This window comes from Mauremys mutica, chromosome 13 (assembly GCF_020497125.1).
Source record: "Mauremys mutica isolate MM-2020 ecotype Southern chromosome 13, ASM2049712v1, whole genome shotgun sequence".
Taxonomy (NCBI): Eukaryota; Metazoa; Chordata; order Testudines; family Geoemydidae; genus Mauremys; species Mauremys mutica.
Genome location: NC_059084.1, coordinates 46,295,578 through 46,558,211, shown reverse-complemented (window position 1 = coordinate 46,558,211; position 262,634 = coordinate 46,295,578). Strand labels below are relative to the sequence as shown.

The following is a 262,634-nucleotide window of genomic DNA, read 5'->3' as shown; positions in this document are numbered from 1 at the left end:
CGTCGTGCCCTGCTGCCTAACCACCACGCTGCCAGCCCTGCCCCTTCAATTGCCAGCGTCGGGAGTCCTGCCGTGTCACCTTCCCTCTAGGCCAGTCCCAGCCCCTGGCGTGGCGGGGACCAGCTGGGCAACGGGAGTCCCTGAACCACAGACGGGCTGAAGAGCCCTGGAAACGGGGCGTTTTTCACTTCCGTGGTTTGCTCGAGGGGCTGATTTCTCTGCCCCTGGGGGCCGCGTGGTTGTAATTAGCGTGGGGGGGGGTTAGAGCAGGGAGTGGGGCTGGAAGCCAGGACCCCTGGGTTCTCTCCCCGGCTCTGGGAGGGGAGTGGGGTCCGGTGGTTGGAGGGTGGGGGAGGCGCTGGGAGCCAGGACTCCTGGGTTCTCTCCCCGGCTCTGGGAGGGGAGTGGGGTCCGGTGGTTGGAGGGTGGGGGAGGTGCTGGGAGCCAGGACTCCTGGGTTCTCTCCCCGGCTCTGGGAGGGGAGTGGGGTCCGGTGGTTGGAGGGTGGGGGAGGCGCTGGGAGCCAGGACTCCTGGGTTCTCTCCCCAGCTCTGGGAGGGGAGTGGGGTCCGGTGGTTGGAGGGTGGGGGAGGCGCTGGGAGCCAGGACTCCTGGGTTCTCTCCCCGGCTCTGGGAGGGGAGTGGGGTCCGGTGGTTGGAGGGTGGGGGAGGCGCTGGAAGCCAGGACCCCTGGGTTCTCTCCCCAGCTCTGGGAGGGGAGTGGGGTCCAGTGGTTGGAGGGTGGGGGAGGCGCTGGGAGCCAGGACTCCTGGGTTCTCTCCCCGGCTCTGGGAGGGGAGTGGGGTCCGGTGGTTGGAGGGTGGGGGAGGGGCTGGGAGCCCGGACTCCTGGGTTCTCTCCCCAGCCTGGGGGGGAGGGGTCTCTTTAAGACCATAGAGACACTCAGGAGTCCTCCAGTCTCCTCCCAGAGCGGCCTCTCACTCCCTCGCACCCGCTCTATCTTGCACTCGTTGGTCGGAGCCTCTCTGGGAAGCGCCGTCTCTATGGTGAGCGGCGGCCGCTCTGGGCTGTGAAACCATAGAGCGCGCGCAGAGCTCCGCCCCGCCCCGCTCCGCCCCGCCCCGCCCGCGCGGCGGGAGGGACCCAGGCGTCCGGGGCAGCCGGTCACCCACGAGCGGGGAGCCCCGCCCCCAGCGGCAATGCGGGCCGGTGCCGGGGGCCCGGACTCCTGGGTTCTCTGCCCGGCCCCGGGAGGGGAGCGGGAGCCCGGACTCCTGGGTTCTCTGCCCGGCCCCGGGAGGGGAGCGGGAGCCCGGACTCCTGGGTTCTCTGCCCGGCCCCGGGAGGGGAGCCGGGGCTGGTGCCGGGAACCCGGGGTGCCCGGACTCCTGGGTTCCCAACACGAAAGAAGAGGATGTCAGTCCATTTTCCCTTTTTTTATTAATATATTTTTATTAAATTTCTGGTTTGTTTAAATCTGCAAGACTTTTGTTTTCAATCCCAAAGACACGATATAAGAAATATCCAGTGGAAAAGGCAATCGGGGGCGGGGGCGGCGGAGCGAGGGAGGAGAAAGCCAGCAGGGAGGGAGGTAGAAAACTGGAGTCGATTATACACATTCCCAATACACTGAGCATCCTCATGCATTTTCCGGGGGACTGAGAGGGAGATTCCTGCCAGGGGGTGCCCCCAAAGGGCCCCCCAACTTCCTAACCCTGCCCTGGGTGATCGGAGGGGATGTATCCCCCACAACTGTACAGCCCCCCTCTAAGTCAACACGTATCTTGGGGTATCATTGCGTTCCCCTCCCGTGGTCAGGCAGGACTATCCAGCCTCCCTCATTGCCCTAAATCGTGTCTCCCTGCCTTCCAGAAGGTGGGACTTCTTGTTTTGCACCCGCCGATCTCTGCAAAAAGGCGGGACTTCCTGCTTTGCTCCCTTTAGGAGTCTTTTCCACCCTCCAGAAGGCAGAACTTCCTCTATTGCACATCATGTCCCTTTAAAAAGGTGGGACTTCCTGTTCCACCACTCTGACGAGTATCCTCTACCCTGCCGAGGGTGGAACTTCCTGTATTGCACCGTCACATCCCTACAAAAGGCAGGACTCCCCATTTCACCCCTTAGGGGAGTGTTCCCTACCCACTGCTTTTATTGCACCATCACATCCCTGCAAAAGGCGGGACTTCCTGTGTTAAATGCTTGGGGTGGTTCTCCTGAAGGAGGCACTTCCCCACCCTCCAGTAGATGGTGTTCCACACCATGAGGTCCCTGCTAAGCCCTCTAGGAGGCAGGACTTCCTGTCTGACCCCTTTAGAACCATCCTTCCAAAGGCGGGACTTCCTCTTTTGCCCCACTAGGTGTAGCAGCTGCCCTCAACAGCCTCGCACCAGGACTGAGCTCCCCAGTCACCCCCCCAATGACAGAATCACCCCCTTCGCCCCCTTTTTAATGTTTTAACTAGTTATTTCATTCAGACGCAGCGAGAAGAGTTAAAAAAGCAGAAATAAAAGTTCGCCATTTTTGTTTGGTTTTGGAGGGGCGGGGCGAGCACACCCCCTGCTGGGATTCCCCCCCACTCCCAGCCCTGGGATCCCCCATCCCCGATTTACTGAACCCCAAAAGAAGGAGTGCATTAAGGGGAAAGGAACCCCAAATTTCAAATGGGGGGGGGGTGTCGTGGTCTCAGACAGAGAGAAAGAGAAATCTGCTAGAAAGAGCCCTTCATATGTAAACAATCTAGAGAGAGAAGGAAGGGGGCAGAGCGGGACGGAGGAATGAACGACACAGACCGACAAAGAATGAGAGAGAGAGAGGGAATGAGTGACAGGTGGGGTGGGGGAAGGGGCAGAGGGAGAGGTCTGGTGGGGAGCCGCCCCCCACCCCGTCTCAGGTGAGAAGCAGAGAGAACAGGTGAGCCAGGCAGATGTCAATCAACACGACGGCCAGAACCACCAATGGGTGAGCTCCCTGCAAGGGAAAAGGGAGGGGTGAGACACGCCCCCCCGACACCCCTCCTTACCCTCTCCCCAAACACCCCCTTCCCCCATAACCCTACCCCAGCCGACGCCACAGCCCCCCATACACCTCCCAACTCCCCAGCCTCAACCCCCCACCGCAAACACACCCACAACTTCCCACCCCACATCCCCCACCCTCCACGTGACTCCCAGCCCCCCGCCCCACTCCCCTCCCAGAGCCAGGGAGAGACCCCAGGAGTCCTGGCCCTCTGCCCCCCCCTCAAACCCCCTAGAGCCCCTTCCCTCCCAGAGCCGGGGAGAGAACCCAGGAGTCCTGGCCCTCTGCACCCCCCCCCCACTCAAACCCCCTAAAGCCCCTTCCCTCCTAGAGCTGGGGAGAGAACCCAGGAGTCCTGGCCCTCTGCACCCCCCCACTCAACCCCCTAGAGCCCCTTCCCTCCTAGACCTGGGGAGAGAACCCAGGAGTCCTGGCCCTCTGCACCCCCCCACTCAACCCCCTAGAGCCCCTTCCCTCCTAGGGCTGGGGAGAGACCCCAGAAGTCCTGGCCCTCTGCCCCCCCTCAAACCCCCTAGAGCCCCTTCCCTCCCAGAGCTGGGGAGAGAACCCAGGAGTCCTGGCCCTCTGCCCCCCCCCCTCAAACCCCCTAGAGCCCCTTCCCTCCCAGAGCTGGGGAGAGACCCCAGGAGTCCTGGCCCTCTGCACCCCCCTCAAACCCCCTAGAGCCCCTTCCCTCCTAGAGCTGGGGAGAGAACCCAGGAGTCCTGGCCCTCTGCGCCCCCACCTCAAACCCCCTAGATCCCCTTCCCTCCCAGAGCTGGGGAGAGAACCCAGGAGTCCTGGCCCTCTGCTCCCACCAGTCAAACCCCCTAGAGCCCCTTCCCTCCCAGAGCTGGGGAGAGAACCCGGGAGTCCTGGTCCTCTGCACCCCCCCCTCAAACGCCCTAGAGCCCCTTCCCTCCCAGAGCTGGGGAGAGAACCCGGGAGTCCTGGCCCTCTGCACCCCCCCACTCAAACCCCCTAGAGCCCCTTCCCTCCCAGAGCTGGGGAGAGAACCCAGGAGTCCTGGCCCTCTGCACCCCCCCCCTCATACCCCCTAGAGCCCCTTCCCTCCTAGAGCTGGGGAGAGACCCCAGGAGTCCTGGCCCTCTGCGCCCCCACCTCAAACCCCCTAGAGCCCCTTCCCTCCCAGAGCTGGGGAGAGACCCCAGGAGTCCTGGCCCTCTGCCCCCCCCTCAAACCCCCTAGAGCCCCTTCCCTCCTAGAGCTGGGGAGAGAACCCAGGAGTCCTGGCCCTCTGCCCCCCCCCTCAAACCCCCTAGAGCCCCTTCCCTCCCAGAGCTGGGGAGAGACCCCAGGAGTCCTGGCCCTCTGCCCCCCCCTCAAACCCCCTAGAGCCCCTTCCCTCCTAGAGCCGGGGAGAGAACCCAGGAGTCCTGGCCCTCTGCCCCCACCCCTCAACCCCCCTAGAGCCCCTTCCCTCCCAGAGCTGGGGAGAGAACCCGGGAGTCCTGGCCCTCTGCCCCCCCCCTCAAACCCCCTAGAGCCCCTTCCCTCCCAGAGCTGGGGAGAGACCCCAGGAGTCCTGGCCCTCTGCCCCCCCCCTCAACCCCCCTAGAGCCCCTTCCCTCCAAGAGCTGGGGAGAGACCCCAGGAGTCCTGGCCCTCTGCCCCCCCCCTCAAACCCCCTAGAGCCCCTTCCCTCCCAGAGCTGGGGAGAGACCCCAGGAGTCCTGGCCCTCTGCCCCCCCTCAAACCCCCTAGAGCCCCTTCCCTCCGAGAGCTGGGGAGAAAACCCAGGAGTCCTGGCCCTCTGCCCCCCCCCTCAAACCCCCTAGAGCCCCTTCCCTCCCAGAGCTGGGGAGAGACCCCAGGAGTCCTGGCCCTCTGCCCCCCCCCTCAAACCCCCTAGAGCCCCTTCCCTCCTAGAGCTGGGGAGAGAACCCAGGAGTCCTGGCCCTCTGCCCCCGCCCCTCAAATCCCCTAGAGCCCCTTCCCTCCCAGAGCCGGGGAGAGAACCCAGGAGTCCTGGCTCCCAGCCCCACACCCTCTAAGTGACCAGACCAGCATCCCCCTCCCCACCGCCAGTTCCTCCCAGCACCCCCCACTGCGGCTGTGCTGGGCGGGGCTGAGATGCTGCAGTGGGGCGGGAGGGATGCTGGATGGAGGATGCAGTTGCTATGAGACAGGAGCCAGGACACCAGCCAATCCCGAGGAGCGTCATCAGCTGGGCCCTGCCCACAACCCCCCTCCCAGCTCGGGGACGGGAGTGGGGGCTGGTGGTTTGGGGGGAGGGGCTAGGAGCCAGGACTCCTGGGTTCTCTCCCAGCTCGGGGACAGGAGTGAGGGCTGGTGGTTTGGGGGGAGGGGCTAGGAGCCAGGACTCCTGGGTTGTCTCCCAGCTCCAGGACGGGAGTGGGGGCTGGTGGTTTGGGGGGAGGGGCTAGGAGCCAGGACTCCTGGGTTCTCTCCCAGCTCGGGGACGGGAGTGGGGGCTGGTGGTTTGGGGGGAGGGGCTAGGAGCCAGGACTCCTGGGTTCTCTCCCAATTCCGGGACGGGAGTGAGGGCTGGTGGTTTGGGGGGAGGGGCTAGGAGCCAGGACTCCTGGGTTGTCTCCCAGCTCCAGGACGGGAGTGGGGGCTGGTGGTTTGGGGGGAGGGGCCAGGGCCACCCAGAGGATTCCGGGGGCCTGGGGTCTTCGGCGGCGGGGGGCCCTTCTGTTCCGGGACCCGCCGCCGAAGTGCCCCGAAGACCCACGGCAGGGCCCCCCCCCCTGCTGCCGAATTACCGCCGAAGCGGGACCTGCCGCCGAAGTGCAGCCTGGTCTTCAGCGGTAATTCGGCGGGGGGGCCCCACCGCGGGTCTTCGGGGCACTTCGGCGGCGGGTCTCTGAACTGAAGGGCCCCCCGCTGCCGAATTACCGCCGAAGACCGAGCTGAACTTCGGCGGCGGGTCCCGCTTCGGCGGTAATTCACCAGTGGGGGGTCCTTTCGCCCCGGAGCGGAAGAACCCCCCCCGCCGGTGAAGACCGGGAGCGTAAGAAGCTCCTGGGCCCGGCCCCGCGAGAGTTTTCCGGGCCCCCCGGAGCGAGTGAAGGACCCCGCTCCAGGGGCCCCGAAAAACTCTCGTGGGGGCCCCTGCTGGGCCCGGGGCCTGGGGCAAATTGCCCCTCTTGCCCCCCACTCTGGGTGGCCCTGGGAGGGGCTAGGAGCCAGGACTCCTGGGTTCTCTCCCAGCTCAGGGACGGGAGTGGGGGCTGGTGGTTTGGGGGAGGGGCTAGGAGCCAGGACTCCTGGGTTCTCTCCCAGCTCGGGGATGGGAGTGGGGGCTGGTGGTTTGGGGGGAGGGGCTAGGAGCCAGGACTCCTGGGTTCTCTCCCAGTTCTGGGAAGGGGGGGAAGAAGGGGGTGCCCCTTTGCCCCTCTTACCTGTCTCACGGCTGCTCCTGTCTCCTTCTCACCCTGAGCCGCAGCCCCCACCCCCAAAGGCAGCTTGTCAGCCCCCAGTCCAGAGTGCCCCAGGGGTCCTGCCACCTCTGGCCCCGCCTGGGGCTCCCCAATATCCAGCTGGGGGAGCTCTTCCTCGTAGTCCTCCTCTTCCTCCTCTTCCTCCTGGAGGCTTCCAGAGCTGCCGCTGCGGGGGGTGCCCACCAGGGGGCGCCCTGCCTCCCCCTCCTCCTCATCCCCCTCCCACAGTCCCTTGGGTGGGAACCCCGGTGTCCGGGCAGGGAACCTCCGGCACCCCCACTCATCCTCAGGGTCTGATGCATCTGCAGGGGGCACTCGAGGGGGTCCCCCGTTCTCCAGAGGGTGCCAAGTCCGGCGGGAGTCCCCCCTCCAGGGCTGCAGCGGAGTGGGGGGGTAGCTGGGGTCTGGGGTCACATCGGATGGGGTGACCCCATTTTCGTAGACCCCCGGGCTGTCATATTCTAACAGGTCCGTGTCGGTGCCTTCGGAGTCCAGGCGGGGCCGTGGCTCTGGGTTTTGGGGGGCAGAGAGAAAAGGGGGGTGATAGCATCCCACAGGGTTCAATGCCCCCCACAAATTCAGCCCCCCCACACTGTCAGGAGAATCCAGGTTTGGGGGTGCAGGGATGTGGGGGGTCAGGAATTGGGAGGCAGAGACAAAATGGGTGCTGTGGGGTGAGAAAAGGGATTCAAAATCACCCCCATACAAGCGTGGGGAGCGGTGGATGCCCCTTCCTCAACCCGGCACCCCTCTACAGAGGGAGAGCTGGGCCAGAGGGCTGCCCCACCCCCCAAACTCACCAGGGTCGTCCAGGATGGGCTGAAGATCCTGGGCCAGGATCTTGGCCACTCGAGCCGCCTCCATGGCCTTCTCGGCGGAGGCCAGCGCAGCCGTGGCCTTCAGCCGGGCATCGGCCGCCCTGGGGAGAGGGCAGGGTGGGTCTCTGTGGGGTGGGGCCTCCCTGGGGTCAGCGCTGGGCCCTCCCCCACCCAAGCCTGCCCACCTCTCCTGCACCCATCCCCAGTGCAACCAACCAAGCCCCCAGCCTAACCCTCAGCACCTACCACCCATCCCCATCCGTCCTACCCCACAGCCCCCATCCCCTGCCGTCGCCCCCCTTGCAGCCACCCACCCAGCCCCCACCCTGCGCCCCGGCACCTGTTCCCACCCATAGTTACTGATCACACCCCCTGGCCCCCAGGAATCACCCCGACCCAGCGCCCAGCCCCCACCTTGCCCCTGCACTTCACCCAACCCCCAACGCCCTCCCCCCTCCATGCCAGGGGAAGTGCCCTTCCCCCCCCAGCAGCCTCTCCCCCCACCCCATGCCCAGTGGATGCTGCTGCTCCGCTGTTTCCACAGCAACTGCCAGCCAATTGCTGTTGCCATCAGCCAGTTGCCTAGGAGACCAGGCAGCCTCTGCTAGGCCCTTGCACACACTCCATGTAACCCGTCTTCCCCACCCCCAGCCCCCAACCATGCCCTGGCTGGGGACGGCAACATGGGGGGGGGAGGGCAGGGAATGGGGGGGGAAAGAAAGAAAGAAAGAGACAAAACGAGACACAAAACGAGACAGAAAACGAGACACAAAACGAGACAGCCAGCGAAAGAAATAATTAACGAAAAGCAGCAGAGAAGGCGCGTGCCAGAGGAAAGGAGAGAAAAGCAAACTCCAGCCAGACAGAGAGGAGCCATCATCGCTGTTTGTTGGCCGAGCCAACGTCTCAATTCCAGTGCTGGGCAAGGACACACGTTCTGGCAGCCAAGTCCATCCACCCACCTGCTTTCCCTATGCCAGCTAGAAACCCAATGGTCCCCAAGAAAGCACCTCAGTATGGTCAAGTTTGGGCGGTAGGGCCCTCCCCTCCACCACCCCAGTCTCAGCAAGGCCTCCACACCAATCACCCAGCCTCTCCTCCGTCCAGGCCAACTGGACAACTTTCAAGATGACTGCCCCAACTGGGGTAACTTGAACCAATGTTCAAATGGCTGTCCCAACTGGGGTCGTTAGAACCAACTTTCAAGGTGACCGTCCCAACTGGGGTCATTAGAACCAACTTTCAAGGTGACCGTCCCAACTGGGGTCGTTAGAACCAACTTTCAAGGTGACCGTCCCAACTGGAGCCATTAGAACCAACTTTCAAGGTGACCGTCCCAACTTGGGACATTAGAACCAACTTTCAGGGCGGCTACTCTTGACTCACCCTAATGCAGGGTGAACTCCCGCTTCCTAGTAGGGGTGGGACTTCTTCTGCAGCCCCTCAGCTGGCCACGGGGACCTCCCAGTTCATTTGCCTACTGGGACTCCATCGTTAATTAGTTCCCATCCAGCCCCTGTTGCACCCATGCAAGCCCGCAGGGAGGGTGGTTGACAAAATAATGTGCCTCTGGGAGAATGGACAAGTTGGTGTTCCATGGTCATTTCAACCAGCTTTCAAGATGGCTGCTTAGTTGGGGAGGTCACTTGAGTCAACTTTAAAATAGCTGCCCAGCTGAGGGTGGTCTGAACCTGATTTCAAGATGGCTACCCCAGTTGAGGGTCACTTGATCCAACTTTCAAGATGGCTACCCAGTTGGGTTGGCTTGGGGGTGTCACTTAACCCAGGTTTCAAGATGTCTACCCACTCGGGGGGTCACTTGAGCCAACTTTCAAGATGGCTGCCAGTGACTCCCTCGTGACCTCTCCCCATCGTGGTTTGAGGTCCCCCTTCCCAGGCAGGAAGTGAAGGTTCAGGAAGGAGGGAAAATGGCACCTGGGGAAGGGGTTGTGGGACAAGAGGCCCCTCCATGTGGATGGAGGAGTTATGGCTTTGGGTCCACTGAGGCCTACAAGGCCTATCTGAAGCCTGGGCCTTGCCTAGATTTGTGGCCAGGAGAAAAGGCAGTGTTCTGGGGTGTTTTTCAGAGGTGAATCCCAGGACCCAGAGGGGGCTCCCTGCCCAAGCCCCTGAAGCCCAACTCAAACCCCAGTGCCACTGCAGGCCCCAGAGAGTGTAACAGGGTGTGTTATTTAGACACACATCCACTGCCCCCCAACCACACCCACACACACCCACACACCCATTCCTCTACATCTCCCCTCCCCTCTGCACCCACTCCCCTCCTACATCCCCAATCGCCTGTCCCCCTTTCCCCCCAAAACCCACCCCATGCTCTGCCTCCACATCCCCCACTCCTCCATGTACCCCATTCTCCTCAGCCCCGTATGTCCCCACCCCACATTCCCCTCCACAGTCCCTCTCCCCCCACACTCCCCCACCCCACCCCACAGCCCGCCAGCGGCCCCCGTCTGCCAGCTGACCTGGTGGCCGCCATCTCCTGCTTCTGCCTGGCCAGGCTGACGGCCCTGCGGGCCATCTCCACCGCCCGGTCCACCTTCTCCTTCACCTTGCTGCGCCGGAGCGGGATGAGGTTCTTCACCTTGCCGCTCACCAGGCGGTTGAGCTTGTACTTGCCCTCTTCCTTGGTGCCGTCGGGGTAGGTGCTGCGCCCGTAGCCGTGCCGCCGGTTCCCCAGCCACTCGCCTTCGTAGCGCAGCCCGTTGGAGCGCCGGCTGACCCCGTAGCCGCTGCGCCGGTCGGCACGCCACTCCCCGGCGTACACCTCGGTGGAGGAGCCCTCGATGGCCAACCGCGACGGCATCTCGGGGGGTTCGGTCTCGGCGTAGCTCAGGGTGGTGGCTTCGCTCCCGGTCGAGCTCACCCCGGCTTCACTCTTCAGCGAGCCCCGCTTGCTGCCCAGAGAGGCTTTGGACTCGGCCCGGCGCACCCGCAGGCCGCTCAGCAGCAGGGAGCGCCGGAAGAAGAAGCCTCCCGTCTTCTTCTTGGCCCCCTTGGGGAAGTCCGGGTCACCGGGGAAGGCCAGCACGAAGCCGCCCCGGGAGCCCGAGGCCGGGCTGTCCCCCGGGAGCAGCGGCGGGGGCAGGGGAGGGGGAGGGAGCGGAGCAGGGGGCACACCGGGGTCGGGGTCGCTGCGGAGTGATTCCAGCGAGGTGCGACGCAGGGAGCACACCAAGGCAGCCTGGCGGTAGGGGACGCTCTGGCGAACACCATAACCGTGCCGCTTCCCGGATTGCCACTGACCCTGGTAGGTGCCTGCAAAGGAGGGCATGGGGGTTAGAGGGCTGGGGGATGGAAATTGGGCAGACAAAGGGAGGAAGTGAATGTGGAAGTAGAGGGAGGGAGGGTGGAACCGCAGGGATAGAGGGGTGGGTGATGGACCTGGGTGGATGGAGGGAGGGTGGAACCACAGGGATAAAGAGGTGGGTGATGGACCTGGGTGGATGGATGGAGGGAGGGAGGGTGGAACTGCAGGGATAGAGGGGTGGGTGATGGACCTGGGTGGATGGATGGATGGAAGGGAGGAGGAAGGGTGGAACCAAAGGGATAGAGGGATGGGTGGCACGTGGATGGATGGAGAGTGGAACCGCAGGGATAGAGTGGTGGATGATGGACCTGGGTGGATGGATGGATGGAGGGAGGGTGCAACCGCAGGGATAGAGGGATAGGTGGCAGGTGGAGGGAGGGAGGGAGGGTGGAACCACAGAGATAGAGGGGTGGGTGATGGACCTGGGTGGATGGATGGAGTGAGGGAGGATGGAACCGCAGGGATAGAGGGATAGGTGGCAGGTGGATGGAGGGAGGGACGGTGGAACCGCAGGGATAGAGGGATGGATGGCAGGTGGATGGATGGAGGGACGGTGGAACCGCAGGGTTAGAGGGGTGGGTGGCAGGTGGATGGATGGAGGGAGGGTGGAACCGCAGGGATAGAGGGGTGGGTGATGGACCTGGGTGGATGGATGGAGGGAGGGAGGGTGCAACCGCAGGGATAGAGGGATAGGTGGCAGGTGGAGGGAGGGAGGGAGGGTGGAACCACAGAGATAGAGGGGTGGGTGATGGACCTGGGTGGATGGATGGAGTGAGGGAGGATGGAACCGCAGGGATAGAGGGATAGGTGGCAGGTGGATGGAGGGAGGGACGGTGGAACCGCAGGGATAGAGGGATGGATGGCAGGTGGATGGATGGAGGGACGGTGGAACCGCAGGGTTAGAGGGGTGGGTGGCAGGTGGATGGATGGAGGGAGGGTGGAACCGCAGGGATAGAGGGGTGGGTGATGGACCTGGGTGGATGGATGGAGGGAGGGAGGGTGCAACCGCAGGGATAGAGGGATAGGTGGCAGGTGGATGGAGGGAGGGACGGTGGAACCGCAGGGATAGAGGGATGGATGGCAGGTGGATGGATGGAGGGACGGTGGAACCGCAGGGTTAGAGGGGTGGGTGGCAGATGGATGGATGGAGGGAGGGTGGAACCGCAGGGATAGAGGGGTGGGTGATGGACCTGGGTGGATGGATGGAGGAAGGGAGGGAAGGAGGGAGGGTGGAACCGCAGGGATAGAGGGGTGGGTGGCAGGTGGATGGATGGAGGGACGGTGGAACCGCAGGGATAGAGGGGTGGGTGATGGACCTGGGTGGATGGATGGAGGGAGGGCGGGAGGGAGAGTGGAACCACAGGGATAGAGGGGTGGGTGGCAGGTGGATGGAGGGAGGGAGCGAGGGAGGGTGGAACCACAGGGATAAAAGGGTGGGTGATGGACCTGGGTGGATGGAGGGAGGGCAGGCGGGAGGGTGGAACCGCAGGGATAGAGGGGTGGGTGATGGACCTGGGTGGATGGATGGAGGGAGGGTGGAAACACAGGGATAAAGAGGTGGGTGATGGACCTGGGTGGATGGAGGGAGGGAGGGAATGAGGGAGGGTGGAACCGCAGGGATAGAAGGATGGGTGGCAGGTGGATGGAGGAAGGGAGGGAAGGAGGGAGGGTGGAACCGCAGGGATAGAGGGGTGGATGGCAGGTGCAGGGATAGAGGGGTGGGTGATGGACCTGGGTGGATGGAGGGAGGGAGGGAGGGTGGAACCGCAGGGATAGAGGGGTGGGTGATGGACCTGGGTGGATGGATGGAGGGAGGGAGGGTGGAACCGCAGGGATAGAGGGGTGGGTGATGGACAGGGGTGGATGGATGGAGGGAGGGAGGGAAGGAGGGAGGGTGGAACCGCAGGGATAGAGGGGTGGGGGATGGACCTGGGTGGATGGATCGAGGGAGGGAGGGAAGGAGGGAGGGTGGAACCGCAGGGATAGAGGGGTGGGTGATGGACCTGGGTGGATGGAGGGAGGGAGAGAGGGTGGAACCGCAGGGATAGAGGGGTGGGTGATGGACTGGGTGGATGGATGGATGGAGGGAGGGTGGAACCGCAGGGATAGAGGGATACGTGGCAGATGGATGGATGGAGGGAGGGAGGGTGGAACCGCAGGGATAGAGGGGTGGGTGATGGACCTGGGTGGATGGAGGGATGGATGGAGGGTGGAACCGCAGGGATAGAGGGGTGGGTGATGGACCTGGGTGGATGGAGGGAGGGAGGGAGGGAGGGAGGTACGGCAGGGATAGAGGGGTCGGTGATGGACCTGGGTGGATGGATGGAGGGAGGGAGGGTGGAACCGCAGGGATAGAGGGGTGGGTGATGGACCTGGGTGGATGGAGGGAGGGAGGGAGGGAGGGTGGAACCGCAGGGATAGAGGGGTGGGTGATGGACCTGGGTGGATGGATGGAGGGAGGGAGGGTGGAACCGCAGGGATAGAGGGGTGGGTGATGGACCTGGGTGGATGGAGGGACGGAGGGAGGGAGGGAAGGAGGGAGGGTGGAACCGCAGGGATAGAGGGATAGGTGGTAGGTGGATGGATGGATGGAGGGTGGAACCGCAGGGATAGAGGGGTGGGTGATGGACCTGGGTGGATGGATGGAGGGAGGGAGGGTGGAACCGCAGGGATAGAGGGGTGGGTGATGGACCTGGGTGGATGGATGGATGGAGAGTGGAACCGCAGGGATAGAGGGGTGGGTGGCAGGTGGATGGATGGAATGAGGGTGGAACCGCAGGGATAGAGGGGTGGGTGATGGACCTGGGTGGATGGATGGAGGGAGGGAGGGTGGAACCGCAGGGATAGAGGGGTGGCTGGCTGGCGGATGGATGGAGGGATGAATGCGGATGCAGCGATGGCCTGCAGAACAGGGCAGGAGAGTGGATGGTGGTGGGCCTGTGTACAGATGTGGTTGGATGGAGGGAGCGTGAAGCTGGGCAGATGGAGGGCCCGCACGTCTGGCCAGACAGACAGATCCCCCCTTCCCCTCTCTCCCGCCCCCACCCCGGAGCTGGCACCCGGCCGCCCTCACCTCCGTCGGCGTAGGTTTCGGCGCCGTAGCCATCCTGCAGCCCGTCCCTCCACATGCCCTCGTAGGTGACTCCGGAGTGGCTCTCCCAGACGCCGGCCCGGCCCTTCAGCCCGTGGCTCCACTCCCCCTTGTAACACCACTTGCTCTTGCGCTCCACGCCCAGCCCTTCCCGCTTGCCCTGGCTCCAATGGCCCTGGTAGGTGTTGCCGCTGGGCCAGGTGTAGACGCCCAGAGACTCGAACCCGCGCCGCCACTGCCCACTGTACTCGCCCTGGGCCCCAGGGCCGGTGCAGACCCCGTACCCGTGCGCCCGGCCCTCCTGCCAGTCACCCACGTAGCAGCCGCCATCGTCAAAGTCGAACCTGCCCCCGTGGGACATGCATGTAATGAGGCCCCGCCTCTCCCGGCGCCGGCTACCCACAGGACCCTGCGCTCATCGCCGGGGCCGGCCCCACCGCGCGGGGCTGGCGGTAGGTGGCAGGATCACGGTGCCATCTGGAGCAGCAACTTCCACTCCTCCAACAGGTGGACAATGGGACCAACAGTCGTATGTCAGTCCTGGAGTTCTTCCCCTACAGCTGGAGTGAGGTCCCAGACTTCGCCACCTACAGGCAGGGCAACAGTCGCACGCCACTCCTGAGTCCTGGCCCTGACAGTCGTAGGGAGATCCCCGGCTTCGCTGTCTACGGTCAAGTGTAGCTACAGGTGTACGAAGAACCAGTTCTCCTCCTACAGGTGGACAGTGGAGCTACAGCAGTGTGCCACTCCTGGAGTTCTCCACCTACAGGCACATGGTGGTGGGGGAGAGGGGAGTGTTTACAGTCAGAGCAACCTCTGAGTTCTCTGGCTACAGATGTGTACTTCAGCTCCAGTCATACACAAATCCCAGACATCTCCACCTACAGCCATTCAATGGAGATACAGTTATACAGACATCCTGGAGTTGTCCCCTACAGGCGCACGGCAGTGGTACAAAAGTCCAGACTTCTCCACCTACAGGTGTAAAGTGGGGGTCAGTCATACAGCAGTCCCAGACATCTTTGGCTACAGGCGTATGGTTGCTTCCACACCTACAGGAATCTGGCTATGGCTGTATGGTGCCCTACAGTAAGACTACAGCCTGTAATTCTGTAGCTACTGGGCTATGGAGGCTGTCTGATTACACCCGTGTGTGGCTCCTGGAGTTCCCTGGTCACAGATGTAGTATAGTCCTGGACTCCATGTGTTACAGGCAGACAGTGGCCTCCAAATCAGCAATGACTTGGTTCTGGCTCTGCACTGCCATGCTGTGACCTGGGAGTCTCTGTATTTTACAGGCAGATGGGGGCTGGGAGTTCTCTGGCTACAGGTGTGCAACAGTCCTTGATTTCTCCAGCTACAGGCATACAGTAAGTCCAGGGGTCTTTTGTGACAGGTGAGTCCTATGTTCTGTAACTACAGGTGTAGAGTGGTCCTGGAGTTCTTGGCTACAGGTGTACAGCCATCCCAGGGTTCTCTGGCTACAGGCATACAGCGGTCCTGGAGTTCTCCAGCTACAGGCGTACAGCGGTCCTGGAGTTCTCCAGCGACAGTCATACAATGGTTCTGGAGTTCTCCAGCTACAGGCGTGCAGCGGTCCTGGAGTTCTCTGGTGACAGGTATATAGCAGGGACTGTATTTCTCCAGCTACAGGCAGAGAGTGGTTGGTTCTCTGGCTACAGGCAGATAAAGCCCTCTAGACTTACAGCCACCTGGTTATGACTGTGCTGCCAGGCTTGGAATTCTTGGTGTTCTACAGCCCAGGAGTTCCCCAGCTACAGGTATAGTGTCCAACAGGCGTAGAGCAGGCCTTGGGAATCTCTCGCTACAGGTGTCGGGATGTGCTCCCGGTCCCCTGACTCAGAGAGGCGCCAGGTGTTCCCAGGAAGCAAACGAGCTGCTGGGGGTGTGGAGCGGAGCCGGGGGGCCAGGGAGGGCTCCCAACAGTGGCCTCATGATGTGGGGTACCTACAACGAAAGAGGGTGAGAGAGTGGCTGGCCGAGAGAGGGAGGGACAACCAGACCCCCAACTTAGAGAAACAGACAGCCTGAAAAATATCCCCAACACACACACAGACAAGGGGCAGGTCCCATCCCCTCCAGCAGGGGGCAGCAGGGACTAGATAGATAGATAGATAGATAGATAGATAGATAGATAGATAGATAGATAGATAGATAGATAGATGATGGGTGGATGGGGATGGATAGATGGATGGATGGATGATGGGTGGATGGGGATAGATAGACGGATAGATGGATGGGGATGGATAGACGGATAGATGGATGGATGATGGGTGGATGGGGATGGATAGATGGGTGAATGGATGATGGGTGGATGGGGATGGATAGATGGGTGGATGGATGGACGGATAGATGGATGATGGGTGGATGGGGATAGATAGACGGATAGATGGATGGATGATGGGTGGATGGGGATGGATAGATGGGTGAATGGATGATGGGTGGATGGGGATGGATAGATGGGTGGATGGATGATGGGTGGATGGGGATAGATAGACGGATAGATGGATGGATGATGGGTGGATGGGGATGGATAGATGGGTGGATGGATGATGGGTGGATGGGGATAGATAGATGGATAGATGGATGGATGATGGGTGGATGGGGATGGATAGATGGGTGGATGGATGATGGGTGGATGGGGATAGATAGACGGATAGATGGATGGATGATGGGTGGATGGGGATGGATAGATGGGTGGATGGATGATGGGTGGATGGGGATAGATAGACGGATAGATGGGTGGATGGGGATGGATAGATGGGTGGATGGATGATGGGTGGATGGGGATGGATAGATGGGTGGATGGATGGACGGATAGATGATGGGTGGATGGGGATAGATAGACGGATAGATGGGTGGATGGGGATGGATAGATGGGTGGATGGATGATGGGTGGATGGGGATAGATAGACGGATAGATGGATGGATGATGGGTGGATGGGGATGGATACATGGGTGGATGGATGATGGGTGGATGGGGATAGATAGACGGATAGATGGATGGATGATGGGTGGATGGGGATGGATAGATACTCACTCACTCTGTATTTATTCCGAGAGGCAGAGAAGAAGCAGGAAGCGGCTCCATGCGGCCAGGAAAGAGGGAGGTAGAACAGCCCAGCTAGAGAGCCGGGCACACCCAAGGCGGCGCTGCGCGGGGAGGAATCTCGTCCATGCTCTGGAGGCGAAAGAAGGGAGCGTGAAAGGAGGGTTGAGTGGGGCTGAGAGGAGGAATGGGGGGATCAGGGGCGGAGGAATGGGGGGGTCAGGGCCGGAGGAATGGGGGGGGGGAGGGAGCTGAACCAGCTCAGAGGGGGAGTGAATCGGGGGGAATTTCCAGCTGGAGGGGGAAGATCTCGGGGTGCGGGTGCGGGGAGGGGGCCGGGAAAGCGAACCTGAGCCGGGAGCCCGGAGCCCGGAGCCGGGAGCGCAGGGATCCCCCGGCGGGCGGAGAACCGGCCGCTGCCGGAGGGGGAGAGACGCTCTCCCGGGAGCGGAGCCGGGCGAGGGCTGGAGGGAAGGTGGAAGGCGGCGGCGGCGGAGTGTGTGAGCGGGGGGGGGCTCCCGACAACACAGCCCCCCCTTGCGGGAACGGGGGAAACGTAACGGGGGGCGGGATTCCAGTTACGTCCCGCCCCTTTTCAACCCGCAATAGACCCCCCCCTGCCCCGCCCCCCTTACAGCCCCCCCGCTCTGTCCCCTCCCCGCCCCCCTTACAGCCCCCCGCTCTGTCCCCTCCCCCGCCCCCTTACAGACCCCCCCGCTCTGTCCCCTCCCCCGCCCCCTTTACAGCCCCCCCGCTCTGTCCCCTCCCCCGCCCCCTTACAGACCCCCCGCTCTGTCCCCTCCCCCGCCCCCCTTACAGCCCCCCGCTCTGTCCCCTCCCCCGCCCCCCTTAACAGACCCCCCCCGCTCTGTCCCCTCCCCCGCCCCCCTTTACAGACCCCCCCGCTCTGTCCCCTCCCCCGCCCCCTTTACAGACCCCCCCGCTCTGTCCCCTCCGCCGCCCCCCTTAGACCCCCTCGATCTGTCCCCTCCCCGGCCCCCTTTACAGACCCCCCCGCTCTGTCCCCTCCCCCGCCCCCCTTAACAGACCCCCCCGCTCTGTCCCCTCCCCCGCCCCCCTTAACAGACCCCCCCGCTCTGTCACCCGCCCCGCCCCCCCTTACAGCCCCCCGCTCTGTCCACGCCGCCGCCCCCCTTAACAGACCCCCCCGCTCTGTCCCCTCCCCCGCCCCCTTTACAGACCCCCCCGCTCTGTCCCCTCCCCCGCCCCCCTTAACAGACCCCCCCGCTCTGTCCCCTGCCCCGCCCCCCTTTACAGCCCCCCGCTCTGTCCCCTCCCCCGCCCCCCTTAACAGACCCCCCCGCTCTGTCCCCTCCCCCGCCCCTCTTTACAGACCCCCCCGCTCTGTCCCCTCCCCCGCCCCCCTTAACAGACCCCCCCCGCTCTGTCCCCTCCCCCGCCCCCCTTAACAGACCCCCCCGCTCTGTCCCCTGCCCCGCCCCCCTTACCAGACCCCCCCGCTCTGTCCCCTCCCCCGCCCCCCTTACAGCCCCCCGCTCTGTCCCCTCCCCCGCCCCCCTTTACAGCCCCCCCCGCTCTGTCCCCTCCCCCGCCCCACTTTACAGCCCCCCCCGCTCTGTCCCCTCCCCCGCCCCCCTTACAGACCCCCCCGCTCTGTCCCCTCCCCCGCCCCCCTTACAGCCCCCCCGCTCTGTCCCCTCCCCCGCCCCCCTTAACCGACCCCCCCCGCTCTGTCCCCTCCCCCCACCCCCTTACAGCCCCCCCGCTCTGTCCCCTCCCCCACCCCCCTTTACAGACCCCTCCCGCTCTGTCCCATCCCCCCACCCCCTTACAGCCCCCCCGCTCTGTCCCCTCCTCCTGCCCCCCCTTTTTCAGACCCCCCAAAGGAGGCAGACAGAGGAGGCAGAAACAATCTCTCAGGCCCGTGGCGGGTGGCTAGTACCTGGAGAGATGGAGATGGGGAAGGGGGGAAGGGCGGGGGTCCCCAAGCCCCAACCCTCAGCCCCCCCTGTTCCCAAATCCACCTTCCCAGACCCCCCAAATCTCCCCTTCTCCTTGCCCCACCCCTCCTCCCTGATGTGTACCCCAATATTCCCTCATGCCCACTCCCTGCCCCCATCCCCAGAACTACCCTGCTTCTCTCTCCCCAAAGGAGACCCCCCATACAGGGCACCCCAGCTCCCTACCCCCCAAAAGCTGATCCACTGGCTCTCTCCAGCCCCCCCATGGGCCTCCCCCACTTCCCTCCAGTCCTTCCCCACAATTCCTGCCACCCAAACCTGCTTGTGTCCCAGACCCCCAAGAGGGGACCCCAAGACCCCCCTCCCCAGAGGAGTGTAACCCAATAGCCATCAGGGCTCCCAGATCCCCATTTGGGGTCGGGCCAATCAGGGCCCATCCGTCCGTCCCTCCTTCAGGCCATCCGTGTTCCGGGGCTCAGAGGGGGAGGGGTCTCCCCGGTGATGTAGCTGGCGTCGGGGGAGCACAGGAAGGAGACGATCCCGGCACAGTCAGACGGGACCCCCAGCCTGGGGAGAAGAGACAGGGTGAGCCCCGGGGCAGGGGACTGGGCAGGGGGTGGATGGATAGAGGGGTGTGGGAGGGGATGGAGGGGGGTGGATGGAGGGGGGTGGATGGGGATGGATGGATGGATAGGGGTGTGTGTAGGGGGGTGGATGGATGGAGGGAGGGAGGGGTGTGTAGGGGGTGGATGGAGGAGTAGCTGGATAGAGGAGTGTGTAGGGGGATGGATGGGGGAGGGGTGCGTAGGGGGTGGATGGGGGAGGGGTGCGTAGGGGGCGGATGGGGGAGGGGTGCGTAGGGGGCGGATGGGCGAGGGGTGCGTAGGGGGTGGATGGGGGAGGGGTGTGTAGGGGGATGGATGGGGGAGGGGTGCGTAGGGGGTTGGATGGGGGAGGGGTGCGTAGGGGGCGGGCGGGGGAGGGGTGCGTAGGGGGGTGGGGGACTGGAGGACGTTGGTATCTCTTCACTCTCAGGTTCTTCAACATTTTCTCCTTTACGGCCTCCTCCTTCCACAGCTGGAAGAAAAAGCCGAGTTGGGGGTCACTGCCCCGCCCCCCAGGTGAGGCCCCGCCCCCCAGGTGAGGCCCCGCCCCCCAGGTGAGCCCCCCCCCGCACTCACGGCGGAGCTGAGCCGGGTCTGGATGATCCCCGGGGCCAGGCCGTTGATGCGGACGTTGCGGGCGCCGCGCTCGGGTGCCAGGGCCTTGGTGAGCCCCAGAAGAGCCTTTTTACTGACGCTGTAGGGGCCCAGCGCCTGGGGGGGCGGGATCAGCACGGCCAGTCCCTGCCCCGCCCCCACCAGCCACCCCCTGCCCCCACCCCCCTGCCGCCCCTCGGCCCCACCAGCCCCCCCTTGCTGCCTCTGACCACCCACGGCCACCCACCCCACCAGCCCCCTCCGTCTGCCTGCAGCCGACACTCCCCTCCATCCCGCCCTCCTTCGGGGCCGGGGGTGTCTTACCGGGAAGGGGGAGAACCCACTGAGGACAATGGAGCCGCCCCTGCACAGAGAGAGGGAATGAGCCAGAGACGAGAGACCTGCTGCCCCCTCGTCCCCTCCACATTCACGCCCCTTTCTCCGTGTGGGGCACGACCAGGCTGACCGGCAGCGCCAGCACCATCACGGTCACCTGCAGGGTCTGAAGGGGGGGGCGGTTCAGGAGGGGTCCTGCTTCTCCCCCCACACACAGTGCTGTGCTGCACCCCCCAGACTCCCTCATGCCCCACACTCTGCCCCAGCTGCATTTCCCCCTCTCCTCCCTGTGACCCCCTGTACCCCACTTTTATAGGGCTATGATCAATCCTGTACAAAGTCTGCCGTGGCAGGTTACCCTGTGAAAAGTCATAATCTGCTGAGTATCAGTGTCCTGTTGAAATATGTGTAGCGAAATAGGGCAGGAAGTTATAGGATTTTGCTGTCTCGTTGTTACTGTATCATGCTGTAGTTCTGGGGGGAATGGTCCTCGCCTGGAAATTTCCCAAGTGCTGAAAGTGTTTGGGTGAGAGAAACTTCACCTTAAACCCGGTGGCTTTGCTCGAGTCGACGACCCAGCCTGCGGAGGTCACTTTTATTTCATTTCTAGCGAGCTCCCACCTTGGTGCTTCATTGCTTAATATTCACTTAAAAATCTTCCGTTCTCCAGTAACTGGGCTGGTTCAACTGTTCAACTTCAACCGTTTGTGCAAACCCCAGACTGGAAAAGTGAGGGGAGGGGAGCGTTCCACAGTCCTGATTGTCCCCTGCGGAATGGCACCCTTTCCCCCTCCCCCCCGCAGCTGCCCCCTCCCTCCAGTGCCCCTCCCTCCACCCCTCTGACCCCCACCTCCTCTTTCCAACCCCCATTTCTACCCCCACCGCCTCCTCCCTCCACCCATCCCCCACAGAGCTCACCTCCCCCCTCCTCCGATCCCCGGCCCCCTCTGCCCCACGACTCCCCCTCCCCCACCAACCCCCGCTCTCTGCTCTGCCCCCTCCCCCACCTTGTTCCTCACGTCCTCGCTGGCGTCCAGCGTGCTGCGCAAGAACGGGTTCACGCCCGCATTGGAGACCAGGGTGTCGATACCCCCGTGACGCTCTAGGGCCTGGAGAGATGAGACATGGGGGGGCTGGTTACCGACCACAATCGGCTCCCCCTGGGCCAGGTGCTGCCTTCCCAGGGCCAGGGAGAGAACCCAGGAGTCCTGGCTCCCAGACCCTCCTGCTATAACCACTAGACCCCACTCCCCTCCCAGGGCCGGGCAGAGAACGCAGGAGTCCTGGCTCCCAGCCCCCCCTGCTCTAACCACTAGACCCCACTCCCCTCCCAGAGCCAGGCAGAGAACACAGGAGTCCTGTCTCCCAGCACCCCCCCTGCTCTAACCACTAGACCCCACTCCCCTCCCAGAGCCAGGCAGAGAATGCAGGAGTCCTGTCTCACAGCACCCCCCTACTCTAACCACTAGACCCCACTCCCCTCCCAGAGCCAGGCAGAGAACCCAGGAGTCCTGGCTCCCAGCCTCCACTTCCATCCCAACACTGGGGAGAGGACCCAGGCATCTGGGCTCACTGTGGCGATTAGGGGGCTGCAGGTCGGGAGTGAGGGGCACGGGCAGGATGGGGTGCAGGGCCCTGACTCCCCCCACACTCTGTGACAACTGGTGGTAGCGGTGGGATCGTCCCGGCGGAGCTCCCCGTCCCTGGAACGGATGCGGCTGGAATATGACAAGGAGACACTAGAGTTAAGGAGGCAAGAACTGAAGCAGGAGCGGGAGGAACGGGAGAAGCAGCGTAAGCATGAGCTGGAGGAGGAGGAGAACCAGCGTAAGCATGAGGAGAACCAGCGTGAGCTGGAGCTGGCCCGGCTGAGGAGCAGTGAGGCCCCGGCTGCGGCGAGTGAGGGGGGACCCAAGCCTACAAAGAGCTTTGATAAGAGCTTCCTGGCCCGGCGTAAGGAGGGGGAGGACATAGACACCTTCCTGACGGCCTTTGAGAACGCCTGCGAGCTGCACCAGGTTGACCCCGCAGACAGGCTCCAGTTTCTCACCCCCTTACTGGACTCCTCCGCCGTGGAGGTGTACAGCCAAAGCAGAGGCAGGGGACTACAACCTGTTCAAAGAGGCCCTGCTCCGCGAGTTTGGGCTGACCCCGGAGATGTACCGGAAGAGGTTCCAGAGTCAACATAAGACCCGGGAGGTCACATACCTGCAACTGATCAACCGGGCGCAGGGGTATGCCCGCAAGTGGACAGCTGGGGCCCAAACTAGAGAAGACCTGCTTGACCTAGTCGTACTGGAGCACCTGTATGAGCAGTGCCCGTCGGACCTGAGGCGGTGGTTGATGGACCAGAAGCCGGAGAACCCGCAGCACGCAGGCCGGCTGGCCAACCAGTTTGTGGACAGTCGTGCAGGGGATGACAGGGAGGAGTCTCGAAGGAGCAGGTCTGCCTCAACGCAGAGAGAGAGTCACCATGGGACCTCCCAGCGGGGGCCTATGGAGAACCCCCACCAAAGGGGAACATCCAGCGTCAGGTCCATCCGACCCACTCGAGGGGACCCACGAGACATGGGCTGCTATCACTGTGGCCAATGAGGCCTCATACGGGCCCAGGGACAGACTGAACAGACCCAACCAACAGAGGGTTAACTGGGTAAAGACCCAGCTGGACGAGGGGCAGCATTCCCAGGCAAGGGGGGCTGGCCACGTACCACCTGCTAAGGAGGGAGGAGGGCCCCGGGGGGCTGGATGCTCCGGACTCAAGGTTTTGGGTTTACAGGGTGGGCACGGGGCTGCCCCTCCAGAGCGAGTGCCTTGTTCCCCTGGAGGTAGACGGGAGGGAGGTCACTGGGTACTGGGACACGGGCACAGAGGTGACGCTGGCCCGGCCCGGGGTGGTGGCCCCAGATCGGATGGTGCCAAACACCTACCTGACCCTGATGGGCGTGAGCGGGACCCCATTCAAGGTGCCCGTGGCAAGGGTGCACCTGAAGTGGGGGGCCAAGGAGGGCCCCAAGGACGTGGGGGTGCACCCACATTTGCCCACGGAGGTGTTAATGGGGGGGGACCTGGAGGACTGGCCAAGCAACGCCCGGGGTGCCCTGGTCGTGTCCCGTAGTCAGAGTCGGCGCAGGGCTCTGCACCCTGACAATGGGGAAGGTACCTTGCCCGAGACGCAGGACCCTGACCCGGTGGGGAGGGAACGCCCAGAGACAGGGCGCAGAGAGGCTGCGGCCTCAGACCCAGCCGGTGAGAGAGAGCAGGTCCCCATCCCTGTCCCAGCTGCTGAGTTCCAGGCCGAGGTGCAGAAGGATCCCTCCTTGCAGAAGCCCAGGGACTGGGCTAACCTCAGTGCAGTACAGACCATGGGGAGAGGTTGCAAGGAGAGGTTCCTGTGGAAGAAGGGGTTCCTGTACCGAGAATGGGCTCCCCCCGGGGAAGTGGAGTCATGGGGGATCAGGAGGCAGCTGGTGGTTCCCCAGAAGTTTCGCCACAAGCTCCTGTACCTGACCCATGACATCCCCCTCGCAGGGCACCAGGGAATCTGGCGCACCAGGCAGAGGCTGCTACAGAACTTTTACTGGCCTGGGGTCTTTCCCCATGTCCGACAGTACTGCCAATCCTGTGACCCCTGCCAGCAGGTGGGGAAGGCCCGGGACAAGGGGAAAGCAGCTCTGAGGCCTTTGCCCATCATAGAGGAACCTTTCCAGAAGGTGGCCATGGACATAGTGGGACCTCTCAGCAAGGCGACCCGGTCAGGGAAGAACCACATCCTGGTGGTGGCAGATTTCGCCACTCACTACCCCGAGGCGGTGGCCTTGTCCTCTATTGAAGCAGACACCGTGGCGGATGCGCTGCTGACCATTTTCAGCCGGGTGGGGTTCCCCAAGGAAGTCTTAACGGACCAGGGGTCCAACTTCAAATCCGCCCTGCTCCCTGCTCCGTCATGGGGGGCAGGGCTGGGCTAGCAGGGGCTGCAGGTCAGGAGTGAGGGGGACTGGGGAGGGATCCTGTGGGGCTGTGGGTCAGGAGGGGCACTGAAGGGGCTGGGGGGAGGATCCCAGAGGCTGCGGGGCGGGAGTGAGGGGCACCGGCAGGGCTGGCGGGGGCAGGGCTGGGCTAGCAGGGGCTGCGGGTCAGGAGTGGGGGACACCAGTCAGTGGGGCGGGGGGTCACTCACCCCTCCGTAGAAGCTGTCACAAGAGCCACCTTGTTGGCCAGGCCCCCTGGCCCACCCCGGCGGTGCCCATCGCCCGCAGCGACCCCCCCCCCACGGGACAGCGGATCCCGGCACCCAGCCCCCCCCCACATGCCACCCAGAATACACGGACCTCAGTAGTTGTGTCCTCCCCCCCCTTTTTAGGGTATGTCCCACCCCCGGTCTCATTTTGGACCTACCCACTTGGGGCGCGTTTGGCCATTGAGAACGACGAGGTATTTTCCATGTGTCTGGGGAACGTGTGGGCTGTTTGTGGGTATCTGGGACGGTGCAGGCAGTGGCGAGGGTTGACCTGGGGGTGCTGCGGGGGAGTTTTACTGGGACTGTCTGCGTTGGTGCTGGATGGTGATGGGATATCGGGGGTGTCTTCACTTGAGGGATGATCCCTGAGCCAGGAGGGGGATGGGGCCAGGTGACACCTCCTGCCGGGAAACTGGACAAAGTGGGGGGGGGGGAGGCTGGGTGAGACGGCTGGAGGGGGTCTCAGTTTGGAGCTGGCTGGGGAAACGGTGGGAGGCCCAGAGCCGGGGTCCAAGCTCCCTGCCCCCCCAATAGGGGCCTGACTGAGGGGGGTCCTGTTGTCGGTACCTACAAGCTCTGTTCTACGCCGTGTTCCTGCCCTCGAATAAACCTTCTGTGTTACTGGCTGGCTGGGAGTCCCGGTGAGTCGCAGGAAGTGGGGGGTGCAGGCAGGGCCGGCTTTAGGCCGATTCCCTGGAATCGGGGCCACGCCTAAGAGGGCCCCGCGCCTTAGACGCTTTTAATTTTTTTTACCTACCCGGCGGCGCTCCGGGTCTTTGGTGGCACTTCGGCGTCAGAGGCTCCTTCACTCGCTCTGGGTCTGTGGTGGCATTTTGGCGGTGGGGGGTCTGGAGCGAGTGAAGGAACCCGGCCGCCAACGTGCCACTGAAGACCTGGACCACCACCGGGTATTCAAGTCGGGCCCCACAGTTCCTAAAGCCGGCCCTGGGCGCAGGCCCTGTCTCCCCCACACTCCGTGACAACTGGTGCCAGCGGTGGGATGACTGCACCCCGTGGACGGCGCTTCCTGCAGTAAGTGCCTGGGGAGCAGTAAAACGAAGGGGGATTAACGAGAAGCAGGCGTGCTGAGGGCTCCGAGAGGAGCTACGCTGAACCCCTGGGAGGTTGTGACCAGCGAGGACTGTTGCAGTAACGGGGTCCCCCTGGGGACTGTGGTGAGCGGTTTCAGGGGCACAGGAGTCTGCGGCTTGACCCCGGGAAAGAGGTGGTGACCTGGAGAAAGGCTGGCGACCTCGGGGTTCCTGCCAGTCCACAGCAACTCGGGAGCAGCGGGAAGCCGTATCACCATCTCCAGAGGGCCCTGGTGGAGCTGTGCAGGCAGAGGGGGCTGCGCATCGGGACGCTCACCAACGCCTGGTAAAAACCCCACAACCGGGGCTGATTTTACAGGGACAAGGTACAAACGTGGCTTTGCGACCGTGTGAAGTTCAGCTGCGGACGCGTTATCCTTAGGAACAGCCCCAAGCACACGCCGACTTTTGGTGACGGTTAAAACCGGCGTCGTCTCCGTGTTGGTTTTGCTAAAGGCGCCGCTCTGGCTCGTAGCAAATCCAGCGGGTTTTTCATTGTTTCAGGGTTTAACACGCAGAGCAGCCAGAGGGAAAAGGGAGCTGGCCCAGAGATATTCTCACCCAGGTTACGAGACATTGTCTCCCGCAGACAAGACAATCCGAAATCGTCAATAAAGCAGATTAACCAAAGCATCGGGGGGAGATTTTCTAGCAGTAACGGCTTTGGTGTGTTGGTTTATTACATTGTCTGGACACACTAGAGAATCGTTTCCTGTTGTTTTTCTACAACCCTTGACGTGGTACTTTTATCCAACAGGGTTTTGAAGCGTTGGCCCTAAACTCTTCGCTCTGAAAGTATCGCGCAGCCATCGAATACAAGAGGATGAACGGTTGGAACGTGCCTGTTGACCAAAGATGGACGCGCCGAATGTCACCCCGCACTGAAACCAAGAGGCCGTCAGTCTGCGAGCGCTACGTTATAACTACCCAAGAAAACGTATTCTAAGAGAAATGGCGGCTGGTCGCACCGACTTCACCAACGTGGCATTTTGACCCTACGTTGGCGTAGGACCCGGCGAGCGCGGGGGCTATGGATGACCCTCTGGAAAACAATTGCAAATCTCACAACAGTACGTACATTTTTTAACTGGCAACCTCACTTGACGCTCGGTCAACTGGAAGAGTCTCCAAAGTCAACATTCGTACGTCTGGAAAGAAAACGTTGAGCCGGTCCGATACCATCTGGTTTATGAGGGATGGTGACATGTCTGCGGCCGTATGAGCTTCCACTTTTAGTTGGTTGGCCAAAGCCATGGAGAAGTAGTTGACTATGATTAAAAGGAGGTCTCTGGATACAGATACAACGTACAGGGTTTTCCTTCCTATCGGTAAACACTGGCTTTATTTTGATTTTCCCAGTCCTCAGCTGCAGCTGTAGGAAGAACTTCGCTACACGGGCACAACCGAGGAGAAAGGAAACCCGCCGCGTTTCCCGTTTGGCCGTAGCGTTGGTGCTGAAATTCAGCGCCGAATGAGTAACGACAAGGGCAATGAACCAGCCCATCTTGTGCCTCAGCCGCGCCCGGGAGCCTTTCGGCGATTCCGCACGAACGGGACCAACGGTCACCAGAAGGGGCACGGAGACGCTCGTGGAAACGCCAGCGCCGTCCCCGGGCTCCGGAGGCGAAATGGCTGAGCTGTCGGGTTGAGTTGGTAACACGACAGCGCGACAGCTCTGTGCAGGCAGAGCCGGGCGAGGGACGGAGAGAAGGTGGAAGGAGGCGGAGGAGGAGTGTCTGTGACGGGGGGGGCGCTCTGCAAAACAGCCCCCCTTTGCGGGAACGGGGTGGGGACATAACCTGGGAGGGCAGGATTCCAGTAAGCCCCCCCCCCTTCGACACACCTACTATAGCCCCCCGTCCCCTCCACCCCACTAGAGACCCCCTTTCCCTGCCCCCCTGAGAGACCCCTAGTCCCTCCCCCTTCCGTCCCCTCCCCTGCAGCCCTGATAGACCCCCTGCCCCCTCCGTCCCCTCCCCCATGAGACCCCTCCCCTCCCCCTTCCGTCCCCTCCCTGCAGCCCTGATAGAGACCCCCTGCCCCCTCCTTCCCCTCCCCCATGAGACCCCTGCCCCTCCCCCTTCCGTCCCCTCCCTGCAGCCCTGAGAGACCCCCTGCCCCCTCCTTCCCCTCTCCCCTGAGACCCCTGCCCCTCCCCCTTCCGTCCTCTCCCCTGCAGCCCTGATAGAGACCCCCTGCCCCCTCCTTCCCCTCCCCCATGAGAGACCCCCTGCCCCCTCCTTCCCCTCCCCCATGAGACCCCTGCCCCTCCCCCTTCCGTCCCCTCCCTGCAGCCCTGATAGAGACCCCCTGCCCCCTCCTTCCCCTACCCCATGAGAGACCCCTGCCCCTCCCCCTTCCGTCCCCTCCCTGCAGCCCTGATAGAGACCCCCTGCCCCCTCCTTCCCCTCCCCCATGAGACACCTGCCCCTCCCCCTTCCGTCCCCTCCCCTGCAGCCCTGATAGAGACCCCCTGCCCCCTCCTTCCCCTCCCCCCTGAGAGACCCCTGCCCCTCCCCCTTCCGTCCCCTCCCTGCAGCCCTGATAGAGACCCCCTGCCCCCTCCTTCCCCTCCCCCATGAGACCCCTGCCCCTCCCCCTTCCGTCCTCTCCCCTGCAGCCCTGATAGAGACCCCCTGCCCCCTCCTTCCCCTCCCCCATGAGACCCCTGCCCCTCCCCCTTCCGTCCCCTGCAGCCCTGATAGAGACCCCCTGCCCCCTCCTTCCCCTCCCCCATGAGACCCCTGCCCCTCCCCCTTCCGTCCCCTGCAGCCCTGATAGAGACCCCCTGCCCCCTCCTTCCCCTCCCCCATGAGACCCCTCCCCTCCCCCTTCCGTCCCCTCCCTGCAGCCCTGAGAGACCCCCTGCCCCCTCCTTCCCCTCCCCCATGAGACCCCTGCCCCTCCCCCTTCCGTCCCCTGCAGCCCTGATAGAGACCCCCTGCCCCCTCCTTCCCCTCCCCCATGAGACACCTGCCCCTCCCCCTTCCGTCCCCTCCCCTGCAGCCCTGATAGAGACCCCCTGCCCCCTCCTTCCCCTCCCCCATGAGACCCCTGCCCCTCCCCCTTCCGTCCTCTCCCCTGCAGCCCTGATAGAGACCCCCTGCCCCCTCCTTCCCCTCCCCCATGAGACCCCTGCCCCTCCCCCTTCCGTCCCCTGCAGCCCTGATAGAGACCCCCTGCCCCCTCCTTCCCCTCCCCCATGAGACCCCTGCCCCTCCCCCTTCCGTCCCCTGCAGCCCTGATAGAGACCCCCTGCCCCCTCCCTCCCCGCCCCCATGAGACCCCCCCCCCCCCCCCTCCGTCCCCTCCCTGCAGCCCTGAGAGACCCCCTGCCCCCTCCTTCCCCTCCCCCATGAGACCCCTGCCCCTCCCCCCAAACGAAGGATGCAGACAGAGGATGCAGGAACAATTTATCAAGTCTAGAACACAGAGAGATGGGGGAAGGGTGGAAATGGCAGGAGGTCCCGTGCCCCCCAATACTCAGCCCCCCTCCCCACATGGGGGGCCATCCCCCCAAATCCACCACCACAGCCTGCCTAAATCTCCCCTTCTCCTCCCTGCCCCATCATTGCCCCCCCAAATTGCCCCGCCTCCTCCCAGATGTGTACCCCAACTTCCCTCATGCTCACTCCCTGCCCCCATCTACCCTTTGGCCCCCCCCTTCCTGCCCCATCCCCCAAACTCTCCTGCTTCTCTCTTCCCACAGGAATCCTCCCATACAGGTCACCCCAGCACCCTGCCCCCCAAAAACTGATCCACTGGCTTTCTTCAGCCCCCCAAAATCTTGCTCCCCCACTTCCCTTTAGTGCCGCCAACAATTCCAGCCACCCAAACCTGCTTCTCTCCCAGACTCCCCCCCTCGAGGAGTGCACCCCAATGGCCAATCAGGGCCCGCCCGTCCGTCCGTCAGGCCATCCGTGTTCTGGGGTCAGAGGCGGGAGGGGGCGCCCCCGCCCACCACCACGGTCTCCCCGGTGATGTAGCTGGCGTCGGGGGAGCACAGGAAGGAGACGATCCCGGCACAGTCAGACGGGACCCCCAGCCTGGGGAGAAGAGACACGGTGAGCCCCGGGGGAGGGGACTGGGGGGCGTGTGGTGGATGGAGAGAGGGGTGTGTATGGGGAGGGATGGAGGGGGGGGGAGGGAGGGGTGTGTATGGGGACGGGGGGATGGGGGGATGAGGGGAGGGGTGTGTATGGGGACGGGGGGATGGGGGGATGAGGGGAGGGGTGTGTACGGGGACGGGGGGATGAGGGGAGGGGTGTGTACGGGGACGGGGGGAGGGGGGGAAGAGGGGAGGGGTGTGTACGGGGACGGGGGGGAGGGGGGGATGAGGGGAGGGGTGTGTACGGGGACGGGGGGGAAGGGGGGGATGAGGGGAGGGGTGTGTACGGGGACGGGGGGGAGGGGGGGATGAGGGGAGGGGTGTGTATGGGGACGGGGGGGATGGGGGGATGAGGGGAGGGGTGTGTATGGGGACGGGGGGGATGGGGGGAGGGGCACGTGGGGGACTGGAGGACGTTGGTACCTTTGCACTCTCAGGTTTTCCATCATTTTCTCCTTTACGGCCTCGTCCTTCCACAGCTGGAAGAAAAAACAGACTTGGGGGTCACTGCCCCGCCCCCCAGGTGAGGCCCCCCCAGCAGTGCCCCATCAGGCCCCACCCATAGCAGTGAGGCCCCGCCCCCAGCAGCCCCCCCCCCCCCGCACTCACGGCGGAGCTGAACCGGGTCTGGATGATCCCCGGGGCCAGGCCGTTGATGCGGACGTTGCGGGCGCCGAGCTCGGGAGCCAGGGCCTTGGTGAGCCCCAGAAGAGCCGTTTTACTGACGCTGTAGGGGCCCAGCGCCTGGGGGGGCGGGGGGGGAGATGGGGATCAGCACGGCCAGTCCCTGCCCCGCCCCCGCCAGCCCCTGCCCCGCCCCCGCCAGGCCCCTCGCCAGCCCCTGCCCCGCCCCCACCAGCCCCCCGCCAGCCCCTGCCCCGCCCCCTGCCCGCCCCTGCCCCACCCCCGCCAGCCCCCTGCCCCTCCCCCGCCAGCCCCTGCCCCGCCCCCACCAGCCCCCCGCCAGCCCCTGCCCCGCCCCCTGCCAGCCCCTGCCCCACCCCCGCCAGCCCCCCGCCAGGCCCCCGCCAGCCCCTGCCCCGCCCCCGCCAGCCCCTGCCCCTCTGACCCAATACTCAGCCCCGCTCCTCCCTACCACCCCCCGGCCCTGCCAGCCACCCCCCTGCGACCGCCTCTGCTCCCCGCCAGCCACCCCCCTGTCCCCCGCGCCGGGGCCGGGGCCGGGGCCTCTCACCGGGAAGGGGGAGAACCCGGCGATGGAGGAGACCAGGACGATGGAGCCGCCCCTGCACGGAGAGAGGGAATGAGCCAGAGACGAGAGACCTGCTGCCCCTGGGCTCCCCCCTTCCTCGTCCCCCCTCCCCCGTGTGTCCCCCTCGCCCCTCGTCGCCCCTCCCCCGCAGGCCCCCTCCCCCGTGTGTCCCCCTCGCCCCTCATCGCCCCTCCCCCGCAGGCCCCCTCCCCCGTGTGTCCCCCTCGCCCCTCCCCCGCAGGCCCCCTCCCCCGTGTGTCCCCCTCGCCCCTCCCCCGCAGGCCCCCTCCCCCGTGTCTCCCCCTCGCCCCCCTCGCCCCTCCCCCGCAGGCCCCCTCCCCCGTGTCTCCCCCTCGCCCCTCATCGCCCCTCCCCCGCAGGCGCCCTCGCCCCTCATCGCCCCTCCCCCGCAGGCCCCCTCCCCCGTGTCTCCCCCTCGCCCCTCGCCCTCGTCGCCCCTCCCCCGCAGGCCCCCTCCCCCGTGTGTCCCCCTCGCCACTCATCGCCCCTCCCCCGCAGGCGCCCTCACCCGTGTGTCCACCTCGCCCCTCCCCCGCAGGCCCCCTCCCCCGTGTCTCCCCCTCGCCCCTCGTCGCCCCTCCCCCGCAGGCCCCCTCCCCCGTGTGTCCCCCTCGCCCCTCATCGCCCCTCCCCCGCAGGCCCCCTCCCCCGTGTGTCCCCCTCGCCCCTCCCCCCAGGCCCCCCCCACTCACCCCCGTTTCTCCATGTGGGGCACGACCAGGCCGACCAGCAATGCTGTCGCTGTCACATTGATCTGCAGGATCTGAAGGGGGGGTCAGGGGGAGTCCAGGTTCTGCCCCCCCATTGCCCCAGATGCCCTCCTGCCCCACACTCTGCCCCCCCGCTCCACCCAGGGCCCTTTCCCCTCCCCACCCCATCTGTGCCCCCCAGCTGCCCCCTCTCATCCAATGCCCCTCCCCTCCCCCCTCTGACCCCCAGCTGCCCCCAGCTCCCACTACATCCCCTAGTCTCCCAACCCCCCTCTGAGCCCAGCCCCCCTCCCTGCTCTGCCCCCTCCCCCACCTTGTTCCACACGTCCTCGCTGGCCTCCAGCGTGCTGCCGAAGAACGGGTTCACGGCCGCATTGGAGACCAGGATGTCGATACCCCCGTGACGCTCTAGGGCCTGGAGAGATGAGACATGGGGGGACCGGTTACGGACCGCGATCGGCGCCCCCTGGGCCAGGTGCTGCCCTCCCAGGGCCAGGGAGAGAAACCAGGAGTCCTGGCTCCCAGATCCCCCTGCTCTAACCACTAGACCCCACTCCCCTCCCAGGGCCGGGCAGAGAACCCAGGAGTCCTGTCTCGCAGCACCCCCCTGCTCTAACCACTAGACCCCACTCCCCTCCCAGAGCTGGGCAGAGAACCCAGGAGTCCTGGCTCCCAGCCCCCCCCCGCTCTAACCACTAGACCCCACTCCCCTCCCAGAGCTGGGCAGAGAACCCAGGCATCCGGGCTCCCAGCCCCCTGCTGTAACCACTAGACCCCACTCCCCTCCCAGAGCCAGGAGAGAACCCAGGCATCCAGGCTCCCAGCCCCCTGCTGTAACCACTAGACCCCACTCCCCTCCCAGAGCCAGGAGAGAACCCAGGCATCCGGGCTCACCGTGGCTACCAGGCGCTCCCGATCCTCAGCTCGGCCCACGTGACACACGGTCCCGGACACGGGGAGGTTCTGGGCTCGGAGCTCTGCCACGGCTCGATCCACGTTACTCTGCTTCCTGCTGCTCAGCACCACATGGGCCCCATCCTGCGCCAGGCGCTGGGCGACAGCGAACCCGATCCTGGGGGGAGAGGAGGGTCGGGAGTGAGGGGCACCGGGGGGGGATCCCAGGGGCTTCGGGTCAGGAGTGAGGGGCACCACTAGGGCTGGGGGGGGATCCAGGGGGCTGCGCGGCAGGAGTGGGGGGCACTGGGGGGGTTGGGGGGATCCCGGGGGGCTGCGCGGCGGGAGTGGGGGGCACTCAGGGGGGTGGGGGGATCCTGAGGGGCTGCGGGTCGGGAGTTGGGGGCACTGGGGGGGTTGGGGGATCCCGGGGGGCTGCGCGGCGGGAGTGGGGGGCACTGGGGGGGTTGGGGGATCCCGGGGGCTGCGCAGCGGGAGTGGGGGGCACTGGGGGGGTTGGGGGATCCCGGGGGGCTGCGCGGCGGGAGTGGGGGGCACTGGGGGGGGTGGGGGGATCCCGGGGGGCTGCGCGGCGGGAGTGGGGGGCACTGGGGGGGTTGGAGGATCCCGGGGGGCTGCGCGGCGGGAGTGGGGGGCACTGGGGGGGTTGGGGGATCCCGGGGGGCTGCGCGGCGGGAGTGGGGGGCACTGGGGGGGTGGGGGGATCCCGGGGGGCACTGGGGGGGCGGGGGGGGGTCACTCACCCCTCCGTAGAAGCCGTCACAAGAGCCACCTTGTCGGCCAGGCGCCCCCGGCTCGCCCCGGCGGTGCCCATCGCCCGCAGCGACCCCCCCGCGGGACGCAGGATCCCGGCGCCGGGACCCGCCAGCCTGAGCCGCCCCCACATGCCGCCTGCGGGCTCGGCCGGACACGCCGCCCCCTGGCAAGGAGAGAGCGTCGGGGGGGCAGCCAGTGCTCACCCCCCCGCGGGCCCCCCCGCCGAGTGGGGACTCTGCCCCTCCCCCCCGCCCCATGGAGCTGCCCCCCCCCGCGGGACCCCTCCCCTCCCCTCCCCTCCCCTCCGCCCTGTGGGGACTCTGACCCCTCCCCCCGCCCCATGGAGCTCCCCCCCGCGGGACCCCTCCCCTCCGCCCTGTGGGGACTCTGACCCCTCCCCCCCGCCCCATGGAGCTCCCCCCCCGCGGGGCCCCTCCCCCGCCGTGTGGGGACTCTGCCCCTCCCCCCGCCCCATGGAGCTGCCCCCCCCCGCGGGACCCCTCCCCTCCCCTCCGCCCTGTGGGGACTCTGACCCCTCCCCCCGCCCCATGGAGCGGCCCCCCCCCGCGGGACCCCTCCACTCCCCTCCGCCCTGTGGGGACTCTGACCCCTCCCCCCGCCCCGTGGAGCTGCACCCCCCGCGGGGCCCCTCCCCCGCCGTGTGGGGACTCTGACCCCTCCCCCGCCCCAAGGAGCTGCCCCCCCCCGCGGGACCCCTCTCCCCCGCCCCGTGGAGCTGCCCCCCCCCCGCCCTGTGGGGACTCTGACCCCTCCCCCGCCCCACGGAGCTGCCCCCCCGCGGGGACCCCTCCCCCAGCCTCGCCCCGCCCCCACAAAATGTCGCTCCCACAAAACTTTTCCCTTTCGCTGGCAGGCGGGGCTGAGCCCCTGGGTCGCTTCCTGCAGCGCCCCCCCCCCGGGCTGCCCCCCGCGCCCCCCGGACAAACCTCCCGCCCCCGCTTCTGCCGCCCCCCGAGTTCCGCTGGCAGCTGCGCGGCCGGGCGGGGGGGACGCGGCCGCCGAAACCGAAAGCGGATCGAGCAGAGTCCGGGACGCGACCGGGGCGCCCCCTGGCGGGGAAACGGGGCCCGGGCGGGGCGACACGGGGCGGCCTTGAACTGGGCGGGGGCGCGGGCTGAGCGCCCAGGAAGGGACAGACAGATACAGGGGGGTGGGTGGGGCTGGGGATAGATAGATGGAGGGGGTGAGTGGGGATGGGTGGAGGGGGTGGGTGCAGATAGATAGATAGATAGAGGGGCGGTGGGGATGGATAGATGGACGGGGTGGGTGGGGATAGACAGATAGATGGAGGGGGTGGGTGGGGATGGGGATACAGAGGGGGTGGGTGGGGATGGATAGATAGATAGATGGAGGGGGTGGGTGGGGATGGGTGGAGGGGGTGGGTGCGGATAGATAGAGGGGCGGTGGGGATGGATAGATGGACGGGGTGGGTGGGGATAGACAGATAGATGGAGGGGGTGGGTGGGGATGGATAGATGGAGGGGGTGGGTGGGGATGGGTGGAGGGGGTGGGTGGGGCAGGGGATAGATAGATAGATAGAGGGGCCGTGGGGATGGATAGATAGAGGAGGTGGGTGGGGATAGATAGGTGGACGGGGTGGGTGGGGATAGACAGATAGATGGAGGGGGTGGGTGGGGATGGGTGGAGGGGGTGGGTGGAGCAGGGGATAGATAGATAGATGGATGGATAGAGGGGCGGTGGGGATGGATAGATAGATAGATGGACGGGGTGGGTGGGGATGGATAGATGGACGGGGTGGGTGGGGATGGAGATAGATGGAGGGGGTGGGTGGGGATGGGTGGAGGGGGTGGGTGGGTGGGGCAGGGGATAGATAGATGGATGGATAGAGGGGCGGTGGGGATGGATAGATCGAGAAGGCGTAGGGGGTAGGAGGGTAGATAGGCAGGTCGATACGTAGATAGACGGGTGGGGTTGAAATGAGTCATTTTCAATGGTTGGACGCTGAGGAATTGGATTCTTGGCCTCATGGCCAGAGGGGTGAAAACATTATCCAGGTTGTATCTAAATGACGAACAATCTTTAGTTTAGGGGAAGCCAACACGATTTCCCAGCGGTGACTGTTTGTTTCACTGCCTGACAAGTCCAGGCGTCTTTCCCTTCTCTTCGGGGCCCCCCTGCTCCCAGCCCCGTCAAATCCCCCCCCCCCCCCGTTAGAAACCACGGCGCTTTCATTATTAAAGGAAGAGCAATAAACCAAAGACGAGTGGCCGGACCCAAAGGGAGGTGTGGGGTGAGCTCAGTCACGGTCTCTTCTGGTTGACTTTCGGTGGGTCACATCGAGCAGAGATTGTGCCTGGGCAGGTGACGCCTTTTTCTCTTGGGACGCTGAGACCAAAGTCTGTTATTTCCCCAAACCCTTGAGACTCCATTCGGAGTCTCTCGCCTGCCGGCCTGGAGGCATCAGATTTTATCAGTCAGCGTTGGAAAAGGTCCATTTTGCCACACACAGACCAACCCACGGACAAAGATCTGTGACAATCGACACTTCCAGGTGGGTAATGTGTGAACCAGCTGCCTGCGGGCTGAGCAGCGTCTGATTTCACGCTACGGGCCTGTGGCCCTGCGAGGGTGAGACCATTTGTGCTTGAGTGGCTCCACAGCTTCCACGTTTTGAATCTCAGCGTCAATAATTATCGTCTGGTCGCCCATTATTTTGCACAGCGGTGAACGTTCAAATTGATAAACATCGAAAAAAAGGCTTCGAGCCCCGTCATTTCGTGGAACTGTGAAAACGTAACGTGATAAAACGCGAAGCAAAGGCTTAAAACTAAAGAGCGATATTATCTGTCACCAGGAATTGAGTTCTGCCAAGGCTGCCGCTTAGATACCTAACAACTGTTTCCGATTGAGCAAAAGAATGTTGTTTGCCGAATTCTGGAGCCTGCAGGTTAGTACTAAATAACCCAGAGAGGTTATAATTGGGCCGAGTGAGACGCCGTTGAAGGAGGTGTTTTGAGACAGGCCAATTACAAATATTGAGAATCATAAATCCAATTAAACCCACTATTTCTTTGGAGCCCCTGCCTTCTTTCCAGGTTCTAACCAGCCGACGATTAACAGGACAACGGCTCAGTAATTTCAGACACGACAGTGTTTTCATCTCCCAATATGCAGAAACAGAAAATAACACAATACAAATTTTTCACTGTTCACAAAAAGCTAAACACACAGAAAATAACACAATATAGGCACAAACACACAACGTGCGCACACAACAACTAAACAAAATGACATCAAACATCTACAATACGTACAAAACATTCACAGCACACCAAACACGTAAACACACAAACAGAAATAATGCAATACACGCACAAGGCACACACAGTACGTGCGCACACACAGAACAACAGGCATGTGTAGCCCAGGCTAACGGAGCATGGCACAAAATCGGATGCAATGGCAATGATTGTCCTCTCCCAGTGTTAAAGTCTTGGCGGGGAAGGGTTGTTCCTTGTGCTGGCTTCTTCTTGATTCTTTTGTGTTCTTTCCTGTCGGTTGTAGTTTGCCTGTAAACAGGACCCACCGCTGAGCGGCTGATGGCATGTGTGGGTCACACACTTCAGAGTTTTTAGATGCTCTTTTCCTTTCTATTTCCATGAAATTAGGAGCACAAACTTGTACATGCACGTTCCCATCTCGGGACAAAGCGTGTCGGCCGCACTTACAGGATGGGGGACTCTATCCTGGGGGGCAGCGACTCTGAAAAAGATTTCGGGGTGACGGTGGAAAATCAGCGGAACCTGAGCTCCCAGCGCGATGCTGTGGCCCAAAGGCCCAATGCGATCCTGGGCTGTATAAACGGGAATCTGGAGTAGGGGCTGTGACGGAGCGATTCTGGCGGGACCCAACTGAGAGTGCCAAATCAGGACCAATTGCTCAAACAGGGCAGTCACAGCCCTAGGCTGGGGTTTTTCCACCTCTAAGGCAAACCAAACCAGCCAGACAAAAAGGACTTTGGTCTCACCCCACTGGCTAACCACAAGTCACGCAAGCAATTTCCTTAGACACTCCAGTCTCCCAGCATCACCACCAGTGCACTCGTCCTGGGGATGAATGGTTATGGAAACCAACACCCCAATAAAAGAAAACGGTTCCCTCGATCCCAAAGGACCAAGCCCCAGACCCAGGTCAATATACACATCAGATCTTACCCACAAATCACGCTGTTGCCAGTCCTTTAGAATCTAAAATCTAAAGGTTTATTTACAAAGGGAAAAAGGTAGAGATGAGAGCTAGAATTGGTTAAATGGAATCAATTACATACAATGATGGCAAAGTTCTTAGTTCAGGCTTGCAGCAGTGATGGAGTAAACTGCAGGTTCAGATTAAGTCTCTGGAACATCCCCTGCTGGGATGGGTCATTCAGTCCTTTGTGCAGAGCTTCAGTTTGTAGCAAAGTCCTTCCAGAGGTCAGAAGCAGGATTGAAGACAAGATGGAGATGAAGCATCAGCCTTATATAGGCTTTTCCAGGTGTAAGAATCTCTTTGTCTTCACTGTGGAAATCTACAGCAAAATGGAGCCTGGAGTCACATGGGCCAGTCCCTGCATACTTTGCTGAGTCACAAGGCGTGTCTGCCTTCTCTCCATGGGTCCATTGTGTCCTTAATGGTCCTTAATGGGCCATCAAACAGGCTAGGCAGAGCTAACACCAGCTTGTCTGGGAGGCTTCCCCCAGAAGCACAGCACAAACTTGAAATACAGACAGCATAGAGCCAACATTCATAACTTCAACTAAAAATGATACAGACATATAGACAGCATAATTATAATCAGCAACCCAGAACCTGGTCTTAGACACCTTATATGACCCCCTTTACTTAGGATTTGGTGCCACTACAGGACCTTGGTTGCAACCCATGTTCTATATGGTCCCCAATCTGGAGTAGGGGCAGACAGGCGATTTTACCTCTATATTGGGCACTGGTGCAACCGACCACTGCGGGAATCCTGGGGCCAGTTCTGGTGCCACCCTTCAGGAAGGATGGCGATAAATTGGGGAGGGGTCAGAGCAGAGCCACGAGAACGATGCAAGGATTAGAAAACCTGCCTCGGCGTGAGATACTCAAGGAGCTCGATCTATTCCGCTTAACAAAGAGACGGTTCGGGGAGACCTGACCACAGTCTGTCAGTACCTACACGGGGAACAAAGATTTAATAATGGGCTCTTCAGTCTAGCCGAGAACGGTGTAACCCCATCCAATGGCTGGACAAATTCAGTTTGGAAATATGGTGTCAATTTTTAACGCTGAGGGTAACTAACCATTGAACCACGGCCCAAGGGTCACGGTGGATTCTCCAACACTGATAATGTTTAACTCAAGATTGGATGTTTTTCTCAGAGATCCGCTGTAGGAATTATTGCAGGGCAGGTCTCAGGCCTGACCTCTGCAGGAGGTCAGACTACGTGAGCGCAGGGTTTTCTTCTGGCCTTGGAGTCTAGGGAGCTGGGAATTTCAGGCTTGTTGAGATTCAAAGTTGTCGCTCACAGTGAGATTGACACCTTCAGCTCCTGAATAATGCAGTTTGTTCACCGAGTGCGCAACACACATTCGTTGCTCTTTGTGCGGCAGGAAGATCCCAGATAACCTTCTCAAGTTGGAGTTCACCTTCTTCTTTTTCTTTGGTTCCTTGCCTGAGCGGTTCCTTCCCTCTCAACGGGAAATGAAATCCTGCTTTCAGAGAGCCCAAGTGCCTCTGTCCTTTTCAGGTCTCAGTCTTTTCACATTCAATCCCTCTCCTGAAGCCGTGAGCTTAAACAACTAACACATTCCTGATTCTTGTACCAGGTTTTGGAGACAAGCTCGTCTTCCGGGGTTGGCTGAGGGTTTGCTTGTGCTCTGCCAGTAGTTAGTTAATTCCCTGTTAATATAAATATTCTGTACTTAAATGGCTTCTTACGAGGGAGATTTGGGTTACATAATAGCAACAACTATCAGGGTAGTTGAGCTCCAGAATCGGCTTCCGAGGGAGGTTTTTGGGAACAGGTCGGACAAACACCCATCTGGGATGGTCTGAGTTACTTGGGTTGACTAGGTGACCTCCTGAGCGTTCCTGCTAGCCCCACATTTCTACGATTCTGTGGTTAGTAATTTGTTTGTAGCATTGAAAAAAACCTTCCTATATTTGTGCACAAAACATTTTCCTTTTCATATAACAGGAAGGGGCAGTGATGATACAAAGGCTCGTGTTTGGATACAACACATACAACTGTACAATACAAACAAATCTACATCTTACAAGGCATTTGGTGCCACCTTAAAGCAGTTGAGGAAGACGACCGAAGCGTGAGCTGAAAGTAACCCGTGTGGCCTGCGAGGCTTTTCTCACCAGAAACGTTCGCTGCGTTTAACGAATGAAGGCTTGAGCGCGGTCTCAGAGGAAAGCAGTTTCAGTCGGGAGATTTCTAGAATTGAACTGGGTTTGAAGGAAGATTTTTCTTTGCAAAGCGGTGGGGGTAAGCGGCCCACTCGCTGTGTAGCTCTGAGAACTCACCCGCAGCATGGGTCGGTTTTGAAATGTTCTGAATCAAACAGCCTCGCGATCTTTTACAAGACCAGGCCTCTTTGGCAAACATCAGTATCGTAGAACAGAAGAATGGCCTGACTGGGTCAGAGCATGTCACGGGCTCACAGATCGTGCCCACTCTTGGCCCCATGGGGTCCGTGGGGGGGGCCCCTTCAGTGCAACAGCCCCTCTCGGGGGTCCACCCTCTCCCGGGGTCAGGCCCCTCCACCTCCTGGAGCCGCAACTCTCTGAGCCGCAGCACGTCTGTCTCTGCCGTGGGCCCCTCAGGGAGTCCCCTCGCTCTGGGCCCCCCGGGCCTCCTCACCCCCAAAGGGGCTGATGCCCCCTGGTCTCCAGCCCAGAGCGACTCTCCCCCAGCGTAACACAGGAGGGTTTATTGAGCATCTGAACCCAGCACAGGAAACTCTCAGGGCCTCAGACCTGGCCTCCCTCAGCCCAGCACATCCCAGTCCCCCTGCAGCCGGGGGGGCTCTGCCTGCTCCCCCTCTCCAGCCCCGAGCCCCCCTGCTCCCAGCGGGGCCTCCGATGCCCCAAGCCCCCCCCCCCCCGTCCATTGGCTTCTCTCCAGGGAAACCGGGTCGTAAACCGGGCCTGGGTCTCCTCCCCTCTCAGCCCCCCTCTGGCTGGAACCGCCTGCTCAGGTCACCGGATCCTCTCTCCCCGCAGCCCATTGCACAGTTGGACGACCTCATTTTTGCGGCTGGCATCGTGCTGCTTAGTTCAACGCAGCGACCGCTTAATGGAAGGAAAGCGCCAACTCTTGGCAGACCCAGCAAAACAAGTTGTTTTGTTTATCAAGAAGTGGAAGACAAAATATACGACCATCAATCTCCCACAAACAACCAGCAGAGTAGACGGAGACACACTCACAGAAGAAAGTCCTTTTAATGATGGTGAAGCCGTGCTAGATGTTGAAAAACGAAGATCTAAAGTGGCAAGGAATTTTCATTCACTTGAAAAGATCTGGAAAAGTAGCATGATTGGCCCTGGCCCTGCAATATGATTCTTTTAACACCAGTATCACGTCTGTCCTTCTTTATGGAGCAGAGTCATGGAAACCTACAACATATTAATGAGAAGATCAACTCATCCCAGCGCAAAGGTCTGTGGGAGACCTTCAGAGTCCATGGGAAAGAGCTTCTTGCAACACCCAAAAGTCTAAGTACAACAAGCCAACCTGAAGCCTGGTCAGAAGATGATGGACGTGTGTTAAGGACGCCACCAAAACGACTTCTCCATCATGTGGAGATAATGTGACAATGTGGAGACCACTTGGGAAAAGGGAAACACAAATGATAAACAAGCCAAATCCATCAACACGACACGGAGAAGCCTGAACAGACCAGCCCAAGGGTGCAGGAGGAGACAGAAAAGCATCAGCGGTAGATTAGCACAATAATTTGACCCGTCCAGACAGTTTTCAGAGCCGCGCGTGCCGGAAACCAGTGCAGAAAGTTCCTGTGGAATAGAAGTTGTAACGCTGCATTGCAGTCTGTGTAACGTGCCAGAGCACAATAAACGTCTCCTCCAGCAGCCAGAGAGTCAAAGGTCAACAGAAGCACTGAGATCATCTAGGCCAGGGGGGTTCAACCTTTCTTCATCTGCAGAGCCCTACACAATTTTCTATGGAGGTGCGGCACCTTTGGGAGCCTCAGACATAGTCTGTGAACCCCCAGGGGTCTGCGGAGCACAGGGCGAAAACCACCAATCTAGTCTGACCTCCTGGAGAGTCCTCAAGCAGATCTTGTAGGGCTGGTGGACGCACAGCTGGATCCCATGGGGGCGTGAACAATCCACACCTTTGAGTGGCGTAGTTCAGCCAACTGAGCCCCCGTGTAGGCAGCTACCACCTCTCGGGATAGATAGATAGATAGATGATGGGGTGGTCGGGGATGGATGGAGGGAGAGGTGGAGGGAGGGAGGGGGTGGATGGATGGAGGAATGGATGGAGTGAGGGAAAGGTGTGTATAGGGATAAATGGATGGATGGATAGATGGATGGATGGATGGAGGGAGAGATGGATGGATGGATGGATGGAGGGAGAGGTGGATGGAGGGAGGGAGGGAGGGAGAGGCGTGTATGAAGATGGATGGATGGAGAGAGGGGTGGATGGATGGATGGATAGATGGAGGAATGGATGGAGGGAGAGGTGTGTATGGGGATGCAGGGAGGGAGGGAGGGAGATAGAGGTGTGTATGGGGATGGATGGATGGATAGCTGTGTTTGGGGATGGATGGAGGGAGGGAGAGGTGGATGGATGGAGGGAGGGAGGAAGGGAGAGGTGGATGGATGGATGGATGGATAGCTGTGCTAGGGGATGGATGGAGGGAGGGAGAGATGGATGGATGGATGGATGGAAGCTGTGTTTGGGGATGGATGGAGGGAGGGAGAGGTGGATGGATGGATGGATGGATAGCTGTGTTTGGGGATGGAGGGAGGGAGGGAGAGGTGGATGGATGGATGGATGGATAGCTGTGCTAGGGGATGGATGGAGGGAGGGAGAGGTGGATGGATGGATGGATGGATAGCTGTGTTTGGGGATGGATGGAGGGAGGGAGAGGTGGATGGATGGATGGATGGATAGCTGTGTTTGGGGATGGAGGGAGGGAGGGAGAGGTGGATGGATGGATGGATGGATAGCTGTGTTTGGGGATGGAGGGAGGGAGGGAGAGGTTGGATGGGGATGGATGGATGGATAGAGGGAGGGAGGGAGGGAGAGGTGGATGGATGGATGGATGGATGGCTGTGTTTGGGGATGGAGGGAGGGAGGGAGAGGTTGGATGGGGATGGTTGGATGGATGGAGGGAGGGAGGGAGGGAGAGGTGGATGGATGGATGGATAGCTGTGTTTGGGGATGGATAGAGGGAGGGAGAGGTGTGTATGGGGATGATGGATGGAGGGAGGGAGAGGTAGATGGATGGAAGGAGGGAGGGAGAGGTGGGTGGATGGATGGATGGATGGATGGATAGCTGTGTTTGGGGATGGATAGAGGGAGGGAGAGGTTGTATGGGGATGGACGGACGGACGGACAGATGGATGGATTGATGGATGATGGAGGAAGGGAGGGGTGTGTTTGGGGATGGTTGGATGGACGGACGGACAGATGGATGGAGGGACGGACGGACGGACGGACGGATGGATGGGGGAACAGGGGGACAGATCAGCCAGGCCTACACAGAAGCTGTTGGTGGCTCTGGAGCTCTGTCTGGTGTGGGTGGCTTTGCTCTGGATCCTGGCTCCTTCGCGCCCGCCCTGCCCTGGAGGGGGGCATGACCCCGACGCCTGCCCTGCGGGGTGACCCCAGGAGGGGGAACAGGCAGCCACGATCCCGGGCTGGAGGGAGGAGCCCTGGGATCCCACCCAAGGAAATGGGAAGGGTGGGAGCCCAAAACCTATGTGTGCCCCCCCCCCACTGCCCCGGACTGGGGAGGGGACCCCAAGATTACCGTAGAGGGGCTCAGATTCCCCCAGCTCTGGGACATGCCTCGGGGGCTGCCTGCTGGAGGGCTCCCCCATTCTGAGGGAGACCCCCCCACCCCCCAGCCCGGGACAGGGACGGGCAGGGCAGGCTCCGTGGGTGAAACTCCCCAGCTCCGGGAGACATGGACGCTTTGCTGCCAACAGCCACTAGAGGGCACCAAACCACAGCAAACAGGAGCTACTCCCACTACCCCCACCTACCCCATAGACACCCCCGTCTACCCCATAGACACCCCCATCTACCCCTAAGAGACACCCCCTGTCTACCCCATAGACACCCCCACCTACCCTATAGACACCCCCTGTCTACCCCATAGACACCCCCACCTACCCCATAGACACCCCCTGTCTACCCCATAGACACCCCATCTACCCCTATAGACACCCCCGTCTACCCCATAGACACCCCCACCTACCCCATAGACACCCCCTGTCTACCCCATAGACACCCCCATCTACCCCTAATAGACACCCCCGTCTACCCCATAGACACCTCACCTACCCCATAGACACCCCCTGTCTACCCCATCGACACCCCATCTACCCTATAGACACCCCCTGTCTACCCCATAGACACCCCATCTACCCCATAGACACCCCCTGTCTACCCCTAATAGACACCCCCCGTCTACCCCATAGACACCCCCACCTACCCCATAGACACCCCCTGTCTACCCCTAATAGACACCCCCACCTACCCCATAGACACCCCCTGTCTACCCCATAGACACCCCCATCTACCCCTAATAGACACCCCCATCTACCCCATAGACACCCCCACCTACCCCATAGACACCCCCTGTCTACCCCATAGACACCCCCACCTACCCCATAGACACCCCCTGTCTACCCCATAGACACCCCCATCTACCCCTAATAGACACCCCCTGTCTACCCCATAGACACCCCCACCTACCCCATAGACACCCCATCTACCCTATAGACACCCCCTGTCTACCCCATAGACACCCCATCTACCCCATAGACACCCCCTGTCTACCCCTAATAGACACCCCCCGTATACCCCTATAGACACCCCCTGTCTACCCCATAGACACCCCATCTACTCCAATAGACACCCCCTGTCTACCCCATAGACACCTCGTGTACCCCAATAGACACCCCCTGTCTACCCCTAATAGACACCCCATCTACCCCTATAGACACCCCCATCTACTGCAATAGGCACCCCCTGTCTACCCCTATAGACACCCCCATGTACCCGTAGACACCCCATCTACCCCATAGACACCCTCTGTCTACCTCTATAGACACCCCATCTACCCCTATAGACATCCCCTGTCTTCCCCTATAGACATCGCCACCTACCCCTGTAGACACCCCATCTACCCCGTAGACACCCCCTGTTCATCCCTATTGACTCCCTACCCACCCCATAGATAACCCCATCTACCCTATAGACATCCCCAATCTACCCCTGCAGACACCCCTATATGCTCCTATAGACACCGCTATGAACCCCTATAGATACTCCCAATCTACCCCCATAGACACCCCATCTATCTCTACAGACACCTCTATGAACCCATATAGACACTCCCTATAATGTCCTATAGGCACCCCCGTCACGCTATAGACCCCCTTTGTCCTGGTGTAGGGGGAGCTCACAAGGGGAGGATGCTCAGGACGGGGGGGGGAGATGCGGGGGGGGTTCAGGGCGGGGGGGACGCGCGAGGGGGGGAGATGCCGGAGGGGGGGAGCTCAGCACCTGCCCAGATGGTACCTGGCGGGGGAGCGGATGCCCGGGGCGGGAGGAGGAAGATGCGGGGGGGGGGGAGCTCAGCGCCTGCCCAGCTGATGCGGGGTGGGGGCGGGGGGGGGGGTTGCGCAGACTCCGCTGCTGCCTGCGCCCGGCCCCGGCATGTGGCTCCGGCCCCGCAGCTGCCATGGCCCGGCCGGCGGGGGACCTCGCCCGGGACCTGCAAGGTACCGCGCGGGGGCGGGGGGCGCCCCCTCCAGCCCCCTCCAGCCCCCGCCCCCTCCAGCCTCCCATTCCCCCGCCCCTGTCCGTCCCCCACCCCCGCCCCATCCCTCCCCGCTCCCCCACCCCCCACCCCCCAGCCCCCTCCCCATCTCTCCCCGCTCCCCCACCTCCCAGCCCCATCTCTCCCCGCTCCCCCACCTCCCAGCCCCATCTCTCCCCGCTCCCCCACCTCCCAGCCCCATCTCTCCCCGCTCCCCCACCCCCCACCCCCCAGCCCCCTGCCCCATCTCTCCCAGCCCCCACCCCCAGCCCCATCTCTCCCCGCTCCCCCATTCCCCACCCCCACCCCATCTCTCCCCGCTCCCCCACCCCCTGCCCCATCTCTCCCCGCTCCCCCACCCCCCAGCCCCCACCCCTGCCCCATCTCTCCCCGCTCCCCCACCCCCCAGCCCCCACCCCCGCCCCATCTCTCCCCGCTCCCCCACCCCCCAGCCCCCACCCCCTGCCCCATCTCTCCCCGCTCCCCCACCTCCCAGCCCCCCACCCCCTGCCCCATCTCTCCCCGCTCTCCCACCCCCCACCCCCTGCCCCATCTCTCCCCGCTCCCCTGTTCCCCAGCCCCCACCCCTGCCCCATCTCTCCCCGCTCCCCCCGTCCCCCGCCCCCCACCCCCTGCCCCATCTCTCCCCCGCCCCCCAGTTCCCCGGCCCACACCCCTGCCCCATCTCTCCCCGCTCCCCCTTTCCCCAGCCCCCCACCCCCTGCCCCATCTCTCCCAGCTCCCCCTTTCCCCAGCCCCCCACCCCAGCCCCATCTCTCCCCGCTCCCCCATTCCCCAGCCCCCCACCCCTGTCTGTCCTCCACCCCAACCCCCTCCATCCCCCCACCCCATCTCTCCCAGCTCCCCTATTCCCCATCCCCCAACCCCATCTGTCCCCCACCCCTGTCCATCCCCCAGCCCCTCCCCCATCTCTCCTAACTCCCCCATTCCCCAGCCTCCATCTCTCCCTATCTCCCCACCCCGAACCACTGTCCGACCCCATCCTCTGGCCTCCCCAGCAGCCCACCTGGCCTCTCCCATCCCCCCCCCCATCCATCTCCAGGCCATTGCCCCAGACCCCCCATCCCCACATCCATCCCCCCCCTCAATCCTCCCATCCCCTGTGCGTCCCTCCTGCCCGGGTGAATGGTGCCCTGGACTCTGGACAGTGGGGTCTAGTGGTTAGAGCAGGGGGGCTGGGAGCCAGGACTCCTGGGTTCTCTCCCCGGCTGTGGGAGGGCAGTGGGGCCTAGTGGTTAGAGCAGGGGGGCTGGGAGCCAGGACTCCTGGGTTCTCTCCCCGGCTGTGGGAGGGCAGTGGGGTCTAGTGGTTGGAGCGGGGGGGCCTGGGAGCCAGGACTCCTGGGTTCTCTCCCCGGCTGTGGGAGGGCAGTGGGGCCTAGTGGCTAGAGCAGGGGGGGCTGGGAGCCAGGACTCCTGGGTTCTCTCCCTGGCTGTGGGAGGGCAGTGGGGCCTAGTGGTTAGAGCAGGGGGGCTGGGAGCCAGGACTCCTGGGTTTTCTCCCCGGCTGTGGGAGGGCAGTGGGGTCTAGTGGTTAGAGCAGGGGGGCTGGGAGCCAGGACTCCTGGGTTCTGTCCCCGGCTGTGGGAGGGCAGTGGGGCCTAGTGGTTAGAGCAGGGGGCTGGGAGCCAGGACTCCTGGGTTCTCTCCCTGGCTGTGGGAGGGCAGTGGGGCCTAGTGGTTGGAGCAGGGGGGTGGGCTGGGAGCCAGGACTCCTGGGTTCTCTCCCCGGCTGTGGGAGGGCAGTGGGGTCTAGTGGATGGAGCAGCCAGGACTCCTGGGTTCTCTTGTGGCTGGGGCGCAGATGTGGCAGTGCAGCTGCTGTCGGTTGCGTCCTGTGGCCTGGGTCCGTGCGAGGGCTGGTTCCTCTCTGCCTGATGCGGCCCCCACTTCCCGCCCGCCAGCCGGATTCAGGCCTTCGCTGTGGCTTTGGCGGAAGGGTTGTGACATCTCAGGTTGTGACAGCAGAGAGTGGGGGATGTCAGGCTGCCTGCCAGCAATCCACACACGGACACGCACACGACACAGCCCTGCACACACACGCATGCACCCAGCGGGGCCGGCTCGGTAGTGGAACCGCAGCCTAGCTCGAGTGAGACATCCCGGCTCCGGCTCCGACAGGCGGCAACACGACAACTGACAAACAAACCCCACGCTGGGGCCTGACAGCGAAATAACCCGGACACGCCCGGAGTGTGATCCATCTAACCCCGTCTGTGTGTGTGTCTGTCTGTCCGTCCGTCCCCATCCAGCCCTGTCTGTCCATCCGCATCCACCCCTCGATCTATCCATCCCCATACACCCCATCTATCTATCTATCTATCCCCATCTACCCCTCGATCTATCCATCCGCATCCACCCCATGTATCTATCCATCCGCATCCACCCCCTCGATCTATCCATCCCCATCCACCCCTCGATCTATCCATCCCCATCCACCCCTCTGTATGTCCATCCGCATCCACCCCTCGATCTATCCATCCCCATCCACCCCATCCACCCCATGTATCTATCCATCCCCATCCACCCCTCTGTCTATCCATCCTCATCCACCCCTCGATCTATCCATCCCCATCCACCCCATCCACCCATCTATCTATCCCCATCCACCCCTCGATCTATCCATCCGCATCCACCCCTCCGTCTATCCATCCCCATCCACCCCCTCGATCTATCCATCCCCATCCACCCCCTCGATCTATCCATCCCCGTCCACCCCCTCGATCTATCCATCCGCATCCACCCCGTCGATCTATCCATCCCCATCCACCCCTCTGTCTATCCATCCTCATCCATCCCCTCGATCTATCTATCCCCGTCGACCCCCTTGATCTATCTATCTCCATCCACACCATCTATCTATCTATCTATCTATCTTTCTATCTATCTATGTCCATCCACCCAGGGGCGGCTCTAGCAATTTCGCTGCCCCAAGCAGGGCGGCACGCTGTGGGGGGTGCTCTGGCGGTCGCCGGTCCCGCGGCTCCGGTGGACCTGCTGCAGACGTGCCTGCGGAGGGTCCGCTGGTCCCGTGGCTCCGGTGGAGCATCCACAGGCGTGTCTGCGGGAGGTCCACCGGAGCCGCCTACCGCCCTCCCGGCGGCATGACGCCCCAAGCGTGCGCTTGGCGCGCTGGGGTCTAGAGCCGGCCCTGCATCCACTCCCTCTATCTATCCATCCCCACCCACCCCCTCTATCTATCTATCCCACCCCCACCCCCTCGCTCCCTGCCACACACCTGTCACAGGCACTGTTACAAACCGGGGGGCCCAGCGCCCCGCTATCAGGGGCTTGGTCGTGATTCACACTTGCAGTCTGGCCCTCTTGTCGCAAACACCCCGAGGTAATTCACCCCCCACCCCAGTGCCAGTGGGATCGGAATGACCCCGGGAATCCCTCCTCCCACTCGGGGTCACCGTGTCCCCGAAAGGGGCCCCAAGAACGGCCCCCGGAATCCTGACACGGGCTGCGGGGGGGGGGGGCAGGGCTGTTCCATCAGCCGCCCCGTGGGGCCCACCCTCTGTTCCGGTGTCTGTGGGTTTCCTTCCTTAAGTGCTCCGGGTAGCGGCTGGTTTCACTTCCTCTCCCTGCCCCCGCTGGCTTCTCCCTGCCTGGGCGGGATGCCGGGGTCAGGCCCCCCAAGGCCCGGCGCCCCCAAGGCCCCCACCCTGCTCCTGCAGCCCGGCGCCCCCTGCTGCCCCCCCCCCCCGCCCTCCTGCAGCCCGGCGCCCCCTGCTGCCCCCACCCTGCTCCTGCAGCCCCCTGCCCCCGCCCCCTGCAGCACGGCGCCCCCTGCTGCCCCCCCCCGGCCCCCTGCCCCCGCTCCCCGCAGCCCAGCGCCCCCTGCTGCCCCCACCCTGCTCCTGCAGCACGGCGCCCCCTGCCGCCCGCCCCGGCCCCCTGCTGCCCGCTGCAGCCCGGCGCCCCCTGCAGCCCCCTGCCCCCGCTCCCCGCAGCCCGGCGCCCCCTGCTGGCCCCCCAGTCCCTGCTGCCCCCCCGGCCCCCTGCAGCCCCCCACCCCGCCCCCTGCTGCCCGGCGCCCCCTGCAGCCCCCTGCCCCCACTCCCCGCAGCCCAGCGCCCCCTGCTGCCCCCACCCTGCTCCTGCAGCCCCCTGCCCCCGCTCCCTGCTGCCCCCCCGCCCCCGCTCCCTGCAGCCCGGCGCCCCCTGCCGCCCCCGCTCCCTGTGGCCTGGTGCCCCCTGCCGCAGACCCTGTTGCAGGGGCTGGGAGGTGAATCGCGGGGTCCCCCCCTGCTGGGGACGGGGCTGGGGGGCACCCAGCGTTGACCCCCTCCCCCCTTTGCAGACAGCATTCGCAAGGTCCTGAGCCGCCCGCCCAGCCCTCGGCTGCTGAAGGTGAAGCTTGAAACCAAGCCCAAGAAGTTTGAGGATCGTGTGTTGGTGAGTTACCGGATTGGGGGGGGGGGTGTCTCTCCCTCCATCCCCCTCCCCCAGCCCTGCCGGTGCCCCTCACTCCCGACCCGCAGCCCCTGCCAGCCCAGCCCTGCCCCCCCCATCCTGCCGGTGCCCCTCACTCCCGACCCGCAGCCCCTGCCAGCCCAGCCCTGCCCCCCCCATCCTGCCGGTGCCCCTCACTCCCGACCTGCAGCCCCTGCTAGCCCGGCCCTGCCCCCCCCATCCTGCCAGTGCCCCTCACTCCCGACCCGCAGCCCCTGCCAGCCTGGCCCTGCCCCCCCCAGCTCTGCCAGTGCCCCTCACTCCCGACCCGCAGCCCCTGCCAGCCCAGCCCTGCCCCCGCATCCTGCCGGTGCCCCTCACTCCCGACCCCAGAAGCGTTGATGTCGTTCTCCCCAGGGCTGACTGTGCTCTGAGCCCAGTGGTGGGGGGGCAGGGGGGATCCTGGCGTCTCCCCGCACTCGTTTCACGGGGGCTGCTTGTTCCCCACAGGTGCTGACGGCCTGGCGGCTCCACGTCTTCGGGCTGAAAGTGCCGGCCAAGGTGAGTGTGAGACGCAGCTGGGGCCCGGCCAGCAGGGGGCGCAGGGACACGGACACACACACGGACACACACGGGCATAGACACACACTCACAGACACACACACACGGACATGGACACACTCACGGACACAGACTCACGGACACACACTCACACACTCACACTCATTTCTCCCATCTCTCCCCAGGTCGAAAGCTCCTTCAATGTCTTGGAAATTCGAACGTTAAACACAATAAACCACTGCCAGGTTAGTGCCCCCCCGCCCGGAGACAGCGCCCCCTGCTGGCCCCATGCCCCCCCCTGCTGTTACTGCCCCCCCCCGCCCAGAGACAGCGCCCCCTGCTGGCCCCCTGCTGCCCCCCGCTGTTACTGCCCCCCAGCCCAGGGACAGCGCCCCCTGCTGGCCCCCTGCTGCCCCCCCCTGCTGTTACTGCCCCCCCAGCCCTGGGACAGCGCCCCCTGCTGGCCCCCTGCCCCCCCCGCTGTTACTGCCCCCCCAGCCCAGGGACAGCACCCCCTGCTGGCCCCCCCCTCCCCCCCCACTCTTGGGTAGTGGTGTGGAGTTGATTAGTTAATTGGCTTAATCAGGGTCACAGCTCTTGGTAGTGGGAATAATTTGTGTTTGGTGAGAAATGTTCCCACTGTCTCGGCCCCCACCCCCACCCTCCCCCCCGGCTCCCCCCTGCCCGTCTCTCAGATCCTGCTGGACACGGAGAAAGCCACCTACAGCTTCAAATTCCCCAGCCCGGCCGGCGCCGAGCAGGTCACCCAGCACGTCCACGCGGCTCTCAGCAAGATCTTCCCCAGCCCCACGGCGGGGTGAGTGTGGCCCCGGGGGGGTCACTGGGGGGCGCTGGGCTGCAGGGTGTGGGGGGGTCACTGGGGGGCGCTGGGCTGCAGGGTGTGGGGGGGTCACTGGGGGGCTCAGGGCTGCAGGGTGTGGGGGGGTCACTGGGGGGCGCTGGGCTGCAGGGTGTGGGGGGGTCACTGGGGGGCTCAGGGCTGCAGGGTGTGGGGGGGTGACTGGGGGGTGCTGGGCTGCAGGGTGTGGGGGGGTCACTGGGTGGCTCAGGGCTGCAGGGTGTGGGGGGGTCACTGGAGGGAGCTGGGCTGCAGGGTGTGGGGGGGTGACTGGGGGGTGCTGGGCTGCAGGGTGTGGGGGGGTCACTGGGGGGCTCAGGGCTGCAGGGTGTGAGGGGGTCACTGGGGGGCTCAGGGCTGCAGGGTGGGGGGGGGTCACTTGGGGGTGCTGGGCTGCAGGGTGTGGGGGGGTGACTGGGGGGTGCTGGGCTGCAGGGTGTGGGGGGGTCATTTGGGGGCTCAGGGCTGCAGTGTGTGTGGGGGACACAGGGCGGCGCTGGGCTGCAGGGTGTGGGGGGGTCACTGGGGGGCTCAGGGCTGCAGGGAGCGAGGGGGTCACTGGGGGGCTCAGGGCTGCAGGGTGCGGGGGGGTCACTGGGGGGCTCAGGGCTGCAGGGTGTGGGGGGGTCACTGGGGGGCGCTGGGCTGCAGGGTGTGGGGGGGTCACTGGGGGGCTCAGGGCTGCAGGGAGCGAGGGGGTCACTGGGGGGCTCAGGGCTGCAGGGTGTGGGGGGGTCACTAGGGGGCGCCAGGCTGCAGGGAGCGGGGGAGGGGATAGAACCCAGGCATCCTGACACCGTCCCTCCCCCCAGCAGTCTGAGGACCCCCGAGACCCCCTGGGACACGTCCCCCAACTCCGAGAGTTCAACTTCCACCAGCCACAGCATCTGCGGTGAGTGGGGGGGGAGAGAAGGTGGGGGAGGGGACAGGGGGCAGGGAGGGGGCCGGGGACCCCCCCGCACTGACGTGGGTGGCTCTGTCTGTCTCCCTGGCAGGGGGCTTCTCCGAGACCTACGCTGCCCTGTGCGACTACAACGGGCTGAGCTGCCGGGAGGAGGTGCAGTGGGTAGGTGGGGGGGGCAGGGGGTGTGGGGGTGGGGGGACGGGAAGGCAGAGGAGGTGCAGTGGGTAGGTGGGGGGGGCTGGGGGTGGGGGCGGGGGGAGGGGAAGGCGGAGGAGGTGCAGTGGGTAGGTGGGGGGGGCTGGGGGTGGGGGCGGGGGGAGGGGAAGGCGGAGGAGGTGCAGTGGGTAGGTGGGGGGGCTGGGGGTGGGGGCGGGGGGAGGGGAAGGCGGAGGAGGTGCAGTGGGTAGGTGGGGGGGCTGGGGGTGGGGGTGGGGGGAGGGGAAGGCGGAGGAGGTGCAGTGGGTAGGTGTGGGGGGGCAGGGGGTGAGGGGGTGGGGGGAGTGGAAGGCAGAGGAGGTGCAGTGGGTAGGTGGGGGGGCTGGGGGTGGGGGGCGGGGGAGGGGAAGGCGGAGGAGGTGCAGTGGGTAGGTGGGGGGGGCTGGGGGTGGGGGAGGGGAAGGCGGAGGAGGGGCTGGAGGAGGCAGTGGGGGAGAAGGGGCGGGTCCCCTTGCCCAGGGCTCTTGGAGGGGGGACATGGGGGGCCCCCCATTTCTCTCACCCTCCTTCCCCCCATTGCCAGGATGTCGACACCATCTACCACTCGGCTGACAATCGGGAATTCAACCTGTTGGACTTCAGCCACCTGGAAAGCCGGTGAGGGACTCCCCGATGCCCCCTGTACCCCGATAACCCTGCACCCTGCTAACCCTGCACCCCAATACCACATAACCCGATACCCCCATATCCCGATAACCCTGCACCCCAATACCACATAACCCGATAGCCCTGCACCCCGATAACCCTGCACCCCAATACCACATAACCCGATACCCCCATATCCCGATAACCCTGCACCCCAATACCACATAACCCAATAGCCCTGTACCCCAATAACACTGCACCCCAATACCACATAACCCGATAGCCCTGCACCCCAATAACCCTGCACCCCAATACCACATAACCCGATAACCCTGTATCCCGATAACCCAGCACCCCAATACCACGTAACCCAATAACCCTGCACCCCGATAACCCAGCACCCCAATACCACGTAACCCAATAACCCTGTATCCCGATAACCCAGCACCCCAATACCACGTAACCCGATGCCCCCTGTACCCCGATAACCCTGCACCCCAATACCACGTAACCCGATAACCCTGCACCCCAATAACCCTGCACCCCAATAACCCTGCACCCCAATACCACATAACCCAATACCCCTGTATCCCAATAACCCTGCACCCCAATACCACATAACCTGATACCCCTGTACCCCAATAACCCTGAACCCCAATACCACGTAACCCGATACCCCTGTATCCCAATAACCCTGCACCCCCAATACCTGGAACCCCAACCCACCTGTATCCCAATAACCCTTCACCCCAATTCCCCTATACCCTGATTCCCCCTGTGCCCGATACCCCTGCACCCCCAAAATCTGGAACCCCAACCCACCTGTACCCCGACTCACCTGCACCCTCCAAAACCAGTACCCCAACCCACATGCACCCCAATACACTGCAGCTCTACCCCAGCACCCCCTAAAACCAGTACCCAACCCACCTGTACCCCAATACTCCCTTCCCAGATACGCTGTGCCCCAATGCCCCCTGTACTCTGATACTCCTTGGCCCCCACCCCATACCCCAATACCCCTGCACCCCCAAAACCCGGCACCCCAACCCACCTTTACCCCGATACCCTGTACCCCAATACCTGTACTCTAGTACCCTGCACCCAGATACCCTGTATCCTGATACCCCAATAGCCTGTACCCCAAAAAACTAGCACCTCAACCCACCTTCACCCCGATACCCTGTACCAGATGCCCACATACCCTGATACCCCATACCCCAATATTGCTGCACCCTGATATCCCTGTACTCTGACACCCTGCATCCCCAAAAACTGGTACTCCAACCCACCTGTACATCAGTACCCCCAGACCCACAAAAATTGTACCCCAACCTGCCTGTATCCCAATACCCCTTGCCAGCACCCCAATAACCCTGTACCCCAATACCCCTTGTACCTCCAGAAATCCAGTTCTCCAGCCCCCCGTGCCCTCAATACCCACTGCCAGCACCCCAATATCCCTGTACCCAACCCCTGACCAGCACCCCAATAGCCCCGTACCCCTGTGTGCCAGTACCCCTGTACCCCCCCAACCCTAGCCCAACACCCCAATACTCCCTGAACCTCTGAATCCCACCTGGCAGTCCCCCAATACCCTGCATCCCCCCAGACACCCCAGCCCCTCTTCTCCCCATCGGCCCCTCCTGGGGCACCCCTCCCCCATCAGCGCAGTGGGGGTGCTGGCAGATGTGGGGGTGCTCACCCCCTTCCCCGTGACTCTCCCCGCAGCGACCTGGCCTTGATCGTCGCTGCCCTCGCCTACAACCCTTGGTTCACGCGACTGCACTGCAAGGACCTGAGGCTGGTAGGTACCCCCCAAAACCCGCCCCTGGGCCCCCAAACCCGCCCCGGGCCCCATAACCAGCCCCTGGGCCCCCAAACATGCCCCTGGGCCCCATAACCCGCCCGTGGGCCCCCAAACCCGCCCCTGGACCCCAAACCCACCCCTGGGCCCCCAAACATGCCCCTGGGCCCCATAACCCGCCCCTGGGCCCCCAAACATGCCCCTGGGCCCCATAACCCGCCCCTGGGCCCCCAAACCCGCCCCGGGCCCCATAACCAGCCCCTGGGCCCCCAAACATGCCCCTGGGCCGCAAAAGCTGCCCCTGGACCCCATAACCCACCCCTTGACTCAAAGTTCCCTGGACACAATCTCCACTGGATGCCCAAATTCCTCTGAACCCCAAATCCTGCCCCTCTCTGTGCCCTGAAACATTCCCCTGCTTCCCAACCCCCTCCTCCACTGTGCCCCATATCCCACCCTGGCACCCCAAAACCCTGCCCCAAAATCCCATCCCCAGCCCCCCTGCATCCCAAAACCCTGGTCTGTGCCCCCAAAGCCACCCTGCTCCCAGAACCCCTCCTCTACACCCCCAAACTCCAGCTGTGCCCCAAAATCCTCTTCTGCACCCCCAAATCCCATCCCTCTGAAGCCCAAACCCCCCTCTATACCCTGAAACTGTCTTGTGTCATATCTCTGTACCCCCAAATCCCCTGCACTCCAGATCACTTGTCTGTGCCCTGAAACATTCCCCTGCACCCCACAACCCAAACCCCTTCTCTACCCATGAAAATGCTCTGTACCCCCAAATCCCTCCAACTCTATGCCCACAAACTGCCCTGTACCCCAAAACTGCCTCAGCCCCCAATTCATCCCCTGCAGCCCCAAAACCACACAGAACCCCCAAACCACCCTCTGTGCCCCCAAATCACCCTGCCACCCAAACCATCCCCTGCACCCCCAGAATTGCCCCCCTAGGGACTCCAGGGGGAAATGCTCCCCAGCACCCCCTGCTCCTCGGCCGGGGGGTCCCCGCATCTCTCCCCTGCGCTCTCTGTCTCCTTCCCTCTGCCCAGAGCTCCGAGGTCGCCGAGCAGGTTCTGCACACGCTCAGCAAGTCCCATCACCTGGAGGAGCTGGTGCTGGACAACACGGGGTTAAAAACGTGAGTGAGCCCCCCCAAACCCAGTCCCCTCTAGGGGGCGCCGGCTCCCACCCGGCCCCAGGGCGGGGAACGGAGTGTGGGGCCCGTCCCCTCTAGGGGGCGTCGGCTCCCATCCGGCCCCGGGGCGGGGAACGGAGTGTGGGGCCCTTCCCCTCTAGGGGGCGCCAGCTCCCACCCGGCCCCAGGGCGGGGAACGGGGCCCGGGGCCCGTCCCCTCTAGGGGGTGCCGGCTCCCACCCGGCCCCAGGGCGGGGAACGGAGTGTGGGGCCCGTCCCTCTAGGGGGCGCCAGCTCGCACCCGGCCCCAGGGCGGGGAATGGAGTGTGGGGCCCGTCCCCTCTAGGGGGCGCCGGCTCCCACCCGGCCCCAGGGCGGGGAACGGGCTGTGGGGCCCGTCCCCTCTAGGGGGCCCCGGCTCCCACCCGGCCCCAGGGCGGGGAACGGGGCGCGGGGCCCGGCCCCTCTAGGGGGCGTCGGCTCCCACCCGGCACCAGGGCGGGGAACGGGGCCCGGGGACCGGCCCCTCTAGGGGGCGCCGGCTCCCACCCGGCCCCAGGGCGGGGAACGGGGCGTGGGGCCCGTCCCCTCTAGGGGGCGCCGGCTCCCACCCGGCCCCAGGGCAGGGAATGGGACCCAGGGACCAGCCCCTCTAGGGGGCCCCGGCTCCCACCCGGCCCCAGGGCGGGGAACGGGCTGTGGGGCCCGTCCCCTCTAGGGGGCCCCGGCTCCCACCCGGCCCCAGGGCGGGGAACGGGGCGCGGGGCCCGGCCCCTCTAGGGGGCGTCGGCTCCCACCCGGCCCCAGGGCGGGGAACGGGCTGTGGGGCCCGTCCCCTCTAGGGGGCGCCGGCTCCCACCCGGCCCCAGGGCGGGGAACGGAGTGTGGGGCCCGTCCCTCTAGGGGGCGCCAGCTCGCACCCGGCCCCAGGGCGGGGAATGGAGTGTGGGGCCCGTCCCCTCTAGGGGGCGCCGGCTCCCACCCGGCCCCAGGGCGGGGAACGGGCTGTGGGGCCCGTCCCCTCTAGGGGGCCCCGGCTCCCACCCGGCCCCAGGGCGGGGAACGGGGCGCGGGGCCCGGCCCCTCTAGGGGGCGTCGGCTCCCACCCGGCACCAGGGCGGGGAACGGGGCCCGGGGACCGGCCCCTCTAGGGGGCGCCGGCTCCCACCCGGCCCCAGGGCGGGGAACGGGGCGTGGGGCCCGTCCCCTCTAGGGGGCGCCGGCTCCCACCCGGCCCCAGGGCAGGGAATGGGACCCAGGGACCAGCCCCTCTAGGGGGCCCCGGCTCCCACCCGGCCCCAGGGCGGGGAACGGGCTGTGGGGCCCGTCCCCTCTAGGGGGCACCAGCTCGCACCCGGCCCCAGGGCGGGGAATGGAGTGTGGGGCCCGGCCCCTCTAGGGGGCGCCGGCTCCCACCCAGCCCCAGGGCGGGGAATGGAGTGTGGGGCCCGGCCCCTCTAGGGGGCGCCGGCTCCCACCCGGCCCCAGGGCGGGGAACGGAGTGTGGGGCCCGTCCCCTCTAGGGGGCGCCGGCTCCCACCCAGCCCCAGGGCGGGGAATGGAGTGTGGGGCCCGGCCCCTCTAGGGGGCGCCGGCTCCCACCCGGCCCCAGGGCGGGGAACGGGGTGTGGGGCCCGTCCCCTCTAGGGGGCGCCGGCTCCCACCCGGCCCCAGGGCGGGGAACGGGGCGTGGGGCCCGTCCCCTCTAGGGGGCGCCGGCTCCCACCCGGCCCCAGGGCGGGGAATGGGACCCAGGGACCGGCCCCTCTAGGGGGCGCCGGCTCCCACCCGGCCCCAGGGCGGGGAACGGGGCGTGGGGCTCTTCCCCTCTAGGGGGCGCCAGCTCTGATCTGACCCCAGGATGGGGACGGGCTGGGTTGGGGGAGGGGCTGGGGTTCGGGGTTCAGGGCGTCACCCCCCGACTCTCTCTGGCGCAGGGACTTCGCGCTCAAACTGACCTACGCCCTGGGAGAAAACCCCGGCTCAGCCCTGCACAGCCTGGTGCTGTCACACAACCAGATCGAGGACAAAGGTGGGGACCCCCCAGTGCCCCCCAGCTGGCCCCCAGCACCACCCAGTGTCCCCCAGTAGCCTCCAGTCTCCCCCAGCACCATCCAATGTCCCCACAGTGTCCTCCAGCACCTGACACCCCCCAGTGTCCCCCCAGCACCTCCAATGTCCCCCCAGTATCCCCCAGCCCCCCACTACCCCCAGTGTCCCCCCAGCACCCCCCAGTGTCCCCCAGCCCCCCACTACCCCCAGTGTCCCCCCAGTATCCCCCAGCCCCCCACTACCCCCAGTGTCCCCCCAGCACCCCCCAGTGTCCCCCCAGTGTCCCCCAGCCCCCCACTACCCCCAGTGTCCCCCCAGCACCCCCCAGTGTCCCCCCAGTATCCCCCAGCCCCCCAGCACCCCCAGTGTCCCCCAGCCCCCCACTGCCCCCAGTGTCCTCCAGCGCCGGACACCCCCCAGCACCCCCAATATCCCCCCAGGCCCCAGTACACCCCCCATGTCCTCCCCCTGTCCTGCCCCCATCTCTGCTCTCACCCCCCCGGGCCCCCCTAATCTCTTCCCTCCCCCCCGCACAGGTCTCATCTCCCTGAGCCAGCAGTTCCTCTGCTTCCCCAAGGGGCTGCGGCGGCTGGGGCTCCGCAGGAGCGGGGTCACCCCCAAAGGTACCAGGGGGCTGGGGGGAGGGGGGAGCTCTCCAGCCTGGGGGCAGGGTGGGGGATGGGCAGGGGGTCCCAGCCCCCCCACTCACCCCCCCTCCGTCCCCTCCCAGGCCTGGCCGGGCTCTGTCAGACCCTGGGGGCCAACCCGGCCTTCAGCAGCTCCCTGCAGCACCTGGACCTCAGCAAGAACCCCGGGCTGCTGGGCGGCGAGGAGGCCAACGTGAGTGACAGCAGGGGGCGCCGTGGGGCAGGGAGGTGGGAGGCTGAACAGGGGGCGCCGTGGGGCAGAGAGTGGGGCAGGGAGGTGGGAGGTTGGGCAGGGGGTGCTGTGAGGCAGGAGGTGGGAGCTGGGCAGCAGGCGCCATGGGGCAGGGAGCGGGGCAGGGAGCGCCATGGGGCAGGGAGCGGGACAGGGGGCGCCGTGGGGCAGGGAGGTGGGAGGTTGGGCAGGTGGCGCCGTGGGGCAGGGAGGTGGGAGCTGGGCAGCGGGTGCCATGGGGCAGGGAGGTGGGAGGTTCTGCAGGGGGAGCCATGGGGCAGGGAGATGGGAGCGGGGCAGCGGGTGCCGTGGGGCAGGGAGCGGGGCACGGGGCGCCATGGGGCAGGGAGGTGGGAGCTGGGCAGCGGGTGCTGTGGGGCAGGGAGCGGGGCAGGGGGTGCTGTGGGGCAGGGAGGTGGGAGCAGGGCAGGGGGCGCCGTGGGGCAGGGAGCGGGGGCTCAGTGGGGCAGGAGGTGGGAGCGGGGCAGCGGGCGCCGTGGGGCAGGGAGGTGGGAGGTTGTGCAGGGGAAGCCATGGGGCAGGGAGGTGGGAGCTGGGCAGCGGGCACCGTGGGGAAGGGAGCGGGGGCTCTGTGGGGCAGGGAGCGGGGCAGGGGGCGCCGTGGGGCAGGGAGCGGGCGCCGTGGGGCAGGAGGTGGGAGCTGGGCAGCGGGCGCCGTGGGGCAGGGAGCGGGGGCTCTGTGGGGCAGGAGGTGGGAGCGGGGCAGCGGGCGCCGTGGGGCAGGGAGGTGGGAGGTTGTGCAGGGGAAGCCATGGGGCAGGGAGCGGGGCCTCTGTGGGGCAGGAGGTGGGAGCTGGGCAGCGGGCACCGTGGGGCAGGGAGCGGGGGCTCTGTGGGGCAGGAGGTGGGAGCTGGGCAGTGGGTGCCGTGGGGCAGGGAGCGGGGGCTCTGTGGGGCAGGAGGTGGGAGCTGGGCAGTGGGCGCCGTGGGGCAGGGAGCGGGGGCTCTGTGGGGCAGGGAGCGGGGCAGCGGGCGCCGTGGGGCAGGGAGCGGGACAGGGGGCGCCGTGGGGCAGGGAGCGGGGGCTCTGTGGGGCAGGAGGTGGGAGCTGGGCAGCGGGCGCCGTGGGGTAGGGAGCGGGGGCTCTGTGGGTCAGGAGGTGGGAGCGGGGCAGGGGGCACCGTGGGGCAGGGAGCGGGGGCTCTGTGGGGCAGGGAGCGGGCGCCGTGGGGCAGGAGGTGGGAGCTGGGCAGCGGGCGCCGTGGGGCAGGGAGCGGGGGCTCTGTGGGGCAGGAGGTGGGAGCTGGGCAGTGGGCGCCGTGGGGCAGGGAGGTGGGAGGTTGTGCAGGGGAAGCCATGGGGCAGGGAGGTGGGAGCTGGGCAGCGGGCGCCGTGGGGCAGGGAGCGGGGGCTCTGTGGGGCAGGGAGCGGGGCAGGGGGCGCCGTGGGGCAGGGAGCGGGGGCTCTGTGGGGCAGGAGGTGGGAGCGGGGCAGGGGGCGCCGTGGGGCAGGGAGCGGGCGCCGTGGGGCAGGAGGTGGGAGCTGGGCAGCGGGCGCCGTGGGGCAGGGAGCGGGGCAGCAGGCGCCGTGGGGCAGGGAGCGGGGGCTCTGTGGGGCACAGACAGGCCCCCCAGCTCCGTCCGTCGCTCTCTCCCCGCAGGGTTTTTATTCCTTCCTGGCCCAGCCCAACGCCCTCGTCCGCCTCGAGCTGTCCGGCACCGACTGCGCCGTCGACGTGGTGAGGGGCGACCAGCCGGGGGCGCCGGGGGGAGCGGGGCAGTAGCCCTGGCTGGGGGGAGGGGCCTCCCGGCTATCCCAGCCTCGCCCTGCAGGGGGCGTTGTGGGGAGCTGGGGGTTCGATCCCTTTCTCTCTCTGTCCCCCCAGTTATTCGGGGCGCTGCTGCACGGATGTTGCCCTCGGCTTAGCTACCTCAACCTCTCCCGGAACAGCTTCTCGCACAGGTGAGTGTCGGGGTCCCCTGCCCCCCCATCACGTGAACTCCTCCCCTGCACCCCAACTTCCCAGCTGGAGGGTCCCCATTACAGAGACCCCTCCTCTGCCTCCTGCACCCCAGTTTCCCAGCGAGGGGGATCCCAATTAGACTGACCCCCTCTCCGTGCCCCCTTGCGCGCCCTTTCCACAGGGATCAGGGTCCGTCTGGGGCAGGCCCCCCCTTAATTCTGGGGGCTCCCGTCCTGTCTCCGTCTCTAGGAAAGCCAAGGACTCCCAGCTGTCCTTCAAGCAATTCTTCTCTAGCGCCTACGCGCTGAACTACGTGAGCCTCTCGGGCACGAAAATGCCCCTGGACGCCTTGAGGTGAGTGTGTGTGTGTGGGTGTGGGTGTGTCCCTGTGCCCCCTGCTGGTGGGGATGGGCCGTGCCCTGTGTGTGTGTCCCTGCACCCCCTGCTCGCTGTGTGTTAGGGAGGCTAGTGGGAGTCACCCCCTCTGCCCCCATTAACCCCATGTTCCCCAGGTCTCTGTTCCAGGGTCTCTCGGCCAACACCCACCTGAGTGACGTTCACCTGGACTTGAGCGGCTGCGAGGTGAGGGGGGGCCGGGAGGGGGCTGTGCGTCGTGGGGGGGAGAGTGGAGGGGGCCTTGCTACGGTTGGTGGGGGAGGGGGCCGTCTGTTAATTCTTTCTTTACTTCCCCGTCTCGTTCTCTCGTTCTCTCTCGTTCCCTCGTTCTTTCCCTCCCCGTCTCGTTCTCTCGTTCCCTCGTTCTTTCCCTCCCCATCTCGTTCTCTCGTTCTCTCTCACCTGTCTTGTTCCCTCGTTCTTCCCCTCCCAGTGTTGTTCCCTTGTTCTTTCAATCGTTCCTTCTTTCCCTCCTCCACTCTCTCTCTCACTCACTCGCTCTCTCGCTCTCTCCCAGCTGCGCTCGCTGGGGGCTCAGGTCCTGCAGGAGCAGCTCCCGGGGGTCACTGCCGTGGGGAGCCTAGACCTCTCCGACAACGGTGAGTCCGTCCACCTGCCCTCAAGTCCCTGCATCCCTGCCCGGGGGGAGGGGACAGTATCTCCGCTCCCCCTGACGTTCCTCTTCTCCCACCGCTCACTCCAGGGTTCGACTCCGATTTGCTGACGCTGGTCCCTGCTCTGGGCAAGAACAAATCCCTCAAACACCTCTGGCTGGGCAAGAACTTCAGCGTCAAGACCCGGTGGGTGAACACGTCTGTCATCCACCTTCTGTCCCGTCTCATTGGCCCCCTCCTCCCCGGGAGGGAGAGGTTGTGCTCCGTGGGACCCAGTCTAGACTCATTGGATGGATGCTGGGTTCCATGGGACCCTTTCTAGACCCGCTGGATGGGCACTGGCTCCATGAGAACCGTTTGAGACCCATTGGAAGGTCATTGGACCCCATATACCCACTGGATGGATGTTGGGCTCCATGAGACCCATTCTAGACCCAGTGGATGGGAAATGGACCCATGGGACCCACTCTACACCCTTTAGATGGGCATTGGGCTCCATGGGACCCATTTTAGACTCATTGGATGGGTGCTGGGCTCCATTACAAGCTTCTAGACCTACTGGATGAGCATTGGTGCCTAATGGGAACCATTCTAGACCAATTAGACTATGCTGCAAACATCTGACAGAAATGGAGAATAGTGGAAGTAGAAAAGCTATCTAGAACCTCCCCAGTCGGGTGACCTAGAAAGCTGGCCAAGAGGTTTTGCATCTCTGATTAGGTTGCCGTTATGAAGTCCAGTTATACAGAACCCACCAAGTCTAGAGCATGGAAGGAAGTGATACAGCATGGATGACCTAGAAGACTAGCCAAGCAATGTTATGAGTCTACTGAGTTTGACTCTATAGAACCCAATTATCCAGAACATGCTCAGTCTAGAACATGGGGAAAGGGTCTAGAACGGGTCACCTAGAACACTAGCCAAGCAATGTTGCAACTCTGCAGAGGTGGATGCGGTAGAGTCCAGCAATGCAGAACCCACCCAACTTAGAAGATGAAGGGAAGAGCTCTAGAATAAGTGTCCTAGAACAATTAGCACGTTCCTGTTTAGCTTACAGGCAAGTCAGTGGTTGGGCTGGTGAATTTACCTCCCCTCTGGGCGCTTATGCCCGGCCTCTGTGTTCTCTCCCCAGGCCGCTGGAGGACATACTTCACAAGATCGTGCAGCTGATTCAGGAGGAAGATTGCGTGAGTCTGTCCCTCGTGAACAGTGACATTTGCTCAAAGGCAGGGGGCTGTGGATCGGGATTGAGGGGAACCAGCAGGGTTGAGGTGGGGCAGGGGATACCAGGGCTGACTCCCCTCTCTCCCCCCAGTCCCTGCAGTCTCTCTCCGTGGCCGACTCACGGCTGAAGTCCCGGACCAGCATCCTCATCAATGCCCTTGGCAGTAATACCTGCCTGAGCAAGGTGGACCTGAGCGGGAACGGCATGGAGGACCTGGGGGCCAAGATGCTGTCCAAGGCCTTGCAGATCAACAGCACCCTCCGGTGGGGGCTCCTGGAAGGAAGGGGACCCTGGGGTGCAGCAGGAGGTCCCATCGGGGGACTGGGTGGGGGAGGGGGGAGGGGGTCTCATGGGGGGGATTGGGTTTGGGGGAGGGGAAGTGGGTGCAGATTGAGGGGTGGGGTAACGGGGCTCTCAGTGGCAGGAGAGTGGGGGGGATTGGGGCTGGTGTGAGGGGGTCTCACTGGGTGGGCCAGGAGAGGGTGTCCCATTGGGGGATTTGCAGGGGGATTGGGACTTGTGGGGTCCTGTCAGGGGAAGTGGGGGGATCTGGGGGTTGGGAGAGAGGCTGCCATTGGGCAGGAGCAGGGATTGGGGTGGGCAGGGGAGAACTGAGGGGAAGGATCCCATGGCATTAGGAAGCACAGGAGGGGATACGGAAGAGGGGCTCTGTTGGAGGGAGGAAGGGAGGAGAGAGCTATTGGTGGGGACAGCAGAAGACGGGGGCCCTGTTGGAGAATATGGGGAAGGGGGTTCCACTGGAGAGGAGGAGGGTGGACAGTTTGTATTAGCCAAGGCAGGGACCAGGGTCTCATCTGGTGTGTCATCACAGTGCGGGGCTAGAAGGACCCCAGTGTTGGGTGACCCAGCCTGGATCTCCCCTTTGCAGGAGCATCGCCTGGGACCGGAACAACACGACGGCACTGGGCTTCCATGACGTCGCCCGAGCCCTGGAGAAGTGAGTCTGGAGGGGGACTTCCTGGCTGAGTGTCTGCCCCTGACATCCCAGGGGTGCCCCCCAACCTGCACCTCCCCCTGGGGCTGCATGCTTAGCATTGATAACAGGTGTCATTGCTCCGGTGCTGGCTGCTTAATTGTTTGTAATTCATTTTTACTGGGGGCGTGTGTGGACTGGCAGAGTTGTCTGGATGGTGTTGAGTTGAGTTGGGGGCTGGATTGGTTGTGTTGAGTTGAGGCAGTTAGGCTGTTGGGTAGGTGACTGGGTTGTTCGAGTGGATTACTGGTGCATTAGTTGGGTTGGTATTATTGGGTGGGTGGGTGAGTTACTGAATGGGGCTGGGTTGGGTTATTGGTTCGGTTCAGTTGGCTTGGGTTACTGGTTGAATAGAGTCAGGTTAGATTGAGTTGGATTGGATTATTACTTGCATAGAGTTGGGTTAGGTTGGGCTGAGTTGGTTTGGGTTCTTGGTTGGGTTACGTTGGTTGAGTTGGATTGAATTAGTGGTTAAGTAGAGTTGGGTTGGATTGAGCTCTTGGTTGGGTGGAGTTGGGTTGGGGTCTTGGTTGGGTGGAGTTGGCTTGAGGTCTTGGTTGGGTGGAGTTGGGTTGGGCTCTTGGCAGGGTGGAGTTGGGTTAGGGTCTTGGTTGGGTGGAGTTGGGTTGGGTCCTTGGTTGGGTGGAGTTGGCTTGGGTCCTTGGTTGGGTGGAGTTGGGTTAGGGTCTTGGTTGGGTGGAGTTGGGTTGGGTTCTTGGCAGGGTGGAGTTGGGTTGTGGTCTTGGTTGGGTGGAGTTGGCTTGAGGTCTTGGTTGGGTGGAGTTGGGTTGGGTTCTTGGCAGGGTGGAGTTGGGTTAGGGTCTTGGTTGGGTGGAGTTGGGTTGGGTCCTTGGTTGGGTGGAGTTGGCTTGGAGTCTTGGTTGGGTGGAGTTGGGTTGGGGTCTTGGTTGGGTGGAGTTGGGTTGGGTTCTTGGCAGGGTGGAGTTGGGTTGTGGTCTTGGTTGGGTGGAGTTGGCTTGAGGTCTTGGTTGGGTGGAGTTGGGTTGGGTTCTTGGCAGGGTGGAGTTGGGTTGGGGTCTTGGTTGGGTGGAGTTGGCTTGAGGTCTTGGTTGGGTGGAGTTGGGTTGGGTTCTTGGCAGGGTGGAGTTGGGTTGGGTCCTTGGTTGGGTGGAGTTGGGTTGGGTCCTTGGTTGGGTGGAGTTGGCTTGGGTTATCGGAAGGGTCATTGGAGTGGTGGGTTGTTTGGGTTGGGTTGTTGGAATGGCTGGATGATAAGAGGGAGGTGGACAATGCCTGGGATAATGAGCAGACAAGAACTTGGTTGGGGGTGACTGGAGGAGGAACAGGGGGTGATAATGGGGAGACGGGGTTTGTGATAAGAGTGGGAGGAGGAGGTTAGATAACTGGGAGGAAGTGAGACCATAACTCTGACAGATGTGAAGGGTAAGTCCCTGGGTATCTGGGGGGCCCTTTCCCAACACCCCCTCCCATTTAACCTCACACCCCTCCCTACAGCAACTACACCCTGAAGTACATGTCCTTCCCCATGAGCGACATCACAGCCGCTTACCGCAGTGCCCCAGAGAGGACGGACGAGGTGTGGCAGAAGGTGGGTGGAGCCCTCGGGGCTCGGCTGGAGGGGGTGGGGGTGTGATGAAGTGGGAATGTTCTTAATGTTTTTTCTGAATCCTGTGTGGGTGCCTCAGTTTCCCCTGTGCAGCTGATAAGTCGGGGGGGGGGGGCAGGGGCTGTGACTGGTGCAGAGCCCCAGGGGGCGGGTGTGAGGGGCTCTGCCCGGGCTCCTGGCAGCTGAGGGCCTGGGCCCCTCCCCGGCAAGGTGCCCAGTGACGGGGCTGCAGCACAAGGGCTCAGGCGGCTCCTGGCCCGGGAAAGGGGCGAAGGCAGAGGGGGGCTGGAGAGTGTCAGTCTGGAGCTGGCTGGGGAAATGGGGGGGCCCAGAACCGGGGTCCGGCCTCCCTGGCCCCACGGTGGAGCTGACTGGGGGGTCCGGTGTCGGTACCTACAAGCTCTGCCCTACGCCGGGGTCCTGCCGTCGAATAAACCGTCTGTGTTACTGGCTGGCTGGGAGTCCCGGTGAATCGCAGGAAGTGGGGGGTGCAGGGCCCGGACTCCCCCACACTCCGTGACAGGGAGGATCCCAAGGGGACTCTCATCTGCTTCTTCCCCCAGATCCAATGGTGCCTCCTCCGAAATGGCCATTCCCAGAAGTTCTCCCAGGAGCAGGCGTTCCGACTCCAGCAGGGGATCGGCACCAGCAGCGCCGAGCAAGTAAACGTTCCCATCTCCCCGTACCGCCCCCCACGGGCAGGGGGCTGGCTGGCTCAGGGGGGTGGGGAATGGGACACGGGGCCTTTCCCCTCCAGGGGGCGCTGGTTTTGATCCGGCCCCAGGGCGGGGGTCCCGGCTGGCTCTGGGGGTTTTGCGAATAGCCCTGTCCCCCAGCAGATGATCAGACGGCTGTGCCTGCGGGTCCAGGAGGAGGTGAGGGCTCTGCACAGCTGCCCTGCCGATACCGTCCAGGAGGAGGTGCTCTACGCGCGGGAGCTCATGAAGGAGGCCAAGAACTCGCGGGCGGTGAGACAGACCCCTCCGTCCGGGCCCTGCCCCGTTCCCTCCATCCCCAGCCCTCTCGGTCGGGCCCCTGTTCCTCCCTCCCATCTGATCCCATCCCCTTCCCCTGCCTTTCTCCTCTCTCTCCTCTCCCCAGATGTGCCCCACATCTGTACGCAGCACCCCTGTCTGAACACTGGCTTCTCTAGCTGAGGCCACATCCAGCCCTGCTGGCCCAGACAGTAGCTCTCCAGATGTTAGCACAGCTGTATCCCGTGTCCCTGACACTGCCTCTGCAGATGTTGACACATCTGGCACATCGCCAGATACAAACTACCTCCCCAGATGATGCCACAACTGTATCCTCTGGTGGCCACTGTCTGCACAGCTGGATCCTCCATCTCTGGCTCAGTCACTGTCACCAGATGTTGCCACAGCAGTATTCCATATCCCTGGCTAAACACTCTTTCTGCAGATGTTGACACATCTGGACCTTCTATCCTCAGCCAGAAACTTGACCCCCCCCCCCAGATGTTGCCACAGTTGTAGCCTCTATCCCTGGCCCAGGAACAAGCTCTCCAGATGTTGCCACAGCTGTATCCTCTATCCCTCGTGGGACACAGCCTCCCGCAGTGTTACCACAGCTGTACACAGCTGGATCCTCCATCCCTGGCCTAGGAACAAACTCCCCAGATAATGCCACAGCTGCACACTGTAGCCCCTCCCCCCATGCACATCTGTCCCTGTTCACCCCACCCCCCTCTGTACGCTCTCTCTCCCCCCAGCTGTTCCCCAGCCTCTACGAACTGGGACACATCTTGGCGAGCGACGGGCCCGTCCGACAGCGACTGGAGTCTGTGGCCAATGAGGTCTCCAAGGCCGTTGACAAGGAGCTGCAGGTGATGAGCTGGGGACCCTGGGTCTCCCTGGGTGGGGGGGTTGGGAGACTCAGTGGGGGGTACCCCAGGTCTCACTTGTGGGGCTGAGGGGCTCAGTTTGGTGGGACTCCAGGTCTCACTGGGGTCTTGGGGCACTCAGTTTGGGGGGACCCTGAGTCCCATTAGAGCAATTGGGGGGTTCAGTTTTGGGGGACCCCAGGTCTCACTGAGGAGTTGGGGGGCTCAGATTGGGGGGACCCGGGTCTGATGTGTTACTAAGGGAGCTCAGTGTGGGGGGCCCAGCTCTGGGGCACGTGGGGGTGACTCGGTGCTTCGGGGGACCCCCTTTCTGACCAGCAGGGTCCCTTCCAGGTGATCCTGGAGTCCATGGTGACGCTGACCCAGGAGCTCTGCCCCAGGGCCATGCAGGCGGCCGAGGGCCACAACAAGATGCTGGGGGCCGTGTCGGAGCGGGTGACCGTCCCCCGCAACTTCATCCGGGGGGCGCTGCTGGAGCAGGCCGGGCAGGACATCCAGAACAAGCTGAAGTGAGTCGGGAGTGGGAGCTGTGGGGGGAGGGGCAGTGTGTGTATGGGGGGGTCCCCAAGGAGGGCTGGGGGGGCTAGGGGGCTGGGGAGCATCGTGGATCTGGCAGGTTGGGGTGCCCGGGGGGCTTTGGGGGGCTGCCCAGTCTCTGACCCCCCTCCCCCGTTTGCCCCCAGCGAGGTGAAGTTGTCTGTGGTGACGTATCTCACCAACTCCATCGTGGAGGAGCTGCTGGAGGAGCTGTACAACACCCACAAGATCCTGGTGAGCCCCCCAGTGACCCCCAGCCCCCTCAGTGACCCCCAGCCCCCTACACTTACCCCCAACCTCCCCAGTCACCCCCAGCCCCCCACAGTGACCCTGGCCTCCCAATGACCCCCCCAGCCCCCCAGTCACCCCCAGCCCCCCACAGTGACCCCAGCTCCCCACAGGGACCCTGGCCCCCCAATGACCACCCAGCCCCCCACAGTGACCCTGGCCCCCCAATAACTCCCCAGCCCCCTACAGTGACCCTGGCCCCCCACAGTGACCCCGGCCCCCCAAAGATCCTCCAGCCCCCCACACTGAGCCCCAGCCCCCCAGTCAGCCCCAGCCCCCACAGTGACCCCAGCCCCCCAATGAGCCCCCAGATCCCCCACTGACCACCAGCCCCACACAGAGACCCCCAGCCCCCCAGTCACCCTCAGTCCCCCACACTGACCCCCACCCCCCACACTGACTCTCAGCCCCCCACAGTCAGCCCCATCTCCCCACAGTCACCCCCAGCACTCACCCTCCCCGCCCCCTGACACTCTCAGCCCCCCACCGGCCCTCATACACCCCACAGTCCCATCCCCCGCTCCCACTGCATTACCCCTAGACCCCCATCTCCCCAACCCCACATGTCCCCAGGACCCCCACTTCCCCCTCTCTCCTCCCAAATCGGGAAGCTGTAACCCACCCCTACCTTTTCCCTCAGCCCCCCAAACCCTCCTCAGTCCCCTCTGACCCCTGGTTCATCCCAATAATCTCTCCCCCCCCCCCCTAGACCCGGCACATCGCCCACCTCCAGCAGCTCTCCGAGGGGCAGGGCGGGGCCGGGAGCTCGGGGGGCACCGCACTGGACCAGCCCCCCAGGAACCAGCTGAGAGATCAGGAGGAGATCACGGACGATGAGCTGGGAACCAGCATTGTAAGCAATGGGGACGGGGCACAGCCCTGCCGGCCCCTCTCCCAGCCCCCCACCCCCCAGGGCAGGGAGGGGACCCCCCATACCTGGCTCTGGGGTCACCCTGCTCTCCCCTCTGCAGGACACCATCGCTATCAAGAGACCGAAACATGGCAGGAAAATCCGACCTGTCTCAGCTTTTATCGGTGAGTGACGGTCGCACATCAGATCTCCTCTTTCTCCATCCACCACTTATGCATCCACCCACCCACTCACCCCTTATCCACCGCTTCATCCACCCATCCATCCATCCATCCATCCATCCATCGCTTCATCCATCCACCCGCCCACCCCCCCTCCCGCCCGCCCACCCCTTATCCACTGCTTCATCCACCCATCCATCCATCCATCCATCCATCCATCGCTTCATCCATCCACCCGCCCACCCCCCCTCCCGCCCGCCCACCCCTTATCCACTGCTTCATCCACCCATCCATCCATCCATCCATCCATCCATCGCTTCATCCATCCACCCGCCCACCCCCCCTCCCGCCCGCCCACCCCTTATCCACTGCTTCATCCATCCATCCATCCATCGCTTCGTCCATCCACCCGCCCACCCCCCCTCCCGGCCGCCCACCCCTTATCCACTGCTTCATCCACCCATCCATCCATCCATCCATCCATCGCTTCATCCATCCACCCGCCCACCCCCCCTCCCGGCCGCCCACCCCTTATCCACTGCTTCATCCACCCATCCATCCGTCCACCACCTCTGAACCATCCATCCACTGCTTCATCCACCCATCCATCTTCCTGTCCATCCATCCACCCCTTATCCACCACTTCATCCACCCGTCCATCTGTCCACCACCTCTGATCCATCCATCCATCCATCCACTGCTTCATCCACCCATCCATCCGTCCACCACCTCTGATCCATCCATCCATCCATCCATCCACTGCTTCATCCACCCATCCATCCATCCATCCTCTGTCCATCCACCCCTTATCCACTGCTTCATCCACCCATGCATCCATCCATCCATCCATCCATCCACCCCTCTATCCATTCACTCCTTCATCCACCCCCACATCCACCCATCCACACAACCCTTCCTCTCTTGCTCACCCTCTCCTCTCCCCCACTCTCTCTCTCTGCCTCCCCCCACAGGCGGGGCTGACCCAGACACTGATGTCGCACACCCCTGGGGCACCGACTCGCCGTCGGGCTGGCACTCCTCATCGGCCAGCAGCCAGTACTCGCATTCCCGCAGCCCCTCCTTCGAGGGACTGGCCGAGCTCCCCACCGAGGGCTCCCGACTGGAGCACCACACCCGTGGCCGGCCCCGGCCCCCCCGCTGCATCCCCCTGGGCCCCCACCAGAACGTGAGTCACACCGACCCCACCACCTCGCTCAGCCACGCCCTCGATTTCTCCTTCACTCCTCCACCCAGTTTCTCATCTTTGTTCCTTTTCCTAGTCCTTCGTTTTCTCATTCAGTCCCTCGTTTTCGCCTTTCTGCGGTCAGTTTCTCCTTCATTCGTTCATTTTCCCATTCCTTTGTTTTCTCGTTCCTTTCTTGTTTATTTGTTTTGTCCTTTGTTTTTCATTTGCTTATTTGCTTATGTGTAGGAAGAGAGTCTGTGGGATACAAGTACTGTGCTGTGCTTCACCGACAATAAACTTGGCTGGGTGCCTTCATCCCTTAACAGATCTTGTGGTCATTGGGCAGTTCACTCGAGTGCTGCTGTGCCAGCTGTCTGCGCAGAGCTGGGGCGGCACACGGAGAGAACACACACGTGCAGCCAAACATCTATCAACATCTAACCACAGCTTATTCATTTAGTCTCCATTTTGTGTTCCTTCTTTCATTCATTGATTTTCTCATTCATTTGTTCCTTCTCTCGTTCGTTTCCTTAGTCATTTGTTCCTACTTTAATTCATTCGTTCATTTTCTCATTCATTTGTTCCTTCTTCCATTCTTTCACTCATTTATTTTTTCATTCCATTGTTCCTTTCCTCATTCATCCGTTTGTTCATCTTCCCCTCTGTTCTCTTATTTGTTCCTTTGTTCAGTCTGTTGTCCATCCTCTCCTTTGTTCACTCATTCTTCTCCTTCTTTCTCTCTCTGTCTTTCCTCAATTGCATCCTTTTGGACTGACTCTTGCTGCAGCCCCAGAGCCTGGTGGGTAATGAGCTGAAGCAGACACATGCAGGTGGAAATTATCCCCCACCAAAACAGGAAGTCCTGGTTGCCAAGAGGTGGGACTTACCACTTCAACTGTGAAAGGGGATGAGCCAGCCTTAAATTAGGCTTTAATCTTTCTAATACTCCAAAACAGGAAGTCCTGCCCACTGGAGACGCTACTTCCTGTTTCCCCATGGAAAGGAGGAAGAGCCATTCTTAAAGTGGGAGGAGTTAAAAGCTGTAGCTCAAGACTCCGAAGCAGGAAGTCCAAGTCACTGGAGGCGGGACTTCCCATTTTGCCTGAGGAGCCAGGGGGAGGAGAAGGAGCAAGTCTTAAAGTGGCAGCAGCTAATTCCTTGCTTCTTACACCTCTGCTCGGCAGGCTCGGACACCGGGGTCCATTGAGCCCCGGCGGCAGGAGAATGGGACGGTGCCGCGGCTGGATGAGGGGCTGGAGGAATTTTTTAGCAGGCGAGTCCTCACGGATAACACCAGGTGGTACCATATACCCTAGGGGTGCGGGAAAGGGTGGGGCTCACCCCCGTCTGATTCTCTGACCACCCCCACTTCTCTCCTCTGCCCCCCTCAGCTATCCATGGACCCCCAGAGGCTGCGGGGTGAGACCAGGCCCCTCAGACGCGCTGCCCCCCATGCAGAAGAAGAGGCGAAAGGGGCTTTTCCATTTTCGGAGGCATCGGAGCCTCAAGGGGGAGCGGGAGGTTGAGGACACCGTGTGGGGGGCCCCCCACAGCTCCCCCGGCACCCCCCAGGGGGCAGCAGATGAGCCCAAGGCACCAATGCGGAGTTCAGCCAGCCTGGATGAGGGAGAGGAGCAGGAACCCCGTGGAATGGGAATTCCCCTCCCCGGGATGGGGGGCAGCGGAGGAAGTGGGGTGAAGGGGCTGCCCCCCAGAGGGAAGCAGGTAAGGAGGCGCCGGGCTGCAGGGAGTGGGGCAGGAGGGGCCAGCAGGGGTCACTGTGTTCAACTGTCTCTGTTTCGGTAGGGTCCCACGGCTGATCGTTCCCTCAACCCTGTGAGGGCGGAGTCAGATTCCTCGGAGGCGGAGCTACTGCAGCCCTCCCGAGTCCAGGGCATCGCCCTGCCCGGAATGGGGCGGAGCCTGGACGGGAAGAAAGAGGTATGTGGGGTGTGAGAGGAGGGGCACACCTGCGGGGGCGGGGCCTGAGGAGAGGCCACGCCCCCTCAATGCCTCAAGGTCTGCAACTACCTTAGCGGAAGGAGGGGGATTCTCGGGGACCGGGGCCAGAGGCTGGAGGCCACGCCCACCCGAACCCCTCGTGGGGGCACGGCCTGAGGGTGGAGGCCACACCCACTTAACCCCTGGTGGGCTGGTCCCGACTCCCCTTTCCCCTCACTCTGCTTTCAGGGGGCGGAGCTGCAGAGGGCCGGCAGCCTGCGGGATCGAGAGAGGAGACGGTCCTCAGACGACTCAGGTAGGGGGCACACCCCAAATTCTGCCCCTGCCCCTCCCGTAGCTCCTCCAACCTGATACGCCCCCTCCTCTCTCCCGCACAGAGAAAGGGGGCTGGAGACCCCAGCCCCCCCCTCAGAGCTCCAAGCCAACATTTGCCACCATTCGAAGGGCTGAGGCCAGCTGGGATATCGGTAAGGGCTGCGAGCTTCCCCGCAGCAGTGCCCCCAGGGCTGCGAGCTTCCCCGCAGCAGTGCCCCCAGGGCTGCGAGCTTCCCCGCAGCAGTGCCCCCAGGGCTGTGAGGTTCCCAGCAGCAGTGCCCCCAGGGCTGCGAGCTTCCCAGCAGCAGTGCCCTCAGGGCTGCGAGCTTCCCCGCAGCAGTGCCCCCAGGGCTGCGAGCTTCCCCGCAGCAGTGCCCCCAGGGCTGCGAGCTTCCCCGCAGCAGTGCCCCCAGGGCTGCGAGCTTCCCCGCAGCAGTGCCCCCAGGGCTGCGAGGTTCCCAGCAGCAGTGCCCCCAGGGCTGCGAGCTTCCCCGCAGCAGTGCCCCCAGGGCTGTGAGCTTCCCCAGGGCAATGCCCCCAGCCAGCCAATCCAGGGCCATGAACTTCCCAGCAGCAATGCCCCCAGGGCTGCGAACTTCCCTAGAGCAGTGTCCCCAGCCGGGGGAGGAGCCCTGGGGTTGCGAGCTTCTCCACAGCAGTGCCCCCATTGCTCATGTGGTTTCTCCCTCTCCCCGCACCCTGTCAGCGGAGGAGAGCTCCCAGCTGGACCAGGAGGGGGTGAACGTCTCCAGCGGGGCCCCCAGAGTGGAGATGGGGGAGAAGCCCCCAAGGCCCAGCTTCCCGGCATCTGGAAAGGTGAGGGGGGGGCTGAGATGGCAGGAGGCTGGGGGGTGCAGTTGGGGGGCAGAGAGGGGGTATAAGCTGTGAGCTTCCCCCCAGCAGTGCCCCCAGGGGCTCAGGGTGGGCTTTGGGGTGCTCTGTGGCATTACCAGGGGGGCTGACTGCTCTGATCATCTCTCCCCCCCAACCCCATTCCCTAGCAGGCCAGGGAGCTGCCATCCGGCCCCCGCCCCCCCAAGCCAGTAGCCGTCCCCCGCGGCCGAAAGCCCCTGACTCAGCCGGAGAGGAGCCAGAGCAGTGAGGAGGGGGTAGGTGGGGCCGGCCCCACCGAGACTCGGACCTCCCCCCCCATCGCCCGCCCCCGACCGGACCACTTGGAAACAGAAGGTATCGGGAGCAGGGCTGGGGGCACGGGGCCTGTCCCCTCCAGGGGGCGCCGGCCCCGATCCGGCCCCAGGGCAGGGACTGGTGCAAGGGGACAGCGATGGGATCCGGGGCCTGTCCCCTCCAGGGGGCGCCGGCCCCGATCCGGCCCCAGGGCAGGGACTGGTGCAAGGGGACAGCGATGGGATCCGGGGCCTGTCCCCTCCAGGGGGGGCCGGCCCCGATCCGGCCCCTCGGCAGGGACTGGTGCAAGGGGACAGCGATGGGATCCGGGGCCTGTCCCCTCCAGGGGGCGCCGGCCCCGATCCGGCCCCTCGGCAGGGACTGGTGCAAGGGGACAGCGATGGGATCCGGGGCCTGTCCCCTCCAGGGGGGGCCGGCCCCGATCCGGCCCCAGGGCAGGGACTGGTGCAAGGGGACAGCGATGGGATCCGGGGCCTGTCCCCTCCAGGGGGCGCGGGCCCCGATCCGGCCCCTCGGCAGGGGACTGGTGCAAGGGGACAGCGATGGGATCCGGGGCCTGTCACCTCCAGGGGGCGCCGGCCCCGATCCGGCCCCTCGGCAGGGACTGGTGCAAGGGGACAGCGATGGGATCCGGGGCCTGTCCCCTCCAGGGGGCGCCGGCCCCGATCCGGCCCCTCGGCAGGGGACTGGTGCAAGGGGACAGCGATGGGATCCGGGGCCTGTCCCCTCCAGGGGGCGCCGGCCCCGATCCGGCCCCTCGGCAGGGACTGGTGCAAGGGGACAGCGATGGGATCCGGGGCCTGTCCCCTCCAGGGGGCGCCGGCCCCGATCCGGCCCCTCGGCAGGGACTGGTGCAAGGGGACAGCGATGGGATCCGGGGCCTGTCCCCTCCAGGGGGCGCCGGCCCCGATCCGGCCCCTCGGCAGGGACTGGTGCAAGGGGACAGCGATGGGATCCGGGGCCTGTCCCCTCCAGGGGGCGCCGGCCCCGATCCGGCCCCTCGGCAGGGGACTGGTGCAAGGGGACAGCGATGGGATCCGGGGCCTGTCCCCTCCAGGGGGCGCCGGCCCCGATCCGGCCCCAGGGCAGGGACTGGTGCAAGGGGACAGCGATGGGATCCGGGGCCTGTCCCCTCCAGGGGGCGCCGGCCCCGATCCGGCCCCAGGGCAGGGACTGGTGCAAGGGGACAGCGATGGGATCCGGGGCCTGTCCCCTCCAGGGGGCGCCGGCCCCGATCCGGCCCCAGGGCAGGGACTGGTGCAAGGGGACAGCGATGGGATCCGGGGCCTGTCCCCTCCAGGGGGCGCCGGCCCCGATCCGGCCCCAGGGCAGGGACTGGTGCAAGGGGACAGCGATGGGATCCGGGGCCTGTCCCCTCCAGGGGGCGCCGGCCCCGATCCGGCCCCTCGGCAGGGACTGGTGCAAGGGGACAGCGATGGGATCCGGGGCCTGTCCCCTCCAGGGGGCGCCGGCCCCGATCCGGCCCCAGGGCAGGGGACTGGTGCAAGGGGACAGCGATGGGATCCGGGGCCTGTCCCCTCCAGGGGGCGCCGGCCCCGATCCGGCCCCTCGGCAGGGACTGGTGCAAGGGGACAGCGATGGGATCCGGGGCCTGTCCCCTCCAGGGGGCGCCGGCCCCGATCCGGCCCCTCGGCAGGGACTGGTGCAAGGGGACAGCGATGGGATCCGGGGCCTGTCCCCTCCAGGGGGGGCCGGCCCCGATCCGGCCCCTCGGCAGGGACTGGTGCAAGGGGACAGCGATGGGATCCGGGGCCTGTCCCCTCCAGGGGGCGCCGGCCCCGATCCGGCCCCTCGGCAGGGACTGGTGCAAGGGGACAGCGATGGGATCCGGGGCCTGTCCCCTCCAGGGGGCGCCGGCCCCGATCCGGCCCCTCGGCAGGGACTGGTGCAAGGGGACAGCGATGGGATCCGGGGCCTGTCCCCTCCAGGGGGCGCCGGCCCCGATCCGGCCCCTCGGCAGGGACTGGTGCAAGGGGACAGCGATGGGATCCGGGGCCTGTCCCCTCCAGGGGGGGCCGGCCCCGATCCGGCCCCTCAGCAGGGACTGGTGCAAGGGGACAGCGATGGGATCCGGAGCCTGTCCCCTCCAGGGGGCGCCGGCCCCGATCCGGCCCCTCGGCAGGGACTGGTGCAAGGGGACAGCGATGGGATCCGGGGCCTGTCCCCTCCAGGGGGTGCCGGCCCCGATCCGGCCCCAGGGCAGGGACTGGTGCAAGGGGACAGCGATGGGATATGGGGCCTGTCCCCTCCAGGGGGGGCCGGCCCCGATCCGGCCCCTCGGCAGGGACTGGTGCAAGGGGACAGCGATGGGATCCGGGGCCTGTCCCCTCCAGGGGGCGCCGGCCCCGATCCGGCCCCTCGGCAGGGACTGGTGCAAGGGGACAGCGATGGGATCCGGGGCCTGTCCCCTCCAGGGGGCGCCGGCCCCGATCCGGCCCCTCGGCAGGGACTGGTGCAAGGGGACAGCGATGGGATCCGGGGCCTGTCCCCTCCAGGGGGTGCCGGCCCCGATCCGGCCCCAGGGCAGGGACTGGTGCAAGGGGACAGCGATGGGATCCGGGGCCTGTCCCCTCCAGGGGGGGCCGGCCCCGATCCGGCCCCTCGGCAGGGGACTGGTGCAAGGGGACAGCGATGGGATCCGGGGCCTGTCCCCTCCAGGGGGCGCCGGCCCCGATCCGGCCCCAGGGCAGGGACTGGTGCAAGGGGACAGCGATGGGATCCGGGGCCTCTCCCCTCCAGGGGGCGCCGGCCCCGATCCGGCCCCTCGGCAGGGACTGGTGCAAGGGGACAGCGATGGGATATGGGGCCTGTCCCCTCCAGGGGGGGCCGGCCCCGATCCGGCCCCTCGGCAGGGACTGGTGCAAGGGGACAGCGATGGGATCCGGGGCCTGTCCCCTCCAGGGGGCGCCGGCCCCGATCCGGCCCCTCGGCAGGGACTGGTGCAAGGGGACAGCGATGGGATCCGGGGCCTGTCCCCACCAGGGGGGGCCGGCCCCGATCCGGCCCCTCGGCAGGGACTGGTGCAAGGGGACAGCGATGGGATCCGGGGCCTGTCCCCTCCAGGGGGGGCCGGCCCCGATCCGGCCCCTCGGCAGGGACTGGTGCAAGGGGACAGCGATGGGATCCGGGGCCTGTCCCCTCCAGGGGGCGCCGGCCCCGATCCGGCCCCTCGGCAGGGACTGGTGCAAGGGGACAGCGATGGGATCCGGGGCCTGTCCCCTCCAGGGGGCGCCGGCCCCGATCCGGCCCCAGGGCAGGGACTGGTGCAAGGGGACAGCGATGGGATCCGGGGCCTGTCCCCTCCAGGGGGGGCCGGCCCCGATCCGGCCCCTCGGCAGGGACTGGTGCAAGGGGACAGCGATGGGATCCGGGGCCTGTCCCCTCCAGGGGGCGCCGGCCCCGATCCGGCCCCTCGGCAGGGACTGGTGCAAGGGGACAGCGATGGGATCCGGGGCCTGTCCCCTCCAGGGGGCGCCGGCCCCGATCCGGCCCCTCGGCAGGGACTGGTGCAAGGGGACAGCGATGGGATATGGGGCCTGTCCCCTCCAGGGGGCGCCGGCCCCGATCCGGCCTCAGGGCAGGGACTGGTGCAAGGGGACAGCGATGGGATCCGGGGCCTGTCCCCTCCAGGGGGCGCCGGCCCCGATCCGGCCCCTCGGCAGGGACTGGTGCAAGGGGACAGCGATGGGATCCGGGGCCTGTCCCCTCCAGGGGGCGCCGGCCCCGATCCGGCCCCTCGGCAGGGACTGGTGCAAGGGGACAGCGATGGGATATGGGGCCTGTCCCCTCCAGGGGGGGCCGGCCCCGATCCGGCCCCTCGGCAGGGACTGGTGCAAGGGGACAGCGATGGGATCCGGGGCCTGTCCCCTCCAGGGGGCGCCGGCCCCGATCCGGCCCCTCGGCAGGGACTGGTGCAAGGGGACAGCGATGGGATCCGGGGCCTGTCCCCTCCAGGGGGCGCCGGCCCCGATCCGGCCCCTCGGCAGGGACTGGTGCAAGGGGACAGCGATGGGATCCGGGGCCTGTCCCCTCCAGGGGGCGCCGGCCCCGATCCGGCCCCTCGGCAGGGACTGGTGCAAGGGGACAGCGATGGGATCCGGGGCCTGTCCCCTCCAGGGGGCGCCGGCCCCGATCCGGCCCCAGGGCAGGGACTGGTGCAAGGGGACAGCGATGGGATCCGGGGCCTGTCCCCTCCAGGGGGCGCCGGCCCCGATCCGGCCCCTCGGCAGGGACTGGTGCAAGGGGACAGCGATGGGATCCGGGGCCTGTCCCCTCCAGGGGGCGCCGGCCCCGATCCGGCCCCTCGGCAGGGACTGGTGCAAGGGGACAGCGATGGGATCCGGGGCCTGTCCCCTCCAGGGGGCGCCGGCCCCGATCCGGCCCCAGGGCAGGGACTGGTGCAAGGGGACAGCGATGGGATCCGGGGCCTGTCCCCTCCAGGGGGCGCCGGCCCCGATCCGGCCCCAGGGCAGGGACTGGTGCAAGGGGACAGCGATGGGATATGGGACCTGTCCCCTCCAGGGGGGGCCGGCCCCGATCCGGCCCCTCGGCAGGGACTGGTGCAAGGGGACAGCGATGGGATCCGGGGCCTGTCCCCTCCAGGGGGCGCCGGCCCCGATCCGGCCCCTCGGCAGGGACTGGTGCAAGGGGACAGCGATGGGATCCGGGGCCTGTCCCCTCCAGGGGGCGCCGGCCCCGATCCGGCCCCTCGGCAGGGACTGGTGCAAGGGGACAGCGATGGGATCCGGGGCCTGTCCCCTCCAGGGGGCGCCGGCCCCGATCCGGCCCCTCGGCAGGGACTGGTGCAAGGGGACAGCGATGGGATCCGGGGCCTGTCCCCTCCAGGGGGCGCCGGCCCCGATCCGGCCCCTCGGCAGGGACTGGTGCAAGGGGACAGCGATGGGATCCGGGGCCTGTCCCCTCCAGGGGGCGCCGGCCCCGATCCGGCCCCTCGGCAGGGGACTGGCTGCTCAGGGGGTTGGGGAGGAGACCTGGGCCTTCCACCCTCTCTCTCTTTCCAGGGGGCTCTGAGGGGGGGCGGAAGGCGGCCCCCCTGAAACCCCAGCGATCGCGCCGGGCGCAGTCCTGTGACAAGCTGGAGTCAGACCGGGGCCGAGATGCTGGATCCAGAGGTGAGACCCTGAACTGAGGGGGGAACAGGAGCCCGGGGCTGCGAGCTTCCCCCCCTGCAGTGCCCTCAGCTGGGCTGTTTCTCAGGATCTAACCCCTTCCCCTCTCCCACCCCCAATAGGTGCCAGTACCGCCCCCCTGCCGGACCCCCCTCCGCCCCCACCCTCGGAGCGGCATCAGCCCCCTCGGAAACCCCGTCTCCCCATCTCCCGGCCCTTCCTCTCCGTGGACCAGGCTGGCGGTGAGTAAAACGGCCCCTCTGGGCCACAGAGGGTTAACAACCCCCCACCCGGCCGCCCCCCCCTCTACCCTGGCCCCTTGTCTGTGTCTCCGCAGGAACCCAGGAGTCCGGGACAGACTGATGGACCCGCTATCCAAGTATCAGCCGTGCCACCAGCTGGGAGGAGATGGGGAACGTGGAAGCCCGAGCACAGAGAGAGAGAGGGGAGCACTGGGCCTTCCCCGAGATCCAGCCATGGGCCCCCCCAAAAAACAAGGATCACGCCCCCACACACATGACCATGGGGCTGCAGACCCGCCCTGCCCTCCTGCCTCGCTTCCACTCCTCTTTTCGGGCCTGTCTCGTTCCCTTGCTTCCTCCCCCCCAATTCCCTTGAGGGACGGACCCCCGGTTTCATGGGGTGCCCCCCAGAGGGAGGAGGCATCACTGCCCCGGGAGGAAACGGGGCGGGACTCTGAATTCGGCTCATCCCCCCTGCACCCTCCACCCCCCCCAGCCACCCCCCCCCCCATTTTCCGCCCCTCCAGGGATCGTGTCTATTTTCGGCTTGTACAGAACGAAGAGAGAAATAAATTCTATATGGCGACCAGAGCGGGCCTGAGGGCGTCTCCTTTGTTCCTCCGGGGGGGCGGGGGGCAGGAGCGGCCCCTCTCTTGGGGGGGGCCCCCCCCGGGCTGTGGGCACCCGAAGTCACCGTCCCAATCTCGGGGTGGGTCACAAACTAGGTTGTAGTTCTCAGACGTGGCCAGCAGGGGGCACAGTGACTCTCACTCACACACACACACACACACGGCAGTTCTCAGCCCCTCCACCAGGGGGCAGCAAGGACACCACCCCCCCCCAACACATTCTGCTCCAACACAGGTTGTGTTGCTGTGTACCCCCCTCAAAGCCCTTCACAAGTCTTGTGCGGGGGTGTGGGTGGGACATCACCCTTGTCCCGTCGTGTGTGTGTGTGTTGCTGTGTGCGTTTGTGGTGGGCCCTTGCGGCGGTGGCTGTGGGAAGGGGGTGAGTTTGCTGTGTGTTGTGGGGCTGGCTTGCCAAGAGCAGGGTGCTCCTGTGCTGGGTAGCAAAGAATCCTGTGGCACCTTATAGACTAACAGACGTTTTGCAGCATGAGCTTTCGTGGGTGAATACCCACTTCTTCAGTGGGGCCTGTCCCCCCTTGCATCCGAAGAAGTGGGTATTCACCCACGAAAGCTCATGCTGCAAAACGTCTGTTAGTCTATAAGGTGCCACAGGATTCTTTGCTGCTTTTACAAATCCAGACTAACACGGCTCCCCCTCTGATACCTGTGCTGGGTGTGTCCCTGTTGAGTTGTGTGTTGTGTCTGCTCAGACGCGTGGAATTGTGTGTGTTTGGGGGGTGGGGTTCCTTGCCGTGCGTGTCCCATCGCTATGTGGTGCGTCCACGCCGTGTTCTGTCTCCTGGTGCAGGTTGTGTTGTTCGGTGTGGTGCCTTGCTGGCTAGAAGTGTTGTGTCCCTGTTGTGTTGTGTCCCCATTTGTGTGCCTATGGGGGGGGGCGTTTGCAGCAGCTCCTTGCACTCATTGGCTCCCTGTGCTGCTCTGTGTGTCTGTTGTTGTTTTGTGTGGTTATAGTGGGTCCTTCCTGTGTGTCCCAGTGTTGTGTGTCCCTGTTGTGCAATACGTTGTCTCTGCCCATGTGTGCATTAGGTTGTGTGTTTCTGGTGCTGCCTTGCTGTGAACATTGTGGCCCTGTGTCACGGAGTGTGGGGGAGTCAGGCCCTGCACCCCCGGGCTCCCTGCGATTCACCAGGACTCTCAGCCAGCCAGTAAAGCAGAAGGTTTATTCAGACGACAGGAACACAGTCCAGGACAGGTCTTGCAGGCCCAGATAACCAGATCCCCCCGGTTAGCCCCATCTTGGGGGGCCTCACAGCCCCCCGCTCCCCGAGGATCAGAGCTCGGTCTCCCTGCTCCCCTCTCTTCTTCAGCCCACTTCAGACTGTCAGTCCCCTCCGGCCCCTCCTCTCTCCTCCGCCTCCTTCCTTTGTCTCTGCCCTGGCCAGAGGTGTCACCTCCCCTCCCCCAGGCCCAGCTCAGCTCACAGTTTGAATTCCTGCATCTCACCTAAACCTCTGGCTCTCCCCTCCCCCGCACAGACAGTCTGTGCTTCCTACTCCTTCACACCCTGTTGTGTCTGCCCGTAGGAGTGTGTGTAGCAATTTCTTGGTGTGTATCAGGTCCTGGTGTTGTGTGATGTGTTGTGTCTATAAAGTGCCTGTTTGTGATGGCTGCTTGCGATGTCTCGCTGCTGCACCGTGTGTCCCCGAGTGTGTTCCAGTCACACACACACACACACACACACACACACAAGCCCCGCCCCCTGCACAGCGATATCTGGAGCGGAAGGAGGGACCGCAGCAGATGGGCGGGAGGAGAAATACGGGTCAGGGGAGGAGAGATAGATCAGCCCAGGGAGCAAGGGAGTGAGACAGCCAGAGAGGAGGACAGGAGGGAAGGAGGGAGGGTAGAAGAGGGGAAGGAGGAGGGTGAGGAGGAGGGAGGGTAGAAGAGGGGAAGGAGGAGGGTGAGGAGGAGGGAGGGTAGAAGAGGGGAAGGAGGGGGGTGAGGAGGAGGGAGGGTAGAAGAGGGGAAGGAGGGGGGTGAGGAGGAGGGAGGGTAGAAGAGGGGAAGGAGGAGCGTGGAAGAAGGGAGGGTAGAAGAGGGGAAGGAGGAGGGAGAGAAGGAGGGAGGGTAGAAGAGGGGAAGGAGGAGGCAGAGGAGGAGGGAGGGTAGAAGAGGGGAAGGAGGAGGGTGAGGAGGAGGGAGGGTAGAAGGGGGAAGGAGGAGGGTGAGGAGGAGGGAGGGTAGAAGAGGGGAAGGAGGAGGCAGAGAAGGAGGGAGGGTGGAAGAGGGGAAGGAGGAGGGTGAGGAGGAGGGAGGGTAGAAGAGGGGAAGGAGGAGGGTGAGGAGCAGGGAGGGTAGAAGAGGGGAAGGAGGAGGGTGAGGAGGAGGGAGGGTAGAAGAGGGGAAGGAGGAGGCAGAGAAGGAGGGAGGGTAGAAGAGGGGAAGGAGGAGGGTGAGGAGGAGGGAGGGTAGAAGAGGGGAAGGAGGAGGGTGAGGAGGAGGGAGGGTAGAAGAGGGGAAGGAGGAGGGCAGAGAAGGAGGGAGGGTAGAAGAGGGGAAGGAGGAGGGTGAGGAGGAGGGAGGGTAGAAGAGGGGAAGGAGGAGGGTGAGAAGGAGGGAGGGTAGAAGAGGGGAAGGAGGAGGGTGAGGTGGAGGGAGGGTAGAAGAGGGGAAGGAGGAGGCAGAGAAGGAGGGAGGGTGGAAGAGGGGAAGGAGGAGGCAGAGAAGGAGGGAGGGTAGAAGAGGGGAAGGAGGAGGGTGAGAAGGAGGGAGGGTAGAAGAGGGGAAGGAGGAGGGTGAGGAGGAGGGAGGGTAGAAGAGGGGAAGGAGGAGGCAGAGAAGGAGGGAGGGTGGAAGAGGGGAAGGAGGAGGCAGAGAAGGAGGGAGGGTAGAAGAGGGGAAGGAGGAGGGTGAGGAGGAGGGAGGGTAGAAGAGGGGAAGGAGGAGGGTGAGGAGGAGGGAGGGTAGAAGAGGGGAAGGAGGAGGGTGAGGAGGAGGGAGGGTAGAAGAGGGGAAGGAGGAGGGCGAGGAGGAGGGAGGGTAGAAGAGGGGAAGGAGGAGGAGGAGAAGGAGGGAGGGTAGAAGGGGGAAGGAGGAGGGTGAGGAGGAGGGAGGGTAGAAGAGGGGAAGGAGGAGGGTGAGAAGGAGGGAGGGTAGAAGAGGGGAAGGAGGAGGGTGAGGTGGAGGGAGGGTAGAAGAGGGGAAGGAGGAGGCAGAGAAGGAGGGAGGGTGGAAGAGGGGAAGGAGGAGGCAGAGAAGGAGGGAGGGTAGAAGAGGGGACGGAGGAGGGTGAGGAGGAGGGAGGTAGAAGAGGGGAAGGAGGAGGGTGAGAAGGAGGGAGGGTAGAAGAGGGGAAGGAGGAGGGCAGAGAAGGAGGAGGGTGGAAGAGGGGAAGGAGGAGGGCGCAGAGAAGGAGGGAGGGTAGAAGAGGGGACGGAGGAGGGTGAGGAGGAGGGAGGGTAGAAGAGGGGAAGGAGGAGGGTGAGAAGGAGGGAGGGTAGAAGAGGGGAAGGAGGAGGGCAGAGAAGGAGGGAGGGTGGAAGAGGGGAAGGAGGAGGGTAGAGAAGGAGGGAGGGTAGAAGAGGGGACGGAGGAGGGTGAGAAGTAGGGAGGGTAGAAGAGGGGAAGGAGGAGGGTGAGAAGGAGGGAGGGTAGAAGAGGGGAAGGAGGAGGGTGAGGAGGAGGGAGGGTAGAAGAGGGGAAGGAGCAGGGTGAGGAGGAGGGAGAGTAGAAGAGGGGAAGGAGGAGGGTGAGGAGGAGGGAGAGTAGAAGAGGGGAAGGAGGATGGAGAGGAGGAGGGAGGTTAGAAGAGGGGAAGGAGGAGGGTGAGGAGGAGGGAGGGTAGAAGGGGGAACGCGGAGGGTGAGAAGGAGGAGGGTAGAAGAGGGGAAGGAGGAGGGTGAGGAGGAGGGAGGGTGGAAGAGGGGAAGGAGGAGGGTGAGAAGGAGGGAGGGTAGAAGGGGGAAGGAGGAGGGTGAGAAGGAGGGAGGGTAGAAGAGGGGAAGGAGGAGGGTGAGGAGGAGGGAGGGTAGAAGAGGGGAAGGAGGAGGGTGAGGAGGAGGGAGGGTAGAAGAGGGGAAGGAGGAGCGTGAGGAGGAGGGAGGGGTAGAAGAGGGGAAGGAGGAGGTGAGGAGGAGGGAGGGTAGAAGAGGGGAAGGAGGAGGGTGAGAAGGAGGGAGGGTAGAAGAGGGGAAGGAGGAGGGTGAGGAGGAGGGAGGGTAGAAGAGGGGAAGGAGGAGGGTGAGGAGGAGGGAGGGTAGAAGAGGGGAAGGAGGAGGGTGAGGAGGAGGGAGGGTAGAAGAGGGGAAGGAGGAGGGTGAGGAGGAGGGAGGGTAGAAGAGGGGAAGGAGGAGGGTGAGGAGGAGGGAGGGTAGAAGAGGGGAAGGAGGAGGGTGAGAAGGAGGGAGGGTAGAAGAGGGGAAGGAGGAGGGTGAGGAGGAGGGAGGGTAGAAGAGGCGAAGGAGGAGGGTGAGGAGGAGGGAGGGTGGAAGAGGGGAAGGAGGAGGGTGAGGAGGAGGGAGGGTAGAAGAGGGGAAGGAGGAGGGTGAGGAGGAGGGAGGGTAGAAGAGGGGAAGGAGGAGGGTGAGGAGGAGGGAGGGTAGAAGAGGGGAAGGAGGGGGTGAGGAGGAGGGAGGGTGGAAGAGGGGAAGGAGGAGGGTGAGAAGGAGGGAGGGTAGAAGCGGGGAAGGAGGAGGGTGAGGAGGAGGGAGGGTGGAAGAGGGGAAGGAGGAGGGTGAGGAGGAGGGAGGGTGGAAGAGGGGAAGGAGGAGGGTGAGGAGGAGGGAGGGTGGAAGAGGGGAAGGAGGAGGGTGAGGAGGAGGGAGGGTGGAAGAGGGGAAGGAGGAGGGTGAGAAGGAGGGAGGGTGGAAGAGGGGAAGGAGGAGGGAGAGAAGGAGGGAGGGTAGAAGAGGGGACGGAGGGGGGTGGAAGGAGGGAGTGAAGCAGGAAGACAGGCGGAGAGGCAGAGTGTGCCAAGATCAGCGAAGGAGACATCGCTAAGCCCAGGAGCCAGGGAGTGAAGCACCAGAGAGGAGGAGCGGGGAAGGAGGGAGCGTGGCAGGGGCGGAGGAGGAGGAGCGGGGACGCCGGGGGGAGAGGCCGCAGGAGGAGGCAGCCAGGCCGCTGTCCGCACCTCCGCCCAGGTACGTGCCGCGTTCCCATCTTCCGCCCCGCCCGGCGCCCCGCAGACCTTAACCCCACCCCGCGTCTGCAGCCTCCTCTGTGTGTGTGTGTGTGTGTGTGTGTGTGTGTGTCCGTCCGGACACAGCATCGTTTGCGTGTGTCCTTGTGGGGGGGGGGGGGGTCCCTAGGGTGTTATGTGCGTGTGTCTATGCTGCGCATGTCCAACCCTACACTGTGTGTGTTTGTGTGTGTGTGTCCCTACACTGGGTGTTGTATATGTGTGTTCTTGTTGTGAGTCTGTGTCCCTACACTGGGTGTTGTTTCTTTGTGTGTCCACATCCATACACGGGGTCATAGATTTGTGCGTGTATGTCCTTGTTATATGTGTGTCCGTTCCTGTGCTGGGTGTTGTGGTGTGTGAGTGTGTGTGTGTGTCCCTGCCCTGAGTGTTGTACATTGCAAGGCACAAGGACACACCCACAGGACTCCACTCAAGTCTAATTCCTGCTTCCAGGCCACAGCTGGGGGATGGAGGAGCCAACACATCCCTGGGTGAGATGGGCCCATGTGTCACTGGGTGCATGTTGTGTGGCCCTGTTGTGTGATGCTGCTGTACCTGTGTGTTGTGTATTAGTGTTGCACCAGTGTGTTGAGTCTCAGTGTTGTGTCTGCATGTTGTGTCTCAATGGTGTGTGTCCTGGTTGCATGTCAGTTTTGTGTCTTGAGGTTGTGTGTCCCAGTTGCGTGTCAGTGATGTACTGATGTGTTGTGTCTCAACATCGTGTGTCCCGGTTGTGTGTCAGTGTTGTGTCTGTGTGTGTTGCGTTGGTGTTGTGTGCCCCGGTTGTTTCTCTATGTGCTCTAAGCATGCCTTGTTTGTTGTCTTGTTTGTGGTTAGCCCTGGTTGTGTTACAACTGCCAAACCCTCTCCCCGCACCCTCCTCCCAACACACTGGGATCCCATTATCCCCAGATTCACCCCGCAACCCCCAACCCAGGGAAAGGTTAAAAATAATCAAAGTGAGAATTATGCTTCTCCATTTCCACGGTGATCCCAGCCCCAGATTTTCTGCCCCGTTGTGTTATTTTAACACAACTTCTGTGCCCTGGGGGAGGATTTGGGGAGGGGCTCTGGGTTTTGTGGGGGCAGGAAAAGTGAGGCTGGCGGATCTGAACCCCAAGTCACTGGTGGGTGAATTGAGAAGTTTGTTGTGTTGGGGTGATGCACAATGGGAGGGGGGGAGTTTACACACACACACACATACACACGGGTGGGGCAGCAACACAACATTGAATAATGGTGGGGGAAGGGTCTGTGGAGTGCTGCATAATGCACACACCTGACACACAAGAGAGAGGAAGCAACGCAACACCAATATCGCTCAGATACACACCCACCCACAACCCAACCCTCTACACACACACACACAACCCAACACTCTACACACACACACACCAACACTCTACACACACACACAACCCAACACTCTAGACACACACACACACACACACCAACACCCTACACACACACACACACAACCCAACACTCTACACACCCACCCACACACATACACCAACACTCTTCACACACACACCCCAACACCCTACACACACACACAACCCAACACTCTAGACACACACACACACACACCAACAACTTACACACACACACAAACCAACACTCTACACACACACACAACCCAACACTGTACACACACACACACACAACCCAACACAGTACACACACACACACACACACACCAACACTCTTAACACACACACACACCAACACTCTTCACACACACACACCCCAACACTCTACACACACACACACCAATACCCTACACACACACACACAACCCAACACTCTAGACACACACACACGCCCACACGCTACCCACACACACACACAACCCAACACTCTACACACTCACACACACACACACCAACACTATTCACACACACCCCAACACTCTACACACACACACACCAACACCCTACACACACACACACAACCCAACACTCTACACACACACACACACCAACACTATTCACACACACACCCCAACACTCTACACACACACACACACACACACACACCCTCACACCACACCCACACACACACACACAACCCAACACCCCCCCCCAAACACACACTCACTCACTCACTCTCTCTACACACACAGCCAGTGCCCCTCACTCCCCACCCACAGCCCCCTGCTGGCCCAGCCCTGCGCTCCGCCCCCCCATGGCACATGGATTGTCTGAGCCAACCTGAGTCATGTCCCAGCCCTGAGCCAAGGCACCGCAGGGCCATAAATCATCCAACTGGTGCTGATGGGGCAGAAACGTCTCGGGAACTGGGCATCACCTGGGCTTCCCTCCCCCCCCCCCCCCCAGCCCTGCCGGTGCCCCTCACTCCCGACCCGCAGCCCCTGCCAGCCCAGCCTTGGGCTCCCCACCCCACTCACCCCATCCCTGCCCCCTCGCTCTCAATCACACCCAGTGCTGTGATTTAAATCTCTCTCCTCCAGGGAGATGCTTTTGCTGTCTTGCTATCCACCCAACCCCCCCACCCTCCATTCACCTCCTCACCCAGCCACCCACAACTTCATCCATCCACCCACCCAAACCCCCCCTCCACCCCTCCATCCACCTCTAACCCCATCCATCCATCCAAACACTTATCCACAGCCACTGTCTATCCTTCCCTCCCCCTCACAAGCTGCACAAGCTGTCTAGCCCTATGAGCATCTCCCACCCATCTCTCCCTTCCAGACCCACCATGTCGGAGGTGGACAAGTCCCAGCCAGTGGCCCTGGGGGCCTCGCGGGTCGAGCTCCGGGTCTCATGCTGGAACCTCCTGGACCGGGACACCCTGACCAACCCGGACCCCTGCGTGGTGCTGAAACAGCTCAGTGAGGGGCAGCGGACTGAGGTATGGGGGTCACAAGGGGTGAATGGGGATCCCGTCCACAAGTCTCCCGATCATCCCCTGCCCCAGGAGCCCTCCTCCCACACACACCCCTTGGGCTGCCCCCACAGTCCCCCATTCTCACTCAGGGGAAATTGGGGGACCCCCATGGTGCCCCTCAGTTTCTGAGCTGTGTCCCTCTCCCCCACTTCTCTCTGCTCTGGGCTTCCACCTCTTGGCCCCCCAAACTCTCTCCCCCAGGTAGGCATGTGGCCCGCGTAAGCCCCTGTCCCATCATCCCCCAAACGGGTGCTCCCTTTCCTCAGAGCCCCGTCTTCCTGCTCAATCTCCTCCTGAACCCTGTCCCCACCCCCAGGTGGGGCGCTCAGAGATCATGTGCTGCAGCCTGAACCCCGTCTTCTCCCACGTCTTCCCACTGGACTACTTCTTCGAGGAGATGCAGACGCTGTGCTTCGAAGTCTATGACGCCAACGGCGCTGAGGCTGCGGAGTTCCAGGATGACGCTTTCCTGGGGGAGGCTGAGTGCTCACTGGGCCAGGTGGGAATATGGGGTAAACCCCCAGATAACCCTAACCCTAAACCTAACCCTGGGGACATGGGATATACCCCCAATAACCCTAACCCTAACCCTGGGGATGTGGGGTAAACCCCCAGATAACCCTAACCCTAAACCTAACCCTGGGGACATGGGATATACCCCCAATAACCCTAACCCTAACCCTGGGGATGTGGGGTAAACCCCCAGATAACCCTAACCCTAAACCTAACCCTGAGGACACAGAGTAAACTCCCAATAACCCTAAACCTAACCCTGGGGACATGGGATATACCCCCAATAACCCTAACCCTAACCCTGGGGATGTGGGGTAAACCCCCAGATAACCCTAACCCTAAACCTAACCCTGGGGACATGGGATATACCCCCAATAACCCTAACCCTAACCCTGGGGACGTGGGGTAAACCCCCAGATAACCCTAACCCTAAACCTAACCCTGAGGACACAGAGTAAACCCCCAATAACCCTAAACCTAACCCTGGGGACATGGGATATACCCCCAATAACCCTAAGCCTAACCCTGGGGATGTGGGGTAAACCCCCAGATAACCCTAACCCTAAACCTAACCCTGGGGACATGGGATATACCCCCAATAACCCTAACCCTAACCCTGGGGACATGGGGTAAACCCCCAGATAACCCTAACCCTAAACCTAACCCTGGGGACATGGGATATACCCCCAATAACCCTAACCCTAACCCTGGGGACGTGGGGTAAACCCCCAGATAACCCTAACCCTAAACCTAACCCTGGGGACATGGGATATACCCCCAATAACCCTAACCCTAACCCTGGGGATGTGGGGTAAACCCCCAGATAACCCTAACCCTAAACCTAACCCTGGGGACATGGGATATACCCCCAATAACCCTAAACCTAACCCTGGGGATGTGGGCTATACCCCCAGCTAACCCTAACATTAAACCTAACCCTGAGGACGTGGGGTAAACCCCCAGATAACCTATCCCTAACCCTAGCCCTGGGACAGGTGGGGACATGGGCTATACCCCTTGATAACCTTCACCCTGGGACAGGAGGGGATGTGAGAGACCCTGATAACCATAACCGCTAGTTGAGGTGGCTTATGCCCCTGCTCACCATAACCCAACACTAACCCCGAACCCTGGGACACATGGTGATCTCTGCCACACATCGAACCTTAGCCCCAGCCCCTCCGTATGGGGCCCCCACGTTAACCTCTCACCTAACCCTAACCCCCCCCAACCCCAGCCAACCGGTGCCGCAGCCCCTCGATCCTGCTCTCCACTCTTCTCGCGCTGTACCCCCGCGCGCGCCTGACCTCTCCTCTCTCCCCCATGGCAGATCGTATCCCAGACCCAGGTCACCAAACCACTGCTACTCAAGACTGGGAAGACTGCAGGAAAATCCACCATCACGGTAGGAGGGCTACTGGGCGGGGATGAGACCCCCCCCAAAGAGAGCTGGAGAGAAGCGAACTCGTGGGGCGGAGGGGAAGGGGGCTAGGAGCCAGGACTCCTGGGTTCTCTCCCAGGCTCTGGGAGGGGAGTGGGGTTTGGTGGGGGGGGGGAGCCAGGACTCCTGGGTTCTCTCCCAGGGTCTGGGTGGGGAGTGGGGTTTGGTGGGCTAGAGCGGGGGGGGGGGGGAGCCAGGACTCCTGGGTTCTCTCCCAGGCTCTGGGAGGGGAGTGGGGTTTGGTGGGGGGGGGGGGGAGCCAGGACTCCTGGGTTCTCTCCCAGGCTCTGGGAGGGGAGTGGGGTTTGGTGGGGGGGGCAGGACTCCTGGGTTCTCTCCCAGGCTCTGGGAGGGGAGCGGGGTTTGGTGGGTAGGTAGAACAGAGTCAGTGTGTGGTTAGTGAGAGGTGGGACTAGTCCAGCAGGGGCTTGTGTATCGGCCTAACAAGGTTCTCCAGGCTCTGCCCATGGGTGTCTGGTGTCTCTCGGTGGGTCCATCCATGTCTCCCCCACCAGATCGAAGCAGAAAAGGTCACTAGTACCAACGACTTTGTGCAGCTTGAGTTCCGGGCTCAGAAGTTGGACAACAAGGTAAGAGAGCGAGTTTCCCTTCCCCTGCCCAGAGAACCCAGGAGTCCTGGCTCCCAGCCCCCCTCCCCCCTGCTCCAACCCACCAGAACCCACTGCCCTCCCAGAGCTGGGGAGAGAACCCAGGAGTCCTGGCTCCCAGCCCCCCCTGCTCCAACCCACCAGCCCCCACTCCCCTCCCAGAGCCAGCCTGGAACCCAGGCGTCCTGGGGCGGATTCTCTCTCTCTCCCTCCCTCGCTGTAGGATCTCTTCAGCAAGTCTGACCCTTTCCTGGAAATCTACAAGGTGAACAGCAACAACACGGAGCAGCTGGTGATGAGGACGGAGGTGAGGGGCTGGGGCGAGGGGAAGGTTGGGGGCTGGCAGGGAGGTTGTCTGGAAGCAGTGGGGGGGGGGTAGGGTGGGAGAGGGGGTGAAGGGAGGGGGCAGGGATGGTGCCAGGTGGGGAATGGGGCAGCAGGGCGGAGTGGGCGGCCGGTAGTGACCCATATTCACCCCACTGCTCCCCCACAGGTGATAAATAACAACCTCAGCCCCAGCTGGGAACCCTTCCGCATCTCCCTCCACTCGCTCTGCAGCTGCGACCCAGACAAGACCATACGGGTGAGTGCCTGGACACCTGGGTTCTCTCTCCAGCTCTGGGAGGGGAGCAGGGTCCAGTGGTTAGAGCAGGGGGCCTGGGAGCCAGGACTCCTGGGTTCTATCCTGGCTCTGGGGGTCTCTCACATTATCACTCCCTCTCTCTTTTCTCCCAGTGTGTTGTTTACGACTATAACTCCAGTGGGAAACACGATTACATTGGTGAATTCACGACAACCTTCCGTGAAATGCAGGACGTTTCCTCAGGGAAAGAGGTACGGAGGGCGGGGTTGGGAGCCAGGACTCCTGGGTTCTCTACTTGATTCTGAGAGGGGCGTGGGGTCTGGTGGGTTAGAGCGGGGGGAGGGGCCTGGGAGCCAGGACTCCTGGGTTCTCTCCCAGCTCTGGGAGGGGAGTGGGGTCTAGTGGTTAGAGCAGGGGAGTCTGGGAGCCAGGACTCCTGGGTTCCATCCCCAGCTCTGGTAAGGGAGTGGAGTTGAGTGGGTTATGGGGGATTGGGTCTGGGACTCCTGGGTTCTCTCCCCAGCACTGGAGCTGACACCCCCCCAACACACTTTCCCTATCACTGGGCAGATGGAGTTTGAGTGCATCAACCCAAAGTACCAGGAGAAGAAGAAACACTACACCAACTCCGGCACGGTGGTTCTGACCCAGTGCAAGGTGAGTGGGGGGGGGTGTGAAAGGGGGCAGGGCTAAAGGGTGGTTCTGCAGGCAGTGCCTGGGGCACGGGACTCCTGGGTCCAATTCATTGCTTTACCGCAGACTCGCCATGCAACCTTGTCAAGCCACCAAGTACTTCCACACCTTCATCAATAAATAATTGACTCTGTTTTATGATAACGGTGGCCCTCCTCATCATTTTAGCTAATTATTGTTCTGCACTAATGATTTGTCTGTATGATTAACAGCTGGTGAGTTTTTACCTTTCTACTTCAATTCATTTGCATTATTATCACTGAGCACCAGGCGACAGCGAGAGTGGTTATCGGTGGCTTGCTGGATGTATCTCGCGGGGTCCCGCACGGGTCAGGCCTGGGTCCGGTCCTAGTCAATATCGTCGTTAACGACTTGGCTAATGGAGTGGTGAGGAGGCTTAGGAAATGTGCGGATGCCAGCGCTTTGGCGGGCAGGCTTAGCAATCAGAAATGAGCTTGACTAAGTGGAGAATTGGGCTGAACCCAACAGGATGAAATTCAAGGAAGGCGAGTGCAAAGTACTTCCCTCGGGAAGGAGACCGCAGAAGGCAAAGTGGGGGAGGCGCTGGCGGTTCGGGCGGCTCACAGAGTGACGCTGAGCCAAGCTCGTGCCGCAGTTATGAGAAAGGCGTATGAACAGGAGGGTGGCGCGTCAGGCAGGGGAGATAATTATCTCATTCTGCTTGGCGCTGATGGGGCCTCAGCAGGACATTGTGTCCAATTCTGGGCGTCCCATTTCAGGGGAGACGTAGACACATTGGAGAGAGTCCAGAGCGGAGCAGCAAACAGTGATCAAAGGTTTAGAAAAACCTGACCTAAGAAGGAAGGTTAAAAGCAACTGGGCACGTCTGGCTACGGAAGGGTGAGGTGGGAACCCGCCGACAGTCTTCCAATGGGCGAAGGGCCGTGGTGAGGAGGACGGGGATCCGTGGATGGTGGGACCGGATGTCCCGGGGCGTGTCCCGCAGCGAGGGAGAGCGAGGCTGGACATTAGGAGAAACTCCCGAACTCTCGGGGGGGTTGAGCATCCGAGGGAGGTTGGGGAGGCCCCAGCGTTGGAGGTTTGGAAGACCCGGTTGGACAAAGACCCATCAGGCCTGGGCTCAGGTTACGTGGTCCTGCCTCAGCACCGGGGGGCTGGACTTGGTCAGGTCCCTTCCACCCGACATTGCCACGGCTCTGCGATAAACGGCTCGTTATCGCTCGTTGTTAATGCCTCACTGATTGCCGCTGATATTATTTCACCCTCTCCGGGCAGGTGGAGAAGGTTCACACGTTTCTGGATTACATCATGGGCGGTCTGCAGATCTACTTCACGGTGAGGTGGCTGGGCCCAGTGGCGGGGCAGGGAGAGGCTCGGATTGGGGCGTGCACCCCCCCATCTAACCCCGGGGGGCGCTGCCCCCGTCCCCTGCAGGTGGCGATTGACTTCACGGCTTCCAACGGCGACCCGCGCAGCGAGCACTCCCTGCATTTCATCAACCCCAAGGAACCCAACGAATACCTCAAAGCGCTGTCAGCCGTGGGCGAGATCTGCCAGGACTACGACAGGTAACAGCCCCCCTAGGGCAGAGACCCTGTGCTGCCATCCCGGATCCATCCCATCCCGGGCTCTCCCCGCCCGCCCCCAACCGCAAATCACCCACCATGCATTGCCCCAGAATCCCGCTCGTACAGACCACCCTAGCCCGCCTCTACCACAAGAGTCCTGCTCTCCCAAGCAACCCACCATCCTTTGCAGCAGCAAATTACCCACAGTCCTTTGCCCTGGAGCCCTGTGGTCGCAAATCACCCACAGTCCTTTACAATGGGGTCTCGCTATCTCAAGTTATGCCCCCGGGGCGGGGAGGTACCAGTGTCCTGGGGCTGAGAGCCCTGCACTGCCATCCCGGACTCCTGGGTCCCATTTGCTGTTCAGGGCTCATTGGCTTGACCTCCGCCATCTCTCTCTCTTCCAGTGACAAAAAGTTTCCGGCCTTTGGATTTGGGGCACGGATCCCCCAAACTACGAGGTACATTTCGGGAAGCTGGGGGTGGGGGAGTAGGTTGTGGGGGGGACGTGTTTGCCCTTTCTCTGAGTCCGCGTCTCCTTCTTTCCCAGGTCTCCCATGATTTCGCCATCAACTTCGACCCAGACAACCCGGAGTGTGAATGTAGGAGAATCTCTCTCTTCGTTAGCGAGTGTCATTCGTTAACCTAGGCAATGCTCAACAGACCCCTGACTGAGATGAGCCCAGGAGAACCCTGGAGTCCTGGCTCCCAGCCCCCCTCTGCTCTAACCACCAGACCCCACTCCCCTCCCCGAGCCAGGGACAGAACCCAGGAGTCCTGGCTCCCAGCTTCCCTCTGCTCTAACCACCAGCCCCCACTCCCCTCCCAGAGCCGGGGACAGAACCCAGGAGTCCTGGCTCCCAGCCTTCCCCTGCTCCAACCACTAGACCCCACTCCCCTCCCTGATCCAGGAAGAGAACCCAGGAGTCCTGAACATCTCTCCCCCTGCAGGGATCTCGGGGGTGATCGAGGCCTACAAGCGGTGCCTGCCCCAGATCCAGCTCTACGGCCCCACCAACCTGGCCCCCATCATCAACCGGGTGCTGGCGCCCGCCAGCGAGGAAGAGGGCAGCGGGCCCCCCATGGTGAGGGGGAAGGGCAGAGGGGGAGGCGGCCGCAGGGGGAGTTTGGGCTCCCCGAGCACTGACGTCCCCGTTCCCCCCAGCGGTACCGGGTGCTGCTGGTGCTGACGGACGGGGTGCTGAGCGATATGCCGGCCACGCGGGAAGCCATCGCCCGAGCCTCGCGCCTGCCCGTCTCCATCATCATTGTGGGGGTGGGGAACACCGACTTCTCCGACATGCGGGCGCTGGACGAGGAGGACGGGACCCAGGAGTCCGGGGGGGAGCGGGCCGTCCGCGACATCGTCCAGTTCGTGCCCTTCCGCGAGTTCAAGAAGGTGAGTGGGCGGGGGAGCGGGGTGTGTCCCCCTCCGTCTGCCTCCGCCGCGCTCCCTCCATCCGCCCTCCTCCATCCGGCTCCGCCGCGCTCCCTCCGTCCGTCCTCCTCCGTCTGCCTCCGCCGCGCTTCCTCCATCCGTCCTCCTCCGTCGGCCTCCGCCGCGCTCCCTCCATCCGTCCTCCTCCGTCTGCCTCCGCCGCGCTCCCTCCGTCCGCCCTCCTCCGTCGGCCTCCGCCGCGCTCTCTCCGTCCGTCCTCCTCCGTCGGCCTCCGCCGCGCTCCCTCCGTCCACCCTCCTCCAGGCGCCTCCGCCGCGCTCCCTCCGTCCGCCCTCCTCCATCGGCCTCCGCCGCGCTCCCTCCGTCCACCCTCCTCCAGCCGCCCCCGCCGCGCTCCCTCCGTCCGCCCTCCTCCGTCTGCCTCCGCCGCGCTCCCTCCGTCCGTCCTCCTCTGTCTGCCTCCGCCGCGCTCTCTCCGTCCGTCCTCCTCCGTCGGCCTCCGCCGCGCTCCCTCCATCCGCCCTCCTCCGTCCGCCCCCGCCGCGCTCTCTCCGTCCGTCCTCCTCCGTCGGCCTCCACCGCGCTCCCTCCATCCGCCCTCCTCCGTCCACCTCCGCCGCGCTCTCTCTCCGTCTCCGTCCTCCTCCGTCGGCCTCCGCCGCGCTCCCTCCGTCCGTCCTCCTCCGTCTGCCTCCGCCGCGCTCCCTCCGTCTGCCCTCCTCCATCCGCCTCCGTCGCGTTCCCTCCGTCCGCCCTCCTCCGTCCGCCCCCGCCGCGCTCCCTCCGTCCATCCTCCTCCGTCCGCCTCCCCCGCGCTCTCTCCGTCCGCCCTCCTCCGTCCGCCCCCGCCGCGCTCTCTCCGTCCGCCCTCCTCCATCTGCCTCCGTCGCGCTCCCTCCGTCCGCCCTCCTCCGTCCGCCCCCGCCGCGCTCCCTCCGTCCGTCGGCCTCCGCCGCGCTCTCTCCGTCCGTCCTCCTCCGTCGGCCTCCGCCGCGCTCCCTCCCTCCGCCCTCCTCCGTCCGCCCCCGCCGCGCTCTCTCCGTCCGCCCTCCTCCATCCGCCTCCGTCGCGCTCCCTCCGTCCGCCCTCCTCCGTCCGGCTCCGCCGCGCTCCCTCCGTCCGCCCTCCTCCGTCCGGCTCCGCCGCGCTCCCTCCGTCCGTCCTCCTCCGTCCGGCTCCGCCGCGCTCCCTCCGTCCGTCCTCCTCCGTCCGCCTCCGCCACGCTCCCTCCGTCCGCCCTCCTCCGTCCGCCCTCCTCCGTCGGCCTCCGCCGCGCTCCCTCCGTCCGCCCTCCTCCGTCCGCCTCCACCGCGCTCCCTCCGTCCGCCCTCCTCCGTCCGGCTCCGCCGCGCTCCCTCCGTCCGTCCTCCTCCGTCCGGCTCGGCCGCGCTCTCTCCGTCCGCCCTCCTCCGTCTGCCCCCGCCGCGCTCCCTCCGTCCGCCCTCCTCCGTCTGCCCCCGCCGCGCTCCCTCCGTCCGCCCTCCTCCGTCCGGCTCGGCCGCGCTCTCTCCGTCCGCCCTCCTCCGTCGGCCTCCGCTGCGCTCCCTCCGTCCGCCCTCCTCCGTCGGCCTCCGCCGCGCTCCCTCCGTCCGCCCTCCTCCATCCGCCTCCGTCGCGCTCCCTCTGTCCGCCCTCCTCCGTCCACCTCCGCCGCGCTCTCTCCGTCCGCCCTCCTCCGTCTGCCCCCGCCGCGCTCCCTCCGTCCGCCCTCCTCCGTCGGCCTCCGCCGCGCTCCCTCCCTCCGCCCTCCTCCATCCGCCTCCGCCGCGCTCCCTCCCTCCGCCCTCCTCCATCCGCCTCCGCCGCGCTCCCTCCCTCCGCCCTCCTCCGTCCGCCCCCGCCGCGCTCCCTCCGTCTGCCCTCCTCCGTCGGCCTCCGCCGCGCTCCCTCTGTCCGCCCTCCTCCGTCCGCCTCCGCCGCGCTCCCTCCGTCCGGCTCTGCCTCACCGCCTCCGTCTCTCCGCAGGCGCCGCCGGCAGCGCTGGCCAGGTGCGTGCTGGCTGAGGTCCCCAACCAGGTGGTGGAGTTTTACGGCAGCCGCGGCATCGGCCCAGGCCCCGGCCCCCGAACCTCCCAGCCCCAGTGAGAGCCCCACAGCCTGAGCCATGGCCCCTCAGGTAAGCGCCCCCTCTCCCCAGGGCCGGGGCAGGGGCCGCGGCTCTTTGCCAATAACCTCTCTCTCCTCCTTCCTGCCTTTCTCCTTCCCTCCGTCCTGCCCCATCTCTCCCCCAGGTGCCTCTGTCCTTTACCTCTGCCAACCTCCGGCCCGTTCTCCTGGACCTGCACCCCCCGCCCGGGGCTCTGAGGACCGACGCAGGGTGAGGGGCTCCCAGCCCCATGCTGCCCTCCCCTGACTGAGGGCGAAGGCTGGACCTGACCCCCCACCACCACCGCCCCCAGGGGCCCCGTTGTTCTCAGGCCTCTGGCTTCATACATGGGGTGACTCCTCCAATCCTGCACCCAGATCCCCCTGTCCCACCCCAATTGCACCTAATCTTGACCCCCCCACCCCAATCGCCCCACACCCTGGTCCTCCCACATCCCACACTGCCCCTCCCTCCCCCAGTGGCGACCCCCATCCTGCCCCCAGAGCAATGTCTCCCAGACCCCTCAATAAAGCCACCTCCATGGACACCCCATTCTCTGCCTGGGGCATTCATTGCTGGGGGACCGTGCTCAGTGGGGCTGGGAGGGGGCAGGGACTGGACTGGAGACCACAGCGCTGTGGGGCGGGAGGCGCTGTGCTGGGGGGAGTGGGGCTGGGGGGCAGCTTAGTTACATGGGGGGCTGGGCGTATAGAGGGCACAGGGAGGGAGGGAGGGGTGGGGAAGGGGATAGATGGAGGGATGGATAGATGGATGGCTGGAGGAAGGGGTGGGGGACGGACGGATGGATGGATGGTGGAAGAGGGGGACGGATGGATGGATGGAAGAAGGGGTGAGGGATGGATGGATGGATGGATGGAAGAAGGGATGTGGGATGGATGGACGGATGGATGGAGGAAGGGATGTGGGATGGCTGGATGGATGGATGGCGGAAGAGGGGGATGGATGGATGGATGGAGGAAGGGATGTGGGATGGCTGGCTGGATGGATGGAGGAAGGGGTGGGGGGTGGCTGGATGGATGGATGGAAGAAGGGGTGAGGGATGGATGGATGGATGGATGGATGGAAGAAGGGGTGAGGGATGGATGGATGGAGGAAGGGATGTGGGATGGATGGATGGCTGGAGGAAAGGATGTGGGATGGATGGACGGATGGATGGAGGAAGGGATGTGGGATGGCTGGATGGATGGATGGAGGAAGGGGTGGTGGGTGGCTGGATGGATGGATGGAAGAAGGGGTGAGGGATGGATGGATGGATGGAAGAAGGGGTGAGGGATGGATGGATGGAGGAAGGGATGTGGGATGGATGGATGGCTGGAGGAAAGGATGTGGGATGGATGGACGGATGGATGGAGGAAGGGATGTGGGATGGCTGGATGGATGGATGGCGGAAGAGGGGGACGGATGGATGGATGGAGGAAGGGATGTGGGATGGCTGGATGGATGGATGGAGGAAGGGGTGGGGGATGGCTGGATGGATGGATGGAAGAAGGGGTGAGGGATGGATGGATGGATGGAGGAAGGGATGTGGGATGGATGGATGGATGGAGGAAGGGATGTGGGATGGCTGGCTGGATGGATGGAGGAAGGGGTGGGGAATGGCTGGATGGATGGATGGAAGAAGGGGTGAGGGATGGATGGATGGAGGAAGGGATGTGGGATGGCTGGATGGATGGATGGAGGAAGGGGTGGGGGATGGCTGGATGGCTGGATGGAAGAAGGGGTGAGGGATGGATGGATGGATGGAGGAAGGGATGTGGGATGGATGGCTGGATGGATGGCTGGAGGAAAGGATGTGGGATGGATGGACGGATGGATGGAGGAAGGGGTGGGGGATGGATGGATGGATGGAGGAAGGGATGTGGGATGGATGGACGGATGGATGGAGGAAGGGATGTGGGATGGATGGACGGATGGATGGAGGAAGGGGTGGGAGATGGATGGATGGATGGATGGAAGAAGGGGTGAGGGATGGATGGATGGATGGAGGAAGGGATGTGGGATGGATGGCTGGATGGATGGCTGGAGGAAAGGATGTGGGATGGATGGACGGATGGATGGCTGGAGAAAGGGAGGGAGGCAGGGTTGGGGGTGAATGGAGGAAGGGAGGGAGGGGGACAGGGGGACGGACGGTGGTCGCTGTGTGGGCATCGGCCAGACCCTCCCAAGGCCCGAGCTGCGCCGTCCCTCCACCGACCTCCCCTCTGGATGCCCCTCAGCCCCCAACGAACGCCCCCGCGGCCCTTCCCCCAGCCCTGCGGGGGGCGCCCGGGGAGCGCTCTCCTGGGGCCACTGGGAGCTAAACCCCCACCCCAGGCCCCCGGGGAGGGGGGCAGCTCCGTGGACAAAGATTTGGGTGGGGGCCAATCAGCCGCCCGGGAGCCGCTGGGCCCGACAGCTACGGCTGAACAAAGAGCAGGCGAAGGGGGAATTTGATCCCCGGGTCTTGGTCCCAGCGTGGCCGGCAAAGCCGGGTCGGTCCCGTCTCAGCACGAGCCAGGGGCTGCCGCAGGCAAGTCACCGTGGGCCCAAGGGCAGATTGTGACCGGGGGGGGGACGGAACCGTGGGGGCCATTGACCGGGGGAGGTGGGGGGCAGCTGGAGATGGGCTGTTTGGGGGCAGGGAAGGGCCGTGGGCCGGCGAGCGGAGCTGAGCTGATCATGCGGCTCCCAGCTGGGGTGAGGATCCAGCTCTTGCTGCCTCGTCTTCTTGCAGGCCAGGGGCCACCGGGACCCGCCAGCCGGGGGGACAGTTTCTGCTCGGCGGCCGCACGGGCAACCGGAGCCAGGAACCAGCTCTGGCTTCCACAGCAACCCGGGCACAGAGCCAGCCGTGAGCTACGACCCCCTTGGCACCACAATGACTGCACCAGCCTTCAGCAGAGCTGGGGGGTGGGGAGCCCACGGCTGGGCTAGCAGGGGCTGCGGGTCGGGAGTGAGGGGCACCGGCAGGGCCGGGCGGGGGGCAGGGCTGGCCTAGCAGGGGCTGCAGGTCGGGAGTGAGGGGCACCGGCAGGGCTGGGGGGGTCAGGGCTGGGGTAGTGGGGGCTGCGGGTCGGGAGTGAGGGGCACCGGCCAGGCAGGGGGCTGCAGACCTTCAAGGGTTAACCCCGATCCATGCGGTAATTACAGGCTGTTGTGACTTCCCAGCAGCTGCTGGTTTTCTTGTCTCCTGGGGGGGGGGAGGAATTTCCTGCTGGGGGGGAGGCCGAGTCCAGCCCCCCACCCCCTCCCAGCTGGCAGAGAACAAGAGCGGCCCCTCACCGCGCAGCGGGAGCTCGGAGCAGGGGGGAGATGCGCTGCTCTGCGAGGGCTGGAGCCAGAGAGAGAACAGAACCCAGGAGTCCGGGCTCCCCGCCCCCCCTCTAACCACCAGCCCCCACTGCCCTCCCAGAACCAGGGACAGAACCCAGGAGTCCTGGCTCCCTGCCCCCCCCGCTCTAACCACCAGCCCCCACTGCCCTCCCAGAGCCAGGGACAGAACCCAGGAGTCCTGGCTCCCTCCCCCCCCCCGCTCTAACCACCAGCCCCCACTGCCCTCCCAGAGCCAGGGACAGAACCCAGGAGTCCTGGCTCCCCCCCCCCCGCTCTAACCACCAGCCCCCACTGCCCTCCCAGCGCTGGGAGCGGCGGTGCTAGGGAGAGGGCACCTGGGCTCTGGATCCCCCTTCTCGGCCCCTGGAACCAAGAGGCGGAGGGGCTAATTAGCATCTATTGGAGACCCTGGCTAATGAGCCGCGTGGCAGCTAGTGAGGGGGGGGACCTGGGGGGGGGCCAACTGTGCAAGTGTCTCCCCACCCGCCACCAGCCTCTGTTCTCCTCCCTGAACCGGGCAGAGAACCCAGGAGTCCGGGCTCCCAGCCCCCAGTCCTGGAGCTGGCATCTCCCTCCCGGAGAGGAGGCTGCGCAGGAGGGGGCGGGGCTGATAGTCCCAGGGGTGGGGCTTCCCTCGGCCACACCCCTTGCTAGGCTCCACCCACCCCACAAGAACTGCACACGCCGGGGCCGGCTGGGCTTTGGGTGATGTTTATTCTACAAAGACATTGGCAAGCTGGCCCCGCCCCTTGTGCCCAAGCTCCGCCCCGTGGGCGGGGCTACGCAGACAGCCCGCCCCTGGAGGGGATGGTAAGGGGGTAGCAGCACCCATGGGGCGGGCTGAAAAACGAGCCCCCCCCACACCAGCCAGGGCAGGGCCAAGCGCCCCCAGCGGGGGGGGGGCAGGGACCCCCCCCACACCCCACCCCTAGACTCCTGTGAGCACAGCCCCGCCTAGTGGGGATGGGTCACGGGGGGGGGTCACGGGGGCTGCCGCTGTGGGCACTTGGGGGTCCCGAGAGCCCTGAGGGGCTGATCGGCGGGTGCACCCCCTCTTGGGGTGCGGGGGATCCCTGGGGTTCAGTCGGCAGAGGCTGGGGGGTCTTTGGCTGCTGCACTACGAGCCTGGGGGGCAGGGCAGGGCTGAGGCCACCCCCAGTATTGGGGGGCAGGGGGGCCTGAAGGTCAATCCGCGGGGCCAGGAGGTACTTGGCTGCTGCACGGCAGCCTGGGGGCGGAGGTGTTGATAGTGGGGGGCAGGGCCTGTCCGGTGCACCCCCCCCCCCGCTCGGGTGCAGGGGGTGGCCAGCCCTGGGTGCAGGGGGTCACTCGGGGGCAGCTGGGGGGTGCTTGGCTGCTGGTGCTGTTTTTTGGGGTGCCGCATCGGTGGGCATGACCAGCATGCAACAGGGGAGGCCAGCCCCCCCCACCCCCCCCATTGCCACAGGGAGGGTCCCCCCCACCTACCCCACAGCACAATCCAGCCGAACATTGATCCGGCTCTAAAAAAATTCCCTCCCCCGAAGGGAAACCAGAGTCACCCCCAAACTCCCCCCGCAGGTCCCCGTCGCACTCCCCCTGGTGGCAAAAGGGGGTAACACCGCTGCGACTGCAGCGAGCCCGAGGCGTCATTGAGCCAGTGGGCTCCCCCTGCAGGCCAGAGGCGGAACGACACCCCCTAAATCCTTCCCGGAGCAGCGCCCCCTGCAGGCCAGAAGCGGAGGGACACCCCCGGAATCCTTCCCGAGCAGCGCCCCCTGCAGGCCAGGGGCGGAGGGACACCCCCTGAGTCCTTCTGGAGCAGCTCCCCCTGCAGGCCAGGGGCGGAGGGACACCCCCTGAGTCCTTCCTGGAGCAGCTCCCCCTGGAGGCCAGGGGCGGAGGGACATCCCCATAATCCTTCCTGGAGCAGCGCCCCCTGCAGGCCAGGGGTGGAAGGACACCCCCCTGAGTCCTTCCTGGAGCAGCGCCCCCTGGAGGCCAGGGGCGGAAGGACACCCCCTGAGTCCTTCCCGGAGCAGCTCCCCCTGCAGGCCAGGGGCGGAGGGACACCCCCTGAGTCCTTCCTGGAGCAGCTCCCCCTGCAGGCCAGGGGCAGAGGGACACCCCCTAAATCCTTCCTGGAGCAGCGCCCCCTGCAGGCCAGGGGCGGAAGGACACCCCCTGAGTCCTTCCCGGAGCAGCGCCCCCTGCAGGCCAGGGGCGGAAGGACACCCCCTGAGTCCTTCCCGGAGCAGCGCCCCCTGCTGCCCCCCCCAGTGCCCGGGGGCGGCTCAGAGGAAGAACTGGGCGGGCGAGGGGGGCTGGGGCAGCAGCTCCTCCCATCGGGCCTTGTAGAGGTCGCGCTCGCGGGCGAGCCGGGCCAGCTCCCCCCGCAGGGCGTCCAGCTCATGGGCCAGCTGGGACTTCTCGGCCTCCAGCAGGTGGCGCTGCTGCACCCGCTTGGAGCGGCAGGACTGGGCGTAGCCGCGGTTCTTCAGCGTGCGGCGCTTCTGCTTCAGCCGCAGCACCTCGTCCTTGCCGAAGCCCCGCAGGCGGCGGTTCAGCTCCCGCACCGACATGCCCACCAGCTGCTCGTCCGAGAAACGGTCCCGGAGGGGCGGGAGCTGGGGGCAGGAATGAGCGGGGATCAGCTCCCCAGGGACAGCGGGAGCCCCTCATGCCCCCATCCCCCCGGCCTGCCGGTGCCCCTCACTCCCGACCCACAGCCCCCGTCCCCCCGACCTGCCGGTGCCCCTCACTCCCGACCCGCAGCCCCTGCCCCCCCCGGCCCTGCCGGTGCCTCTCACTCCCGACCCGCAGCCCCCGTCCCCCCGGCCCTGCCGGTGCCCCTCACTCCCGACCCGCAGCCCCCGTCCCCCCGGCCCTGCCGGTGCCCCTCATTCCCGACCCGCAGCCCCCGTCCCCCCGGCCCTGCCAGTGCCCCTCACTCCCGACCCGCAGCCCCCATCCCCCCGGCCCTGCCGGTGCCCCTCACTCCCGACCCGCAGCCCCCGTCCCCCCGGCCCTGCCGGTGCCCCTCACTCCCGACCCGCAGCCCCCGTCCCCCCGGCCCTGCCTGTGCCCCTCACTCCCGACCCGCAGCCCCCGTCCCCCCGGCCCTGCCGGTGCCCCTCACTCCCGACCCGCAGCCCCCTAAGTGTGTGTGTCTCTCCCTCTTCCCCTCCCATCCCTTGCTCAGCCTGACCCCTCTCACCCCCACTCCCTGTCTACCTTTTCCCCCTGACCCTTTTCCCTCCGCCTCCCTCTCCTCCCCCTCCCCCACCCCTTTTCTCTCTGCCCCACAACTCACCTGCTGTTGCTGCTGGAGCGGCCCCCCGGGGCAGAAGCCCCCCTCGGCCGCCCCCCCCAGCAGGGCCTCCACCACCTCCTCTGGGCTGATCCCCAGCCCCTCCCCGCCCCCCGCCATCTGCTGGTGCAGCGCAGCCAGCCAGTACAGCTCCTCCAGCCCCGCCGTGGGGTCCCCTCCGGCCCCCAGCCCCACCTCGCGCAGCGGGGGGGAGGGCGGCACTGAGCTGCAGGGGGAGGGGCCCAGGGAGGCCCCGCCCATCGGGCCAGCCGGCTCACGTTTGACCTCAAACTTCAGCAGGTCAAAGTCGTTGAGATATTCCAGGGCCAGGGGGCTGGTGGGGAGCTCGGCCAGGGGCACCGACATCCTGAGTGGGGCAGCGCCGTGGGGCATGGGACCTGGAGGAGAGAAGTGAGACAGGTGAGGGGACTGGGGCTGATTGGGGAGCAGACCCACTCCACTCTATATGGACCAGAAGTGTCTAAGGACCAGGTATATGGACCGGCTGTGTCTAAGGACCAGGTATATGGACCGGCTGTGTCTAAGGACTGCCTTTCTACGTGGACCAGTTATATGGACCAGCTTTGTCCATGGGCCAGCTATACAGACCAACTTTCTAAACAGAACAGCTATATGGACCAGTTGTGTCTATGGACTGGCTTTCTTTGCAGACCAGTTTTGTCTATGGACCAGTTCTACAGACTAGCTTTCTGGTTTTATAAACCAGGTATATGGACCAGCTGTGCATATGGACTGGTATAAAGACCAGCTTTCTATACAGGCACCAGCTAAGTCTATGGACTGGCTATATGGACCAATTCTGTATATGGACCAGCTATATAGACAGCCAAGGAACCACCCAGGTATCAGGGCAAAGGGATGTCTCCAATATTGGGTCCTTGCTCTATACAGACCTGTCTCCTATAGACCAATGGCTGTATATGGACCAGCACTGTATATGGACTGGATTGATGTATGGTCCAATTCGGCTGGTTTCACACAGGCTTTGCATTATGGGGTCCCTTGATCTCTATGAGCTGCCTCTGTCTCACAGACCAATGGGTCTACATGGGCCATCTCTGTGTATATGGACCAGTTCTATGTAAGGACCAGACTATACAGACCACAGAGGGAGCTGAGCAAGAGAAAAGCAGCACGGGCCCCCCGGCCCCCTCAGAGCACAGCAGCTGCATACGGACCAGCCCAGGTACCACCCCCCTCCCCCGATTTCTCCCTCTCACACACGTTCCCCTCCCCTTCCTCTGCCCCTTCACACGCACCCCCCTTCTCCCCAGCTGTCTGTACGGCTCCCTGTCCCCCCACCCCCGCACCCCCCTCCATCTTCCCCACACCCCATCCCTCCCCCCCTCCCACCTCCTCCATCCCCCCCCCCGATGCCCCATCCCCCCACCTGTCCATCCCCCCTCTGTCCCCCCATCCCTGGATCCCCCCCCCCGGCTCGGGGCCCCTGAGCCCGGACGCCCAGACGCGCCCCCGCCCTCACCTGTCAGCGCCGCGCTCCGCCGCCAGGGGCCGCCCTGGGGAACCCAGCGCCCGGGACCTGCCCTGAGCCGCAGCGGAGTCCCGGACGCCGGGGTCCCATTTAAAGAACCCCGGGCGCTGAGCTCACTCGCATCTCATTAGCCGCTGGCCAATGGGGAGCCGCCTCATTAGCATACGGGGCGGGGGAGGGAATGAGGACGATCTGAGGGAGGGGGAGGGGTCCGGGGCTTCCCCCCACAGCGCCCCTCCCCCTCCTGGCTCCTGACCCCCAGCCGGGGGCGGGGGGGGGGTCTGGTCTGATTAGCCACGAATCCAATGACGTCATGGGGGGGTCCACGGGGCCTCTCACCGCCCCAGCCCCCAGATGCGCCCCTCCCCCGCCCCCCCTTTACCATCCCCCACAGGTGCTGGGCCCCCGCCCACAACTCCCCCCTCCCCCACACATCGCCCCCTTTCTGCCCCCCAGACTCCCAGCCCCACATCCCTGCCCCAGGACTCAGCCCCTCCCCCACATTCTCCCGCCCACTTCTGGCCCCATCTGCTCACACTGACACCCCACGAGCCTCTGCTTCCCGGCCCCATAACTCCCATAACTCCCTCCCAACAGACCCAGGCGGATCCTGGGGGCCCCTTCGAGCTGAGACCTTTATCTGGGCAGAGCCACGTCATCGCCGCATGGGGGGATCCAGGGGAGGCTGGGGGGCTTTACCCGGGGGGGTCAGTCTAGCGGGGGGGGGGAACGATTTCATCCGAGGGCCACTTCGGGGGTGCAAAACTGCCCGGAGGGCCGGGTGCCCCCCTCCCCCATGTGCCCCCTCCCACTTCCCGCCCCCTGACTGCCCCCCTCAGAGCCTCCGACCCATCCAGCCCCCCCTGCTCCCTGTCCCCTGACCACCCCCTCCCGGGACCCCTGCTCCTAACGGCCCCCCGGGACCCCACCAACTCTCCAAGCCCCCCACTCCCTGTCCCGACCACCCCCTCCCGGGACCCCTGCCCCTAATGGCCCCCCGGGACCCCACCCCGTCTCCAAGCCCCCCACTCCCTGTCCCCTGACCACCCCCACTCCAAACCCCCCTGCTCCCCATCCCTGGACCCCTATCCACCCCCCCACCCCCTGACAGGCCCTGGGACCCCACCCCCATCCAACCCCCCCCACTCCTTGTCCCCTGACCACCCCCTACCAGGACCCCCGCTCTGAACCGCCCCCTGGGACCCCCCCCTCTCCAACCCCCCCTACCCCTAGTCCCCTAACTGCCCCCCGGAACCCCACCCCCATCCAACCCCCCCTGTTCCCCGTCCCCTGACCCCTATTCACACCCCCGCCCCCTGACAGGCCCTGGGACCCCACACCTATCCAACCCCCCCTGTTCCCCATCCCCTGACCCCACAACCTCTGACCCATCCAACCGCCCCCTGCTCCCTATCTGCCCCCCGGAACCTCCCGCCCCTTATCCAATCCCCCCGGCCCCAGCCCCGGCCCCCTTACCATGCCGCTCAGAGCAGCACGTCTGGCAGCCGCGCTGCCAGGCCCAAGCCGGAGCCGGAGCCGGAGCCCCACGGCCCAGAGCGCTGCCCGCGCGCGGCCTGGCTGTGGGGCAGAGGCCGGGAGCTCAGGGGCCGGGCAGGACGGTGCCGCGGGCAGGAGTTTGGCCTCCTCTGCGCTAAGGGAGGAGAAATCCCGAGGGGGGCCCATTTCACACAGCTGACAGGAAGGGGAGAGTGACAGTCGGGGGAATGAAGCTGAGGGTTTGCAATGACCCAACCACCCCCAGCCATCCCCGTATTTACACCTGTGCCTGGATTCCCCCCCATGCAGCCGATGACGCGGGCCCACGACCCACGACCGCTTCTGCCCAAATACATGTGCTAGTCTCGAAGGCGCCCCAAGGGTCCTCGCTGGTTCTGCTGATACAGACTAACATGGCAACCCCCCCCCCGAAACCCCTCAGAACAGTGAATCCAGCACTGAACCCCAGCACCCCCCCGTCCTCCTCCCCACACCTCCCTGCTTCAATAGCAGGGGCTGCAGGTCGGGAGTGAGGGGCACCGGCAGGTCGGGGGGGCAGGGCTGGGCTGACAGGGGCTGCGTGTCGGGAGTGAGGGGCACCGGCAGGTCGGGGGGGCAGGGCTGGGCTGGCAGGGGCTGCGGGTCGGGAGTGAGGGGCACCAGCAGGATGGGGGGGGCAGGGCTGGGCTGACAGGGGCTGCGTGTCGGGAGTGAGGGGCACCGGCAGGTCGGGGGGGCAGGGCTGGGCTGGCAGGGGCTGCGGGTCGGGAGTGAGGGGCACCGGCAGGTCGGGGGGGCAGGGCTGGGCTGGCAGGGGCTGCGGGTCGGGAGTGAGGGGCACCGGCAGGGCGCTGGGATCGGGGTCAGGTCGGGGGCAGGGGGCTGGGCCGGGTGTGTGGGGTGGTTCTGCCTAACAACAGGCCAGGATCAGGTGGGGGGACGTGGGGCCTGACGGTGAATTGGGCCTGAATGGCCCAGAGAATCCCCCGTCAGGGAGCATTAGAGACGCTGGCTGGAGCCATTGTCCCGGCCTCCAGGGTATTAGAGCCCCCCTCCCCCCCGCCCTGCCGGTGCCCCTCACTCCCGACCCGCAGCCCCCTCCCCCCCGCCCTGCCGGTGCCCCTCACTCCCGACCCGCAGCCCCCTCCCCCCCCGCCCTGCCGGTGCCCCCCACTCCCGACCCGCAGCCCCCTCGTCGCCCAGCCCTGCCGGTGCCCCTCACTCCCGACCCGCAGCCCGTGCCCGCCCAGCCCTGCCGGTGCCCCTCACTCCCGACCCGCAGCCCCCCCCCCCAGCCCTGCCGGTGCCCCTCACTCCCGACCCGCAGCCCCCCCCCCCAGCCCTGCCGGTGCCCCTCACTCCCGACCCGCAGCCCCTGCCCCCCCCCCGCCCTGCCGGTGCCCCTCACTCCCGACCCGCAGCCCCCTCACCCCCACCCTGCTGGTGCCCCTCACTCCCGACCCGCAGCCCCCTCCCCCCCGCCCTGCCGGTGCCCCTCACTCCCGACCCGCAGCCCCTGCCCCCCCCCCCCCGCCCTGCCGGTGCCCCTCACTCCCGACCCGCAGCCCCCTCCCCCCCGCCCTGCCGGTGCCCGTCACTCCAGTCCCGCAGCCCCGGCCCCCCCCCGCCCTGCCGGTGCCCCTCACTCCCGACCCGCAGCCCCTGCCAGCCCAGCCCTGCCCCCCCCACCCTGCCGGTGCCCCTCACTCCCGACCCGCAGGCCCTGCCCCCCCCTGCCCTGCCGGTGCCCCTCACTCCCGACCCGCAGCCCCTGCCCCCCCCCGCCCTGCCGGTGCCCCTCACTCCCGACCCGCAGCCCGCCGCGCCCCCCCGCCCTGCCGGTGCCCCCCACTCCCGACCCGCAGCCCCCTGTGCCCCCCAGCCCTGCCGGTGCCCCCCACTCCTGACCCGCAGCCCCTGCCCCCCCCAGCCCTGCCGGTGCCCCTCACTCCCGACCCGCAGCCCCGGCCCCCCCCCGCCCTGCCGGTGCCCCTCACTCCCGACCCGCAGCCCCTGCCCCCCCCCGCCCTGCCGGTGCCCCTCACTCCCGACCCGCAGCCCCTGCCAGCCCAGCCCTGCCCCCCCCCCCTGCCGGTGCCCCTCACTCCCAACCCGCAGCCCCTGCCCCCCCCCGCCCTGCCGGTGCCCCCCACTCCCGACCCGCAGCCCCTGTCCCCCCACCCGGCCGGTGCCCCTCACTCCCGACCAGCAGCCCCTGCCCCCCCCCAGCCCTGCCGGTGCCCCTCACTCCCGACCCGCAGCCCCTGCCCCCCCCAGCCCTGCCGGTGCCCCTCACTCCCGACCCGCAGCCCCTGCCCCCCCCCCGCCCTGCCGGTGCCCCCCACTCCCGACCCGCAGCCCCTGTCCCCCCACCCTGCCGGTGCCCCTCACTCCCGACCAGCAGCCCCTGCCCCCCCCCAGCCCTGCCGGTGCCCCTCACTCCCGACCAGCAGCCCCTGCCCCCCCCCAGCCCTGCCGGTGCCCCTCACTCCCGACCCGGCGCCCCTGCCCCCCCCAGCCCTGCCGGTGTCCCCCACTCCCGACCCGCAGCCCCCTGCCCCCCCCCCGCCCTGCCGGTGCCCCTCACTCCCGACCCGCAGCCCCTGCCAGCCCAGCCCGTGCCCCCCCACCCTGCCGGTGCCCCTCACTCCTGACCCGCAGCCCCTGCCCCCCCCCCGCCCTGCCGGTGCCCCCCACTCCCGACCCGCAGCCCCTGTCCCCCCACCCTGCCGGTGCCCCTCACTCCCGACAAGCCGCCCCTGCCCCCCCCCAGCCCTGCCGGTGCCCCACCCTCCCGACCCGCAGCCCCTGCCCCCCCCAGCCCTGCCGGTGCCCCTCACTCCCGACCCGCAGCCCCTGCCCCCCCCAGCCCTGCTGGTGCCCCTCACTCCCGACCCGCAGCCCCCGCCCCCCCTAGCCCTGCCGGTGCCCCTCACTCCCGACATGCAGCCCCCGCCCCCCCTCCCCCCGCCGCTGCCCCTCCCTCCCGCCCCGCAGCCCCTTCCCCCCCCACCCGTGCCCCCCCGCCCTGCGGGTGCCCCTCCTTCCCTACCCCCAGCTCCTCCCCCCCCCCGCCCTGCCGGTGCCCCTCACTCCCGACCAGCAGCCCCTGCCCCCCCACCCTGCCGGTGCCCCTCACTCCCGACCCGCAGCCCCGGCCCCCCCCAGCCCTGCCGGTGCCCCTCACTCCCGACCCGCAGCCCCTGCCCCCCCCCCCGCCCTGCCGGTGCCCCCCGCTCCCGACCCACAGCCCCTGTCCCCCCACCCTGCCGGTGCCCCTCACTCCCGACCAGCAGCCCCTGCCCCCCCCAGCCCTGCTGGTGCCCCTCACTCCCGACCCGCAGCCCCCGCCCCCCCTAGCCCTGCCGGTGCCCCTCACTCCCGACCCGCAGCCCCTGCCCCCCCCAGCCCTGCCCCCCCGCCCTGCCGGTGCCCCTCACTCCCGACCCACAGCCCCTGCCCCCCCCGCCCTGCCGGTGCCCCTCACTCCCGACCCGCAGCCCCTGCCCCCCCCCCGCCCTGCCGGTGCCCCTCACTCCCCACCCACAGCCCCTGCCCCCCCACACCCTGCCGGTGCGCCTCACTCCCGACCCGCAGCCCCTGCCCCCCCCAGCCCTGCCGGTGCCCCTCACTCCCGACCCGCAGCCCCTGCCCCCCCCAGCCCTGCCGGTGCCCCTCACTCCCGACCCGCAGCCCCTGCCCCCCCCAGCTCTGCCGGTGCCCCTCACTCCCGACCCGCAGCCCCTGCCCCCCCCAGCCCTGCCGGTGCCCCTCACTCCTGACCCGCAGCCCCTGCCCCCCCCAGCCCTGCCGGTGCCCCTCACTCCCGACCCGCAGCCCCCCAGCTTATCCCCCTTTAGAGTCTTAGTCTCTGTTTAATTGGCCAGGCCCACAGCTGGCCCTGTGGGGGCCCCTCCAGCCCTGCCTGACCCACATACGCCCCATGGCTAATCCTGGAGCCAGAGACACCTTTAATGGCCTCTGATCCCCCTCAAGCCGCTTTCCCCGGCCCCCAGCAGACACCAGGGGATTAGGTGCTGGGGAGACATTTAATGAGATCAGTGTCTCAGTCGGGGCGATTTCTCCCCTCAGATCAGCCAGGGGGTGAGGGGTTAAACTTTTAACCCCCTAACCCACCCCCCAGCTCGGGGGCTGGTGGTTAGAGCGGGGAGGGCCTGGGAGCCAGGACTCCGGGGTTCTCTCCCCAGCTCTGCAAAGGGAGTGGGGTCTAGTGGTTAGAGCCAGGGGTGCTGGGAGCCAGGACTCCGGGGTTCTGTCCCAGCACTGGGAGGGGAGCGGGTCCTAGTGGTTAGTGGGGAAGTGGGGGGTGCTGGGAAGGGAGATGACCCCCCCCCCCCGCAGTGTCTTTCCCTGTCTCAGAGCCCAGCCCAGCTCCCACCCCGCTGCCAGCCAGCGCCCAAAGTCCCTGGAGCCAAAGGGCAGAGGGTTTGGGAACTAAAAACCGTCCTCCCCTCCCAGAGCTGGGGAGAGAACCCAGGAGTCCTGGCTCCCAGCCCCCCCTGCTTTAACCCACTAAACCCCACTCCCCTCACAGAGCTGGGGAGAGAACCCAGGCATCCAGATTCCCAGCCCCCTCTGGCTCTAACCACTAGACTCCACTCCCGTCCCAGAGCTGGGGAGAGAACCCAGGAGTCCTGGCTCCCTGCCCCCCCCCCCAGTCTAACCACTAGACACCACTCCCCTCACAGAGCTGGGGAGAGAACCCAGGAGTCCTGGCTCCCAGCCCCCCTGCTTTAACCCACTAGACCCCACTCCCGTCCCAGAGCTGGGGAGAGAACCCAGGAGTCCTGGCTCCCAGGCCCTCCCCACTCTAACCACTAGACACCACTCCCTTTGCAGAGCTGGGGAGAGAACCTAGGAGTTCTGGCTCCCAGCCCCCCTGCTCTAAGCACTAGACCCCACTCCCCTCCCAGAGCCAGGGAGAGAACCCAGGAGTCCTGGCTCCCAGTCCCCCTGCTCTAAGCACTAGACCCCACACCCCTCCCAGAGCCAGGGAGAGAACCCAGGAGTCCTGGCTCCCAGCCCCCCTGCTCTAAGCACTAGACCCCACACCCCTCCCAGAGCCAGGGAGAGAACCCAGGAGTCCTGGCTCCCAGCCCCCCTGCTCTAAGCACTAGACCCCACTCCCCTCCCAGAGCCAGGGAGAGAACCCAGGAGTCCTGGCTCCCAGGCCCTCCCCACTCTAACCACCAGCCCCCGAGCTGGGGGGTGGGTTAGGGGGTTAAAAGTTTAACCCCTTGCCCCCTGGCTGATCTGAGGGGAGAAATCGCCCCGACTGAGACACTGATCTCATTAAATGTCTCCCCAGCACCTAATCCCCTGGTGTCTGCTGGCCGCGGGGAGGGAGGGGGAACTGGGGGGGGGGGCCGTGTGTCTCTTGGTGGGGGCTGAGACAGGAGGTGTCTTTGAGCTCTGGGAGCCAGGACTCCTGGGTTCCATTCCCCAGCTCTGGGAGGGGAGTGGGGTCTAGTGGTTAGAGTCGGGGGGCTGGGAGCCGGACTCCTGGGTTCTCTTTCCTGTGGGTTGTTATTAGCATTAATATCTGTCTCTGCTCCTGGGCGGGGCTGGGGAATTATAATTAATCGGCTCATAACGAGCTCAGTTCTATATTTTCTCTGATCGGCTCTCTCCGCCTCCAGGATCTGGCTGAGGGGGCCAGGGGGCCCCGCATGTCACATGGGCCCCGCACACGTCTCGTTGGGCCTGGGCCATGTGTGGCACCGGGGCAGGGGGGATGGGCCCATATTGCTAGCGTGTCCTTTCCGTGGCCCTCGTGTGTCACGGGGGCCGTCCCCTGCCGCCTGTGTCCCTGGTGAGCCTAAAGCGTGTCCGTTGGGCGTCCCTGCCTCTCCTGTGCTTCTGGTGTGTCCATGAGTCTCCCGTGTCCTTGGCATGTCCCTGGATCTAACATGTCACTGGCATGTGCTTGGCATGTCCATGACTCTCCCATGTCCCTGGCGTGTGCTTGGCATGTCTCTGACTCTCCGTGTCCCTGGCGTGTCCCTGGCATGTCCGTGACTCTCCCGTGTCCCTGGTGTATCTGTGAGTATCCTGTGACCATGGCGTGTCCGTCCCTGGCGCTCCCTGGAGCCCTTCCCACTGCCCTGGATTTCTCTCCCCAGGCTACTTTTCCCTGCTGGATTTGGGGCCAAAGGCTCGGACACCCGGGTCCCTTCCTAGCTCCACCCCCCCCCCCCCCGGGTTTATCCTTGGGAGATTTGGGGCGGTAAATAGGATCAGAGGGGAGAGCTGGGGGAGCAGATGGGGTGAGTGGCTGGAAGAGAAACCAGGGGGGCCTGTCTGAGCTGCCAGCCCCGGCTCCGACTCCAGGCCAGGGAGCAGTTCGGGACACAGCTCCCCCCGGCCCCAGGGCGGGACTGGCTGGCTCAGGGGGGCGGGAATGGGGCAGGGCCCTGTCCCCTCTGGGGGGCGCTGGCTTCCACCCGGCCTCAGGGCAGGGACTGGCTGGCTCAGGGGGGCGGGAATGGGACAGGGCCCTGTCCCCTCTGGGGGGCGCCGGCTCCCACCCGGCCCCGGGGCGGGGACTGGCTGGCTCAGGGGGGCGGGGAATGGGGCAGGGGCCTGTCCCCTCTGGGGAGCGCCGGCTCCCCCCGGCCCCAGGGCGGGACTGGCTGGCTCAGGGGGGCGGGGGATGGGGCAGGGGCCTGTCCCCTCTGGGGGGCGCCGGCTCCCACCCGGCCCCAGGGCGGGGACTGGCTGGCTCAGGGGGGCGGGGAATGGGGCAGGGGCCTGTCCCCTCTGGGGGGCGCCGGCTCCCACCCGGCCCCGGGGCGGGGACTGGCTGGCTCAGGGGGGCGGGGAATGGGGCAGGGGCCTGTCCCCTCTGGGGGGCGCCGGCTCCCACCCGGCCCCAGGGCGGGGACTGGCTGGCTCAGGGGGGCGGGAAATGGGGCAGGGGCCTGTCCCCTCTGGGGGGCGCCGGCTCCCACCCGGCCCCAGGGCGGGACTGGCTGGCTCAGGGGGGCGGGGAATGGGGCAGGGGCCTGTCCCCTCTGGGGGGCGCCGGCTCCCACCCGGCCCCAGGGCGGGACTGGCTGGCTCAGGGGGGCGGGGAATGGGGCAGGGGCCTGTCCCCTCTGGGGGGCGCCGGCTCCCCCCGGCCTCAGGGCAGGGACTGGCTGGCTCAGGGGGGCGGGAATGGGACAGGGCCCTGTCCCCTCTGGGGGGCGCTGGCTCCCACCCGGCCCCGGGGCGGGGACTGGCTGGCTCAGGGGGGCGGGGAATGGGGCAGGGGCCTGTCCCCTCTGGGGGGCGCCGGCTCCCACCCGGCCCCGGGGCGGGGACTGGCTGGCTCAGGGGGGCGGGGAATGGGGCAGGGGCCTGTCCCCTCTGGGGGGCGCTGGCCCCAGGGCGGGGACTGGCTGGCTCAGGGGGGCGGGGAATGGGGCAGGGGCCTGGCCCCTCTGGGGGGCGCCGGCTCCCCCCGGCCCCAGGGCGGGACTGGCTGGCTCAGGGGGGCGGGGAATGGGGCAGGGGCCTGTCCCCTCTGGGGGGTGCCGGCTCCCCCCGGCCCCAGGGCGGGACTGGCTGGCTCAGGGGGGCGGGGAATGGGGCAGGGCCCTGTCCCCTCTGGGGGTGCCGGCTCCCCCCGGCCCCAGGGCAGGGACAGGCTGGCTCAGGGGGGCGGGGAATGGGGCAGGGGCCTGTCCCCTCTGGGGGGTGCCGGCTCCCCCCGGCCCCAGGGCGGGACTGGCTGGCTCAGGGGGCGGGGAATGGGGCAGGGGCCTGTCCCCTCTGGGGGGCGCCGGCTCCCCCCGGCCCCAGGGCGGGACTGGCTGGCTCAGGGGGTGGGGAATGGGGCAGGGGCCTGTCCCCTCTGGGGGGCGCCGGCTCCCCCCGGCCCCAGGGCGGGACTGGCTGGCTCAGGGGGTGGGGAATGGGGCAGGGGCCTGTCCCCTCTGGGGGGCGCCGGCTCCCCCCGGCCCCAGGGCAGGGACTGGCTGGCTGCGGTTTCAGGGACGTTGGGTCAGTAGCTGACTCCCAGATCGCCTGGGTCCCCAGCCGGGCCATTGCCCTGTTCAATAATCCCCCCCACACCCCACACACCCCCCGCCCCACACCCCACACCCCCGCCCCACACCCCCGCCCCCGGCCGCCCAAGCGCTGCGGTTCCCCGGGGGCGGCCGGCCAGGGCCCAGAAGAGCCAGCACCAGGGTGAGTCTCCCATCCCCCGCTGGCCCCACGGCGCCCCCTAGAGGGGACGGGCCCCACAGCCCGTTCCCCGCCCTGGGGCCGGGTGGGAGCCGGAGCCCCCTAGAGGGGCCGGGCCCCGGGCCCCATTCCCTGCCCTGGGGCCGGTGGGAGCCGGCGCCCCCTAGAGGGGTCGGGCCCCGGGCCCCGTTCCCCGCCCTGGGGCCGGGTGGGAGCCGGAGCCCCCTAGAGGGGAAGGGCCCCGGGCCCCGTTCCCCGCCCTGGGGCCGGGTGGGAGCCGGAGCCCCCTAGAGGGGAAGGGCCCCGGGCCCCGTTCCCCGCCCTGGGGCCGGGTGGGAGCCGGAGCCCCTGTGCCCCCCCCCGAGCCAGCCAGTCCCCGCCCTGTATTAACCGGGGTGGGGGCGGACCGGGGTGGGGGCTGTTGCACAGTCAGGCTGGGTGATTGGTGTGTGACCCCCCCGGTCACGCTGCTCTTGGGGGGGCTCGGGGGGGCTCTGGGTTCAGCACCCTGGAAAATGAGGAAGTTGCTGAAAAAGCTGAAGGCGGGGGAGGGGGAGGGGTCATACAGGGGTTTCTGGGCGCGCAGGGGGGGGGAAGTGCAGGGGGGGCAGCACAGGGGGGAGGGGCTGGGGGGGCACAAGGGGAGGGGCAATGGGGGGCACAGGGGGGAGGGGATGGGGGGGCAGAAGGGGGAGGGGCAATGGGGGCATAGGGGGGAGGGGCTATGGGGGAGCACAAGGGGGAGGGGCTGGGAGGCACAGGGGGGAGGGGCTGGGGGGCCCAGGGGGGAGGGGCAGGGGGAGCACACGGGGGAGGGGCTGGCGGGGCAGAAGGGGGAGGGGGAATGGGGGCAAAGGGGGGAGGGGCAATGTGGCATCACCAGAGGGAGGGTCTGGGAGGCACAGGGGGGAGGGGCTGGGGGAGCACAGGGGGGAGGGGCAATGGGGGGCACGGGGGGGAGGGGCTGGGGGGCACAAGGGGAGGGGCAATGGGGGGCACAGGGGGGAGGGGCTTGGGGAGCACAAGGGGAGGGGCAATGGGGGGCACAGGGGGGAGGGGCTTGGGGAGCACAAGGGGAGGGGCAATGGGGGGCACAGGGGGGAGGGGCTGGGGGGCACAAGGGGAGGGGGAATGGGGGGCACCGGGGGGAGGGGCTGGGGTGGCACAGGGGGGAGGGGGAATGGGGGGCACAGGGGGAGGGGCTGGGGGCACAGGGGGGGAGGGGGAATGGGGGGCACAGGGGGGAGGGGCTGGGGTGGCACAGGGGGGAGGGGGAATGGGGGGCACAGGGGGGAGGGGCTATGGGGGGCACGGGGGGGAGGGGCTGGGGGGCACATGGGGGAGGGGCAATGGGGGGCACAGGGGGGAGGGGCTGGGCTAAGGGGCGGGGGAGGAGCTAAGGGGAGAGGGAGGGACCATGGGACACTCAGGTCTCTGCGCTGATGCTGCCACCTGCTGGCCAGAACCTGTAACTGCAGCCAGAACATTTACCTGGGGCTCAGCGGAGACTCCACGTACCCGCAATACCCAACCCGCCCCCACAACTCCCAGCGGACCCCGCAATAACCAACCCGCCCCCACAACTCCCAGCGGACCCCGCAATAACCAACCAGCCCCCTCACCTCCCAGCGGACCCCGCAATAACCAACCCGCCCCCCCTCACCTCCCAGCGGACCCCGCAATAACCAACCCGCCCCCCCTCACCTCCCAGCGGACCCCGCAATAACCAACCCGCCCCCCCTCACCTCCCAGCGGAACCCGCAATAACCAACCCGCCCCCCACAACTCCCAGCGGACCCCGCAATAACCAACCCGCCCCCCACAACTCCCAGCGGACCCCGCAATAACCAACCCGCCCCCCTCACCTCCCAGCGGACCCCGCAATAACGAAGCCGCCCCCTCACCTCCCAGCGGACCCCGCAATAACCAACCCGCCCCCCTCACCTCCCAGCGGACCCCGCAATAACCAACCCGCCCCCCCTCACCTCCCAGCGGACCCCGCAATAACCAACCCTCCCCCTCTCCTCCCAGCGGAACCCGCAATAACCAACCCGCCCCCCACAACTCCCAGCGGACCCCGCAATAACCAACCCGCCCCCCACAACTCCCAGCGGACCCCGCAATAACCAACCCGCCCCCCTCACCTCCCAGCGGACCCCGCAATAACCAACCCGCCCCCTCACCTCCCAGCGGACCCCGCAATAACCAACCCGCCCCCCTCACCTCCCAGCAGACCCCGCAATAACCAACCCGCCCCCCCTCACCTCCCAGCGGACCCCGCAATAACCAACCCGCCCCCCACAACTCCCAGCGGACCCCGCAATAACCAACCCGCCCCCCACAACTCCCAGCGGACCCCGCAATAACCAACCCGCCCCCCCTGACCTCCCAGCGGACCCCGCAATAACCAACCCGCCTCCCCTCCCCTCCCAGCGGACCCCGCAATAACCAACCCGCCCCCCCACAACTCCCAGCGCACCCCGCAATAACCAACCCCCCCCCCCTCACCTCCCAGCGGACCCCGCAATAACCAACCCACCCCCCACAACTCCTCGCGGACCCCGCAATAACCAACCCGCCCCCCCCACAACTCCCAGCGGACCCCGCAATAACCAACCCGCCCCCCACAACTCCCAGCGCACCCCGCAATAACCAACCCGCCCCCCCCCACCACTCCCAGCGGACCCCGCAATAACCAACCCGCCCCCCACAACTCCCAGCAGACCCCGCAATACCCAACCCGCCCCCACAACTCCCAGCGGACCCCGCAATAACCAACCCGCCCCCCCTCACCTCCCAGCGGACCCCGCAATAACCAACCCGCCCCCCTCACCTCCCAGCGGACCCCGCAATAACCAACCCGCCCCCCACAACTCCCAGCGGACCCCGCAATAACAAACCTGCCCCCCACAACTCCCAGCGGACCCCGCAATAACCAACCCGCCCCCCCTCACCTCCCAGCGGACCCCGCAATACCCAACCCGCCCCCACAACTCCCAGCGGACCCCGCAATAACCAACCCGCCCCCCACAACTTCCAGCGGACCCCGCAATAACCAACCCGCCCCCCCACAACTTCCAGCGGACCCCGCAATAACCAACCCGCCCCCCCACAACTCCCAGCGGACCCCGCAATACCCAACCTGCCCCCACAACTCCCAGCGGACCCCGCAATAACCAACCCGCCCCCACAACTCCCAGCGGACCCCGCAATAACCAACCCGCCCCCCACACTCCCAGCGGACCCGGCTATAACCAACCCGCCCCCACAACTCCCAGCGGACCCCGCAATAACCAACCCGCCCCCCACAACTCCCAGCGGACCCCGCAATTCACAACCCGCCCCCCCACAACTCCCAGCGGACCCCGCAATAACCAACCCGCCCCCCCACAACTCCCAGCGGACCCCGCAATACCCAACCCGCCCCCACAACTCCCAGCGGAACCCGCAATAACCAACCCACCCCCACAACTCCCAGCGGACCCCGCAATAACCAACCCGCCCCCACAACTCCCAGCGGACCCCGCAATACCCAACCCGCCCCCCCACAACTCCCAGCGGACCCCGCAATAACCAACCCGCCCCCACAACTCCCAGCGGACCCCGCAATAACCAACCCGCCCCCCACACAACTCCAGCGGACCCCGCAATAACCAACCCGCCCCCCACAACTCCCCGCGGAACCCGCAATAACCAACCCGCCCCCACAACTCCCAGCGGAACCCGAAATAACCAACCCGCCCCCACAACTCCCAGCGGACCCCGCAATAACCAACCCGCCCCCCACAACTCCCAGCGGACCCCGCAATAACCAACCAGCCCCCTCAATCGCCCAGAAAATCCTACAATGACAAACCAGCTCCCCGAGCCCCCCAGGAAACCCTACAATAATAACCCCCTCCCACAACATCGCAGGAGACCCTACAATAACAAACCAGCTGGCGGGGCACAATGGGACTGACACAGAGGGGCGGGGCCTGGGACTCTGGTCCCGCCCCCTGTCTGTCTGTCCAGGCAATACCTCCCCGGTCTTACATCATACGGGGGGGGGGCCTGGCCCCCAGCGGCCAATCAGAGCCGGGGCAAGCGGCGGGAGAGACCGATCGCGGGGGGAGCCCCCCCGGCCCCGCTCCGCCCCCCGCTCCGCGGCTCCCCCCTTAAAACGGGGCCACCGCCCCCCTGCGAGCGGCACCCGGACGCTTGGGTCCCTTCTGCACAGTAGGCAGGATGCCCGCGCCGTACACCCGACTCCTGGGGTGAGTGCGCCCCTATCGGTCTGTCCCCCCGAACCCCGGTCCTGCACCCCCTGTGCCCCCGTCCTGCACCCCCTGTGCCCCCGAACCCCCGTCCTCCTGCACCCCCCGAATCCCCGTCCTCCTGCACCCCCTGCGCCCCCGAACCCCCGTCCTCCTGCACCCCCTGTGCCCCCGTCCTCCTGCACCCCCCGGTGCCCCCCATGTGCCCCCGTCCTCCTGCACCCCCCGAACCCCCGTCCTCCTGCACCCCCCGGTGCCCCCCGAGCCCCCGTCCTGCTCCCCCTGTGCCCCCGTCCTCCTGCACCCCCCTGCGCCCCCTGTGCCCCCGTCCTGCACCCCCCGGTGCCCCCGAGCCCCCGTCCTGCACCCCCCTGTGCCCCCCGAACCCCTGTCCTCCTGCACCCCCCCTGCGCCCCCCCCGAGCCCCCGAGCCCCCATTCCTCTGCCCCGTCTTCATTCATTCCCTTTTCCTGTCCCTTCCGTGCCCGCTCTATGGGCGCCCAGGGCTGGGGTGGCAGGGGCTGCAGGTCGGGAGTGAGGGGCACCGGCAGGGCTGGGGGGGGGCTGCAGGTCGGGAGTGAGGGGCACCGGCAGGGCGGGGGCGGGATCGTGTGTTGTGTTTCCCAGGGCTCAGGCCCTCACTTCCTTGTGTTGCCTTCACGTCACCTGCCCCTCCCCCGGCCCCGCCCCCTGCTTCGCCCCCGGCCGGGACTGGCCCAAAGCGGATCCGTGGGGCTCTTCGGTGGGAGACTGACGGGTGCCCCTCACTCCCGACCCGCAGCCCCCCCCCAGCCCTGCCGGTGCCCCTCACTCCCGACCCGCAGCCCCCCTCAGCCCGGCCGGTGCCCCTCCCGCCCGCCCCGCTGCCCCCCCCCCCAGCCCTGCCGGTGCCCCTCACTCCCGACCCGCAGCCCCCCCCCCCCCCCAGCCCTGCCGGTGCCCCTCACTCCCGACCCGCAGCCCCCCCCCCCAGCCCTGCCGGTGCCCCTCACTCCCGACCCGCAGCCCCCCCCAGCCCTGCCGGTGCCCCTCACTCCCGACCCGCAGCCCCCCGCTCTCCCGGCCCTGGGGAGGGTGCTGCTGCTGCTGCGTTATGTGTGGCTGTGCCCCTCCCCAGAGGCAGCCGCTTTTCTCTGGCTGGGATCCACCCCTGAGCGGACAAATGTCCCCAGGGTCAGCGCTGGGGACAGCACGTCCTGGCCGATCCCCCTCCGGGGGGCTGCCCCCTGCCCCCCCATCTGCCTACCCAGAATCCCCAGCGGCCACCAGGTGAAAGTCCAGGCAACGTGTCTTGCCTCTTGCTCTTTGCCCTGCCAGCTGTCCCCACCCCCGCTCCAGGCAGCCTGCCAGTCAGAGGCTGCTGCGGGGTACACACCCCCGGGGGCATGGGGGAGGGCTAGGCAGGGGGCAGGTTTGGTCCAGTCTAGCAGAGCTCCCTTCCCGCCTGGTGGGGTGGGGGCTGCCGGTGCATGCTCTGACGTGCGTGTCACAAGCGTGTGGGGTCTGACACGGCGCTGATGCCCTCACACAAACACGGCTGCTCTCCTTGCACACTCGCAGGTCCTTGTGCAAATGCATGCAGGCTTCTGCACCTTGGACACGCGTGCCGACGCAGAGTCACCGCCGCGTGTCCTGGCACCATGAGTGTTGTGCAAATCGGCATCTGGCTTGGAGTGCTCCCAACAGCCTCTTTGTGACACATTTGCACGATTATTTCACATCAGGCACTGGCAGGAGTGCTTATGAAAGCACATGTAAACACATGCACTCTTGTGAAAATGTGTGCATTCTCGTGCATGCTCATGCGAGCACACAGGCTTTTGTGCACGCTCAGAAATGCTTGTGCAAGCTCATGCAGTCTTGTGCACGCTAAGCCATGCTGGCAGAAGCGTTTCCATCCCAGTGCATGCCTGGGCAGCCGTGTGCATGTTTCTATCTCCGCAGCGCCCGCTCGGGAACCTGTGTGCAAGCGCACACACTCTCGTGTGGGCTCTGCCACGTGGGAGTGTGAGCACGTGTGCACACTTCATTGCAAGCCCACACGCACTTGTGGAAGATCTGGCCCCAGCCTGTCCTCCCCCTCTCTCCCCGTTGCAGGCAGGGTGCCCGCTCCCTGCGGTGCTGGTGGGGGGCACCGGTCCGGTTGGCCCATGCCCTGCGGGTGCCGAGGGGGGACCTGGGCCGGCTGCCGGGCCGGCTGCGGGCGTTCGTGGAGCACGGGGTGCGGCTGTGCCAGCCTGAAAACGTTCACGTTTGCGACGGCTCCGAGGCGGAGAACGGGGCCATCCTGGGGCTGCTGGAGGATGAGGGTGTCATCAAACAGCTGGACAAATATGAGAACTGGTAGGTGCCTCCCGGACGCCTGGGTCCCCTGCCCCGTATCGGTCCATTCCCCTCCCCACCGTTCAAGCCAAAGTACCCACAGTCGTTGGCATCGCTGTCCCGCTCCTACAAACTACCCACAATCCTCCGCTCCCGCTCTTGCAAACTGCCCACAATCCTCTGCGGCAGGTTCCTGCTGTGCCAATTTACCCACAGTCCTTTGCACTGGTGGGGCCAAATTACCCACGATCCCCTGTCCTGCTCTCCCCAGTTACCCACAGCCCTTTGCAATAGGCTCTTGGCTATCGTAAAATCCTCCCCGTCCTGATCCCTCCCGCCCAGGGGCTTCGGCCTTGTCCTGGACGCCTGGGTCCCGTTCCCCATCCCGATCTCCCCACCGTCCCGGACGCCTGGGTCCCTGGAGGAGGGGGCGCTGAGGGTGGGATGACTCCCTGGCTCTTTCCCCGCCCAGCTGGCTGGCCCGGACGGACCCCAAGGACGTGGCGCGGGTGGAGAGCAAGACGGTGATCGTGACGGAGAACCAGCGGGACACGGTGCCCATCCCCGCCGGGGGCGCCAAGGGGCAGCTGGGCAACTGGATGAGCCCCAAAGCCTTCCAGGAGGCCGTGGATGGCCGGTTCCCCGGCTGCATGAAAGGTGACGGGCCCCTCCCCTCTAGGGGTGCCGGGGGGGCAGGAAACGGGCCCCCATCCCCATATGCCCATCGCTCTGTCTCGCTCTCCAGGCCGCACCATGTACATCATCCCCTACAGCATGGGCCCCATCGGCTCCCCGCTCTCGAAGATCGGGGTGCAGCTGACGGACTCCCCCTACGTGGTGGCCAGCATGCGGATCATGACCCGGATGGGGGCCCCCGTCCTCCAGGCCCTGGGCGAGGGGGAGTTTGTCAAGTGCCTCCACTCCGTGGGGCGCCCCCTGCCCCTGGAAGGTGAGTCCTGGGCTATTGGTGGGTGCGGTGGGATAACTGCCCTGGGCACACACAGCCCAGCTCGTCCCATGGGTGGGTGATGCCCCAGAGAGACGTGCAGCCCCTAACATTGGTGGGGGCGGTGGGATAACTCCCCTGGGCGCACACAGCCCAGCCCGTCCCATGGGGGGGTGATGCCCCAGAGAGACGTGCAGCCCCTAACATTGGTGGGGGCGGTGGGATAACTCCCCTGGGCGCACACAGCCCAGCCCGTCCCATGGGGGGGTGATGCCCCAGAGAGACGTGCAGCCCCTAACATTGGTGGGGGCGGTGGGATAACTCCCCTGGGCACACACAGCCCAGTCCGTCCCATGGGGGGGTGATGCCCCAGAGAGACGTGCAGCCCCTAACATTGGTGGGTGCCGTGGGGAAACCCTCCCGTACCAACCCCACCTCATTGCTGGTGCGAGCAGCGGGACGATACCCCAGCCACCTTCACCCCTAACCCCCATCTCCACTCCCCACCCCCCAGAGGAGCTCGTGAACCACTGGCCCTGCAACCCCGAGAAGACGCTGATCGCCCACGTCCCTGACGGGCGGGAGATCGTCTCCTTCGGCAGCGGCTATGGCGGGAACTCGCTGCTGGGGAAGAAATGCTTCGCTCTGCGCATTGCTTCCCGCATCGCCAAGGACGAGGGGTGGCTGGCCGAACACATGCTGGTGAGGGGCGGGGCCCGGACGCCTGGGTTCCAGCCCCAGCTCAGGTGGAGTTGAATGGGTAGAGCTGGAGGCGCTGGGAGACAGAACTGCTGGGTTATGTCCCTGGCTCTGGGAGGGGAGTGGGGTCTTGTGGTTAGAGCGGGGGGGGGAGAGGGGGCTGGGAGCCAGGACTCCTGGGTTCTCTCCCTGGCTCTGAGAGGGGAGTGGGGGCTGGTGGGTCAGAGCAGGGGGGGCTGGGAGCCAGGACTCCTGAGTTCTCTCCCTGGCTCTGGGAAGGGAGTGGGGTCTTGTGGTTAGAGTAGGGGGGGAGGGAGCCAGGACTCCTGGGTTCTCTCCTTGGCTGTGCGGGGGAGCGGCTGTGAGCCAGGACTCCTGGGGTCTGAGCCTGGCAGGCCGGGACCAAAGGCCACTCTGTGTTTACACCCTCACTCCCCGGATATTTAACGAGCAAATATTAGTTAATCAATGCCCAGGCCCTGTTGACATCCCAGGTGAATGGGGCTGTGTCTGACGCCAATGGGACGGGCAAGGGGCCCCCCAGTTCAACCCCTGGGGGCACTGGCCCCGGGCAGGGGGTCAGAGGGGAATTATGGGTAATTAGCTCACGCAGGAGGTGGGTGCAAAGGCTTGTGGGAGGCTGACAGGAGTCAGCCTCTGTTGCAAAGCACGGTGGGTAATCTGAGTGCCCAGCACATGAACACAGAGGATTGTGGGTCACCGGGGAGAATGGGAGTCTGGTGCAAAGGATGATGGGTAATTTCAGGAGCAAGAGCCTGTTGTAAAAGATGGTGGGCCAGGATGATTCAGGCACCAAGGATTGTGGGTAATTGGCCGCAGTAGGGCTATTATGCCGAGGACTGTGGGTAATTGGAGAGTGTGTTGCAAAGGATTGTGGGTAAATTTGGAGCAGCTGGGCTTTGTTGCAAAGGACTGTGGGCAATTGGGTAGCCCAAGTCCATGTTGCAAAGAATTGTGGGTAGTTTCCTGCTCTCTGCTGCCCCTGTGCTCTCCCCGGTGGGGTGCAGGGAGCCCCCCCTGAGCCCCTAATGTTCCCACTCCCTCCGCCCCCCCCAGATCCTGGGCATCACCAACCCCGAGGGGCGGAAGAGGTATGTGGCAGCCGCGTTCCCCAGCGCCTGCGGGAAAACCAACCTGGCCATGATGAACCCCACGCTGGCGGGCTGGCGGGTGGAGTGCGTCGGGGACGACATCGCCTGGATGAAGTTCGACAGCGAGGGTGAGATCGGGGGGGGGGGGGGAAAGTGAGGTGTTGGGGGGGACACACCGAGGATGGGGGCAGCAGACCTGGGATGGGGCAGAGGGGATGTGGGGGGAACCCCAAGGTGAAGGGCTGGGGAGGGGGGAGCCCATCTGGGGAGAGGGTGTCTGGGGGGATCCAGCGTGGTGATGGGGGGGACCCCCAAGGAGGATGCCCCCAGCTAACCCCCTCTCCCCTCCCCCAGGCCGGCTGCGGGCGATCAACCCCGAGAACGGGTTCTTCGGGGTGGCGCCGGGCACCTCCATGAAGACCAACCCCAACGCCATGCACACGATCCAGCGCAACACGCTCTTCACCAACGTGGGCGAGACCAGCGAGGGGGGCGTCTACTGGGAGGGCATCGACCAGGTCCTGCCCCCCGGCACCTCCGTCACCAGCTGGCTGGGGCAGCCCTGGGCACCGGGTAGGGCCACGGCCACTTCCCCCTCCCCCCCACTGCCTGCGGGGCGGCGCCCCCTGCCAGCCCATCCCCACGGTGCCCCCTAACCCCTCTCTCTGCGCCAGGTGCCAAGGAGCCATGTGCCCATCCCAACTCCCGGTTCTGCGCCCCGGCCCGCCAGTGCCCCATCATGGACCCGGCCTGGGAGTCCCCTGAGGGCGTCCCCATTGATGCCATCATCTTCGGCGGGAGGAGACCCCAAGGTAACCCCCCCGCCCTCCTTTCCCACCTCCCCCTGGACTCCTGGGTCCCTCAGCGGGCTCACGCCGCTCTCCCCCTCTCCCCAGGGGTGCCGCTGGTCTATGAAGCCTTCAACTGGCGGCACGGCGTCTTCGTGGGCAGCGCCATGAGGTCCGAGTCCACCGCGGCTGCCGAACACAAAGGTAAAGGCCCCCGGAAGCCTGGCTCCCGCGCTCCTTTACCACCCCCGCCCCGGGAAACAGGAGCTCCGGGGCTCCGTGGGGGATTGCCCATTGCACCACCCCCGTGTCTCTCCATTACCCACAATCTGCTGCACCACTGTGCCGCGATGGCAGGCTACCCACAGTCCTTGGCGTTGGAGTCCTGCAGTGCCAAATCCCCCACAATTCATTGCCCCAGAGTCCTACTCTTGCTGAATACCCACAATCCAATGTGGCAGATTCCCACAATTCCTGACTTACCCACAGTCCTTTGCAATGGCCTCCCCTGATTTACCCACAGTCCTTTGCGTTGCCCTCCCACCCTTCGTGATTATCCGCAGTCCTTTGTGGCAGATTCCCGCCATCCCCGGTTACCCATAACTCCCTGGCTGACCTACCCTCCCCGCTTCTCCGCCCCCCCTCCAGGCAAGGTGATCATGCACGACCCCTTCGCCATGCGCCCTTTCTTTGGGTACAATTTTGGGCGCTACCTGGAGCACTGGCTGGGCATGGAGGAGCGGCGCGGGGTCCGTCTGCCCAAGATCTTCCACGTCAACTGGTTCCGCAAGGACACGGCCGGCAACTTCCTGTGGCCGGGCTTCGGGGAGAACTCGCGGGTGCTGGACTGGATCTTCCGGCGGGTGGAAGGGGAGGAAAGTGCGCGGGAGACGCCCATCGGCTATGTGCCTCAGGAAGGGGCCCTTAACCTCCAGGGCTTGGCCAAGGTGGACTTCCAAGAGCTCTTCTCCCTGCCCAAGGCCTTCTGGGAGCAGGAGGCGCGGGATGTGCGCAAGTACCTGACCGAGCAGGTCAACGACGACCTGCCCCGGGAGGTGATGAGGGAACTCGAGGGGCTGGAGAGCCGGGTGCAGAAGATGTGAGGGGGGGGGCAGGGAGGCGGCCCGCCAAAGACACGGCCCTCACGGAGTTTGTTTACATAGCATTCCCCCGCCTTGCCCAATGCCCAACGCCGCTGCCATCTCAGTGCCTTGCTGCGAGTCAACTGTCGTCTTCCCTTGATGGGGGTTGGCCATCTTCTACTCTTGACCGTGGTTCTGCCACCTTGTTTGCTTGAGGAGTCAGCCATTTTGTTCTCTTAATCATGATTCCACCATTTTCTTCTCTCTGTGTGGGTGGGCCATCTTCAATTAGCATAGGCTGGCCATCATCTTTCCTTGACTGTGGTTCTGCCATCATCTTCAACTGACATGGGACGGCCTTCTTCTTTCCTTGACACGGATTGGCTGTTTTTGTTTCCTTGACGATGTCCACCATCTTGGTTCCTGGATGTGGGCTGCCTATATTTCTCCTCTTGACCATGGTTCTGCCATCTTGTTTCCATGCCCATGAGTCAGCCATCTTGTCCCCTTGAAAGGTTGACTTTCCTTCCAGCCACATTTTCATATAATCACTTGTGAGGTTGGAACGACCAAGCTGGGTGTCACCATCGGGTCCAGCACAAACCGGGGCCACGGCATCTACCGCCAACCCTGTCCTCCTCAAACCCAACATCAGCACACGAATGCAAACCTAGCGTCCTCCAGGCTTAGCTCTGAGGGTAAGGCGGATTTTAACCATGATCTGTGCCCCTGTTGCAACACTAAAATGGAACCACCGTCCATGGCTGGATCTCTCAACCGCACTGACCCTTTGCCACCCGTAACTCAGCCCAAGCCCAGTTCCTAAGCAGTATTAACCCCAAATCAACTCAGGATATGCCAGACCTCTGCATCACCACCCATCCTCCCCCCAGTGCTCAGCGCCCCTCCCCAGGTGGGGCACTGTCCAAATTCTCAACTCTGCCACCAGTCCCGCCCTGTGACCCCTCATCTAACCACACCAGGACACCCTGTCCCTTTCTCTTTAAGCCCTGAGTCCCACCTCAAACTGGAACCCCCCAAGCCCCCGTCTTCCCCCCCGAGTCCTCGGTCGGTTCTTCCAGCCGCACCGGCCCTCCCTCCTGGTGGGCTCTCGCCATCAAGCTTAGGTGAGCTCAGCAACGCCCCCCCGAACTTCCTTTCCAGCACTGGGCCCCAGGCCTGCCCCTCTAATGGACACTCAGGAAGATTTTGCCTTAACTGCAGGGTGGGACGGCTCCTGGTGCCCCCCGACCCTGGCCCGGCTGGGCGAAGGGGGGTTGATGGAGACGGGGAAGGGGGGGTGAGCTGGGGCGGACGAGCTGCGGAAGGGCCCCCGAGGGGCGCCGGCGAGGCGCAGGCAGGGCGGCAGTGGGGCAGGAGTGGAAGCGACACGGGGTTCAGTGCTGGGGCTCTGGGTACTGCACAATGGGGTTTTGTTACTAATCACTGCTAACGAGACACGAGTGTCAACCAATAAAAGGATTTGAAGGCCCACGGCTGGTTACTGGAGTGGGGAGCGAGGCCGAGAGGGACGGGCCCACGGGGGCCACGCGGGGACTTCGGCCCCTTTTGGTTCAGCCTGACTGGGGCCAGGATAAATGCAGAGACTGGTGAACGGGGGGGGGGGGAATGCAGGGGAGCAAAGGCTGCAGTTATGGGAGGGGTGGGGGGATGGGGCTCAGGTATAAAGTGTCACTGGATGGGGTGGGTGAGGGGTGTTAGGGGCCGGGTATAAAGTGACACAGGGTGGGGCCAAGGAGGAGGGCGTTAGGGGCTGGGTACAGGGGGGGTAGGTCTCTATAATTTTTGGTGGTGCCCAGAACGGGTCTAAATCCTGCCCCCAGACTCCTGTCTTGTAAACCGATGTATGTATTTTAAAATGCTGTAAAAGTGTGAGGGCTCTGGCTGGGGATGAGGGGTTCAGGGTGCTCAGGACTGGCATGCGAGGCGGTGAGGGCTCTGGCTGGGGATGAGGGGTTCAGGGTGCTCAGGACTGGCATGCGAGGCGGTGAGGGCTCTGGCTGGGGATGAGGGGTTCAGGGTGCTCAGGACTGGCATGCGAGGCGGTGAGGGCTCTGGCTGGGGATGAGGGGTTCAGGGTGCAGGAGGGGCTCAGGACTGGCATGCCAGGCGGTGAGGGCTCGGGCTGGGGATGAGGGCTGTAGGAGGGGCTCAGGGCTAGGGCAGAGGGGTGGGGGGTGGGGGTGAGGGCTGCGGGGTGGGGCTGGGGATGAGGGCTGTAGGAGGGGCTCAGGGCTAGGGCAGAGGGGTGGGGGGTGGGGGTGAGGGCTGCGGGGTGGGGCTGGGGATGAGGGCTGTAGGAGGGGCTCAGGGCTAGGGCAGAGGGGTGGGATGAGGGGGTGTCCCGGCGTCCCCGGGGGATGCTCGGGAGCTGCTCCCCACGCAGCAGCCGGGACTCGGGGGATTCTCCTCTCGGAGCAGCCTGGCTCCCGGGCTCCCCCCTTCCTGGGCCTGACCCGGAGCAGCCAGCCCCCCGTCCCCCCCACGCCGCAGCCAGCCCGGACCCCGGCGTAGGTACCGACACCGGACCCCCCAGTCAGCTCCACCGTGGGGCCAGGGAGGCCGGACCCCGGTTCTGGGCCCCCCCATTTCCCCAGCCAGCTCCAGCCTGACACTCTCCAGCCCCCCCTCTGCCTTCGCCCCTTTCCCGGGCCAGGAGCCGCCTGAGCCCTTGTGCTGCAGCCCCGTCACTGGGCACCTTGCCGGGGAGGGGCCCAGGCCCTCAGCTGCCAGGAGCCCGGGCAGAGCCCCTCACACCCGCCCCCTGGGGCTCTGCACCAGTCACAGCCCCTGCCCCCCCCCCGAGACTTATCAGCTGCACAGGGGAAACTGAGGCACCCACACAGGATTCCCAGGAAACATTCAGCAGGTTCCCACGTGGCTGGGGGGGGCAGGGCTGGGGCTGAGCAGGTTGGTGCGCAGGCGGCCTGGGGCCGGGGCCGGGGGGGGAGGGCTCCCCCCAGCCGCCCTGAGCGCCGGGGGAGGGGCCCCCTCTCCCCCCCCACTGGACAGGGCACGTGCTCCTAGGGCCCCTCCCCTGTGGCGGGTGACGCGGGGCGGGGCCGGGCGTCAGGGGGCGGGTAACAAGTGACGCGGGGCGGGGGCGGGGCCGGGCGTCAGGGGGGCGGGTACCAAGTGACGGGGGCGGGGCCGGGCGTCAGGGGGCGGGTAACAAGTGACGCGAGGCGGGGGCGGGGCCGGGCGTCAGGGGGCGGGTAACAAGTGACGCGGGGCCGGGCGTCAGGGGGGCGGGTAACAAGTGACGCGAGGCGGGGGCGGGGCCGGGCGTCAGGGGGCGGGTAACAAGTGACACAGGGCAGGGCGGGGCTTCCCGTTTTATGCTTTACACACAGTATCGTCCCCCAGCCAATCAGGAGCTGTGGAGCCCCCTTGTGGCCGTCAATCGTAAAACACCGTCTATGCGGGGAGCCAGGAGCCTCTCAGGCCCGCCTTTCTGTCCCGTCAATCACCGATCCGTTGTCCAATCAGGGAGCTGGCTCGCGCTCACTGCTCGCCTCCCAGTCTGTGATCTCAACCAAGCCCTTGTCAAATCAGAGAATCAGTGACCCTCGGGACCTGCCTATCACGTAGCCTGTCAATCTGTTTAATGTCCAATCAGGAGAGTCGACGACTTCTTTAAAGGAGCAATTATTAGGCCCTCGGTCACTATTATCCAATCACAGAGCGAGGGCTATTTTTAGGCTACCAATCACTCCATGCTAACCAAATACCCACTGTCCCGCCTCCCCGCTTCGAGTGCCAGTCATATTGCAACTGTCCAATCAGAGAGCCCGGGCTTCACCATAGACCCGCCTCTTCCAAAGCTGTCACTCTCAACCCAATCAGCGAACTGTCGCTAAGGTAGAGGGCCAATCAACGTGTCCGAATTTTCTACAACGCCCTGTAACCTACGTGATGTTGAGAGGAGGAGCCAATCAGAGTGCGCCGCGCTTGCCCCTCCCCCTCTCTTCTTCCGTTAGAAGCGGCTACAGCTCTAAAGATGTAAACAAGGCTTCGCGCTGCGAGCGTTGGAGGGTGAGGAAGGTCTCGCGGTTCCGGGAAGGGAGGGGGAGAGCTTGGAGTGGCTTCTGATTGGCCACGGCCGGCCTGCCGGGGAGGGGGAGGAGGTTGTTGGGGGAGTCAGGTGGGTTCTGACTGGTGAGCGGGGGGAAGGGAGCTGGGTTGTGGACTGGGGTAGCAAGAGTGTCCCCCAGAGTATGGGACGTTCTGATTGGTGGGCCTGGGGGAATATAGGGCGCTCTGATTGGTGGGAGGTTCTCTTGACTGTAAGAAGCCCCCTGGTTGGTGCAGGGGGTAGAAGGAGCTGATTAGTGGATTAGAGGCTGGCATATGAGAGGGGGCAAGAATCGAGGCTGTGGTTGGTTGCACAGTCAGCAGGCCCCTGTGATTGGTGGGTGACACACTGAGGGGAGCAAGAGTGCCCTCTGAGTATAAGGCGCTCTCATTGGTGGATGGCTGCTAACATGTCATTGGTGGGTTCCTGTGCTATATTGAGGGGAGCAAGTGTGTCCCCTGAGCACAGGCTCCTCTGATTGGTGGGGAAGGGAGGGGGTTCTGAATGTACAGATCTGATTGGTGGGCAGGGGACGGCGCCTTCATTGGTGGGTAGCTGCAGTATGTAGCACAATGGCCCCCTGAGTCTGAAGGGCTGTGATTGGTGGGTGGCTGTGGTATATTGAGGAGGACAATACTGCCCCCTGAGTATGAAGGGCTCTGATTGGCGGGTGGTTGTGGTATATTAAGGAGGATGGTACTGTCCCCTGAGTATAAAGGGCTGTGATTGGTGGGTGGTTGTGGTATATTAAGGAGGATGGTACTGTCCCCTGAGTATAAAGGGCTGTGATTGGTGGGTTGCTGAGGTGTATTGAGTGGAGGCACTACTGCCTCCTAAGTCTGAAGGCCTCTGATTAGTGGCTAAAGGTTTTCCTTTCAGGGAGCTTCTTGTTCCTGATTGGCTGCGGGGGGAGTGGGAGAGGAGCCAACACAGCGGACCCCTGAGCCTAGTTCCAGACAATGCCATAAGTATGGGTTCCCGTAGCAGCAGCAGTGCCGGCTCTGGGGGCCAGGACCCCCAGGACGGCAGGCCCCAGAGGGGCTCCAGGCTCCTTCGGAGGGAGGAGGAGGAGGAGGAAGAGGATGAAGATGTGGATCTGGCCCAGGTACTGACATATCTACTGCGCAGGTAATTTACTTCACTGCCTACTCCCCTATGTGCAGCACAGGGAGTCCTCCCGGCTGCCTAGAGTTGCCAGCTGTCAAACTGCAAAAACCCCTTGCCCCGCCCCTTCCCTGAGGCCACGCCTCCCGCTCACTTCATCCCCCGCTCTCCCCCACCCTCATTCAGTTCCACTGGGCTGGGGCAGTGGGTTGGGGTGCAGGAGGGGGTTTGGGTGCAGGGGGGGGCTCAGGGCTGGGGCAGGGGCTTGAGTGTGGGCTGGGGGGTGGGGCCAAGGGGTTTGGAGTGTGGGAGTGGGCTCCGGGCTCAGCCTGGGAAGGGTAGAGGAATGGGGTGCAGGATGGGATGCAGGGAGCTGGCTCTGGGAGGGAGTTTGGGTGTGGGAGGGGGCTCAGGGCTGGGGCAGGGGGTTGGGGTGCAGGACGGGATGCAGGGAGCTGGCTCTGGGAGGGAGTTTGGGTGCAGGGGGGTCTCAGGGCTGGGGCAGGGGGTTGGGGTGCAGGACGGGATGCAGGGAGCTGGCTCTGAGAGGGAGTTTGGGTGTGGGAGGGGGCTCAGGGCTGGGGCAGGGGGTTGGGGTGCAGGACGGGATGCAGGGAGCTGGCTCTGGGAGGGAGTTTGGGTGCAGGGGGGTCTCAGGGCAGGGGGTTGGGGTGCAGGACGGGATGCAGGGAGCTGGCTCTGGGAGGGAGTTTGGGTATGGGAGGGGGCTCAGGGCTGGGGCAGGGGGTTGGGGTGCAGGCTCTGGGCAGCGCTTACTTTGGGGGGGCTCCTGGAAGTGTGGGCGTGTCCAGCTCCCGGGCTCGGAGCCAGACAGGTGACTCTGCACGCTGCCTCTGCCTGCCGGCACAGCTCCCGCAGCTCCCATTGGCTGCGGTTGCCGGCCAATGGGAGCTGTGGAGCCGGCACTCAGGGTGGAGGCAGTGCGTAGAGACTCCCTGGCTTCCCCTGCACCTAGGAGCTGGAGGTGCCAGCTGCTTCCAGGAGCCGCACGGAGCCGGGGCAGGCAGGGAACCTGCCTTAGCCCCGCTGCCCTACTCGACTTTTAGTGGCCTAAAATTTCCCGGATGGGGTTCAGTGGCCTCTGGGAGATCGCGGCTGATCCCGGGAGACTCCCGGCCAATCTGGGAGGGTTGGCAACCCTATGTCTGCCCCAGGGTGGTGCCGGCTCCAATCTGGCCTCAGCTGGCATAGGGAGTGGGCTATGGGGCTTCTCCCTTCCCCTCCCAAGTGGAATCACAAGACAGGGTGCAGTGTAAATGCAACGACGACTCTGCTGCCGGATTGAATCAGTGGAAGAAAGCGACCTCAGTCGCTTCCTGACTGGCCCTGGCAGACCCCGTCCCTGTGGGATCCCGTGAGACGCAAGCAGAAAATCCAGTCGGAACCATCAGCACGTGGGGGGCAGGCGGGAAAAGGGGAAACCTCCGATCTAACCTCTTCGGGACTGGAATTCAACAGTGGCTCATCAGGTGCCCCCGAGCTCCCAGGGAGACTCTGTGCCCCTAAAGCTGGGGGAATATCCCGCAGGAGCCGAGAGGATTTGCCCCAGATGATCACGCGGCTCCCTTCTAGCCTAAGAATCGACAAATCCTTCACACCAGGACACTGATGCAAGTTTCTAGATGGTGCAACCCGGACTCCTGGGTTCTATCCCTCCGTGATGCCAGAAGCCTCCCGGGGTAGGGTTTGGGGAGGGGGCTGAAGGGGAGGTTGGGCTGATGAATGAGCTCTGGTTTCTGCACCCCGCAGAGGTCAGATTCGGCTGCTGCAGGGCGGAGGCGCAGCCAGTGTCCAGGTGGTCCAGACGCTGTCCGATTCAGACGATGACAACGACAGCGCCTGGGAGGGGCGGCTGGGAGACCGTTACAACCCCCCAGGTACAGACCAGGACGCTGGGGTTCTGCCCCCAGCCTTGGGAGGGGACTGGGGGCTAGTGGTTAGAGCGGGAGGACTGGGACCCAGGGCTTCTGGGTTCTGTCCTCAGCCCTGGGAGGGGAGCAGGAGCTAGTGGTTAGAGCAGGGGGACTGGGTTCTATCCCTGGTTCTGGGATGGGAATGTAGGCGAGTGGTTAGAGCAAGGGAGCAGCTGGGAGCCAGGACTCCTGGGTTCTATTCTCTGCTGCTATTTATACCTGGTACATCGCCCCCCCCCCCCCCCCCCGCAGTGGATTCCGCGCCTGACACACGGGACGTGGAAAGTAACGAGATCAAAACCCAGATCCAGCTGGCGAATGGGATGCTGGGCTCCAGGCGAGCTGACCGCAGCATCCCCCACCTCCTCCGCCAGGTACGCGGCCCCTCCTGCAGGGGAGCCCTGGGGCCGGAGGGGAGTGGGGTCTGGTGGGTTAGAGCACAGGGACTCTGGGGTTCTCACACCCACTCTGCTCCCTCTGCAGAGAGAGTGGGGCTTGTGCCACAACAGCAGCTTTTCCCCGGGCGAGCGCTCCCGTGTGATGTCCCAGTGAGTATCGGTGGAGTGGGGTGGGGGTGGGGGGCACTGGCAAGGGACTCCCCACTGACCCGGTGCTCTCTGCACCCCCCCCAGCTTTCTGCCCAACCAGCTGGCGTTCACCGACTCCTACTACCAGAAGGCCTTCTGTGGCGTCTACTCCAGGGATGGACAGCTCTTCATGTCTGCCTGTCAAGGTATGGGGGGCGGGGGGTGCTTGGGGCGGTTTATCAGCTTACCCACAATCCCCTCTGCTCTTGCCACAGGGGTCCCACTGCCGCCTGGCTGCTTGGCCTTGTGGGTAAGCAACATCCCAGAATTCTCTCTCCTTCTGCCTTTCCAAAGGGGGTAGTACTGGCTTGCAGTGCCACCCGCCCACTTGGCATTGTGGGTCAGGGTCATGCCCTTGTGCATTGTGGGTAACCACTCTACCAGAATCCTCTCCGGTCCCATCTGAGGGTCCTTCAGGGAGCAATCTGGGAGGGCCCTTACCCACAATGCAAAGCAGCTGAGCTGTGTAGGGAGCTCCTGGGCAAGCAGAGAGGATTCTGGGAGGGCATTTCCCACAGTGCACAGTGGCTGGGCCACCCTGGGGGCAAGCAGAGAGGATTCTGAGAGGGCGCTTATCCCTTTGCATTGTGAGTAGTCTTCCCAGAAACCATTCTGTCCTGCGATGTGTGGTAGACACTCAGCACTGCCCCCGCCCCGCTTTGCATTGTGGGTACGGGCCATCCTAGCATCCTCCCTTCTCTCCCTGCCCCCCTCCCAGACCAGACGATCCGCCTGTACGACTGCCGCTACGGAGGCTTCCGGAAGTTCAAGAGCATCCGGGCACGGGACGTGGGCTGGAGCGTCCTGGATGTCACCTTCACCCCTGACGGAGGCCACTTCCTCTACTCCAGCTGGTCCGACTACAGTGAGTAGGGACTGGGGGCGGAGTCTGCCTTAGCCCTGCCCCCAGGCAGGAAGCACTGACCAGTGTCTGTCTCCCTCCCTCCCCCAGTTCACATCTGTAACATCTATGGCGACGGAAACGTCCACACGGCACTGGATCTGAGGTAATGGGGGGGGGGCATGATATGAGGGGCTGGAGGGGTCGGCTATCATGATACGGGGGGATTAAAGGGGCTATTGGTCATTGTGGTCTGGGTGGGGGCGATTGCCTGGCCGGTGACGTATGCCCCACCTTGCAGAGGGAGAAACTTCTCCCCACCTCCACCCCCCAACCCTAGGTCCCTGCCAATCTGCCCTGAGGGGAGACCCCTCCCTGACCCCCAGATCGGAGGATCAGTTAGACCCACAGCATGGGAGAAAGAGCCACCAGCCAGGCATGGAGGGAAAAGATTCCCTGAGCCCCCTCAGGTCCCTGGCCCACTCCCTCTAGAGTCCCACCTCCTACTGGGGCTGATCCCTGGTGCCTCAGGGGAATTTGGAGGGGAGGGAATACCCAAAATGCAACTGGCCAGACGTCCATCACGATTGCTTCCTGACGGCTGCAGCCCTGAAGCATGAGAGTGGAGGCTGGGTATCAGCTTCAGATGAGCACATCGGGGGGCAATGCATGCCCATCCCGTTCTCCCCAGAGGCGTGAAGGAAGGGGACGAGCAGGGGGACCCATAGAGTCATGGACTCTGAGGACCACCCCCTCCCCCTCAGCCGCAGGATTTCAGTGTCTCTTTCCTCATCACAGGCCGGAGGAGCGCCGGTTCGCTGTCTTCTCCCTCACGGTCTCCTCCGACGGGCGGGAGGTGCTTGGCGGGTAAGTCACAAGGGCACCCCCAAAGCCAAGAGCAGCCCAGGTGGGCTCCTGCATTTCCAATCCGGTCATGTGGTGAGAGCAGAGAGGATTCTGGGACAGCCCTTACCCATAATGCATGGTGGGATGGCCACTGCACACAATGGACTTCTGGGAGTCCCTCCCACTCCTTTCTAAAAGGCCCGTGGGCGAGAGCAGAGAGGATTCTGGGACAGCAGTTGACCACCCAGCCATGCGCTGTGGCTCTTACCCACAATGCATAGCGAGGTGAGCCCCACTGAGCCGGGTTAGACCAGCTAGGCACCCCTCAGGCCCATACCTCTCCACCAGGGGTCAGGGTCACCCTCTGTACCCCTCAGAGCCTGCCCCACCTCCAGCCTCGCTGCCTGATGCCTCAGTTTCCCCTCCCCAGGGCTAACGACGGGTGTGTCTACGTATTCGACCGGGAGCAGAATAAACGGACCCTCAAGGTACCTCCCCTGCTGGGGGGCAGGCGGACACACTGGGGGCAGGGAGGGTTCTGGGAGGGTGCTTACCCACAATGCTGTGCGGGTTGGTGCACTGGGAGCCCCTTGGTGACAGCAGAGCAGATTCTTTGCACAGACGCTCCCAGCCTCAGAACACTTCTAAAACCTGGAGTTTTATTAAACCGTGTATCCCAACCTGAGCAGCCGCAGCTTGCTACGTGCCTGCTGCTGAGCCCCCCGAACTCTGCTCCTACCCCGGCGCCCCAGACCTGTCCCCTTTGACCTCTTCGGTCGACTTCCAAGCCTTTGCAAGTGCTACGGTCTCCCCTCGGAACCGGGACTGACGTGGTACGATGGGCCGTCGCTCCCTCCCACGCGCCCGGGAGTCCCGCTGGCTCGTAAGCGCCGTCTCAGCTGTGCCAGGGCTTTGTGTGAAACTAAAAAACCCCTGGATCCCACGGGCAGAAGGGACCGGCGTGCTCATCTCGTCTGACCTAGATACTGCGGGTCATAGACCCCCCCTCCCCAGTGATTCCTAGAGCAGCGCTCTTGATTTTAAAATCCCTGGTGATGGAGAGTCCACCATGCCCCTTGATAAGTGGTTCCAATGGTTAGTTACTCTCATGGTTAAACATTTACACCTGATTTCTGGTCTGAACTTGTCTAGCTTCAGCATCCAGCCCCTGGGTCTTGGCACAGCTTTGCCTGCTAGAGTGCAGCGCCTCTTAGCAAAGATTTGTTCCCCACGTAGGAACTTGTGTAGACTGAGATCGAGTCAGCCCTTAGCCTTCTCTGTCAGACTCCAGGAGCTTAATTGGGTTGGCTTATCCCTCGAAGGCAGGATTCCCAAACCTTGAATCATTCTCGTAGCTCTTCCCTGAACCCTGGGCGTAGCTTTCCAGCCACGGTCGCACCAGTGCAAATTCAGAGGTGAAATAACCCCTGGATGGAGAGGGTGGAGCAGTGCAAATAATGGATTTTTGTGCTTCCCTGGCCATTCCCAAATACATTTTTGCTTCGGATTGGCCTAAAATCCAAACCTTTTGACGGATCAACTCGGAAAAGAATTAGTTCCGGGTGGAGTGAAACATTTTGACACAACCAAGAGGGGTCGTTTTACTGCTCACCATTTAAAAACATTTGGTTTTAATCAAATGAAAGGAGACAGAGCAGAAAGTTGGAAAACGGAGACACACAACGTTTCGATTTGGGGGAGAGGTTCCCGCACTGGCTTTCCCCCCCACCCCTCCCCAACCCAAACAATCTGGTGAAACCTGCTCAAATTAGCAGAAAGTTTTGGCGTCACAGATTCTGCATTTTTTAGCTTCAAAGAAAGCACAGAAAAAAGTCTGTGGCGTGTGCCAGACATAAGGACATGCCGGGGACGCGTTCACCCATCCGGTAGTTGGTTTAGACACTAAGTAGGTGCTCAGATGTCATCACCGCTGGACGTCTTTTCTCTCTAGCTGCGAGCGTCAGTGGCTCTTTCTGGTGATTTCACCTCTTATCCACTACAGCTTTCAGACCCCATGTTCTCGTTTTGGCACTGATGCCTTCCAGCGGCCGGTGCGAAGGTCACAGCGTTCGACTTGGCAGCTCCCAAACCATCCTGCTCCTTCCCCAGCTGTGGCTGGAAGGGTTCAGAGTTCAGTGGCTGATCTCTTGTTGATCTTCGATCTGCATATGACTGGAGACTGAACTCCTCTCCTCAAGCCGAGCTCAGATTGGGCCAGTTTGCCTACTTCCCAGCACCTTCTACGGTGGCGCTGAAGTTACAAAGCAGTAAAAACTTCGTCACCCACTTTCACTCTGTTGACTGGACAATCCTTTCAAGAGCAGGACATTTATCCTGAAAACCTGGCCCCCCTGTAAGATTCCTGCCAAATGCTCTGTCCCCTGTTCAGAGGCCATGCCAGGCGCTGGCTGATCCTAGCAATTCGTTCCGCCTCTTTGGAGTTCCCCGGGGAAACCCAACCCCAGCTGAGATCCAGAAGAGGGGGAGTCCCATGGCGTCGGTTCACCACGTCGTGGTAGGCAAACCAGGCTTGTGAGTTTCACCTCAGACTCGAATCTGCTCTCCATAATTCCGGCTAAAGTTCAGCTGCATCTTTTTGTTTCCTGCTAAGCTACGCCTCCCGTTGGCGGCCGAGGCCGCAGTAAACGGGCTGGGTCCCAGCTTCCGGGAGTTTGGGCTCGCCAGAAATCCCACTTTCAAGCCAAGTGGCCCCGCCCCCGCTGCCCTTTCTTCAGGAGTGGCCGGTTGTGCTGTTTGATTAAAAAGCACCGTCGAGGGCGGGGGTGACGCAGCTCCCGCAGGTGTTTGGCTCTTCGTTCCCTGAGCGGCTGTGAAATCTTTCAGCCCGCGGCCCTTTCAGTTTGATCTTCCAACGTTAACTCCAGCAACAGAGGCATCCCTGAGCTCCCATCTCTTCCCTGTTTCCATGCACTTCTGTACTGCGGGGTGACCGCAGAGGTGCTCACCCCCAGACCGGGAGCAGCGTCCCCAGCCCTGCCGACCTGTCCCCTTTCGCCTCTTTAGCTGAGCGCCAGCCCTTAGGAGAGAAGCAGAGCAGGGAAATGATCTTCAAAGAGCTAATGCCACAGGGCCAAGCAGCTAGGCCCTTTTGAGCAAGAGCAGAGAGGATTATGGGAGGGGGGTTACCCACAATGCAAAGCTGCTGGACTGCCCTTGAGAGGACCCACAGGTAAGCCCCCTCCCAGAATCCTCTCTGCAAAGCTGCTGGGCTGCCCTGGGAGCCTTTGGGGGGACAGAGAGGATTATGGGAGTGCATTTACCCACAATCCTAGAATCATGGAACTGGAAGGGACCTCGAGAGGTCATCTAGTCCAGTCCCCTGCACTCATGGCAGGACTAAGGATTATCTAGACCATCTCTGACAGGTGTTTGTCGAACCTTCTCTTGAAAATCCCCAATGATGGAGATTCCACAACCTCCCTGGGCAATTTATTCCCGTGCGTAACCACCCTGACAGGAAGTATTTCCTAATCTCCAACCTAAACCTCCCTCGCTGCAGTTTTAAGCCCATTGCTTCTTGTCCTAGCAGCAGAGGTTAAGAACAATCTTTCTCCCTCCTCCTTGTAACACCCTTTTATGTACTTGAAAACCGTTCTCATGTCCCCTCTCAGTCTCCTCTTCTCCGGACTAAACAAACCCAATTTTTCAGCCTTCCCTCACAGCTCATGTTTTCTAGCCCTTTCATCATTTTTGTTGCTCTTCTCTGGACTCTCTCCAATTTGTCCACATCTTTCCTGAAATGTGGCGCCCAGAACTGGACACAATGAGGCCTAATCAGTGCGGAGTAGAGCGGAGGAATTACTTCTCGTGTCTTGCTCACAACACTCCTGCTAATACAGCCCAGAAGGATGAGTCACACTGACTCCTATTTAGCTTTTGGACCCCCAGACCCCTCTCCGCAGTGCCCCTTCCTAGGCAGTTATTTCCCGTGTTGTATGTGTGCAACTGATTGTTCCTTCCTAAGTGGAGCACTTTGCATTTGTCCTTCTTGAATTTCATCCTATTTACTTCAGACCATTTCTCCAGTTTGCCCAGATCATTTTGAATTTTAATTCTATCCTCCAGAGCACTTGCAACCCCTCCCAGCTTGGGATCGTCCACAGACTTTATAAGTGTACTCGCTGTGCCGTTATCTAAACCATTGATGAAGATATTGAACAGAACCGATCCCTGCAGGGCCCCGCTCGTGAGGCCCTTCTAGCATGACTGTGAACCACTAATCACTGCTCTCTGGGAACGAGTTCTGCCCCCACCTTCTAGTAGCTCCATCTAGGATGGATTTCCCTAGTTTGTTTATGCAAAGCGGCTGGGCCCCACTGGGTCCCTGGTGTGAGAGCAGAGAGAGGGAGGTGGCTTACCCACAATGCAAAGCAGCTGGACTGCCCTGGATAGGACAGAGAGGATTATGGGAGCACACTTACCCACAATGCAAAAAGAGCAGGGAATATGCGTGGAGGGCGCTTACCCACAATGCCGTGTAACCCCTCACCCCCACCCCAGATCGAGTCCCATGAGGACGACGTGAACGCCGTAGCTTTCGCCGACGGCAGCTCCCACATCCTCTTCTCTGGGGGTGACGACGCCATCTGCAAGGTGTGGGACCGGCGCACCATGCGGGAGGACGACCCCAAGCCAGTGGGCGTGCTGGCCGGCCACCAGGACGGCATCACCTTCATCGACAGCAAGGTGAGCACCCCCTGGGGGCTGAATCCCGCCCTGTGGTAGAGAGGGCTGGGTGCAGGGTGCTGACCCATCTCTGCCTCCCTCTGCCCCAGGGAGACGCCCGCTATTTGATTTCCAACTCGAAGGACCAGACCATCAAGCTGTGGGACATCCGGCGGCTCTCAGGGCGCGAGGGGCTGGAGGCGTCACGCCAGGCCGTCACCCAGCAGAACTGGGACTACCGCTGGCAGCAGGTGCCCAAGAAAGGTCAGCACGAGGGCATGTAGGAGTGAGAAGTGGGGTGGGAAGGGAGGGGGCAGGAGGTGGTAGGAGGTGGAAAGCAGGGCAGGGGGCTGGAAGTGGGGCAGGAAGTGGGGGTAGGGAGGGGAGGTGGAATGAGGTGGGGGAGGGACAAAGGAGGGGATGGGGACAGGAAGTGGGGGCACCAGGTGGGGGTCTGGGGAAAGGGGGGACGGGAAAGGCATGGGAAGGGCACTGTTCAGCTACTGTGGGGTGGGGCAGGAAGTGGGTGGCAAGGAGGAGGAAGTGGAGTGCAATGGCGGGGAAGGGGAGGCAGAGAGGAGAGGTCAAGGGGGATGCAGGAAGGGGCATGGTGGCCTTGAGCCTGCCCCCTGGGGGAGGGGGAGCGAAGCAGGAAGTCCCGCCCTGGGGGCGGATCTGGTGTGAGCGTGGGCTGGCTCTAACCCTGTCAATCTCCAGCCTGGCGCAAGACCAAGCTGCCAGGCGACAGCTCCCTGATGACGTACCGGGGCCATGGAGTGCTGCACACGCTGATCCGCTGCCGCTTCTCGCCCCCGCACAGCACCGGCCAGCAGTACATCTACAGCGGCTGCTCCACCGGCAAGGTGGTGGGTGAGTGAGGCAGGGTCAGAGAGGGGGAGCGAAACAGGAAGTCCCACCCACCAGACAAGGGCCAAACAGGAAGTCCTGCCCGTAGGAGGGTGGGGATGGGGCTATGACATGGGCCAGGGCCACCAGTGTACATACACATGGTGGAGCCACTGTGTGGGTGGGAGCGGGGCAAAGCATAGGGGGAAGTGCCATGTGGGGGGGCGGGGGGAGAGGTCCCCAGGCTTTGGACTCTACCACTGAGTTCAAAGTGGAGGAGGATGACTGGGAAGGACCATTCCTTCACATGGGACAGGGGGTGTTTGAGAGTTGGGCAGTACTACTACATTCATGGCAGGGGAGACTTGGGCAGTACCACTATATGCTGTAGGGGGAAGGGATCCAGTGGAAGATACTGTACCATTCTATGCGAAATAGGGGGTGGGGGCAGCCAACCTAGGGCAAGGTCAGGAGGGCTCATTGTATATGGGGGGGGGGTACGACAAATGGCATGTACCATTGTAGTGGGCTGGAGAGGGGGAAATCTCATTCTTGCTGCTTTGCCCCCAGTGTACGACCTCCTGAGTGGGCAGATCATCAAGAAACTGACCAATCACAAGGCCTGTGTGCGTGATGTCAGCTGGCACCCCTATGAGGAGAAGATCGTCAGCAGTTCGGTGAGTGGGGGGGGAGGCAACAGGGGCCTGGGGAGCTGACACCGTGGGGGAGCGTGTCCCGGGGGGGGGACGCTCTGTCCAAAGGGGGGACCCCAGCAGGGGGAACCCAGCGGCGGATGCTCTGCCCGAGGGGGGGGGCTCTGGCAGGGTGGAGGGGGGATCCCAGCGGGGGGGGCACTGTGCCCGAGGGGGGGGCTCCGGCAGGGTGGAGGGGGGATCCCAGCGGGGGGGGGCACTGTGCCCGAGGGGGGGGCTCCGGCAGGGTGGAGGGGGGATCCCAGCGGGGGGGGGGCACTGTGCCCGAGGGGGGGACTCCGGCAGGGTGGAGGGGGGATCCCAGCGGGGGGGGGCACTGTGCCTGAGGGGGGGACCCCGGCAGGGTGGAGGGGGATCCCAGCAGGGGGGGCACTGTGCCCGAGGGGGGCGCTTTCACCCCTCTCTCTCTCCCCCCCCCGGCAGTGGGACGGCTGTCTGCGCCTGTGGGAATACCGCCAGGCTGAATACTATGAAGACGATCTCAGGGACCCCGCAAACCTCCCTTCGGCTGGGGAGCCCCCCGCGAGCTCCCCCGGCTCCTCGGATCAGTAGCCCCCCCCAGCCGGGGTGCCCCGTTTCTCAGTGCTTGGACGTGTGGGGACTGCATTGGGGGGCTCTGGGCCCTGCTGTGTGTCATGGACACCCCAAAAGTCCTCTGCCCTGGGGGGGAGGCTTTTCTCTGGCTCAGTACCCCAGGGGCCGTGTGGGGGGAGGAGTCAGTGTCCCCCCCCAGTCACTGGGGTGCAGGGCTTCGGGAATCCCCCCGGGACACTGGATGTGTACTATGGACTGACCTGTAATTTACTGGGCGGGGGGCCTGACCCCTCTAGGGGGTGTGGGGCCTGATCCGGTCCCAGGGCAGGGACTGGCTGGCTTGGGGTAGGGGCAGGGAATGGGGCAGGGCCTGACCCCTCCAGGGGGTGTGGGGCCTGATCCGGTCCCAGGGCAGGGACTGGCTGGCTTGGGGTAGGGGCAGGGAATGGGGCAGGGCCTGACCCGGGCAGGGAATGGGGCAGGGCCTGACCCCTCCAGGGGGTGTGGGGCCTGATCCGGCCCCAGGGCAGGGACTGGCTGGCTCGGGGTGGGGAACAGGGAAGGGGGCGTGGGGCCTGACCCCTCTCGGGGGCGCGGGGCCTGATCCGGCCCCAGGGCAGGGACTGGCTGGCTCGGGGTGGGGAACAGGGAAGGGGGCGCGGGGCCTGACCCCTCGCGGGGGTGTGGGGCCTGATCCGGCCCCAGGGCAGGGACTGGCTGGCTCGGGGTGGGGAACAGGGAAGGGGGCGTGGGGCCTGACCCCTCTCGGGGGCGCGGGGCCTGATCCGGCCCCAGGGCAGGGACTGGCTGGCTCGGGGTGGGGAACAGGGAAGGGGGCGCGGGGCCTGATCCGGCCCCAGGGCAGGGACTGGCTGGCTCGGGGTGGGGAACAGGGAAGGGGCGCGGGGCCTGACCCCTCTCGGGGGTGTGGGGCCTGATCCGGCCCCAGGGCGGGGACTGGCTGGCTCGGGGTGGGGAACAGGGAAGGGGGCGTGGGGCCTGACCCCTCTCGGGGGCGTGGGGCCTGATCCGGTCCCAGGGCAGGGACTGGCTGCTCAGGGTGGGGCGGGGCCTTTCCCCCCACATGCCAGATGGGGCCCGCACCCCCCAGAGGGACAGCTGGGCTCAGCATTGGGGGACCTCCAGCAGGAATCTCGCTGCCCCCTAAATGTGGGGGAGCCTGGCTGTGACTTGGTCTCCCTTGGCCAGCGGGGGGGATCTGGGGTCCCCTGCAGGGATGGGGGGTGAAGGGGCAGGGGGGGCCGGGCGGGGACGGGGGGCGCAGCCCCCTATTCTGGGAGCGGGCCCCGCACTAGGGCAGTTTGGGGGCACCGGGGGGGGATTCTGTCTGTGCCACCTGCTGTCTGTCAATAAAGCTCTGGCCGTTGCTCAGGCTGCGTGCGTGGGGGGCGCCGGGGCTCAGCTGTCGCCGCGCGTCACTGGCGGGGAGGCCATGGCCGGGAGCGGGGGCCGCCTGCCCCTCGCCCTGCTGGCCACCGGGGCCGGCTGGGCGCTGGCCCTGGCCCGGGCCCTGCTGGTCCTGGCCAGCGAGGGCTGCGCCTGGCTGCTGGGCGCCCCCTGCCTGCGGCGGGCGTATCACGCCTGGCTGGCGGGCGCCGTGGTGCTGGGGCCTCTGCTGCACCCCCTGGCCGACCCCCACGGCCTGCTGGCCAATCCGCACAACTTCTTCAGCCGGTGAGCGGGGGGCGGGGCTGTGGGGGGGGCTGAGCGGTGGGGGGGGCGCGGGGCAGGAGGGCCAGGGCTGAGGGGAGACTGGGGCGGGACAGGGAGGCCCAGGGGGGGTGGGGGACTGGGCAATGGGGCCCAGGAGTTGTGGAGCCAGGGGGACAGGTGGGAGGATAGGGAGGCCCAGGACGTGTGAGGCTGGGAAGGGGGGACCACGCAGGGGCTGGCGTGGGGCCAGGGGGACAGGCAGGGACAGGTGGGGGGACAGGGAGGCCCAGGACGTGTGGGGCTGGGAGGGGGGGACCAGGCAGTGGGGCCCAGGACGGATGGGGCTGGGTGGGGGGACAGGGAGGCTCAGGATGTGTGGGGCTGGCCAGGGGACCGGGCAGGGAAGGGGACGGGTGGGGGGATAGGGAGGCCCAGGACGTGTGGGGCTGGGAAGGTGGGACCAGGCAGGGGCTGGCATGGGGCCGGGGGGGCAGGCAGGGAAGGGGACGGGGATGCCCTTGGCTGGTGGGGAGGTGGGGACCAGGCAATGGGGCCCAGGATGTGTGGGGCGGGGGGGGCCCCGGACGTGGGGGGCTGGGGGGGCCAGGCAGGGATGCCCTTGGCTGGCGGGGAGGTGGGGACCAGGCAATGGGGCCCAGGATGTGTGGGGCTGGGGAGGCCCAGGACGTATGGGGCTGGGGGGGCCAGGCAGGGAGGCCCTTGGCTGGCGGGGAGGTGGGGACCAGGCAATGGGGCCCAGGACGTGTGGGGCTGGGAGGGGGGGACCAGGCAGTGGTGCCCACGACGTATGGGGCTGGGTGGGGGGACAGGGAGGTTCAGGATGTGTGGGGCTGGGATGGGGGGACCAGGCAGGGGCTGGCGTGGGGCAGGGGGGGAAGGGGACGGGTGGGGGGACAGGGAGGCCCTTGGCTGGCGGGGAGGTGGGGACCAGGCAGGGGCTGGCGTGGGGCCGGGGGGGCAGGCAGGGAAGGGGATGGGTGGGGGGACAGGGATGCCGTTGGCTGGCGGGGAGGTGGGGACCAGGCAATGGGGCCCAGGATGTGTGGGGCTGGGGGGGGCCCAGGACGTATGGGGCTGGGGGGGCCAGGCAGGGAGGCCCAGGACGTGTGGGGCTGGGGGGGCCAGGCAGGGATGCCCTTGGCTGGCGGGGAGGTGGGGACCAGGCAATGGGGCCCAGGATGTGTGGGGCTGGGGGGGGCAGGCAGGGAGGCCCTTGGGGGGCGGGAGGCCCGGCCCCCCCTAACGCGCCCCCTCTCCCCGCAGCACCTTCGCGGCCTCGGCCTGGGGCTGGACCTGCGTCCTGGCGGGCGGCTTCGCGCTGCTGCTGAGCTACGGGGCCACGGGCCGGGCGCTGGCCCCGCTGCGCCCGCTGGCCCGCCTGGCCGTGGGCTCGGGGCTGCAGCTGGGCGCCGCCGCCGCCCTCGGGCTGCTGGAGGAGCTGCCGGGCTGCCTGGCGGGCGGGGCCCGCGGGCGCGGCGCGCGGCCCGGCTTCCTGCTGACCTTCTGCTGCCTGCTGCTGGCCGAGGAGCTCGCCCCGTTCCGCCGCTACCTGGCCCGCGGGCACCCGGCGGGCTCCGCGCTGCGCCTCGTCTTCCTGCTCAACGCGCTGCTGCTGGGGCTGCTGAGCGCGCTGCTGCTGGGCGCCGCCGTGCACGGCCCGGCCTACGGGCCCCAGCTGCTGGGCGCCGCCGCGCGGCCACCCTGGCCTGGCACCTCACCTACCGCGGCTGGTACCGCGCCCGCTGGTCCCCGGGCCGCCCGGCCGCCGGCCTCTTCCCCAAGGGCGAGCCGCGCGCCTGAGGGACCCGGGCCCCCCGGCTGGGGGGGTGCGTGGGGGGAGGGGGAGCTGGCCTGCTGCAGGAACCCCGGCATCCGGGGGAAGCCCAGCCCCCCGCCCGGAGAGGGGCCGGCTCCCCCGGCTGCGGGGTGCGTGGGGGGAGGGGGAGCTGGCCTGCTGCAGGAACCCCGGCGTCCGGGGGAAGCCCAGCCCCCCGCCCCCCATTCCAGAGAGGGGCTGGCTCCCCCCGGCTGGGGGGTGCGTGGGGGGAGGGGGAGCTGGCCTGCTGTAGGAACCCCGGCGTCCGGGGGACGTCCAGCCCCCCCGCCCCCCGCCCGGAGAGGGGCCGGCTCCCCCCGGCTGGGGGGTGCGTGGGGGGAGGGGGAGCTGGCCTGCTGCAGGAACCCAGGCGTCCTGGCCCGGGGGGGGGACGGGAGCAGCCCCAGGAGGCCAGCGGAGGGGATCCCTCCCCCCACCCTGGCAAGGGGCTGCTGCCCTCTCCTGAGGGAAAGGGGGTTGGGGGGGGACCCAGGCGTCCGGGAGGGTGTTGGGGTGAGAGGGGAACCCAAGTGTCCAAGGAGCAATGGAGGCCCCCCCACCCCCTTCCTTTTGAGGGCACGAAGATGGGGGGGGTTAATTCAGGGATGGGGCCCCAAGCATCGGGGGGGGGGGAATTCCTAGCATGGAGCGAATGACAACGGGGGGACCCAGGCGTCCGGGGCACAAATAAAACATGGCCGCCTGCCCTCAGTGGAGAAAAGCCTCTCGTGGTGCTGTGGTTTATTGGGGTTGCTGGGGGGGGCAGGGGACGCTCCCCCCGGGAATGATGGGGGAAGAGGACCCTGGCATCCGGGGGATTAGCTGAGGGTGAGGGCACTGCTGGAGGGAAGCTCGCAGCATTGGAGTCCTCCCTCCCCCCAGCTGCAGGCACTGATCTGAGGTCACAGCCCAGCAACCCCACCCCATAGCTGGGGGTATTGCGGGGGGGGGGGGTTGCAGCTGGGACCCACATAACCTGCCCTCTGGGGGAAAGCTCTCGCAGCCTGGCCCCCCTTCCACTACTGGCTGCACTGCTGGGAGAAGCTCACAGCCTAGACCCACACACCCTGCCCCTTTGGGGCACTGCTGGGAGAAGCTCACAGCCCGGACCCACACACCCTGCCCCCTTTGGGACACTGCTGGGAGAAGCTCACAGCCCAGACCCACACACCCTGCCCCTTTGGGGCACTGCTGGGAGAAGCTCGCAACCCAGACCCACACACCCTGCCCCCTTGGGGGCACTGCTGGGAGACGCTCACAGCCCGGACCCACACACCCTGCCCCTTTGGGGCACTGTTGGGAGAAGCTCACAGCCCGGACCCACACACCCTGCCCCCTTGGGGGCACTGCTGGGAGAAGCTCACAGCCCAGACCCACACACCCTGCCCCCTGGGGGCACTGCTGGGAGAAGCTCACAGCCCGGACCCACACACCCTGCCCCCTGGGGGCACGGCTGGGAGAAGCTCACAGCCCGGACCCACACACCCTGCCCCCTTGGGGGCACTGCTGGGAGAAGCTCGCAGCCCAGACCCACACACCCTGCCCCCTGGGGGCACTGCTGGGAGAAGCTCACAGCCCGGACCCACACACCCTGCCCCCTGGGGGCACGGCTGGGAGAAGCTCACAGCCCGGACCCACACACCCTGCCCCCTTGGGGGCACTGCTGGGAGAAGCTCACAGCCCGGACCCACACACCCTCCCACACGGGACACTGTTGTGGGAAGCTCGCAGCTCGGCCACATTCCCGCTGGGGGCACTGCGGGGGGAAGTTCGCAACCCGAACCACTCCACCACCGCTGGGGCACTGCTGCGGGAAGCTCGCAGCTCGCCCCCGCCCCCTCGGCCGGGACTTCCCCCGCAGCTCCGTCACTTTCGTTTTCACTTTTCAACTCGCACCATCATCCCGCCCCCCGCCACGCGCCTCGGGCCCCCCAGCTCCGTCACGCACCCCCCAGCGACCCCCCCGCCATGGCTGCGCTGCGGATCAGCCCCAAGGCCGAGGCCCAGGTGAGCGGGGGGGACCTGGCTGGGGAAATGCGGGGCGGGGCGGGGCGGGGGGGGAGGGAGCAGATTTATGTGGGGCCTGGCGGACACGGAGAGGGAGGGGGGCCGAGGGGTGCAGGGAGGGGGGACTGGAGGGTTCGGGGGGGCGGAAGGGGGGTGCTGGGCTGGGGGGCTCGGGGGAGGGAGGGGGGCTGGGATGGGGGTTTGGGGAGCAGGGGGAGCTGGGCTGGGGGGCTCGGGGGAGGGAGGGGGGCTGGGATAGGGGCTGGGGTGAGGGGGAGCTGGGCTGGGATAGGGGTTTGGGGAGCAGGGGGAGCTGGGCTGGGGGGCTGGGGGGCTGGGCTGGGGGGCTCGGGGGAGGGAGGGGGGGCTGGTTTGCGGGGGCTGCCTGGGGGATTCGGGGTGCAGCTGGGGGTAGATGAGGGGGTCTCTGTCCCTCCCCAAGCCTGTGCCCTGCCCATCCCCCCCCGAGGGGGCAGCGCGGTGACCCCCGTGGGGAGGTTTCCATGGGGCAGTCGGTTCCCAGGCTGGGGGGGGAAGGGCCCCTTCACGCCCCATCACCAGCGCAGACGGGGCAGGGCCGGGCAGGTGGCCGGGGGGATCGGGTGTCAGGGGCTGGCGGGGTGCCCGGGGCGGGGGGGCTGGCAGAGAGCCCGGGCGGGGGGGGGGGACGCGGAGGGAGCGTCCGGCTGGGACATTTGACCCCCCCGAAATGTCTTTCCCCCGCAGGTGGATTCCTTCCGGACCCAGCTCTGCGCCCAGGTGAGACGCTGCGAGCTTCCCCCCAGCAGTGCCCCCAGTCCGTGGGAGGAGGGGACCAGGGCTGTGAGCTTCCCCCCAGCAGTGCCCCCAGCCCGTGGGAGGAGGGGACCAGGGCTGTGAGCTTCCCCCCAGCAGTGCCCCCCCATCCTGACCCTCTTCCCCGTCCCCGCAGGCTGAAGCGCTGGTTGGGACCCGGTTCCCCAGCAAGATCACTCAGCTGCACGCTTTCCTCAAGGTATTTGGGGGGCGGGGGATGGGGTGGGGGGCGGGAGGTGGCTTTGCCTGGGACACAGGATGGGGGGATTTAAGGGGATCGTCAGGAGGGGCAGGGAGGGACGTTGGAGGGGTTTGGGGGGCAGAGGGTGGGAGGCAGATTGGGGGCAGAGGCAGGAGGGTTTGGGGGAATGTGGGGGCTGGAAGGGGATTGGGGGGCTGGGAACAGGCTTGGTGGGTCTGGGGCGGGGACGGCGGGGGCCAGGAGAGGGGGGGTGGGGCAGGGGTGCTCTGGGGGGCCCAGCTGCTCACGCCTCCCCGTCCCCCCAGGACCCGGCGCTGAACGTGGGGGACCTGGAGTCCCTGCGGGCCCCGCTCGACATCCCCATCCCCGACCCCGCCAAGGAGAAGGCGAAAGCCGAGCGCCGCAAGGTGAGCTGGGGGGAGCCCCACACGCCCCCCAGGCATGAGAATGGGGGGGAGCTGGGGCGTGAGGGCCCCACACACCCACGGGGCAGATCTGGGGCTGTCTCCCTCCCTGCCCCCCCTTTTCTCTCTTCTCTTGGGGGGTCACCGGATGGGGGAGAATTCGAGGGGGTCTTTACCTCCTTCACCCCCATTGTCACACTCGCTTCTTCCGCGGCCGGGGGGACATTGGAAGGATGCGGGGGGGGGGTCTACAGTTCCATCGCCCCTCAGGGAAGGAGGGGGCTGGGGGGGGCTGGGAGTTCTGCCCTGCGCCCCCATTTTCTCCCTGTCCTTCTCCTCCGGGGCAGAAGGAAGAGAAGAAAGACGAGAAGAAGTCGGAGGAGGAGGATAAAGGTGAGTGGGGGACCCGGAAATGGGGGGGCCTCCACTGACGGGGGGGGCCCGTGCGCCCCGCTGCTTCTGGGGGTCAGGGACCCAGATCTGGGGGCCCTCCACTGACGGGGGTTGGGCCTGTGCCCCCCGCTGCTTCTGGGGGTCGGGGACCCAGATCTGGGGGCCCTCCACTGATGGGGGTTGGGCCTGTGCCCCCCACTGCTTCTGGGGGTCGGGGACCCAGATCTGGGGGCCCTCCACTGACGGGGGTTGGGCCTGTGCCCCCCACTGCTTCTGGGGGTCGGGGACCCAGATCTGGGGGCCCTCCACTGACGGGGGTTGGGCCTGTGCCCCCCACTGCTGCAGGGGGTCTGACCCCCCGTTTGTCTGTCTCTCCCCAGCGCCCCCCTGTGGGCCCGTGAGCAGCAACGAGACGGTTGTGGGGCTGGTGAGCCGGGTGAAAGCCGAGATTCAGGGCGCCAAGGAGGAGCTGGGGCTGGTGAGTGTGAGACGGAGCCACGACAGGACCCGGCCTGGCCCCCGTGCGACACGCACCCTGCACGATGCTCGTCCCCCGTGCGCACAACACGGCCCCGGCCTGGCCCCCGTGCACCACGCACCCTGCACCACGCACCCTGCACCACGCACCCTGCACGACGCTCGTCCCCCGTGCGCACACCACGGCCCCGGCCTGGCCCCCGTGCGACACGCACCCTGCACGACGCTCGTCCCCCATGCGCACACCACGGCCCCGGCCTGGCCCCCGTGCGACACGCACCCTGCACGACGCTCGTCCCCCGTGCGCACAACACGGCCCCGGCCTGGCCCCCGTGCAACACGCACCCTGCGACACGCACCCTGCACGACGCTCGCCCCCCTCGCGCACAACATGGCCCCGGCCTGGCCCCCGTGCGACACGCACCCTGCACGATGCTCGTCCCCCATGCGCACAACACAGCCCTGGCCTGGCCACCGTGCGACACGCACCCTGCACAACGCTCGTCCCCCGTGCGCACACCACGGCCCCGGCCAGACCCGAGACGCACCCTGCACCACGCACCCTGCACGACGCTCATCCCCCGTGCGCACACCACGGCCCCGGCCAGACCACTGTGCGACACGCACCCTGCACCACGCACCCTGCACGACGCTCGTCCCCCGTGCGCACACCACGGTCCCGGCCTGGCCCCCGTGCGACACGCACCCTGCACGACGCTCGTCCCCCGTGCGCACAACACGGCCCCGGCCTGGCCCCCGTGCGACACGCACCCTGTGCGACGCTCGTCCCCCACGCGCACAACACGGCCCCGGCCTGGCCCCCGTGCGACACGCACCCTGCACCACGCCCCCCGCGCGAAGCTCGCCCCCCGCGCGCACACCACGGCCCCGGCCTGGCCCCCGTGCGACACGCACCCTGCACCACGCCCCCCGCGCGAAGCTCGCCCCCCGCGCGCACACCACGGCCCCGGCCTGGCCCCCGTGCGACACGCACCCTGCACGACGCTCGCCCCCCGCGCGCACACCACGGCCCCGGCCTGGCCCCCGTGCGACACGCACCCTGCACGACGCTCATCCCCCGCGCGCACAGCACGGCCCCAGCTTGGCCACTGTGCAACATGCACCAGGCTCGTCCCTCACGCCCTGTGCACACAACACAAGAGGATGCACCACACCCCTGGGTAACACACCCAGCAGGTCCCATCCCCTCCAAGGGGGCTGCAGGACACACACTCAGGGTCTCTCTCCTCCCCAGGTCTCTGTCTGGGTTCAGCTCCAGGTGCCCCGTATCGAAGACGGCAACAATTTTGGGGTCGCAGTCCAGGTGAGCGTCCCCCCTTCTCCAACCTGCCCCCCCCTTTCCCCACCCACCCGGCTCATTAACCCCCCTCTGCCCCTCCCCAGGAGAAGGTGTTTGAGCTGATGACGGCCTTGCGGACGAAGCTGGAAGGATTTCAGACCCAGATCTCCAAGTGAGTCCCAATTTGGGGGGACCCCCCCCGTCCCATCAGCTTGGTTAGAAGCAAAACAAAGAATCAACCAAGCACCCACAAGCCCCCAGAAAATTCAAGGGCCAAACCCGCTGTTAAACGCAGGGGGGAAAAGAACATGAAAAATCCAAGGGAGCTAAATGCCAAAAACTGTTACAAGGAAAAATTGGATTTTTTTTCCAAAAAAGCAAGGAATCAAAACGGCAACAAACTTCATTCAGCGCCACTTTTTAATCCCCAAGGAAATTAAATCCCAAAACGCTTCGTCCAACGCTGAGAAATTTATTTAAAAAATGCCCCAAATCCTTGTTCAAAGCAAACGTGTCGTTTTTCCAACAAGCAGGAGTTCAAATGCCGCATTTTGTTGAAATGCAAATTTTGCAGCTTGCCCCAAAAGGAGGCAGTTAAAACGACACCAATTTTGTTCATGTTTGTAATACGCTGCAAAAGAGAGGAAGTGTTAATGTAACGGGGCGGGGGGGGGTTTGTTCATAGCAAAAGTTTTAGGGTCATCAGAAACCAAGGACATTTTAATGCCCGAATAATTTCCTTCAATGGGAAAACGCTGAGCATTGATTAGACAGTGAACATGGGAACGCAAAACCTTTGTGAAACGTGACACGTTAACGTTGCAAAAAGACCATTTTGCGTTTCACACGTTGCGTTTTCATTAACAATTGGAACGTTTGCATTTAACAAAGTTCTTTAAGTTTTGGTGGCCGGTTGGTTTGGTTTTTCAGAGAACTGAAAAATTTCCACTTCGATTTCATTTAAAAAAACCTGTTTAAAAATCAGATTTTGAGTTTACTTGGTTGTTGCTGCAGCCTTAAAGTTTTGCACTTCAAAGGTTTGCAAACAAACAGAATTTTAATGGCAAAGTACAATTTGTCCATTTGAAATGTTTTCACATTTGTTTTTCCAACTTAAATTGGCCTTTAGTTTTATCCAAAACAATTGTTTCCTCCGTCCCTTTACAGCCATTTTCTGAATTAAATTCAAGAATTTTAATTTGCAAAAGCCAAACAAACAAAAAGGAATTTGACACCCTCAGTACTTTCCCTTTTCTATGCATTAAAATTCCCTAATTTAACTTTGAACATTTTCCTGCATTTAATTTTTGTTTCAGAGCCATAGAACTTGCATTTCGTAACATTTGTTTGCATTAAAAATGTCTCTCCACCAGCTCTCACACATTGTTTCTTTCTCCCCAAGCTTAAAATGGGCATTTTAAATTGCCTCCTATTTAAAACAATCTTAATATTTTGCATTTAGCAACCACTTGTGCGTTACAATTATTTCAACTTCACAACCTTGGTATTTGGTATTTTAAGAAGTTTTGCAGTACAATTTTTCCTCTCCTTTGCAGTCTTCATAATTTAAAATGGAAGTTAAAATGCACAGTGTCAGTAGATGCAAAAAACATTAAATGTAAAATGTGAAGGATGCAAAGGGGACGGTTACTGTGGAAAAAAAAATTGTTCAATGCAAACGTAAAGATTGTAAAAATATTGTGTGTGTTCATTTCCTCGTTATTGGAAATTAATATTCTTGCGCTTTAAAAAAACAAAATGTAAAAAACATCACATGCAAAATCTTTAAGCCACAATCCTACAAACACTTATTCTACATGTGCTTAACTTTACTACTGGGTGTTAGTATCATGGGTAATAGGCCTAAAATTAAGCCCAGGTATGTGTGTTTGTGGAATTAGCAACTGGATTTGCAGTTAAAAAAGCTGTGAAGAGTAAATGCAAAAATTGTTAAATGCAAAATATTCCGGCTGCCCTCGTCAAATGCAAAACATTTTAGTTTGCCAAAATAAAGCAATAAATGCAAATAGCAAAACTTCGTGAAAAGCAGCGAAGGGGAAATTTCCCACTGCAAAATGGTACCGGTTGCACGGAGGATTAGACTGCAAAACCAAATAGAAAATGCAAAACCCTGCTTGCCAAAAGAGAGGAACATTTAACACCAAGGAATTGTGTTAAATGCAAAAGACTAAAGGTTGCAAAAACAATTTAAATGCAAAATATCTTACCCGTCAAATTTTTAATCCAAAAAAACCCCTCAGGGAATCTTCAATGTGGAAAAGAATTGATGCAGAATTAATAAAGGATTTAGAGAGCAAATGTGACAATTGAGCACAACATATTCAAATTGCAAAACTTTGAAAATGGCATTTCATTGTCTTTGAAATTTGCTTTGCGACCTTGGAGAGGTGTTTGAATTTTCGAACGCTCCTTTCTGTTTGAAACCCAAAGTCCCGGCTGGTTTGATTTTGTCGTTGCAAGCGCCATGTTTTTGCACGAGCAGTTCCGTGCTATACATCGAATTTGAGGTCAGTACAAGGAGCCATAATCCTCTGCAGGGACCAATGTTTGTGCACATTGAAACTCCCTGGTCGTTGGTGTTCCCAAAGATTAAACATTTGGCATTTCCGATTTTATTTTCAGTCTTGCAAAACCAAAGCGCCCCCCCTCCGAGGGAAATGTAACAAGCCAAATGCTGCTCAATGCCAAATAAACGAGAGCGGCCAGGAGGGTTTAGAGCAAATCCAGCTTCGGTGCCTGCAGACCCTTTACTGGGGCGGGGGGCGTGTTACGCTTTCTGCAATTTTGTTAAGTTGGGAGGGTGGAAAACAAGGAAATTCTCACTGCCCCAAAACTTCATGACAGTCACACTGTGGGGAGATTGGGCTACCCTTGGGGGGGGGAGGGGCCTGCCTCCAAGCTGACCCCCCCCCAGCTCTTCCTTCCTCACCCCCCATTTGGGGCTTCAGCTCTGACTTGCGATTCTCCCCCCCACCCCCGACAGGTATTTTTCTGAGAGAGGCGACGCGGTGGCTAAAGCGGCCAAAAATCCTCATGTGGTGAGTGTCTGGGATGGGTGCAGCCACCAGGACACCTGGGTTCCCTGCTGCACGGGAGGGGGGGTGCCCGGATGCCAGGATTCTCCACTGCGTGGGAGGGGTGGCACCCGGACACCAGGGTTCTCCACTGTGCAGGAAGGTGGGTGCCTGGATGCCAGGATTCTCCACTGCGTGGGGGGAGGGGGAGCACTCGGACACCAGGGTTCCCCACTGCGGAGGGGGGGATGTCCAGATGCCTGGGTTCCCCACTGCATGGGAGCAGGGCTGCCCGGACACCTGGGTTTCCCAGCAGGGGCTCTGGGCCCCCAGGGATGGTGGGGGAGAAACTGGGCCCCTCATTTCCCCACTTCTGCCCCCCGCAGGGCGATTACCGGCAGCTGGTGCACGAATTGGACGAGGCACAATACGCTGAGATCCGGCTGATGGTGATGGAAATCCGCAACCTCTACGTGAGTGGGGGGGGGGGGGGGCTGGGGGATTGAGGGGAATCGCTGGGAGAGTGCAGTGAACGGGCAGGGGGGCCAAGCTATGGCTGGGGGCAGCTTCTCTTCTGTGTTGTGACCCCGTCCCCCCCTTCTCCCCTGAACCCCCATTCCACTGTCAGGCTGCCCCGGCCTCAGCCAGCTGGGAAGGGAGAGACAGCCGCGTTGGGGGGCTTCTCTGGGGGAAGCAGGTTTGGGGGTGTGGGGTGAAGGCCAACATTAAATAGACCCCAGAAGACCTGGATTCCCCCGGGTAGGATTTGTGGGGGACAGAGGTGAACCCCTAATTTAGCCGCACCCCTAGAAGCCGGGAGCCCCCCAATCCTAGACCGACTCCCCCATCTTCTCCCACCCCCAGGCCGTTCTCTACGACATCGTGGTCAAGAACTTCGAGAAGATCAAGAAGCCGCGGGGCGAAACCAAGGGCATGATCTACTGAGCGACCTTTCACCTCCGGCCTCCACCAATCGCAGGGCAGGTTGGGAAGAGAGGCAAAGGCGGGACTTCCTGTCTCGCCGCCTGCTGCTGATCAGAAGCAAAGAGCTTTAGGGGGTTCGCGGCCGGTTTTAATCACACACACAAAAAAAAAGAAAAAAAGAAAAAGCAACAAAATGCCAAAAATTTGTGAAATGGAAAATGTTCCAGGTTGCTGGGAAATTAAGGAAATGAAACTTTGTTTGCCAGAAAAGGAAACTGAACGGCCCCAAACAAAACTATGAAATCATTGTAAAGATGCAAACAAAATTAAGGACTTAAAAAAAAAATCGAAGGAAATTGAGCAGCAAAAAAAAGAAAGGACGAGATCTGATGGCGACAAAGTCTCTGCCCCCAAGTCTGTGTGAAATGGCAAAAATTCAACCTGGCCCAATGAAGAAAAGCCAAACGAGAGAGATTCAGTGCGACGAGCGGCATGAAATGGAAACCACGAACATCCAAACAAATCCTGGGCCTGTCCCACCACGGCCTCCCAGGGAAGATTTTGCCCCCACAAATTTAGGTTTTTGGCATTTTAATTCCTTATTTTCTCCTTTTCGCAACTAGCTTTGCCTTGCGTTCCTTGGCGGTTTGAGGAGCTGCAATAAAATAAAATGAACGAATTGAAAGCAAATGGCCCCAAATTCTGCTGGGTGCGAGGCCGGTGGGGACCAGACATTTCCTTGTGGTTCTTATGGTCGCATTTTGCATGGCAGGAGGTTTGGGGCATTGCTGTCCACCGCCCATCGCTTGGGGGAGGAGGATGCTGGGAAAACGACACAACAATCAGGTGCCGAAAAGGAACGAGACAAATGACCCAAAGGAAACTAAAGGCCAAACTACAAAACTTGGTGAAATCTGCAAAAACGTAGCAAAAAAAGGGACCTAAATTTAGCACTTGGGGGCTGATGTGAGGCCAAGGGGGAGGAGTCTGGCTCACTGGGGGCGGGGCCACTCTGGGGGCAGGGGAATGGGTGGAATAAATATAAAGGATCAGTGAAAGTCCATTGAGTCTTTACTGGGGCCAGCCAATGGGGTTGTGCCATTGTTCCAAGCAGTCCAATCAGAATACAGCCCCGGTTTCCCTAGGCCAGCCAATAGGATCCCTCAGGCGCTGCCGTTGGCGACAGACACCAGCCGGGCGATCTCGGTGTTGAGGTGCTGATTGGTCCAGTCCTGTCTGATGTCATCAAGGTGGGCATCGAAATCAACCAATTGGGTGTGAGCTTTAGCCTCCAGCAGGGACTTGCAAATGTGGCGGGAGGATTCCCAGTCGCGCCACATGACTCTGAAAGAGACAGGAGGGGGCAAGGTAAGTCCCGGACGCCTGGGTCCCATCCCCGGTCACCCTGAGGGCTGGGCAGCATGGGGGGCGCCGTCCCGGACGCCTGGGTCCCATCCCCGGTCACCCTGAGGGCTGGGCAGCGTGGGGGGCGCCTTCCCGGATGCCTGGGTCCCATCCCCGGTCACCCTGAGGGCTGGGCAGCGTGGGGGGCGCCGTCCCGGACGCCTGGGTCCCATCCCCGGTCACCCTGAGGGCTGGGCAGCGTGGGGGGCGCCGTCCCGGACGCCTGGGTCCCATCCCCGGTCACCCTGAGGGCTGGGCAGCGTGGGGGGCGCCGTCCCGGACGCCTGGGTCCCATCCCCGGTCACCCTGAGGGCTGGGCAGCGTGGGGGGCGCCGTCCCGGACGCCTGGGTCCCATCCCCGGTCACCCTGAGGGCTGGGCAGCGTGGGGGGCGCCGTCCCGGACGCCTGGGTCCCATCCCCGGTCACCCTGAGGGCTAGGCAGTGTGGGGGCACTGTCCCAGACTCCTGAGTCCCATTCCCAGGGACTGGGTAGCATGGGAGGGCCCATGGCAGGTTTTGGGGGAACCCCACTCACAGGTTCTTGTCCTTGGGGAGCCAGTGCCGATCCCGCTGCTCCAGCACAATGATGGGGGGCACACGGGGGTTCAGGGTCAGTTTCTGGTTATCCAGCTGGGGGGAAGAAGGGGGGCAGTTGGGGGGCACGCTGGGCAGACCCCCCAACCACCCCCAAATGTCAATCACAGCCCCCCACCTTCTGTAGGCACCCCCGGGAGTCCCTGATCACAGCCCCCCACACACACCCTGCCCCTGGGGGGCCCACTCCAGCCCCCCAAAACCCCAAATCTCACCATGATCAATACAGCACCCTCAGAGAACTCGGCCAGGCGTCCAGCCATCTTCAGAGCCAGGGGGGTGGGGCTACAGGGGGGGCAGGAGAGATGTCAGGGGGGAATGGGGACCCCCTCCCTGCCCCCCCGGGACCCCTAAAGTTACCTCATGTCGTCCAGCCCGGCATTGGCCTGGTAGTACCCAGCCACCAGCAGATTAGAGCGGGACGCCCACAGATCAACCTGGGGGGACGGGAGAGGTCAAGAGGGGAGCGTGCCCCATACGGAGCTCCCTGCTGCCCCCCACGGAACTCGCCTGGTGCCCCCCACGGAGCCCCCCTGCTGCCTGGTGCCCCCCCCCCACAGAGCCCCCAACACGCCCTGCCCCATGGAGCTCCCCTGCGGCCTGGTGCCCCCCACGGAGCCCCCCTGCTGCCTGGTGCCCCCCACGGAGCCCCCCTGCTGCCTGGTGCCCCCCCCCAGAGCCCCCAACACGCCCTGCCCCATGGCGCCCCCTGCTGCCTGGTGTCCCCCACGGAGCCCCCCTGCTGCCTGGTGCCACCCTGCCCCACCCAGCCCCCAACACCCCCCGCCCCATGGCGCCCCCTGCTGCCTGGTGCCCCCGACGGAGCCCCCCTGGTGCCCCCCACGGAGCCCCCCTGCTGCCTGGTGCCCCCCCGCCCCATCCAGCCCCCAACACCCCCCGCCCCATGGCGCCCCCTGCTGCCCACCTGGTTGAGCGCCACCTCCAGCATGACGCTGAGAGCCAAGTTGCTGTGGAAGAGGGGGACGCAGTCGGTGAGGAACAGACACTCGGCGGGGGGGCCCCGGAGCCCCAGGAGCAGCCCATTGACGGCGGCGTGGGGGTGCCGGGCGGCGTGGAGGCACATCTTGGCATAGGCCCGGGCGGAGACCTCCACCTCGCCCATCCTGCCAGGCAGCAAGGGGTTAACAGCCGGTGCCCCTCACTCCCGCCCCGCAGCCCGCAGCGCCCCGCCCCGATAGCCCAGCCCGCAGCGCCCCGCCAACCCAGCCCCCCTGCCCCCCCGCCCCGCTAGCCCCCCCCCGCCCCCCAGCGCCGATAGCCCAGCCCGCAGCGCCCCGCCAACCCAGCCCCGCTGCCCCCCCCCCGCCCCCCAGCGCCGATAGCCCAGCCCGCAGCGCCCCGCCAACCCAGCCCCGCTGCCCCCCCAGCCCGCAGCGCCCCGCCCCCCAGCCCCGCTGCCCCCCAACCCCCAGCCCCCTAGCTCTGCCCCCCCCGCTAGCCCGCAGCCCCCGCCCCGATAGCCCAGCCCGCAGCGCCCCGCCACCCCACCCCTGCCCCCCCGCCCGCAGCGCCCCGCTAACCCTGCCCCCCCGCCCCGCCAGCCGCGCCGCCCCCCAACCCGCAGCCCCCCGCCCCGCTAGCCCAGCCCGGCCGGTGCCCCTCGCTCCCGACCTACTCCCCCCCGCCGGGCTCCCACCTTCCCCCTGCACTGAGCCCCCCCAGGATATTACTTGTCAGGGTCCCACGGCTGCCCCTCGCCCTCTGATTGGCTGGCTACAGACCAATCGCGTCTCGAGTCTGCGCTTTGTTCTCTGCGTCCTGATTGGCCAGTGCGCCCTCCCCACAAGGATGGGGCCTCTGCTCTCTTCGTCGATTGGCTGAGTGCCGCCCCCATCCCGAACGTGCCCCCCCCCAGGTCCTGCAGAGCCATAGAGGCGGCGCCTAGAGCGGCCCCAGGATCAGCCAAACCCGGAACAGACATAGCCCCGCCCCATGGGGGAGGGGCTACGGGGAGTTACCCACCATGCCCTGGGGCAGATGCTAACACGCGGGGGCGGGGCACAATTGTCTAGGCTCAAGGGGGATGACAGGGCACTACCCATGATGCCCTGGGGCACAGATCCTAATCCTAGGGCCACGCTGCTTTACCCACAATGCCCCAGGAGCCAGGTGCCAAAGGGCCTGTTCCCACAATGCCCTGGGGGCCGGGAGCCTAGGGGCCCATTCCCACAACACCCCGGGGGGCAGGGACCCGGGGGGCCCGTTCCCCCCCAATGCCCAGGGGGCCTAGAGCCAAGGGGCCCGTTCCCCACAATGCCCCAGGCGCTGAGGGGCCCGTTTCCCACAATGCCCCAGGCGCCGAGGGGCCCATTCCCACAATGCCCTGGGGGCCGGGAGCTGAGGGGCCCGTTCCCCACAACGCCCCGGGGGCCAGAACCCAGGGGGCCCGTTCCCCACAACACCCCGGGGGCAGGGACCCGGGAAGCCCGTTCCCCACAATGCCCCGGGCGCCGAGGGGCCCATTCCCACAATGCCCCGGGGGCCAGGAGCCGAGGGGCCCGTTCCCCACAACACCCCGGGGGCAGGGACCCGGGAAGCCCGTTCCCCACAATGCCCCGGGCGCCGAGGGGCCCATTCCCACAATGCCCCGGGGCCAGGAGCAGAGGGGCCCGTTCCCCACAATGCCCCAGGCGCTGAGGGGCCCGTTTCCCACAATGCCCCAGGCGCCGAGGGGCCCATTCCCACAATGCCCTGGGGGCCGGGAGCCGAGGGGCCCATTCCCCAGAATGGCCTGGGGGCCGGGAGCCGGGGGGGGGCTCGTTTCCCACAATGCCCCGGGGGCCAGACACGAACACAGGAGGCAGGTTGGGGGGGGGGGTGTTTATTTGCAGTCTGGCTCCGGCCCCTCCCCCGCTGGGGGGCAGGCGCCCCGGGCCCCTCAGTACATGGACGGCTTCTCCTCGCCCTTGGGGTTTGTCAGCTTCTCCAGGTTCTGGGTGAGGATGTGATAGACCTCGGCCTGCGGGGGGAGACATAGAGGAGCTCGAGGGGGGCAGAGAAACCCCCACTGAGAGATTCCCCCCTAACCAAACCCCTCCCCTCAGAACCCCCCCAGCGAGATCCCCACAGGCCCACCCCCCGGGGTCCCCTCCCCATTCCCTGCCCCCCCCAGCCCTCACTGAGACCCCCACAGAACCACCCCCGGGGTCCCCTCCCCGTTCCCTGCCCCCCCCAGCCCTCACTGAGATCCCCACAGGCCCACCCCCGGGGTCCCCTCCCCATTCCCTGCCCCCCCCAGCCCTCACTGAGATCCCCACAGAACCACCCCCGGGGTCCCCTCCCCGTTCCCTGCCCCCCCCCCCCAGCCCTCACTGAGATCCCCACAGAACCACCCCCGGGGTCCCCTCCCCGTTCCCTGCCCCCCCCCCCCAGCCCTCACTGAGATCCCCACAGAACCACCCCCGGGTCCCCTCCCCGTTCCCTGCCCCCCCCCCCAGCCCTCACTGAGATCCCCACAGAACCACCCCCGGGGTCCCCTCCCCGTTCCCTGCCCCCCCCCCAGCCCTCACTGAGATCCCCACAGAACCACCCCCGGGGTCCCCTCCCCGTTCCCTGCCCCCCCCAGCCCTCACTGAGACCCCCACAGGACCACCCCCGGGGTCCCCTCCCCGTTCCCTGCCCCCCCCAGCCCTCACTGAGATCCCCACAGGACCACCCCCGGGGTCCCCTCCCGGTTCCCGGCCCCCCCCCCCCAGCCCACACTGAGATCCCCACAGAACCACCCCCGGGGGCCCCTCCCCGTTCCCTGCCCCCCCCCCAGCCCTCACTGAGATCCCCACAGTACCACCCCCGGGGTCCCCTCCCCTGACCCGGCCCCCCCCCCCCCAGCCCTCACTGAGATCCCCACAGAACCACCCCCGGGGTCCCCTCCCCGTTCCCTGCCCCCCCCCCAGCCCTCACTGAGATCCCCACAGAACCACCCCCGGGTCCCCTCCCCGTTCCCTGCCCCCCCCCCCAGCCCTCACTGAGATCCCCACAGAACCACCCCCAGGGTCCTCTCCCCGTTCCCAGCCCCCCATGCTCACATAGAAGCCCCGAATGTCCAGCAGCATGGTCCGGATCTCCCCATAGATCACCTCGTCCCGCTCGTGTACCAGAGTGCGGTAATCCATCTGGGGGCAGGGGACACCGGTTAGCCTGACTGGGGCACTGCTGTGGGGAACCTCACAGCCCCAGAACCTTCCAACCCCCCGGCTCAGGGTACTGCTGTAGGGAAGCTCGCAGCCCCAGAGCCCCCCAACCCCCTGGCTCAGGGCACTGCTATGGGGAAGCTCGCAACCCCAGAGCCCCCCAACCTCCTGGCTCAGGGCACTGCTGTGGGGGAGCTCGCAGCCCCAGAGCCCCCCAACCCCCTAGCTCAGGATACTGCTGTAGGGGAGCTCGCAACCCCAGAGCCCCCCAACCTCCTGGCTCAGGGCACTGCTGTGGGGGAGCTTGCAGCCCCAGAGCCCCCCAACCCCCTGGCTCAGGATACTGCTGTAGGGGAGCTCGCAGCCCCAGAGCCCCCCAGCCGCCCTGGTTCAGGGCACTGCTGTGGGGAAGCTCGCAGCCCCCGATCACTTACCACGTGGGTCTCCTTCGAAGCCTTCGCCACAGCATCTCCTCGCTCAGAGAAATATCTGGGGATGGAGAGAGGGAGAGTGGGCCCAGACCATTACCCATAGTGCCCTGGGGCACAGACACCCATGGGGAGAGCATTACCCACAGTGCCCTGGGGCTGGGGCACCAATGTAGAGCATTACTCAGGATTCCCTGAGCCATGAAAGCCAATGTAAGCCATTACCCACCATGCCCTGGGGCAGAGACATGGTTGGGGAGGGGGGGTGACCCACAATGCCCTGGGGCAGAGATGGGGGATGGCAAAACTCACTTGGAAATGGCTGTCTGGAAGCCCTCGACCTTGGTCTTGATGGCCGTCACCCGCTCCAGCACCTTCTCCTGGAGGAGGGGGAGATGGGGGTGAGATTGGGGTGCCAGTAGAGGGGATACTGGCTAAGGGGGGGCTGAGGGGGCCCTTACCTGAATGGCCACCCCAAAATCATTCCCGTCCTCAATTCTGGGGATGAGGTGATGGATCCAGGTGATGACCTGGAGACAGAGAGACAGTGAGAGGGGGCCAGGGCACTGCTAGGGAGAAGCTCGCAGCCCTGGCATCCCCCACCCATTGGGGACCCCATTGCAGGGAAGCTCCCAGCCCTGGGGGCACTGCTGTGGGGAAGCTCGCAGCCCTGGTGTCCCCCACCCCCACCCATTGGGGACCCCATTGCAGGGAAGCTCCCAGCCCTGGGGGCACTGCTGTGGGGAAGCTCGCAGCACCAGCGGTGGGGCTCACCAAAACACATTTCTCCTTCAGCTCCCGCACCTCCGGCTTGACCCGGCCCAGCAGCGTCACCATGGCCTCGTTGCCCTTCAGGTAGCCACATTTGGGAGCTGGGGGGGGAGAAACAGGAGAACAGGGGTGAGTCCAAAGCCCAACCCAGCCCCTCCCCAAAATCCTGCCCCCCCCAAAAAAAACCACCCCAAAACTCACCCTCCTTCTTCTCCTCCTTATCTGTCTCCATGTTACTAGAGTCCTGGAGGGGGGAAGGGGGCGGGAAACGGGTCAGTGCCTCGCCAACAGGGGGTGGCATAACACGGGGGGAGGGGGGTTACCCCAAAACTCACCTCATCCTCATCCTTGGGGGGCGGGTCAGGGATGGGGATATCCAGGGGGGCCCGGAGGGTCGAGAGGTCCTTGATGTTCAATGAATCCTCCTGCAGTAACAGTAAAGTTATCGGGGGGGGGGGCGCTCTCCCGGGGGAGAGAAATGGGGGGCCAGGAGTGTGAGGGCCAACCTGGGGGGCAGTGACAGTGTGGGGGAGACCCCAGGGCCGGCAGTGTGGGGATCCCAGCAGGGGACACTGGGGGCCCCCGAGGGCGGTTGTGGGGTCCCAGCACTGGGGGGCACTGACAGCGCATGGGGGGGTTGGGGGGGCACGGGGAGGGGCCGTTCTTACCTTCAGGAACTTGTCCAGGTGAAAGATTTTTTGGGGTAAAAATGTTGACAGGAATTGCTCAGCCTGGGGGGGAAGAGAGAGGGGTCACAGGGGGTATTTGGGGGGCAATTCATCCCAGTGGGGGGCAGTTAATCATGGGGGGCAGATTTACCTCCTTGAAGAGAGATTCCCTGAAGAGCTCGACCTGAAAACACGGAGACAGCAAGAAAAGGCAGCTGAGTCTGGGGTGGGGCACGGCTGCAAAACCAGGGCTCAAGCCCCCTGCCAACCCCCCTCCCCACAGCACGGCGCCCCCGGTGACTCCCCCCTCCCCACGGCACAGAGCCCCTGCTGGCCCAGGGCCCCACAGCCCGCTGGGCCCCTCCCTCTGCCCACCTCCCCCCCACTCCACAGCGCCCCCTGCCAACCCCCCTCCCCACAGCACCCTGGTGACTCCCCGCTCCCCACGGCACAGAGCCCCTGCTGGCCCCGTGCCCCACAGCCCGCTGGGCCCCTCCCTCTGCCCACCTCCCCCCCACTCCACAGCGCCCCCTGCCAACCCCCCTCCCCACAGCACAGCGCCCCCCTGGTGACTCCCTCCTCCCCACGGCACAGAGCCCCTGCTGGCCCAGGGCCCCACAGCCCGCTGGGCCCCTCCCTCTGCCCACCTCCCCCCCACTCCACAGCGCCCCCCGCCAACCCCCCTCCCCACAGCACCCTGGTGACTCCCCCCTCCCCACGGCACAGAGCCCCTGCTGGCCCCGTGCCCCACAGCCCGCTGGGCCCCTCCCTCTGCCCACCTCCCCCCCACTCCACAGCGCCCCCGCCCCACGGCGCCCCCTGCCGGCCCGCTCCCCCGTAGCACGTGGCCGGCTCGGGGATTCCCCGGGGGAAGCGGAAGGGGGATCCCCGGGATGAGGCAGGAGTTGGGGGGTTCTGGGGGGGACCGGTTTCCATCCCTCTCCTTGGCCCCCCATCTCACCCGCCCCCCGATCTCACCGCCCCCCACTGCACCCCCCATCTCGCCGCCTCCCCCCCGATCTCGCCGCCCCCCACTGCACCCCCGATCTCGCCGCCCCCCGCTGCACCCCCGATCTAGGGCCCCGCCCCCCACCTGCCGGCGGGACTCCCCGCTGACTTTCACAGCGCAGGCCTTGGCCATGGTCCGGGTCTGTCTGTCCGCGGGAGCCCGGCTCCGACCCCTTTCGATTTCACTTCGCGGGCCCGCCCCCCGGTCCGCCCCGCCCCGCCCCGCCCGGCCCGGCCAGCGCCCCCTGCCGGCCCCCGCCTGCCTTGGGGGCCCCCGACACCCCCTTGTCCCCCCACTGGCGGCCCTGCCTCCCTACCCTCCCCTGCCGGCCCCCGCCAGCTCTGGGGTCCCCTTGACACCCCCCTGCCCCTACCCCCACTCCCTGCCCCCCTGCCGGCCCCCGCCAGCCTTGGGTTCCCCTTGACACCCCCCTTCCCCTACCCCCACTCCCTGCCCCCCTGCCGGCCCCCGCCAGCCTTGGGGTCCCCTTGACACCCCCCTGCCCCTACCCCCACTCCCTGCCCCCCTGCTGGCCCCCGCCTGCCTTGGGGTCCCCTTGACACCCCCCTGCCCCGACCCCCACTCCCTGCCCCCCTGCTGGCCCCCGCCTGCCTTGGGGTCCCCTTGACACCCCCTGCCCCTACCCCCACTCCCTGCCCCCCTGCTGGCCCCCGCCTGCCTTGGGGTCCCCTTGACACCCCCCTGCCCCTATCCCCACTCCCTGCCCCCCTGCTGGCCCCCGCCTGCCTTGGGGTCCCCTTGACACCCCCTGCCCCTACCCCCACTCCCTGCCCCCCTGCCGGCCCCCGCCTGCCTTGGGGTCCCCTTGACACCCCCCTGCCCCTATCCCCACTCCCTGCCCCCCTGCTGGCCCCCGCCTGCCTTGGGGTCCCCCTGCCCCCCACTGCCGGCCCTGCCTCCCTACCCTCCCCTGCCGGCCCCCGCCTCCCTACCCTCCCCTGCCGGCCCCCGCCTGCCTTGGGGTCCCCTTGACACCCCCTGCCCCTACCCCCACTCCCTGCCCCCCTGCTGGCCCCCGCCTGCCTTGGGGTCCCCTTGACACCCCCTGCCCCCCACTGCCAGCCCTGCCCCCCACTCACAGGCCTGCCCCCCATGCCAGCCCCGGGAGTCCCCACAGCCAGCCTTGGAGTCCCCCTGCTACCCCCACTGACCCCTTCCGCCGGCCTTGGGGTCCCCCCGAGACCCTCACTGCCCCCCACTCCCAGCCCTGCCCCCCGCCAGCCTTCCGGCCCTGGGCCCCCCACTGCCCCCGCGCCCTGGGCCCCCTGCCAGCCTTGGGCTCCACTGCCCCCCTTTCCCAGCCCTGCAAGACCTGCCCCCCTGCCGCCCCCCCACCGGCCCGCGGGCCCCCCTGCCGCCCCCCCACCAGCTGTTTCTCTTTCTCTTCCGCCCCCAGCGCGCTCCTTCCGCGAGTTCTCGGCCGGGCCCCGCCTCGCCCGCTGCAGGGTGAGGCCCCCCCGCCGGCCCCCCTGCACCCCCCCCGGACCCGCCGCCGGACCCCTGCACCCCCCGGCCCATCCCAGGGCCCCCCTGCTCCCCCGATCCATCCCAGGCCCCCCCCCGCCGACCCCTCTGCTCCCCCCGGCTCGCCCTAGGGACCCGCTCACCTGTCCCTGCATCCCCGGCCCACCCCAGGGCCCCCCCGCCCCCCCGATCCATCCCAGGGCCCCCCGCCTCTACCCTGCACCCCCGATCCATCCCAGCCCCACCCCGCCGACCCCTCTGCTCCCCCCGATCCATCCCAGCCCCACCCCGCCGACCCCTCTGCTCCCCCCGATCCATCCCAGCCCCACCCCGCCAACCCCTCTGCTCCCCCCGGCTCGCACTAGGGACCCGCTCACCTGTCCCTGCATCCCCGGCCCACCCCAGGGCCCCCCCGCCCCCCCCCCCCCTCCATCCCAGGCCCCCCCCCGCCGACCCCTCTGCTCCCCCCGGACCTTTTCCCGGCCCCCTCTCCACCCCCCCAACCCACCCCCGGCTCACCCTGCAGCCGCCTGCCCCCTGCACCCCCCGGCTCGCCCCGGGGCCCACCCTGCACCCCCCGCCCCCTGCAACTCCAGGGCCCGCTCGGCCCCCCCAGCACCAGGTCCCCCCGCCCCTGGGGCAATGGGGGATTGGGGTACAGGGCTGTGGGCGCGGGGTGGGGGATCAGGGTATGAGGCGGGGTCTGGCCAGGGGAGCTTGGGGTATGGGGGGGTTGGCCAATGGAATTGGAGTATGGGAGGCTGGCTCGGGGTACCAGGGTATAGTGGGGGGCTGGCAGGGGGGTATTGGGATACGGGTGGGAGCTGGCTCAGGATATCAGGGTACAGTGGGGGGATGGCTGGGATATTGAATTACGGGTGGGGGGTTGGTTGCAGGGATCGGGGTACGGGGGCAGCTGGGGATATCGGGGTACAGGGGGTTGGTTGCAGGGATCGGGGTACGGGGGCCAGCTGGGGATATCGGGGTACGGGGGGTTGGTTGCAGGGATCGGGGTACGGGGGCCAGCTGGGGATATCGGGGTACAGGGGGTTGGTTGCAGGGATCGGGGTACGGGGGCCAGCTGGGGATATCGGGGTACGGGAGTTGCTTGCAGGGATAGGGGTACGGGGGCAGCTGGAGATATCGGGGTACAGGGGGTTGGTTGCAGGGATCGGGGTACAGGGGGTTGGTTGCAGGGATCGGGGTACAGGGGCCAGCTGGGGATATCGGGGTACGGGAGTTGCTTGCAGGGATCGGGGTACGGGTGGGGAATATCTGGGTATGGGTGAGAGCTGGCTGAGGAAGCGGGTATGGGGGCTGGCTGGGGATATTGGGGTACAGGGGGTTGGTTGCAGGGATCGGGGTACGGGGGGTTGGTTGCAGGGATCGGGGTACGGGGGCCAGCTGGGGATATCGGGGTACGGGGGCCAGCTGGGGATATCGGGGTACAGGGGGTTGGTTCCAGGGATCGGGGTACGGGGGCCAGCTGGGGATATCGGGGTACGGGGGCCAGCTGGGGATATCAGGGTACGGGGGGTTGGTTGCAGGGATCGGGGTATGGGGGCCAGCTGGGGATATCGGGGTTCGGGGGCCAGCTGGGGATATCGGGGTACAGGGGGTTGGTTGCAGGGATCGGGGTACGGGGGCCAGCTGGGGATATTGGGGTACGGGGGCCAGCTGGGGATATCGCAGTACAGGGGGTTGGTTGCAGGGATCAGGGTACGGGTGGGGAATATCTGGGTATGGGTGAGAGCTGGCTGAGGAAGCGGGTATGGGGGCTGGCTGGGGATATTGGGGTACAGGGGGGCGGGCTGGGGATACGGCGGGCCGAGGGGACTGGTTGCAGGAATCGGGGTTCGGGGGCAGCAGGTTAACCCTTCGCTCTCCCCCAGGCCGGGTCATGGCGCAGGCGGTCCCCCCCCTCGGGGAACCCCAGTTCCTGCAGCTGCGGGAGGAGTTGGTGCAGGCGCTGGCCCGGAGCCCGGTGGATCTGCACCCCGAGACTGTCCAGCGGCTGGTCGAGGCCCCCCTGCCCCCCCACATCAAGTACCGGGAGATTGACGCCCAAGGCATCCTCTGTGCCAACATGCAGGGGCAGGTAGTGCTGGGCTGGGGGGCAGGGCTGGGGGGCTGAGGGGGCGAGGGAGTTAGTAGTAGGGCTGGGGAGGGGAGGAGCCATTGGGGGCAGATGGGGGGAGCTGGGGGCAGGTGTGGGGGGCTGGAGGGGGGAGGGGGAAGATGGCCGGGGGGGGAAGCTGGGGGCAGATGGCAGGTGGGGGGAGTTGGAGGGCGGGGCTGGGGAGGGGAGGGGGCACTGAAGGGGGTCAGCAGCAGTGGGGCGGGGAGGGTTGGGGTTGGAAGAGGGGGACTGGGAGGGGGCAGAGTGGGGGTGGGGGAGGGATTGGGGGGCTCTGGGTGGGAGCGAGGGGCAGAATGGGGGGCTCCTGGCAGGAGGGGAGTTGGGGGAAAAGGGGGGCCCGGGTCTCCGCTCGGGGCTGCTCCTCATGTCCCCCGTTGCCCCCCAGTCCCCGGCCTGCCTGCGAACCGTCTCCACGGCCCTCAACATCCTGGAGAAATACGGGCGCAACCTGCTGAACCCCCTGAAACCCCGCTACTGGCGCGGGGTCAAGTTCAACAACCCCGTCTTCCGCAGCACCGTCGACGCCATCCAGGTGGGCCCCCGGGCCCCCGGCCCCCGAACCCCCCCTTGGCCTCTCCCTCCCCTCCCAGTGCCCCGAACCCCCCCCCTCGGCCTTCCCCCCCCTCCCAGTGCCCCGAACCCCCCCCCTCGGCCTCCCCCTCCCCTCCCAGTGCCCCGAACCCCCCCCCTCGGCCTTCCACACCCCTCCCAGTGCCCCGAACCCCCCAGCCCCCGAACCCCCCCCCTCGGCCTCCCCCTCCCCTCCCCTCCCAGTGCCCCGACCCCCCCCCGCCCCCGACCCCCCCAGTGCCCCACACCCCCCAGCCCCCAACCCCCCCCCGGCCTTCCCCACCCCTCCCAGTGCCCCGAACCCCCCCTCGGCCTCCTCCTCCCCTCCCCGTGCCCCGAACCCCCCCAGCCCCCGAAACCCCCAGTGCCCCGAACCCCCCCCGGCCTCCCCCACCCCCCCCAGTGCCCCAAACCCCCCCAGCCCCCTAAAACCCCAGTGCCCCGAACCCCCCCACGCCCTCCCCCGACCCGCCCAGTGCCCCGCACCCCCCCAGCCTCCGAACCCCCCAGTGCCCCGAACCCCCCCGGACTACCCCTCTCCTCCCCCTGCCTCAAACCCCCCCCCCGGCCTCCCCCTCCCCTCCCAGTCCCCCGAACCCCCCCAGCCCCTGAAACCCCCAGTGCCCCGAACCCCCCCCTGACACACCCACTCCCATTGCCCCGAACCCCCCCGCCCCCGCAACCCCCAGTGCCCCGAACCCCCCCCAGACTCCCCCCCCTCCCAGTGCCCCGAACCCCCCCAGCCCCCGAAACCCCCCCCCGGCCTCCCCAACCCCCCCCAGTGCCCCAAACCCCCCCAGCCCCGAACCCCAGGGCCCGGATCGCCCAGCCCCTGAACCCCCCGAACCCCCCAACGCGTGGACTCCCTGCCCCCAGATCACCCAGCTACACTGAACCCCCCAGGATCGCCCGGCCTCCCCGAACCGCAACACCCAACAAACTTGGCTCTTTCAGCATGGATGAAGCCAGGTGAGACCCCCAAATACGCGTTCTGATCCCCCAAGTCCTGAACCCCACTCACTCCCTGTACCCCAATGTCCAACAACCCCGTCTTCCGCACGGACAGCAGCCCCAAATCTCCCAGCCCGCCAGGTACCGACACCCCCATCCCCCCAAATCTCCCAGCCCCCAGTTACCGACACCTCAGCCCCCAAATCTCCCAGCCCCCCAGGTACCGACACCCCCATCCCCCCAAATCTCCCAGCCCCCAGTTACCGACACCTCAGCCCCCAAATCTCCCAGCCCCCCAGGTACCGACACCTCAGCCCCCCAGTTACTGACACTCCCACCCCCCTAATCTCCCAGCCCCCCAGGTACCGACACCCTAGTTCAGAGGTGGGCAAACTATGGGCCGCGGGCCACATCCGGCCCATGGGACTGTCCTGCCCGGCCCCCCAGCTCCGAGCCGGCCCCGGCCGCTCCCCTGCTGTCCCCCTCCCTCGCGGCTCAGGGGTGAACACAGGGTGCCCTGGACGCAGGGGGGCACCGGGCAGGGAGCAGGCGGGCGGGGCGGGTGGCGGGAGTGGGGGGCACCGGGCGGGGAGCGGGAGGGCGAGAGTGGGGGGCACCGGGCGGGTGGCACCGGGCGGGTGTGGGAGGGCGGGAGCGGGGCGGCGGGCGGGGAGCAGGCGGGCGGGGCGGCAGGCGGGAGCGGGTACCGACACTCCCATCCCCCCACAAATCTCCCAGCCCCCCAGTTACCGACACTCCTGCCCCCCAATCTCTCAGCCCCCCAGTTACCGACACTCCTGCCCCGCAATCTCCCAGCCCCCCAGTTACCCACACCTCTGCCCCCCAATCTCCCGGCCCCCCAGTTACCGACACCCCTGCCCCCCAATCTCCCAACCCCCCAGTTACCGACACCCCTGCCCCCCAATCTCCCGGCCCCCCAGTTACCGACACCCCTGCCCCCCAATCTCCCGGCCCCCCAGTTACCGACACCCCTGCCCCACAATCTCCCGGCCCCCCAGTTACCGACACCTCAGCCCCCCAATCTCCCGGCCCCCCAGTTACCCACACCCCTGCCCCCCAATCTCCTGGCCCCCCAGTTACCAACACCTCAGCCCCTCAATCTCCCGGCCCCCCGGTTACCCACACACCCCTGCCCCCCAATCTCCCGGCCCCCCAGTTACCGACACCCCTGCCCCCCAATCTCCCGGCCCCCCAGTTACCGACACCCCTGCCCCCCAATCTCCTGGCCCCCCAGTTACCCACACCCCTGCCCCCCAATCTCCCGGCCCCCCAGTTACCCACACCCCTGCCCCCAATCTCCCGGCCCCCCAGTTACCGACACCCTAGTTACAGCCCAGCCCCGGTGCTAACGCGGCTCCCCGCAGGGCGGGCGGGACGTGCTCCGGCTCTACGGCTACACGGAGCAGCAGCCGGACGGGCTGAGCTTCGCTGAGGGGCTGGAGGAGCCGGACGCCCGGCGCGTGGCCTCCGTCACCGTGGACGTGGTCCTGCTGCGGGCCGAGCTCAACCTGCTGCTCTCGGTAGGGGGCGCCGTGGGGCAGGGAGCGGGGTGGGGGCTGAGCAGGGGACGCTGTGGGGCAGGGAGCGGGGTGGGGGCTGAGCAGGGGGCGCTGTGGGGCAGGGAGCGGGGTGGGGGCTGAGCAGGGGGCGCTGTGGGGCAGGGAGCGGGGTGAGGGCTGAGAAGGGGGCGCTGTGGGGCAGAGAGTGGGGGAGCAAGGTGGGGGGCTGATCGGGGGCGCTGTGGGGCAAAGAGTGGGGTGAGGGCTGAGCAGGGGGCACTGTGGGGCAGGGAGCGGGGTGGGGGCTGAGCAGGGGGCACTGTGGGGCAGGGAGCGGGGTGGGGGCTGAGCAGGGGGCGCTGTGGGGCAGGGAGCGGGGTGGGGGCTGAGCAGGGGGCGCTGTGGGGCAGGAAGTGGGGGGGCAAGGTGGGGGGCTGATCGGGGGCGCTGTGGGGCAAAGAGTGGGGTGGGGGCTGAGCAAGAGGTGCTGTGGGGCAGGGAGCAGGGTGGGGGCTGAGCAGGGGGCGCTGTGGGGCAGAGAGTGGGGTGGGGGGCAAGGCGGGGGGCTGAGCAGGGGGCGCTGTGGGGCAGAGAGTGGGGTGGGGGGGCAAGGCGGGGGGCTGAGCAGGGGCGCTGTGGGGCAGAGAGTGGGGTGGGGGGGCAAGGCGGGGGGCTGAACAGGGGGCGCTGTGGGGCAGAGAGTGGGGGGCCAAGGTGGGGGGCTGAGCAGGGGGCGCTGTGGGGCTGGGAGCAGGGCAGGGGCTGAGTCTCATTGTGTCTTTTCCATTTCAGAACAATCACCCGAACCCCGATACCCTGCAGAGAATGCTGCAGGGGGGGCAGGAGGTGAGGAGGGGCAAGTGGGAGGGGTCTGGGGGAGGCTGCGGGGTGGGGGGCAGGGGCAGGGCTGGGGGGTCGGGTGGATCGAGGGGTTCGGCTGGGCCTGTCACCCCTTCATCTCTTCCAGGTGACCCTCATCCCGGACTCGGTGTCCGTCCACGACACGGTGCCCCCCGGAGCCCTGCCCCAGATGGGTAGGTGCCATGGGGCACCATGGGGAGTGGGGCACAGGGAGCTCTGGCTGTGGGGAGAGCGCGGGGGGAGCCGTGGGGCTGGGGAGTGGGGGTGCTGTGAGGCAGGGCGGTGAGGATGAGGAGCAGAGGAGCACCGGCTGGGGGACGCTGTGGGGAGAGCGCGGGGGGAGCCGTGGGGCTGGGGAGTGGGGGCGCTGTGGGGCACTGAGGGGGTTCCGGCTGTGGGGCAGGGCGGTGGGGACTGGGAGTGGGGGAGCACTGGCTGGAGGACATGGGGGGCCAGGCTGTGGGGTGATCCCTCTCTCCCACCCCCCAGGGCCGCCCCCGCCGGCCACCTGCCTGCTGTGTGGGCTGGAGCCAGCGTCCCTGCGCTGCCCCGAATGCAACCAGAGTCTCTGCCCCGAATGCGACCGTCTCTTCCACAAGCACCCGGCCCGGGCCCAGCACCAGCGCCTGTCCGTGGGGGAGACGGGCTCGGGGGCTGGGGTCCCTGCACAGAGGTAAGGGGGATCCCCCTGAGCCACCCCGCCCCCAGGTATTGGAGACCCCCACCCTGAGCTCCCCAGGATACAAGGACCCCCTGAATCCTGTTCTGCCCCCATAGAATGGGCCCCCTCTGTGACCCCCTTAGCCCCCGATAATGGGGACCTCCTGATCCCCTCCAGGACTTGGGTACCTCCTGAACCCTATTCTACCCCAGGCAATACATTAATTATGATTACAAATGAATTGAAACACTGAAAATCACATTTGAAATAAAAATAAATGTAAAAAAAAAAAAAAGTTTCCTACTGAACTGGCGTAATTCTGGTGATTCCTGAGCCGAAACGGTGATTCAAATAAACTTTACATTTCAAATACGATTTCTTTTCTCTTGAACACCCAGCCTGCAAAATAAACAAATTACAGTTAAACCGAAATCCGAAGAAATTAAAAAAAAAAATAGATGGAAACTAAAAATAAAAATCACGTCTTTGCCGTAATACTAAGGAAAATGCCCCCAAATGTTATTTCAGTGAAAGCTGGACCTAAACCAGGACATTTCAGACGCTTTTGATGCGTTTTCTTCTTTGTTTAGTAACAAACCCCCACAGGATCAGGTGAATGACAATTCAAAAAGAAATCAAGTGAAATTAAAAATTAAATGTAAAATCAAAATAAAAGCTGTCAACTTTTGACGACTGTTTCATAAGAGCTTTGCCATAAAGCGACGTGCGTCCGATGCAGAAGAGATCCCAACAGTTAAGCGCAGGGAAGTTTTCCATTTACAACACGTTCGCTGATTTTCCTTCTTTTCTCTCTTGTGAAGAGAGACGAGTATCAAATACGTGACTGACCGTGAAAAAAACAACAGCGGGTGAAATAAAAAACGAAACACAAATTTACTGGCAAATAAAATGCCAAGTGAATGAATTTGGTTCAAAATTCAATACCAGAAAAGATTCAGTTGAAAATAAAAATGACAAATGTACATTTAAACCCCAGGCTTTAATATTAATGACTAAAACGAAGAAAATGCCCCCAACGCCCCCCCCCCAGGCTCGAACCCGGGCACCAGTTTTCTGGGCTGGGCTTTTTTTAATTAAAAGCCCAAATTTAGGGGAGCCGACAAGTGCGGCACAGAGGGGACCTGGCTCTCGGGGGCACCACCCAGCTGCCCGCACCCCAACACGGCAAGTCAGTGAGGGGAACCCACTTGCTCGCGGAGTACGGCTCCATTCGGACAACAGGGCCCCTGGTTTGGGGGACCCCCTGCCTGACCCCGTTCCCCAGGTGTTGGGGACCCCCTGCCTAACCCCCCACCTCTAGGTATTGGGGACCCCCATCTCGCCCCAATCACCTTCCCCAGGTGTTGGGGACCCCCTGCCTAACCCCCCACCTCTAGGTATTGGGGACCCCCTGCCTGACCCCAATCCCCCCTTCCCCCAGGTGTTGGAGACCCCCTGCCTGACCCCAATCCCCCCTTCCCCCAGGTGTTGGGGACCCCCTGCCTGACCCCAATCCCCCCTTCCCCCAGGTGTTGGGGACCCCCTGCCTGACCCCAATCCCCCGTTCCCCAGGTGTTGGGAACCCCCTGCCTAACCCCCCACCTCTAGGTATTGGGGACCCCCATCTGGCCCCAATCACCCCTTCCCCAGGTGTTGGGGTCCCCCTGCCTAATACCCCCACCTCTATGTATTGGGGACCCCCTGCCTGACCCCAATTGCCCGTGCCCCAGGTTTTGGAAAGCCCCTGCCTGGTCCCCCACCCCAGGTTTGGGGACCCCCAGACTGTTGTGACCCCCAACCCCCCAATCCCATTTCCAGGGCTCCTGGCCCTTTAAAACGCCTGAGGATTCCGGGACGTTCCATTCGGTTGCCAGGAGAGGGCGACAGTTGCCCCAGAGCATTATGGGTCCCTGTTTGGGCCGGGCCAGGGGGGAGCAGAGGTGGGGGAGGGGAGGGGAGGGGGGCTCACAAGGGGGCGGGGGGCGGGGGGGTCACAGGGGATGTAGGGGCCTGAGGGAATTTGGGGGTGCAGGGGATGTATTGGGGTGTGGGGTTCTGTGGGAATATGGGGGGCCGGATGGGGGTGCAGGGTGGGGGTAGAAGTGTGGATTTGGGGGTGCAGGATGGGGCTTGGGGGCCTGTGGGGATTTGGGGGCCGGATGGGGCTCTGGGGGTGCAGGGTGGGGGTAGAAGTGGGGATTTGGGGGCAGAATAGGGGCAGTGGGGGGCTGTGAGGATCTGGGGGCAGGATGGGGCTTGGGGGGGGCTGTGAGGATCTGGGGGCAGGATGGGGACTCTGGGGGTACAGGGTGCGGGCAGTGGGGTGGAGGGATTAGGGGTGCAGGATGGGGGCTCTGGGGCTGAAGGGTGGAGGTGTGGGGTGGACTGGGGATTAGGGGGTGCGGGGTGGGGGGCTGTGAGGATTGGGGTGCAGGAACGGGGGGGCTGTGGGGATCTGGGGTGCAGGGTGGGGGCGTGGGGAGGTCAGTGGGGATCTGGGGTGCAGGGTGGGGCTGTGGGGGCTGTGAGGATTGGGGTGCAGGAATGGGGGGCTGTGGGGATCTGGGGTGCAGGGTGGGGGTGTGGGGGGCTGTGAGGATTGGGGTGCAGGAACGGGGGGGCTGTGGGGATCTGGGGTGCAGGGTGGGGGCGTGGGGAGGTCAGTGGGGATTAGGATGTGCAGGGTGGGGGTGGCGGGGCTGGGTGGATGGGGGTGCAGGAATGGGGGGCTGTGGGGATCTGGGGTGCAGGGTGGGGGTGTGGGGGGCTGTGAGGATTGGGGTGCAGGAATGGGGGGCTGTGGGGATCTGGGGTGCAGGGTGGGGGCGTGGGGAGGTCAGTGGGGATCGGGTGCAGGGTGGGGGCGTGGGGAGGTCAGTGGGGATTAGGGGGTGCAGGGTGAGGGTGTGGGGGGCTGTGAGGATTGGGGTGCAGGAATGGGGGGCTGTGGGGATCTGGGGTGCAGGGTGGGGGCGTGGGGAGGTCAGTGGGGATCTGGGGTGCAGGGTGGGGGCGTGGGGAGGTCAGTGGGGATTAGGGATGCAGGGTGGGGCACTGGGGGTCTGAGAGGATTGGGGTGCAGGAATGGGGGGCTGTGGGGATCTGGGGTGCAGGGTGGGGGCGTGGGGAGGTCAGTGGGGATCTGGGGTGCAGGGTGGGGGCGTGGGGAGGTCAGTGGGGATCTGGGGTGCAGGGTGGGGGTGTGGGGGGCTGTGAGGATTGGGGTGCAGGAATGGGGGGCTGTGGGGATCTGGGGTGCAGGGTGGGGGCGTGGGGAGGTCAGTGGGGATCTGGGGTGCAGGGTGGGGGCGTGGGGAGGTCAGTGGGGATTTGGGGTCCCGCCCATCTCTCCCCCCGTTCTCTCTCCCCCAGCCTGTCCATGGTCCCGTCGGAGCCCCCGGCCGCCCGCCCGGCCCTGCCCCCCAAGCCGCGCCTGCCCTGGCGCTGTGCCGCCTGCCACGCCCCCAACGAGGCGCGGGCCGTGCTGTGCGTGGGGTGCGACCGGCCCCGGGGCTGCCCCACGCCCCCCAACCCTCCGCCCGACGGGGACCCCCTCCGGGGGGCCTGGGCCTGCCAGACGTGCACCTTCCTCAACGCCGGCCCCACCGTGCTGTGCGCCGTGTGCGAGCGCCCCCGGCTGGCCGGCCGGCCCGGCGCCCCCGAGCCCCAGCCTCCCCCGCACGGCCCCCCGGCGCCCGCGCAGGTAAGGGGGCGGCGCCCCTGGCTCCTGACCCCCAGCCCCTGCTGGGCCCGGCCTCCCCCCCCCGGCCCCCCTCGCTCCTGACCCACAGCCCCCGCAGCCCCCGGCCTCCCCCCCCCCCGGCGCCCCTCACTCCTGACCCGCAGCCCCCGGCCTCCCCCCCCCCGGCGCCCCTCACTCCTGACCCGCAGCCCCTGGCCTCCCCCCCCCCGGCCCCCCTCGCTCCGGCCCCGCAGCCCCTGGCCTCCCCCCCCCCGGCCCCCCTCGCTCCTGACCCGCAGCCCCCGGCCTCCCCCCCCGGCCCCCCTCGCTCCTGACCCGCAGCCCCCGGCCTCCCCCCCCGGCCCCCCTCGCTCCTGACCCGCAGCCCCCGGCCTCCCCCCCCCCGGCGCCCCTCGCGCCTGACCCGCAGCCCCTGGGCTCCCCCCCCCGGGCCCCCCTCGCTCCTGACCCGCAGCCCCCGGCCTCCCCCCCCGGCCCCCCTCGCTCCTGACCCGCAGCCCCCGGCCTCCCCCCCCCCGGCGCCCCTCACTCCTGACCCGCAGCCCCCGGCCTCCCCTCCCCCGGCGCCCCTCGCTCCTGACCCGCAGCCCCGGGCCTCCCCCCCCCCGGCGCCCCTCGCTCCTGACCCGCAGCCCCCGCTGGGCCCGGCCTCCCCCGGACGGCCCCCCGGCGCCCGCGCAGGTAAGGGGGCAGCGCCCCTGGCTCCTGACCCGCAGCCCCTGCTGGGCCCGGCCTCCCCCCCCCCGGCGCCCCTCACTCCTGACCCACAGCCCCTGCTGGGCCTGGCCTTCCCGCCCCCCCCCGGTGCCCCTCACTCCTGACCCGCAGCCCCCGCAGCCCCCGGCCTCCCCCTGGCCCGGTGCCTCTCGCTCCTGACCCGCAGCCCCTGCTGGGCCCGGCCTCCCCCCCCCCCCGGTGCCCCTCACTCCCGACCCGCAGCCCCCGCTGGGCCCGGCCTCCCCCCGGTGCCCCTCACTCCTGACCCGCAGCCCCCGCCCTCCGTTAACCCCTTGCTCCCCACAGGCCAAGGGGGCCCCAGGCTGGCAGTGTGAACACTGCACCTTCTGGAACCAGCTGCCTGGGCGCGTGTGTGAGGTTTGCAACAGGACCAGTCAGCTTGGGGGGCCCCCCCAGGAGGAGAAGGGACCCCGGCGTCCGGGCAAGCCCCACCCCCTCTCACCAGAGGAGGTGGAGCGTCGGCGGCAGGAGAAGCTGCGAGAGGACGGGATGAAGCTGGTGGCCATGATCCGGGTGAGAGGCCCCGCCCCCTTTCCAGAGGCCCCTCCCCCAGCCTTGAAAAACATCTGTAGATCCTACAGCAGGATAACTCCTAACCCCGCCCTCTCCCTGGGAAGCGGGGCTCTCTCTAACCCCGCCCTCTCCCGGAAGAGGAGGTGGGGCTCTCTCTAACCCCGCCCTCTCCCTGGGAAGCGGGGCTCTCTCTAACCCCGCCCTCTCCCGGAAGAGGAGGTGGGGCTCTCTCTAACCCCGCCCTCTCCCGGAAGAGGAGGTGGGACTCTCTCTAACCCCGCCCTCTCCTGGAAGAGGAGGTGGGGCTCTCTCTAACTCCGCCCTCTCCCAGAAGAGGAGGCGGAGCTCCCTCTAACCCCACCCTCCCCCAGGACGCAGGGCTCTCTCTAACCCCGCCCTCTCCCAGAGGAGGAGGCGGAGCTCTCTCTAACCCCGCCCTCTCCCCAGGAGGCGGAGCTGGTGGGCGTGCCCCCAGAGGAAGTGGGGGCGGCTCTGCGGTACTCGGGGACGGAGCTGCCCCTGCCCTGGCTGCGCTCGGAGCTGCCCGCGGTGCTGGATGCGGTGGTGGAACAGGCCACGGAGCGGGGGGCCGGCGCCGAGCTGGGGGCCATCACACAGCAGGAGGCTCGCGCCGCCTGGACCCAGAGCCAGGGCGACCTGGATGAGGCCGTGAGCCGCTGCCTGAGCACTCGGCGCAGCAAGGTCGGGGCAGGGCCGGGGGGGAGGGGCTTGGATGGGAGGGGAGGGGCAGAGCTTGTGGGGCAGGGAGGGGCTTGGAGGGGAGGGGAGGGGCAGGGCTTGTGGGGCAGGGAAGGGCTCATAGGGGAGGGGCAGGACCTGGGGAGGTGAAGGGTGGGGCCGAGGAGGGGTAAAGGGTTCTGAGGCAGGGGAAGGGGAGGGCTTGTGGGGCGGGGCCTGGGAGCGGTGCGGCTTGTGGGGAGGGGTAAGGCCTGGAAGGAGCTTATGGGGGACAGGAGGGGCTCATTGGGAGGGATGGGTCCTGGGAGGGGTGTGGCTTGTGGGGAGGGGCGGATCTGTAGGGGAGGGGCGGGGCTTGTGGGGAGGGGCGGGGTCTGTAGTGGAGGGGCGGGGCTTGTGGGGAGGGGCGGGGTCTGTAGTGGAGGGGCGGGTCTGTAGTGGAGGGGCGGGGCTTGTGGGGAGGGGCGGGGTCTGTAGTGGAGGGGCGGGGCTTGTGGGGAGGGGAGGGGTCTGTAGTGGAGGGGCGGGGCTTGTGGGGAGGGGCGGGGTCTGTAGTGGAGGGGCGGGGCTTGTGGGGAGGGGCGGGGTCTGTAGTGGAGGGGCGGGGCCCGGGGCCGTGTCGGGGGTCCCATCTCTCCCCCCTGCAGGTGCGGGAGCTGGCGGCGCTGGGGTTCGCAGAGCGGGGGCCGGTGCTGCAGGCCCTCTACCAGAACGGGGGCGACCTGTGGGGGGCCCTGACGGAGCTGCAGCGCCTCCAGCTGGAGCCCTTCCACCGGCGCATGTGGGAGCCGGCCGAGCCCGAGATCGATTTCCACGCGCCCGACCGGCAGGTCAGAGCCGGGGGCGGGGGGGATGTGGGGAACGTCCGGGGGTGGGAGCAAGGGGGGGTACCAGGGGCATGGGGGGCCCTGGGGGATGCGGGCGGTGCTGACTCCCTCTCCCCGCAGGCGCTGCTGCGGCGGCTGCTGGCCTCGCTGGCGCTGCCCAGCTGGGGGCGGGCGGAGCTGGTGCTGTCGCTGGTGCGGGAGCAGGAGGCGGTGGAGAACCGGGGCAGGCGGGCGGCCTTGGCCGACATCGTGGACGCCGTGCGGGCCTCCCCCGACCGCGACTTCATCAAACGCCTGCTCAACTGGGAGTGCGCCGTGTGCGGCTGGGTGCTGCCCCGCAACCAGGTACCCGCCCTGCCGGGCACTGCCCCCCCCTGCCGGGCACTGCCCCCCCCTGCTGGCCGGGCACAACCCCCCTGCCGGGCATTGCTACCCCCTGTCGGCCGGGCACTGCCAACCCCTGTCAGCCGGGCACTGCCACCCCCCACTGGCTGGGCACGACCCTCCCTGCCGGGCACTGCCACCCCCTGCTGGCCGGGCACAACCCCCCGCCAGGCACTGCCACCTCCCACTGGCAGGGCACGACCCCCCTGCCGGGCACTGCACGCCCCTGCTAGCCAAAAATGACACCCCACCCCACCTCCACCAGGCACAACACCCCCCTGTGCTGGCTGCCCTGTCTCCCTCCTTCCCCCCCCGCCGACCAGCAGCCAGGCACAACCTCCCCCTGCCAGCTGTGCCTGTGCGGGACCCCCAGCCAGGCTTGTCCCATCCTTCCTCTGCCAATCAGCCGCAGCCCCCTCCCCTCCCCTTTCATGAGCCTGGGGGGTCCCCCCAACCCTATGATTCCCCCCAAGATACAGCCACCCCCCAGACATCCCTCCCGTGTCCCCCCCAGACGCGGCTTCCCTGACGGTCCGATTCCCAGCCCCATCTGAGCCGTGTCCCCCCCCAGACGGATCCCCAGACGCACCTGCCCAGACGTGTGTCTCCCCACCCAGACACATCCCCCCTCCCCCCGATGCATCTCCCCCGACGGGCAGATTCCCGGCCCCATTTGAGCCGTGTCCCCCCCGGACAGATCCCCAGATGCATCCCCCGCCCCCCCAGCCGGCCAATTCCCGGCCCCGTCTGAGCCGCGTCCCCCTCAGATGCAGTCGCTGACGTCCTGCGAATGCACCATCTGCCCCGAGTGCTTCGCCCAGCACTTCACCATCGCCGTGAAGGAGAAACACATCACGGACCTGGTGTGTCCGGCCTGCGACGCGCCCGACCTGAGCGACGAGGCCGAGCTGCTGGGCTACTTCTCCACGCTGGACATCCAGGTACGGGGCCCTGGGGGCCCCCAACCTCCCAGGGGCCCCTGTACCCCCTCTGAGTCCCCCCAATCCCCTGGGCCCTCCAAGCCTCCAACCCGACCTGCTGGGTACTTCTCCACGCTGGACATCCAGGTACCGGCTCCCCGGAGCCCCCCAACCCCCTGAACCCCCCAAATCCAGGAGACCCCAAAACCCACTCCCACCCCCAGGCCCCCTGAACCTCCACAGCTGTGGCCCTCATGCCCAGGTATGCGGGTGACCCTGCGCCCCATCTCCACACACCCCCAGGGGTGAGCACCCCATTCCGTGCCTGGGAGCCCTCCTGCACCCAGCCTGGGGGGTGGGGCACCCCAAAAAGACAGGGGAGCTCCAGAAGCCCCTGCTCACCCCTCCCCTTCCTCCCCCAGCTCCGCGAGTGCCTGGACCCCGAGACCTACGAGCTGTTCAGCAAGAAGCTGACGGAGCGGGAGCTCATGCGGGACCCCAAGTTCCAGTGGTGCACCCACGTGAGTGGGCGGGGCCCCAGGGCCGGGGCGGGGCCAAACCAGAATGCTGGGTGCCAGGGCGGGGCCAGAACACTGGGGGCGGGGCCAATGGACAAGGGTTGGGCTTGGTGGGGGGGGGGAGAGGAGGTGTGTGACAGGGGAGGGGTCTCTTGGGGGGGCTCTGGGGGGAGGACTGTGGTGGTTTCTCGGGGGGCTGTGGGGGTCTCTCATGGGGGTCTCCTCTCTCTCTCTCACCCCCCCTTCCCCCTCCAGTGCTCGTTCGGGTTCATCTACGAGTCGGAGCAGGCGGCCGCCCAGTGTCCCCAGTGCAACCAGAGCTTCTGTGTCCACTGCAAGCGCGCGGTGAGGGGGGCTGGGGGGCTGCAGGGGAGGGGGGGCTGTGGGCAGGAGCTGGGCGGGGGGGCGACGACGACAAGAGGCAGAAGCTCCAGTGTCGGGTAGTTCCACAGGCGCTGGCGGGGTCAGGCTAGGCGGGGGGGGGGGCTGGGCATGGAGGACCGGGGGGCTGTGTGGGGGGCAGGGGGGGCCGAGGCTGCGCTGACTCCCACGTCTCACCCCCCAGTGGGAGCCGCAGCACCAGGGCCTGTCGTGCCAGGAGTTCCAGGAGTGGAAGAGAACCAACGACCCCCAGTACCAGGCGCAGGGGCTGGCAGTGTATCTGCAGGAGAACGGAATCGGTGAGCCCCCCCGTTCCCCCCCGCAGCCCCCCTGTTCCCCCCTCAGCCCCCCAGTACCGGGCACAGGGGCTGGCGGTGTATCTGCAGGAGAACGGAATCGGTGAGCCCCCCCGTTCCCCCCTGCAGCCCCCCAGTACTGGGCACAGGGGCTGGCCGTGTACCTGCAGGAGAACGGAATCGGCGAGCCCCCCCCGTTCCCTCCCGCAGCCCCCCTGTTCCCCCCTCAGCCCCCCAGTACCGGGCACAGGGGCTGGCCGTGTACCTGCAGGAGAACGGAATCGGCGAGCCCCCCCGTTCCCCCCCGCAGCCCCCCTGTTCCCCCCTCAGCCCCCCAGTACCGGGCGCAGGGGCTGGCCGTGTACCTGCAGGAGAACGGAATCGGCGAGCCCCCCTGTTCCCCCCCGCAGCCCCCCTGTTCCCCCCGCAGCCCCCCTGTTCCCCCCCTCAGCCCCCCAGTACCGGGCACAGGGGCTGGCCGTGTACCTGCAGGAGAACGGAATCGGCGAGCCCCCCTGTTCCCCCCCGCAGCCCCCCAGTACCGGGCACAGGGGCTGGCCGTGTACCTGCAGGAGAATGGAATCGGCGAGCCCCCCTGTTCCCCCCTCAGCCCCCCAGTACCGGGCACAGGGGCTGGCCGTGTACCTGCAGGAGAATGGAATCGGCGAGCCCCCCTGTTCCCCCCCTCAGCCCCCCAGTACCGGGCGCAGGGGCTGGCCGTGTACCTGCAGGAGAAAGGAATCGGCGAGCCCCCCTGTTCCCCCCCTCAGCCCCCCAGTACCGGGCACAGGGGCTGGCCGTGTACCTGCAGGAGAACGGAATCGGCGAGCCCCCCTGTTCCCCCCTCAGCCCCCCAGTACCGGGCACAGGGGCTGGCCGTGTACCTGCAGGAGAACGGAATCGGCGAGCCCCCCTGTTCCCCCCGCAGCCCCCCAGTACCGGGCGCAGGGGCTGGCCGTGTACCTGCAGGAGAACGGAATCGGCGAGCCCCCCTGTTCCCCCCTCAGCCCCCCAGTACCGGGCGCAGGGGCTGGCCGTGTACCTGCAGGAGAACGGAATCGGCGAGCCCCCCTGTTCCCCCCTCAGCCCCCCAGTACCGGGCGCAGGGGCTGGCCGTGTACCTGCAGGAGAACGGAATCGGCGAGCCCCCCTGTTCCCCCCCGCAGCCCCCCAGTACCGGGCACAGGGGCTGGCCGTGTACCTGCAGGAGAACGGAATCGGCGAGCCCCCCTGTTCCCCCCCGCAGCCCCCCAGTACCGGGCACAGGGGCTGGCCGTGTACCTGCAGGAGAACGGAATCGGCGAGCCCCCCTGTTCCCCCCCTCAGCCCCCCAGTACCGGGCGCAGGGGCTGGCCGTGTACCTGCAGGAGAACAGAATCGGCGAGCCCCCCTGTTCCCCCCTCAGCCCCCCAGTACCGGGCGCAGGGGCTGGCCGTGTACCTGCAGGAGAACGGAATCGGCGAGCCCCCCCTGTCGCGCCGCACACGCTCTAAGCCCCCCTGTCCTTGGCCCCCTCTCCCAGTGTCCCCCCCGGGGGCTGCTGGATTGGGGGGCAGCTCCTGCCGCCCCCCGTTGACCCCCCCCACGTCTCTCTCTCTCGCCAGCCTGCCCCAAGTGCAAGTTCCCGTACGCGCTGGCCCGGGGGGGCTGCATGCACTTCCAGTGCTCCCAGTGCAGGCACCACTTCTGCAGCGGCTGCTATGGGGCCTTCTACACCAAGAACGTAAGGGGGCTGGGGGGGCTGTGTTGTGGGATTGTTGGTGGGGGTGTTGGGTTGGTTGTGTGGTGTTGTGGGACCAGGGCCGCCCAGAGGGGGGGGCAAGTGGGACAAGTTGCCTCGGGCCCCGCAGGGGCCGCCACGAGAGTCTTTTGGGGCCCCTGGAGCAGGGTCCTTCTTCTGCTCCGGGTCTTCGGCGGCGAGGGGTCCTTCTGCTCCAGGGCGAAAGGATCCCCCACCGCCGAATTACTGCCGAAGCGGGACCCCAGGCCCCCTGAATCCTCTGGGCGGCCCTGGTTGGGTGAGGTGTTGTGGAGGTGTTGGTTTGGTTGCTGGGTGTTGGGTGGGGTTGTGGTGTGGTGCAGGGTTGTTGGGTGTGGGTTTGCGGTTGGTTGTTGGTTGTGGGGCTGTCAGAGGTTGGGGGGTGGGGTTTGTGTTGTAGGATTGTTGGGTGGGGGTGTTGGGTTGGTTGTTGGGTGGGGATGGGGTGTTGTGTGGTGTTGTCAGACACAGGTGTTGGGTTGGTTGCTGGGTGTTGGGTGGGGTGGGGGTTGTGTGTGGGGTTGTCGGTTGTGGGTATTGGTTTGGTTGTTGGGTGTGGGGCTGTCGGGGGTTGTGCAGGGGTTGGGGTTTGTGTTGTAGGTTGTTGGGTGGGGTATTGGGTTTATTGGTAGGTATTGGGTGGGGAATGGGGATAGGGTTGTTAGGGGGTGTTGGGTGGGGATGGGGGTTGTGTGTGGGGTTGTCGGTTGTGGGTATTGGTTTGGTTGTTGGGTGTGGGGCTGTTGGGGGTTGTGCAGGGGTTGGGGTTTGTGTTGTAGGTTATTGGGTGGGGAATGGGGATAGGGTTGTTAGGGGGTGTTGGGTGGGGATGGGGGTTGTGGTGTGGTGCGGGGTTGTCAGATGTGGGGGTTGGGTTGGGTGTGGGGCTGTCAGGGGTTGTGGGGGGATGGGTTTGTGTTGTAGGATTGTTGGGTGGGGTGTTGCTGGGTGTTGGCTGGGGATGGGGGTTGTGGTGTTGGGTTGGTTGTTGGGTGTGGGGCTGTGGGGAGATGAGGGGGGGTTGTGCTGTTGTGTAGCAGTGTCTCTCCTCTCCCCCCCCCAGAAATGCCCAGTGCCCTCGTGCCCGGTTCGCCAGTCCCTGCACGGGCACCACCCCCGCGACTGCCTCTTCTACCTGCGCGACTGGGACGTGGGGCGGCTGCAGCACCTCCTGCAGGTCGGGGGGTCCGGGGCCAGGGGGATGGGCCCTGAGGGGCATTGGGGAGACAGGGCCGGGGGGGCGGGGGGAGTCCGGGGCCAGGGGGATGGGCCCTGAGGGGCATTGGGGAGACAGGGCCGGGGGGGCGGGGGGAGTCCGGGGCCAGGGGGATGGGCCCTGAGGGGTGTTGGGGAGACAGGGCCGGGGGGGCGGGGGGAGTCCGGGGCCAGGGGGATGGGCCCTGAGGGGTGTTGGGGAGACAGGACGGGGGCGAGCGGGGGGATGGGCCCTGAGGGGTGTTGGGGAGACAGGGCCGGGGGGGCAGGGGGATGGGCCCTGAGGGGTGTTGGGGAGACAGGGCTGGGGGAGGACGGGGGGATGGGCCCTGAGGGGCATTGGGGAGACGGGGCCGGGGGTGGCTGGGGGGGATCTGGGGGGATGGGCCCTGAGGGGCGTTGGAGAGACAGGGGCGGGGGGGGATGGGCCCTGAGGGGCGTTGGGGAGACAGGGCCGGGGGGGCGGGGGGATGGGCCCTGAGGGGTGTTGGGGAGACAGGGCCGGGGGGGCGGGGGGATGGGCCCTGAAGGGTGTTGGGGAGACAGGGCCGGGGGGGGCGGGGGGATGGGCCCTGAGGGGCGTTGGGGAGACAGGGCTGGGGGTGGCTGGGGGGGGGCCGGGGGCAGGGGTGATTGTGGGGGGAAGCTGGGGGTTGGGGGAGCAGGGGGGCGACCGTGGGTCTCACTCTTGACCCCCCCAGGATAATGGAGTTGTCTTCAACACGGAACCCCCCACTGGGACCCGCCCAGCGCCTGGAGGTGAGAGCAGGGGATTGTGGGTAGCCCCCCCACCCCGGGGCAGGGGATTGTGGGTAACGGGGTGTCCCGGCGTCCCCGGGGGATGCTCGGGAGCTGCTCCCCACGCAGCAGCCGGGACTCGGGGGATTCTCCTCTCGGAGCAGCCTGGCTCCCGGGCTCCCCCCTTCCTGGGCCTGACCCGGAGCAGCCAGCCCCCCGTCCCCCCCACGCCGCAGCCAGCCCGGACCCCGGCGTAGGTACCGACACCGGACCCCCCAGTCAGCTCCACCGTGGGGCCAGGGAGGCCGGACCCCGGTTCTGGGCCCCCCCATTTCCCCAGCCAGCTCCAGCCTGACACTCTCCAGCCCCCCCTCTGCCTTCGCCCCTTTCCCGGGCCAGGAGCCGCCTGAGCCCTTGTGCTGCAGCCCCGTCACTGGGCACCTTGCTGGGGAGGGGCCCAGGCCCTCAGCTGCCAGGAGCCCGGGCAGAGCCCCTCACACCCGCCCCCTGGGGCTCTGCACCAATCACAGCCCCTGCCCCCCACCCCCCCCGACTTATCAGCTGCACAGGGGAAACTGAGGCACCCACACAGGATTCCCAGAAAACATTCCCACTTCGTCACACCGGGCAATTGCCCCCCCCCGGCAAGGGATTGTGGGTAACCGGGCAGAGATCGGCCCCTGAGCAGGGGATTATGGGTGACCAGGTGAGATTGACCCCTCCCTGGGCAGGGGATTGTGGGTAACCTGGCAATCCTCCCCCAGCAGGGGATTGTGGGTAACCAGGTAGAGATCGGCCCCTGAGCAGGGGATTATGGGTGACCAGGTGAGATTGACCCCTCCCTGGGCAGGGGATTGTGGGTAACCTGGCAATCCTCCCCCAGCAGGGGATTGTGGGTAATCAGGCAGAGATCGGCCCCTGAGCAGGGGATTATGGGTGACCAGGTGAGATTGACCCCTCCCTGGGCAGGGGATTGTGGGTAACCTGGCAATCCTCCCCCAGCAGGGGATTGTGGGTAATCAGGCAGAGATCGGCCCCTGAGCAGGGGATTATGGGTGACCAGGTGAGATTGACCCCTCCCTGGGCAGGGGATTGTGGGTAGCCGGGGCGCTGGCGTTACCCATCATGCCGTGCCTGCCAGGTGGCTGCCGCGTGATGGAGCAGAAGGAGACGCTGGCCGGGCTGCGGGACGAGGCCTGCGGGAAGGAGACGTCCCCCGGCTACGCCGGCCTCTGCCAGTAAGTGGGGGGGGCTGTGGGGCATTGGGATGGGCGGGAGGGCTGGAGTGGAGAGGGGTTATGTAGGAGATTGGGGGGGTCAGGCAGGCTGGGGGGGTTGGGAGATATAGAAGGACTAGGGATGCAGGGGGCTGGGGGATGCATGGGGCAGGGGTCGTTGGGGGATTTGGGGGACACATGGGGCAGGGGTAGGTGGGGGATCTGGGGGTGCTGAGGGGAGGCATGGGGCGGAGGGTGTTGGGGGACACATGGGGTGGGCGTCGTTGGGGGGACCTGTGGGGCGGGGGGCGCTGGGGGCACATGAGTTGGGGGATGTTGGGAGACGCCAGCTGACCCCCTGGGGACGCGCAGGGCGCTGGGGGATCTGGGGGGGACGCGGGGGGCGCTGGGGGATCTGGGGGGCGGATGCGGGGGGCGCTGGGGGATCTGGGGGGGGGACGCGGGGGGATCTGGGGGGCGCTGGGAGACCTGGGGGGGACGCTGACCCCCCCGCCCCCCCAGGGCGCACTACAAGGAGTATCTGGTGAGCCTGATCAACGCCCGGGCGCTGGACCCCGCCCGGCTCTACTCGCTGCCCGAGCTGGAGACCGTCTACCAGCGCCACCAGGGGGCGCTGCCCCCCCGGCCCCCCGGCGAGCCCGAGGACACCTACCGCGGGCGCCTGCTGCAGGTACCAGCCCCACGGGGCGGGGGGCTTGGGGGCTCCCGGGGGACCCTGGGGGAATCGGGCGGGGAGGCAGATCCCCTGGAGGGAGGAGTCGGGGGGACAGGCTGGGTGGCTGGGAATCTTGGGGGGCTCACGGGGCCCCCCCCTCACTCCCCTCTCTGCCCCCCACAGAAGCTGATGGACGAGGTGCCCCTGGGCCCCAAGATCTTGCGGCAGCGGCAGTGACCCCCCCCGGCCGGCTGGAAGACTCGAGATGCTGCTGTGGGGGGAGGGGAGCAGTGGGGGGAGGCTTGGATTTTAGCTGATTTGGGGGTTGTGTGAGAACCCCTCTGTCCTGAACCCCAATTCCCCATCCGCAGCATAAGGGACCAGTGGGGTCCCTGACCCCCCATCTGGGGGCTCATCTGACACTGGAGTGAGGGGACTCTGTGGGGCTCAGAATAGTGGGGTTCAAGCCCCTTGAGGTAACACGAATCAGGGGCTTTGGGGGCTCAAGGAACAGGACATTGTGAGACCCAATAAAACAGGCTGATCCAAGCATGAATCTCAGCTTCTTAATGCAGCAGCAGATATCCCGAAAAGTGCCCTGACCCACAGCCCCCCAAAACTAGCCCCCCCGACTCAGCCCCCTGGAACCAGCCCTGTCCGCAGTCCCAGCCGGCGCCCCCCAAGCTCTGCCTAGCGTCCAGCTCTCACCAACAGCCCCCCAAAACTAGACTGGCCCCCACCCACTGCAACGCCAGCCCTGCTGGTGCCCCTCACTCCCGACCCGCAGCCCCCCACCAACACAGCCCTGCCGGTGCCCCTCACTCCCGACCCGCAGCCCCCCGCCAACACAGCCCTACCGGTGCCCCTCACTCCCGACCCGCAGCCCCCCACCAACCCAGCCCTGCCCCCCCCATCCTGCCGTGCCCCTCACTGCCGACCCGCAGCCCCTGCCCCCCCCAGCCCTGCCGGTGCCCCTCACTGCCGACCCGCAGCCCCCCACCAACACAGCCCTGACGGTGCCCCTCACTCCCGACCCGCAGCCCCCCGCCAACCCAGCCCTGCCGGTGCCCCTCACTCCCGACCCGCAGCCCCCTGATAGCCCAGCCCTGCCGGTGCCCCTCACTCCCGACCCGCAGCCCCCCACCAACCCAACCCTGCCGGTGCCCCTCACTCCCGACCCGCAGCCCCCCGCCAACCCAGCCCTGCCGGTGCCCCTCACTCCCGACCCGCAGCCCCCCGCCAACCCAGCCCTGCCGGTGCCCCTCACTCCCGACCCGCAGCCCCCCCCAACCCAGCCCTGCCGGTGCCCCTCACTCCCGACCCGCAGCCCCTGCCAGCCCAGCCCTGCCGGTGCCCCTCACTCCCGACCCGCAGCCCGGCTCCGTGTGTCCGGGGCGCCCCCTGGCGGCTGCCGAGGCTTCGGGCCCACGTGATTTCTGGGAAAAGGAGCGAGCGGCGGAGAATCGCGGCGGGGGGGCGGGGCAGGGTGTGACCGGGCGGGGGACGGACCGGGCGGCCCCGGACAGAGGCGCTGCGCAGCCGGGAGGTGAGCTCGGGCCGGGGCCGGGGCCGCGGGGGCGGGGGGAGATCGGGGGAAACTGGGAGAGAATCAGGCTAAATTGGGGTGAATTGAAAACGGAAATGGGGGGGCCCTGGGAGCGGGGGGGGCCTGGGAGCAGGGGGGGCCGCTGGGAGCTGGGAGCAGGGGGGGAGCTGGGAGCAGGGGGGGGCTCTGGGAGCGGGGGGGGCCGGGGCGCTGGGAGCAGGGGGGGGCTCAGGGCGCGGGGGGGGGCCGGGGCGCTGGGAGCAGGGGGGGGCGCTGGGAGCGGGGGGGGGCCTGGGAGCTGGGAGGTGGGGGCTCTGGGAGCGGGGGGGGGGGCCGGGGGGCTCTGGGAGCGGGGGGGGGGCCGGGGCGCTGGGAGCAGGGGGGGGCCCTGGGAGCTGGGAGCGGGGGGGGGGCGGGGGCGCTGGGAGCAGGGGGGGGCCCTGGGAGCTGGGAGCGGGGGGGGCGCTGGGAGCAGGGGGAGCCCTGGGAGCAGGGAGCGGGGGGGGCCGGGGCGCTGGGAGCAGGGGGGGGCCCTGGGAGCAGGGAGCGGGGGGGGGCGGGGCGCTGGGAGCACGGGGGGGCCCTGGGAGCTGGGAGCAGGGGGGGGGCTGGGGCGCTGGGAGCGGGGGGGGCCCTGGGAGCTGGGAGCGGGGGGCCCTGGGAGCAGGGGGGGCGCAGTGGGGCGCACGCGCTGGGGTCGGCGCTTTGGCGGCGAAGGGGGTCGCAGTGGGGGGTGAAAAGTCTTGGGGGCCTGGGGGTGCCCGTGGGGTGCACCGGGGAGGGGAAGCCCCGGGGGGGACAGGCCCCCAGTGGGGGGTGAAGTTGGGGGGCTGATGGGGGACGTTAGGGGGGTGACCCAGGCAGGGCGCTGATCCCTGGGTGTGACGGGGGCCCTGCCCCACACAGGGGCAGCCCAGCCTGGTCTGGTGGGGGGGCGCCCCGATGGGGGGGGGCAGGCGGTGACCCGGCCCGGCCTCGATGGGGGGGGGGCAGGCGGTGACCCGGCCCCGATGGGGGGGCCCAGGCGGTGACCCGGCCCCGATGGCGGGGGGGGCCCAGGCGGTGACCCGGCCCCGATGGGGGGGGCAGGCGGTGACCCGGCCCCGATGGGGGGAGCAGGCGGTGACCCGGCGCGGCCCCGATGGCGGGGGGGGCCCATGGCCGGTACGGGGGTACCTCACTCCCCCTCCCGCCCCCCAGGATGGCGTCGGGCCGGGCCCGCTCCACGCGGAAGCTGCGCCAATGGACCGTGGAGCAGGTGGAGAGCGGGCGGTTCCCGGGGCTGGTCTGGGACGACCCCCCCGCCAAGAGCATGTTCCGCATCCCCTGGAAACACGCCGGCAAGCAGGACTTCCGCCACGACGAGGACGCGGCCTTCTTCAAGGTACACGCCACGGACACGCTGAGCAACATGCCAAGCACACGCTGACGCTGTACTAGCAACAGGACACACACAAAAGATACACTAGCAACATGCTAAGCACATGCCAAAGACACAGCAAATACCAACTAAGGTTCTGCTAAAACACAGCAAGGCCCCGGGAAGCACATGCTAATAACATGCAAAGTACATGCTCAGCACATGCTAACCATACACTAAGGAGACAATATGTGCCTGCTAAGGCCACAGGTGGGATCATGCCAAGGACACATGTGGGATGGGGACATGCCAAGGGCACATGGCAGTAGAACATGGTAAGGACACGGGCTGGGACATGCTAAGGACACGGCGTGGCACACCCCGGGGGGCCAGGCCCCGCTAACCCCCGCTCCTCCCCAGGCCTGGGCAGAGTACAAGGGCAAGTACCGGCCGGGCGAGCGGCTGGACCCGGCGGGCTGGAAGACCCGCCTGCGCTGCGCCCTCAACAAGAGCCCCGAGTTCGAGGAGGTGCCCGCGCGCTCCCAGCTCGACATCGCCGAGCCCTACAAGGTGTATCGCCTGGTGCCGCCCGCCGAGCAGCGCCCCGGTGAGCGGGGACCCCCCGGGCACCCCGTCCCTTGGCACGGGACCCCGGCGTCCGGGCGCCCCCACACGCTGCCCCGGGCACCCCGCCCCCCGCCACGGGACCCCGGCGTCCGGGCGGCCCCAACACGGTGTCACAGCCCCCCCCGGGCACCCCGTCCCCCGCCACGGGACCCCGGCGTCCGGGCGGCCCCCACATGCTGCCCCAGCCCCCCCGGGCACCCCGTCTCCCGCCACGGGACCCCGGCGTCCAGGCGGCCCCCACACGCTGCCCCGGGCACCCCGTCCCCTGCCACGGGACCCCGGCGTCCGGGCGGCCCCCACACGCTGCCCCGGGCACCCCGTCCCCCGCCACGGGACCCCGGCGTCCGGGCAGCCCCCACACGCTGCCGCAGCCCCCCTGGGCACCCCGTCCCCTGCCTCGGGACCCCGGCATCCGGGCGGCCCCCACACGCTGCCCCAGCCCCCGGGCACCCCGTCCCCCGCCACGGGACCCCAGCATCCGGGCGGCCCCCACATGCTGCCCCAGCCCCCCCAGGCACCCCGTCCCCTGCCACGGGACCCCGGCGTCCGGGCGGCCCCCACATGCTGCCCCAGCCCCCCCAGGCACCCCGTCCCCCGCCACGGGACCCCGGCGTCCGGGCGGCCCCCACACGGTGTCGCAGCCCCCCTGGGCACCCCATCCCCTGCCACGGGACCCCGGCATCCGGGCGGCCCCCACACGCTGCCCCAGTCCTCCCAGGGACCCGACATCCAGGCACCCCCTTGTCCCGTGTCACAGCCCCCCAGGGCCCCTGGAATCCGTTTTCCCTGCTTAAGGCCCCGTCTTGTCCCCCCAGCCAAGCTGCCAGCGCGGAGGGGCCCCCGGCAGGGGAGGAAGGAGCCCCCCGACTCCTCCTCGGAGGGGGACGAGCTGCAGACCAGCGGGGGGGCTGCCCAGGCCCCCCTCACCCTGGATATGGTCAGCATGGTGAGTGCGGGGGCTGGGGGGCGGGATGTGTCCCTAGGGGGCTGGCCCCCCACCTCCTGCTCTGCCCCCCCAGGCGGTGTCTGCGGGGGCTGGGGGGGCAGGATGTGTCCCCAGGGGGCTGGCCCCCCACCTCCTGCTCTGCCCCCCCCAGGAGGTGTCTGCGGGGGGTGGGGGGGCGGGATGTGTCCCCAGGGGGCTGGCCCCCCATCTCCTGCTCTGCCTCCCCAGGAGGTGTCTGCGGGGGGTGGGGGGGCGGGATGTGTCCCCAGGGGGCTGGCCCCCATCTCCTGCTCTGCCCCCCCCAGGAGGTGACGTCGGGGGCTGGGGGGGCGGGATGTGTCCCCAGGGGGCTGGCCCCCCACCTCCTGCTCTGCCCCCCCAGGAGGTGACGTCAGGGGCTGGGGGGCGGGATGTGTCCCCAGGGGGCTGGCCCCCCATCTCATGCTCTGTCCCCCCCAGGAGGTGACGTCGGGGTCGGAGCCCACCGCCGGCGCCTCCCAGAGTTCAGACGATTCTGGCATCGAGACCAGCGAGCGCAGCCCTGACGCCGGGGTCCCATGTAAGAGTTGGGGGGGGCAGGGCAGGGGGTCAGTCGGCACCAGGGGGCAAGGTGGAGGGTCAGTGGGGTGCTGGGGGCAGGGTGGGGGGTGAGCAGGCAGTTGGGGGTCAGGATGGGGGGATTAGTGGGGTGTTGGGGGCTGAGCGGGGGGTCAGTGGGCAGTTGGGGGTCAGGATGGGGAGATCAGTGGGGTGTTGGGGGCTGAGCGGGGGGTCAGTGGGCAGTTGGGGGTCAGGATGGGGGGATCAGTGGGGTGTTGGGGGCTGAGTGGGGGGTCAGTGGGCAGTTGGGGGTCACCATGGGGGGATCAGGGGGTTGTTGGGGGCTGAGCGGGGGGGCAGTGGGCAGTTGGGGGTCAGGATGGGGGGATCAGTGGGGTGTTGGGGGCTGAGTGGGGGGTCAGTGGGCAGTTGGGGGTCAGGATGGGGGATCAGTGGGGTGTTGGGGGCTGAGCGGGGGGTCAGTGGGCAGTTGGGGGTCAGGATGGGGGATCAGTGGGGTGTTGGGGGCTGAGTGGGGGGTCAGTGGGCAGTTGGGGGTCAGGATGGGGGGATCAGTGGGGTGTTGGGGGCTGAGCGGGGGGTCAGTGGGCAGTTGGGGGTCAGGACGGGGGCGTCAGTCCGTGACTCAGGCCCTGTTCCTCCCACAGCCCCAGATCTGAACGAGATCGTCATTAACGTCACGCTGGAGTCGGGGGCCCTCCTGCCCCCCATGGACGGTGAGACCAGACCCCCCACAGCCCCCCACCTGCCACCCCATAACCCCGTCCCCCACCTCCCCCATAACCCGTCCTGCCCACCTCCTCCCTGCCCCCCCACCCCACAGCCCCCCCCTGCCACCCCATAACCCCGTCCCCCACCTCCTACCTCCCCCATAACCCGTCCTGCCCACCTCCTCCCCGCCCCACACACCCCACAGCCCCGCCACCCTGCCACCCCCTAACCCCGTCCCCCACCTCATACCTCCCCCACAACCCATCCTCCCCACCTCCTCTCTGCCCCACACACCCCATAGCCCTCACCCTGCCACCCCATAACCCCATCCCCTACCTCCCCCATAACCCGTCCTGCCCACCTCCTCCCCGCCCCACACACCCCACAGCCCCCCACCCTGCCACCCCATAGCCCCCTCCCCCACCTCCTACCTCCCCCACAACCCATCCTCCCCACCTCCTCTCTGCCCTACAAACCCACAGCCCTCCGGCCTGCCACCCCATAACCCCGTCCCCCACCTCATACCCCATACCTCCCCCACAACCTGTCCTCCCCACCTCCTCCCTCCCCCACACCACCATCCTCCTTCCACCACCCCACAGCCCCCATAGCCTCTCTGCCCCATATCTCCCATAATCTCCTTCCTCTGCCCCAAACCCACATGCCCTCTGCCCCACACCTCCCATTCCCCTTGTGCCACTCACCCCATACCATACCCCACTTCCTCTGCCCCACAGCCCCCATAACCCCCATCTCTCTCTCTCCCCAGACTACTCAGTGTTGCTGTCCCTGTGGTACAGTGGGGAGCTGGTGTGGCAGCAGCGGCTGCCCCATGGTGATTTCCTGGTGACCCCCACACCCGCGTCTGTGCCCCACGCCCCCAACTTTATGCAGCGGGTGCTGCTGCCCCCCGCCGAGGGGGTGCGGGACCCCCACAAGCGCCAGGCCACGCAAGAGCTGCTGGGGGCGCTGGCCAAGGGGGTGATGGTGGCCAGTTACCCCCAGGGGCTCTTTGTCCGGCGCCGCTGTCGAGGCCGGGTGTACTGGAGGGGCTCCGGGGCGCCGCCCGCCACCCCCAGCAAGCTGGAGAGAGATGAAGTCATGCAGGTCTTCAGTGGGGCAGCCTTCCGCCAAGGTGAGTGGGGTGGCCCCTGACCCCCTGTATCCACCACTCGGACCCCCAAACTCCATATCCCTGCTCAGACTCCGACTTCCCTTCTTGGACCCCCGACCCTCCGTATCCCCCGTTCAGACCCCCAACCCCCATTTCCCCGCTTAGACCCCAAATGTTCCCACTCGGACTCCCGACCCCCATATCCCCACTCAGACCCCAAATTTTCCTGCTCGGACCCCCAAACTCCATATCCCCGCTCAGACCTCAAATTTTCCCGCTCACCCCTGACCTCCATATCCCTGTTCAGACCCCCCCAACCCCCATATTCCCACTCAGACCCTGAATTGCCCCACTCGGACCCCTGAGCCCCATATCCCCGCTTGGAGCCCAAGACAAAGAGGAGGAGGAGGAGCAGTGGGGGTGTCTGAGGGCAGGTGGCTGGAAGCTGGCAGTCTGCTCGGGGACTGGAGGAGGGGGAGTCCAGGCCGTCTGGCCCAGGACTCCCCGAGATGGACTTGGCTGAAAGTCACTGATTTCTACGCTGGGTTCCTGTCGACTGAGAAACCTTCTGTTTTACGCTGGCTGAGAGTCACGTCTGGCTGCGGAGTCGGGGGGCAGGGCGGACTCGCTGCGGGAAGCGTCCGGGGGGACGGGGGGCTGGCTGCTCCGGGTCAGGCCCAGGAAGGGGGGAGCCCGGGAGCCAGGCTGCTCCGAGAGGAGAATCCCCCGAGTCCCGGCTGCTGCGTGGGGAGCATCGCCCGGGGACGCCGGGACAACTGGTGGCAGCGGTGGGATACCCTGCACCCCGGGGACAGAGCATCCTGCAGTGTCTGGGGAGCAGTAAAACAGAAGGTTTATCAGTCGACAGGAACACGGCGTAGAGCAGAGCTTGTGAGCACAGAAATCAGTGACTTTCAGCCAAGTCCATCTTGGGGAGTCCTGGACTAGGGGGCTGCACTCCCCCTCTCAGTCCCCCCGAGCAGACTGCCAGCTTCCAGCGACCCTCAGACACCCCCGTTGCTCCTCCTCGTCTCCCTTCCCGGCCAAGAGTCACCTGGTTGCCCCCCCCTCGTGGGTCTCAGGTTAATATCTCCTGGAGCTGGAGGGGACCCCGACTCCAGCCCCCTGCCTTCACTAGCAGGACCAAGGACAGATCCCTCAGTGGCCCCCTCAAGGATTGAGCTCACACCCCTGGGTCTAGCAGGCCAATGCTCAAACCACTGAGCTACCCCCATAACGGCACCAGCCGTAGCATATGTGCAGGCAGCTGGAGCAGCCGCACCTGCCCAGAGGTCTCAGCCAAAGTCACACACCCCTATTCCCCCCATCGAGGTATTGGTGCAGCACACAGGGAAACTGAGGCACACACTGTATTCATGCAGAACAGTGAAACGCACATAGGCTCAACAGTAAGACTCACGTACAACTTAACAAGGGAAAGACCCCCATGGCCAACTCTGACCCCACATCCCCCTATAGTAACCCCCAAGCTCCCCTGCTGTGACCCCCATGGCCCACTGTGACCCCACATCCCCCATAATGACCCCCAAGCCTCCCTGCTGTGACCTCCATGGCCAACTCGGACCCCACATCCCCACATAATGATCCCCAAGCTCCCCTGCTGTGACCCCCATGGCCCACTGTGACCCCACATCCCCACATAATGACCCCCAAGCCTCCCTACTGTGACCCCCATGGCCCACTGTGACCCCACATCCCCCATAATGACCCCCAAGCCTCCCTGCTGTGACCTCCATGGCCCACTCTGACCCCACATCCCCACATAATGACCCCCAAGCCTCCCTGCTGTGACCCCCATGGCCCATTGTGACCCCACATCCCCCATAATGACCCCCAAGCCTCCCTGCTGTGACCTCCATGGCCCACTCTGACCCCACATCCCCACATAATGACCCCCAAGTCTCCCTGCTGTGACCCCCATGGCCCATTGTGACCCCACATCCCCCATAATGACCCCCAAGCCTCCCTGCTGTGACCTCCATGGCCCACTCTGACCCCACATCCCCACATAATGACCCCCAAGCCTCCCTGCTGTGACCCCCATGGCCAACTCGGACCCCACATACCCCTATAGCAACCCCCAAGCTCCCCTGCTGTGACCCTCATGGCCCACTGTGACCCCACATCCCCACATAATGACCCCCAAGCTCCCCTGCTGTGACCCCACATCCCCCATAATGACCCCCAAGCCTCCCTGCTGTGACCTCCATGGCCAACTCTGACCCCACATCCCCACATAATGACCCCCAAGCCTCCCTGCTGTGACCCCCATGGCCAACTCGGACCCCACATACCCCTATAGCAACCCCCAAGCTCCCCTGCTGTGACCCCCACGGCCAACTCGGACCCCACATCCCCCTATAGTAACCCCCAAGCTCCCCTGCTGTGACCCCCATGGCCCACTGTGACCCCACATCCCCCATAATGACCCCCAAGCCTCCCTGCTGTGACCTCCATGGCCAACTCGGACCCCACATCCCCACATAATGATCCCCAAGCTCCCCTGCTGTGACCCCCATGGCCCACTGTGACACCACATGCCCCCATAGTGACTCCCAAGCCCCCCTGCTATGACCCCCCCCCAGTCCTGATCCAGCTTTGGTCTGACCCCTGAATCTCCCTCATTGGGACCCCTAACTCCCCGTCCCCTTATAGCGAACCCTAGTCCCCATACTGCAGCCCTATTGCAGGCCCCCACGTCCCCCTGCTGCAACATCTGAATCGTCCCCCTTGTGCTCCCCAAACCCCCCCGAGTGCCCCCCTTTCCTTGCTGTGACCCCCAGTAGCCCTCGGTGCCCCCAAATCTCCTCTGCGGTGCCCCTGAGTCCCCCTCTGACTCACCCAGAGCCGGGCCCGCGCTAACCTTGCCCCCCGGCGCTCTCCCCACAGCGCTGCAGCTGTACCGGCAGGGCCTGGGCACCCAGCCAGAGCCCCACGTCACCCTATGCCTGGGCGAGGAGCTAGGCCAGCAGGACGGCCCCGCGGACAAGCTCATCATCATCCAGGTGGGCAGCCAGGGGGCAGGGCTGCATTTTGGGATGGTGGGGTAGAGGTGCACTGTGGGTGGCAGTGAGGGGGCAAAGTCCATTGGGGGATGGGGGTGGTGAATTATGGGATGGTGAGGGTACGAGGTGGCAGTGGTGCATTGTGGGATGATGGGTGGGAGCAGTGGTCTATTATGGGAGGGTGCAGGGGGAGCTGAGGTGCATTGTGGGATGGTGGGGGGCAGCCATGCCCTGACGCTCTCCCTGCCCCCTACAGATGGAGCAAGCCTTCGCCCGGAAGCTGCTGGACATGCCGGAGGTGGAGATGGCGTCCGTCTGCCTCCTCTCCCTGGAGCCCTCCTGTCTCTTCAGCCCAATCTGAGGGGACCCAAGATGCTCCAGACCCTGCCATTGCCTCGACTTAGGGGGCCAGGGGTGGGACTTCCTGTCTTGTCCCATTCGGGACAGGTGCTTTCTGTACTTAGAAGTCATGCCCCCCAACATGCTTCCTGTTTTGTCCGTTATATGGGGAGAGATTTCCTGCCTTGTGGAACATGATGGGGCAGGATAGCGCGTCTCACCTGTTTCATTGAGGGGGGACTTCCTCTTTTGCTCACTGTCTGGGGGAGGGACTTCCTGGGGTTGGACACCACAGTCAGACACACTTCCTGACTTGGTGCATTCTCAGGGAAGCAGTTCCTGGAAGACTGGAACCTGTTGGAGGCTGGCCTTCCTGTATGTCCATGGTGTAAGGGTGGGACTTCCTGTCTTGCCTCATGTAGAGCTGGGAGGGACCACCAGGGATTTGGATTGTGTAAGGGTGGGACTTCCTGGCTTGACCAGTGCGTAGGGGGTGGGATATCCTGTTTTGCACATTGTTTGGGAGGGAGCTCCTGGCATTTCGAATGTGTAGCGGTAGGACTTCCTATTGTACAGAGGCGGGACATGCTGTCTTGGCCCTGGTAGTGCCGGAACGTCCTGTAGTGAACGTTGTAGAGGCAAGACCTTCTAGTTTTACGTCCCTCTCTCCAGGGTAGAGGGAAGCTTCTTCTCCAGTTTGTAGAAACTTTTTTATATGCCAAAGGCCCTCCTGACCTGCGGCAACGCCCCCCGCCCCTTGCAGCCACAGCTAGGACCTTAAGCTCAGGTCCCTTTGCACTTTATCCCTAACTGCAAGAAACTTTATGAACCGTGTCGTGTGTTTTTAAATAAAGTTTTATTTGACCTAGCCGCCAGAAACTCTGTCTCGTTTATATACTAATTACGTGCCTTATTATTATACATTATTGTGATGTATTACTTCATTTCTTGTGAACATTACTCATTAATATTTCTTACCTGTTATTATCAACAATATTAGTGATTAATACATATTGATTTGTTGTATGTTTAGTCACTAGCTTCTATTAGCAATTATTGTCAGCAATATCAGTTTTTAATATGGATTAATCTAGTGTAGATTTGGTCTTGAGTCAATATTAATGATCAACAATATTAGGTGTTAATATATATTAATCTACTGTAGATTTATTCATTCAATATTAAATATAAAAATGTTAGAGGCTAATATATATTAATTGTGTGTATATTTTGCCATTAGCCAATATTAGTTCTCAATGATATTAGAGGCTAATATATTTTAATTTTTTGTATATTTAGTCATTAATCAAGATTAATGACTATCGGCATTAGTGGTTAATATATTTTCTATCATCAGTCTCAGTTATCAATCTCTTTTATATCCATTATTAATTATTACTGTGGTGTAAGTATCAGCCACTAACCTTCACTCCTCTTTATTATCAGGGTTAGCAATCAGTGTGGTTTATAGCCATGGTTATACGTTAAAAATTTGTAAGTAATTAACCGTTATTAGTGTCAGTGGTTTACATAGCTATGCAATAAGTCGTCATACTTTTAAATGCTCATTAACATAATCCTCTTTGTAGAGGCCGGGGAGACAGTGGCGAGGGGTGCAGAAAAGCCCCCCGAAAGTGATCTCAGGGCCCGATGAGGGGCAGGTGTCAGGGCTCAGAGGCTTACGGCCAGGAAGAGGAAGAGGTCCCATGATGGGGGATTACAGCCAGAGATATTCACATGGGGAATATGGCACCGGGTATCAGCACTCGGGTGTGTGTGGCCATTGGCACTGGGGATTGATGGAGAGGGCGGGGGCATTGGCCTCAGGGATTGATGGTGGGTCTGTTGGCACGGGGGGGGGGGTGTTGGCACTGGGGATTGACATGGAGCGTTGGTACCAGTGATTGACACGGGGTGGCCATTGGCACCAGGGATTGATGGGGGGGTGGCATTGGCAACGGGGATGGACACAGAGGAGCCATTGGTACGGGGGGCGGGGGGCGTTGTCAATGCCCGGTGCCAGGCGAGTGACATGGGGGCGTTGGTACCAGTGATTGACACGGGGTGGCCATTGGCACCGGGGATTGATGGGGGGGTGGCGTTGGCAATGGGGATGGACACAGAGGAGCCATTGGTACGGGGGGGCGTTGGCACCGGGCATTGACAGGCGATTGACATGGGGGCGTTGGTACCAGTGATTGACACGGGGTGGCCATTGGCACCAGGGATTGATGGGGGGGGTGGCATTGGCAACGGGGATGGACACAGAGGAGCCATTGGTAGGGGGGGCGGGGGGCGTTGGCACCGGGCATTGACAGGCGATTGACATGGGGGCGTTGGTACCAGTGATTGACACGGGGTGGCCATTGGCACTGGGGATTGATGGGGGGGTGGCGTTGGCAACGGGGATGGACACAGAGGAGCCATTGGTACGGGGGGGGGCGTTGGCACCGGGCATTGACAGGCGATTGACATGGGGGCGTTGGTACCAGTGATTGACACAGGGTGGCCATTGGCACCGGGGACTGATGGAGAGGGCGGGGGCATTGGCATCAGGGATTGATGGTGGGTCTGTTGGCACGGGGGGGTGTTGGCACTGGGGATTGACATGGAGCGTTGGTACCAGTGATTGACACGGGGTGGCCATTGGCACCGGGGATTGATGGGGGGGCGGCGTTGGCAGCGGGGATGGACGCGAGGGCGGCGTTGGCAGCGGGGATGGACGCGGGGGGGGGCATTGGCACCGGGCATTGACAGGCGACTGACATGGGGGCGTTGGTACCAGTGATTGACACAGGGTGGCCAGTGGCACCGGGGATTGATGGGGGGGTGGCGGCAGCGGGGATGGACGCGGGGGCGGCGTTGGCAGCGGGGATGGAGGCGGGGGGGCCATTGGCACCAGGCACTGACAGGCGATTGACACGGGGGCGTGGCCATTGACACCAGCTTCCCCAGGCAAGCAGCTCTACTGAGCGAGAGAATTTACCTCAGTGAAAATTTGGCGGGAAAATCACCCCGTCCCTCTGACTGGTCGCGCTGGATGGGCGGGAATGGCTATCATTGGCTGTGAGCGCTATGACGTCATCAGTCACTGGGCCAGGTTGTGGGGATCTTCAGCAAAGGTAGACTCTGGATTATCACGTGGTTCGGTCTCCTATTTTGTGGACCCTGATTGGTTGGGAGCTGAGGCGAGGGAGAGGTTGGGCCTGTCAGTCTCCGAGTGGGAAAGATCCCGCTAATTGGCCGGAGCCCCCAGCGCGCGAGGAGCCGCCGGAGCGTCACAGTGTCCAGGGCCAAAGGGAAGAGCCCCACGTGGCACCAGGATCCGGTGATTGGCTGGAGCACTAGAGCAGACGCATCATCCATTGGTGGAAACACCGTAGGGCGGTTATAAAGGCGGAGGGCTGCGGCCAGACCCTGCCTCACTCTGGAGGGCTTGGGTGGAGGGCCTGGGTGGGAGGGGCTTAGCCTGGCAACCGCTGTCCGTGGCAACGCCGTTAATGAATAGCATCTCTAATTGGCTTCGTTCATTAACATCAGCCTTAATTGTCTAGCCTAATTACCATCGTCTCCAGTTTCTATTGGATTAATTAGCTAATTAACAGCGCCTCTATTTGTCCATTGGATTAATTCATTCATTAGCAGCACCTCCGATTGTCCATTGGACTAATTAGTTTATTAATAGGGTCTCTAATTGTCTATTGGACTAATTAGTTGATTGACAGCGCCTCCAATTTTTTTTTCTTTTTTTACTAATTCATGAATAGCACCTCTAATTGGCCACTGGATTAATTTCTTAATAGTTTAAACTGTACACTGCTAATTAGCTAATTAACAGCACCTCTGGCTGTGCAATTTCAATAAATATTTCCTTCTCTCAACAGTACCTCACTTCTCTCTCCACTTCTAATTGTTCATTCCCTACTTAATTAGTATTGCTGTTAATTGTTCTTCATAACCACTAAGTTGTCTTCACTGATTACTAATAGTATTGCTGTTAATAGCTAGGCTTTTTCATTAATTTACTAATATCACTGTTACTTTTCCTGTTCCCTAGCTTTATTAAAAGCAACTGTAATTGTTCATTGCCCTAATTAATGTATTAAAAAGTGTTAGTTGCTCAACATCATTAACTGATTAGCAGCACAGTTAATTGTCCAAATTCCCAATTAATTTATTCATATCACTGTTACTTTCTATTGTTCTTAATTGTACATCACTAATGTATTAATAGCACCAATAACTACACATCTCCTTAATTAATGTATTCATAGTATCCCTTTCCAGCGTTTTTACTCTTATTAATAGCATTGGTAAATGTTGTTCTCTGTCGTTAATCTTTTTTTTTAACATCACAGTTAATTAGTTGGCTCCTCATTAAGAGAACGATTCAAATCTGCTTCCAATTGCCCATGTGATTTTTAACACCACTTCCTCCTCCTTTTTAATTAACCTAATTAATCAACAGTATTACTATTTCATATCATGATTAATTAGAATTTGTGCTTTATTAGACAAGGAAATCCACATCTGATTTCCCTTCACCAGCCTCATTTTAACCCCATATTCCCATCCCTCTAATTAACACCCATCATTCATTTTTAATATCCTAATTAATTGCTTCCGAGTTAAATGCCAAATTCCCTTCCCCTGGGCAGGTTTATCCCCAGCATCAATTTAAAAATAACCAAAGCGCCCCTGTTAATATTTAACATGTTTCTTCCTCTTATCAACCGACCTAATTAATCCCAACTGTTAATTATTTTTTATATAAAAAGTAATCGATTTGTGTCACCCAGTAGGTTTTAAAATCTTGATGCTTCAGGCAAAATATTTATCTATCTTCATTAGCTGCTAACAAGTTGGTTTTATTTAATTACGCTGCCTCTGAATTTTGTCTTGTTTCAACAGTGGAACAAAAAAATCTCTGTTTTCCAACCCCAAAAAGTTGATAAGGTTTATTAAGGCATCACACAATTTGCAATATTTTGGGGTCCCACTGACTCTATAAGATTCCTGGGGTGCTGCAGAATCCAGGATATTTGGGGGTTCAGCTGAAGCTATAGAGTTTTTCAGGGTCCTATTGACTTTGTAGGATTTGTGAACGTCCCATTTCAGTAGTGGAGGAGCCTCATACAGGGTTGCGGGGTCTTTGAGGAGGCTGTTTTGGGGGTCCCCTTAGGCCCCCCAGCCCAGCACCACCATGTTCTACTACCCTAATGTCCTGCAGCGCCATACAGGCCGCTTTGCCACCATCTGGTAATGCCCTCATGCCATGATCTGGTCAAGGGGGAATACGGGGTGGATGTATATTCTGGGGATCCAGGTGGGTGGATTGGGGGGATCTGTGGCAGGAGACCCCACCACCTTCATTTTAACCCCCTTCTCCCTCATCCCAGGCTGGCAGCCACGGGTGGCACCAAGCTGGTGAAGAGGGAATATTTGAAAGTGAATGTGCCGCAAACATGGTGGGTGTCATGGTGAGAGGAAGGGAGGGAGGAGACATGGATGTGGGCGGGAGGAGATCGGATGGATGGAGCCGGGAATGAAGGGCAGGAGGGATGGACAAGGGTAGGATCTAGAGGATGGGTGAGAGAAAGAGGGATGGATGGAGAGAATGGAGGGAGGGAGAGATGGGTGGGGATGGACAGAGATGAAGAGGAGGGTGGACGGGGTAGATGAAGAGGAGGGTGATGGAGGAATGGAAGGAGGGATGAAGAGGGTGGATGGAGGGATGAAGAGGAGGGTGGATGGAGGGATGGAAGGAGGGATGAAGATGGTGGATGGATAGAGGGATGATGAGGACGGTGGAGGAAAGGAAGGAGGGATGAAGAGGGTGGATGGATGGGACAGATGAAGAGGAGAGTGATGGAGGAATGGAAGGAGGGATGAAGAGGGTGGATGGAGGGATGAAGAGGAGGGTGGATGGAGGAATGGAAGGAGGGATGAAGATGGTGGATGGATAGAGGGATGAAGAGGGAGGAAAGGAAGGAAGGATGAAGATGATGGAGGGATGAAGAGGAGGATGGATAGAAGCACTGACTCTCTCTCTCGTTCCCCCCATCGGCACGGGTCGGCGCAGCGAAGAAATCCTGTCCTACATTCTGGTGCAGGCCCCGCCGCCCACGCCCTCCGCCCCCCGGCCCCGCTTCTCCCTCTATCTCTCTGCCCAGCTGCAGTATGGGGTGGTGCGGGTCTACAGCCGACAGTGCCACTACCTCATCGGTGAGTCCCCCCCCGCCCGCAAAACCACCATCCCAGCTGACCCACCGCCTCCATTCCCCAGTTCAGCCCAGCGGGAGGGTTGGGAGGGCATGTTGGAATGGAGAGACAGCTGGTGTGACGTTGCCAAGGCAACAACTCTCAATTGAGGGGGGACATGCCCCCCAGAGGAGTCCCACTCCAATTTCAAGGCCCCCTGCTCCCACTTCTCATCCCCTTGGTGAGACACCTCTCACTAAGCACCAGATTTTGGGGAACAACCCCTCAGACCCACCCATTTCCACACACACCCCTCCAAAAATATTTAAATTTGCTGAAAAGTTCCAAAAATCAATTTCCCATCCAAATCTAGCCTCAACCTGAAATTGTTGTGAAACTGGTTTAGCTAAATAGGTGTGTGGATGCTCTTAATTTGGATTAAGAGCCATCAATGGCGAGGTGACTGACGCAGTTTCAGGCCGCCAGAGCTGCACTCAGCAATGGCCCCAGTGGAGTTCGGGGTGCGATACTGAAGCGGTTTAGCTGAAGGGGGTGTACATGCCCTTAATTCACTTCCAGCTGAGCCTGGGTTGGGTTTAGGAACCAGTTTAAAACACCATGTAGACAAGCCCTGGGGGTGGTCTAGATTTGTCCCCCTGCTGCGTATCCCCTCCAACCCCCGATCTCACCCCCACCATCTAGAGGAACTCCAGGCCCTCCAACCTCCCACCCCCTGCCTGCCCCCAGAAGAGATCCAGCACCCTCAATCTCACCCCACCCCCTGCCTGCCCCGCAGAGGAGAAGCAGCCCCCCAATCTCACCCACACCCCCTGCCTGCTCCCCCATGGAGATCCAGCCCCCCATCTCACCCACATCCCCTGCCTACCCCCCCATGGAGATCCAGCCCCCCATCTCAGCCCCACCCCTGCCTGCCCCCACGAGGAGATCCAGCCCCCCCAATCTCACCCCACCCCGCCTGCCCCAGAAGAGATCCAGCCCCCCCCATCTCACCCCCACCCCGTGCCTGCCCCCCAGAGGAGAAGCAGCCCCCCAATCTCACCCCCACCCCCTGCCTGCCCCCCCGAGGAGATCCAGCCCCCCATCTCACCCCCACCCCCACCTGCCCCCACGAGGAGATCCAGACCCCCATCTCACCCCCACCCCCTGCCTGCCCCCCCAGAGGAGATCCAGCCCCCCATCTCACCCCCACCCCCACCTGCCCCCCAGAGGAGAAGCAGCCCCCCAATCTCACCCCCACCCCCTGCCTGCCCCCCCGAGGAGATCCAGACCCCACTCTCACCCCCACCCCCTGCCTGCCCCCCCAGAGGAGATCCAGACCCCCATCTCACCCCCACCCCCTGCCTGCCCCCCCAGAGGAGAAGCAGCCCCCACATCTAACCCCCACCCCCTGCCTGCCCCCCAGAGGAGATCCAGCCCCCCAATCTCACCCCCACCCCCTGCCTGCCCCCAGAAGAGATCCAGCCCCCCCAATCTCACCCCACCCGCCTGCCCCCAGAAGAGATCCAGCCCCCCCATCTCACCCCCACCCCCTGCCTGCCCCCCCAGAGGAGATCCAGCCCCTCATCTCACCCCCACCCCCTGCCTGCCCCCCAGAGGAGATCCAGCCCCCCTATCACACCCCCACCCCCTGCCTGCCCCCCCAGAGGAGATCCAGCCCCCCTATCTCACCCCCACCCCCTGCCTGCCCCCCCAGAGGAGATTCAGCCCCTCATCTCACCCCCCCCCCCTGCCGGCCCCCCCGAGGAGTTCCAGCCCCCCAATCTCACCCCCACCCCCTGCCTGCCCCCCAGAGGAGATCCAGCCCCCGCATCTCATCCCCACCCCCTGCCTGCGCCCCAGAGATCCAGCCCCCCCATCTCACCCCCACCCCCTGCCTGCCCCCCAGAGGAGATCCAGCCCCTCATCTCACCCCCACCCCCTGCCTGCCCCCCAGAGGAGATCCAGCCCCCCATCTCACCCCCACCCCCTGCCTGCCCCCCCCGAGGAGATCCAGCCCCCCATCTCACCCCCCACCCCCTGCCTGCCCCCCACCGAGGAGATCCAGCCCCCAATATCACCCCCACCCCCTGCGAGGAGATCAAGCCCCCCATCTCACCCCCACCCCCTGCCTGCCCCCCCCGAGGAGATCCAGCCCCCCATCTCACCCTCACCCCCTGCCTGCCCCCCCGAGGAGATCCAGCCCCCAATATCACCCCCACCCCCTGCGAGGAGATCAAGCCCCCCTTCTCACCCCCACCCCCGGCCTGCCCCCCAGAGGAGATCCAGCCCCCCAAACTCACCCCCACCCCCTGCCTGCCCCCAGAAGAGATCCAGCCCCCCCAATCTCACCCCACCCGCCTGCCCCCAGAAGAGATCCAGCCCCCCATCTCACCCCCCACCCCCTGCCTGCCCCCCAGAGGAGATCCAGCCCCCCATCTCACCCCCCACCCCCTGCCTGCCCCCCAGAGGAGATCCAGCCCCCCTATCACACCCCCACCCCCTGCGAGTTGATCCCGCCCCCCATCTCACCCCCACCCCCTGCCTGCCCCCCAGAGGAGATCCAGCCCCCCTATCTCACCCCCACCCCCTGCCTGCCCCCCAGAGGAGATCCAGCACACCTTGGAGCGTCTAAGCCGGGCCCAGCAGCAGATCCGCATTGACATGGGGGACCTTGAACAGTGAGTCATGGGGAGGGGTCTGGGGCCCCCCATAACCCCTGGGACACTCCTGAACCCCCACAGCACCTAGGATATGCCTGTAACCCCTCTCCCAGGTAGGGGCGTCAGAGGCCAATTGGCAAAGGAGAGGCCATGGGGGGAGCATAGCAGTGGTGAGGGGTCAGAACGGAGGAGGAGATGGGGGGCGAGTAGAGGGAGGGGGGCTTAGTAGCGGGTTGGGGGATCAGTGGGGGGTAGGAAAAGGTCCTGGTGAGATTGAGGGGACCAGTTCAGGGGACGGGGGGGCTTTGGGGAGAGGCAGGAGGGGTGCGTGGGGCTCAGGGGGGCTCTGAGGGGCTTTGGGGGCTTTGGGGAGAGGCAGGAGGGGTGAGTGGGGCTCAGGGGGGCTGTGAGGGGCGTGGGGGGCTTTGGGGGGGTCACTCTCTCTCTCTGGCCTCTGACCCCCATTTGCCCCCAGGCCGGGGCTGCTGCTTCCCGACAACCTGTTATTGATGGAGGCCCTGGAGGATGCACCTGACCCCTTCTTCGGCCTGATGGAGCCACCGCTGCCCAGCCCCACAGACATCCCACAGGTACCCCCATACTCCGACTGTCCAGCCCCACTGACATCCCACAGATACCCCCATACTCCGACTGCCCAGCCCCACTGACATCCCACAGGTACCCCCATACTCCGACTGTCCAGCCCCACTGACATCCCACAGATACCCCCATACTCCGACTGCCCAGCCCCACTGACATCCCACAGGTACCCCCATACTCCGACTGTCCAGCCCCACTGACATCCCACAGGTACCCCCATACTCCGACTGTCCAGCCCCACTGACATCCCACAGGTACACCCATACTCCGACTGCCCAGCCCCACTGACATCCCACAGGTACCCCCATACTCCGACTGTCCAGCCCCACTGACATCCCACAGGTACCCCCATACTCCGACTGCCCAGCCCCACTGACATCCCACAGGTACCCCCATACTCCGACTGTCCAGCCCCACTGACATCCCACAGGTACCCCCATACTCCGACTGTCCAGCCCCACTGACATCCCACAGGTACCCCCATACTCCGACTGTCCAGCCCCACTGACAACCCACAGATACCCCCATACTCCGACTGCCCAGCCCCACTGACATCCCACAGATACCCCCATACTCCGAGTGCCCAGCCCCACTGACATCCCACAGGTACCCCCATACTCCGACTGTCCAGCCCCACTGACATCCCACAGGTACCCCCATACTCCGACTGTCCAGCCCCACTGACATCCCACAGGTACCCCCATACTCCGACTGCCCAGCCCCACTGACATCCCACAGCTACCCCCATACTCCGAGTGCCCAGCCCCACTGACATCCCACAGGTACCCCCATACTCCGACTGTCCAGCCCCACTGACATCCCACAGGTACCCCCATACTCCGACTGCCCAGCCCCACTGACATCCCACAGGTACCCCCATACTCCGACTGCCCAGCCCCATTGACATCCCACAGGTACCCCCATACTTCGACTGTCCAGCCCCACTGACATCCCACAGGTAACCCCCATACTCCGACTGTCCAGCCCCACTGACATCCCACAGGTACCCCCATACTCCGACTGCCCAGCCCCACTGACATACCACAGGTACCCCCATACTCCGACTGTCCAGCCCCACTGACATCCCACAGGTACCCCCATACTCCGACTGTCCAGCCCCACTGACATCCCACAGGTACCCCCATACTCCGACTGCCCAGCCCCACTGACATCCCACAGGTACCCCCATACTCCGACTGTCCAGCCCCACTGACATCCCACAGGTACCCCTCATACCCCGACTGTCCAGCCCCACTGACATCCCACAGGTACCCCCATACTCCGACTGTCCAGCCCCACTGACATCCCACAGGTACCACCATACTCCGACTGTCCAGCCCCACTGACATCCCACAGGTACCCCCATACTCCGACTGCCCAGCCCCACTGACATCCCACAGGTACCCCCATACTCCGACTGCCCAGCCCCACTGACATCCCACAGGTACCCCCATACTCCGACTGCCCAGCCCCACTGACATCCCACAGGTACCCCCATACTCCGAGTGCCCAGCCCCACTGTCATCCCACAGGTACCCCCATACTCCGACTGCCCAGCCCCACTGACATCCCACAGGTACCCCCCATACTCCGACTGCCCAGCCCCACTGACATCCCACAGGTACCCCCTTACTCTGACTGTCCAGCCCCACTGACATCCCACAGGTACCCCCCATACTCCGACTGCCCAGCCCCACTGACATCCCACAGGTACCCCCCATACTCGGACTGTCCAGCCCCTCGGACAGCCCACGGGTACCCCCCATACCCCAACTGCCCAGCCCCACTGACATCCCACGGGTACCCCCATAACCCAACTGTCCAGCCCCACTGACATCCCACGGGTACCCCCCCATACCCCGACTGTCCAGCCCCACTGACATCCCACGGGTACCCCCCCTACCCCGACTGTCCAGCCCCATTGACATCCCACGGGTACCCCCCCTACCCCGACTGTCCAGCCCCACTGACATCCCACACGTACCCCCATACGCTGACTGTCCAGCCCCACTGACATCCCACAGGTACCCTCCATACTCCGACTGTCCAGCCCCACTGACATCCCACGGGTACCCCCCCTACCCCGACTGTCCAGACCCACTGACATCCCACAGGTACCCTCCATACTCCGACTGTCCAGCCCCACTGACATCCCACGGGTACCCCCATACGCTGACTGTCCAGCCCCACTGACATCCCACAGGTACCCCCATACGCTGACTGTCCAGCCCCACTGACATCCCATGGGTACCCCCCATAACCCAACTGTCCAGCCCCACTGACATCCCACAGGTACCCCCATACCCCGACTGTCCAGCCCCACTGACATCCCACAGGTACCCCCCATACTCCGACTGTCCAGCCCCACTGACATCCCACAGGTACCCCCATACTCCGACTGCCCAGCCCCACTGACATCCCACAGGTACCCCCATACTCTGACTGTCCAGCCCCACTGACATCCCAAAGGTACCCCCCATACTCTGACTGCCCAGCCCCACTGACATCCCACAGGTACCCCCATACCCCGACTGTCCAGCCCCACTGACATCCCACGGGTACCCCCCCTACCCCGACTGTCCAGCCCCATTGACATCCCACGGGTACCCCCCCTACTCCGACTGTCCAGCCCCACTGACATCCCACAGGTACCCCCATACTCCAACTGTCCAGCCCCACTGACATCCCACGGGTACCCCCCCTACCCCGACTGTCCAGCCCCACTGACATCCCACAGGTACCCCCATACGCTGACTGTCCAGCCCCACTGACATCCCATGGGTACCCCCCATAACCCAACTGTCCAGCCCCACTGACATCCCACAGGTACCCCCATACCCCGACGGTCCAGCCCCACTGACATCCCACAGGTACCCCCCATACTCCGACTGTCCAGCCCCACTGACATCCCACAGGTACCCCCATACCCCGACTGCACAGCCCCACTGACATCCCACAGGTACCCCCATACTCCGACTGCCCAGCCCCACTGACATCCCACGGGTACCCCCATACGCTGACTGTCCAGCCCCACTGACATCCCACAGGTACCCCCATACGCTGACTGTCCAGCCCCACTGACATCCCACAGGTACCCCCATACTCCGACTGCCCAGCCCCACTGACATCCCACAGGTACCCCCATACCCCGACTGTCCAGCCCCACTGACATCCCACGGGTACCCCCATACGCTGACTGTCCAGCCCCACTGACATCCCACAGGTACCCCCATACTCCGACTGCCCAGCCCCACTGACATCCCACAGGTACCCCCATACCCCGACTGTCCAGCCCCACTGACATCCCACAGGTACCCCCATACTTCGACTGCACAGCCCCACTGACATCCCACGGGTACCCCCCCTACCCCAACTGTCCAGCCCCACTGACATCCCACAGGTACCCCCATACGCTGACTGTCCAGCCCCATTGACATCCCACAGGTACCCCCGTACCCCGACTGTCCAGCCCCACTGACATCCCACAGGTACCCCCATAACCCAACTGTCCAGCCCCACTGACATCCCACAGGTACCCCCCGTGTCTCTGCTGCCCATGCCCCCATCCCACAGCAACAGCAATGATGCCCCCCACATCCTGTCTCCCCCTCCTTTGTGACTATCTCCCCTCTGGGGTCATGGGGGGATGGGGCTGACCTGTGACATTGCTTCTCCCCCAGATTCGACATATTCTGGAGGCTCCCACCCCCCCAGAGAGACCAGCCCCATCCCCCCGGCGCAGGAGGGCAGGTGAGTCAGTGGGTTGTGGGGCCGGGGGGATGGTACGGATGGAGTCCCAGTGGAACCCGTATCGCACTCTAACCAGTAACCAAAGCTTCCCAGTATACCCAGTAACCACAGCATCCCCGCAGCACCAGTAACCACCGTATCCCAGCATCACCAGTAACCACAGATTCCCAGTATAACCAGTAACCGCCGTCTCCCAGCATCACCAGTAACCACAGATTCCCAGTATAACCAGTAACCGCCGTCTCCCAGCATCACCAGTAACCACAGATTCCCAGTATAACCAGTAACCGCCGTCCCCCAGTATAACCAGGACATTCTGGCTTCCCAGTGTAGCTGGTGATGTCGGCATCCTGGCATGACCAGTGTAACCTAGCAATGCCAGGAGCCCAGTGCAGCTGGCATCCCAGTGTAACCAGTATACCCACTCTCCCAGTATAACCAGTAAAGCCCAGGACCCCCACATATCTGATGTAACCAGTGGCCCAGTATAACCCCAGTAAAGCCATTTTACTGTACCCGGTGCCCCAGTCCCAGCCCTACTCCCAGTTCATCCCAGTGTAACCAGTAACCCCAGGCTCGCCCAGCCCAGCTAGTCTCCCTGGTCCCCCGAACCCTCCTTTCTAATGCCCCCAAGATCTGGTCTGATGTCATTCCCCCCCCCCCCCACATCTCCCCAGGGCTCTGCGGGGGTGGGTGGGAATCAGGGTGGGAGTTAAGCCCCAGCTCACCCCCTCTCTCACCCCACCCAGAAGCGCCCCCCATCACGGTTGTGTCCCCCGAAATCATCACCATGAAGGAGGTGGAGCCCATCAAGCTGCTGGAAATCGAGGTGTGGGGGGAACCATGGGGGCTGGGATCTGGGTGGAAATGTGGGGGAATCTCGGGATTATGGGGGTCTGGGGTGGGGGCAGCCTAGGGGAACCAGGCCTTGGGGGGCTGGGATCTCAGCGTAGGGTTATGGGGGATATGGGATGGGGGGGCATATCCATAATGTGACACCCCCTTTCTCCCCCCACACAGGGCGAGCGCGACCTCCCAGAGATCACGGCATGCGAGATCGACCTGCTGGCCGAGCAGGAGGACTTCGTCCTGCCCCCCGCCTCGCCCCGCGCCCCCCCCAGGAGACGCCCCATGGAAGGTGGGGGGGCCACAGGGATCCTGGGGGGCTGGGGAGGGGGGACAAGGGGCTCATCCCACTACCCCAGCCCCATCTCATGCCTCCTTCTCCCATCCAGAGCTGGAGGAGGAGATGAGAGCCCGGGAGGCCGAGATCACGGCCAGACTGTCACCCCCAACCCGGTAAGGGGGCAGGCGTGGGGCATCCCCTCTAGGGGGCACCAGCCCCAGGGCGGGGTTGGGTTGGCTGGGGGGCTGGGTCCTTTCCCCTCTAGGGGGCACTGGGGTGGGGCTGGCCGGGGGCAGGGAATGGGGCCTGGGCCCTTTCCCCTCTAGGGGGCGCCGGGGTGGGGCTGGTCAGGGCCGGGGAATGGGCCCTTTCCCCACTAGGGGGCGCCGGGTGGGGCTGGCCGGGGGCGGGGAATGGGGCACGGGCCCTTTCCCCACTAGGGGGCGCCAGATGGGGCTGGCTGGGGGCGGGGACTGGGGCACGGGCCCTTTCCCCACTAGGGGGCGCCGGGTGGGACTGGCTGGGGGCGGGGAATGGGGCACGGGCCCTTTCCCCACTAGGGGGCGCCGGGGTGGGGCTGGCCGGGAGCGGGGAATGGGGCACGGGTCCTTTCCCCACTAGGGGGTGCCAGATGGGGCTGGCCGGGGGCGGGCAATGGGGGTCGGGGTCTGACCGTCTCTCCCCACAGGGTGGGTGAGGAGCCCCCCACCGAGGTGGAGACCCCCATCCTGCCCGAGGAGCTGGCCCGGCTGCCGAAGGAGGAGCTGCCCCCGCCCCCCGGTGCGTGTGGGGCATGAGGGGGGAGGGTCGAGGGGGCTGGGGGGTCTCCAGCCTCTAACCCTTGCTCTGGGTTCTGCCCCACAGAGCTGAGCCCCCCGAGGGAGCCAGGGCTGCCGCCCCCTCCCCCCTCCCCAGCTGTGACCCCGAGGGTGGAGCGCCCCCCAATCAGCCCAAAGGTAAGTGGGGGGCCTGGGCCGGCCGATGGCCTGTCCTGGGCAGGGCGCCCGTGGCTCACCCGTGCCCCCCTGTGCCCCACAGCTGGAGCTGGCCGTGTACGAGCCGGCCCCACCGCGCGCCCCCCGGCGCCAGCCCCGCTTCCTGGACGAGGTGACCCAGATCCCGCGGGACCAGTTCAACAAACAGATCCTGGATGTGCGGGCCCAGTGCCGGCCCCTGGTGAGTGCCGGCCCCCCGCTTGGAGTCCCGGCCCCCCCCGGCGAGTGCCGGCCCCCCGGCGAGTCCCAGCCCCCCCAGCGAGTGCCAGCCCCCCGGCGAGTCCCAGCCCCCCCGGCGAGTGCCGGCCCCCCGGCGAGTGCCAGCCCCCTGGTGAGTGCCAGCCCCTCCGGCGAGTGCCAGCCCCCCCGGCGAGTGCCAGCCCCCAGCTTGGAGTCCCGGCCCCCCCGGCGAGTGCCAGCCCCCTGGTGAGTGCCGGCCCCCCGGCGAGTCCCAGCCCCCCCGGCGAGTGCCAGCCCCCAGCTTGGAGTCCCGGCCCCCCCGGCGAGTGCCAGCCCCCTGGTGAGTGCCGGCCCCCCGGCGAGTCCCAGCCCCCCCGGCGAGTGCCAGCCCCCAGCTTGAAGTCCCGGCCCCCCCGGCAAGTCCCGGCCCCCTGGTGAGTATCAGCCCCATGCTTGGAATCCCGGCCCCGTGGTGAGTGCTGGCCCCACGGCGAGTGCCGGCCCCCTGGTGAGTGCCAGCCCCTCCGGCGAGTCCCGGCCCCCCGGCGAGTCCCGGCCCCCTGGTGAGTGCCGGCCCCCCGGCGAGGCCCAGCCCCCCCGGCGAGTGCCAGCCCCCCCGGCGAGTGCCGGCCCCCCGGCGAGTGCCAGCCCCCAGCTTGAAGTCCCGGCCCCCCCGGCGAGTGCCGGCCCCCCGGCGAGTCCCAGCCCCCCCGGCGAGTGCCGGCCCCCCGGCGAGTGCCAGCCCCCAGCTTGAAGTCCCGGCCCCCCCGGCAAGTCCCGGCCCCCTGGTGAGTATCAGCCCCATGCTTGGAATCTCGGCCCCGTGGTGAGTGCTGGCCCCACGGCGAGTGCCGGCCCCACGGCGAGTGCCAGCCCCCTGGTGAGTGCCAGCCCCTCCGGCGAGTGCCAGCCCCCCCGGCGAGTGCCAGCCCCCAGCTTGGAGTCCCGGCCCCCCCGGCGAGTGCCAGCCCCCTGGTGAGTGCCGGCCCCCCGGCGAGTCCCAGCCCCCCCGGCGAGTGCCAGCCCCCAGCTTGAAGTCCCGGCCCCCCCGGCAAGTCCCGGCCCCCTGGTGAGTATCAGCCCCATGCTTGGAATCCCGGCCCCGTGGTGAGTGCTGGCCCCACGGCGAGTGCCGGCCCCCTGGTGAGTGCCAGCCCCTCCGGCGAGTCCCGGCCCCCCGGCGAGTCCCGGCCCCCTGGTGAGTGCCGGCCCCCCGGCGAGTCCCAGCCCCCCCGGCGAGTGCCAGCCCCCCCGGCGAGTGCCGGCCCCCCGGCGAGTCCCAGCCCCCCCGGCGAGTGCCGGCCCCCCGGCGAGTGCCAGCCCCCAGCTTGAAGTCCCGGCCCCCCCGGCAAGTCCCGGCCCCCTGGTGAGTATCAGCCCCATGCTTGGAATCTCGGCCCCGTGGTGAGTGCTGGCCCCACGGCGAGTGCCGGCCCCACGGCGAGTGCCAGCCCCCTGGTGAGTGCCAGCCCCTCCGGCGAGTGCCAGCCCCCCCGGCGAGTGCCAGCCCCCAGCTTGGAGTCCCGGCCCCCCCGGCGAGTGCCAGCCCCCTGGTGAGTGCCGGCCCCCCGGCGAGTCCCAGCCCCCCCGGCGAGTGCCAGCCCCCAGCTTGAAGTCCCGGCCCCCCCGGCAAGTCCCGGCCCCCTGGTGAGTATCAGCCCCATGCTTGGAGTCCCGGCCCCCTGGTGAGTGCTGGCCCCACGGCGAGTGCCGGCCCCACGGCGAGTGCCGGCCCCCCGGTGAGTGCCGGCCACCAGGGCCGGCTCCAGACCCAAGCGCGCGCTTGGGGCGGCGTCTTGCGGGAGGGCGGCAGGCGGCTCCGGTGGACGTCCCGCAGGCCTGACTGCGGATGCTCCACCGGAGCCGCGGGACCGGCGACCGCTAGAGCGCCCCCCGCCGCGTGCCGCCGGGCTTGGGGCAGCACAATTCCTAGAGCCGCCCCTGCCGGCCACCCCGAGTCCCAGCCCCCCGGTGCGTGTCAGCCCTCGGGCACAAACCACTAACTCCCACTCTCCTCCCTGAACTGGGAGAGAACCCAGGCGTCCTGGCTCCCAGCCCCCACACTCCATCTCTCTCTGCTGCAGGAGGTGGTGGAGGTGCCAGCCCGGCAGTGGCGGACCCCAGTGGAGCTGCTAAGAGCCCCCACGTATGGTGAGTGCCCCCCCCCACTCCCTTGGGCCCTGCGCTGGGTCCCTGCCCCCCTCACCCTGTCCGTGCCCCCCAGGCTGGCTGCCCTCCGAGCTGCTCGCCCTGTGGCAGCGCTGCGCCATCCTGCAGCCCGTGGACTACGCGGCACTCCGGGCCGAGGAGGAGAGAAAGGAAGAGCCAGTCAGCGAACTGGAGGTACCTGGGGCCCCCTGGCAGCCCCCCACGCTATCCCCTGGACTCCACTGGCCGCCCAGAGCCGGGGAGAGAACCCAGGAGTCCGGGCTCCAGCCGCCCGTCCCTGGCTCTATTCCCTAGCCCCCACTCTCCTCCCAGAGCTGGGGAGAGAACCCAGGAGTCCGGGCTCCAGCCCCCCCTCCCTGGCTCTATTCCCTATCCCCCACTCTCCTCCCAGAGCCGGGGAGAGAACCCAGGAGTCCGGGCTCCAGCCCCCCCTCCCTGGCTCTATTCCCTAGCCCCCACTCTCCTCCCAGAGCTGGGGAGAGAACCCAGGAGTCCGGGCTCCAGCCCCCCCTCCCTGGCTCTATTCCCTATCCCCCACTCTCCTCCCAGAGCCGGGGAGAGAACCCAGGAGTCCGGGCTCCAGCCCCCCCTCCCTGGCTCTATTCCCTATCCCCCACTCTCCTCCCAGAGCCGGGGAGAGAACCCAGGAGTCCGGGCTCCAGCCCCCCCTCCCTGGCTCTATTCTCTATCCCCCACTCTCCTCCCAGAGCCGGGGAGAGAACCCAGGAGTCCGGCCTCCCAGCTCTAACCACTGGACCCCACTTCCTTCCCCGCGCTGAGAGTGTCACCCTCTGTCATAGGTTGCACGTGAGGCCCTAGAGCCCAGCATCCCTGTGATGGTCTCCTCAGGTGAGCTGCTCGTGTGTGTGTGGGGGACACATTCTGCAGGGAGAGGACCAGGGGGGCTCGGCTGGGGGCACCGCGCCACAGGGAGGGGGTCAGGGGGCTCGGCTGGGGGCGCTGTGGCACAGGGAGGGAGCTGGAAGGGGCACCACGCCGCAGGGAGGGGGGTGAGGAGGCTCAGCAGGGGGGCCAGGCTGCAGGGTTCAGCTAGGGGCACTGTGCCCCAGGGAGGGGGCTGCGCTCTAGGGACATGGTCAGGGGGCGCGGCCGGGGGTGCAGGGAGGGAGCCGAGGGGGCACCCTGCCCCAGGGAGGGGCTCTGGGGGGGGTCTCTCCCCTGCACCAGCCAGGGCAGTGGGGGTGGCATCGTCAGCACTGACCCAGCCCTGCTCCTGCCCCCTGGCAGAGATCTCCCTGGAGACCACCGTGGAGGAGGTGCCACGCCCCAGCCTGGTGACCCCCGAGGAGAGAAGGTGAGACCCCAATGGGGGGGCAGGGGAATAGCCCCCCCGGCCCCCCATTAATGCTCTGCCCTGTCCCCAGGCTGGTGCCGGAGCCCGAGGAGGCCCTGCCCATCGTCCCCGAGCTGCCTGAAGTCAGCCTGGAGCTGCCCCCGGACAGAGACCTGATCACACTGGAGTACATCCGCAGGTGGGCCAGGGCCCGGCCCTGAGTGGGGGGAGCGGGGGGCCCGGACTCCTGGGTTCTACGCTGGCGCCGGCTCTGTCTCCCCTCCAGGCTGGTGGCCGCAGAGCTGGAGCAGGTCGGGGAGACAGATTTCCGGTCCCTGGTGCCCACCACGACCTCGCGCATCATCGCCAGCCGCATCTTCTACCTCTGCCTCGGTGAGTGGGGCCCTGCTGCCCCTGCCGCTGGGTTGGGCTCCAGTGGGTGTGGGGCCCTGCTGCCCCCTGCCAGGGGGTTGGGCTCCAGTGGGTGTGGGGCCCTGCTGCCCCCTGCCAGGGGGTTGGGCTCCAGTGGGTGTGGGGCCCTGCTGCCCCCTGCCAGGGGGTTGGGCTCCAGTGGGTGTGGGGCCCTGCTGCCCCTGCCGCTGGGTTGGGCTCCAGTGGGTGTGGGGCCCTGCTGCCCCCTGCCAGGGGGTTGGGCTCCAGTGGGTGTGGGGCCCTGCTGTAGGGTGAGCGCTGCTGGGTGTGTTGGCAGCAGCCCTAACTCTCCCCCCTCTCTTGCAGTTCTCTGTGGGCTCCAGTTCCTGCAGCTGGACCAGGCCGAGCCCTACGGGCCGATTCTCCTCAAACGTGGGGCCCGATTCCGCCCAGGCTAGGGGCCCCGCCAGGGGGAGAAGAGGCTCCCCACTGCTGAATGGGTCTCTCCCCCCCCCCTTACAAATCTGTTCTAATTAAAGTGTTTTGCCAGCAACCTGCCCCCGGAGTTATTTGGGGGCAGGGGGAGCAGGTGCTTTTTCCTTTCCTCTAGTGCTGAGACCCCAAACTCAGACCCCTCCCTGCACAGCAAAAGGGAGGCCAAGCATCACCCTGCCCCCCGCTTTCTCACCTACCCCCCTTGCAGGAGGGGGCAGAACATAGGCTCACCATCTCCATGGCCCGTCTGCCCCCTGCTAACAGGGGATGGGTCTTTCTCCCCCCCCCCCATCTCCTTTCCCCTAACCTTGAGGTTCATGCCCCCATCCCGAGGAGTCCTGCTGTCTCAGGCAAATGTTATTTTATTCCAAGGTATAGAATATAGATTTTCTCTCATCCAAAAAAACCAACCGTCAAAGAGCTGTTAAATACAGGAACGGGGGGTATTGCTCAGACACCACCAGCATTAAGAACGTTGGCTGCTCTGGCAGGGGTAGAACATCAGTCGAGCGAACAACCAGACAAATACACCCGGCCGGTGGCAGGTGAAAAGTAAAATCACAGGTGAACTGATTAAGAAACAGGATGGAAACCGCTTCTCTCAAGGTGAAAACATACAGGCAGAGCAGACTGGCACCGAGACAAAACCACCCTCGTGGTGATAGGTGAAGACACAGCCGGACCACTCACCCTGTGAGTCTATCTTCCAATGGCAGGGGGAGAATTTAGTCCAACATATTAATGCCGAGGCTGAAACCCTGCAGTAGATAGCGGGTGAAGAAATACAGGCAGCCTAGATGACAATGCAACTGAGGCTCACCCCTGCAATGGGGGAGGGATGAAACAGGCGCACTGGTTCACACTTGGAAGTCAACTCCTCCATAGGATGAGTAACAGCTACGTGTGAAATGGGTAACAGCAAGACAGACTCCCATGTGAGATGCTGGTTACTGAAAGCTACAGGCAAACTGAGCAAAGAAAACCCCTCTTCTTTTGGCTGGGGGTGACAAACCAACAGGTGAACCGGGGTAACTACAGGATTCAGACTCCCTGCAGCCATGGTGGGTGAAAGAACAGGCAAGGTGGTTGAACAGCCAGACAAAATCCTCCCTCTTGGCAACAGTGAAGCAGCTGAACATGGTCATCCCATGAGTGTGCTAGGTGAAAAAACTACAGGTGAACCGGTTAGTGATGCAACTCCCAGCAGCAGAGGGAGAATAAATACAGGCAAGCAACAGGATCTAAAAACTACAGGCAACTGGATAACAATGAGACTAATACCCCCCTCTTTAGGGCAGCAACAATTGCAGGTGAGACTGGCCCTCAAATCCACGGTGAAATTCATGGGAGGATCCTGTTCAACACCATGACGATGGTGCTAACCACCGACAGAGCCAGGTCACAACGTGACTTGGTTTCTTCCCACATCAGTGCTGCATAGAGGCAGAAGGAGGATCAAACACCGTAACTGAAGTCCTCCTCCCACTGGTGACGGGTACAGGCAGAATCCTTTCATACCACATCTCTAATTTGCTCTTACTTTGGTGGAGGAAATCGAACTACAGGCAGCCCTGGTGAATGACGGGAGCTACCCCTCCACATGGGCAGTGGGTGAAAGTTACAGGCAACTGGTGACCAAACAGTACTCGGATCCCTTCTTCACAGTGATGGCGAGTGAGAAGACAGGCGGAGCAGACAAGACCACAGAGTCCTCCCCGCGATGGCGTTGGATACAGGCAGACAGTTCAATCATATGCCCTGAAGGGCCTCCCCAATGAGGAGAACAATCTGGGGGGCCCAGAGCTGGCCATTTGGGGGGAGAACAGGCAGAGGGGGCTTGACTGTACTCGCCGAGGTCACTTGACCAAGGAAGGGCCGTGTCCCTGGAGGGGAGAGAAGGTGCGGTGAGAGTCGTTCTCGGCAGGACCCCCCACCTCCTCGTTCCGCCCCACTCACCTCACGCTGAGCCGAGGGCCCCGCTGATCCGGGCGCCGGCGTCGGGGGGCAGGGCCAGCAGGGCTGCCTGGAACTCCGTGGGGCAGTGGGCAGAGAGATGCCGCAGCAGGGAGAGAAGGGAGACCTGGGCATCTGGGGGGAGCCAGGGGGTTAGACAGGAGAGACGTCCTCAGGATCCCGCACCCCAAGGCAGGGGAAGGTGAGGGGGAGAGACACCCCCCCATTCTTGCTCAGTGGCGGGATCCCCAGCCCCCTCCCTTTTGGACACCCCCCAACTTACCTGCCGGGAGACGGTCGGTTCCCAGGACAGTGCTACTGGCACGCACCACCTCCCCCACCTGCTGCAGCACCTGGGGGGGGACGGGGAGGACAGTGGTGAGACCCCGATACCCTCATCCTGTCACCCGCCAGAGAACCCCCCCATCCCCACCCTCAAAGTCACCCCCCACTTGAAAGGGAGACACCTCTCTGCACAGTGTTCTGACCCCCCAACTCCCTTAGTCACAGGGATTTAACCCTCCCAAACCTCCAGATAAGAGCCCCCAAAAGACTCCTTGTTCCTGGAACAGGGCCCCCCCAGATCAGACCCCATCACCCACGGGAACAGGAGCCCCCCATGGGGCGGTACCTGCTGGGGGGCCTTCTCGTACAGGAAACCGATGCAGCGGAAAACGGTTTTATTCTCCTCAAAATCCTCCGTGAGGGGCAGGGAGCGGAGCAGGGCGGGGAACACCTGGGGGGAGACCCCGTTAGACAGACCCCCAGCTAGCCCCCCGGCCGGCTGGGGCCAGCTCCCCCTAGAGGAACACGGCCCCGCCCCCTCAGCCAGCGCCCCCTAGAGAGGAAAGGCCCCGCCCCCCGTGCCTCCTAGAGAGACAAGGCCCCGCCCCCCGCCAGCCAGCGCCCCCTAGAGAGGAAAGGCCCCGCCCCCCGTGCCCCCTAGAGAGACAAGGCCCTGCCCCCCACCAGCCAGCGCCCCCTAGAGAGGAAAGGACCCGCCCCCCATGCCCCCTAGAGAGACAAGGCCCCGCCCCCAGCCAGCGCCCCCTAGAGAGACAAGGCCCCCCGCCCCCCCGTGCCCCCTAGAGGGACAAGGCCCCGCCCCCCACCAGCCATCACCCCCTAGAGGGACAAGGCCCCGCCCCCGTGCCCCCTAGAGGGACAAGGCCCCGCCCCCCACCAGCCATCACCCCCTAGAGGGACTAGGCCCCTCCCGCCAGCCGCCATCACCCCCTAGAGGGACAAGGCCCCCCGCCCCCCAGACGGACAAGGCCCCCCGCCCCATTCCCTGCCTCCCGGCGAACGCCCCCCTCCTGCCCCCTCACCTGGCTGAGGGGCAGGGCCTGGGGCTGGCTCAGGACCATGCGGGCGACGGCCCCACAGACGTTGTCCCGGACGCGGGCGCTCGGCTCCTGGGCGCTGCCCCCCGCCAGCAGGGCCAGGACCTTAGGGTAGTGTCTGGGGGGAGGGGTTAAGGAAAAGGGGGGCAGCAAGGGGCCCTCCCTCCAATCCACCCCACAGCCCATCCCCCCCGGTCAGACACCCCCCTCCGACCCATCCCCCTCCATGACCCCCGTGCCTGCGCCGTGGGTCAGGATACGGGAGCAGGGCCTCCCCGCCGTGCTCGGCGAGCACCCCCAGCGCAAAGACGCCGTTGCTCCGCACTTCGGGGTCGGCGTCCCGCGCGGCCGCCAGGAAGGGGGGAAGGAGCCGGGGCACAAAAGGGGCCGTGGCCCAGCCCAGCCCCCCCAGCGTCTCCGCCAGCGTCCCCACGGCGAAGGAGCGCTCGGCCGCCGAGCAGCTGGGCTTCTGGGGGGAGAGCGAGGGGGGAGGGGGGAGCCCACAGCCGCCCGGGTTCAGTGCAGCAGAGGAAACCTGCCTGGATCCCTGGGCGGGGGGGGGAATGGGAGAAGGGGGAACCATCCCGGACGCCTGGGCCCCCATGGGGAGTGGGGTCAGAAAGGGGGAGGCAGCCCGGATGCCCGAGTCCCCATGGGGGGAGGAGGGCACAAAGGGGGAAACCAGCCCGGATGCCTGGGTCCCCGTGGAGAAGGGGGAACCGGCCCGGATGCCTGGGTCCCTGGGGGTGGGGGGGCCACAAAGGGGGAACCATCCCGGACGCCTGGGTCCCCATGGGGAGTGGGGTCAGAAAGGGGGAGGCAGCCCGGATGCCCGAGTCCCCATGGGGGGGAGGAGGGCGTTTGCTCTGAATACGGTGTGGGGGCCTCAGTGTCCCCTCGGCAGGTGGGGGGTCGGGGGGGGGGGGCTGCTGCAGAGGAAGGGCCCAGTGACCGAAATGCCTGACACTGTCTCCTAGCAACCGCTGGCCTGGGCCCCCCCCGCAAGGCGCCAGCTGAAGGTGTTGGAGACAGAGGTCAGGTGAGCTCCTGGCCGGGGAAGGGGCTGAGCAGAGGAGGGGCTGGGGGGGTCAGTCTGGGGATGAGGCGTGAGGGCAGCTGGGGGGGTCTGGCTCCCTGCCCCCCAGGATGGCCCCGGCCGAGGGGTCCGGCTCGCGGTACCTACAAGCGAGGTCTTAGCCCCTGTTCCTGGCATCGAAGAAACCTCTGTGTCCCCGGCTGGCTGCGCCGTGGGGGGGCAGGACCCCGTGGCCCCCCCGGACCAGACGCGCCCGGAGGGGCCGAGGAGGCTGAATGCTCCCAAGAGAGACCCCGGAGGTGAAGCCGAGGGAGAGGGGGCTCCCCAGAGACCTGCCTGGCTTGGTGGGGAGCAGCTCCAGAGCAGCACCCGGGGACCCCGGGACAGGGAACCGGCCCGGACACCTGGGTCCCCGAGAAGGGGGAACCGGCCCGGATGCCTGGGTCCCTGGGGGTGGGGGGGCCACAAAGGGGGAACCATCCTGGACGCCTGGGTCCCCATGGGGTGTGGGGTCAGAAAGGGGGAACCGGCCCTGATGCCTGAGTCCCCATGTGGGGGTGTGCAAAGGGGGAACCAGGCCAGACACCTGGGTCCCCATGGAGAGGGAGAGAGAGGAGGGGGAACCAGCCCGGACGCCTGGGTCCCTGTGGGGGGGGGGGGGGGGAAACCAGCCCGGATGCCTGGGTCCCCGTGGAGAAGGGGGAACCGGCCCGGACACCTGGGTCCCCGTGGAGAAGGGGGAACCGGCCCGGACACCTGGGTCCCCGTGGAGAGGGAGAGAGAGGAGGGGGAACCGGCCCGGACACCTGGGTCCCCGTGGAGAGGGAGAGAGAGGAGGGGGAACCGGCCCGGACGCCTGGGTCCCCGTGGAGAAGGGGGAACCGGCCCGGACACCTGGGTCCCCGAGGAGAAGGGGGAACCGGCCCGGATGCCTGGGTCCCTGTGGAGGGGGCGGGGGGGGGGAAGACACCGGCCCGGATGCCTGGGTCCCTGGGGCGGGGGGAGCACACACACACTCACCATTTTGTTGAGCAGCAGGGGCAGGAAGCCGGCAAAATACGGGGCGAAGGCGTCGCCCCCTGCGGCTGTGGCCAGAGCGGGGATCCCCTCCCCCGCGTACTCCAGCAGCATGGAGTCGTACTCCGCCTGGGGGGAGTGGGGGTGAGCCCTGCTGCACCCCCCAGCACCCTCCAGGCCCCACCCTGCCCCCCAAACTCCCCCAGAGCCCTCCACCCCCATGGCCCCCCAGGAACCCCAACAACCCCTCCGACCCCATCCCCAAATCCCCCGCCCTACCACCCTATATCCCCCATCACCCCCCAGCCCTGCACCCCCCATGGCCCCTCAGAACCCCATCTCCAAATCCCCTGCCCTGCCCCCCCTAAATCCCCCCTCACCCCCACAGCCCCCATGGCCCCTCAGAACCCCCAACCTCAAATCCCCTGCCCCCCTAAATCCCCCATCACCCCCCAGCCCTGCACCCCCCATGGCCCCTCAGAACCCCCAACCCTGCCCCCCAAAATCCCCCATCAACCTGCAGCCCCCACCTCCCAACAACCCCCCAGAGCCCCCATTTCTTCCTCCCTCCCCCCCGATCTCCAGCCCCTCTGCTCCATGCAGCCCCACAGAGCCCCCCAACCCCCCCCCCCATCACCTGTTCTTCATCTTCCTCATCTTCCTCATCCAAGCCGTCGTCCTGGCAGGCCGTCTGGGGGGTGGGGGGGGAGAGCTCAGTACTGGGACCCCCAACCCCCCCTTCCCGTGTCCCCCCCCTGCCCAAAACCACCCAGTCTTCTCCTGACCCCGTGTCCTCCCCCCCCGCCGAGCCCTCTACGTTCCCCCCCCCGGAGGGGAAAGGCCCCGCGTCCCCCCCCCCCCCCCCCGGTACCTTCCTCTCCAGCACGGCGCGAAGGGCCCCGCAGAGCTCGGCCAGGCGCCCCGGGCTCCGCAGCGCCTCCTGCCGGCAGGCGGTGAGCACCGCGCCCAGCGCCTCCAGCACCGCCATGGCCACCAGCCGCTCCCGCTCCCGGTGCACGGCCCGCGCCATGGCCGGCAGCGCCAGGCCCAGCAGCCGCTGCAGCGCTGGGGGGGGGGGGAGGGTGTCAGTGCGGGGCTGCGAGCTTCCCCCACGGTGCCCTAGGCACCCCGCGAGCTCCCGCCAGCCCTGCGAGCTTCCTGCCCTGCCCCGGGGCTGCGAGCTTCCCCCACGGTGCCCCAGGCACCCCGTGAGCTCCCGCCAGCCCTGCGAGCTTCCTGCCCTGCCTCGGGGCTGCGAACTTCCCCCACGGTGCCCCAGGCACCCCGCGAGCTCCCGCCAGCCCTGCGAGCTTCCCGCCCTGCCCCGGGGCTGCGAGCTTCCCCAACGGTGCCCCAGGCACCCCGCGAGCTCCCGCCAGCCCTGCGAGCTTCCCGCCCTGCCGCGGGGCTGCGAGCTTCCCCCACGGTGCCCCAGGCACCCCGCGAGCTCCCGCCAGCCCTGCGAGCTTCCTGCCCTGCCTCGGGGCTGCGAGCTTCCCCCACGGTGCCCCAGGCACCCCGCGAGCTCCCGCCAGCCCTGCGAGCTTCCTGCCCTGCCTCGGGGCTGCGAGCTTCCCCCAGCGGTGCCCCAGGCACCCCGCGAGCTCCCGCCAGCCCTGCGAGCTTCCCGCCCTGCCTCGGGGCTGCGAGCTTCCCCCACGGTGCCCCAGGCACCCCGTGAGCTCCCGCCAGCCCCGCGAGCTTCCCGCCCTGCCCTGGGGCTGCGAGCTTCCCTCACGGTGCCCCAGGCACCCCGCGAGCTCCCGCCAGCCCTGCGAGCTTCCTGCCCTGCCTCGGGGCTGCGAGCTTCCCCCAGCAGTGCCCCACTCCCCCGCCCTGCGAGCTTCCCGCCCTGCCCCAGGGCTGCGAGCTTCCCCCAGCAGTGCCCCCCTCCCCCGCCCTGCGAGCTTCCCGCCCTGCCCTGGGGCTGCGAGCTTCCCCCACGGTGCCCCAGGCACCCCGCAAGCTCCCGCCAGCCCCGCGAGCTTCCCGCCCTGCCCCGGGGCTGCGAGCTTCCCCCACGGTGCCCCAGGCACCCCGCGAGCTCCCACCAGCCCTGCGAGCTTCCCGCCCTGCCCCGGGGCTGCGAGCTTCCCCCAGCAGTGCCCCCCTCCCCCGCCCTGCGAGCTTCCCCCACAGTGCCCCTGGCACCCCGCGAGCTCCCGCCAGCCCTGCGAGCTTCCCACCCTGCCCCGGGGCTGCGAGCTTCCCCCACGGTGCCCCAGGCACCCCGCGAGCTCCCGCCAGCCCTGCGAGCTTCCCGCCCTGCCCCGGGGCTGCGAGCGTCCCCCAGCAGTGCCCCCCTCCCCCGCCCTGCCCCGGGGCTGCGAGCTTCCTCCAGCGGTGCCCCACTCCCCCACCCTGCGAACTTCCCGCCCTGCCCTGGGGCTGCGAGCTTCCCCCAGCAGTGCCCCACTCCGCCGCCCTGCGAACTTCCCACCCTGCCCCAGGGCTGCGAGCTTCCCCCAGCGGTGCCCCACTCCCCCACCCTGCGAACTTCCCCACCTGCCCCGGGGCTGCGAGCTTCCCCCAGCAGTGCCCCACTCCCCCGCCCTGCGAACTTCCCGCCCTGCCCCGGGGCTGCGAGCTTTCCCCAGCGGTGCCCCCCACCCCCACCCTGTCCCGGGGCTGCGAGCTTCCCCCAGCGGTGCCCCACTGCCCCGCCCTGCGAACTTCCCACCCTGCCCCGGGGCTGCGAGCTTCCCCCAGCGGTGCCCCACTCCCCCACCCTGCGAACTTCATGCCCTGCCCCGGGACTGCGAGCTTCCCCCGGCAGTGCCCCACTCCCCCGCCCTGCGAACTTCCTGCCCTGCCCCGGGGCTGCGAGCTTCCCCCAGCGGTGTCCCACTCCCCCGCCCTGCGAACTTCCCACCCTGCCCTGGGGCTGTGAGCTTCCCCCAGCGGTGCCCCCCCCCCCCGCCCTGCAAACTTCCCGCCCTGCCCCGGGGCTGCGAGCTTCCCCCAGCAGTGCCCCACTCCCCCGCCCTGCGAACTTTCCACCCTGCCCCGGGGCTGTGAGCTTCCCAGGTGCCCCCCCCTTCCCCAGCCCCCACAGGCTCCCCCCGCTGCCCCCAGCAGCTCCCCCTGCCCAGCCCGGCGGGGTCCCTCCCCCAACTCACCGGTGGCGTGGGGCTCGGAAGGGTCCCGCTCGCAGATCCGGTGCAGCGCGATGCAGAACTGGCCCAGGGCTTCGTAGGCGGCTTTCCGGACCCCCGGGTGGGGGAACTGGAGGGAGGGGGGGAAGTTGGGGGGGGGTCACAGCTCCCTGCTCCCCCCATTACCCCATCAGCTCCCCACAGAACATCGCCCCGGATCAGCGAGGAAAGGGGTAAACCTGAGCCCCCCCAGGCCACACCTCCCACCCCCACCCCCTATCACTAACCCCCCACTGCCCCCCAAATCCTCCCCTCCCCCAACCTCGCCCAGCCCCCAGACCCCCCCCATCGATAACCCCCCACTGCCCCCCAAATCCTCCCCTCCCCCAACCGCCCCCAACCCCCAGACCCCCCCCCGTCGCTAACCCCCCACTGCCCCCCAAATCCTCCCCTCCCCCAACCTCGCCCAACCCCCAGACCCCCCCATCGCTACCCCCCCCTGTGATGGAGTAGGAAGCACAGACTGTCTGTGCGGGGGAGGGGAGAGCCAGAGGTTTAGGTGAGATGCAGGAATTCAACTGTGAGCTGAGCTTGGCCTGGGGGAGGGGAGGTGACACCTCTGGCCAGGGGAGACGAAAGTGGGCTGGAGAAGAGAGGGGAGCAGGGAGACCGAGCTCTGATCCCCGGGGGGGGGGGGCTGTGAGGCCCCCCAAGATGGAGCTAACCGGGGGGATCTGGTTATCTGTGCCTGCAGGACCTGTGTTGGACTGTGTTCCTGTCGCCTAAATAAACCTTCTGCTTTGCTGGCTGGCTGAGAGTCCTGGTGGATCGTAGGGAGCACGGGGGTGAAGGGCCTGGGTCCCCCACACTCCGTGACACCCACTGCCCCCCAAATCCTCCCCTCCCCCAACCTCGCCCAACCCCCAGACCCCCCCCATCGCTAACCCCCACTGCCCCCCAAATCCTCCCCTCCCCCAACCTCGCCCAACCCCCGGACCCCCCCATCGCTAACCCCCCACTGCCCCCCAAATCCTCCCCTCCCCCAACCTCGCCCAACCCCCAGACCCCCCCATCGCTAACCCCCCACTGCCCCCCAAATCCTCCCCTCCCCCAACCTCGCCCAACCCCCAGACCCCCCCATCGCTAACCCCCCACTGCCCCCCAAATCCTCCCCTCCCCCAACCTCGCCCAACCCCCAGACCCCCCCATCGCTAACCCCCCACTGCCCCCCAAATCCTCCCCTCCCCCAACCTCGCCCAACCCCCAGACCCCCCCATCGCTAACCCCCCACTGTCCCCCAAATCCTCCCCTCCCCCAACCTCGCCCAATCCCCAGGACCCCCCCCCCCCCGCTACCTCCAGCAGCTGGAAGACCTCCGGGACGCAGCTCTCCAGGTAGGGCAGGAAGGCGACACTGGGACAGACGGACGGGTTAGGGCCCCCAGAGATACAGCCCCCCCCAGCCCCCCCTCCCCCCAGGGCAGCCGCCCCAAGACCCCCCCATACCTGGCGTTTGCCGCGATCTCCCCCAGGGCGGCGCAAGCGTCCTCCTTCTCGTCCACGTAGGCACTTTCCACGCTCAGCCTGGGGGGGGCAGGGTCAGACGGGGGGGGGCCTCCTTCACCGGCTACAGCCCCCACCTCCTCCCAACGGCCCCCCACCCCCACCTCAGCCCCACTGGCCCCCCATCTCCAGCCCCCTCAGACTCCACCCCCACCCAGGGCTCCCCTCCCCCCGCCCGGGGCTCCCCCACCTCAAAGCCCCCCCCAGCTCCCCCCCCCCATACCCGAACAGCTCTTCCTCCTCCTCCTCGTCGTCCTCCCCGTCCAGATCTTCCTCCCCCTCCACCTCGGCCTCCTCCTCCTCGTCCTCGAACAGCAGGAAGGAGCTGGTGTCCCCAGCGGGGGGCTGGGGGCGACGGGGGCAGGTCATCACACGATAGGGGGCATTTCCCCTTTCCCCAACACCCCCCGGTGCCCCCCAGCCTGAGTCCCTTCCCCCCCTGCCCCAGCTTGCGGGAGCACCGCTGGGGGGAAGCTCGCAGCCCCAAGGTCCCCTCCTCCACCCAGCCAGCAGGGGCATGGTGTGTGTGTGTGGGGGGGGGACGGGGCACTGTCTGGGGGGAAGCTCGCAGCCCCAAGGTCCCCTCCTCCACCTAGCCAGCAGGGGCATGGTGGGGGGGGGCACTCAGTTCCCCAAGGCACGGCCGGGGGGTCGTGGTGGGGGAGGACAAAGACGCTCCCAGCCCCAAGGCTGGCCAGGGGCACTGTCTGGGGGGAAGCTCGCAGCCCCGGAGGAAAGGAGGCCGGGAAGTCCCCACGCTGGCCAGGGGCACTGTCTGGGGGGAAGCTCGCAGCCCCGGAGGAAAGGAGGCCGGGAAGTCCCCACGCTGGCCAGGGGCACTGTCTGGGGGGAAGCTCGCAGCCCCAAGGAAAGGAGGCCGGGAAGCCCCCACACTGGCCAGGGGCACTGTCTGGGGGGAAGCTCGCAGCACCGAGGCTGGCCAGGGGCACTGTCTGGGGTGAAGCTCGCAGCCCCGAGGAAAGGAGGCCGGGAAGTCCTGAGGCTGGCCAGGGGCACTGTCTGGGGGGAAGCTCGCAGCCCCGGAGGAAAGGAGGCCGGGAAGCCCCGAGGCTGGCCAGGGGCACTGTTTGGGGGGAAGCTCGCAGCCTCGGAGGAAAGGAGGCCGGGAAGCCCTGAGGCTGGCCAGGGGCACAGTTTGGGGGGAAGCTCGCAGCCCCGAGGCTGGCCAGGGGCACTGTCTGGGGGGAAGCTCGCAGCCCCGAGGCTGGCCAGGGGCACTGTCTGGGGGGAAGCTCGCAGCCCCGAGGCTGGCCAGGGGCACTGTCTGGGGGGAAGCTCGCAGCCCCGAGGCTGGCCAGGGGCACTGTCTGGGGAGAAGCTCGCAGCCCCGAGGCTGGCCAGGGGCACTGTCTGGGGGGAAGCTCGCAGCCCCGAGGCTGGCCAGGGGCACTGTCTGGGGGGAAGCTCGCAGCCCCGAGGCTGGCCAGGGGCACTGTCTGGGGGGAAGCTCGCAGCCCCGAGGCTGGCCAGGGGCACTGTCTGGGGGGAAGCTCGCAGCCCCGAGGCTGGCCAGGGGCACTGTCTGGGGGGAAGCTCGCAGCCCCGAGGCTGGCCAGGGGCACTGTCTGGGGGGAAGCTCGCAGCCCCGAGGAAAGGAGGCGGGAACTCACCACGAGGCCCTCGGTGGATTTCAGGGAGTACAGGAGCAGGGTGGTGACCCGGGGCAGGTGGGGGGCCAGCTCGTCCCCCATGGCACAGGAGAGCGCGGCAAAGAGGCTGTACCTGGGGGGAGATGGGGGTCAGGGGCTGCAGGTCGGGGGGGAGGGGCACCCCCCGGGGGAGGCTGGGGGTCACTCACGTGCAGCGCCGCAGGTCGGGGTCGTCCTGCCCCTCGGCCAGGCCCAGCCCCAGCTGGCAGCTCTCCTCCGCCAGGGGGCCCAGAGCCGCTCGCCCCAGCGCCCGCACCAGCACCCCCAGCGTCTCTGCGGGGGAGGGGAGCGTCAGACACCGTGGCTGGGGCGGGGGGGGACCACTCACCCACGGCCTGGCCCTGCAGGGGGCGCTGCTCCTGGGGGGGCGGCGGGGGGCAGGGATCGGGGGAGGGGCGGGGTCACTCACCCACGGCCTGGCACTGCAGGGGGCGCTGCTCCGGGGGGGCAGGGATCGGGGGAGGGGCGGGGGGGTCACTCACCCACGGCCTGGCCCTGCAGGGGGCGCTGCTCTGGGGGGGCGGGGGGCAGGGATTGGGGGAGGGGCGGGCGGGGTCACACCCACGGCCTGGCACTGCAGGGGGCGCTGCTCCGGGGGGGGGGCGGGGGGCAGGGTTCGGGGGAGGGGCGAGGGGGTCACTCACCCACGGCCTGGCACTGCAGGGGGCGCTGCTCCTGGGGGGCGGCGGGGGGCAGGGATCGGGGGAGGGGCGGGGTCACTCACCCACGGCCTGGCACTGCAGGGGGCGCTGCTCCGGGGGGGCAGGGATCGGGGGAGGGGCGGGGGGGTCACTCACCCACGGCCTGGCCCTGCAGGGGGCGCTGCTCTGGGGGGGCGGGGGGCTGGGATTGGGGGAGGGGCGGGCGGGGTCACACCCACGGCCTGGCACTGCAGGGGGCGCTGCTCCGGGGGGGCGGCGGGGGGCAGGGTTCGGGGGAGGGGCGGGGGGCACACACCCACGGCCTGGCACAGCAGGGGGCGCTGCTCCGGGGGAGCGGGGGGCGGGGATGGTGGGGGGGGCGGGCGGGGTCACACCCACGGCCTGGCACTGCAGGGGGCGCTGCTCGGGGGGGGCGGCGGGGGGCAGGGTTCGGGGGAGGGGCGGGCGGGGTCACACCCACGGCCTGGCACTGCAGGGGGCGCTGCTCCGGGGGGGCGGCGGGGGGCAGGGATCGGGGGAGGGGCGGGGGGTCACTCACCCACGGCCTGGCACTGCAGGGGGCGCTGCTCCGGGGGGGCGGCGGGGGGCAGGGATCGGGGGAGGGGCGGGGGGCACTCACCCACGGCCTGGCACTGCAGGGGGCGCTGCTCCGGGGGGGCGGCGGGGGGCAGGAAGCGGCGAAGCTGCTCCAGGACGGGGGGCAGGTAGGGCCCCATGGCGCGCTGGGCGGCCGAGGCTGCGGCGGACGGACGGACGGACACGGGTCAGATGGACACACGGACCCGACCACGGGGAGCTGCTGAGTGCAGGGGGCTGGGGATTGAGCTGGGGGTCCAGGGGGAGCCACTCACCATTGGCCCCTAAGAGAGTGTGCGTGGGGGGGGGTCACTCACCCGTGGCCCCAGGGGACCGTGGGGGGGGCGGTTCAGGGGGGGGTCACTCACCAGTGGCCCCAGGGGACCGTGGGGGGGGATGGTTCGGGGGGGTCACTCACCTAAGGCCCCAGGGGACCGTGGGGGGGACGGTTCGGGGGGGGGGTCACTCACCGATGGCCCCAGGGGACCGTGGGGGGGATGGTTCGGGGGGGGTCACTCACCCGTGGCCCCAGGGGACCGTGGGGGCGGTTCGGGGGGGGGGTAACTCACCGATGGCCCCAGGGGACCGTGGGGGGGGCGGGTCGGGGGGGGTCACTCACCAGTGGCCCCAGGGGACCGTGGGGGGGGATGGTTCGGGGGGGGTCACTCACCTAAGGCCCCAGGGGACCGTGGGGGGGACGGTTCGGGGGGGGGTCACTCACCGATGGCCCCAGGGGACCGTGGGGGGGATGGTTCGGGGGGGGTCACTCACCCGTGGCCCCAGGGGACCGTGGGGGGGGGCGGTTCAGGGGGGGGGGGTCACTCACCCAAGGCCCCAGGGGACTGTGGGGGGGGACGGTTCGGGGGGGTCACTCACCCGTGGCCCCAGGGGACCGTGGGGGGGGGCGGTTCGGGGGGGGTCACTCACCGATGGCCCCCAGGGCGCTGATGGCCAGTTCCTTGGGGCGGGGCCCCCCCGGGCCGCGCAGGGTCCCCAGCGTCTGCTCCATCAGCACCGGCAGGAACGGCTCGATCCCAGCTCCTGCGCGAGGGGAGGTTACAGCCCTGCCCGGATGCCTGGGTTCGGGGGGGGGGGGGGGGTCCACAACCGGGGGTCGGGGCACTGGGGTGTCCCGGATGCCTGGGTTCTCCAGCAGGCAGGTAGGGGATGGGGTGGTGCACCCGGACCCCGGGTTCCCCAACTGATGAAAGAAGGGGGTGACCTGGACGCCAGGGTCCCCCAGCCAGGACGGGGGCGGGGAGCTGTCCCGGACGCCAGGGTCCCCCAGCCAGGACGGGGGCCGGGAGCTGTCCCGGACGCCAGGGTCCTCACCGAGACTCTCCACGAAGTTCTCCAGGGCGTAGTAGGCCTTGGCCAGGTGCCCCCCCCGCGCCAGCTCCACGCCCTCGAGGTAGGACAGCAGCAGCGGCAGCACCTCCCCCGCATAGGCCGTGATGTCAGGCTGGGGGGTGGGTGGGGGAGAGTCAGTCAGAGCCCCCCCATCACCCCTTACGCCAGCCCCCCTTCCATCCCCCCAGCCCCCCAATCCCCCCGTGACCCTCCAGTCATGCCTCCTTACCCTGCCCCCCTCCCGATTTCCCTGTAACCCCCTGGTGCCCCTTCCTTACCCCAGTCCTAGCCCCCCGATCTCCCCTCCCTGCCCCAGCCCCCTCATAACCCTGTGACCGCCCCCGATCCCACCCCCAGCCCCCCTGACCTGCAGGTTCTCCGAGAACTGCCCCAGGGCGAAGAGGGCTGCGCTCCGCACCACCAGGCTCTCGTCGGCCAGCGACCGGCAAATCACCCCCAGCAGGGCCTGCAGGTGCCTGGAGAGCAGAAGGGGCCAGTTAAGGGCCCCCCAAAACAAGCCTCCCTCCCCCAATCGCAATGGGCTCTGCCAAGCATGTGTCCTATGCCCCATAGCGCCACCGGTGGTGATTCCCCGGAGGGACAGGACAACGCTGTGTACCCAGCCCCCTGCTGCTGAGTCCAGCGGCCCCCAGAGCAGAAATGGCCCCCCCAGCAGGATTCACCCCCCACATGAAGTCAGCACCCCACAGCGTGTCCCCCCCCCACAACCCCCCCGGGGAACCGCCCACCTGGTGCGGATGTGATCGCCGCAGCCCTCGGCCAGCACCGCCACCACCATGAGCCCGGCCTTGCGCTCGTAGGGCTGGGGGCTCCGCAGCGCCGGCTCCAGGTGCGGCATCTGGGGGGGGCCAGAAGAGATTGGGTTGTTACCTGCCCCCAGAGCCAGCCACAAGCCCCGCCCCACTCCAATGGCCACGCCCCCAGCCCTGTCCCACCCCTCCAGCCAGCCACAGGCCCCGCCCCCTGCCATGCCCCACCCCTGCAGCCAGCCACAAGCCCCGCCCCACTCCAATGGCCCCGCCCACCCCTCCAGCCAGCCACAGGCCCCGCCCCACTCCAATGGCCACGCCCCCGCCCTGCCCCACCCCTCCAGCCAGCCACAAGCCCCGCCCCACTCCAATGGCCCCGCCCCCTGCCCCGCCCACCCCTCCAGCCAGCCACAGGCCCCCCCATGGCCCTGCCCCCAGCCAGCCCCACCCTGCCCCACCCCATGGCCCCAGCCAGCCTGCCCCAGCCCTACCCCCAGCTGGTCCCACTCCTGCCATGTCACTGGCCCACCCCACAACCAGCCACAGAGCCTGCCCCCAGCCAGCCCCCACCCCTGCCCTCCAGCCAGCCACAGGCCTCGCCCCCAGCTACAGTCCCGCCCCCCAGGCACTCACCAGCTGGGGGAAGAGTTTCTCAGGGGGCAGGTGCAGGGCCAGCATGTCGATCACCTGGGGGGAGAAATGGGGGTGACGGGGGGGGGGCGACGGCTCTGGATCCCCCCCCCATTCCAGCCAGGGGCCCCCTCTCCCCGGGCTCCTCAGCCCACCCCCAGTGCGGGGGGGGGGCGCATTGGGGGGCTTACCTGGGCAGCCACATGTTTGGGGGTCTGGGCCTCATCCCCCTCATCCTCGCCCTCCTGGTCCTCGGCGTCCAGCTGTCCCGGGGGGGGCTCCGCGCTCAGGATGGGGAACAGGGCGTCCAGCACGGGGGGCAGCAGCCGCTGCTTCAGCACAGCCTGCGGGGGGTAGAACCTGAGCCCTGAGCCCGCCCCCACGCCAGCCGGCCCCCCCTTGTTCCTCCCAGCCGGCCCCCCCCGAACCCCGACCCTCACCCCCCCGAGCCCCCGGGCCCACCTACCTTGCCCCGCAGTTTGATGAGGAAGCTGAGAGTGGAAAGCGCCTTCACCCGCAGTGCGTCCCCCAGCGCCCGGTTCGACGCCACCTGGGGAGAGGAGCAACCGTTGGCAGTGCCCGGACACCTGGGTTCCCCGCGGGGGGAATGGGGCTCATGGAATTGCCCGGATGCCTGGGTTCCCCAGAAGGGATCTCTGTAAACCTGTGAAGCTGCGTGTGCGTTTAGGGAGTTGCCCGGATGCCTGGGTCCCCCTGCGGAGGGGGTGGGGGCTCACGGCCACCCAGACGCCTGGGTTCCCCGGCTCACCTCCAGGCAGAAGCCGACGACGTCAGAGAGATGCTGGACAATGACTGAGACCTCACTCTCCATCAGCTCGTCAAAAACCTCCATGGCTTCGCTGGCGTGCACCTGGGGGGGCGGACACACCCTGGTCAGGGGGCCTCAACATGCCATATAACCCCCCCAGCCCCTCCCCCATGCCAGTGCCCCCCCAATAACCCCCCCTCACCTCGTTAACAGGAATCAGCTGCCTGACGGCCGAGATAATCTTCGGGACCAGGGAGCGCGTGAGATTCTGGGGGGTGGAGACAGAGACAGGATGAGGGGGATCCCCCCATCTCCTGGAGGGAATGGCTGGGCGAGTCAGGGGATAGAGGGAAGGGGGTATCGGGATTGGGGGATCGGTGGGTTCCGGGGAACAGGGCACGGTGGGGGACAGATAGGAGATCTGGGGGCTCTGGTGAGGGGCTCAGGAGGAATGGTGGGGCCAGGCAGGGGCTCAGGGGCGCACGGGGAAGGTGGGGGGCTCAGGGGGATGGTGGGGCCAGGCCAGGGCTCAGGGGCGCACGGGGAAGGTGGGGGGCTCAGAGGGATGGTGGGGCCAGGCCGGGGCTCAGGGGTGCACGGGGAAGGTGGGGGGCTCAGGGGGATGGTGGGGCCAGGCCAGGGCTCAGGGGTGCACGGGGAAGGTGGGGGGCTCAGAGGGATGGTGGGGCCAGGCCGGGGCTCAGGGGCGCACGGGGAAGGTGGGGGGCTCAGGGGGTTGGTGGGGCCAGGCCGGGGCTCAGGGGTGCACGGGGAAGGTGGGGGGCTCAGGGGGATGGTGGGGCCAGGCCGAGGCTCAGGGAGAGGGGAAGGTGGGGGGATCTGGGGGATGGTGGGGCCAGGCCGAGGCTCAGGGAGATGTGGGGAAGGTGGGGGGCTCAGGGGGACGGTGGGGCCAGGCCGGGGCTCAGGGGCGCACGGGGAAGGTGGGGGGCTCAGGGGGATGGTGGGGCCAGGCCGGGGCTCAGGGGCGCACGGGGAAGGTGAGGGGCTCAGGGGGATGGTGGGGCCAGGCCGGGGCTCAGGGGCGCACGGGGAAGGTGGGGGGCTCAGGGGGATGGTGGGGCCAGGCCGGGGCTCAGGGGTGCACGGGGAAGGTGAGGGGCTCAGGGGGACGGTGGGGCCAGGCCGGGGCTCAGGGAGATGTGGGGAAGGTGGGGGGCTCAGGGGGATGGTGGGGCCAGGCCGGGGCTCAGGGGCGCATGGGGAAGGTCGGTGGATCAGGCGTATGGAGGGGCCACGCCCGGGCTCAGGGGCGCAGGGGGAATGTGCGTGGATCAGGGGGATGGTGGGGCCAGGCCGGGGCTCAGGGGGGCAGGGGGAAGGTGGGGGGCTCAGGGGAATGGTGGGGCCAGGCCGGGGCTCAGGGGTGGGGGCAGGTGGGGGGCTCAGGGGGCTGGTGGGGCCAGGCCGGGGCTCAGGGGAGCACGGGGAAGGTGGGGGGCTCAGGGGGATGGTGGGGCCAGGCCGGGGCTCAGGGGTGCATGGGGAAGGTGAGGGGCTCAGGGGGATGGTGGGGCCAGGCCGGGGCTCAGGGGTGCATGGGGAAGGTGAGGGGCTCAGGGGGACGGTGGGGCCAGGCCGGGGCTCAGGGGCGCACGGGGAAGGTGGGGGGCTCAGGGGGATGGTGGGGCCAGGCCGGGGCTCAGGGGTGCAGGGGGAAGGTGAGGGGCTCAGGGGGACGGTGGGGCCAGGCCGGGGCTCAGGGAGATGTGGGGAAGGTGGGGGGCTCAGGGGGATGGTGGGGCCAGGCCAGGGGCGCACGGGGAAGGTGGGGGTCACAGGGGGATGGTGGGGCCAGGCCAGGGCTCAGGGAGATGTGGGGAAGGTGGGGGGCTCAGGGGGATGGTGGGGCCAGGCCGGGGCTCAGGGGCGCACGGGGAAGGTGGGGGGCTCAGGGGGATGGCGGGGCCAGGCCGGGGCTCAGGGGTGCATGGGGAAGGTGGGGGGCTCAGGGGGACGGTGGGGCCAGGCCGGGGCTCAGGGGCGCACGGGGAAGGTGGGGGGCTCAGGGGCGCACGGGGAAGGTGGGGGGCTCAGGGGGATGGCGGGGCCAGGCCGGGGCTCAGGGGCGCACGGGGAAGGTGGGGGGCTCAGGGGGACGGTGTGTCCAGGCCGGGGCTCAGGGGCGCACGGGGAAGGTGGGGGGCTCAGGGGCGCACGGGGAAGGTGGGGGGCTCAGGGGGATGGCGGGGCCAGGCCGGGGCTCAGGGGCGCACGGGGACGGTGGGGGGCTCAGGGGGATGGCGGGGCCAGGCCGGGGCTCAGGGGCGCACGGGGAAGGTGGGGGGCTCAGGGGGATGGTGGGGCCAGGCCGAGGGCTCAGGGGGATGGTGGGGCCAGGCCGGGGCTCAGGGGCGCACGGGGAAGGTGGGGGGCTCAGGGGGATGGTGGGGCCAGGCCGGGGCTCAGGGGTGCATGGGGAAGGTGGGGGGCTCAGGGGGATGGTGGGGCCAGGCCGGGGCTCAGAGGCGCACGGGGAAGGTGGGGGGGCTCAGGGGGATGGTGGGGCCAGGCAGGGGCTCAGGGGTACACGGGGAAGGTGAGGGGCTCAGGGGGATGGTGGGGCCAGGCCGGGGCTCAGGGGCGCACGGGGAAGGTGGGGGGCTCAGGGGGACGGTGGGGCCAGGCCAGGGCTCAGGGGCGCACGGGGAAGGTGGGGGGCTCAGCGGGCCGGGGCTCACCAGGTGGTCGGAGCCCAGCCCAGCCGCCATGGCCGCCAGCCCCCGCAGGCTGTAGTACAGCGCCCCTGGCTGGCCGCGCTGGCCCAGGGCGCTGTGGAAGAGACGCAGCAGGGCGCTGTAGTGGGGGGCAAAGGCCTCGGGGTCCGACTCCAGCGCCGAGCTCAGCACCAGCAGCGAGATCTGCGGGGGAAGGTGTGAAGAGGGAGACCCTGTGGGTCAGAGCCCCCCACCTACCAACTCCCCAAATCACAGCCCCCCACCTAACCCCGCCCCCCACCCCTGCAATCACAGTCCCCTGATACCCCCCCCTCACCCTCAATCCCCAGCTGGCCTCCCCCAGATCAGAGCCCCCCAACCAGACCCCCAGAACCAGCAGCTCCATCGACCGGGGTTCGGGGTTTGAGAGACAGCCTGGCCCTGCCCGACCCCCAGAGCTCCCCGTACCTGGCGGTGGTGGGGGTCGGGGCCACGCACCCCCTGCTGGATGAGCTGCAGGAGCTGGGGCCAGCGCTCCAACCCCTGGTGCCTCAGGAGCAGCGCGGCCAGCTGGGCCAGGGCCACCGAGACCTGGTGCCTGGGGGGGAAGACATGGGTGGGGGGCACGTTGGATAGAGGAGGGACCCAGGAGGGGTTTGGGGGACACCCACACTGCAAGGGGAATGGGGGGGCAAGGGGCTCTGGGGGTTGCAGGGATGGAGACACAGGGCAGTGGGAGCTAGGGGGGATGGGGACAGGGGTCCAGGGGCTGCAGGGACCGGTGGGGGGGCAGGAGAGGCCTCCCCAAATCCTTCATTTCCTGCTGGAGGGGACTGTGGGGCAGCGGGGGGGGGGGAACTGCCCCCTCCAACACTCACTCTGCTTCCTGCTGCAGGGCTCCCAGAACCAAGCTCTTCAGCCTGAGAGAGAGAGGGAGAAGCGGGGGGGTCAGGCACAGTGAACCCCAGCCCCATCCGACGGGGAGGGGGGGGACCCCTCGCGCCCCAGCACCCACCTGTCCTGCTCCTCGGGGTTCAGCTTCCGCCAGTGCTTGGTGAGACGCCGGCGCAGGAGCACTGCTGCCAGCTGCCGGATCTGGGGGGCAGAGAGAGGGGGGGGTCAGACAGGGGATGGCAAGGGGGAGGGGGGCTCCCCTGCAGGGGGAGGGGGTCAGACGGGGGGAGGGGGATCCCCTAGGGGAAGGGGGTCACTCACCTGGGGGTCCGGGGCCCCTGCCAGCAGCTGGCAGAGCTGGGGCAGCACCTCGGGGTGTCTGAAGGCCTCACGCAGCTGGGCCGTGGCCTGGGGTGGGGAGCAGAGATTGTCGGGGGGGGCCCAGATCCCCCTGCCCCCCAACCCAGCGGCCCCAGCTCTCCTTTCCCAATACCCCCAACCCCATAGTGAGGCCAGCTCCCCGCAGCCCCGCCCCGGACTCCTGGGTTCTCCCCCCACCTGCTGGATCAGGGCATTGTCCGGCTGCAGCAGGTCGGACAGGACCCGGCCCAGCCCGCCGGGCTCCATCGGGGGACGGGGGGGGCACCAGCGGGGGAGGGGCCCTGCAATGGGGGCTCAGGCCGGGGGGAGGGCGCGGGGGGGGGGCCTGCAATGGGGGGCAGCGGGGGGGCCCTGCAATGGGGGCTCCGGCCGGGGGGAGGGCGCGGGGGGGGCCCTGCAATGGGGGGCAGCGGGGGGGGGCCCTGCAATGGGGGGGGTCAGGCCGGGGGGAGGGGCCGCGGCTCAGCAGCCAGCGAGTCCCGCACAGCAGCACGTGGGGGGGAGCAGAGAGGAGCAGACGAGTCCCGGCTTCCGGGAGACAGAGCGGCCCCAGGCCCCGCCCCGCCTGCCCCGCCCCTCCGTGGCCCAGGAAGACTCAGCCCAGCCCCGGAGAAAAGCCGGGGTTAACCCCTTCGGCGCCGCACAGCTGGGAGCCAGGACTCCTGGGTTCTCTCCCCAGCTTTGGGAGGGGAGTGGGGTCTAGTGGGTCAAAGCAGGAGCCAGGACTCCTGGGTTCTCTCCCTGCTTCTGGGAGGGGAGTGGGGTCTAGTGGGTCAAAGCAGGGGGGGCAGGAGCCAGGACTCCTGGGTTCTCTCCCTGGCCCGGGGAGGGGAACAGCATCCAGTGGTTAGACCCTTGTGTTCTATCCTCGGCTCTGGGAGGGGAGGCGGGACCCGGGCCTCCTGGGTTCTATAGACACCTCCACACTAATTTTTATTAACAAAGTTTATTCCGAAATCGGTAAAAAGAAATCATCAGAACCAACCAAATCAAATAAAAATAAAATAATCAATCGCCCCAGCCCCCCCCGCTACCCGCGACCCCCCTATATATATCAATAGCACTACAGATGTCTGCACGCAGCCAGCAATGGGGGTGGGGGGTTGCAGGGTATAGCCCCTCCCCACTGAGGTCTCTGGGACACTTTGCCAGCCCTACATGGGATCCGCTCTCCACTAGATCCTGACCTCCCTGTGATCTGTGCCACCAAGAGGAGATCTTACTAGGCAATCCTGCTTGCCATGGGGGGGATCTACTTCCAGCCCCACGTAGGATCCAGTTGATCTGGGGAAGCCTCCAGGGATCCAGCCAATTGCCCATGGTGGATCTACTCCTCCCCACCAGGGATCTCATCATAGGATGTGCTCCCAGCCCCACAAGGAATTTGGCCTCCCTCTGCTAGCATCCTACCGGGGGATCCAGCTATCTGTGGGGGCCCATCCCCAAGAGGGGAGCCAGCTGACTGCAGGGGATCCACTTCCACAATGGATCCACTCTCAACCCCACATGGATCCAGCAGATTCACCAGGGATCCACAATCCGCCCCAACCACATGCAGGGATCACACATGGGGATCTACTTGCAGCCCCACATGGAATCTGCCTGTGCCTCCCCCTTTGGGAGGGATCCACTTCCAAGCTTTACCCCCTGAGGGAATCTCACAGGGATCCAGGGAACTGGATACCTTGCCCCTCCCCCCTCAAGGGGTGAGTCTTGATCTGTCGGACTGGCCCCGCCCTTGGCCAGTCAGTCCATTCCCATCACCTGATTGGCCAGTTATCCTGACCAATAGGAGTGGAGTAGCTGGTCCCCCATCCCGGGAGAACTTTAGCGCTGCCCACCCACTGGCAGTGAACTGGTCAGTCAGCTGATCATCCTACCCAATGAAGGGCAATGAGGGAGGTGGGGCAAACTTTAATGGTGCCCTGTGACTGGCCAGACATTTCAGCCAATAGGAGGGTAAGATCCTTAATGGTCCCAGTCAATGGGAGGGATGCTTTTTAGGGTTGCCATCTTTTGCCATGCCGGCCGATTGGCTGAACATCCTGGTCAATGGGAGGGGAGCTCTTTAACAGTCCCAGCCAATGGAAGGGGAGCTCTTTGGAGGATCCATAGCTGCTGACTGGCCAGACATTACAGCCAATGAGAGAAGAGATCTTTAAGAGCGCCATCTTTATCCACCAGCTGGCCAAGCATCATGGCCAATGGGAAGGGAACTCCATAGAAGCCCCAGCCAATGAGAGAGATCTTTAAGGGAAGTCATATTTAACCGTGCCCACCAGTTGGCCAGCCACCATGGCCAACTGGAGAGGGTCCCTCAGTCCATCTTGAGGTTGACGTAGATGTAGCGGATAAACTTGAGCGAGGCGAAGAAGGAGACGGTGCCCAACATGAGGAAGAAGACGTAGCCGGTGAGAAGGGAGTAGCCGAAGAACTCCACGGTCTGCACCGCACCCGACATGTTGGAGCGGCGCGAGTAGTAGAAGACGGAGTAGAGGAAGATGAAGACGCCGGTGGAGCCGGCGCTGAGCACTGAGCGCCACCACCAGCGGTAGTCCTCGCCCGAGAGCTGGAAGTAGGTGAGGGCGATGGAGATGCAGGCGCCTACGCTCAGCAAGATGGCGAAGACGAAGAAGAGGATGCCGTAGAGGGTGTACTGCTCCCGGCCCCACACCGTGGCAAAGATGTAGTAGAGCTCCACAGAGATGGCACTGGAGGATAAAAGAGAGACAGGGTCAGCTAGGGGGCAGAGGTGGGATCCCACTGTTTGGGGGCTCAAATAGGCTGGCCGGAGAGGTGAAGGGATGTGATTTACTCATGCCAAGGAGGTGATGTCATCACGTGCCCAAAAAACAGGAAGTGGAAAGGGCAAGACAGGATGTGGCATCCTCGGGAGAAAGTGACATGACTGTCTAGGTAAGAGGAAGCAGGAAAACGAAAGTGCCAACCCATGAGGCTGGTAGTGGCAGGGTGAGGTGAGACAGGAATCAGTGGCGCCTCCTATGGACAGCATGGCAGACAGGAAGTGGAGGGGGTGCTCACTGGATGGGCAGGAAGTGAGGTGGCAGGCACACAGAAAGCGAGGGGGTGGGGCTCACCTGAAGGGCAGGAAGCCCCCGATGGTCATGTGCACCAGTGTGGCCTTGTACCAGGGCTGTGGTGGGATCTCGCGGGCGATGTTCTTGGTGCGGCAGGGTGCGTCGAAGGGGCCGGCCCGGTTCTTCCCGAAGATGCCCCCGATAACGGTGAGGGGGAAGCCCACCAGCAGCCAGACCGTCAGCAGCAGCAGGATGGTGGTGGCCGGCAGGGCCTGTGTCGAGCCATTGGCCCAGTGCACCGAGTTCACCACGCTCCACGTCACGAAGAAGGGGGCTGGGAGGATAGGGGGCAGATCAGAGGGACCAAAAAGACCCAGACCATCTTCCCCAAGGGGTACCAGAGAGACCCAGACCATCTTCCCCAAGGGACCATAGAGTCTCCCCAAGGGAGACCAGAGAGACCCAGACCACCTCCTCCAGGGGACCAAGGGGCTTCCAAAGGGGGACCAGAGAGACTCTCTCTGCTTCCCACCGGAATCATAGAGACCCTCCCTAGAGGGACCAGAGAGGCGCAACGTATCACCCCTAGGAGGCCATAGAGACTCTACACATTTTGCCCTAGGGGTGAGGGGCCAAAGGCACTTTGAAGAAACAGAGGGGACCACACAGACCCACTCGGCGCACCCAACCCACCTACCCTGGGCAAGAGGACCCCCGGGGGAACCTGGGCAGAGATGGGGGGCTCCAGGGCCTCACCGGAGAAGAGGCTGGTGGTCAACACGATGTTCCAGACCCAGCGCTCGCCCCCGACCTGCCGGTAGAAGTTGCTGGAGACGTAGCCGGAGATGCAGCAGGTCAGGGCGTAGAGCAGGATGGCGGCGGAGTTGATGGCGCCGTGCCGGTGGACGTTGAACATGCCCAGCAGGGCCATGGCGATGATGCCGGTGCCTAGTGCCAGGAACTGGCTGCCCACGCCCAGGACGGCGCAGAGGAGGCTGCGGCAGGGCGGGAAGCGGAAGACATCGGTGTGGATGATCTTCCAGCCGTTGTCGCCCTGGTCGAAGTCGTCCCCGGAGGAGGAGGAAGCTTCTTCGTCCAGGTTGTACCGGGCCAGGTCGTTCTTCAGCACTCGCATGAGGATGACCACCACGAAGCCCACCAGAAGAAAGACCAGCACCATGGAGTTGATGATGGAGAGCCAGTGGATCTCCAGGGTGCGGGGGAAGAAGCCCCCATCATCCCCCCGGCCCCGCCGCTCCCCCCGCCGCTCTGAGGCCGTCTCAGACCAGCGGACACTGTAGGTGTAGGTCAGGGAGAGGGGCCCAGGCCCATGGACGTCATCTAGGCTGTGTGGCTTGACGTCCCGCACGCTGACGTTGGCGTAGATGATGCGGTCGCCATTCCACTCCAGGTGGAAGTCCAGGTGGGTCCACAGCCCGATCTTGTGGCTGTGGGGCAGAAAGCCGCTCTCCTCCATGTACCCCACGAACCCTCGCAGCGGGATGTCGTCCACCACGAACTCAAAGTAGTACAGCTCCTCAATGGCCTGCCGCAGGCGCTCCACCTGCCGGGAGACAGACGGGGTAGGACCCAGGAGTCCTGGCGCCCAGCCCCTCCTGGTCTTTCCCACTAGACCCCACTCCCCTCCCAGACCTGCGGACAGAACCCAGGAGTCCTGGCTCCCAGTCCCCACCCACTAGCTCCCACTCCCATTCAAGAGCTGGGTACATAACCCAGGAGACCTGGCTCCCAGGCTCTAACGTCTAGACTCCACTCCCCTTCCAGAGCCAGGGACAGAACCCAGGAGTCCTGGCTCCCAGTCCCCACCCACTAGCTCCCACTCCTATCCAAGAGCTGGTACATAACCCAGGAGACCTGGCTCCCAGGCTCTAGCGACTAGACCCCACTCCCCTCCCAGAGCCAGGGACAGAACTCAGGAGTCCTGGCTCCCAGTCCCCACCCACTAGCTCCCACTCCCATCCAAGAGCTGGGTACATAACCCAGGAGACCTGGCTCCCAGGCTCTAGCGACTAGACCCCACTCCCCTCCGAGAGCCAGGGACAGAACCCAGGAGTCCTGGCTCCTGATCTGAGCTCCCAGGCCCTGTTCCTGGGACTGAAGCTAGCTCCTGCTCTAAACCCATCGACCCACGCTCGCCCTCCTTGATCCAGGGATGGGACCCAGGCGTCCGGGCCCAGGCTACCTGATCCAGCGTGAGCGTCTTCACGCACAGGACCGTCTTCTCGACGCTCTCTCGGAAGCGGAGCTGATACATGGACTCGGCCATGCGGTCCCCGTCCAGGACCTCCCCGAGGCTCAGGCTCTTGTGACGGATCTTTTCCGGAGAGCACACGGGCAGCTGGTAGTAGTGGTAGGTCTCCTGGGGGTTGTGGTAGGGTCCCACCTTGTTGACGTAGAGCACGACGGGGTCCCCAGGCTGGTAGCGGGTCTCGGAGGAGCCCGGGGGTGGCCAGGCCAGCAGGAGGAGCAGCAGCCAGGGCTGGTGGGGTGCCATGGGGTGGGCAGGGAAGGGGGAGATGGGGCGGGGTCTGGAGAAGGAAGGCAGGAGACAAGGGAAGAGAGGAAGTGAAGCCAGGTCCTCAGGATGCCTGGGTTCTCACCCACCAGGGATGGTCAGCACCCAATGCCAGAGCCCCCCAGCCACGCCCTGCACGGGTATCCCTGGATCACGCCAACCCGTGCTCCTGAGACCCCTGCCCCACACACCCACCCTGGTGCCAGGCCTGATATACTCATGATGCCCACAAGCCGGACCCGAAATTGGCGTGTAAGACACCCCTGGCGAACGAGCCTTGACGAAGGCCTGGGGATTCGCTCCTCTGACCTGTCTCATCCCAGGGGCACCAGAGACTGACAACGCGCCCACGGTGCCAGCTCGGGGGGGCCATCAACCCGAACGCCCACGTGGTGCCCACACTCGAGGGGCCGGAGCTCCTGAGAGCCCGAGGGCGGGATGAAGTGGGGGGTTCAGGCTATTTTGTGTTCAGACAGCACGTGCCTCAGTTTCCTTGGATCTCTGGAGCCTTCTACCCAGATGCCTGCCCCTCCCCCTCGTTCTTCGCGCAGCACGTCGGGGAAACTGAGGCACGCGTGCTACACATGGAAAATATCCTGAAAACAACCCACCCGGCACACAGGGGCCAGGGTCCTCGCGCCCCCTCCCTGCTGACTCACCCCCCCTCGGCCCGGGGTCCTCGCTCCCCTCCCCCCACTGACCCGCCCCCCACCCGGGGGTCCTCGCGCCCCCCCCACTGACCCCCCGCCCGGGGTCCTCGCGCCCCCCCCCACTGACCCCCCGCCCGGGGTCCTCGCGCCCCCCCCCCACTGACCCCCCGCCCGGGGTCCTCGCTCCCCTCCCCCCACTGACCCGCCCCGCTGACCGGAGGCCGCCCGGGCCGCGCCTGCCACCTGGAGGGTCCCGTGGCCCCGCGCCGGCAGCGGGTATCCCTAGCAGCAGGCAAACAGCCAGACAACTGCACCCAGCCTGGGGGCCTCGCGGCTCCAGAGCATCTTACCCGGCGCCTGATCCTCGGGTCCCCCCGCTCCACTCCCCGCCGCCGCCCGGCCCCCCAGGCCGCCTCCCCCAGACTCGCACCAACAGGGCGCGAAGCCCCCACCGCCGGGGTCCCTCCCTGGGCGGAGCCAGGGACCAAAACGCGTCGGGGTCCTTCACGCGATCGCCAAGACAGCCCGAGCCACGTCCGTCCCCTACTTCCGCCCTCAGCGCCCCCGGCGGGCTTCGTGCCCACAGCGTGACGCGCATCCGGCGTCTGAGAGGGCCCGGCCCCGCCGGCGAGCAGGCTCTTAAAGGGCCAGGCTGCTGTTTCCAGGAGGGTCAATGTTAGGGGGTGCAGGGCAGCAAATGGGGAGGGGGCAGCTGGTCTCTCCCATATAACGGTCCCCTACAGACCCCATTATCCCACAAATTAAGAGCCCGAAATTCCACATTGGCCCCAATATAACCCCCAATTTCTCAGAGGCCCCCAAATTGAACCCCAAAAATCCCAAGCGCCCCCAAAACAACCCATTTCCTGAGTTTCCCTCAAGTTGATCTCCATGTCCCCAAATTAAGAAACCCCCAAACCCCAGTGCCCCCCAAATTCAGAGCGCCAAATACCATATAGGGACCCCCAATTCCTCAGTGGCCCCCAAACTGAACCCCCAAAATCCCAAGGGTCCCCAAAACAACCCATTTCCTAAGTTTCCCTCAAGTTGATCTCCATGTCCCCAAATTAAGAGACCCCAAAACCCCAGTGCCCCCCAAATTCAGAGCCCCAAATACCACAGTGTCCCCCATATAAGGACCCCCAATTTCCCTAAAATTGAGCCCCATGGCCCCCCATATTGAGACCCCAAAATGTCCCCCAAACCTCACTGCCCTCCAAAGTAAGAGACACAAATACAACAGTGGCCCCCATATAAGGAACCCCCTTTTCTCAGTGCTTCCCCAAATGGAGACCCCCTTTATGAGCCCTACAGATGCCCCATTACCTCCTCAACTTAAGACCCCTCCAAACTCCTTAGTGTCCCTCCGCTGCCTCAGTGGCTCCCCACAAATGTGGGCTTTTTTGTGGTCCCCCAAATAAGTCCCCGAATGCTCCATCATCCCCCAGATTTCCCCGTGATCCCCAAACAAGGCCCCACTGCCCCCTACGAAGAAAGACCATCACAGTGTCCCCCAAAATCCCAGTATCCCCCAAATGCTGAGGCCCCCTCAATGCCTCTGTGCCCACCCCCAGTGTGGGACCCCCACCCCACCCCGTATCCCCGGTAACGGGCGTCGGCCAATGGGGGCCGGCGGAACACTGGGGTGATGTTGGCGGAACCCTGGAGTCGGGGGGCGATTCTGGTCACCGGGTCGGGGGACGGAGTGAAGCAGGTGAGGGGGGGTCAGTGGGGTCACAGCCCCAGCGGGGAGCGGGGGGGGGCAGGGCAGTTCTTGGGGGGGTCACAGTGGGGAGCCAGGGAGACCAGGGCAGTTCTTGGGGGGGGGTCACAGCTCAAGCGGGGAGTTGGAGGAGGCCAGGGCAGTTCTTGGGGGTCACAGTGGGGAGACGGGGGGCCAGGGCAGTTATTGGGGGTCACAGTGGGGAGTCAGGGGAGGTCAGGGCAGTTCTTGGGGGGTCACAGCTCCAGCAGGGAGCCAGGGGGCAGGGCAGTTCTTGGGGAGTTAAGGGGGGGAGCCGGGGAGGCCAGGGCAGTTCTTGGGGGTCACAGTGGGGAGCCAGGGGGGCCAGGGCAGTTCTTGGGGGTCACAGTGGGGAGCCAGGGGGGCCAGGGCAGTTCTTGGGGAGGTCACAGCTCCAGTGGGGAGTGGGAGGGTTCCTGGGGGGTCACAGCCCCATGGGGGGGGTAAGTGGGTCGGAGCCCCAGGGTTGGCTCATTGGAGCCCCAGCCCCACTGGGGGCCAGGGGTTTCATTGGGGGTCCCAGCTAGGATCTAACCGCCTGCCCTGCCCCAGAGGGGCGACTCTCTGGCACCGGACGCACGGAGCCCCCCAGTCCCCTCGGAGGGGCGAGAGGCTGCCATGGTGGAGACGGCCCCCTCGGCCCCCTACCTGTCCGTCATGGACCAATACGGCTACCAGCTGGGCAAGGTCATCGGCCACGGCTCCTACGGCATTGTCTACGAGGCCTATTTCACCAAGCAGAAGGCCAAGGTGGCCATCAAAATCATCTCCAAGAAGAAGGCCTCCGAGGACTATCTCAACAAATTCCTGCCCCGCGAGATCCAGGTAGCTAGGGAGCACTGTGGGGTGGGTGGGCCAGGCAGGGGGCGCCGTGGGGTGGGGAGACGGGCAAGCGGGATTTTCATGGGACACTGTGGGGGCAGGCCATGGGGCACTGTGGGGCAGAGGGGATCACCAGGAGGCACTGTGGGGCAGGGGGGATCAGCAGGGGGCACTGTGGGGCAGGGGGCAGGCCAGGGGGAATCAGCAAGGGGAGCTGTGGGGCTGGAGGCTCAGCAGGAGGTGCCATGGGGCAGGGGGCACTGTAGGGCAGGAGGAAGGCCATGGGGGATCAGCAGAGGATACTGTGGAGCAGGGGGCAGGCCAGGGGGGATCAGGAGGGGGTGCTGTGGGGCAGGGGGCACTGTGGGGCAGGGGGCAGGCCGGGGGAATCAGCAGGGGGCGCTGTGGGGCAGGAGGCAGGCCGAGGGAATTAGCAGGGGGCACTGTGGGGCAGGCCGAGGGGATCAGCAGGGGGCGCTGTGGGGCAGGGGGCAGCCCAGGGGGGATCGGCAGGGGGTGCTGTGGGGCAGGGGGCACCGGGCGGCAGGGGGCACAGTGGGGCCGGGGGGATCAGCAGGGGGCGCTGTGGGGCAGGGGGCACTGGGGGGGCAGGGGGCAGGCCGGGGGGATCAGCAGGGGGCACCGGGGGGCAGGGGGCAGGCCTGGGGGATCAGCAGGGGGCGCTGTGGGGCAGGAGGCACCGCGGGGCAGGGGGCAGGCCAGGGGGATCAGCAGGGGGCACTGTGGGGCAGGGGGCAGGCCAGGAGGGGATCAGCAGGGGGCGCTGTGGGGCCGGGGGCAGGCCGGGGGGATCAGCAGGGGGCGCTGTGGGGCAGAGGGCACCGGGGGGCAGGGGGCAGGCCTGGGGGATCAGCAGGGGGCGCTGTGGGGCCGGGGGGATCAGCAGGGGGCACTGTGGGGCAGGGGCCAGGCCAGGGGGATCAGCAGGGGGCCCGGTGGGGCAAGGGCCAGGCCAGGGGGAACCAGCAGGGGGCACTGTGGGGCAGAGGGCACCGGGGGGCAGGCCGGGGGGATCAGCAGGGGGCGCTGTGGGGCCGGGGGCAGGCCTGGGGGATCAGCAGGGGACGCTGTGGGGCAGGGGGCAGGCCTGGGGGATCAGCAGGGGGCACTGTGGGGCAGGGGCCAGGCCAGGGGGAACCAGCAGGGGGCGCTGTGGGGCAGGGGCCAGGCCAGAGGGAACCAGCAGGGGGCGCTGTGGGGCAGGGGCCAGGCCGGGGGGATAACCTGGGGGCGCGTGGGGGCGGGGGCCAGGCCAGGGGGAACCAGCAGGGGGCGCTGTGGGGCAGGCCGGGGGGATCACAGGGGGCGCTGTGGGGCAGGGGGCAGGCCTGGGGGAACACAGGGGGCGCTGTGGGGCAGGGGCCAGGCCAGGGGGAACCAGCAGGGGGCGCTGTGGGGCAGGCCGGGGGTATCACAGGGGGCGCTGTGGGGCAGGGGGCAGGCATGGGCGATCACAGGGGGCGCTGTGGGGCAGGGGGCAGGCCAGGGGGAACCAGCAGGGGGCGCCGTGGGGCAGGGGCCAGGCCAGTGGGAACCAGCAGGGGGCGCCGTGGGGCAGGGGCCAGGCCAGGGGGAACCAGCAGGGGGCGCCGTGGGGCAGGGGGCAGGCCAGGGGGGATCAGCAGGGGGCACTGTGGGGTCGGGGGCACTGTGGGGCAGGGGGCAGGCCAGGGGGATCACAGGGGGCGCTGTGGGGCAGGGGGCAGGCCAGGGGGAACCAGCAGGGGGCGCGGTGGGGTGGGGGGCACTGTGGGGCAGGGGGCAGGCCAGGGGGGATCAGCAGGGGGCACTGTGGGGTCGGGGGCACTGGGGGGCAGGGGGCAGGCCGGGGGTATCACAGGGGGCGCGGTGGGGCAGGGGGCAGGCCTGGGGGATCACAGGGGGCGCTGTGGGGCAGGGGGCAGGCCAGGGGGAACCAGCAGGGGGCGCCGTGGGGCAGGGGCCAGGCCAGGGGGAACCAGCAGGGGGCGCCGTGGGGCAGGGGGCAGGCCAGGGGGGATCAGCAGGGGGCACTGTGGGGTCGGGGGCACTGGGGGGCAGGGGGCAGGCCAGGGGGATCACAGGGGGCGCTGTGGGGCAGGGGCCAGGCCAGGGGGAACCAGCAGGGGGCGCTGTGGGGCAGGGGCCAGGCCAGGGGGAACCAGCAGGGGGCGCCGTGGGGCAGGGGCCAGGCCAGGGGGAACCAGCAGGGGGCGCTGTGGGGTCGGAGGCACTGGGGGGCAGGGGGCAGGCCAGGGGGATCACAGGGGGCGCTGTGGGGCAGGGGCCAGGCCAGGGGGAACCAGCAGGGGGCGCAGAGGGGCAGGGGCCAGGCCAGGGGGAACCAGCAGGGGGCGCCGTGGGGCAGGGGGCAGGCCAGGGGGGATCAGCAGGGGGCACTGGGGGGTCGGGGGCACTGGGGGGCAGGGGGCAGGCCAGGGGGATCACAGGGGGCGCTGTGGGGCAGGGGCCAGGCCAGGGGGAACCAGCAGGGGGCGCCGTGGGGCAGGGGCCAGGCCAGGGGGAACCAGCAGGGGGCGCTGTGGGGCAGGGGCCAGGCCAGGGGGAACCAGCAGGGGGCGCCGTGGGGCAGGCGGGCGCCGGTAACCCCTCGCCGCCCGCAGGTGATGAAGGGGCTGCACCACAAGTACCTGATCACCTTCTACCAGGCCATCGAGACCACCTCGCGCCATTACATCGTCATGGAGCTGGCGCCCGGCGGCGACATCCTGGAGTGGATCCAGAACTCGGGGCCCTGCGCCGAGCCCCTGGCCGGCCGCTGGTTCGCGCAGCTCACGCTGGGCGTGGCCTATCTGCACAGCAAGGGCATCGTGCACCGGTGAGGGGCCGAGCCGCCACCGGGGGGCGCCCGTCGCCCCGGGGCATTCCAGCGGGCCCGGCTCCATGGGGGGCTGGGCCATTCCCCTCCCCTGGCACCGCCAGCCCCCAGTGCCCCGCCGTGCGCGGTGCCCCTCTGCCACCTCCAGCCTCGCCATGGGCGGAGCGTGCCTCAGTTTACCAGCTTCCCCTCTGCCGCCTGCGCCACACGTGGCTAGAGGCCCATTCCCTGAGCCAGCCGGTCCCTGCCCCACGGTTGGATCAGAGCCGGCGCCCCCCGGAGGGGAACAGCCCCGCACCCCATGGCCCGAGCCAGCCGGTCCCTGCCCCGCGGCCGGATCAGAGCCGGCGCCCCCCCGAGGGGAACGGCCCCACGCCCCATCCCCGGCGCCCCCCGGAGGGGAACGGCCCCGCGCCCCATGGCCCGAGCCAGCCGGTCCCTGCCCCGCGGCCGGATCAGAGCCAGCGCCCCCCCAAGGGGAACGGCCCCGCGCCCCATGCCCCGAGCCAGCCGGTCCCTGCCCCGCGGCCGGATCAGAGCCGGCGCCCCCGCGAGGGGAACGGCCCCGCGCCCCATGCCCCGAGCCAGCCGGTCCCTGCCCCGCGGCCAGATCAGAGCCAGCGCCCCCGCGAGGGGAACGGCCCCGCGCCCCATCCCCGGCGCCCCCCGGAGGGCAACGGCCCCGACCCCCATCCTCGGTGCCCCCTGGAGGGGAATGGCCCCGCCCCCCATCCCCGGCGCCCCCCCGAGGGGAACGGCCCCGCCCCCCATCCCCGGCGCCCCCCCGAGGGGAACGGCCCCGCCCCCCATCCCCGGCGCCCCCTAGGGTCAGCCCCGCGCTCCCGCCCGCAGGGACCTGAAGCTGGAGAACCTGCTGCTGGACAAGCGGGAGAACGTGAAGATCTCGGACTTCGGCTTCTCCAAGCAGCTGGTGTCGCAGAGCGAGGGCCCCGCCAGCCCCTCGTACCCGCTGCTGGCGGGCGCCAGCCCCCTAAGCCAGACCTACTGCGGCAGCTTCGCCTACGCCTGCCCCGAGATCCTGCTGGGGCTGCCCTACAACCCCTTCCTGGCCGACACCTGGAGCATGGGCGTGATCCTCTACACGCTGGCCGTGGCCCACCTGCCCTTCGACGACACCAACCTCAAGCGCCTGCTGCGGGAGACCCAGAAGGAGGTGGTCTTCCCCCCGCAGCCGCCCGTCTCCGAGGCCTGCAAGGTGGGCGGCGGGGAGGGCACTGGGCTGCAGGCCAGCAGGGGGCGCCGGGGGGCCCGCGGGGCGTCGGGGAGCTGGCCAGCAGGGGGCGCCGGGGGGCCCGCGCGGCGTCGGGGAGCTGGCCAGCAGGGGGCGCCGGGGGGGACCCGCGGGGAGTCGGGGAGCTGGCCAGCAGGGGGCGCCAGGGGGGACCCGCGGGGAGTCGGGGAGCTGGCCAGCAGGGGGCGCCCGGGGGGCCCCGCGGGGAGTCGGGGAGCTGGCCAGCAGGGGGCGCCGGGGGGCCCGCGGGGAGTCGGGGAGCTGGCCAGCAGGGGGCGCCGGGGGGCCCGCGGGGAGTCGGGGAGCTGGCCAGCAGGGGGCGCCAGGGGGGACCCGCGGGGAGTCGGGGAGCTGGCCAGCAGGGGGCGCCAGGGGGGACCCGCGGGGAGTCGGGGAGCTGGCCAGCCGGGGGCGCCGGGGGACCCGCGGAGCGTCGGGGAGCTGGCCAGCAGGGGGCACCGGGGGGCCACCGGGGGTCGGGGAGCTGGCCAGCAGGGGGCGCCGGGGGGCCGCAGGGAGTCAGGGAGCTGGCCAGCAGGGGGCGCCGGGGGGACCCGCGGGGCATCAGGGAGCTGGCCAGCAGGGGGCACCGGGGGGGGACCCGCGGGGCGTCGGGGCGCCGGCCAGCAGGGGCCGCCGGGGGCCCACAGGGCGTCGGGGAGCTGGGCAGCAGGGGGCGCCGGGGGGCCCGCGGGGCGTCGGGGAGCTGGCCAGCAGGGGGCGCCGGGGGGCCCGCGGGGCGTCGGGGGGCTGGCCAGCAGGGGGCGCTGGGGGGCCCGCGGGGCGTCGGGGAGCTGGCCAGCAGGGGGCGCCAGGGGGGACCCGCGGGGAGTCGGGGAGCTGGCCAGCAGGGGGCGCCGGGGGGCCCGCGGAGCGTCGGGGAGCTGGCCAGCAGGGGGCACCGGGGGGCCACAGGGTGTCGGGGAGCTGGCCAGCAGGGGGCGCCGGGGGGCCGCAGGGAGTCAGGGAGCTGGCCAGCAGGGGGTGCCGGGGGGACCCGTGGGGCATCGGGGAGCTGGCCAGCAGGGGGCACCGGGGGGGACCCGCGGGGAGTCGGGGAGCCGGCCAGCAGGGGGCGCCGGGGGGCCGCAGGGAGTCGGGGAGCTGGCCAGCAGGGGGTGCCGGGGGGCCTGCGGGGCGTCGGGGAGCTGGCCAGCGGGGGGCGCCGGGGGCCCTGCGGGGAGTCGGGGAGCTGGCCAGCTGGGGGCGCCGGGGGGCCGCAGGGAGTCAGGGAGCTGGCCAGCAGGGGGCGCCGGGGGGCCGCAGGGAGTCAGGGAGCCGGCCAGCAGGGGGCGCCGGGGTGACCCGCGGGGCATCGGGGAGCTGGCCAGCAGGGGGCACCGGGGGGGGACCCGCGGGGAGTCGGGGAGCCGGCCAGCACGGGGCACCGGGGGGGGGGGCCCGCGGGGCGTCGGGGAGCTGGCCAGCAGGGGGCGCCGGGGGCCTGCGGGGAGTCGGGGAGCTGGCCAGCAGGGGGCGCCGGGGGGCCAGACCGTGTGGCTGGGCAGTGGGGGGGTAGGTGGATCATGGGGGGCTGGGCAGTGGGGGGGGACACAGCGGGGGGCTGGACACTGGTGGCTGGATTGTGGGGGCTGGGTGATCCATGGGGGGCTGGGCAGCGTTTGAGGGGGCTTGGCGGATCACGGGGGACTGGGCCCCATGGAGAGGTCAGTGGACCACCGGGGGGCTAGACAGATGGAGGGAGTGGGGGGGGGGTTGTGCACATCGAGGGGGTCCAGACCCAGTGGAGGGGGGTGAGCTGACCATGGGGGGCTGGGTGCCATTTGAGGGGGGCCGGGCGGATCGTGGGAAGCCAGGCCCAGGAGAAAGGGGTGAATGGCTCATGGGGGGGCTGGACAGATTGGGGGGCTGGGCCCAGTGGAGGGGGCAAGCGACCCCCGGGGGCTGGGCAGGCAGCGGGGCCCCTTAATGCTCCACTTTGCCCCCCCAGGACCTTGTGCACCGGCTGCTGTGCCCGGCGGCCCGGCGCCCCACGGTGCTGGACCTGCTGCAGACGCCGTGGGTCCTGCGTTTCCAGAGCGAGCGGCCCCACACCGAGCTGCAGGCGCTGGAGGCGGCCTGGGGGGTGCGGGCCGAGGGGGGGCGGGTGCTGCCCAGGACCCCCTCCCTGCCCCTGCCCGGTGAGAAGAAGCGGGGGGGCAGCGTGACCCAGCCGAAGGTGGCGAAGCTGGCAGAGAAGGGGAGCTGAACCCCCAATAAAGAGAGCCCAGATCTATGGGGTGCAGTGTGGAGAGGCTGGGGGCAGAGCGGGGGCTCAGTGGGGGGGACCTGGGGCACCGTGCCAAGGGGGTCAAGAAAGCCGCTCTGTATTCTCAACCTTTTATTTTGGGGTCCTGATTTCAAGGCAGCTAGAAAAGGGGGGGCTGGGGGCTGAACCCTCAGAATTGTGAACCCTGAGGCGGTTGCAGGTGGGGATCCCCCTAGCAGAGAGCACAGCACTGCACCCCAGTACTCTGCCCCCCACACAGAGTGGGCAGAACAGCCCCCCTGAAGTTCACACCTAGAGAGGGGCCCCTCTGCCACTCTTGGGGTTTTGGGGTGCAGCCCCCCCACCTTCACATCTTTGGGGCCAGGACTCTCCCATGCTCCCAGCGACACCCCCTTACCATTCACTCCAAGGGCCCCAACACCCCCAGAGTTTGGGAGATGGCACAGCCCCCCCCCCAAGTTCAGTGCAAGTAGGAAGGATCGCGGGGGGGCGGGGGAGATTCAGGGTCCCAGCAGGATCCCAGCCCCAGGGCAGCACGGCACTGCTGGCGGCAGCAGCAGTAGGTTGTTATCTCCCCTCCCCCACAGCATGGGCTGGGCTTGAACCTGGGCATGTGGATCCAGACAGAGCAGGGCTGGCCCAGGCAGGGAGCAGGGGGGCAGAGCCGGGGCAGGGAGCAGCCCCCACCGCACCGCCAGCAGCAGTAGTAGGTTATCTCACTCAGCCACATGCATACAGGGCGGTAGTAGGTTGTTGTCTGTCTCTGACACCCCCCTCACCAGCAGTAGTAGGTTGTTCTCTCTCTTACACACAAACACAGCAGTACTAGGTTCTCTCTCCCTCTCTCTCATATATACAGCGGTAGTAGGCCATCTGTCACAGACCCCCCACCTCACACACACACTAGCAGCAGGTTTTTCACACACACACACACACACACACACCCTGCAGCTGTAGTAGGTTGTTCTCTCTCTTACACACAAACACAGCAATACTAGGTTGTCTCTCCCTCTCTCTCTCACACACACAGCAGTAGCAGGTTGTTCTCTCTCCCTCTCTCTCCGTTTCTCTCTCTCACACACACACACACAGCAGTAGTAAGTTGTTCTCTCTCTCTCACACACACACACACAGCAGTAGTAAGTTGTTCTCTCTCTCTCACACACACACACACAGCAGTAGTAAGTTGTTCTCTCTCTCTCACATACACACACACAGCAGTAGTAAGTTGTTCTCTCTCTCTCACACACACACAGCAGTAGTAAGTTGTTCTCTCTCTCTCACACACACACAGCAGTAGTAAGTTGTTCTCTCTCTCTCACACACACACAGCAGTAGTAAGTTGTTTCTCTCTCTCTCTCTCACACACACACACAGCAGTAGTAGGCTATCTGTCTCAGAGCTCCCCCCCCCCCGACACACACTAGCAGGTTGTTATCACACACCCGTGCCTGCAGCTGTAGTAGGCTGTTATCCCCCCCTCGCGCACACAGAGGGAGACAGAGGCTCAGTCACTCTGGAGTTTATTCTGCCCTTGGGGGGGTCAGGAGCGAGCGAAGGCCTCCAGCCCCCGGGTGAGGAGCGCCTGGGTCATTCCATCAGGGACCAGGACGCAGGTGACACCTGGGGGGGGAGAAGAGAGAGGGGGTGACCCCCACCATTCACCCCCTCCCCTCCCCTCCCCTCCATTTGCTCCCCTCCCCCTGCAACATCTCAGTCCCTGACCCCTCCCCCCATTCCCTCCCTGGACCCTCCCCCAACATTCACCCATGTGGGGCTGGCAGGGGAGTCCTGCCCAGGAGGGCTGGGGCCCCCCCGGGGGGATCTGAGGGCCCCCCCGTACCTAGCTGGCTGACGTCCCGGATGTTGCGCTCCTCGTCGTCGAAGAACAGCATCTGGGCGAAGGGGACCCCGGTGTCCTGCTGCAGCCTGGGGGGGAGGGGCAGACTCAGGGCTGGCAGTATGGGGGTCAGGGGGCAGTGAGGGTCGGGACCAGGGGGTTACTTGGGGAAGTGGGCGCTCTTCCCCCTAGCCTGGATCTCAGCAGGGGCAGTGGGGTTTAGGGGTGCAGGGGGTACCTGGTGCAATGGGGTCTTGGGGGTACCTGTGGAAGTGGGGGGTTGGGGGTGCCAGGGGTGCAGTGGGTAAGTGTGGAAGTTGGGGGTGGAAGGTTTGTGGGTGCTCGGGTTTGTGGGTGCAGTGGGTACCTGTGCAAGTGGGGGTGGGGATTTGGGGGTGCTGGGGTGCAGTGGGTACCTGTGGAAGTGGGGGTGGGGATTTGGGCATTATGGGGTGCAGCGGGTACCTGTGGAAGTGGGGGCTGGGGATTTGGGGGTGCTGGGGTTCAGGGGTGCAGTGGGTACCTGTGGAAGTGGGGGTGGGGATTTGGGGGTGCTGGGGTGCAGCGGGTACCTGTGGAAGTGGGGGCTGGGGATTTGGGGGTGCTGGGGTTCAGGGGTGCAGTGGGTACCTGTGGAAGTGGGGGCTGGGGATTTGGGGGTGCTGGGGTTCAGGGGTGCAGTGGGTACCTGTGGGAGTGGGGGTGGGGGTTTGGGGGTTCGGGGGGGCAGCGGGGCCCTGGGGAAGTGGGGCTGGGGATTTGGGGGTGCTGGGGTTCAGGGGTGCAGTGGGTACCTGTGGAAGTGGGGGCTGGGGATTTGGGGGTGCAGGGGTGCAGTGGGTACCTGTGGAAGTGGGGCTGGGGATTTGGGGGTGCTGGGGTTCAGGGGTGCAGTGGGTACCTGTGGAAGTGGGGCTGGGGATTTGGGGGTGCTGGGGTTCAGGGGTTCAGCGGGTACCTGTGGAAGTGGGGGTGGGGATTTGGGGGTGCCGGGGTTCAGCGGGTACCTGTGGAAGTGAGGGCTGGGGATTTGGGGGTGCTGGGGTTCAGGGGTGAAGTGGGTACCTGTGGAAGTGGGGGCTGGGGATTTGAGGGTTCAGGGGTTCAGCGGGTACCTGTGGAAGTGGGGGTGGGGATTTGGGGGTTCAGCGGGTACAGTGGGGGCTGGGGATTTGGGGGTTCAGGGGTTCAGCGGGTACCTGTGGAAGTGGGGGTGGGGATTTGGGGGTTCAGGGGTTCAGCGGGTACCTGTGGAAGTGGGGGCTGGGGATTTGGGGGTTCAGGGGTTCAGCGGGTACCTGTGGAAGTGGGCGCTCTTCCCCCCGGGGTAGATCTCCACACAGCGCAGGAAGCGGCGCAGGCTGAAGAGCTCCAGCAGCTGGATGGCGCCGCGGGTCTCGCCCGTCCTGGGGGGAGGAGGCGGTCAGGGGGGTGGGGTGTCGGGGGGCGCAGGGGGCAGGGGGCAGACACTCACCGGGAGGCGGCTGCCATGGGGACGCCCAGGCCCTGCAGTCGCTCCAGCACAGCCGGCACCTCGGGGTACAGGCAGACGGGGCGGCCGCGGGCATCCAGCACCGAGCCGGCCCTGGGGGCAGACAGGGTTACCCGACTCCTCCGACCCCCTATGGCCCCTTATAGCCTCCTCTGACTCCCTATAGCCCCTGATCCCTTATGGCCTCTCCCCTCTGACCCTCATATCCCCTATAGCTCCTCCTCTCTGGCCCCCTATAGCCCCTCCCTGGCCCCCTATAGCCTGTTCTGACCCCCTATAGCCCCTTCCCCAACCCCCTATAGCCCTCATAACCTCCTCTGACCCCCTATAAGCCCTCCCTGGCCACATATATCCCTCCCTTATAACCCCTGATCCCCTATAGAATAAGAAAAGCCAAAGAGGAGTTTGAAGACCGGCTAGCCAAAAACTCCAAAGCTAATAACAAAATGTTTTTAAGTCCATCAGAAGCAGGAAGCTGCTAAACAGCCAGTGGGGCCCCTTGACGATCGAGATCCAAAAGGAGCCCTTAAAGGCGATAAAGTCATTGTGGAGAAACTAAATGGATTCTTTGCTTCAGTCTTCACGGCTGAGGATGTTAGGGAGATTCCCAAACCTGAGCTGGCTTTTGTAGGTGACAAATCTGAGGAACTGTCACAGATTGAAGTGTCACTAGAGGAGGTTTTGGAATTAATTGATAAACTCAACATTAACAAGTCACCGGGACCAGATGGCATTCACCCAAGAGTTCTGAAAGAACTCAAATGTGAAGTTGCGGAACTATTAACTAAGTCCTTTAAATCGGCTTCGGTACCCAATGACTGGAAGTTAGCTAATGTAACGCCAATATTTAAAAAGGGCTCTAGGGGTGATCCCGGCAATTACAGACCGGTAAGTCTAACGTCGGTACCGGGCAAATTAGTTGAAACAATAATTAAAAATAAAATTGTCAGACACATAGAAAAACATAAACTGTTGAGCAAGAGTCAACATGGTTTCTGTAAAGGGAAATCGTGTCTTACTAATCTATTAGCGTTCTTTGAAGGGGTCAACAAACATGTGGACAAGGGGGATCCAGTTGACATAGTGTAGTTAGATTTCCAAAAAACAGGTTTATACCTCTCCAATTATCACACAAAGACAAATCACCCTTCTTTGGTAATTTCACAATGATACCTTTCTTCCATGCTTCAGGTACTTTCTCTTCTTCCCATGCCTTGTTGAATAGCTCCTCTAGAATCCCGGCACTCATATTCAGGTTGGCTTTTAGCATTTCTGCGGTTATTCTATCTTCGCCTGGTGCCCTATTTTCTTTTGTCTGTCTAATGGCCTCTTCTATCTCTCGCTCTGTGATAGGCCCTTGTTCTACCTCCATCTGAAAACTCATTTCCTCTATTTCAACTACCTCTTCAGGATTTGGTCTATTTAGAGTCTCTCTAAAATGCTCTGCCCATCGATTAATTTGTTCTTTCCTTTCTATCAATATTCTCCCATCCTTTCCTCTAACCGCTGTTGACCTATTGCTGAACCCTCCTGTCAAAGTCCTTGTGATTCTATACACAGTTCTTGTGTCGCCCCGCACGGCTGCTGACTGTGCCTCTCTTGACAGACTGGTAATATAATCCCTTTTATCTTTTCGAACACTTCTCTTCACAGCCTTGTTTTTCTCCCTGTATTCTTCATTCGCAGCTTTCTGTTGTTCACCACTTCCAGTCAGCATATGTAATTTTGCTATCTTCCTCTCCTCAATGAGTTTGTATGTATGATCTGAAATCCATACTTTCCGCTTTCTTCTCTTATAGCCAAGCACTGTTTTGCTGGCCTCCGCATATACCTTCTCAACGTTGTCACAAATAGTGTTTATCTTACCAGTTTGCAAATCATTTAGAAGTTGAAACTTTTTCGAGAGCTCCAGTATGAACTGTGCCTTTACCGACAGTTCTTTCAACTTCCTTGAGTCAAAAATTCGTTGCCCATAAACTTTCTTCGTCTTTCTCAGTTTTATCTGAAGCTTACTCAATACAAGGTGATTTGTCTTTGTGTGATAATTGGAGAGGTATAAACCTGTTATCAGTGCTCGGGAAGGTTTTCTGCAGAGTCCTGTTACAGAGAATAAGACAAGCAGTAGAAGAGGTCCTGAGGGAAGAACAAACAGGATTTAGGAGTCGGAGAGGATGCGTTGATCAGATATTTGTATTACATATGATAATGGAACAATCCCTTGAATGGAACTCGCCACTGTTCATTAACTACCTTGATTTCGAGAAGGCATTTGATAGCGTCCACCATCCATCTCTCTGGACTATCCTAAAAACATATGGATTCCCTCCGAAAGTTATTAACATCCTCAAAGATATGTATGCCGATAATAAGTGTTGTGTTCGCCATGAAGGACAGCGGAGCGAGTGGTTCCATGTGAGAACGGGAGTTAGACAAGGATGTGTTATTTCGCCCATCCTATTTCTTGTGGTTCTAGACTGGGTGATGCGGAAAGCCACCGAAGATAGGCCAAGAGGGATTGCATGGGGACCCTCTGGTCATATTGAAGATTGTGACTTGGCGGATGACATTGCCCTGATTTCAAGCTCTCAGACGGACCTCCAAGAGAAGACTGATAGAGTAGGTAGAGCAGCAAGGTGCGTGGGACTTAATATCCACGCCAGTAAGAGCAAAACAATGAAAGTAAAAGCAGCCAGCTCGACGACGACCGTAGTATGTGACGTAGAATTGGAGGAGGTGAACGATTTTAAATATCTTGGTAGTTACATATCGGCTGATGGTAATATTCAGAAGGAGATATCTACCAGAATCGGTCTTGCAGCAACTGCATTCTATAGACTTCAGAACATTTGGAGGTCGGCCATCTTGCAAATGAAAACCAAGGTAGAGATCTACAGGTCGAACGTCCGCTCTGTGTTGCTTTATGCGGCGGAAACATGGAGGACCAACAAGAAGATAGAAAGTCGGCTTCGGGGTTTTGAAGGAAGGTGTCTTAGGCGAATTCTTAACATACACTGGCCGCAGCGTATCACCAATGTTGAAGTTAGCCGATTAACGGGCATTAACAACATAGTGGATGAAGCCAAACAACGAAGATGGAGATGGTTGGGGCATGTGTTGAGAATGGGTGCTGATAGACACCCTCATATTGCCCTACGATGGACACCACAAGGAAGGAGGAGGAGAGGTAGACCATTGGGGACGTGGCAAAGGACCATTGAAGAGGAAATGAAAGGCATGGGAATGAAGTGGGATGAAATTTGCTGCCTCGCTCAAGAACGAAATGAATGGAGGAGAATGGTTGACGCCTTATGCTCCACTGGGAGTGAATAAGAGGAAGAAGAGTTAGATTTCCAGAAAGCCTTTGACAAGGTCTCTCACCAAAGGCTCTTACGTAAATTGAGCTGTCATTGGATAAAAGGGAAGGTCCTTTCATGGATTGAGAACTGGTTAAAGGACAGGGAACAAAGGGTAGGAATTAACGGTAAATTCTCAGAATGGAGAGGGGTAACTAGTGGTGTTCCCCAAGGGTCAGTCCTAGGACCAATCCTATTCAATTTATTCATAAATGATCTGGAGAAAGGGGTAAACAGTGAGGTGGCAAAGTTTGCAGATGATACTAAACTGCTTGAGATAGTTAAGACCAAAGCAGAGTGTGAAGAACTTCAAAAAGATCTCACAAAACTAAGTGACTGGGCAACAAAATGACAAATGAAATTTAATGTGGATACATGTAAAGTAATGCACATTGGCAAAAATAACCCCAACGATACATACTATATGATGGGGGCTAATTTAGCTACAACAAGTCAGGAAAAAGATCTTGGCATCATTGTGGATAGTTCTCTGAAGATGTCCACGCAGTGTGCAGAGGCGGTCAAAAAAGCAAACAGGATGTTAGGAATCATTAAAAAGGGGATAGAGAATAAGACGGAGAATATCTTATTGCCCTTATATAAATCCATGGTACGCCCACATCTCGAATACTGTGTACAGATGTGGTCTCCTCACCTCAAAAAAGATATTCTAGCCCTAGAAAAGGTTCAGAAAAGGGCAACTAAAATGATTAGGGGTTTGGAGAGGGTCCCATATAAGGAGAGATTAAAGAGGCTAGGACTCTTCAGCTTGGAAAAGAGGAGACTAAGGGGGGACATGATAGAGGTATATAAAATCATGAGTGATGTGGAGAAAGTGGATAAGGAAAAGTTATTTACTTATTCCCATAATACAAGAACTAGGGGTCACCAAATGAAATTAATGGGCAGCAGGTTTAAAACAAATAAAAGGAAGTTCTTCTTCACGCAGCACAGAGTCAACTTGTGGAACTCCTTACCTGAGGAGGTTGTGAAGGCTGGACTATAACAGGGTTTAAAAGGGGACTGGATAAATTCATGGTGGCTAAGTCCATAAATGGCTATTAGCCAGGCTGGGTAAGGAATGGTGTCCCTAACCTCTGTCTGTCAGAGGATGGAGATGGATGGCAGGAGAGAGATCACTTGATCATTGCCTGCTAGGTTCACTCCCTCTGGGACACCTGGCATTGGCCACTGTCGGTAGACAGATACTGGGCTAGATGGACCTTTGGTCTGACCCGGTGCGGCCTTTCTTATGTTCTTATAGCCCCTTCAGCCCCCATAACCTGCCCTGACTCACTCTAGCTCCTTCCCCAAGCCTCTCGGGCCCCTGTAGCTAGGACCCTACCAAATTCAGGGGTCACGGACTGTGAAGTCTGGTCTCCCCCGTGGAAGCTGCTCTTTCGTGTGCTTTTCCTGTGCAGATTTAAGGGGGGGTGGGGGGAACCTTTCTCCCCCCCGGGGTCCCAACCCCAAAGGGGCTGTGAGGGGCAGGTGCTGCTGGCCTGGAGCGTCGCCACCACCAGCAGCAGCACAGAAATAAGAGTGGCAACAACGTGACCCCCCCCCTTGTGACCCCCCAACAGCCCCCTTTTGGGTCGGGACGCCCCTGCTCACCGCAGGGGACATTTCAGATGTCAGGAGCTCGGATAATGAAACTGACGATTGTCAAAATCCTGACTGTGAAATTGACCACAATGGACCCTACATTTGGTAGGGCCCTTCCCTATAGCCTCCTCTGATCCCCCTATAGCCCCAATCCCCTATAGCCCCTCCCCTGACCCCCAATAGCCCTCATAGCCTCCTCTGAGCCCCCATAGCCCCAATCCCCTATAGCCCCTCCCCTGACCCCTAATAGCCCCTCATAGCCTCCTCTGATTCCCTATAGCCCCAATCCTCTATAGTCCCTCCCCTGACCCCCCATAGCCTCCTCTGACCCTCTTAGCCCCGCTCCCCTATAGCCCCTTCCCAACCACCCATAGCTCCCATAGCCTCCTCTGACCCCCTATAGCCCCATACCCCCATACCTCCTCCTCTCTGACCCCCATAGCCCTGATCCCCTATAGCCCTCCCTTATAGCTCCCCACCCCCTATAGCCCCATCCTATAGCGTCCTGGCCCCTCCCCATCTTACCCCTACAGTCCTCCCTCTTAGGCCAACTGCTGTTCCCCCCGCCCCCTCCCCACGTTCCCCTCCCACCTGTCCCGCTGGAAGGGGGGGTCCACGTGGGTGTCGACCCAGAAGGGCCACAGGGTGTAATCTGCAACGAGAGAGGAGGGACGTCACCCCCCGGAAACCCCCCCGAACCCAGCGCTGTGGGGAGACCCCACCCAGCAACCGCCCCGCTGGGGGGTGGCCCCACACTGTCCCCCCGGCATCCCAGCCCAGTCTCTGGGGACACGGAGCCCAGGCCCCCCTGGTGACCCCCACCCAGCAACCGCCCCGCTGGGGGGTGGCCCCACACTGTCCCCCCGGCATCCCAGCCCAGTCTCTGGGGACACGGAGCCCAGACCCCTCTGGTGACCCCCACCCAGCAACCGCCCCGCTGGGGGGTAGCCCCACACTGTCCCCCCGGCATCCCAGCCCAGTCTCTGGGGACACGGAGCCCAGACCCCTCTGGTGACCCCCACCCAGCAACCGCCCCGCTGGGGGGTGGCCCCACACTGTCCCCCCGGCATCCCAGCCCAGTCTCTGGGGACACGGAGCCCAGACCCCTCTGGTGACCCCCACCCAGCAACCGCCCCGCTGGGGGGTGGCCCCACACTGTCCCCCCGGCATCCCAGCCCAGTCTCTGGGGACACGGAGCCCAGACCCCTCTGGTGACCCCCACCCAGCAACCGCCCCGCTGGGGGGTGGCCCCACACTGTCCCCCCGGCATCCCAGCCCAGTCTCTGGGGACACGGAGCCCAGGCCCCCCTGGTGACCCCCACCCAGATCTCCCCAAACCCTCCAGTCGCCCCCCCCTCACCGCCCCAAGCTCACCCAGGGCCAGGACCCAAACGCAGGGCAGTGGGGAGACTCTGCCCCCCCCCGCATCTCAGCCCGAGCCGGGGGGCAGGTGTGAGCCACACACCTGGGGGAGGGGGGGTCTGTCCCAGCTCTTAGCTCGGGCACTAAGCTCCAGAGGTCCCGGTTCGATCCCCCGGCCGGGACCCACGGACCCCTGACCCCCCCGTGCCCCAAGCTCACCCAGGTCAAACACCACCAGCCCCGGGAGGCGGCACATCGCGCCCCTAACGGGGGGGGGGGGTGGGACAGGGACTTTCTGAGCCGGATGGGGCCGGCCCGGCTGCGCCCCACGTGTTGGGCCATAGAGACTCAGGCTAGACAGGCCGCTCTGCAGTTAACCCCGCCCGTGCCGGGGCACAGAGCCAAAGAGCCAGAGCAGACTCACCCCAGAGCCGGCCGCATCTCAGCGCCGGGCGAGGGGTACCCATAGACCCAGCTCCCACCCCCCACCCCAGAGCCAGCCGCATCTCAGCACCGGGCGAGGGGTCCCCGTATAACCAGCCCCCACCCCAGAGCCAGCCGCATCTCAGCGCCGGGCGAGGGGTCCCCATAGACCCAGCTCCCACCCCCCACCCCAGAGCCAGCCGC

At 65.6% G+C, this 262,634-nt stretch overlaps 19 protein-coding genes across 36 annotated transcripts; 10 read left to right on the top strand and 9 right to left on the bottom strand.

Moving 5' to 3' along the window:
• Positions 1-1,390: 1,390 nt before the first annotated feature.
• On the bottom strand, positions 1,391-17,245 carry JPH4 (junctophilin 4). Of its 2 annotated transcripts, none has more exons than XM_044985557.1 (7): positions 17,061-17,245; positions 16,703-16,843; positions 13,624-15,609; positions 9,706-10,498; positions 7,205-7,323; positions 6,366-6,913; positions 1,391-2,928 (listed from the first exon to the last, which is right to left on the bottom strand). In XM_044985557.1, the coding sequence occupies exons 3-7, from the start codon at positions 14,000-14,002 to the stop codon at positions 2,848-2,850; spliced, it is 1,920 nt and encodes a 639-aa protein (XP_044841492.1). In that variant the 5' UTR covers positions 14,003-15,609; positions 16,703-16,843; positions 17,061-17,245; the 3' UTR covers positions 1,391-2,847. The 2 variants fall into 2 exon arrangements, with proteins under 2 accessions (XP_044841492.1, XP_044841491.1); XM_044985556.1 differs by having other exon boundaries at positions 16,707-16,843.
• Positions 17,246-18,998: 1,753 nt separating this feature from the next.
• Positions 18,999-24,439, bottom strand: LOC123347463 (dehydrogenase/reductase SDR family member 4-like). The gene is made up of 4 exons (XM_044984878.1): positions 24,425-24,439; positions 21,197-21,298; positions 19,678-19,731; positions 18,999-19,223 (listed from the first exon to the last, which is right to left on the bottom strand). The coding sequence occupies exons 1-4, from the start codon at positions 24,437-24,439 to the stop codon at positions 19,107-19,109; spliced, it is 288 nt and encodes a 95-aa protein (XP_044840813.1). The 3' UTR covers positions 18,999-19,106.
• A 4,477-nt stretch (positions 24,440-28,916) lies between these two features.
• Positions 28,917-33,407, bottom strand: LOC123348251 (dehydrogenase/reductase SDR family member 4-like). Its single transcript, XM_044985747.1, has 8 exons — positions 33,231-33,407; positions 32,467-32,644; positions 31,886-31,987; positions 31,555-31,625; positions 30,824-30,875; positions 30,238-30,372; positions 30,052-30,107; positions 28,917-29,566 (listed from the first exon to the last, which is right to left on the bottom strand). The coding sequence occupies exons 1-8, from the start codon at positions 33,371-33,373 to the stop codon at positions 29,452-29,454; spliced, it is 852 nt and encodes a 283-aa protein (XP_044841682.1). The 5' UTR covers positions 33,374-33,407; the 3' UTR covers positions 28,917-29,451.
• Positions 33,408-45,167: 11,760 nt separating this feature from the next.
• CARMIL3 (capping protein regulator and myosin 1 linker 3) lies at positions 45,168-79,752 on the top strand. The gene is made up of 41 exons (XM_044985748.1): positions 45,168-45,241; positions 49,606-49,700; positions 50,208-50,258; positions 50,444-50,503; positions 50,954-51,075; positions 51,930-52,009; positions 52,113-52,183; positions 52,761-52,834; positions 54,554-54,629; positions 55,682-55,770; positions 57,705-57,799; positions 58,356-58,442; positions 58,550-58,659; positions 60,320-60,397; positions 60,545-60,621; positions 60,872-60,976; positions 61,135-61,204; positions 61,536-61,617; positions 61,722-61,818; positions 62,765-62,819; positions 62,948-63,120; positions 63,747-63,815; positions 65,328-65,421; positions 66,003-66,101; positions 66,279-66,407; positions 67,169-67,282; positions 67,634-67,809; positions 67,984-68,071; positions 68,835-68,978; positions 69,097-69,160; positions 70,129-70,343; positions 71,528-71,640; positions 71,735-72,068; positions 72,150-72,284; positions 72,534-72,600; positions 72,683-72,772; positions 73,327-73,436; positions 73,622-73,808; positions 78,812-78,922; positions 79,042-79,161; positions 79,257-79,752. The coding sequence occupies exons 1-41, from the start codon at positions 45,202-45,204 to the stop codon at positions 79,280-79,282; spliced, it is 4,272 nt and encodes a 1,423-aa protein (XP_044841683.1). The 5' UTR covers positions 45,168-45,201; the 3' UTR covers positions 79,283-79,752.
• Positions 79,753-84,804: 5,052 nt separating this feature from the next.
• CPNE6 (copine 6) lies at positions 84,805-97,260 on the top strand. Its single transcript, XM_044986619.1, is given in 19 exon segments — positions 84,805-84,896; positions 85,391-85,428; positions 87,655-87,814; positions 88,167-88,349; positions 89,694-89,768; positions 90,320-90,394; positions 90,636-90,719; positions 90,906-90,995; positions 91,148-91,246; positions 91,566-91,652; positions 92,946-93,005; positions 93,105-93,238; positions 93,646-93,680; positions 93,683-93,699; positions 93,789-93,840; positions 94,190-94,323; positions 94,404-94,637; positions 96,603-96,753; positions 96,869-97,260. Coding segments are annotated over 16 exon segments (1,632 nt in total). The 5' UTR covers positions 84,805-84,896; positions 85,391-85,428; positions 87,655-87,661; the 3' UTR covers positions 96,723-96,753; positions 96,869-97,260.
• A 4,751-nt stretch (positions 97,261-102,011) lies between these two features.
• On the bottom strand, positions 102,012-104,979 carry NRL (neural retina leucine zipper). Its single transcript, XM_044986318.1, has 3 exons — positions 104,850-104,979; positions 103,349-103,743; positions 102,012-102,662 (listed from the first exon to the last, which is right to left on the bottom strand). The coding sequence occupies exons 2-3, from the start codon at positions 103,736-103,738 to the stop codon at positions 102,330-102,332; spliced, it is 723 nt and encodes a 240-aa protein (XP_044842253.1). The 5' UTR covers positions 103,739-103,743; positions 104,850-104,979; the 3' UTR covers positions 102,012-102,329.
• Positions 104,980-118,662: 13,683 nt separating this feature from the next.
• PCK2 (phosphoenolpyruvate carboxykinase 2, mitochondrial) lies at positions 118,663-127,245 on the top strand. The gene is made up of 10 exons (XM_044985456.1): positions 118,663-118,804; positions 120,902-121,147; positions 121,599-121,783; positions 121,872-122,075; positions 122,587-122,774; positions 123,849-124,011; positions 124,238-124,456; positions 124,558-124,695; positions 124,780-124,875; positions 125,320-127,245. The coding sequence occupies exons 1-10, from the start codon at positions 118,776-118,778 to the stop codon at positions 125,772-125,774; spliced, it is 1,923 nt and encodes a 640-aa protein (XP_044841391.1). The 5' UTR covers positions 118,663-118,775; the 3' UTR covers positions 125,775-127,245.
• A 2,421-nt stretch (positions 127,246-129,666) lies between these two features.
• DCAF11 (DDB1 and CUL4 associated factor 11) lies at positions 129,667-142,304 on the top strand. 3 transcript variants are annotated; one of them, XM_044985741.1, is made up of 15 exons: positions 129,667-129,809; positions 130,729-130,977; positions 132,724-132,851; positions 133,140-133,261; positions 133,371-133,435; positions 133,520-133,620; positions 134,193-134,339; positions 134,427-134,481; positions 135,114-135,182; positions 135,592-135,649; positions 139,683-139,868; positions 139,958-140,111; positions 140,565-140,717; positions 141,264-141,370; positions 141,830-142,304. In XM_044985741.1, the coding sequence occupies exons 2-15, from the start codon at positions 130,820-130,822 to the stop codon at positions 141,956-141,958; spliced, it is 1,632 nt and encodes a 543-aa protein (XP_044841676.1). In that variant the 5' UTR covers positions 129,667-129,809; positions 130,729-130,819; the 3' UTR covers positions 141,959-142,304. The 3 variants fall into 3 exon arrangements, with proteins under 3 accessions (XP_044841676.1, XP_044841677.1, XP_044841678.1); XM_044985742.1 differs by having other exon boundaries at positions 129,718-129,809; positions 130,716-130,977; XM_044985743.1 differs by lacking the exon at positions 129,667-129,809 and having other exon boundaries at positions 130,397-130,954.
• Positions 142,305-143,220: 916 nt separating this feature from the next.
• On the top strand, positions 143,221-145,491 carry FITM1 (fat storage inducing transmembrane protein 1). The gene is given in 3 exon segments (XM_044985745.1): positions 143,221-143,635; positions 144,899-145,325; positions 145,328-145,491. Coding segments are annotated over 3 exon segments (777 nt in total). The 5' UTR covers positions 143,221-143,393; the 3' UTR covers positions 145,436-145,491.
• A 1,509-nt stretch (positions 145,492-147,000) lies between these two features.
• PSME1 (proteasome activator subunit 1) lies at positions 147,001-155,678 on the top strand. Of its 2 annotated transcripts, none has more exons than XM_044985372.1 (11): positions 147,001-147,458; positions 148,185-148,217; positions 148,390-148,452; positions 148,761-148,862; positions 149,210-149,252; positions 149,633-149,730; positions 150,985-151,053; positions 151,134-151,201; positions 154,034-154,088; positions 154,451-154,537; positions 154,929-155,678. In XM_044985372.1, exons 1-11 carry the CDS (start codon positions 147,420-147,422, stop codon positions 155,007-155,009), a joined length of 738 nt encoding a protein of 245 aa, XP_044841307.1. In that variant the 5' UTR covers positions 147,001-147,419; the 3' UTR covers positions 155,010-155,678. The 2 variants fall into 2 exon arrangements, with proteins under 2 accessions (XP_044841307.1, XP_044841306.1); XM_044985371.1 differs by having other exon boundaries at positions 147,008-147,458; positions 149,207-149,252.
• Positions 155,679-156,041: 363 nt separating this feature from the next.
• Positions 156,042-158,864, bottom strand: EMC9 (ER membrane protein complex subunit 9). Of its 3 annotated transcripts, none has more exons than XM_044985373.1 (6): positions 158,679-158,826; positions 157,913-158,111; positions 157,348-157,424; positions 157,203-157,272; positions 156,929-157,023; positions 156,042-156,332 (listed from the first exon to the last, which is right to left on the bottom strand). In XM_044985373.1, the coding sequence occupies exons 2-6, from the start codon at positions 158,108-158,110 to the stop codon at positions 156,152-156,154; spliced, it is 621 nt and encodes a 206-aa protein (XP_044841308.1). In that variant the 5' UTR covers position 158,111; positions 158,679-158,826; the 3' UTR covers positions 156,042-156,151. The 3 variants fall into 3 exon arrangements, with proteins under 3 accessions (XP_044841308.1, XP_044841311.1, XP_044841309.1); XM_044985376.1 differs by lacking the exon at positions 158,679-158,826 and adding an exon at positions 158,645-158,668; XM_044985374.1 differs by lacking the exon at positions 156,929-157,023 and having other exon boundaries at positions 158,679-158,864.
• Positions 158,865-159,813: 949 nt separating this feature from the next.
• On the bottom strand, positions 159,814-164,222 carry PSME2 (proteasome activator subunit 2). Its single transcript, XM_044985644.1, has 11 exons — positions 164,099-164,222; positions 163,157-163,189; positions 163,006-163,068; positions 162,673-162,762; positions 162,539-162,581; positions 162,341-162,438; positions 162,028-162,096; positions 161,879-161,946; positions 161,573-161,627; positions 161,034-161,120; positions 159,814-159,967 (listed from the first exon to the last, which is right to left on the bottom strand). The coding sequence occupies exons 1-11, from the start codon at positions 164,144-164,146 to the stop codon at positions 159,887-159,889; spliced, it is 735 nt and encodes a 244-aa protein (XP_044841579.1). The 5' UTR covers positions 164,147-164,222; the 3' UTR covers positions 159,814-159,886.
• Positions 164,223-165,409: 1,187 nt separating this feature from the next.
• Positions 165,410-187,398, top strand: RNF31 (ring finger protein 31). Of its 3 annotated transcripts, XM_044985642.1 has the most exons (22): positions 165,410-165,481; positions 167,392-167,597; positions 168,025-168,171; positions 170,546-170,701; positions 171,473-171,526; positions 171,648-171,714; positions 172,031-172,214; positions 175,575-175,905; positions 176,929-177,156; positions 177,604-177,858; positions 178,503-178,685; positions 178,803-179,027; positions 179,834-180,007; positions 180,409-180,507; positions 180,760-180,849; positions 181,070-181,184; positions 182,786-182,904; positions 184,004-184,117; positions 184,857-184,914; positions 186,035-186,131; positions 186,633-186,801; positions 186,970-187,398. In XM_044985642.1, exons 2-22 carry the CDS (start codon positions 167,400-167,402, stop codon positions 187,021-187,023), a joined length of 3,117 nt encoding a protein of 1,038 aa, XP_044841577.1. In that variant the 5' UTR covers positions 165,410-165,481; positions 167,392-167,399; the 3' UTR covers positions 187,024-187,398. The 3 variants fall into 3 exon arrangements, 2 of the variants coding, with proteins under 2 accessions (XP_044841577.1, XP_044841578.1); XM_044985643.1 differs by lacking the exons at positions 165,410-165,481; positions 167,392-167,597 and adding an exon at positions 169,113-169,178 and having other exon boundaries at positions 168,052-168,171; XR_006573186.1 differs by lacking the exons at positions 186,633-186,801; positions 186,970-187,398 and having other exon boundaries at positions 181,070-181,284; positions 186,035-186,118.
• A 730-nt stretch (positions 187,399-188,128) lies between these two features.
• IRF9 (interferon regulatory factor 9) lies at positions 188,129-197,884 on the top strand. 2 transcript variants are annotated; one of them, XM_044986580.1, is made up of 9 exons: positions 188,129-188,332; positions 189,533-189,716; positions 190,113-190,299; positions 191,135-191,265; positions 191,725-191,824; positions 192,474-192,542; positions 193,307-193,672; positions 196,562-196,677; positions 196,934-197,884. In XM_044986580.1, the coding sequence occupies exons 2-9, from the start codon at positions 189,534-189,536 to the stop codon at positions 197,036-197,038; spliced, it is 1,257 nt and encodes a 418-aa protein (XP_044842515.1). In that variant the 5' UTR covers positions 188,129-188,332; position 189,533; the 3' UTR covers positions 197,039-197,884. The 2 variants fall into 2 exon arrangements, with proteins under 2 accessions (XP_044842515.1, XP_044842514.1); XM_044986579.1 differs by lacking the exon at positions 188,129-188,332 and having other exon boundaries at positions 189,418-189,716.
• A 2,407-nt stretch (positions 197,885-200,291) lies between these two features.
• REC8 (REC8 meiotic recombination protein) lies at positions 200,292-217,488 on the top strand. Of its 4 annotated transcripts, none has more exons than XM_044985719.1 (19): positions 200,292-200,384; positions 202,416-202,484; positions 203,099-203,241; positions 205,820-205,895; positions 206,353-206,467; positions 210,158-210,227; positions 210,977-211,056; positions 211,248-211,365; positions 211,463-211,526; positions 212,042-212,133; positions 212,218-212,309; positions 212,392-212,529; positions 214,613-214,679; positions 214,753-214,871; positions 215,498-215,546; positions 215,946-216,012; positions 216,083-216,190; positions 216,278-216,384; positions 216,730-217,488. In XM_044985719.1, exons 4-19 carry the CDS (start codon positions 205,879-205,881, stop codon positions 216,819-216,821), a joined length of 1,395 nt encoding a protein of 464 aa, XP_044841654.1. In that variant the 5' UTR covers positions 200,292-200,384; positions 202,416-202,484; positions 203,099-203,241; positions 205,820-205,878; the 3' UTR covers positions 216,822-217,488. The 4 variants fall into 4 exon arrangements, with proteins under 4 accessions (XP_044841654.1, XP_044841652.1, XP_044841651.1 ...); XM_044985717.1 differs by having other exon boundaries at positions 200,293-200,395; XM_044985716.1 differs by lacking the exon at positions 200,292-200,384 and adding an exon at positions 200,456-201,329.
• Positions 217,489-217,582: 94 nt separating this feature from the next.
• Positions 217,583-237,557, bottom strand: IPO4 (importin 4). Of its 2 annotated transcripts, none has more exons than XM_044985713.1 (31): positions 237,422-237,557; positions 237,185-237,271; positions 236,985-237,064; positions 236,848-236,889; positions 236,438-236,567; positions 235,994-236,173; positions 233,494-233,559; positions 233,292-233,393; positions 232,989-233,072; positions 232,714-232,866; positions 232,526-232,579; positions 231,872-231,981; positions 231,490-231,598; positions 231,105-231,234; positions 230,700-230,813; positions 229,816-229,932; positions 228,684-228,807; positions 228,496-228,607; positions 227,088-227,209; positions 226,808-226,885; positions 226,658-226,715; positions 225,327-225,432; positions 223,079-223,272; positions 222,845-222,898; positions 222,211-222,336; positions 220,415-220,623; positions 220,140-220,272; positions 219,443-219,547; positions 219,095-219,164; positions 218,815-218,946; positions 217,583-218,741 (listed from the first exon to the last, which is right to left on the bottom strand). In XM_044985713.1, the coding sequence occupies exons 1-30, from the start codon at positions 237,488-237,490 to the stop codon at positions 218,816-218,818; spliced, it is 3,249 nt and encodes a 1,082-aa protein (XP_044841648.1). In that variant the 5' UTR covers positions 237,491-237,557; the 3' UTR covers positions 217,583-218,741; position 218,815. The 2 variants fall into 2 exon arrangements, with proteins under 2 accessions (XP_044841648.1, XP_044841649.1); XM_044985714.1 differs by having other exon boundaries at positions 220,415-220,620.
• A 681-nt stretch (positions 237,558-238,238) lies between these two features.
• Positions 238,239-248,704, bottom strand: TM9SF1 (transmembrane 9 superfamily member 1). Of its 2 annotated transcripts, none has more exons than XM_044985634.1 (5): positions 248,686-248,704; positions 242,486-242,831; positions 241,039-241,846; positions 240,343-240,616; positions 238,239-239,955 (listed from the first exon to the last, which is right to left on the bottom strand). In XM_044985634.1, the coding sequence occupies exons 2-5, from the start codon at positions 242,795-242,797 to the stop codon at positions 239,562-239,564; spliced, it is 1,788 nt and encodes a 595-aa protein (XP_044841569.1). In that variant the 5' UTR covers positions 242,798-242,831; positions 248,686-248,704; the 3' UTR covers positions 238,239-239,561. The 2 variants fall into 2 exon arrangements, with proteins under 2 accessions (XP_044841569.1, XP_044841568.1); XM_044985633.1 differs by lacking the exon at positions 248,686-248,704 and adding an exon at positions 243,897-244,273.
• On the top strand, positions 245,049-252,350 carry TSSK4 (testis specific serine kinase 4). 3 transcript variants are annotated; one of them, XM_044985637.1, is made up of 5 exons: positions 245,049-245,182; positions 245,765-246,037; positions 248,704-248,873; positions 249,726-250,089; positions 252,077-252,350. In XM_044985637.1, the coding sequence occupies exons 1-5, from the start codon at positions 245,117-245,119 to the stop codon at positions 252,332-252,334; spliced, it is 1,131 nt and encodes a 376-aa protein (XP_044841572.1). In that variant the 5' UTR covers positions 245,049-245,116; the 3' UTR covers positions 252,335-252,350. The 3 variants fall into 3 exon arrangements, with proteins under 3 accessions (XP_044841572.1, XP_044841571.1, XP_044841570.1); XM_044985636.1 differs by having other exon boundaries at positions 248,659-248,873; positions 249,726-250,047; XM_044985635.1 differs by having other exon boundaries at positions 248,659-248,873.
• A 1,511-nt stretch (positions 252,351-253,861) lies between these two features.
• LOC123348187 (magnesium-dependent phosphatase 1-like) lies at positions 253,862-262,333 on the bottom strand. Of its 2 annotated transcripts, XM_044985638.1 has the most exons (6): positions 262,227-262,333; positions 261,237-261,297; positions 255,670-255,780; positions 255,494-255,601; positions 254,199-254,284; positions 253,862-253,978 (listed from the first exon to the last, which is right to left on the bottom strand). In XM_044985638.1, the coding sequence occupies exons 1-6, from the start codon at positions 262,261-262,263 to the stop codon at positions 253,899-253,901; spliced, it is 483 nt and encodes a 160-aa protein (XP_044841573.1). In that variant the 5' UTR covers positions 262,264-262,333; the 3' UTR covers positions 253,862-253,898. The 2 variants fall into 2 exon arrangements, with proteins under 2 accessions (XP_044841573.1, XP_044841575.1); XM_044985640.1 differs by lacking the exon at positions 255,670-255,780.
• Between the last annotated feature and the right edge of the window lie 301 nt (positions 262,334-262,634).

What these genes read in the sequence shown, in the direction of transcription:
- PCK2 (XM_044985456.1), top strand. Translation starts at nt 118,776, where the DNA reads ATGCCCGCGCCGTACACCCGACTCCTGGG. An exon ending in CCGTACACCCGACTCCTGGG is followed by an intron (nt 118,805 to 120,901) that starts GTGAGTGCGCCC and finishes TCCCCGTTGCAG; the next exon opens with GCAGGGTGCCCGCTCCCTGC. An exon ending in GCGCCCCCTGCCCCTGGAAG is followed by an intron (nt 122,076 to 122,586) that starts GTGAGTCCTGGG and finishes CCCACCCCCCAG; the next exon opens with AGGAGCTCGTGAACCACTGG.
- PSME2 (XM_044985644.1), bottom strand. Translation starts at nt 164,146, where the DNA reads ATGGCCAAGGCCTGCGCTGTGAAAGTCAGCGGGGAGTCCCGCCGGCAG. An exon ending in TAAGGAGGAGAAGAAGGAGG is followed by an intron (nt 162,439 to 162,538) that starts GTGAGTTTTGGG and finishes CTCCCCCCCCAG; the next exon opens with CTCCCAAATGTGGCTACCTG. An exon ending in CTTCGAAGGAGACCCACGTG is followed by an intron (nt 161,121 to 161,572) that starts GTAAGTGATCGG and finishes CCCTGCCCCCAG; the next exon opens with ATGGATTACCGCACTCTGGT.
- EMC9 (XM_044985373.1), bottom strand. Translation starts at nt 158,110, where the DNA reads ATGGGCGAGGTGGAGGTCTCCGCCCGGGCCTATGCCAAGATGTGCCTC. An exon ending in TGGAGGTGGCGCTCAACCAG is followed by an intron (nt 157,425 to 157,912) that starts GTGGGCAGCAGG and finishes CCGTCCCCCCAG; the next exon opens with GTTGATCTGTGGGCGTCCCG. An exon ending in AGGGTGCTGTATTGATCATG is followed by an intron (nt 157,024 to 157,202) that starts GTGAGATTTGGG and finishes TCTTCCCCCCAG; the next exon opens with CTGGATAACCAGAAACTGAC.
- JPH4 (XM_044985557.1), bottom strand. Translation starts at nt 14,002, where the DNA reads ATGTCCCACGGGGGCAGGTTCGACTTTGACGATGGCGGCTGCTACGTG. An exon ending in CGAAACCTACGCCGACGGAG is followed by an intron (nt 10,499 to 13,623) that starts GTGAGGGCGGCC and finishes CCTCCTTTGCAG; the next exon opens with GCACCTACCAGGGTCAGTGG. An exon ending in CAGGAGCAGCCGTGAGACAG is followed by an intron (nt 2,929 to 6,365) that starts GTAAGAGGGGCA and finishes TTTCCCTTGCAG; the next exon opens with GGAGCTCACCCATTGGTGGT.
- PSME1 (XM_044985371.1), top strand. Translation starts at nt 147,420, where the DNA reads ATGGCTGCGCTGCGGATCAGCCCCAAGGCCGAGGCCCAG. An exon ending in AGCTGCACGCTTTCCTCAAG is followed by an intron (nt 148,453 to 148,760) that starts GTATTTGGGGGG and finishes CCGTCCCCCCAG; the next exon opens with GACCCGGCGCTGAACGTGGG. An exon ending in GTCGGAGGAGGAGGATAAAG is followed by an intron (nt 149,253 to 149,632) that starts GTGAGTGGGGGA and finishes GTCTCTCCCCAG; the next exon opens with CGCCCCCCTGTGGGCCCGTG.
- TM9SF1 (XM_044985633.1), bottom strand. Translation starts at nt 244,066, where the DNA reads ATGCGCGTCACGCTGTGGGCACGAAGCCCGCCGGGGGCGCTGAGGGCG. An exon ending in GGGCTTCGCGCCCTGTTGGT is followed by an intron (nt 242,832 to 243,896) that starts GCGAGTCTGGGG and finishes TTCCTTCTCCAG; the next exon opens with ACCCCGCCCCATCTCCCCCT. An exon ending in GGGGGCTTCCTGCCCTTCAG is followed by an intron (nt 239,956 to 240,342) that starts GTGAGCCCCACC and finishes TTTATCCTCCAG; the next exon opens with TGCCATCTCTGTGGAGCTCT.
- LOC123348251 (XM_044985747.1), bottom strand. Translation starts at nt 33,373, where the DNA reads ATGTGGGGGCGGCTCAGGCTGGCGGGTCCCGGCGCCGGGATCCTGCGT. An exon ending in CCGGGTTCTCCCCCTTCCCG is followed by an intron (nt 30,373 to 30,823) that starts GTGAGAGGCCCC and finishes CCGCCCCCCCAG; the next exon opens with GCGCTGGGCCCCTACAGCGT. An exon ending in AGACCCGGTTCAGCTCCGCC is followed by an intron (nt 30,108 to 30,237) that starts GTGAGTGCGGGG and finishes TTTTTCTTCCAG; the next exon opens with CTGTGGAAGGACGAGGCCGT.
- TSSK4 (XM_044985635.1), top strand. Translation starts at nt 245,117, where the DNA reads ATGTTGGCGGAACCCTGGAGTCGGGGGGCGATTCTGGTCACCGGGTCG. An exon ending in CGGGGGACGGAGTGAAGCAG is followed by an intron (nt 245,183 to 245,764) that starts GTGAGGGGGGGT and finishes GCCCTGCCCCAG; the next exon opens with AGGGGCGACTCTCTGGCACC. An exon ending in AGCAAGGGCATCGTGCACCG is followed by an intron (nt 248,874 to 249,725) that starts GTGAGGGGCCGA and finishes TCCCGCCCGCAG; the next exon opens with GGACCTGAAGCTGGAGAACC.
- CARMIL3 (XM_044985748.1), top strand. Translation starts at nt 45,202, where the DNA reads ATGGCCCGGCCGGCGGGGGACCTCGCCCGGGACCTGCAAG. An exon ending in CAACCAGATCGAGGACAAAG is followed by an intron (nt 57,800 to 58,355) that starts GTGGGGACCCCC and finishes CCCCCCGCACAG; the next exon opens with GTCTCATCTCCCTGAGCCAG. An exon ending in CCCTGGGCCCCCACCAGAAC is followed by an intron (nt 70,344 to 71,527) that starts GTGAGTCACACC and finishes TCTGCTCGGCAG; the next exon opens with GCTCGGACACCGGGGTCCAT.
- IRF9 (XM_044986579.1), top strand. Translation starts at nt 189,474, where the DNA reads ATGGCGGGGGGGGCCCATGGCCGGTACGGGGGTACCTCACTCCCCCTC. An exon ending in GCCCGCCGAGCAGCGCCCCG is followed by an intron (nt 190,300 to 191,134) that starts GTGAGCGGGGAC and finishes TTGTCCCCCCAG; the next exon opens with CCAAGCTGCCAGCGCGGAGG. An exon ending in CCTCCTGCCCCCCATGGACG is followed by an intron (nt 192,543 to 193,306) that starts GTGAGACCAGAC and finishes CTCTCTCCCCAG; the next exon opens with ACTACTCAGTGTTGCTGTCC.
- IPO4 (XM_044985713.1), bottom strand. Translation starts at nt 237,490, where the DNA reads ATGGAGCCCGGCGGGCTGGGCCGGGTCCTGTCCGACCTGCTGCAGCCG. An exon ending in TCATCAAACTGCGGGGCAAG is followed by an intron (nt 232,867 to 232,988) that starts GTAGGTGGGCCC and finishes TACCCCCCGCAG; the next exon opens with GCTGTGCTGAAGCAGCGGCT. An exon ending in CCCGACCTGCGGCGCTGCAC is followed by an intron (nt 228,608 to 228,683) that starts GTGAGTGACCCC and finishes ATCTCCCCCCAG; the next exon opens with GTACAGCCTCTTTGCCGCGC.
- RNF31 (XM_044985642.1), top strand. Translation starts at nt 167,400, where the DNA reads ATGGCGCAGGCGGTCCCCCCCCTCGGGGAACCCCAGTTCCTGCAGCTG. An exon ending in AGCTCAACCTGCTGCTCTCG is followed by an intron (nt 170,702 to 171,472) that starts GTAGGGGGCGCC and finishes TTTCCATTTCAG; the next exon opens with AACAATCACCCGAACCCCGA. An exon ending in GGCTACGCCGGCCTCTGCCA is followed by an intron (nt 186,132 to 186,632) that starts GTAAGTGGGGGG and finishes CCGCCCCCCCAG; the next exon opens with GGCGCACTACAAGGAGTATC.
- LOC123347463 (XM_044984878.1), bottom strand. An exon ending in GCGAGGACGTGAGGAACAAG is followed by an intron (nt 19,732 to 21,196) that starts GTGGGGGAGGGG and finishes TTTTTCTTCCAG; the next exon opens with CTGTGGAAGGAGGAGGCCGT. An exon ending in TGAAGAACCTGAGAGTGAAG is followed by an intron (nt 19,224 to 19,677) that starts AGATACCAACGT and finishes TCTCTTCTCCCC; the next exon opens with AGGCTGGGGGTCCCGTCTGA.
- REC8 (XM_044985715.1), top strand. Translation starts at nt 202,220, where the DNA reads ATGTTCTACTACCCTAATGTCCTGCAGCGCCATACAGGCCGCTTTGCC. An exon ending in GACATGGGGGACCTTGAACA is followed by an intron (nt 205,896 to 206,352) that starts GTGAGTCATGGG and finishes ATTTGCCCCCAG; the next exon opens with GCCGGGGCTGCTGCTTCCCG. An exon ending in GCCCCCCAATCAGCCCAAAG is followed by an intron (nt 212,310 to 212,391) that starts GTAAGTGGGGGG and finishes TGTGCCCCACAG; the next exon opens with CTGGAGCTGGCCGTGTACGA.
- DCAF11 (XM_044985741.1), top strand. Translation starts at nt 130,820, where the DNA reads ATGGGTTCCCGTAGCAGCAGCAGTGCCGGCTCTGGGGGCCAGGACCCC. An exon ending in CGCTCCCGTGTGATGTCCCA is followed by an intron (nt 133,436 to 133,519) that starts GTGAGTATCGGT and finishes CACCCCCCCCAG; the next exon opens with CTTTCTGCCCAACCAGCTGG. An exon ending in CTCCACCGGCAAGGTGGTGG is followed by an intron (nt 140,718 to 141,263) that starts GTGAGTGAGGCA and finishes CTTTGCCCCCAG; the next exon opens with TGTACGACCTCCTGAGTGGG.
- LOC123348187 (XM_044985638.1), bottom strand. Translation starts at nt 262,263, where the DNA reads ATGTGCCGCCTCCCGGGGCTGGTGGTGTTTGACCTGG. An exon ending in CCCCCCTTCCAGCGGGACAG is followed by an intron (nt 255,781 to 261,236) that starts GTGGGAGGGGAA and finishes GTCTGCCCCCAG; the next exon opens with GGCCGGCTCGGTGCTGGATG. An exon ending in CCGGGACGTCAGCCAGCTAG is followed by an intron (nt 253,979 to 254,198) that starts GTACGGGGGGGC and finishes CTCCCCCCCCAG; the next exon opens with GTGTCACCTGCGTCCTGGTC.
- NRL (XM_044986318.1), bottom strand. Translation starts at nt 103,738, where the DNA reads ATGCCCCACGGCGCTGCCCCACTCAGGATGTCGGTGCCCCTGGCCGAG. An exon ending in CGCTCCAGCAGCAACAGCAG is followed by an intron (nt 102,663 to 103,348) that starts GTGAGTTGTGGG and finishes TCCTGCCCCCAG; the next exon opens with CTCCCGCCCCTCCGGGACCG.